The sequence below is a fragment of the Columba livia genome, chromosome 1, assembly GCF_036013475.1.
Source record: "Columba livia isolate bColLiv1 breed racing homer chromosome 1, bColLiv1.pat.W.v2, whole genome shotgun sequence".
NCBI classification, from domain to species: domain Eukaryota; kingdom Metazoa; phylum Chordata; class Aves; order Columbiformes; family Columbidae; genus Columba; species Columba livia.
The window spans coordinates 21,389,156-21,632,948 of record NC_088602.1 but is presented as its reverse complement, the minus strand read 5'-3'; the positions used below and the strand labels follow the sequence as shown (position 1 = coordinate 21,632,948).

The window sequence follows — 243,793 nt, the reverse complement described above, 5'->3', positions numbered from 1 at the left end:
AAGGAATATGCCAAGGAAAGACATGTCAGGCTTCTGATACCAGTCTGTAATAACCTAAACAGACATTGGAAGTGCAATGTTGGGAATCAGGTGCTACTTAGGGCGGAGAGAATCTGAGTCTTAGGGGAATTAATATTCCCTGAAGAGGTGCCTGTTGGTTTCCAGAGGAATCCAGTTAGACCCAGAAAAGTAGGGTGACTAACAGAATGCACACACATTAGGGGAATATATATATTTGTAGGGATGACCAAGTTAACTGCATAACTTGTGCTCACCCTTACCTTGGAACCACAGCAGTTTATAATAAAGAATGGGCATGATCAAAAAGTCGGTAGCTGATGTTGTAAACAGTTGAAAATCTAAACAAATAAAGCAAGCGCCAGTCTTAAAGTTTCATATTCTTATGGAGTAGCTAGAAATGCAGTGCTGTGCTGCTAGAGGAAACTAGAAACAACTCTGGTACAAACCCATGAGGCTATTAGGAAACATCCCAAAGGAGCTGTAGAGTGCACCTGAGTACAGTGCTACCACTGAGTCTGAGGGCTCTGAGAGTATCAGAAGTAGGGGTGCTGCTACAGCCATTATTTTATTTATAGTTTTATTTATTATTTTATTTATTATCTTATTATTTGTATTTGAGAACTCCATCCAATATCTACTCCCTTAAGAAAGTCTGCGCTTCCTGGTAAATTGAAATATTCCTTGACAATGAAAAGGAGATAGATAGCATCACTTGAAGATTATAATGGAAAATTGTTCACTGATCGGAGTTCTCCCATTACATCTGTGCAAGTTAAACCTCTTTTTTCAAGGTGAATGTTGCTTTTCTAACTATACTGCTAGGGTTTCTCTGAAACTGTTCTCTGCATCTTCTTGGCATCCTACTTAACCAGGAATAAATCAGAATCACGTAGAATCTTGCAAATAGCTTTCATTCACTAATAACTTCCCATCTTCTGTCTCCCATATCTCCCCATCACACTTTCCTTATTCATGGCTGTGCCACACCAGCAGATAGTGGTCATCAACAACCTTTATGATCGTGATTATGGTCATAAAATTACTTTATAGATTTTTAAAAGAAACGTATTTATAAACAAAATACATAACATTACATTATATATATTTATGTATAGAATATATACACAATATAGATAATATGCAAGTTTTATGTATTATATTATTAATTATAGTAATTAACATTTTCTCTGACTGCAGGATGGAGGCAGGGTGCAGGCTTGTTGACACTGCAGTCTGACTCGCCACCAATCTGTCTTCAAAATCCAGTTTAACACCCCTCATTTCACACAGCCGGCTTTCCTGTTCTGTACAGGTACAGAGCAGATACATGAAAGAAAGATGAGAGATCCCTGAAATGTTTTCCATAACTTTACTTATATCTGCCAAGGTGTGTGAAAATTGTTACATATGGATCTTTTAATGTTTCTCTGAGAGTATTTCCTTCACATTTAAATCATGGCACTGACTATTGAACATCACAATTAATGCTAGGTCATGCCTATCTTACATTCCAAGTGACATCATGTTTAAGAAGGTATTAGCTACCGTTACTTAGGCGAAACATCTTCTCATGTAGGAAATTATTCTTTTATAAATAAGCCAAGAGTGGGAGTGACACAGCTTTGAGCTAATTACTGAGGAATGACCTGCAAAAGCATAAAGCTAGTTCTACATAATTTTTCAAACATAAAGCCCTTCCATGGTAAAGAAAGAAAACAAGCCCATATCATGAAAAGCTGAACCAGTCATTTGCATCTATGTTCATCACAACAGAGTGCAGGGAAAACTCCATGCTGGCATCCTTCCAGATGGAAATTACACAGAGTAGCTGCCTTGAAGTGAAGTATCTGTAGAAAATTAGATAAAATGAAGAGTAACAAATTACCAGGGCTAGATGTTTCACCTAGACATTTTCAAAAACAAGTTAATTTAAGAACTCAGGAATGAAATACCTGAATAACTCTCCATGCTTGCAATTTTTGTTTCAAAACCCTTTGATTCTAGAAGGGCTAGAAAAGCAACTGATGAGACCATTTTTCAGAAATTGTTCAAAGAGGGAGATGAGGAACTATATGCTGGTATGTTCAATATGTGTACAGGACACTTTCACAAGGTTTTTGAGACCATTAAGGAGCCTCAAGGTGCACAAAACCACGGGACCTGATGAGATGCATCCATGGGTCCTGGGGGAACTGGCAGATGAAGTTGCTGAGCCACTATCTATCATATTTGAGCAGTCATGGCAGTCTGGTGAAGTTCCCATTGACTGGAAAAGGTAAATATAATCCCCATTTTTAAAAAGGGGAAAAAAAGGAAGACCTGGGAAACAGGCTGGTCAGTCTCACCTCTGTGCCTGGCAAGATCATGGGGCAGATTCTCCTAGAAACTGCACTCAGGCACATGGAAAATAAGGAGGTGAATGATGACAGCCAACATGGCTTCATTCAAAACAAATTGTGCCTGACAAATCTGATGGTCTTCCGTGACAGGGTTACAGCGTTGGTGGATAAGGGAAGAAGCATTTGAGTTCACTGGCAAAGATTTTTAAGGAGTATTAAATGGTCCCAGGATAAGACTGCATGAATAAACTGATTACTTGGTTAAAAGATAGCAAAAAAGTAGCAGTAAATGGTCAATATGCATTTGTGAATATATATTTATAGTACACAGTGTATATATTTGCATATATATGAACCCTATTCTGTTCTTAAGATGCAGTTCTGAGTTTTACACTCATGCTCTGAGCTCTACAGCCTTACTACCTGCTGTGACATGGCTTCAGTCTCCTGTAAGTTTCTCCTTCTGCAAAGCTGGTTCTTCATGGTACCACCTCTCTGGAGAGCCTGAGACAAGGTCTCTGCCAGTACATCCTCCACAGCCTTTTTGCCCTTAATGTAGAGTTTTGCCCCTTCTGTTGGTGTTCACAGCATTAACCATAGAAAAAGCCAATTGCCTGAATTTGAACACTTGGTATCAAAACCACGTGTTCAAGTCAGCTCTTCCTTGCTTGGTTCCAGGAGGCAGAGAAGGCTGCAGTGCACTGCAGTAGCTGATGCACCTACTGCCCTGGGCACAGGGGGTCAGTCAGCCTGCATGGCTCTGTCCGGGCTGCATGCCATGGACTGCCAGAGCTGGCATTTACATTTAGAGGGTGAAAACATTTCATCATTGTTCTAATTTCCCTGCTTGGAATTCTTACTTGATAACCCAGTCTTTTTACGACTCCTCCTACCGAGACAATATGTTAAATTTTCCACTATTGCAGTAGTAAAATGCAGCAAAACATTTTTCTTACAATTCCGTAAATATTTGAAATATAGATGTATGTTTCAATGATGAAGAGTATAGGTAATGAAAAAGCAGCATGTCAAGCTAATCTGAGCCTAAATTAAATTCTCAAAGGACTATAAAATTCCACACCATTGGTGGTGCTAACACTAATAGCCTGGGCTGGCAACATACTAATCACTCTGGCTCTAGAAGACCAGGCTGGTATTTTAATCACCCAAACACTAATAGCCTGACCTTGCTGGCATTATGATTGTTGTGGCGCTAATTGCCTGGGCAAGATGGTATTTTAATCACCCTGGATCACAGCCTAGAAATGTTAATTTTAACATTTCTGTGTTCTTATCAAGGTTAACAGGAGGTCTACCACAAATATGATCAATTACAAAATGCAGAAATCACTATTTTAACTTAAAAAAGAATCATACTTATGAGTCTTGGCACTCACAGTACAGGATACTTTTCAGTTACATCACCTCTTTCCCATCTTTCTTCTTTTTTAAAAACTTCTTTTCCCTGTAGTGCCTTCAAACCATATGTGAGTCACTTGGGACGACTGGAGTGGCTGTGCTAAGTGTTTGCCGTTCTAAGTTTTACAGTGATCTTACTACATCATCCAACTAATGCAGTCCCAGATATTTAACTTCATACAATAAAAACTCTCTCACTATTGTTGGTATTTTAAGAAATTAACTCAGATTGTTATTTGGCTTATAGAATCATTTCGGTTGGAAAAGGCCTTTAAGATCAGAGTCCAACCATTAATCTAGCACTGTCAAGTCCACCTCTAAGCCATGTCCCTAAGAACCTCATATAAACCTCTTTTAAACACCTCTAGGGATGGTGACTCAAACACTTCCCTGGGCAGCCTGTTCTAATGCCTGACAACCCTTCCACGGAAGAAGCTTTTCCTAATATCCAATCTGAACCTTTCACTAATTAGTTATCTGTTGAACATTCATTGACTTCAAATAATCCATTTAGTCTTTGCTGTTGCATGGTACAGGTCACTAACAGATGGATTTTGCAGGAAGGTTTTATGGCCAAGCTTAATTTTTATCCCCTTTAATTTGAGGTTGAGCCAGGGGGTGGGGAGCTGGATTAAACAGGAAATTGCTGTTTTTCCTCCAACAGCTCAGGAGTGTGATCTTGCAATGGCTGGAAAAATTTAATCAAATTCTCAAGGAATTATAGCTCTCTTTATGAAAACTAACTGTGGCTAAGATATCGATTTTTGTTTCATATTTCTCATAATGGCTGGGTCACCTCTATTGAGATCTTCCAGAAAGGTAAAAAGAAGTTCAAGCTCCCTCATAACTTCTGAACTGGGTCCATTATGCAAATGCAGTACATTGCTATTTGAGGGATAGTTCAGCTCCGCTCATTGTGCTGGTGGCTGTGGGCTGCATGTGGACGATGAAAGCACTTGCTTGTCCTGGAGCACTGCAGTGACATGGTTTGTTGCAGAAGTGACAACACAGGTTTTTGGCTGCCCCCAGCCTGGTGCTGCCCAATGGGAGCCCAGCTGTCCCCGCCCCACCACAGCCACTGGGCTGCACAGTGGTGAGTGCCTGAGGGGTAACAGGGGATGCAGTTTTGTGCCTCTTCCTCCATGGACATCATGTGGAGACTGCCAATACTGAGTGTGTTGTGTGATAGAAGGTGTCCCATTTTGGGAGGAGGGAGGTAAAATGAAAGTGGCAGAGAAGTAAGGAGAATGATTCTGGCTGAGGGAGGAGGCGGGTGAACTTTATAAGGCATCAGCATTGTGGGTGACCCATTTGAGTAGGTGCCTGAACTTCACGCACATCAGCATCAGTGAAAGTCATAACAGACTCAGCAGTGGTAATGAGACTTCTAATTTTACTTGATTTTCACAGCTTGGATGGTGAAGTAATCCATCAAATACTTATTTTTGTCTTTGTTTTAAAATGTCCCTGGAGGGGAAATTTGCCCTTCACCTGCTTCTCATGCAGGAAGCCCAGCTGCTCTTTCAGGTTCAGTTTCCAGACACAGAACTGCCCTCAGCTCACATTCTTCCGTAAGAAGATTGCTAATAATGCTAGCAGTTCCCAATCTATTTTTTCACTCTAGGAAGGGAATTTCAAAGGAGGACTCTTCGTGCTTGATGCTTAAAAAGGATTTGTGAGAGAATATTTTTAAAGCATTCTCTTTTCAATGTCCTGCCTCTCCACTGTCTCCCATCCTTGTGATGCTTCCTGTGTCACTGGTGGCTTCAATACCACCCCCTATATGGATTTTTTTCTGCTTTCAGGATCTGACATTGATAAACAGGGCTGATGCCAACCTCCTTTCCTGTGTGGCCAGCACAGCTCCAGGCAGTTGCAGCCAACACACGTGCCCTGCTCAGCAAGCAAGGCGTCATTCTCAACGTGCCACTGCGTTGGAGCCCATGTGTCCGGCAGCTAAACTTAGGAGCAAGACGACAGCTGTGTGAGATCATTGTGTTGCAGGAGCTTATCCAGCGGGGCAATGTTTTGGAGACTGGCGCTGCATGTTTTCCTGGCTAAACAGTCTGCTCTGCCTGGTTACAATGCCCTTTTGTTCACTTGAGCTCAGAGAGGATTTCTTACCCTGACCATGGTAAAGCTGAGATGTGATGACCAGAAAAATGTGGTTTCCATGATCTCAGTGCTACAAAAATCATTACTGTAGGGCAAATTTTGTTGCTTACTTATGCTCAGTACTTCTTGAACTTTCATGATCAGGGCTCTAAATATAAGGATGCTGGCCTCCTCCAGTAAATTGCTTGTGGTAACACAAATAATGTCACTTACTATCAGATGTATTTTAACATGAAACAGGCTCCTTTTCCTTGGAAGATTAATATATCTTTTTATACAATGCTGTGGATGCCTCTTAATGTTTTCAGTGTCACTTTAACCTTCAACATGAGAGAAGTCAGCCTCAGCTCCCTGGCAGAGGAACAGGCTTTTTCTTAACCAAAAGCTGCAGAGTCATAGTAAAGTTCAGGAGTTCTCTAAGGAGGAGTCCTTTCTGCAATAGCGCTGTGTTTTCTTCCTGTCAGTATTTGTTTTCTCTGCCTCTGTGGGCATTACCCTGTAGATAAGCTATTTCTAGGGCATCTTCTGTGCAGCCAAGGACTGCTGAAGCAAAAAAGAGCTCCAAATTCCCTAAGAATCCCTAGTTTAATAATTTTGGCCAGTCCTGAAGCTCTTGTGAAGTTCTATATTAGTACAGTATTTTAAATGAAGACTGACAGAGGTTTGAAGTGTATGTTTGAGGCAATGGGTTGCTGGACCATGGTAAGGGACAGCACTGCACTGACACATGGAATTCAAAGCAGGAGGACTGGCAAGATTAGAAGAGCTCTCAAAGGAAAGGTTTCTATGCTTTTCTTGGAGAACAACCTGACAGGTCAAGATGGGTGACTAAGGTGAGATCTAAGATCTAAAAATCTTACAAACGCCTTAACTTGTTCACTCTGATCTTTTTTTCTGTTCAAGATCTGCTTTACGCACAGCCAATCACCTGAATGTGAAGTACATAAGGAGATAAGTTTTAAAATGAGTAAGTGCTAGCAGCTACCTGTGCCAACTTGGAAAAGAGAAACCAAACTGAGGATACTACTGGTACCACATAGTATTCTGAGTCTTGATGTAATCAGCACTGATGAAATTACTCTAAGGCAGTCCTAAAGAGCATGAGCACTGCACACTGTTGGTAACGGAGATGGGCAGAAGCAGAATAGTAAGGGTATTTACTAAAGCTGCTATACAGACAGAAGTTTTCAGAGAGCACTTCTTCAAATAATGAACGTTTTTAAAAGTAAACATTATTTGACATAACTGGATAGGTCAAGCATGAAACAGATAGAAAATCAGCTATTTCTGTTGTAAAAGATGAAATAAATGGAAAAAGTGAAGAAATAACGCAGCAAAATATCAGGAAGTAAATTTGACTGAAACAGGACAAACCACAAAAGGTATTTACTTCAAATGCAAGCCATGCCTGGAATAGTATCTCTTGAAAATGTATTGTTTTGGCCTTCTGTCTCAGTATCCTTCTCTGTTCGACGACCACCCTGTGCCTGCAGTTTGTATTGTGCTTCAAGGATCATATCTCTTTAAAAAGAAAAAAACCCAAACCACACACAGACACACACACAAAGACAGACAATCCCAGGCTGGGAAGGGGGAGCTAAAGGCTCTGCTGCATTGGGCTGCCGGGAGACCCAGAGGCTGCAGCAGCGCTCAGCAGCCCTCCGCAGCCCGCTGATTTCGCAAAAGAGGCTGGAAAAGGATCGTTTTGCGGTCCAGATGCTGTCAAACACAAGCAACCAATGGAAGAAATGGCACAATGAGCAGACAAGCATGTGGAAGCAGTTTATGAAGAAATAGTTAAAAACACCGAGCTTTGTCCCGGCTGATCCTGTAAGTACGAGCTCAATAGCAGATCCCGTGGTCACTGCAGTTGTTTGTGGGAGAGGTTTTACGGATATTCAAATGCTTTTAGCACTCATGGGTGGAGAAAGCATTGACTGTGACACATTTGATAGTGTATTTGGGCGAATAGCTGTATCATCTGTGTCTCAACAGGATTTTTGGGTGAGTCAGGAGCTGCAGTGCGCTGGCAGGGTGAGTGAAGCACAGGACTCTGCCCATCAGCTTGTTCTCCTTTCCTGATGGCCTGCCTGGGCTCTGCTCTCCAGGGCTGCTGGCAGATTGCTGCAGTACCACCCGCCCTGGCCAAAGGCCTCGCTCTGAATTTCAGAGCTCCTTTCAAGCACTGGGATACACAACACATTTTTTTCGCACTACAATGGCTGACTTAATTGTAAAAAATCCTAGAATTATTTGTTACACAAGCTTACTTCATACCAAATGCTCTATTCTTAATTTTTTTCTTATGTATGCAGTTGTAGAAAGCTTATGAAATTCCAATAGCTTTGCGTGTTACCATTTGGAGGCTGGTTCTTAACATAGCTGTCCCAAAGAGGTTGCCAAGTATGATTTATTACTAAACGAATGAACATTTTCCTATCTTTGGGCTGTTTCTACTTAAAGCAGATGTATGCATTTTTAAATGTAGACAGTTGTTCTTGTGGAAATCTAGTATCTTGTTCTTTGGCAAATGATTTGATTTTTTTTTTTTTCCTGCATATGTTCTAATGATCTAGTACAGTTTTAAAACCAAGTCAAAAAGCAGAGCTAGAGGAACTTTACTGCACCGTGTTTCTCAGCAATTTTTTTTGTAATTAGGCAAAATTCTTTATACCAGCTAAAACTATTCATGTCAGTAGAGCAAAAAAACACCTAAGTAATGATTATTTTCTTTGTTATTTTATGAGAATATTAATTTTGATTTCATCTGTCTAAGTACTGCATAAGGTGACTTGCTCTAAACCAAAGAATGTCACCTATTTGATGGCTTCTGCGGCTGTACCTTTTTACTTACCCAGTTGCTGCAGAAACCGCTGGGAGGTCTCGCTCCAGCAGCAGAGGAGGTGACAGCAGGGTAGTTGTGATGAGCAGCCTGTGCAGGCCTGTTGAGGATGAGCAGATGATGCAAGGAGGAGTCTTCTTTTGTGCATCTCTTTTGGGATCTGGCAGAACTGCATCTCCTGATGCTGATGCCTGCAAGTAACTACACACTTCTGCCCCCATCACGCTGATCACCTCGGTGGGGATGTAAGGCAGAATCCCCGGTTTTCCCATTGTTGCTTTTGGAGTTGCCTTCACCTTGTATTCTCAGAGGTATTACAGCTCCATCAGCTTTTTCTGTAAAACAACTTATTGCTTGCTACCAGAGGCTGATTGACGGTATCACAAGTCATCCCTTAAGGAGTTTATAACAAAATACTGTTACCTAGGGAGCGCTCCAGCAGTAAATGTGAATACTGAGGTTGGGGTATTGTCTGTGGTTGTTCTTGTCCCTTTCCTCTCCTGTGTCAGGATTGTCAGACTCCCAACATCAAGCAGCATCTCTAATTGGAAACAGGATTTCCAAAGATTAAGGGAATAATCATTTGCATTGTCATGTAAAAGTTGTAAGAATACAAAAACCCAATCCCACGTAGAGAATTTCTGTTCCCATACTGAAAATGTGCAGGACCATGACATAATCTAATTAGATAAAATTGTTTTATAGGCTGCCTACTGTTCTGTGAATACAGTGGGAGAAGTTCAGCTCCTGTGTACTTCCATTGTTCTCAGCAGAACTACACTAGGGTGAAGCAGGCATTCTGGGGGTCAACTGGAAAACCTTTTCTTTCTCTGTTCCTCTTTCCTAATTGTTTTCCTGTTTCTCAGACATGATTTTTTATGGCCTCCAGGGCAACAGGCCCAGATTAATAGAAAAATAATATGGAGGAACTCAGATGTTCAAGTTAGGATGGTGTTTGCCTGTGGCTCCCCCTAAAATCAATGGAAACACGGGCACTTCCAGGAAAACTGATATACATACCTAAAATTAGCCAGTGGTCATTGTGCCTCACAATGTTTGGGGGCTGCTTGGACCCTGATCTCAAATGCACAATTTCCAAAATACAGGATGAGTTTTTATACTAAAATATACAAACGTGTAGGTTTTTATAATCCAAAAGAGCATTTTCTTGAAGAGTTTAAATAATGTCTAGCTGCCCAGTTTATATAAACCCTTGGAGCAATGCACAGAATTGAAAAAATGCATGTCAGATTTTGAAGTATTTGGAAGACTCAGTCTTTTTAGAAATAAGTGATAATTAGTTCAGCAATATTTTTTGTTATACACATAATTATTCAGCAATTATTTCTGCCTCAGCTAAGAAATATAACAAGTTGCACATTAATTTGGTACAGTAGGTTTTCTCTGTAGATGATATTCAGATTTTTCTTCTAATTGTGTATTTAGAGGATATATTTGTATTTTAGCACTCTTGAACTAAATCTTTAAATAGGGTGGTCTAGCTTATTAGTATTTTTTGCCTTCTTTTTGACCAGCTCAATGGAAAACAGTTATTCTTTGGAATTTTTAGCAAGTATGTTGTTGGTTGTGATGAAGGTACGCCAGAGCTGTGTGAAGAAGGAAGGCTTCATACTGCCTTTGGAGATCTACATGTGTTTACATACAAAGAAATGTGCAGCCATGAAGGTCAGAGTAGAAATAAATCAGGCTTAGCTGTCTTCCCCAAACTTACCTGTAGAAATTGTCTCTGCCCATGTGAATCCAAAATAAGGCATCATTTCTGGAAAGTGATGATTACTCAGGATGTGATGGGGCAGGTGTTCTGAGCTCCTCTAGTGACCTCTCAGGGGGACACATATGTGCCCCAGGATCCCCTCAGTGGTAAGGTTTGGCTTCTTTTTTCTTACAGGAGAATGATACAGCTGGTTGCATATCCCAGTCACCACCTATTTGAGAGAAGACAGCTGGTGGAAAATAGGAAAGGTCAGAGCTTTAATGCTCCAGTCTCCCATGAAGAATGAAATAATAATGTTAGTATCTAAATTACCAGTTTTAGTTAAAGCTTCAGTGAAACAAAAGTAGCATCTCATACCTTGGACAGGCTAATTTACCTGGCTATCTCTTTGTTAGTTATATATGGTACATGGTGGAGCATTGCAGCATGAACAGAAATTACTGTAAGGTTTTAACTAATGTAAGCTGAGATCCTGGAGAACATGATAGTAGCTTCAGAGTGGTCTGATGTGCTTTGCAAGTGTGCACCAGCTGTCACCGAGTCCTGTTCCTTAAAATCATTCACACTGTGAAAGAAAATGCTAATGTCAGATGTCTGGAAACCTCTTGGGAGAGAAGGGGAATTGCAAGTACTGTGTTCTCAGTCCTTGCTTATGCTACCTGTGCTTTCCCCATAAACTGCCCCCTACATATTGTTCTTTTTGTCCTTCTCAGGCCCATTCCTATGTGAATTACTGCTTCCAATCAACCCTCATGTGGTGTTTTTGGAACAGCAATCTCTCTTTTCTGCCCCAGTCTCCCAGCAGCATTTCACATTTCTCCTACTCCCCAGGAGTGAGTTTGGAGGCCCCGGCCATCTCTGTGCTGCTAAATAAGAGAGCTAGGGAAGAAAATCTGCTCTGGTCATTATCTCTCCTTTGTGCTCAGAGGTGCAGCAAAGCTTGTGCCTGCACAGGGCCAGGACAGGCGTGTGCTGAGCTGGGTTCTCTGCTTAGAGCAGTCCATAGACTGGAGATCACAGGATCACAGAATGGTTGGGGTTGGAAGGGACCTCTGGAGGTCATCTAGTCCAACTGCTCTACTAAGGCAGAGCAGGTTGCACATGGAGATGGAGGAGGCTGGGCACTGGAGGGTGATTTTTTGAACTGCACAGTTGTGTGGAGTCTTGTTCCAGGTGATAACAAGTAATTTTCAACTCATTACCTTCATTTTCATATTGGACTGGCATTGGAAACACATCCCTGTCTCTTGGCATAGGGCCATGTTACTCCAGCAGATTGGTGCTGTGCAGTATCCCAGCATAATAGCATTGATTCACCACAGCAAATTAAATTTAAGAGCTGAAGGACTTAAAGTGCTTTCTGTTTGTTTGTTTGGTGGTGTTTGGGTTTTTTTTGTTTGTTTGTTTTGGTTTGCTTTTTTTTGTTACTTCTGTCAATGCTAAACACAACTTTAAAAATCATATTGGTTGTTTGATGTTTAGACAATATATGTACATGTACACAGGGGCCTCCCACAAACAGCAGTAGTGATGTGGAAAGCTCATCACTTCAGGACATACACAATTAAACACAATAAATGATTTGTTTGGTTGCGTATGTTAGAGAGCAGTCCCCTGCTGCAGAAAATTGGATCACTAGACCTGAAAGAGCTTTTTCACCTCATCTGTGATGCCACAAAAACTGATTTATTTCAGTTTCTCATTAGCTGTGACAAGGATGATGTCAGACAAGTGGTGCATGCTCTGTCTTATACATAATAAATGAGGACTATGTTTCTTCTTTCTCTAATGGATCAGTGTTATAGATGGATGCAAAAGGCACCAGCTTGCTTTATGGAACGTGATGGAGTAAGAAAATTGCTCAGACTCAGTTGAGTGTATTGATCCCAAGGGGCTCCAGCTTGCCCCTTCATCTTGATATCTGGCATCTCTTTCATCATATTGTAAAAGGAGGAAAAACAATAAGCTCTTAAAGTTTTATTAAAAAAAACCCAAAAAATAATACAACAAAGTGCATGTTCTTTTTGGTCAACTGTAATACTATAATATAAAAATCTTCCAAATATCCTCTCAGTGGAGCTTCATTTGTTAATTATTAATTTAGCAACTATATTCGGAAATGTGCTTCTCATTTCTTTCTTTCTATTGCAGTGCTTGCAGAGAGTTTTGTTGTTATAAGCTTCTCATTAGTCATAATTTTCTCTAATAAGGTGCTGTTTAATCAAGTAGTTCAAAACACTCTGCAAGCACTCATGAATGCAGCTTTATGATACGCTTGTTGCTTAAGATAGCTGTTTCTGAATAATGTTACTTCTGTTTCATATGCTAAAATGTCCATATCTGGCCCTTGGTCATTTTCTTTCAGTGTTAGGCCACCTTTTTAGCCTTTTTAATTAGGGGAAAAAAAAAAGATAATTGAAATGCCTGTTTAGAAAGTAATATCTAGAATTAAGTATGTTGTGAAGCAATAGAAGAAATGGAAGAGATGTCAGATCATGGGCACGCCAAATCTCGGCACAGTTCTGAGAATATTTTTCAACAACAGTTGCTGTCGTGAAATACACCTGCTAAATAAACAGGCTACATTTCAGTGCTTTCACGTTGGTTTGCAGCATCAGCAAAGGAGTTAAGTATTCTCAGCTTTTAAAATACTTTCTCCCCACTGTCTTGGTATGCTGTACTGAGTGAAATTTCTTGTTAATATTGTTTGTGCAATATTTGGCATTCCTAGACAAAAATTTTCAGCATAGTGTGTCTCAATTTAGGGACAAGCCCTCCTACTTACGAAGAAGAAATTCATATAGATAAATTCCCTGCTTAAAAGCATACTAGTCATAGAAAGAAAATGCCATACCATTTGTCATCAGTTTGGGCTGACAAATGGCATAGATTAAAATACTTTTGGTCATGTCTGTCAAACACTATCCATACTTGTGTAACTATGTAGTGATCTTAAGAGTGTCTTCCCGCTGCTTTTACAAAAAAATGGAAGATAAGAAAGAAAATGTACTTATTATGTGTGTAACTGAAAATAAAATCTATGTGGAATTCTTTCAGAGGGAGAAGACAGTCAGCAAAATATTCCCCACTTTTTGCTTATGGACCTGCCTCTCTCCTTGACTTGAGTCAGGGAGGCATGCAGCATTAAGTCCATGGCAGTGACTTTATGCTATCTAACCATCATTATTTCAGGCTTTTTGACCTAAAAAGAATCCTACTGTTCCCCCAAAACTCCTACAAATCTGCCATGGATGTCACATGGGGCACAGAGACCCAGGAGCAGGGCTATGTACAGGGTGTTTGGCCCAGATCTAGTCTGATTCTGACCTTGAGCACATGTGAGTCAGTATGTACCATTTAGACTAGGGGCTAAGTCCTGCTCCTGGGGCAGAAGGCTGCAGTAGTGTAGACACAGTCTAAGTGCTGTATATGTTTCCAATATGGAAAAAGAGACAGTGTCCAGCTGGTCTATAGGCTATATACATTTCTGTAAATGTAGGTGGTTGATTAGGGGCAGGATGGAAACTCTTCTTAATCCTTCTGCTCTGCCATACAGCTGTCTCTGACTTTATCTTGTTGCATAAAGTGAATTTTCTGTCTGTCCTGGATCCTAAATACTATAATACAGCATCCTTCCTGTGCTTTTGTAATTACAGTCTTGCCCTGCTGATGCTGACCCAGATGCTGTTGTGCAAATGATTTTCCTGACTTGCCACTAGAGTAAGGCCACCCTGTTCTATGCTTTTCTTGATTCCTCTCTTCCTAAGCAGCAAGCATGAGCTGCCTGTCCTTATTTTCAAAGCCTTTGCAGCCCTCATGCATGCTCCTCTCCAGCACCACAAAGCTGACCTCCCTTTTTGGTTGGCTAATAATGACAGTCTCTAGTGTTCTCATGCTATTTTTGCAACTGAACCACTCAGTATTTTCTCTCATGGAAGTTCAGAGGTTGCAACATGCTGATCTGAATCAAGTGAGGATGATGAGGAGGCACTGTGCAGCTTGTGTCTGAAACCATGTCACATAACGTGGCCATGTGTCCTCACCCGCTGGTGCTAATGGAGAGGAAGGAAATTACAGTTGCCTTTAGCTCCACCATGCCTTTCCTCATTACTGTCCTCTTCCAAAAATATCTTAGAGAATTCTTGTTTGGTAATGAGGTATTAAAAATGGACAGTCTTACAGCTATTTCAGTGTTATGGCAACACCATGTCCTACTAGCAGGTACTGCAGGCTCTGCTTCCAAGACTATGATTCTGGGGTCAGTATTGGGGTGTTGAGACTGTCATTATTAGGGGATTTTGAGCTGCCATGAAGGTAGTTTTCTGAGATACCAAGCAAGTCTCTGCACTTTAAGCAAGCAATTTTTTACTCAAATACTGTAACAACTAAATACCAAGTATTAATCACACATGCCAGTCAAGCCCTAAGCATAAGATACTGTAAATCTGATGCTCCCTGATTGGCCCTGATGGACACAATCTTTGATGGCTTAGTCTCTGAGGCTGAGATGACCAGTCTTGAGAGCTCTTCAAAGAAGGAAGCCAGAATTAGAGGGCTTCAGTTTTCCTCAAGTGCCACTGGGTATTGCTGGAATTTATATACACTTTTCCATAGGTCAGGACCAGTTTGGTCCAAAATTATACCTTCTCTCCTCACAGGTCTGGTCTATTTGTTCAGGTAGCTTACGTATTTGCAAGCTGGTTGCTGAGTGTATGATGCCTTATGACAGTAACAGATTGAGTACCTTCAGCCTAGATTTGATACTATTATGAAACTGTAGCAAATGAGCAGATGTTACAAAATATTTTGCTTCCTGCCCTAAATCAAGCAGTCCTGTGGTATCTGGGTGGAAGGGAAAATTGATGTGTTTCACTTTTCTGCCTGAAATTGAGCAGTCCTGTGGTCTGCCCGTGTGCAAGCAAACAGAACAAAATCTTCAGCATCAACATAGAAATTCCCTGCTGGCTGACTGAGTGAGCTTCTGTTTCAGGAGATGACAGTAAAACAATTTTGCACTTAATGTATCCATTAATTTATTGGTTTAGAGCCATATATTTAGAAAATCTGAGATGCACAAGTGAGATTTCTTTAAACTAAAGCTTTGTTGACACTGGGCTGACAACACAAAAGAATTCCCATACCAGAAACACAAGATAATTTCATTCTATCCAGTTCTGTTAGAGAAACTGGGAGTGAATGCAGTGACCTGGTAACGGGGCCCACAGGCCAGCGAACTCGGCTGCTCTCCGGTAAGAGGGCAGATGTGAATTTCAGAGCTGAGCGCTCCTCCTCGCCCCTCCTCAGCTCCCCTTTTTCCAGATACACAAATTTAGCCACTGTCAGCTTAGATGTCCCAAGTGATTCCCAGGGCTTGGCTGTGCACAGAGGAGCACTGTGGGCTTGGAAGGGATCTCCTGGAAGAGAGCGGGGATCTGATGTCATGGGCTGGGAGAGCCTTTTTTGGAAGAAAGCTGACACTTTTCTCTGCTTGCATCTCCTTTTGGAGGGCTGCCCGAGAACCTCATTGCTTTCATTATTCGTTTTTTCTCACTGTAGGTTAAATTTATTCCAGAGTAATTTAAACCTATGTAATTTTGTACTCAAAGGATCTAACAGGTTAAAAAGAATGTCTTCCTTTCCTGTGCTTATCCATCTAATAGATATACCAAGAATAATCCCACTTTTTCTTTGCTATCTTCCCTTTCATTATCCTTGACTAAAGATACCAGTTTCTCCTAGTCTCTGCTTAGAGGACAGGCTGTTAATTCCCTTGGCTGTCTCTGTGGTCTCAAGTCATGTCTGTGGGGAACTCTCATTAGCTTCTTGTTATCATTTGCTATAGAGCATCTTTTTCTCCTTAACTAATAGTTGTTGACAAGTTCATTGTTTCAAAACTTGAAGAGATTAGATTTACGCCATTTCCTTTATCTGGAAAATATTTTTTAATGGAAGCTATTATGTTGATTTTGCTGTGTTTCAAAATTATGCATTTGCTTTCACGTCTTTAATTAGTCTTTCCTTCCTAAAGCCTTGAACACTTATTGATGTGGCAAAAACAATCTATAGTTGCCCAGATCACTTTTTACCAGTCATATAGTACTAACTTCAGTTTGATTTATTAAAAATATTTCCTACTAAAACTGCAATTTGGTGTTCCAGGGTTCTGGGACAGAGATAATCTGGTTTCTTCCAACTAGAGCGAGTTAACTTGAACTCCTACCTCAGTTACAGTAATTTCAGTTTCTACATTTTTTTTGCCTACTAACCATGTAATCTTGGTTCCCATATTGAACACTAAGAATAAAAGGGAAAGCTACTTAGCTCTGTGACAGTACCTCCATTACAGGTTGTGCATGAGGCTTTCTAATAAAAAGGCCATATCTCAAATCGTGCCCAGAAATCATGTGGAAGCTGTTGCAGAGATGCATCATTCGATGAAGTGGTACACTGCACAAAATCTGCAGTCCAAAGCTGCTGTGAAGGTCCTTGACTTGATGAATCAAAGACGTAGTTATGTCAGATGTAGTTATGTCAGCAATACACACGTGTCTCACCTGGAGATCCCTCAAGCCAGGGCTGTCTGTATATCTCATACCTCCTGAAGGAGCAAATGACTTGGCAGGCTCATGATGTTATCAAGATCATCTCATCACAAGCTTTCCAGTGGTTCAACATGAAAAAAGGTTCTTTGCAACAGTAATTGAGGACAGGATAAGTATGAGGAGAAAGCTTGGCTTCTTGAATGCTCCTTTGAGAGCTGCTAATACCTTCCCTTCCATGAAAGTATTGGGAATATTCCGTAATTGTAGATTTGATATTTCCTTGTCAGGCTTTATCAGTCAAATGCAGATTTCTGAGCTGTAGGACTGAGAATGTCAATCTACCTCAAACGTGAGAGGACATACTACAAAATGCATTCACACAATAAATAAATAATTCACATTTATATATATATCTGATACAGGTTTGTGTTTTGTGTCTATCAATTTTACCTGAATCCAATTATCTTTAAACAAAAAGGAGAAGCTCCATATAACAATAAATATTCATTTAATGAAAGAAAAAAAAATAATTCAGCACTAGAAACAGCTTTTCTTCTCAGGACTTTTGAATTCCTGTGATAAACAATTCTTTACAATCTTAATTGCAATAATAAGAATAATAATGAAAAAGAGACCTTGAACTGTCCTTAGAAGACAGAAAGTCCAACTAAGAACAAAGCTGCTCCTAACAGCAGGCTAACATCCTTCCCTTATGGCCATCTGTGCTGCAAGGTGACCCAAGAAGAAGATGTTAGGCCAGAGAAGGAAGTGAGGCCTTCATATAGCTGAGATTACACAGCATTCAGGGAATGGTAATGCCTGAATCAAACATCAATTTATTTTACTGATTGAAGACAATTTTTTTAAAGATCTGAACCTGCTCTTAATTTAAATGTTGAAGTAAGATTAGTAGGAAGATTTGGATAAGCTAAACACTCTACTTGAAGGTAAAATAAAAAATACGTTTAAAACATTGTGTGAAAGAATAACTTTCTGTATTATGTATATGTATATGTATTGTTTATTATAATTATTTGGAGTTTGATTTAGTTAATAGGTAAGAAATTTTCCGAAGTGTATTTTTTTCTGCTTTACACATTTCAACACAGAGACTTAACTATTTGCGATCACCTAAAGCAAGTTGTATTCTCATTCAGTATAATTAAGCCTGAACTGCCTGTTAGTTTACAAGGTAGGGGGCAAAACACATAAAGAATTCAGATACCAAGATTAGCTATTCAGAATTTATGGCATAACTGACTTTGTGGTAAATAAACACTCTTCCTAAGTTCATCCTTAAAACAAGAAAATTTACTGTTATATCTTAAGTACATTTTTGCATAAAGTGCACTCTCAGACTTCATGATAGCAGTCTTCTGGGTACAGCACTGTAAAGTGCCTTTTTGTAACCACAAAGGTTATGTGGTTTTGCTTGTATTTCAGCCACTAGTAACGTTGCAAAACAATAATCAAGTTGTGAGTTTTCCAGGTTACTTCTGAAGAAAAGTGCTGGAGGGAGATATTTTTGTAGCTAAAAGAATCATTTTAGCAATGAAAACAAAATCTAATTAAAACAAAAACAAAGAGAAGGAAATCTGTAAAAGTACTCACTCCCCGCTGGGGAATAGTATTTTCAGAACACTTGACCACTTACTCTTCCTTCCAGGCCTGTATCAGTTACAGAGATTAACAAAAAAGGCTGCTCACATAATTATCTTCAAATTTTGGTATTTTATATACAAGGGTTCAGTTCCTATCCTGTTCTTAATCAGATGTCTCATCAGGGACTCAAGAGACTGACGTCTCACTGTTAAATAATTCATAAACTCTGATATTGGCAACAGTGTGCTGCTGCAGTGGATAGTCCAGACTATCTCAGATACTAGAAATTATACAGCTGCATTTAACCCAGTGTTTAGGTTGGACTTAATGTACCCTGCTTTAGAGCAAGCAGAGCTTATCAGTTAAGCTGGGTATCTCTAAATGGCATTGTATTGTGCAGTCAAGTCATAACTCATATTCCTGCAATTTTGTCTCTGCTTAATAGCCCCATTGTTCATGTTTGTGACTACAGAGCTCTTTAGGTTTCTCTATGATGGTTCATAGACAGCCTCAGTTTCCTGTTTCATTGGAAAACACATTAAATGGTTCGGAACTAACCCTAAGAGCCAATGGTTCTTCTGCTTGTCCTTTTGTGTGGTGCACACTGCTTTCAGTTTCAGAGGAGAGGTCTTAAAACCTCCAAGTTTAGAGAGCAGCAGTGAGGATTTAACCACATGGCTTTTTCCCTGTTTTGGGATTTTTTTCAAGCCTTTTTCTCCAGCTGTCATGTGTTGTAAAGAGATCACTTTGAGACATATTCTTTGAGTATATAAGGGTACTTCACTAGAATTTGATGAAAGAATGCTTTAAGCATAATTCAACCACACAGTCCCAGATGGTTACTGTAAGATTATTTGAATACCACAGAATGAAACTGTTAATTAGTCATATTATTACAAGTCATTTTTAGAGCTTTCATGCAGTTTGTAGGTAGTCATTCTTCTTGAGTCACCTTTTCCATAAGTGAAGTATTGCAAATCTTGTGTTAAGCACATTCACAAGTTGAGAATTGTGTTTCCTTTGTTCCTTTGAGAAAGAAACAGATGAAGCTGGGATGGGACCTATTTTTGTTTTCAATTAACTTAGTCTTGTTCTTGAGAATAAGTATTGTACTTCTTTTTTTTTGCCCCCTGAGACAAATTTCCACTTGCTCCATGGCTCAGGATAGTGATCACCTTAGCTGATGTCTCCATGCAGTGTTTAGCTGTGAGGAGATGCCAGCTTCATCCTGAGAACCACAGGTCTGTGAGCTCTGGCCACTGCAGTGCAGGGTCATTGCTGCTTCTGGTTTTGGAGCTAGAAGCTTCTCCATTTGCTCAGGTAACTCTGAACCATTTTCCACTATGTGCTGCAGATGTATCCACACTGAATTCACCTTCATAAGCCTTTCTTGCGCTTCTTCAGAAATCACTGAGGAAATGTGAGCACTGAGCTAAGTTGTTCTGGTTTTGTTCTATGAAAAAACACTCCATCCCTCAAATCTTTGCTGGAGATTTTTATCTTGGGGAGCACTCCCTCTTTCTGTGGACAGATCTCAGCATATTATGGATTTAGGCACACATGACCAGGGAAATTTTTGTACCGTAATCAGACTGGCTTGCTCTAGCTGCCTGATTTAATGCATTAGAGATGCTCTCCTTTGAATAGGCTGGGATCTGGGGTCAAACAGCTTTCAGAAGTAGTCTGAACCACTTAGTGCTTTCCTGGACTTACAGATGACTGCTGTAATGTTGTTAGGTACTGTGAACAAGGCAGGCTACCTGTAAGGACCATCTTAGAAAATATTGTTAACTTTGCTCTCTGTGGTTTATCAATTTTTGGCATGATAGCAAAGCCAGCAGTACATAATCATCCTGCCACAGGATTTGTCCTTTGAGCAGATAAAGTAAAAATGAATACATTCAAAGACATTGATTAACATAATTATATACAGGCATGTATTTGGTATCTGATAGGTCAGTTTTGGAGGAGATTGGATAACTGTCTGATTGAACTACAGCCCCTGCTTCTGGGTTTCTGCTGGTGCCTGCAGGGATCAGGAAGAATGGACTCTTCCCTTCAACACATTGGTGTATCTTATGATTTCTGACTGCGCGTTTTGGATTTTTTTTTTTACAGCTTTAATTTGAGGCACTGGAGATGATTTACTACAGATAGGTTGTACATAAAGATATGCTGGTATATGTGATGTCATTAAAGTCTCTTGAATACCTGGTTGGGTATCTGGTTCATGCGGTCAAGGTTAAATACATTCCCAGATTTGTGATTAGCTTGGCAGGGTCTTCTATGGGTTTTGCCCCCCAACTTCCCATGTGGCATATAGTCATCACCTCAGGTTTAGCTGGGAATTTTCTTTGTTTATCAAACTTCCTGCTATTCTAGGAACCTATGACAATTATAGAGTTGCTGGTCTATTACTACTACTACTCTATGGGATCTAAGAGGGATAATTGCTGCTCTTTCCATTGCTGGTGTGACCTTGGAAGGGGTAGGCACAAACAACAATATTTGTTCCAAAAGAGCAATGACTACAAAATTTGCTCCATTTTCCATCTGTTAAATATTTTTATCCTTGTATATAAAGGAAAAAATCCTACTATGCCAAATGCATCAAAACTATCATACTCTAGAAAAATAATCACTTTTTTACATCTACTATCAATCTGTCCTCTATATAAAAATCAAGAAGAGTGCATTTTTATTAATGATAACACTGATATCATTAATAGTACAGTATTCATAGTATGAATACTATAAATAGTTTAAATAGTATTAAATTGTTGGCATTTTGGAAAGCTTTTAGTTTGCGTTTAATTTTAAAATTGCATGTGGTAAAGCATGAAAGCTCATGTAGTGCATTACAGTGTAAATGCAGGGCCATATACTTCACTGATGACACTAATTTGTATCTGCTGATGGCCTGGACTACTCATTTCAGTTGAATTTGCTGCACCAAAACTGTCTAGACAATAAACATATTATGGACATATCTACTTTACTTCCAGCATTTCTAGCTTGCTGGCACATTATTTTATTACACTATATCAGGCCCATCTCAAATTTCTGGAGAACAGCTATCTCTAAGAAGTGACACTGTATATTTGTATGGTACCTGGGCTTGTGCGATAGGATTTAATTTAATTTAACCTTTGACAGGCATGCATTTTGAACAAAGCCAGTATACTTCTGTATTGACAGGAACAATTTGTAATTAAGAGGTGCCTGTCTTCTCAAATTTTTGATACCTGGATGCTCTTTTTTTCAAGGTTTAGCTGCTTCTTCTGGCATGCAAGCTGTATACAGATAGATCTGTTTCAGGCTGTCTAAAACTCTGCATGACTGAAAGACTGGAGTGGAACTGGATGAATGGTTACATATGTTAGTATTCATACAGGTTCATTTCTGTACAAGATCCTCTATCTTGTTCTTCATATACACAGAGTACTGTGTTCCTAATGTGCAGTGGTTAAAGTGCTAGAGTTCACATTAACATATAGAATCAAAGAATGTCCCAAGTTGGAAGGGACCCACAAGGATCATCAACTCCTGTCCCTGCACATGACAACTCCACAGTTCACACCGTGTGTCTGAGGGTGTTGTCCAGTCTCTTCTTGAACACTGTCAGGCTTGGGGCTGTGACACCTCCCTGGGGAGCCTGTTCCAGGGCTCCAGCACGCTCTGGGGGAAGAACCTTTTCCTAATGTCCAACCTAAACCTCCCCTGGCACATCTTCCTGCCATTCCCTCGGGTCCTGTCATTGATCACTAAAGAGAAAAGTTTGGTGCCTTCCCCTCCTTCTCCCCTTGTGAGGAAGCTGTAGCCACCATGAGGTCTCCTCTCAGTCTCCCCTTCTCCAGGCTGAAAAAAACACATGACTTTAGCCACTCCTCATATGGCTTCATCTCCAAACCCTTCACCCTGGTTCACAGCCCATAAATGTTAAAGTTGAATGTGTAGCAGCACAAAGCATTGCCAGTCCCTGTTATAGCCATGGTGAGTGTGGTCATTCAGACCTGCTGCTGCTGTTGCATAGCATGAGGTTTTAACTGTGAGAATTAAACCTGTCTTACACTCCTGCCTCATAAATCCAGGAGAAGATAGAATTTACTGAAACAGTGAAGCCATTCTGTATTCATAATGGTATACAGGAGGTTACAGATTAGCCCTGAGATGACCCCATGCTACTTGAGATCAGCGATTAGACCTCAGGCATACTCCATTTCCAGCTTGTTCTGTCCCTCTTGGCACACATTTGTCAGCCTTCAGTTTTGCCAGGCATCCTTATTTTTTCCCATTTAAAGGGATGTTTCTCTTGTGCACATGGGTTTAATATAGAGGAATGCAAGTTCATAGTATCACAAGGTGCATCTCCCTGTGTTTGCTGGTAAAGCCATTATTGGTAAAACTGAACTGATGTCATGTTTGTGAGATACGAGTTGTATTTTTTCATTCAATTTACAGTTTACTAAAGAAACATTTGGGAGTGAGAGTGAACGTCCTAAAACAAAACCCCTCACCCCCTTTACACATGGACTATTTGTATCTGTAGTACTGCAAGGAGAGTGATTAGCATGAGGTGATTGTGCTATGGTGTATCCTTAGACCTTGAGGAGAAATGCCAGGTACAGCCAAGGTTACCCGTGTCTGCAGCAGACAGACGTGGTTCCTTTGGCTGTGCGCATCCCACCAGTGACACAGCCATGCTGCACCTCTGGCCAGCTCAGCTCATGCTGTGCTTCTCACTGCAGCTCTGCTGCTGGAGGACACAGACCTCCTGTTGTGCTGTCTTGTCTATTCCAACAGAAGCGTGCACAAGCAATAATGATTTTGTGATCAAATTGTGCTTATAAACCATGTAAAGCATAAATCAAGAACAGGCTACTGCTGTGCTTTATTGACAAGTTTTTTCATCTAAGCTTTGGTCTGTGTTCAGTGGCTCCAATGGCTCTCACATGCTCCCCATGCTGCTGGGTGGAGTACTAACAGTTTTGATTTAGTTGTTATTGTTGAAGAAATAAAGTTATGTAGTATGTGTAGTTTAGACTAATTCCAACATTAAAAGTATGGATGAGAAGTGAACAGATAGATAATCACACAACCTCTAATGGTTTTCACATCAGCAATTTATGGAATAGTATTAATATACATGTACTTACCGGACTTGCAGACAAAATTAAGTATTTGCACAGCTATGCACTAGCACCCATGCCGATGGCTTCATCCTTACAACTAATCACAGGCATCCACAATACTGAAGATTGTTTTTACAGATTGACTACTAAACCTGCTCTAACAAAATTCAATTACAGACAGACATAAGATCCTCCAGTAAAAAATGCTTCCTTTTGTAAACTAATAAATCCCACAGTAGAAAACTGGTGTAGGCAAAGGTTGTAACTGTTTTTTTTTTTTTCCCAGGAGACATTTATGGTTATGTCTATACTAACGAATTAAATGACAGAATGTTCTCAGATGCTGCAGCTCAGTATATGAAGATATAAGGTACGCTCAAGCCCTGAAGAAGTGTAAGGTCAGGAAGTTAGTGTGCCAGGCTCTGTCTGTAGCTGATGTCTGACAGCCAAGCTGCCTCTCTTTCTTACCATGGGAGACAACATAGAAAAGACTGTGTCAAAATCTTTCTAGGACTGTAATGTGATCTGGTAGCAAACTAACACCATTGGGTCCCATCCATACTGGCAAGACCAAGCTCCTTCGAGGATTATCAGAACGATTTGCCAGTGTAGAGATGTCACTTCATGCTGTGATATAACTTGCTCTTCTGCTAAGCAAACTATTTATTGAATTAATAATAGCTAGGCTGCTTTCAGGTACTTTAGACCTATCAATTTTCTGGACAAAGTGTTATTGTCAAAAATCCTCAAAGATATTTTTCTAGGGATGTCAGTACTAAGAGCAAGCAACATATCAGTTCTTTTGATACAAGGGGCTTTTCAGTGTCCTGGGGAAAATAGCAGCTTACTGTCTTACTAAGATAATGGATTTAGCTGGAGTCTCGTCAGCATGCAAGTCATGTACAGTCCTATGTGAGAAATCGTGCAAAATTGCAATGAGTTAAAAAGCTTCCCCACTGCAACAAAGTAAAAGACAATCTTTGAAAGGCCAAACCTAGAAATAGAATGCAGTCTGAGAAAGTGTGCCACTCACTAATTATGGAGACACTCTCTTAAAGTCATAATTAGCTTTCTATTATAAACCTTTTTTTTTTTTTCTGTTTTTTCTTCCCCAAGACAATTGAAGCTGCTTAAATAACTAAGCATTTTTAATGTGTGATTTTACTAATGAGGTTTTAGGGAGAACACTATAAGCTGGCCTGGTCTACCAACTATGGCTGCACCACAGAGTGCCAGGAGCCAAAATGCTTTTCTTTGGTCCTTCCCTCCCAGCTGCAACCCATTATGCAGGGGGGCTCCAATGGTTTTAATCTCTCTATAGAATCATTCACAACTGGACAAATGAGGCTGGATTTGCTTGGCAGTTTGCTTAAATCTGTGTTACTTAAGTATGACTTAAGTGAGGAACTTGTCTTTGGGTTACATGCTAGATACACATCTCAGCATCTGTAGAATGAAAAATTTATATTGAAGCCATTTAGTAACACATCATGCTAAGTTACATTCTCCATTATGCTTTTCATGGTAAACATGCATTCAGAATTCATTTCAGTCTACATACTTCGATATTTCATTTACTGAGTAGGTAAATTCCTAAGTATTAAAAAAAAATATGAAAGCCACAAATTCTGGCCTCCATTCTTTCATATCATTTGTATTTCAATACCATACTTAGATAGTAAACTAGTTCACCTTTTGCAGTTTAGCTATAGTTTCCCTTTCTGGGTCAGGAAAGAATGTCTCTGTATTGCTGTTTGAAGAGGGACATATGCAACTGCACATTATGAAAAGACTTGCCAACACTGTCAGAGGCTCAGAGAAGGATTTACATTTGCCAGATGCAGAACAATAATGAAATACCCCTGTCACCCTCCCAGCTCTCTCAAACATATTTTCCTTGGGTAATAACTTAAAACGTATATTGAATGAAACGTTTTCTACTGCTTGACAGCACATGCTTTACCTCACTTATCTATTATTCTGGTGCTACAAAATTTCTGTGTGTCAACTTGAAGGAAATAGTTCCTGAAGGTATGTGCAGCATAGGGTAGATGCTGACCTATACAGCTGGGAATGGAGATGAGCTGGGAAGAGTTTGAATCCTCCCTATGGAAAGTCATTGCAAGCTAGTTAATCTCTTCCCCTAGCTGCGAGCTATTTGAATAGATTGGCAAAATACTTCTCCATATATGTTCTGCCCAGCCCATTTTCTTTGATGGCATAATTTCATGTCAAGGCTGTAAAGTATATTCTAGAGCCTTTTGTTTGTTTGTTTGGTTGGTTTTGTTTAGCAGAAACTGATGCAAAGGAAGAAAATTAAAAATTGCCCATTTATTCAGCATACTTAACAGCTTCATGTGATAGTTATTGTACTGATTGTACTATATTGTACTGGAGGAGAAGCAGGAAACCTCACTGCTCTTTTTCAGTTCTCCATGTGCTTACAAGTACTGTAACACAGAGGCAGTTTATAATTAGTATCGTGACTCACTTAATACTAGTAACTGCAACTATGCCTTCAGAGGAAATTACTTTTCCATACCCTTCAGTTCAATTCTGTTTTGTATTAACAACCCACTCCTTTTCTCTTGTGTCTCTTCTTCCAGAACTCCTGAGCTGATGTTAAGAAGTTGCTTCTAGCAGGTGTGAGGGAGAAGACAAGTCAGACTTTAGCCCTCACAACTGCTCTTCCAACTGTGCCTGCTGCCAGAAAAAAAGGAAGACAAAGCAGAAACAGCAGCTTCCAGAATTCCCTTCCTTCTCCTGAAGATTAATATAAAACAATTGCACAAGAACATAGCCTGAATTCAGTTAAAGAAGTAAAGAAGACCTTCTGGCTTTCTGAGACCTGTCCTATTAAGTCTGTTCCTGATAATAAGAGAGGGAACTTCTGTGAACAATTAAGCAAGTGGCTCTAAAAGAAAACTGGAGAAGTAACAGATGGTGATGCACACAGACATCTTAACAGACATCTTTGGGAGTTCAGGGATGCAGTGAACACTGAGTTGTGTTTCATATGCTTGGGTTTTCTAGCATCCACTGAAGAGACGATGAGCCACCAAGCAATGAAGGTTTAAAAATTATTTGCTAATTTATAAATCAAATATCTGCTTCATGTTCCTATCAGGAAGATATCAAAGAAAAAGAGACAATGGAGATCGAGGATAAGAACAGGTAAAAAAAATTAAATCCTGAAAGAATTTTCAGTTAGGCTGATATGTTCATGCTCAGTTCCCCACGGTCAGTAAGTTAAAGACCAAGTGTTTGTAAAAATAATTACTACTTTTAAAGGTGAAATTACTTTCTTACTTTACAAAATCATATAGATGTCAGGTTCTCCTGCATTTACTTACTAATTGTCTCAGTGAAATTAATCAGAGCCTCTTGAAAAAATTCATCATTCCTATGAGTAATGGATTCAGAGTCTAACTTTCAATTTACATGTACAGATTACATTCACTATAGTATTTTTTGAAAAAAATGAAAAAGGAAAGTTTTATTTCTGTACTTGCCTAACTTTGAATTCAATATACTGTTTTACTGTATAATCTTGCTAACAGTTAAAAAGCAAAGCTAGACCCTTGGGTGAACAGTGTATAAACAAATCTTACGAGATAAATGCTTCTTTGAATATGAAGTTGTAATTAGAAATGTTCTTATTTGCTGTCAGTGGGCCTGTAAAAGACAAGAGCTTCCACACAGAACCTTGCAATCTGCAGAACCCCCATTGACATGTAACCCTATAATATACAGGCTCTGCTTTTGCCTGTGTGTGAAGAACGTGGGCTTTGCATTGTGTTAGAAAGTCTTTGTTGGCAACAGCTGACTATTGTTTCAAGTCTGTTCCACTGGCTTCCTGGATAATTTTGTGAAAATTCAAGAAAGTAATGTATTTTTATTACAAGTTGACTGCAGGATGGAAAATGTGGGGGTTTGAATCTCTCTCTTTTTCTTCTAGAGCAATTAACTAGGCCCTTCTGATGCAAATTTTGTACATTTAGAAATCTCTGAGGTTTAGACATTGTGCAAATTATTCATGCAGCAAGTTCTTCTATTATCCAGTAAGACATGAAGGTCTCTTGTGAAGACCTAGTCTGATGTTCAGCTTGGTTGGCACGAAGGACTAAAATTGGACCAGAGATGGAACTACAGAACTGTCAGGGACCAGAGATGGCAAGTATGGATTGTCCTAGATTAAGATGCAGGGCCAATATTCAGGCTGGAGACTGCATCAGACAGAGGTGGGACTGAAAAAAATCAGGTTTCAGAGGTGGGAGAGGCAAACAGACTTGACCTGACACATAACTGACCTTTACACGTGAATGTCTCAATCTGTTCTGCTCAAAGCAGACTTCTTGCAGTGAGTATTACTCATGCTGCCAACAATTTAAAATTCTATATTTCAATATTGACATTTTTTGATACTATTAAATGATGGGCTTTGTTCCACCTAGATCATAAATGACAAATATCCTGTTATGTCAGTTATATAGTGATTTCTGCTCATTTGTTTTCATGAAGTTTATATTTTTTATGTAACTCTCATTTAAAGTGAGTATCTACTAGACTATGTAGTGATATTTCAAGATCCCCAGTGGAAATTTTTTATTCCAGTATCAGTCAATGACAAAAAATTACAGATCTCAAATATCTTGGTGAAGTATTTTACCTGAACTTCAGCTTTAATAATGATATCATACCTAGTTATTTTTCACAGTAGTCATGTCAGTTTTCAAATCTGTGCAAAATTAGGACTTTAGATACCTACCTTGAAGCAAACATATCAGTTTTAGCAGACCCTTGAGATGTCATATCAAGTTAGTCTGCTTCTCATATTTTGATGTATGCCCTTCTTCCAGCATGTCTTTAGTCCACAGCACATAGATGCTTTTTGGGGCAGGGCCAAGCTTTCATGCTTTTTAGGTTTTTTTGCATGCTGTATATAATAACAGGTACTGTGCTCCCAGCTGGAGCTCCATGGAGTTTATGCAATATATACAAAAAACAGTAGCTAAAGTACCAATTTCCTGTCCAGGTTTTGAAGTTTTAAAACTTTTCCCTTCATTATATATATTTGGTACTATTAAGTTAATGAATGGTAATAGGTGTGCAATTCCCTTAAATTCCCATCCTCAGTACTCTTTCCATAAACATGCAGATGTAATGCAAACGCTTCGAAAAACAACAAAACTTTTTTAGCTAATTAAAATGAGCTTCTCCAGAAAGGCTTCATTGATTATGCTGTAGACAGGTTTAGCTTGCATGTTAGTTTGTGTTAAGCACAAGCTGCCATTAATCTAGCTACTATACATCTACAAAAATCTTTAGGTACTGAAGTGCTTTAAAATGGTCCATGGCGGGAGGGAGGCAGTACAGTCACACTACAGCTTTAGTTAGCACAACCCATCAGCTGCTAATCCAGACATCGCTGACTGGGAAACGATTTATTGCTGCAGTTTTCCTTTTCTGCAGTGTGGCTGCTTCTGTTCAAGATAGGCACAAGCAGGCTAACTGAAGAGAAGCTAACACAGGCTTAGTTAATTTTCCACTTAAGTCACACCCATATTTCAATAGAGATTTTACATAAATTATAATGATGGCCGTATTGTACCTAATCAACTCTTTCCATGAGTGTGTATGTGTAAATATGAATATGTATGCATAATAAATAAGCATACAATCTATTGTACATTTAAAAATCTGCTCTGTAGCCTCTATAGGTGTCCAAGTCCCAATCTCACTTTCCTTAACCTTTGTAGAAAACTCCCTTGACTTCTACATTTTCTGCTTCTCTTGTGTCCAAATATACAGAGGTATGCCAAGCAGCACACCATATATGTTCTGTCACACTGACAGAGATGTAAAAATCAACAATACCATTTCTAAAAGCACCCTGAACTCTGTCTAAATGAGCCAAATTACCTTGAACAATCCAAGTAGTAGGAATTTCATAAATTGGATAATACCACCTATGCTGGTTTGGGCTGGGACAGAGTGTTTTTTTTTTCCATAATAGCTACTGCAGGACTATGTTTGGGATTTGTTCTGAAAGCATTGTTGATAACACAGGGATGTTTTAGCTACTGCTGAGCAGCCTTACACAGGGTCAGGGCCTTTTCTGCTCCTCATACCACCCACCAGCAAGTGAGCTGGGCGTGCACAAGAAGTTGGGACGGGACATAGCTGGGACAGCTGACTCCAACTGACCAACACACCATATGATGTCATGCTCAGCATATACAGTTGGGGGGAAAAAGGGAGGGGGGGATGTTCAGAGTTATGGCATTTGTCTTCCCAAATAACAGTTGCACGCGATAGAGCCCTGCAGTCCTGGAGATGGCTGAACACCTGCCTGCCCATAGGAAGCAGTGAATGAATTCCTTGTTCCACTTTGCTTGCTCACGCAGCTTTTGCTTTACCTATTAAACTGTCTTTATCTCAGCCCATGAGTTTTCTCACTTTTACTCTTCTGATTCTGTCTCCCATCCCAGCGGTGGGGAGTGAGTGAGTGGCTCTGTGGGGCTTAGTTGCCAGCTGAGGTTAAACCATGACACCATCTGAACCAGGGCAAGAGGCAATTGTGGAAGGAGTTCCACTAGTAAATTGGAAAGAAGAGTGAAATGCAGTTGGGGTGTAGGAGGCTGGAGGTACTTGATGTCTTACCCCATGCTACCTTGTGAAGGACAGGGCAGGGAAACATAGCCTCTGATTCCCAATGAACAATTCTGCAACTCTTGTGTACGAGCTAGTGTTTGGAGCAGTATTCACTTGCAGCTATTATACTCGTGTGACTGGAGTTGTCATGTAACCCAGGAATCCTTGTCCCTTCTTGGTTTTTCCAGAAAAGAATGTCCTGCGTCCATTCTTCCCCCTTTTCTCCCTTCCTCTCACTAGGCCTTACATATGGCTCATGTTTCTTCCTCCGTGTCACCCATCCTTCTGTTGTTTGAAGGATAAATTGTTGCGTGTGTTTCTGTATGAAACCCTGTTATGAAGGAGATAAAACTGATACAGAAGTGGTAAAAAGCTAGCATTATCTGAAAGGAAATTTCTCGGTATCATCCGCTACCTGATGTACAGATACTTGCAGAGGTGCTTGAAGTTGTGGCTTTTAATAATTTAAGAAAATTGCATATCTTGAATTTTCTTCTCTTTGATATTCTAGTTTTTTCCAAATACATAGGACTCTGTTCACTGATGACTAGAAAATATTATGAAGCTTTGAAGCATGATGAGATGCAGTATTTAGAAGCAATAGGGATGAAGAAATACTTCTTAAAGTGATTAATGCATGAAGAATCTGGTGCCGCTGATCTCATTTTAGTTATTGAGTGGATTTTCCTCACTTATGTAGAAAGATTATAGCTTTGTTAAGTACTCTAGAATGAAAATAAGAAAAATGTCTTTAGGTTGTATGGAAAAAATACCTCTGATAAGCTGATTACTGCGTGTCCTCAATGGAGGCAAACCCCTAGTCCTGGATTCATTATGGTATTTAGGAAGCTACATTAGGCACTGAAATCAATTTTCAAATTTAGCCTCTGCTTTTTTGATGTTTCAAGGTTAAAGCGGGTGTTCTAAATGTGGCCCTTGTATTGGCACCAATGGCTGCAAGAAAACACCAACAGTAATTTCACATATTGCTTATTAAAAATGTATGCCAACAGCAGCTCTTGCAACATTGAAGTCCCTCCTAATGCAATTCTCTAAAGAGCAGTTGAAGAGTTTATTTTTATCACTATTCTGGTTTAATCGTTTGCACAAATTTAAATGCCATGTATTTTGTACTGGTATTTTGTTGTTTGTACTATCTGGAATAGAAAACCCTGTGATTCTTAGAAATTCACATTTCTAGAGAAATGTTTACTGTCCTATAGTTGAAAGTAAGGTTAGATCCTCACTTTGAGGACTTAATTTAAAATAATCTTTACCTAGAGGTAGATCTAAGAGGCAGTTTTCTGCATTTGAGAAGATTTTTAAATTTTATCATTTATTTGTGCCTTGTTTTGCACAGAATAAACTGAAACAATTTTATGGGTCTTTTAAGTACTTCCCATTAGCATTTGCTTAGTGCCATTGAATAACTGGTTTGAACAGTAAAGCAAATAACTGAGAGATCAAAATCATTACGTGGAAATAAATGGATGGTCCTGGCCTCTGTGCCTTTAAATATTTTCTTTATTTTTAGTAGTATTTAGAAAGTATCCTGTTCTTTTGATATTTGACATTTAGAAACACATCAGCTTGCAAAAGGAATAAGATAATACTTTCCTTCAGTTCTTTAATATTTGACTAAGTCATGGTCCTACAGATAGTTTGCTTTGAAGCTGCCTAAAATGGTTTCACATGAGGAGTGCAGAGTATGAGAATTGATTTAAACTCACTGCACCAATCTATAATAAAATAGTTTCAGCAAATTACATTGTGTAACAGGTTTTAGGGCAAAACTAGGAATTTTGTTTTAATCAAATGCTTCATAGGCCAGAAGGTTTTCTTTTTTTTGTCATTTACATTAGACAGGACTATAGCCACTTCAGTGATTTAAGAAAAAATACTTGTTTTCTGTTACTGGAGCTATTCAAATAAAATAGAAACCTCTCAGTAAGGGGTGGCTTTTCAATGAGTAGCACGTGTCATCAGCAAATGGCAGATTTATTCTCAAACTTCTTGAAAAGGCATTAGCAAGCAAGGATAAAGCAAGCTCCTGCCAGTGACGACAAACCAATTCAACCCCTGGTCTCCAGCTAATGTGAAATATATACCACGTAGTGTTAAAAACATCTACTAGAAACTCTTAAGGAATTAAGAATGAAGGTAAGTGCTTGCTGTGTCACAGCAAGTTTTGATTTCATGTTCGGTGTGCCCTGTCTCATGTCTAGCGGTGGTTGTTGAGCCACTGCTGCTGGGCTGCCAGCTCTGCAGGCTGTTCTGTGCTGCACTGAAGTGTGTTTCCTCCCACGTTACTGACCTAGTAACGCTTGTTTCTTATCACACCGCTCCTCTTGCAGACTCCATTCCACCTTTCTAAGCACAGTGATAAGGGACTCACATCCACCTCTTTTTGCTACTACACATTTACTTTAAATTACTGGAAATATGAGGTCATCCCACAAAACAGAATTTTCTGTTTTCAAGAAAATGTAACTATGAAAATGGCTTTCATTTCATTTTATAAAAATAGTTTAATGTTGCAGAGACTCTTTCATTTTTTATTTTTAATTGCACATCCCTTCTTGTAGAGGTTATATGACCTCATTCTGAACACTTGTTTATAGCCACGGGAAAATTTTCCATATATATTTTTAAATCTAAATGCTGTTCTGCTTGGAAAAATAGTTATAAAAATTATATCATAGGAATTTCTATATGTAGTATTTAAAAATTCTGAACTTAGTCCCAATCCCAATCATTTTAGATTTAAAAGATGCTTTTTTCTAACTGCCATGGCTACAAAACTCTCACCTAGTCAGGTCAGATGGAATGTTTTACATTGTCATGTACAATCATTAATATTAGAGTAGTTCACATACAAATATATATGTGATATATTTAACTTCACTAGGATTACACAGCTTCTGTAGTTCTGTTTTCTAAAGGCATAAGCAAGATTAAAAATTAAAAGAAAAAATTGTTTTTTGTTATGAAAATCTGCAGACTGGAAGCTGTACTCCTTTTTGTTCAGACAGTAATATCTATATAATCACTTTTCTAGTACATTTTTATTTAGATATCAGGAAAAAAAATAAGGTTTACAAAGGTCACTGTAGTAAGCTGTGAAAAAGACAAGGGATAAGAGGATATGTATAAATCACTTTGTAATAAAAAGGGGATTTATATTCTACATTCCTTGCCAGATAAGTGGCCAGAATGTTGCTGATAGAAATCAGCATTATAATTAATGCTGTAGGAGTGGCTTTAAATTCCAATTACCTTTCTGCAAATAGGCTTCTACTGAAACTGTACTTGGAATACTTCTGCTTTTTTGTGTCCGTTTGTTTGTAGAGTTTGAGAAGAGCTTGTTTTTCCCCAGCAGTGTTCACTTTACTCATCTTTGTTACTTAAATCAGTGCCTCCTCTTGTTAGGAGGCTATGCCATGAAATCGGTAATTTGCAACTTTAGCATCACTGAAATCAGTGCGAGTCTTGCTTATTATCATCAACTGCAACATCAAGCCAATAACTAAAATGGGATGTTGCCCCCTGGAAGGGGCCAGAGCTTGAAGGGTAAAGGCACAGCTCACGTCTAAAACACTCAAACAAAATGTCCTTGTCCATTTTGCCTGTGGGGAGTTGTGCCTGGTTTATGAACCATGCCTGATCATTGTCCTGAAGACTGGTGGTGGTTATGGGACGAACTGTGCCAAGAAGCATGCCAACAATTAAACACTGCGGCTGATCAAAGGGCTGCATTGGAAGACATGCCCTAGCCATGCTTGCTCTATTAATACAGAGGTATTAAGAGGATGAGCATCTTTCATCTATCTGGATGGGCAGGGAAAAAAACAACCCAAAGGCAGGAATTATTAAAAGGGGAAAACAGAATAGACAATGCATGATAAAAGAGAGACAAATGAAAGATGCCCCATAGTAAATAGCAATGGGACATTCATTCCTGCCAGTATGAAAAAAACAGTCTCCCTTGTAACTGGAGGATCAGATTTATAAGTGGAACAGGTATGGCTAATTTTCAGGAGCTCAGGAGTCCAACTCTTTTGTCCAGAACATTGCACAGTTCCAGTTCTTTATCACTGGTTCCTCCCAACTCCTCCACCTCTACAGCAGAGGTCACATACTAGAGAGAAGCTGTGGTACCCAGAGTTTTTTCCTCCAATATTAATGATAAATCACCACAGTACATAATTTGGGAGTATTGCCTTGTCATGTGATGTGACAGGGCTTGATGAACTTGAGCCAATCATTGACAGCACAATTGTTTAGGCCCCTGAATGTCCCACCATTTGAGATGTTCTGTATAGAGAGGTGGCTGTTAGGTGAGATGGCTGTTTCTCACCAGGGTCCCACTCAAACAACTATGAATGCTTCAGTAAATGCTAAATCACTCCTGTGATCTCAGCTGGCAAAGAAGAACTTGATTTTGCCAGTGTGGCTTGGAGGTTAAACTGGTCTGGAGACTGTTTTAGTACCTGATAGGGATCAGTCTGCATCAGGTTTCACCCATTCCATCTGGTCCAGTCATCCACACTTGTACCCCTCCTCCCACACCCTTCTGCAGGTAGTATATTCCCTTGGTATCAAGACACAAAAGACCCCAAACCAAACAACCAACCACCAAAAAACCCACATTAAAGACTGGAAAGCAGCCTTCTCATTCACTTGGACATAGTATGAAAAAATCCATGATGATAAACTCTGAAGGGAATGTAACAATATGCGAAGTTAAAAAAAATGAAATGGTGCAAAATTGAAGGAAGCCCTAAAGTAAAGCAAACAGTTATATCCGTCTTGTTTAAGATAAAACAGTTTTTATATTATTTCTGGTGAAGGCAGGATCAGACCTACAAAATTTCTAACATTTTCTTATAATCCTGTAGTATTCAATATACAAATATTGCTGATTAATGAAATAAGATGTTGCAGCTCTGGCAAAGCTCAGATTCTGTAGACAGTAGATATTATGCTGGATCCTGATCAACCTGACCTTGATGAGTTTTAAGCTTCCTTCCATTTTAGTGGCTCATTTCTTCCTAGCTTGATACACTTTCTGCGAACAGGTACATTTTGTCTTTTCCCACCTCCACAGAAACTCTGCTGTCTGTTGCTGCCAAGTGGCAGTTTTAACTCCCTGACACTGAGTGAAGTCAAATAGTTTAGTTATGCACTGGAACTGAGGACCTGTTTGAATTAAATGGAATTGTTGGCTGGAGGTCTGTAGTCCATCTTCTTGCTCAAAGCAGAAGGATCACCAATACTGGATCAGGTCAGTCATGGCTAAGTCTTGAAAATCCCATACAAAGAGTGCTGCTGGACAACCCATGCCAGTACTGTGCTACTCTCTCAGTGACAGGTTTTTTCCTATTGTCCAGTGTGAAACTCCCAAGCTGCACTTTGTTGCCACTGACCCGTGCTAGTCTTGCACTACTAAGAAGAGTTCAGTTCCATTGCCTTTGTAACTGCTCTTAAGGTAGTTGTGAGTTGTTACTATATTACACCTTAGTTTCCTATTCATCAGTTTAAACAAGCCCAGCTCCTCCCATCTTCTTCTTGTAAGTCACATACTTGGGTGCCTGACCACGTTAGTAGTTATCTGCTGGGATCTGGAACTGAGAAAGTGCATAACATCACATTCTGGTCACAATATTCTAGATCCAGCCTCATCAGCACTGAGCAGAGGTTCACTACCCTTGATATGCTGGTCATCCTTTTTCTGGAGAGAGCACATTGTTGACTCATCATCAGCCTGGTATCCCCCAATTCCTTTGAAGCAGGGCTTTTATTCAGCCCATCACTGATGCACAACCCATGGTCCCAGGTGCAGAACTTTACACACAACGAAGCTTGGAGGTTCCTGTTTCTCAAGGTTGCCTTAGCTCATTGAGATCACAGATAGATTAAAGCTGTTTTCAGGAGAGAGCACACTTTCCACAAGTCTTGAATGGCATGAGGACATACCATACACCTTATGAGCCAAAGTAGAAGACAGAATCACAGAATGGTTGGGGTTAGAAGGGACCTCTGGAGATCATCTAGTCCAACCCACCTGCTAAAGCAGGTTCACCCAGAGCAGATTGCACAGGAATGTGTCCAGGCAGGTTCTGAACGTCTCCAGAGAAGGAAACTCCACATCCTCTCTGGGGCAGCCTGTGCCAGTGCTCTGGCACTCTCAAAGTAGTTTTTCCTCGCACTCAGACAGAACCTTCTGTGCTTCAGTCTGTGCCCATTGCCCCTCATCCTATCATTGGGCACCACTGAAAGGAGTCTGGTCCCATCCTCTTGACACCCACCCTTGAGATATTTATAAACACTGATGAGATCCCCTCTCAGGCTTCTCTTCTCCAGGCTGAACAGACCCAGCTCTCTCAGTCTCTCTTCATAGGAAAGGTGCTCTAGGCCCTTAACCATCTTCGTAGCCTGAATAAATATTAAATAAATAAATAAATATTCATGATCAATCAAATGACAGACAAAAGAGCAGAAAAATTAGGTTTCCTTCTGTGTTCTGCATACTTGAAAAACAAAAGGTTTACCAGGTGTAACTTCGCGTGCCCCATGCGGTGGTGCCTGAATGCCGAGAACTACGTGCAGTGTCAGCGCCGGCCTGCCCGGCTGCAGGAGGAATGTGGCTGCGGTAACGCCTCTGGATCCCAGCGTTAGTCACGGCTCCGGCAGCCCCACGCCACACACGCACCGCCGGCCAAGCCAAGCCACCTCCTCTCCCGCCCGCGGAGCCCCGGCTCGCTCCGCCGAGAGCTCCGGCAGGCAGCGGGAGCGACGAGTCCCACGAACTGGGCCGCAGGAAGCCGCCCGCAGCTCCGCGGAGCCGGGACACTCCGTCTGCAGGGTCTCCCAGCGCAGAGGCAGAGCCGAGGGCGGCGGACGGGCCGGGCCGCCATCCGCTGCGGGGACCCGCTGAGAGACCGAACCAGGGGCATCTGTCAGCCGCTGCCTCTGCTTTCACGGCTGCCTCTCCCTTCGCTCACCGTTTCCTCTTCCTCCGCGGCGCAGCCCTCGGGGCCGGCCCCTCCCTTTCGCCGTGCGCAGCCCCACCCCTTCCCCATGTGGGGAGCGGCGGCGGCCGCAGCGGTAGCGGCTAACGGTTCTTTGTGTGCCGCGGCGGGCATGTGAGTGCCGGCGGGATGGGATGGGGCGGGAGGCTGCGGGCGTGCGGCGCTGCGGGAGCGGCTGGGCTCGCAGGCTCGGCTGGGCTCGCAGGCCGGGCGGCTCTTTCCCCGCGGAGAGCGGGCAGGCGCCCGCCCGCCCATCCCGGTACCCGCGCGTGCTCCGGTACCCGCCTCGGGCCTCCCGGATGCCCGAGGGGGAGGGCGAACAGGCGGCAGGACAGGGCGCTGCGTGTCTCTCCTCAGCTGGTGTCTCGTTTTGTCGCAGGCTGGCCCGGGTGACCGTCCTCCATGACTGCCTGGGCTGCAGGACCTTCGAGCTGCCGCCTTCCGCGGCGGTGCGGGACGTGAAGGCGCGGATCGAGGCAGAAGGTGGCTTCCCCTGCGCCGAGCAGCGGCTGTGGCACCGCGGAAGAGAGGTAAGGAGGGGCAGCGGGGACACCTCCGCTCAGCTGGTGGCCTCCCACACCGCCGTGGTGCTGGAAGTCCCCACCGGCTGCCGTTTGCATCCTGCCGGGTGCTCTGGTGTGTGTGACCTCAGGTGTGAGCCTGTATTGCAGAGGAAGGAGGTCGTTTGGACAAGCAGCTAACCTTCCCTTGTAGTCGACCGTGCCAGCTTTAATAATTTGAGTTTATGTGTCTTTTTCTGACATAATCCATGTGCTTTATCCTTATTTCTCTTGGGGGTCATCAGAAGATTCACGTGAGAGTGCTTATGTGCTTGTTCTGTCTTCCTTTTGATCTTTAGTTGATTTTCTACCTGCTCACCAGCTTCAACAGCAGAGTTGACATCACCATGACAGGAAGCTCTTACATGTAAAAAATTGAGGTCTGGATGCAGGAGGCAGAGTCAAATGAATGACCTTGTTCTATTGAAGGCGTCAGCCTGGGGTTACTGTTTCGGTACTGCTTGGCATTCTTCTAGACACACTTTTGGGAAATGGGAACCTGGAGATGTTGGTGGGATGGGATGAGTAGAGGCAAGAAAAGGAAAGGAGGTTGAAAATTAGGGTTAAATAGGGCGAGAGGACTTGCAAATGTGTAAAGGGAAACGGTTTTGTGGCCTTTCAATATATAAAGGGGGTTTATAAGAAAGGAGAGAGATTATAAATTAAGGCCTCTAGTGACGGGATAAGGGGCAATGGTTTTAAACTGAAAGAGGGTAAGTTTAGTTTGGATACTTTTATCATGAAGGTGGTGAAACTCTGTAACAGGCTGCCCAGAGAAGCTGTGGATGTTCCATCCGTGCAAGTGTTCAAGGCCAGGCTGGATGGGGCTTTGAGCAACATCGTCTAGTGCAAGGTGTCCCTGTCCATGGCAGGGGGCTTGGACTAGGTAATCTTTAAAGATCCAACCCAAACCATTCTATTATGCTAGGAAAGAACTAAATGTTAGTAGTTGTATTGCTCAAGAACTTAGATGGGGGACACAAGTAATCTTTGAGTGCTCAGGTTTTCAAACAAACCGTCCACATAGTTTATCTTTTATTTTCTTGCCTGGTTTGGTGTGTCCTTGAATTTGTTCTCTCCAGGCCTACCTGTTTTGGGAAGAACGAGATCTGTACGTCACTTTCTAAAATTCATCTGAAAGCAAAGATCAGAACAGCACTCTGGCACAGAAAACTATGTTTTGGCAGGGAACAGTCAGTAAGCAGACTGTAACAGCTATTCTGATTTTTTTTTTTTTAAAGATTAAACTAAGATACATATGGTAATATTTGTACCATATTAATTTTGAAAATATTTTATAAACTTTTGAATGATCAAATTATTTTTTAATTTACTGAGGTAACAAAATCATCATCAGTAAATGTTTTTCCATTAAAGCTACTGCATGCAATTTACAGATATTAAGTAAAATCCAGTATATTGTTCTCTCATAGTTCAAATGTTGGATTATTAATTTGAATCTATTGATTCTCCTACTTTCTGCCAGTGTTTTGCTACAAGAATCCTACCTGAGAAAACTCAGGTATTGTATCCCTTTAATACTTGATGATGGATTACAGCGTTCTGTGGATTCTTTTTAATTTTAATGAGTCCGGAGTGGGTGGTATACTCACTTTAAGCTATGTTACATCTTGAGACAAGATAGTCTTAAGAGTAACATTTCTGTAGGAACTTAAAATAAACACACTGTTGTTGTAAGTACTATTTAAAACTTGATTAAGTAAAAGGGAATATGACTTTTTTCTTATTAATGTTTTAAAATTATGACTACATACTGTGGACTAGGACAGTCTTTTGCTTATTGAATGTAGTTAGATTCTAAGCATCAACATCTGTGCAAGCACCAGTTTCTCTCTAGTGATCTGTTTTTACCTGTTGAAGTGAGGAAGTAATCCTGAACTTTGTTATAAACGGAGACTAATAAAACAATATAATTTAACACAATAAATTTTTAATATAGTTTACTATAAGTGGAAGCTAGTTTGGATTGGTTAAGTTTCTAATTAGCACAGCACAACTTCTAATTCTACATTTGTTTTTGTGGTATGCGGTATCACATCACATTGTACCTGACTGTTTTAGCATCACATCATATATGACTGGGACACACATATAATATGAAACTAGAATTGCAACAAAACCATAATGTGCTATGATTACTGAATAGCTTTTCCTGTTAGGGAATTTATTGCTTAGTTTCCCCAGTTTCTCTGTGGTCTTCCTGGTGAAGTCCGTAGATCTGCATGGAGAGGTAGTGGGGAGATGAGGCTGTCAAAGTTTTCAGAGGTGTTTCTGTGACATAGTTTTGTCTCTACGCGTTCTATATTGTTAGCTGCTTTGAGCTGATACTACTTGTTTTAAAACTCCTATGAAATTGCACACCCCTATGTACTTTTTTGGAGTACATAGACCACATACTTCCTGTGTATCTTTATTTTTTTTAATGTACGTGCGCCTTAGAACAATATCTGCTTTAGTCATATGCTTCCAGAAGTTCCCAGAACATAGAACTATTCAAATGTGAAAACAGGCGGTCATGCCTTGCTCTTGGTATGCTTCTACAGGCATTTTTTCCACCTGATTTTTTTGTGGCTGGTTTCTTTTGGTCCTGTAACTGACAAACTGATACTTCCTCTGAGGACTATCAATAGGCAAGGGAGACAAACCTAGACATGGACAAATGAAAGTGCTGCTCAAACTGAGTACTGAATGTTTCAGAGTATTTGTGTACTTCCAGATAAAACCAAACTTAATAGAAAATATATATAGGAAATGAAGCTACAGTAAACTATGCTGCAGAATGTTCTGATCAAGATCTATCTTATTTTTTATTACAGTTATCTGATGGTATTAGGATTGTGGATCTTCAGAAGTCTCAAAATCAAGTTTTTCTGAATCTTCAGTCAAAAGGGTTAAAAGGAGGAGGTAGGAAAAATACTTGTCTCTGTTTATCAAAGCATTTTGTAGTGTAGTCTGGAGTTAATTGAAACGATTCTTCTCTTTAAATTGGAAACAATTTTCTCGCAGATCTTAGGTATCATTTTACTTGTTCTTTTCATTTTGCTCCAGGAAAATCAAACTTCTCCTTTTAAGTGCCTTGGTGCTTTTTTTCTTTGTGATTTCATATGTACAAATTAGAATATTGTTTTCCTTTGCCACTAATGAAACTTGCCTCGCAGTAGTATTAATAGCTGCCTTGTCTCAGATAAAATAAGTGAAGTACTTATAAGCAATTCAGATACTGAAAGGGTATCTTTTCAGTAACCACTATGTAGAAAACTATAGCATTAATAAAAATATTTTGATTTCTTCTGATTTTTTGTTTGTTTTTATTTTAATTCTGTATGTTTAGTTACATTTTTATTACAAAAATTGCTGATATATCTGTATGATATCCTGGATTAGATTATGATACCTGAATATCTTCAGAAGTGCTCTGATTAAAATCTGCAATGATTGTGTTACTTGTTTGCTAATGCTAATATTCTTTTAATGATAAATTTATTATAAGGGAATGAAAGAAATGCTAATGAGATGGTAGGCTGAAGAAAGAGACCCTTCTTTTCATGCAGATATGTTATTTGATACCACAAAATGCTGGTGTTTTTTAGCCTATGTAAGTCATGAATGCACTGCCTGGTGGTTTTCTAGTGACAGAGAGTAAATAAGTGTTTGTATATTAGCCAGAAATTAATGTTCACATTCTCTAGAATGTGCAATGGTTAGAAAACATCTATGGAAATGGACCTCACGGTTCTATGGATCAAACATTTTTCTTCCATTCTTGACTGTATGATCTGATAATTTTTTGCTGTACGTAAGCTGTGCTAGACTAAACAAAGGTTTTTTTCTATCGTGAGCCGCTTTTTGCTGTGCAAGTATATGGATAAGATAGTGTAGTAGTGCTAAGAAATCTTTAATGGGAAAGAAAAAATGTTGCTGTTTTTCATGCCTATGAGTGGAGTATTTGACTGTGGGATTTTCTTAGGGATATCACTCTAAGCAGTCCATGTTTAGGTAAAGCACTTAACTTTTTCTGGCCCACAGCTCTGATGTAAGTCAATGTAAAACCTCTAAAGGCTTTAGTACCACCAGCCTTTTGTGTTTCTTCTGGAGTCTGTCAGTTCTGAGATTTTTCCTTACAGCAGATAAATCAAGGAAGGCCCTGTATTTCTAACTGCAGGAAGTGCATGGTCAGCAGAGCCAAGCACGCTATTTGCAGAATTAATCTGAAGATCACCCATGTCACCTCTGTGTTCATTCATTGCTGGTGTCTGTCACATAATGCATGATCTTTTCATAAGATCGCAGAATAATTCATGCTAGAAGGGACAACAGGAGGTCTCTATTCCAGACTTCAGCACCAAGCAGGGTCAGCTCTGAGGTCAGACCAGGGTCCTCAGGGCTTGGTCTGGTCCAGTTTGGAAAGCCTCCAGGAATGGAGACTGCACAGGCTCTCTGGGCTGCAGTTCCAATGCTTAACTGTACTTACTGTGGAAAAGGTTTCTCCTTCAGATGTGTGGCAGAAGTTTTGTGTGAAATATGACAAGCTCTAACACTTAACAAAAATCAGTTCAGCCTTTGATAGGGTGCAGTAAGTCATGATCTCATGATAAAGTAATTTTTGTGACATACATAGGACAGCTATGCTATTAGATGTAAAGAGTTACAATAATGTCTATCTTAAGTGCTATCACTTAAAAGTTAGTTGTCTGGTTTTGTGGTTCCCATAGTGAAATGTGTTGTAGTTTCCATAGTGAAATGTGTTGTTCAAACACTTCCTCCTGCCTGCCCAATTCGGACTTAGAGAAGATTGGTTTCTTGATTTTAGAGAATTTCTCCTAAGAAAAGAAACACCAAAACTTTCTTACTATTCATCAGCTCACCTTATTTTGGAAGCTTGCATGTTGACTTACATATACTTCTGTGTAATGTAAAAATAATAGGAGAACTTATAAATACTTTCCACACTTCCAGCTGTGAGTTGTCATTTTTTTTTTTTTAATTGATACTATTAAGCTACTTTAAATAAAGAGTGATAAGAAAATTTTGGAAAGAAAAGATCTTGGGTGTTTTCTCAGCAAATAGACCTCTCGTATCTGTTTCATTTTTTCTACATTGCTGAGGATTCTGTGGAGGGGGTTTTTGTTTGTTTTATTCTATAATACATATAATGTATGTGTGTTTGAATCTATAGTTCATAAACACATGTATGCAGAAGGGGAGGTATGAATAACTTTAAAGGGAAGTGATGCAGCACCAGTAGAGTCAGTTTTCTTTGTGGGGATTGCATCATTAATATTTGAAGCACGTTTTAGAGGTTTGGATTTAGGGAGCTGCTCTTCAGTCTCAGACTGGAGTTTGAATTGAATCCTTTTATTCTGTGATAGACTCTTTCTCTTAGAGCAGAACTTCATAATGCTTGGTAGTACCTTTCTGAGACTCTTCCCTCCTGTGCTGAGCCCAGGGAACACCAAAGCCAGCACCAGGCCCAGCATCACCATGTGCCAAAAGAGGAGGTATCCAGTGGAGCCAAACTGTACTGTGCCTCTCTGTAGCTGTCAGGAGGGATTGTCACTGGCTACAAAAACATTACAGCCGCTGCTGCCCTAGAATGCTGTCCTGCTACTTAAAAAGTAGTAGTCCTTTACAAGTTGCTATATTTAACCTCCAGTAGTTGGAGCTGAGATATAACAAATGCAAAGACTTAGCCCCCAAATTTTTTTCATCCAGATATGAAATAGTATGCTGACATTAACATCAAGACTGCTATTTTATTTTTAATAAAAATGTTTATAATGTAGTGTTTTTGCAGTCGATTTTGGAAATAGCAAAGTTGTACAATATCAGCCCTTGAGTTAATTAAAAAAAAAAAATCTCTAAAGTCACAGTAATTGTTCAGGGAGTATTTTTTTAACCTGGAACTAAATGCATAGTATCATAATTAATTTTTGGTTGTTTTTTTAGGTCGTTTTGGACAAACAACTCCACCACTTGTTGATTTTCTTAAGGATATTTTAAGAAGATACCCAGAAGGAGGACAGATTCTTAAGGTATACAACAAATGGTATTTTTAGCAGTCCTTTCGTATGCCTTACATAATACCATTAGTTTAACACTTTCCAGCAAACCTTGCGGTTGTCATATCTCATTAGATATTCATATTAGTGCAGGAGAGACATGTTTCCATTTCTGTGGACAATGCAAATTGAATTGGGTGGCGTTTTATTTTGTGTGTGTTTATCTTCTCTGAGTTTTCTTGTCACAGATGCCATTGTAATTTATAAAAAAACAGAGATAAAATGCAGATGTTATAATTAAGTCAGGCTTTGTGCGGTACTTTCTGTAAGCAAGCTATCTAAAATGTTTATTTTGCTTGTTACTTTATTATTCATCTCTTCTACAAGCTATGGTAAACCCACATGATAATACATACAAACTTTTGGGAGAGGTTATCCTAGGATAAGATTGGGATAAAATGAAGGCTTTAATACAAGATTTTGCTGGAGAGATTATTGGTAGCTAAATATATTTTCCCCAGTGAACTATGACAGTGTCACAAAGTTTTATCATTAGACTAAGAACACTTTTTAAATTAGAATCTTTGAGTAGCTTTTGAGAGACTTGCTCTAGAGTGATAAGAATAACAAACCCATCAGTTTTATGTGGCCTGAAAAACATTTTTAGTTTAGATATTGGTTCTTATAACAAAAGAATGTCACAGGATTTTCTGAACTGAGGTTGGTGTTCTTTATGGTGTTTTATCATGGATCCAGGAGACTTCAAATTATGCAACAGTAGTGCATGTTATGTTGTGATGCTCCACATTTGAATGTTATGTGTACAAGCCTGACAATGGAAGTGACGACCTTGATTTAAGCACTAAAATTTTTTTGGTAAATAGAATGGTACACTGGTAGACTGCTGTTCACCCCACCTTTACACATGGCTGGAGCACATCTCCTGTGAATAAAGGCTGAGAGAGTGGAGGTTGTTCAGCCTGGAGAAGAGAAGGCTCTGGGGACACCTTATTGCGGCCTTTCAGCATACGAAGTGGCCTATAAAAAAGATGGAGAGAGGCTTTATACCAAGGCCTGTAGTGACAGGACAAGGGGCAGTGGTTTTCAGCTGAAAGAGGGTAGGTTTAGATTGGACATAAGGGAAAAATATTTTTACAATGAGGGCAGTGAGACACAGGAACAAGTTGCCCAGAGAAGTTGTGGATACCCCATCATTGGAAGTGTTCAGGGCCAGGTTTTATGGGGCTTTGAGTGACCTGGTCTAGCAAAAGATGTCTCTGCCCAGAGAGAGAGGGGGGGTTGGATAAGATTATCTTTGAAGGTCGCTTCCAACACAAACTGTTCTATGATTCTCTGATCTGAAACAATACAGATCATCTTAAATTCGTCAGGTCCTGCAAGGGGAAAGACAGGTATCTGTAGAAGATGATTTGTTTTGTTTATCATAGCTTCCTATGATAACATCTGGAAGTGCCAATTTGATTTTTTGGAAGAGCATCTGGGGTGGTTAGTTCATAGTTGGATATTAAACTTCTCATCCAGAATGCTTCACCACGTGGATGTTAGGAGATTCATTTCCTTAATGTGTGGGAACACTAGGCTCTAACTAATGGGGTTTGGTACAGATATAAGTGTATATCTATTTGTATATATAAAACACACCCATACAAATGGTGACAGATGATGAGAGTTCCTGCTATATCTTGGAAGAGCTTATTTGCAACTGTGGAACTAGAAGTTGATTATTTTTAGTGTGAATGCTTAAGATAAGCATAACTTCAATTGTTTTGGCAAGCTGCTTCCTGGATGTGTTCTGAGCAGTGTCCATTCATAGGATGGGTGCTTACATTTTTACTGTTTCCCAGTACTAGTTAAATCTCTAAGATGTGTTTGAATCATGAAGGGTTCAGGCTTTTGTAACAACTTAAATCCAATTTTTCATTCCAATGTGAAGAAATAAGATAACATCTTTAGAAATCAGATAGGTACATTGAAAAGTAAAAATATTCTTGTTTTCATTATTTATAATTTAGAGTTAAGAGACTTTTAGGGAGGGGTTACTGTCAGGAATTTTGCTGATCTGTTAAAATGAATTTCACTGTTTGGAGTCTTCAACTACAATGCTGTTACAGCTGAATGTACCAGATGCTCCGTGTGCCACAGCATGAATGCAAGTCTCTCACTACATGGTGGTTTCTGTACCTATTATTTAATGTTTCTAGAGGCTTTGGCTATCTTTTCTTGAATGATTATTCTAATTATTTTAGAAGAAGAGTTGCATATTTTTTGTAATTAAGTACTTCATGGAGATCCTTTAAAATGTATTATGTATGCTGAACTGTGGGTATATTTCTTGCTATCTCATCTTGCTTCAAAATTATGTAGAAGTAACAATATAAATGTATTTTGGTTAGTTGTGTGATGTGCTTTATAGACGGAACATACTGTTACAAAGTGAAAAATTGAGGGGTTATAGTTTTGAAACCAGATATTAGATAACAATGAGCTTATTTTACTGTCAACAGTAGATTAGAATGCAGCCTAGTCTGAAATAACTGCTACTATTTGATGTATTTTTAAAGTAAAGGTTCATCTTGCTAGCAAGTCTTTTATTTTTGTGCATAATTGAATGAAATTTATGTTGTATGAATACATTGGATGTGTTGTGATGTACCTACATAGCTTTTGAATTCAGCTGAGATACTTTCTTGTGTCGAACTTAAATATACTCCCACAAGCACACACAGGTGTGTGTGTATATACGTATGTATAGGTGTGCATCTTTGGAGCCCTGGTACACCTTGATTCAATGTAAACAGAGCATTTTGTGAATGTATTTTTAATCATGCTTGCATGTCTGCAGTGTATAGTGCTATTTATATCAATGGGACTGGATAGCCGTATTTTCTTAATGATACTATTTACAGGGCTAGTTTATTGTCATTTTAGTTCCTAGAGTTTTCCATAGCTCTTACCACTACTAATTCTGTTTAACATAATCCTCTTCCCAGTCTATGGGCTTCATTCAACTGGTGATCTCTCTTGGTTCATGATTTACAGAGTTACTGTTCAGAACTGTTCTGTAGACCTTTGCTGAAAGGGTGCTGGGAATGGGCACTTTGGCTCTTGAACAACTGGTTCATACTGTGAAATGTTAACTTAAATGTAATCGAGCTGATGTAAAGCAGAGTGCTGTGTATTACCTTTTTATGCCTTGTTGCCTCAGTTGTCTTAAGGCTGTTTTGTGGGCTTAACGTTAAATTTTTCTTCTGCCATTTTGCACTGTTTTGAGAGTTGTACAACTCTGATTTGGGATAATATATTTATAGTAGTAACAGTTTAGTAGCTTATTTCTAAACTATAACTACTGATTATGTATGGTATTGGAGCTCCAAATTCAAATCACTTCTATAGTATTTATCTGAATATTCATTTTGTAATTATTTCTGTTTTCATTGAGGTAAACCAGATAAAATTATTTTGGTTGGAAAGCAGGAAAACAATTACACCTGAGACAATTGCTTTATTATTTTCTACTGTTTAAGTTGGAAATCCATTGCTAGAATCTGTACAACATTACTGCATTATACTTTCTTTTTTTTCCCTGTCTCAGGAACTGATACAGAATGCAGAGGATGCTGGTGCCACAGAGGTTAGGTTTTTGTATGATGAAACTCAGTATGGAACAGAAACTCTATGGTCAAAGGACATGGCACAATATCAGGGTAAGTAAAATCTGTATTAATTTTGGCCATTATTCTTCAATATGCATGTAGTTCTGTTTGTTTTCTCCTTTCCTTATGGAGATTACTTCATTGCTACTTCTACCTTACTAGGTGTGTATTTTGTGTGTGTTCTAATGTTGATAATTCTTTTCCAAAGCCACTGTTTCATATTGAAGGCCTTATGCTGTCCTCTTGCAGGTTGTTAGTAGCGTTTTTCCAGCTACTTCCAGTTAATATTGGTTGAGAAGGAGTAAAACAGAACGTGAAGACTAAGTCAATTCTCCCAGGGTGACTGTGTGTCCTATAGTTCACTCTATATCCCAAAATACAAGAAAGGATTTTTAGTAGAGCAAGTAAACAAGATTTAATAAGTAAGACCTAGGATAAAAGAATTCTTGGGGCATTAGACAACCATTTTCAGATTTTTTACATATTAACCTCTACCTTTTGAGAGCTATCTCCAGTTCTTAATGTAAAAATGACCCTACCTCTCTACATTTCAGCACTTTCCAGGCAGTTCTGTTTGCTTCCCCATCTTTCATTCTCTCACCCTTATACCAAACTTTTCTCCATGCAAAGGTTTTTACATCATCTAATACAGCTTTGTGTGATAAGTGTCCATTATGTATTTATCAAACAAATTAATTTGCATAATAATCCCAAAAGGCATTCAGTTGTGATATGAAGATTTCAATGATGAATGACCCAATAGTTCTTTTTCTCTAGCTTTGTTTTTTTTCAGTTGTTAATCAGCCTCATTATGTCTTTTAATTTGAATCTGTCTGTCTTACTTTCTAGACACAGGTTATTGTCATATCTTGCCATGTATTCCCTTCCAGTGGAGGTATTAATAGACTGTGATGAGTACATCTTTCAACATCCTTTTGATAGACTGAACAGATTGAGTTTAAGCCTTGTGCCACAGGACATGTATTCTTTCAGAAGTTCTGTTGTTTTCTGCTTTCTGTTCAGTTTTTCAGAATAATTCTTTTAAAATGTGGACACCAGAACTAGATACTACATCAGAATATAAACCTCTTAAGTACCATATACAGAGGTAAATCCAACTTGCTTCTGTTTTTGCTGCTACCCTGTACCTCACTTTCATCACTAAGCATAATTTGATGTCAGCTTGGGACATAGCTTCCCCATTGAATTTGCACATGCATAGTTTAAAGACATAATTTCTCAGTTCATTTCCTAGAAATTTTTAACAGTAAATAGTTTTCTTCTGTCATCTTTTTAATGCTTGCCTATTTATTATAGGGCCAGCATTTTATGCATACAATGATGCAGTTTTCACCCCTGAGGACTGGCATGGTATACAGGAAATAGCAAGAAGCAGGAAGAAAGATGATCCCCTGAAAGTTGGAAGATTTGGAATTGGCTTTAATTCAGTTTATCATATAACAGGTACTCTCAGTAGATATTTTAAAACGAAAATGTTGAAGCTTTAAATTGGTTAATTGTTTTAGATATTCATCAAGAACTTAATATTTTCTCAATAGTGCATTTTTAAACTAGATCCTTGGCTAAGTTTCCTTAAGAAATGTTCTTATTTTTCTAAAACTCTGTAAGGTGTCCTTTGGATTTTGAAGGTTTTTGGAGGAGATTTGTTTCTTCTAGTAACATCCTTATGTACTTAGTTTGTTATATTGAAATGAACATTCCTTTACACTATTATTTCAGTTATGCACAGTTGTTCATTTTACAGAGGCCCATAATACAGGGTAGGTATGCAAGCAGACATGAAAGTTTAGACTAGACTCAGATTTTATGCAGGTTCTTTATGTAATTAGCAGGTATTGTATTTCATGCTAGAAAAGATATTCCATAATAGAGCTGTATGTACATTTACATTTTAGACAGTCCATACTTCTTCACAAGCTGCTAGTATTAAGTCTTGAAACCTATTATTCTGTCAAAATGCTTTACTGCTATGCAGAAGAACCATATAGCGTAAACTGCTTGGAGTCTATGTAGTAATTATAATAGTACAGGGTAAGCGTCAAATTTTTGCCAAAATAACATTTTTAACTTGTGAAGTGAGTTTAAGACACAAGATGTATTTTTTCACAATATTTTATATAGTAGAGCATAATTTAAAGCTTCATTAATATGTTCAGTGATTTGATAATTTTTGGAATTTATGCTTTTAAATGTACACGATTACTGTTTGCAAGCCTTCAACATCTGCAAAGTATGAATGTAATAGAATACATCTTTAGTAAATTAAATTGTGTTTTTTTCCCGAAAATATTGTAAATATAAAAAGCATAGAGTTGAAAAAAAATACACTTCTTGTTGCTCACTGTTTGCTAAAATTCAAGTAGGTGAATGACTATTTATATATTTAATTGCAGAATAGGGATGTGCTTGTTTCTTCCTGTCAATAAGCACTGAACTATGTGTTATCAGAATTATACTAGGTTCATCACAATTGTGTAACATTTGTTTTTCTTGCCCTTTTACAGTTTGTTCTGTAAGACTGTATTTGAAAAGTATATTGTCATAGGGTTATTAATGGTTGTTGGTTTTTATGTATACAGATGTCCCAAGTATTTTCAGTGGTGACCAGATTGGAATGCTTGATCCCCATCAAACCCTTTTTGGACCTCATGAATCAGGCCAGTGTTGGAATCTAAAGGAAGACAGCAAGGAAATCAGTGAACTTACAGACCAATTTGCACCATTCATTGGTGTATTTGGCAGCACTAAAGAAACCTTTAAGAATGGAAACTTTCCTGGTACCTTTTTTCGTTTCCCACTTCGTCTGCAGCCTTCCCAACTGAGCAGCAATGTTTACGACAAACAGAAGGTTTTGGAGCTGTTTGAATCCTTCAGAGCAGATGCAGACACAGTGTTGCTCTTCTTGAAGAGTGTTCAGGATGTTTCGTTGCATGTTAGGGAAGCTGATGGAACTGAGAGACTGATTTTCAGAGTAACTGCTAGTGAGAACAAGGCCTTGAAACATGAAAGACCCAATTCTATCAAAATCTTAGGAACTGCAATAAATCAGTATTGTAAGAGAGTTCCAAGCAATAGCATAACCTGTGTGACGTACCATGTAAATATAGTTGTAGAAGATGAGAGTGTTAAGGATGCACAGAAAACATCTTGGTTAGTATGTAATTGTGTAGGTGGTCGAGGCATGTGTACTGAACTGGATTGTTTAGCTGATGACTTGAAATTTGTTCCTACTATTGGAATAGCCATGTCTTTGTCAGCTAATGGGGCAGAAGAAGGAGCCATAGCAGATTTTTCAGGAAGAGCATTTTGTTTTCTGCCTTTGCCTCCAGGTGAAGAAAGCAAAACTGGACTCCCAGTTCATGTTAGTGGTTTCTTTGGTCTCACAGACAATAGGAGGAGTATCAAATGGCGAGAGTTGGATCAATGGAGAGATCCAGCAGCTTTGTGGAATGATCTTCTTGTGGTGAATATAGTGCCAAAGGCATATACCACACTTATTTCGGAAGCGATCAAACGCATGGAGACTGAAAAGAATTCAGATTTTCCATTGTCAGCTGAAAGAATTTATAGGTTATGGCCTGATGAGAGCAAAATCAGGGTACCTTGGAAACCAATTGTAGTACCTCTATTTAAAGAGCTGCTCCAGCATACAGTTATTTACTCAATGAGTAATCAGTGGATAAAGGTGGAACAGGTGCACTTTTCTGAAATGGATGAGAGTTTGGAGTACACGCAGTCTGTTCTCAGCTACCTCCAGAATTCAGGGAAGCAGATTGCCAAGGTACCAGCAAATATTGCTAGTGCAGTGCATCTTACTATTTCTACTGCTAAAGCTGTGAAAAAAGTGACTCCTGCTGTGGTACGGCAAGTACTAAGGAAATCTGGACACAGTGGACCTGCTGAAGAAAAGCTTCATCTTTTAGAATTCATGCTTTCTGATGGAGTCTACAGTGAACTGATTGGATTGGAGCTTTTGCCATTACAGAATGGAAATTTTATTCCTTTTTCCTCATCTGTATCAGAACAGGATGTAGTTTACATAACCTCAGAAGAATATCCCAGGTATACTTAATATTTTAAATACTGCTTTTTTTAGTTTAAATGCTAAACCAGAACTTCAGATTGTTATTTGCTTATTGGCAAACAAGATGATATGCAGCAACCTGTAATATGATGAAATAATGCACAGATAAAACTTGGTTTTCTGTGTGTATGTACATGTTTGTGTGCATATGTCTCATTTGAAAAGTTTGACAGCTACTTGCCATTATAACTTTATAAAGAATCATGGGATCCAGGCTTTAGGGGAATACCTCAAGATGTATTTCAAATTGGATTTCTTCTGAGAATTATAAATAGGAGAAGGTTAGAAACTTGCATACTAGGAAGTACATTAAATTAGATAAAGATAAGTGCTTTTATTAAACTTAAAGCTTGAGATTACTTGGGCTTTTTTATATAACACAGTTTCAGTGAAGGCTTTAATATTAATACTAAACACTTGCTGCTTTTAGGAAGTAAGTAGGTACTACCCTGGAAAGAAGTTGGCTTGTCTTCTGCATCTGCTTTCTCTTTGTTCTTTCCAGTCTCTCTCCAATAATTTATTTTCCTTGCTTATTTCACAGCTGCATCAATATTCCCATAAAGTTCGCATTTCTTTTGCCAAAAAAGCTTGCACGGACACTGGGCAGGGAACAGGAAAGAGCAGGGTAGCTGGAATAAGTGACCTTGGGGTCACTGGGGAGAAAGCATGACAACTGCTTTTTATGTCTGTACGGGGTTATGCATGTATAGAAGATCTCTTAAATCTGGACCCTCCTCCAAGCAGTCTCTGATGAGGTACTTCCTGAAGTCACTCAGACACACTGGATGTCCTACCTGTAGCTGTTCTTAGTGATGAAGTGTTACCTGTATGTATGGTCACAACCACCCCTCCTCTCCTTTCCCTCAAAGTTCCACTAGTTTTCAGATGCTCAGCTTGAGAGAATGTGACACTTGGCATGTGTTTTGCTGCTTTTACTGCCCTATGGACTGGTTATAAGGGAAGTAGGGGCAGGTTGGTGCCAATATAGATATTATTAAGGTAAGAAGTGCTCCGTATAAGGTCCTTATGTAAATTGTGGTTTGAATTTATTTATAGACAGCATATCTTCACAAAAAGCAGTTGGATGCAGGTAACTGGTCTCCCATGTTGCTTGAGAGGAGTTTATTTTTTTTTTTTTTTCAGGTCTGCTACTAATCTTTTTCTATTATATTCTAAACCCACCATCTTTCTTGTTCTAGACAATGATGCAGTTAATTTATCAGGGGATTGACACTACTCAGAGCCTGTGATTCTAGTGTGTTCTTTAAAAATTTCTCTGGTGTCTGTTGTGAGATGATTCATCTTTTGCTATTTTTTTCCACTTTGTTAAGCCAGTACACTAATATCGAAAACATTCCCACAAGGACTAACAGATCACAGCCCTGCTTCAGACTAGTCATAAGACACTTTTTGGGGAATTTAATTATACCACTAATGGACTTAGTTTGGTTAGTCATGTCAAACTGATACAAAAGCATGCTATACAAGGCATAAATCTACTTGATAACTGTGATAATACAGAAATTTGAAATAGTAATGCTTTATTTTCCTCTATTCTTCCCTACAGTAATTATTTTTAATTCTAATTTTATAAATATGCTAAATGTTTTAAACCCTTTCAGCTTAAGAGTTTGACTCTTTGTGTATTCAAATTTGGAGTCTGCTTAAAAAGCTGAAATATGGTCTTACAAATTTCTTTCTGTTAACACTTGAGGAAGAATAGGAAAGATTCCATGTTGATTTATGTATAACTGACGTGCCTGCTCTCAGAATTTAACTGGATAGTTATTTTTGATTTCAGGAAGACCAAAGCCCTAAAAAACTGTTTAAAGTGCTAACAGAAAGGGGAGGGATGGGCAGGATGAGACTGACTCTTGGCTACAATAATCTTAACCACTCTCTGCAGATCTTTTGGGATACATAGATGTGCATGAAGTCCTGTAACTACGTGTTTTATTTTTTGTATGCTTTTAAATAGAATCTTTATGAAACATAGAATAGTAGGCACTATTTTACCTCTTTTTTTGGTTAGAATACAAATAGATGAAAATAATTTTCTAATCCCAGTTTTTCTATCAAAAGAAAACTTGCTTAGAGCTTCTTTGAAAAGTAGTTGGAAAAACTAGTTTCTTACTGCTCTCCGCTTCTAAATGTATGATTTTCTTGTTTATAAGCAAACTGCCCACCGAAAGCCCAATTCTGCATATGTAAGCAATTGCTTTGCATGTGACTGTCTTACCATGATGATTACTGTGCTGGTAATTTCTATGCAGCAACATAAATAAATTAGATGCTTTGCTAAAGCATGTTCTGGGGTTTTTTGTTTTCTTTTTTTTTTACGATGTGCTTAGATCACTCTTTCCTGGCCTGGAGGGAAGGTTACTTTCTGATGACCTGAAGCCTGAGGTCCTAGCTGCTTTGAAAGAAGCTGCCAAAAGCCGAGGTAATATGTCTTTTGTGTTCTCGTACAGTGAAACAGATTGCTAATGGCTGAACAGATGAATTCTAAACTCAAGTTCAAAGTAATGTTTTTTTGAAATGGAGTTCACATAAATAAGTTGGTAATCTAAAAAAATATTTAACATATGATAGACTGTTGTTTGAATTGGAAATGACACAAATGAAAATTATAAATGAGCAAAAGTGCAAAGGCAAGGGAAGAAGGATGAAAATGTACCATAAAATAATAGATATTCACTTAGTAAACATGTATTGAAGGTTCAGTAATTTTGTGCGAATAATATTCCTCCACTTAAGACAGTCTGAATTCTATTTTGCCTTCGTAGTATCGGCACATGCAGCAGTTATGTCATAGTTTTAGTATTATTAATCATCTTTTATCTCAGTATCACAAGTGTTCAAATCAATGCATTTTTACAAAATCAGATGAAACTAGCTCAGGCATCTAGCCTCAAGCATGCTGTAGACCATATAGTTTCATCCAGTGTTCCCTGAGTCTTATTTCATAGCTTATGTTTGTGTCAATGTGGGCCTACTGGAATACTTCCAATCATGACCAAAATGATTGGTGAAGTTTGCTGCATCTGTAGATACGATGCTTATTAAGACAATATTTTTGCCTTTTTTCTACTTGGAGTTTGTGTTCACCCTTCCACTGTTGCATTTCATTATGCATTCGATTGGTCAATTTGAAGTCTTTTCATGTAAACACAATTTGCAAACAAGTCACTCTTCAGCTTATTTTAAAATAGTATATGGTGGGCAATTTTACTCTTCAATGTCTAGAAAATGTACTTTTGAGAAAAAGATCCTTGCCTCTTGTTTTTAAGTTGCTTGATGTATCAGAATTCTTTTTTTAGAACGTTAGAACCAGACATATAATACTCTAAATCATTGTGATGATTTGGTTTTCTTGATACCCTTTATCATGGTCTTCATTCAGTTACAGTCTCTATTTCTTCATTCTACATTGTGGCCCCTTCCTTCCCCTTCAATCTTTTATATGTTCTGTTTATTATTCTTTCTGTTAAGTTGTAAACCCCCTCCTTCTCCGTTGTTTGATCATTATGTCATTATAAAAAATAATAGAAAAATAGGGTAATTCTGAGGCTATTCAGTGATAAATTTTTAAGTTATGGTAAAAATTCTATGAAAAGATTTTAAGAATTGGGAGTGACATATTGCACAGTGTAAACAGTGTAGATATTTAAATAATATTCATTGTATAGAAGATACGCAATCAGTGCTGGAACTTTCATTCAGCATGAAGAACAGCAAGTCTGAAACTGCTATAAAGAAAAGCTTCATTCTAAAAAGTAGAATTGTCAAAGCCTTATTGCCATATTATATGATGGGCATTGTGTTTATTGGTGCAGTAGAATATGCTTAGTTTACTTTTTCATGGTTAATTTCCCCCAGTACAGTTTTTAATTTATTTTGTTTTGCTTTACTACAGACAAGAAACTATTGAAAGTAATGACTACTTTAAATTGTGTATCCAAGCAATGAATATTCTTAATCTAGGATAGAACAATAAAGAACTACTGTTCACTCTAGTAGTAGTTGCTGAGACTTTAAAAGAACAGAAATATACAGGAATCGAGACAGCCATAGTGAGATTAAATGGATGAAAAATTGTTTTTAAGCCAGGAATGCTAGCTTTGAAAAATGTCATTTCCTTGTGATGATACCTTAAACTGACTTCGAAGATGTTTGTCCAGGGAATTTTCTCCACGTGAACATCACAAAGCTGTCCAAACGCATGCTTAAATTCAGAGCAAACCAACCAAAACAGAATACAGGTTTCATAGACTATTTGCTTGAATACATCTTAAACAGAAAAAAAGAGGTGACTGAAATGAAAAAACCCTGTATATTCATAGAGCAATCCCTTGCTGAGTTGTAGGACATTCTTTCATTTCTGGGCTTGGTCTCTGGCTTGCAAAAAAGTCTATCTAGTATTTTAGTTCCTGGGAAGATTTTTGGTCACATTTAAGGTCTTGCTTCTGACTCTATTATTCCTCTGGCAGTTTCTTTGAACATTTTTCTAGGTACTTGTTCTTGTTGCTCATTGATTCGAAGAACATTTTTTTAGTAAATGAATATGACAAGTATAATTCTTCTATATCTTCTAGAAGTGCCTAAGGACTTTTAGATAATCCATTGCAAGATTGTAGTGGCCTACTTTTCATTCTACCTCCTCCTAAATTGTTCTCCATTCTAAGGTTTTGCATAATCATAAAGTAGAACAGCAGTACCATCAGAATTGTATGTTATTATAAATAATAAATATTAGAGGGGTTTGGGGCAGGTTTTGAAACCTTGCCTGTCAAGAACTTTTCTTATATAGCTGTAGAAATTGTATCAGAGAGATTCCTGATACAGTTGCAGAAATAAACAATTTTTTGTATTATTTCTTTGAGAAGATGGGATGCAATTTTTTTCTATTGTGTTGTGTAAAGACAACCAGATCTCATTTTTTCTCTCCTAAAATGCCTACTGTATTTTTCTAGTTAATAACTGTTTCTATATCTAGTGTATTAATGTGTAACTCACAAGACTATTACTAAAAATAGATTTGATTATATTCTAGCCCAACAGCTTCTCTGGGGATTTTCAGGTATGGTTATTAACTGAAGATGTACTGGTTTGGATTGAAGCTTGATATTTGTGTGAATTTGATGATTAGCTATTCTCTCTACCCCAGCTTTCTTGTAAACAAAACTGGCCAAATAGATCTGCCAAAAGAGAGCTACCAAATATAATTAGGAAAAGAGTTCTCAACACAGTTGAGGGGAAAATGCATATTGATGAAAAAAGCCTTGTACCTATGTTACACAGAAATTATCATTATTTTCATAGTTTTAAAATATATTTTTAATAAATTCCCATGCCGTAGGAAGATTTCCAGTATTTTCAGATCACATGTATAGATTTTCAAACAGTATTTCTGAAGTTCTGTAATGGGACTTAGGCTTAGCTTATCAGTAGATTCTGCTCTTGCTGGCCCGCTGCTGCAAATGTTTCTCTCTTCCACAAGGCTGCTGTGTTTCCCTGTGTTTTCTGTTCAGTAGAACTAACAATGTGTAGGTCCATAGGCATAAACTGAAACTTTTTTTTTCTGAAGGATGCCTTACTACCAATTTCTAGCAGAGCAGGGACAGTAGATAACACCTTTAATTGGACTGTTGCTATCTAGATGGAAGAAAGATCTGAAATCCAAATAGATGTCTTGCTTCCATTTGTCTCATTGTTTTTGATGTTGGCAGGTAGTGGTATTTTTATATTCTATGCTATTTTCATACCCCCAGACATCTTGTAGTTTTTAAGTATAAGCTGTCTAAATCATAGAATGATTTTGGTTGGAAGAGACCCTTAAGATCATGGAGTCAAACCATAAGCTAATCATGATAATTAAGACATGAGAGTTAATGTTCGTTCTTTCAATGAAGATTTTTATAATAAGAATAAAAGCATATACTTCTAAACTTAGTTTCAGCATGCCTTGTACAACCAAGTTTTGTTGCTTGTTAGTTTTGCAATTATAGACAAACAAATAATGGACTAGATTCTTGTTTACTGCTAGGCAAATAAGTAGCGCAAAGAATCAAACAAACAAAAAAACGTTTGAAGCTGCTTCTTTGATTGTAAATCAGTAGTTGCTATGTATGCCTGAGAACTCGTGTCAAACTAACAAATGCGATAACATATTGACGATTTTCAAATTGTTTTTATTTTTATACTAATATGGAATGTATTCACATGTCATTAACTCCTAAAAGCAAGGGGAGTTGGTATCTGCATTTCTATTTAACAAACTTTTTTTTCCACAAAAAGAAAAGGCAGGGTACAAGTTAAATTCCTCCCCTTGGCCCACAAGCAAAAGCACTTTGTTATGTAACTCTGCTCTGTGATTTTCATGGCTTGCCCTTTTGCTATAATTTCAGGAAGGCCTTGCACTCAGCTGCAGCTTCTGAATCCAGAAAGATTTGCCCGCCTGATTAAAGAAGTTATGAATAGCACATGGCCCGGCAGAGACATGGTGGTACAGTGGTATCCAGGTTTGGAAGACAAAAATCACCCTTCAGTGTCCTGGCTTAAGATGGTCTGGAAGAACCTATATATACATTTTTCTGATGACTTGAGTGTGTTTGATGATATGCCACTTATCCCCAAGATGCTGCTGGAGGAAAACCAAACATCAGTGGAACTGGTTAGATTTAGGAATCCATCACCTATCATTCTGGAAGACGAATCTGAGACTCAGCTCCCGGAATATTTAGCTGATATTATTCAGAAAGTTGGTGGAGTTGTACTTAAGAAACTGGATATTTCTATCCAACATCCACTTATAAAAAAATATGTACATCCACCATTGCCAAGTGCTGTTTTACAAATAATGGAAAAAATGTCTTTACAGAAGCTATGCAGTCAGGTTGCATCGTTCCCGTCAACACATAAAGATGCTCTTAGGGCATTCTTAGCTAGTTTAACTGATGCAAGTGAAAAAGAGAAAAGAATTATTCAGGAATTACCAATATTTAAAAAAATTGAAAAATCATCTGATGAAAGTGTCCCTGTTTTTACTGGGCTAAAAGGTAGTAAGGTATTACACCACACTGCCAAAATTCCTCCTGGTGTAAGATTTTCTGTGCCAATAATTGACAGCAGTGATGAGGCTACTATTCGCTTAGCTAACCTGCTGAAAATAGAACAGCTAAAGAGCACAGATTGCTTGAAGTTTGTTATAGAAGACATAAGAAGTGATTTTTATTCATATGATGAAACAACACAGATAATGCAGTGGGTTCTTGAAAATCTGACTTTTCTGAAAAATGAGAATACAGATGTGATAGATTGGCTGACATCACTAAAGTTTATTAAGATTTCACAGGAAAAGATAATGTCAGCAAATGAACTCTTTGATCCTGAGGTAGAACTTCTGCAGGATTTGTTTTATGCTGAGGAGGAAGTTTGCTTCCCCCCTGTTATTTTTACATCTTCAGATATTCTTCATTCTCTGAGACAAACAGGCTTAAAAAATGAGGCTAATCTTGAGGAAAGTGATATTATAAGAGTGGCAAATAAAATTGAAAGTTTGCATGCTAACTCCAACACCAATCATGATTTACTGTTAAGAAAAGCCAGAACTCTCTTGATGATTTTGAACAAAAACCATACTCTGCTTCACTCATCTGAAACAAAAACTGTGCTGAAAAAAATCAAATGGATTCCTGCATGTAAGGAAAGACCTCCAAATTATCCAGGATCCCTAGTTTGGAAAGGAGATACTTGTAATCTGTGTTCACCACCAGAAATGTGTGAAATATCTCATGCAATTTTAGTTGGTTCATCAGTTCCTCTTGTGGAAAATGTGCTGTTGGATACAGCTAAAGCCCTTGGCATCCCCACCAAGCCCAGCATAAAAGCAGTCTTAAAACATTTCAAGGTGGTGGTCGATTGGCATGGTTCTAAAACCTTCAGTGATGAGGACTATTACCAATTTCAGCATATCTTGCTTGAGATTTATGGATTTATGCATGATCATCTAGAAGAAGGCAAAGAAGCTTTCAAAGCCCTGAAATTTCCGTGGGTTTGGACAGGCAAAACGTTCTGTTCCCTCTCACAAGCAGTAATAAAGTCAGTACCTGACCTTGATCTGCAGCCTTATCTACATTATGTACCAAAAACTATGGCAAAGTTTCACCAGTTGTTTAAATGTTGTGGTTCAATTGAGCAGTTAACACCAGACCACGTTTCTATGGTCATTCAGAAAATATATCTAAAAAGTGAGCAGTCTCTCTCAGAACAAGAGAGTAAACAAAACCTTCACATTATGTTGAGCATCATCAGGTGGCTGTACAGCAATCAGATTCCTGCGAGTCTGCATACGCCGATGCCGCTCTACAGTGGGAAACTTCCTTATAAACTTGCAATGAGGCCAATTCATGAGTGCTGTTATTGTGATATCAAAGTTGATGACTTAAACGATTTGATTGAAGATTCTGTTGAACCAATAATTTTGGTGCATGAAGACATACCGATGAAAACCGCTGAGTGGTTAAATGTCCCATGCCTTAGCACAAGATTGATTAATCCAGAAAATATGGGATTTGAGCAATCTGGGCAAAGGGAGCCTCTGACTGTAAGAATTAAAAACATATTGGAAGAATACCCTTCCATTTCAGATATCTTTAAAGAGCTGCTTCAAAATGCTGATGACGCTAATGCAACGGAATGCAATTTCTTGATTGACATGAGAAGAAATATGGACATAAGAGAGAATCTTCTGGATCCAGGAATGGCAGCATGTCATGGTCCAGCTTTGTGGTCATTCAATAATTCTGAATTTTCTGACTCTGATTTCCTAAATATAACTCGATTAGGAGAGTCTTTAAAAAGGAGTGAAGTTGACAAAGTAGGAAAATTTGGACTGGGATTCAATTCTGTCTATCATATCACTGATGTTCCCATTATTTTGAGCCGGGAGTTCATGATTATGTTTGATCCAAATGTTAACCATATCAGTAAACATATTAGAGATAAATCTAATCCTGGGATCAAAATCAACTGGAGTAAACAACAGAAGAGGCTCCGAAAATTTCCCAATCAATTTAAGCCTTTTATAGGGGTTTTTGGTTGCCAGCTGCCACTGACTGTAGAATCTCCGTACAGCTACAAAGGAACGCTTTTCAGGCTGTCCTTTAGAACTCAGCAGGAAGCTAAAGTAAGTGAAGTCAGCAGCACGTGTTACAATACAGCAGACATATACTCTCTTGTGGATGAATTTAGCCTTTGTGGTCACAGACTGATAATATTTGCTCAGAGTGTAAATTCAATGGTTTTGAAATACTTGAAAATTGAGGCAGATGATCCTGGGATGGCACAAGATGTTGTCACTATAAAAAAAAATCTGTGTTCCTCCAAAGCCTTGACTGCTCCAAATGTATGTGTTTTAAAGGAAGCAGCTAAACTCATGAAGGTCTGCAGCAGCAGTAATAAAAAGCCTCCAACTGAAACACCAAAGTCCTCGTGTATCTTACAGATAGTAGTAGAAGAATTTCACCATGTATTTAGGCGGATCGCGGATTTACAGTCTCCACTTTTCAGAGGTACAGAAGATGATCCCGCTTCTCTATTTGAAATGGCTAAATCAGGACAGATAAAAAGATCAGCTGATGAATTACCGCAGAAGACAGTAGATTCAACAACATGGCTTATATGTTCTTGCATGGACACTGGAGATGCTTTAAAATTTTCATTGCATGAAAGTGGACGAAGACTAGGTCTTGTTCCCTGTGGTGGAGTAGCAGTGTTGCTGTCTGAAACCCAGGATCAAAAGTGGATTGTGAAACCTAATTGCAACAACATAGGTGAAATATTCTGCTATTTACCTCTACGAATAAAAACAGGCTTACCTCTTCATATAAATGGCTGCTTTGCAGTTACTTCAAATCGGAAAGAGATCTGGAAAACAGATACTAAAGGAAGATGGAATACAGTATTCATGAGGCATGTTATTGTAAAAGCTTACATAGAAGCACTTTGTGTTCTACGTGACATGGCGATCAATGGTGAGCTAGTTGACTACAGTTACTGTGCAGTGTGGCCAGATCCTGATTCAGTTCATGATGATTTTTCTATTATTTGTCAAGGGTTTTATGAAGACATAGCTCATATGAAAAGCAAAGAAGGGATCAAAGTGTTTTCTGATGGTTCCTCTTGGGTTTCCATGAAGAATGTAAGGTTTTTAGATGACTCCATTCTGAAACGACCAGATGTTGGACCATCAGCCTTTAAGATCTTTCTGAAGTACCTTAAAAAAACTGGTTCCAAAAATCTGTGTGCTGTAGATCTCCCATCCTGGGTAAAGACAGGATTTGAAGAAGCAGGATGCAAATACATATTATTGGAGAATACTTTCTCTGAGAAACAGTTCTTTTCTGAAGTATTTTTCCCCAATGTTCAGGAGATTGACGCAGAACTGCGTGATCCTTTGATGCGTTATGTTCTCAATGAAAAAGTTGAGGAGTTCTCAGGAATTCTTCGTGTTACTCCATGCATTCCCTGTTCATTGGATGGACATCCGTTAGTTACACCGTCAAGACTGATCCATCCTGAAGGAAGAGTTGCAAAGTTATACGATGCTGAAGATGGAAGATTTCCTTATGGCACCACTCAGGATTATCTTAATCCAGTTATTTTGGTTAAACTTGTTCAGTTGGGAATGGCTAAAGATGATATTTTATGGGAAGATCTGATAGAACGTGCTGAGTCAGTAGCCGAGATTAACAAGATTGATCATACTGCAGCTTGTCTCAGAAGCAGTATTATATTGAGTCTTATTGATGAAAAACTAAAATCTAGGGACCCTAGAGCTAAAGAATTCGCCTCAAAATGTCAAACCATCCCTTTCCTTCCTTTCCTTAGCAAACCAGCAGGCTTCTCACTGCATTGGAAAGGCAGTGATTTTCAGCCCGAAGCCATGTTTTCAGCAACTGAGCTTTTCACTGCTGATCATCAAGATATAGTTTGCCTTATAGAACCAATCCTTAATGAAAACTCCCACTCCTTTAAAGGTTGTGGTGCTTTGTCATTAGCTGTCAAAGAATTTTTGGGTTTACTGAAGAAACCAGCTGTTGATTTGGTCATAAATCAGTTAGAAGAAGTTGCAAAGTCGTTTGATGGAATCACGTTATATCAGGAAAATATCACTAATGCTTGTTACAAATATCTACACGAAGCAATGTTACAGAATGAGTCAACAAAAGCTATGATAATTGAACAACTGACAAACTGTAGTTTTATTCTGGTTGAGAATGTGTATGTTGATCCAACAAAAGTGTCTTTTCATTTGAATTTTGAAGCAGCACCCTATCTCTATCAGTTGCCTAATAAATATAAAAATAGTTTCCGTGAGCTATTTGAAAGCGTGGGTGTAAGACAGGCTTTTACAGTTGAAGATTTTGCTGTAGTTTTGGAACTAATAAATCAAGAAAGAGGGACCAAACAACTAACAGAAGACAACTTTCAGCTTTGCAGGAGAATAATTAGTGAAGGAATATGGGGCCTCATTAGAGAGAAGAAGCAGGAATTTTGTGAGAAAAAGTATGGTGGGATTCTGTTACCTGATACTCGTCTTGCACTTCTGCCTGCAAAATCTTTGTGTTACAATGACTGTCCATGGATTAAAGTTAAAGACACAACTGTTAAATATTGTCATGGTGATATTCCAAGAGAAGTTGCAGTAAAGCTTGGAGCAATACCAAAACGCCATAAAGCTTTAGAAAGATATGCATCCAATATCTGCTTTACTACTCTTGGAACAGAATTTGGCCAGAAAGAAAAACTGACAAGTAGAATTAAAAGCATTCTTAATGCCTACCCTTCAGAAAAAGAAATGCTGAAAGAGCTCCTTCAGAATGCAGATGATGCAAAAGCTACGGAGATCTGTTTTGTGTTTGATCCTAGGCAGCATCCAGCTGATAGAATATTTGATGAGAAATGGGCACCACTTCAAGGACCAGCACTCTGTGTTTACAACAATCAGCCTTTCACAGAAGATGATATTAGAGGAATTCAGAACCTTGGAAAAGGTACGAAAGTAGGAAATCCCTGTAAAACTGGACAATATGGTATAGGTTTCAATTCTGTTTATCACATTACTGATTGCCCTTCTTTCATATCTGGCAATGATATACTTTGTATTTTTGATCCTCATGCTAGATATGCACCAGGTTCGACATCAACAAGTCCTGGCCGCATGTTTAGAGACTTAGATGCAGATTTCAGAACGCAGTTCTCAGATGTACTAGACCTCTACTTAGGAGATCACTTTAAACTGGATAATTGCACAATGTTTAGGTTTCCTCTTCGAAATGGAGAAATGGCAAAAGTGTCAGAAATTTCGTCGGTTCCCTGCTCAGATAGAATGGTCCAAAATCTTTTAGATAAGCTGCGTACAGATGGAGCAGAACTCTTGATGTTTTTGAACCATATGGAAAAAATTTCTATTTGTGAGATAGAAAAGACAACAGGAGCCCTGAATGTGTTGTATTCTGTGCAAGGCAAAATCACCGATGGAGACCGACTGAAACGAAAGCAATTCCACGCGTCCGTAATTGACAGTGTAACTAAAAAAAAGCAGCTAAGTGAAATACCTGTGCAACAGATTACTTACACAATGGATACTGAGGACTCTGAAGGAAATCTTACAACTTGGTTAATTTGTAACAGGTCGGGCTTTTCTGCCATGGAAAAGGTTTCCAAAAGTGTGGTTTCAGCTCACAAGAATGAGGACATTACTCTTTTTCCACGTGGAGGGGTAGCAGCTTGCATTACCCATAATTACAAAAAACCCCACAGAGCATTCTGTTTCCTACCGTTATCGTTAGAAACTGGATTACCTTTTCATGTCAATGGACACTTTGCTCTAGATTCTGCAAGAAGAAATCTATGGCGTGATGATAATGGTGTTGGAGTAAGAAGTGACTGGAATAGTAGCCTAATGACAGCGCTGATAGCACCGGCCTACGTTGAACTGCTGCTTCAGCTGAAGAAACGGTATTTTCCAGGCACTGATCCTACAGTATCAGTGCTGCAAAACACACCTATTCATGTTGTGAAAGACACTTTAAAAAAATTTCTATCATTTTTTCCCGTTAATAGACTTGATATTCAGCCAGATTGGTATTGTTTAGTGAAAGCAGTTTACAGTTGCATTTATGAAGATTTGAAGCGTCTTTTACCTGTTATGCGAGCTCCCAATATTGATGGTTCTGATTTGCATTCTGCCGTTATCATCACATGGGTTAACATGTCTACTGTGAACAAAGGCAGACCATTCTTTGACAATTTATTACAAGATGAGTTGCAACATCTCAAAAATACAGAATACAACATTACAACACGGAAGACAGTGGCTGAAAATGTTTACAGACTCAAGCATTTACTCTTAGAAATTGGATTTAATTTGGTATATAACTGTGATGAAACTGCAAATCTTTACCACTGTTTGGTAGATGCAGATATTCCTGTCACCTACGTGACACCTGCTGATGTACGATTATTTTTGATGACATTTTCTTTTCCAGACTCTAATTGCCACATTGGAAAGTTACCCTGTCGTCTTCAGCAGACAAATTTGAAACTCTTCCATAGTCTCAAACTTCTGGTTGACTACTGTTTTAAAGATGCAGAAGAAAATGAAATCCAGATTGAGGGCTTGCCACTCCTTCTTACCCTTGACAATGTTTTGCAAATTTTTGATTCAAAACGACCCAAGTTCTTAACAACATACCATGAACTGATTCCATCTCGCAAGGATCTCTTTATGAACACATTGTATTTGAGATACAACAATATTTTACTTAGCAGCGAAGTAGCAAAAGTCTTTGATATCAGAAGTTTTTCTGAATTGTTATCATCTGTGCTGCCTAGAGAATATAAAACTAGAAATTGTATGAAATGGAAGGAAAACTTCGCAAGTGAATCTTGGCTTAAAAATGCCTGGCATTTTATTAGTGAGTCTATAAATGTTAAGGAAGAACAAGAAGATGCGCAAGCAAAATTCGATGATGTTGTTGAAACTTTGAAGGACTGGACTTTACTCCCAGGTGTAAGGTTTACTGTCTCAGCTAATCACCTTGTTGTGCCGGAGTGCGATGTTTTGCTGCCCCTCAGCATTATGCATATAGCTGTTTTTCCAAATGCTCAGAGTGATAAAGTCTTCCATGCTTTAATGAAAACAGGCTGTATCCAGCTGGCATTGAACAAAATTTGCTCCAAAGACAGTGCTTTAGTGCCTTTGTTGTCAGGATGTACAGCAAATATAGATAATCCTTCAAGCATTCTGAAAGCCATACAACACATGGTACAGACGTCAGCTTTTAGGACTGAAAAGTTAGCAGAAAGTGACTTTGAGGCTCTCTTAATGTACTTCAATTGCAATTTATGTCATTTGACATCTCAGGAGGACATTAAAATTTTAAAGTCTCTTCCATGCTATAAATCGATTAGTGGCCGATACATCAGCATTTCAAAATATGGGACGTGTTATGTCCTCACAAAAAGCATCCCATCAGTAGAAGTAGACAGATGGACACAGTCGACTTCATCAGCTTTTCTTGAAGAGAAGGTTCATTTGACAGATTTGTATACTCTGCTTGGCTGTGTCTCTGTGGATGATCTTGAAGTGTACTTGAAACATCTTTTGCCAAAAATTGAAAGTCTGTCTTACGATGCAAAATTAGAACACTTGATCTACTTAAAGAATCGGCTAACTAGCATTGAGGAAGCTTCAGAAACGAAAGAACAGCTGTTTGAAAAGCTTGAAAGCATTTTGATCATTCATGATGCAAGCAATAGATTAAAACCTGCAAAATATTTTTACGACAGGACTGTAAAAGTCTTTGAAGTTATGCTTCCTGAAAAATTCTTTATACCTCAAGACTTTTTTAAGAAACTGGAGCAACTTACAAAACCAAAAAATCCAGCTGCATTCCTTCCATCATGGGTAACTTTTCTACGACATATCGGATTGAAATTCGTCATTTCACAGCAACAGTTATTGCAGTTTGCTAAGGAGATCAGCATGCGAGCAAATACAGAAAACTGGTCTAAAGAAACACTACAGAATACTGTTGATGTCCTCCTTCATCACATCTTTCAAGAAAGAACTGACCTTTTCTCAGGAAATTTTCTGAAAGAATTGTCATTAATTCCTTTCTTGTGCCCTGAACGAGCTCCAGCAGAATTTGTCAGATTCCATCCTCAGTATCAAGAAGTTAATGGGACACTTCCTCTTATACGATTCAATGGGGCACAGGTGAATCCCAAATTCAAACAGACTGACGTGTTGCAGTTGCTGTGGACTTCGTGTCCCATTCTTCCTGAAAAAGCAACACCTTTAAGCATCAAAGAGCAAGAGGGAAGTAGTCTTGGTGCGCAGGAACAACTTGAGCAAGTTTTAACTATGCTGAATGTTAATTTGGACCCTCCCCTGGACAAAGTTATCAATAACTGCAGGAACATATGCAATATAACAACTTTGGATGAGGACATGGTGAAAACTAGGGCCAAGGTCCTAAGAAGCATTTATGAATTTCTTAGTACTGAGAAAAGAGAATTCCGCTTTCAGCTTCGAGGAGTTTCTTTTGTAATGGTGGAAGAAGGTTGGAAGCTCCTTAAGCCTGAAGAAGTGGTAATAAACCTTGAGTATGAATCTGACTTTAAACCTTATCTTTACAAGCTTCCTTTAGAACTTGGCACTTTCCACCAGTTATTTAAGCATTTGGGTACTGAAGATATTATTTCAACAAAGCAGTATGTTGAAGTTCTAGGTCGCATATTCAAGAACTCTGAAGGAAAGCAATTGGATCCTAATGAAATGCGCACAGTTAAAAGAGTAGTTTCTGGCCTGTTCAAAAGTCTTCAGAATGATTCTGTTAAGGTTAGGAATGACCTTGAGAATATGAGGGATTTTGCCCTTTACCTTCCCAGTCAAGACGGTAGGTTGGTAAAGTCTAGTATCTTAGTTTTTGATGATGCACCCCACTACAAAAGCAGAATCCAGGGTAACATTGGCGTGCAAATGCTTGTCGATCTTAGCCAGTGTTACTTAGGCAAAGACCATGGTTTTCACACTAAATTGATAATGTTATTCCCTCAGAAGTTGAGGCCTCGCTTACTTAGCAGTATTCTTGAAGAACAGTTGGATGAAGAGTCCCCCAAAATTTGTCAGTTTGGAGCCTTATGTTCTTTGCAGGGAAGGTTACAGTTACTGTTGTCTTCAGAACAGTTCATCACAGGACTCATTAGGATCATGAAGCATGAAAACGACAATGCTTTCTTAGCTAATGAAGAAAAAGCAATAAGACTTTGCAAAGCTTTGCGAGAAGGCTTGAAAGTTTCCTGTTTTGAGAAGTTGCAAACAACATTAAGAGTTAAAGGTTTTGCTCCTATTCCCCACAGCAAAAGTGAAACGTTTGCTTTCCTGAAGAGATACGGAAATGCAGTAATATTGCTTTACATACAGCATTCTGACAGCAAAGACATAAATTTCCTGTTAGCATTAGCAATGACCTTAAAATCTGCAACTGACAACTTGATTTCTGATACCTCGTATTTAATTGCCATGCTGGGTTGTAATGATATTTACCGGATCAGTGAGAAGCTTGACAGTTTAGGAGTGAAGTATGACTCTTCTGAGCCATCAAAACTTGAACTACCAACACCTGGCACCCCTATACCAGCTGAAATTCACTATACGCTTCTTATGGATCCAATGAATGTATTTTATCCTGGTGAATATGTTGGTTACCTTGTCGATGCTGAAGGTGGTGATATATATGGATCATATCAACCAACCTATACCTATGCAATCATTGTACAAGAAGTAGAAAGAGAAGATGATGAAAGTCACAGTTTTCTAGGGAAGATTTACCAGATTGATATTGGGTATAGTGAATATAAAATAGTGAGCTCTCTTGACTTGTACAAATTTTCAAGACCGGAGGAAAGCTCTCAAAGCAGGGATAGCACACCTTCCACCCCAACCAGTCCTACAGAATTTCCAGCACATGGACCGAGGATGATTCCACCTCTCTTCACTGGTAGAGAGAGCCACAAACCAGTGCCCTCAAAACATCACTCTCCAAAAAAGATAAAGTCAAACTCATTGCCAGAAATATTAAGAGAAGTGACATCTGTGATTGAACAGGCTTGGAAGCTTCCAGAATCTGAAAGAAAAAAGATTATTAGGAGGCTGTATCTTAAATGGCATCCAGATAAAAATGCAGAGAATCTTGATATAGCTAATGAAGTTTTCAAACATCTACAGAATGAGATTAACAGGCTAGAAAAACAGGCCTTTATGGATCAAAATATGGACAGAGCCTCAAGAAGGCCATTTTCATCTTCAGCTTCTCGATTCCAGTCAGATAAATTTTCATTTCAGAGATTTTATACTTCATGGAATCAAGAAGCAACAAGCCACAAATCTGAAAGGCAACAGTATAAAGAAAAGTGTCCATCTTCCACAGGGCCATCTTACTCACAACGCTTTTTTGTCCCACCTACCTTCCGGTCTGTTGGCAATCCCGTAGAGGCACGTCGGTGGCTTAGGCAGGCCCGAGCTAACTTCTCAGCTGCAAGAAATGACCTTCATAAAAACGCCAATGAGTGGGTCTGCTTTAAGTGCTACCTTTCTACTAAACTAGCCTTGATTGCAGCTGACTACGCTGTGAAGGGCAAATCAGACAAAGACGTAAAACCAGCAGCCCTTGCTCAAAAAATAGAGGAGTACAGTCAACAACTTGAGGGGCTTACAAATGATGTACAGACCTTGGAAGCTTATGGAGTAGACAGCTTAAAAACTAGGTATCCTGACTTACTTCCTTTCCCGCAGATTCCCAATGACAGGTTTACTTCAGAAGTTGCGATGAGAGTCATGGAATGTACTGCTTGCATCATAATAAAACTTGAAAACTTTATACAACAAAAATTGTAAGAGATTTGAAGGGGTCAGGGAACTGTTTTGTCAAGAGCTTGGGGATTTAATGTGATGGGATACAAATGCGATTGTGCAGGTTACTGAACATCCAAGAGGTTACACATTGCCAAGCAGTTTAGAAGCATAGTGCACAAAGGCGGATAGTACTGAAGTACTTAGAAGTGAAATTTATTTAAACAGGATTTTTTAAAAAACTGAGCCTACTGTATAAGCAAACTATAAACCATGAATATTTTTAAAAATTTGCAAGGAAACTGAGCTGCAAAAATTAGCTGTATGTACAATATTGTGATTAATTGGCATATTATTGAACTGCACTTTATATAACCAAAGCTTAGCTTTCTGTTAGATGAAGTCTGTAATTATAACTCCTTATTAGATTTTATTTCATTTAATATAATATTTCCAAAACCATTATGTCCATTTTCAATGTACTAATCTTAAGACTGGAGATAGAATGAAATGGGAGGTGGGATGGAAATTAAGATAACTTTGGAGGTTGTTGCTCCAAAGCATTTCTGTGTTCTTTTGTGTTCTGTGGACATTCTGTCACTCAGTAATACTCTTATCAGCTGGATCTGATTATAAATTTGCTGCAGCATCACATTGTGAACATTTAAAGGATAGTTTAGTACCTATGAACCGGTACTGTTATTTTCATGCTGAATAATGATACTTGATTTAACACGCAACTTCATGTCATGCATTGATTGCATTTACTGTATTATAAAGTAATTAAATATTTAATTTACTCTTTTTTTTTTCTAGAGCCTGTCATCTTTTGTTTAATGAATAATGCATGTGAATGATATAAAAATGGTGAACATTATTATATGGTGGTTTATGTTTTTTTTTTTAAACACCAAAACTCAGTTTTCAGATGTCTAAATGCTTGACTTCTTTTTTTTTTCCTGTGTCTGTGCCTTTGTGTGTGTACATATATACATATATTTTTCCACAAACAAACATTGATAAGAGTACAGTTCAGTAACCCATTTTTGGTGTACACTGAGCACTGGTTTTTGTTACATGTTTAAAGGTGCTGCAATGTAATGCTCTTTTTATTTTGTTGTTCACTACAGCCCCAGAGAAGTCTGATTTTTAGTTCACACTCTTATAGTTTGTAATACTTTTGGTAATGTCATGCAATATGTTCAACATCAGCTATTTGTAAAAAAATTAAAAAATAAAAAAATATGGAAGGATAATGCTACATGGAAGGATTTTTCTTTGCTGGATCAGACACATTTAACATAAACATTTAAAGACTTTCCAGTGACATACTATCACAATGTTTACTTGACAACACAGTGAAACTGTAATTTAACTTAAAATAAACAACAGTGAGCTTGCAGGGCTGATAAAACTGCAGTAGTGTTGTAATCCCCAAGTAAAAAATGATGCTGAAGGCTTCTTCAGTTTTGTGCAAATTGGAAAGGGCTTGTTCTCTTCTGAAAAATCTTGCAAATTGTAGTGGGAAGAAATGTGATGTTTGGAAAACAATACTGCTTCTCATTGTGAAGCCCGATTATTATTTCTGCTGTGAAATATTAAGTGCCACACTTTTAATAAAGAAAAATGCAAACATGTTTCAGTTTAATGTGTTTTGGTTATCTAAAGGAGACCATATTTACCTGCTATTTCAAGCCTTCTTTTATAAATACACAATTTCTTTTCAATTCATTCTAAAGAACTGTACAAATATTAAAATACTATTAAAAAGGAAAAATTAATTTTTCTTGCAATAACAAATGTTTGCAGTTTTCTCCAAGAAATGGTATATTCTGCTGATTTTTTGCAATAATTAGCATGTAAGTAAAACAGAAATCCAAGTGTGCCATGAAATAAATCAGTTTAGTTCATTTCTTGTGTTTTTGAAAGAGAATCCTTTGTGGCTCTTGGTGCATGAAGTCAGGTGAATAGTATTCAGGGTAAGCAAAATACTAACAAAAAGAAACCATTCTTGTGTTTTTCAGTTTAAATGGAGCTAAAACATAAGGCAGCACAGTAGCATGAAAAGAAATAACAGAGGAGCAACATGAACACTTTCCTGGTTGTAGGTGAGATCTTGAGGAAGGAAATCTTTTAAGCACATATCTGTATTTTCTAAGCAATTTATGTTGCCTTCCCAATATTATTAAGAACCATTAAAATGACTGTGCAGAACTACTGAACTAGTTTGTTTTATTTTGTTTATTTTGCATATATTGTTGAGTGCTGACACTGTGAGAAAGAAAACGGTCCCAGAAACTAATGGTCTGAAGTAACTTTAAATATTGACTTAAAGTGAGCAAGAAAACCTGAATGACAGAGAAAAAAATCATGTATTCTATTATTGCGGGGTTGATACTGTCGATCAGTTACAATAAAATTTACACATGGAGCAGAGACAGTCAACTGGAAGTCTCTTCTCTTCTTATTTGCTTACATCGCTGTAGCAGCCCAAATAAAGAGACCTTATGAGACCAGGAAGCCATATTGTGATAGAAATTGATTTTTTAAGTGCCCTTTAATCCCTGTTTGAAAAGAAATAAATAAAGTGCTTAATTCATGCTTCCTTTTGGCTCAGCTGGGAGCCTTGGGCAGCATAGAATAACATATTTGTTCCTAAGTTGGGCATAGCTCAGAGCAATGTGTGATGACTTCTAAGGGTCTGTAGAAGTAAGTGTTAACGTGTAGGTTTCATGAAAGTGCGTGTTACAAATAATTCTGCACATTACACAAGCTCACATGAGAAAATAGGTCTTTTCAGCCAGTTATCTGTCACAGTTACCTTCAATGGGTGCCAGTAATGTGTCCAGGAAAAGCAGCTTCAGCAATCCTGGCTCCCAGGACCAGAGCTGTGCGACTTAGCGACGATCAGTGGAACAAGAAGCTGATTTAACTGTAGGTTTAATAGCTTAAATCTAAGGAACTGCGGTTCTAACAAACCTTGGCAGGTTTGTTACTATTTATGTTCTTGTGGAAGCTTCATATTTTTCCTCCAAACCAATGGCACTAGCATCTGTTCTAGAAAGCCTTGGTCACTTGCCTCAGCAATTAGTGACCTTCTTTTTTTAACTCTCTCTCGAGGAAACAGATTTTTGTGTAACCAATCACCAAAAGAAATGGTTTGTTGTATGAAGAAAAGCAATTTTGCGTTATTTGTACTCAAAATATCATCAAAATAAAGTTACTATGGTGATTTGCAGGATTTAAGAACTATTAGTATAAGGACTGCATTCATTTGGTGCTTGGGTTGCTTTAAATGAAGCTTTAATAAAATCTATTGTAATTGCTCCAGTTAAAGCAAAGGAGGGGTAGTATAAACTGAGATTTCCTGTTGCTAGATCTGAGCACCTTGAGGATGGCTGGATTGCTATTGTGGAACATGGGCAGAAGTAATAGTTCAAAAATAGTTAACTTGACAGCCAAAGTAGACGATTTCATTGGAAGTAGCACACGGTTTTTGTCACAGGGAGGTGTTTGTCAATGAGTTTTTCATCAAAACGATTTATAGTTTCTTTGTTCTGCTTTCCGGTTGATTAATTCAGGAGCACTGGCATAATTTTTGGCTTACTTTCACCTACTAGAGATGAAGACAAAAGAATTCTATGTGTCTAATGAAACCTAACTGTAAAGCATTTTCTAAATTCTGGAAAGTAGAGTTTTAGTTGGGGCCAAGACTTTAATATTTTTAAATAATGTGCATTTCACATTCTTAAGAGTGTTGGGAAGATAACTGTGTTTTAAAAATGAAAACATTCATTTAAGCTGTGTTTTGTTCTAACACAAAAGGAGAAGCAGACTTTTCAAAATGTATAAAGTTTATTCAAGAACTCAGTTTTCAGTTAATTCTTGCAATTTCCTTTTTCATAAAGCTATATAAAGACAGACGAAAGTCAATACTAAAGGACTGTGGAATGGGAACAAAGAGGGTTGTGTTCGGGCAGTCACCAATAAAGATTTACTGTTATTTTGATATTTTTACTTTTCCAGTGTATAACAATCCCAACAAGAACTGCTGTAAATAGATATTTTTGAGGGAAAAAAATGCAAATAGTATAGTTCACTGTGCTGGGTAGTGTTTTGTTTTGGTTTTTTTCTCCATTTGGAAAACACTTGAAAATAAACTAGAGAAGTGTGTATTCTCACTTTCTTGTGCCATAATCTTCTGTTACTGTCACTTTACTAAACTTTGATTCAAGTTGAAACAGTAATTTTGGAGTATTGAAGAGAAATGGAAAGACATCCATATGGAGATAATCAGAAATGACAATTTAGTGGTGTATGAACTATATTGAGATGAACAATTCAGATTACAACATCAGCTGATTACACTGGTAATTCTAGCATGAACTTTGTTTCTCCACTAACCACAACTAAAAGAAAAAATCCCAAAAACATTCTTCATTGACAAGAAGTTGCCATCAATAGTTTAAAAAAATCTGCACAACTTACTTACATAATGCAACACTATTTTCGATGTCAGTTTTGTAGAACGATGACAAGAAGAATGAAGTTTAAACAAAGAAGAGGGGGAAGTTGGTGACTTGGATCACGGCAGCACTGAGGATGCAGCAGACCTGTTTAGTTTTTGGTACTATTCATAATCCACCTGTGGACTGAGGCAAGTCCAAAACGATCATCTCCACCAGAAAGGCAGTAATTACTGCAATGTCTAATTGAGGTGCCATAATGCTTAGTTGTGTGCTGAGCCAGGGAACTGCACCCTGATTTTGCTAGCTGTACACCACAGCTTTGTAAAAATGTTAACTAAACCAGAGCGACTTCAATGCCAGAAATTGTAACAGAAGTGGCTTTCAAATACCCAGTAGTTTAGGGGTTACGTTACTCTTGCACTACAGGGAAAGTATGGATGTACAGTCCCTTGCTCTGTACAAACTGGCAAATCACATTTGAAAGTGTGCCTCCAAAACACAAGCTTGAAATGCATAACTTAAAACGCTGTTTCCATTGACAGCATAATAAGCAGATTGTAACTAACGTACTTATTTACAGTATCTGGCTAACATGTAGGGATTAGATTAGGTGAATGAATAGTTTGGTAGCACATGGAAGAGGACACATGTTCCTTGATGTCACAAACATAGGTACGATGGCAATTGAAATGCCTTCAAAACTTGAATTCTCTAAGGACTGAGTCCCAGTTTTGCTGTTGTACATCCATAAAAGACTGTAGATGTCACAGCCCTCCAGGTAACTTGTAGCAGCAGTTTTTAGATATCTGGCACATGCAATGGAATTTGCAGTCCTTTATTTTAATACACAGACTTTCTACCCAATAAATAAGCCAAGACTATTAATAATTTGGATTGTAAAGCCTTGCACACGGAGCTGGAACCACTTAGGCTGACTTCAAATGAATGCTAAAGACAGGTTTCCGTTTAAGCCTGTTTTGGCTGAGGGTTTAGCTGTGGAGACACAGTTGAGAGATATAGTTGTACAATAGAGAGAGATTATTCTCTTTAGGGCTGTTGGACTCATTCCTGAAGGTGAATGTCTAAGCCCAGGAGAAGGCAATTTCAGAAACGGAAGTTGTGTGGCTTTCTACTTTGCCCTTAGGCAATATGTCACTAATCAGAGCACTTTCCAAATAACATGGGACACCTCCATTCCCTTGCCTCCTTTGCCTGAAGGGACCCAAAAGCTCAGCTTAAGCATGTCTTCTACTTTTCCTATTGAAACTTTTCTAGCCTGCATTAATTGTTGAAGGCAACACCCTGCTAATGAAGGGCAATTTCAGCATTGTACATTAGACTCGCTGGATAAATCGCAAAGGCAGCCCTTGAGGCAGGGACTACCCAGGAGCTTATTACAATAGCAGTGGATGCTGTTAACTGGGGGGTCTTTCTCAACTCAGTATTTTGTGGGTATCTGGGATCATAACTGAGTCATGGTTTCTTTGCTTGTCCATCAGGGCTGAAGTAGCAAGTTTAAAAACCAGCACAGTCTTAGTCATCCTTTTGTTCTGATTCCTCTGCCTTAAGGATGATGGTTCTTTTCTCTAAAGGATGGAAATTCTGTTGTTTAATAATGATTATAGGTAAAATTTTTCCCGTAAGTAGACACCAAGGCACTATGTGATAGTAGCTCCTACCTGGGCAATAATATCATCAAGTATATACAAAACATCATCAAAGGAGTTAAAAACCCATGAGGTTTAAACAACAGACTACTAAATACAAATCCTGCTACCCAGAGATGTGCAAACAATTTATTTGTGTTCAGTGCAACACTGTACAGGGGAATGTGTCTCCAGATGTGTTTCTCTACAAGGTCAATAAATGGTTTGTCAACTCTGGTGAGCATTTACTTTGTATCCAAACTCCTAATGTAAAAAATAATCAAGAGTAGTTTTACTCTCTCAGTTTGTGATGGAGTCCCACTCTGACAGGACCAGAAGTATCAGTCAACAGCTGCAGATGCAAATGAAATAATCCTCTTAATTGAATCCTGTGGGCTGTACAGAAGTATTTTTTCCCACTGCCCAAACAGTTCCTTGTGTCAGACAGTCTGGAGCCACAGTAAGGATTTCTTTTCTTTATACTTGTCAGGCTGGCAGAGCAAATTGCCTTGTTGAATTAGCGTGTCCTAAAATATAAAGGGGTTTAAATGAGCATGATGGTACAGGCAGTACAACAAACTATTGCTATTATAAAATATGCTAACATATTTCTCTGTTGTATAGTGAACAGCTTTGAGACACTGGGAGGTGTAAATAACTCCTGGAGTTTTTTCTATTAGTTATTGTTATAGGAATATCAGTAATGAGCAAATCAGCATATATGTTGCCAAATTAAAAACGGAAAGCCATTAGCAAATTAACACCTTTTACACAGAACTTATACAAATCCATATTTTTCATATCTTGTGTTATTGCAAGAATGAAATTGCATAGACCATTTGCTGGCACTTTCTGAATTTCCCAAATAATGCTTTGTCTTAGCAAATAGTTCAAGTGGTTTCCTCAATTTAATTTCACCCACTAATGCAGTGTTTACATGTAGTGAGAGAAAAAAAACACAGAGCTCAAAAATGTTAACAATGACATAATCATCTGACTGAATAACAGTTGAGAAAGGAAACATATTCCTTTTATTGTTTTTTATGCTCTCTGTAAGGCTGTTTTCAAAGTGATACTGACAGAACATATACTTTGATTCAAGTCATTCTTCTGAAGTTGAAATGTCATTTGTGCTTCTTCCCCTTTCACCCTGTAGTCCAGAATTGTAGATACAGATTTGTTTCCTAAAGTGAAGTACTTTGTTTTTCAAATTATTAAAATTCTGCTTTCAGTAATTTGCTTCAGCAATCATATAAAACTCAGACTAGCAAGGGGGTGTGTGGCCTGTTCTGGTGCCTCACTGGCAGACACGGCTGTATTCTTGGCAAGTGGAGCCCACACCGGCCACTGACAAGTAGAGCTTTCCATCTGGACACACGCAGATTTCGTAGAGCCCCTGAGAAATCCCGGATCCACCCCTTGTACCCTCGGGCAGTTTGGGCAGTCGCACAGTTTCAGCATCAAGCAACAGCTGCATGGGAAAAAGCAGGATAAATAGGCTCATTAGAGATAATAATGCAATAGCATGCCATAAAACAACTTGACTTTGTCTAGGCAGTGGTTTAAGCATAGCCTTTTGCCCAGACTTGTTATATACAAAGCTGGTCTGAGGCTTAAGGTTGGCAGACATGGGACATGGGAGAGGGATAAGCTGGTGCCCATCTTCTTCCTCAGCAGAGACCTCACGAAGTTCAACAAGGCCAAGTGCAAGGACCTGCACATGGGTGGGGGCAACCCCCAGTATCAATACAAGCTGTGCGGAGAATGGATTGAAAGCAGCCCTGAGCAGAAGGACTTGGGGATGTTGGCTGATGAGAAGCTCAACATGAGCTGGCAATGCGCGCTTGCAGCCCAGAAAGCCAACTGTATCCCGGGCGGCATCAAAAGAAGTGTGGCCAGCAGGTCAAGGGAGGTGATTGTCTCTCTCTGCTCCATCCTGAGTGCTGCATCCAGCCCTGGGGCCCCCAACATAAGAGAGACATGGACCCGTTGGGGAGAGTTCAGAGGAGGGCCAAGAAGATGGTCAGAGGGCTGGAGCACCTCTCCTGTGAAGACAGGCTGAGAGAGCTGAGGTTGTTGAGCCTGGAGAAGAGAAGGCCCTGGGGAGACCTGATAGCAGCCTTCGAGTACCTAAAGGGGGGCTACAGGAAAGATGGGGAGGGACTTTTTACAAGGGCATATAGTGATAGGGCAAAGGGAAATGGCTTTAAACTGAAAGAGAGTAGATTTAGAATAGATATAAGGAAGAAACTCTTTATCATGAAGGTGTTGAGGTGCTTGGACGGGTTGCCAAGGAGAAGTTGTGGATGCTCCAAACCTGGAAGCGTTCAGAGACAGGCTGGATGTGGCTTTGCACAATCTGATTTAGTGGAAGGTATTCCTGCCCATAACAGGGAGAGTGGAGCTAAATGATCTTTAGGGACTCTTGTAACCCAAACCATTCTATGATTCTATGGTAAGAGAAGGACCGTGCCCATACACCACAGTGGGGCATGGGACCATGGTCTGTCCTGGCCTGAGTGCTGAAGCCTCGCAGCCATGCCAGCTGGTTAAGGATGGACATACAGGTTGGTCTGGAGCCCCTCTGTGGAAGAACTGGCTTTGTACAGCCTCGCAGAGGGGATAAGCCTACTGCTGCATGTTGCGTGCTGTTGCTCATGGGGCAGCTCTTAGTGATGTCAGCAGAGCTTTGCTCCTTGATTTAGCGCCTCTGGGCCAAGGTCCCCCCTGGGGTGCCTGAGGATCACTGTGCTACTGGGGAGCTGAGCACTATCAGAGTTTTATTAGAAAGCATTTCTTTAAGCTTATCCAACATTATGTCAGTCGGTAGTATTATTTAATCAGAGCCATAAATAAATGTCTTATTACTGGCACCATGAATTTTAATATCCCGCCTCCTAAATTGTGAGGAATTAAATTAACAGAACTTGAAAAAAGACTTGAAGTTATTAATTATAATTGGCCAGCAAGATCAACCATAGTTATGGAAACAGAAGGGCTTGTACTCACCACACCATCACTGCTGTGAAGTTTGATATCCATCTGTGAAAGAGCTTCAATATTCCCAGCTTGCGCTTTCATATTGATTCCTCGAGGTGCATCCATGCTCAGAGATCGAGTCGGTGATTCCAGCCTGCAAGCAGGAAATCTGACAGTAGCACATTCTCATATGGTCCTTTATTTTTGAAAAATAAGTGAACTTTGAACAAGCACTCGAAGGATCTTGCCCAAAGTCACATATAAGATGCAGCTCCTTTTTTCTTCAGGCAGGCTTCAAAAAGGAGGTGACTATTTAAAAACAGCAAAGTTTCCCAAATGAGAAATATAGATGAATTCGTAACAGAAACGCAAGGTATTATTTCAGAGATAACTTCATATTATTTCAGTAAAATGGTAATTTATTCTTTTAAACTGAAACCCATTTTTACATTCTTTAGTTTGAATTCATTTTCATTTTTGACATAACAAGTTATTGAAATTAATATAATTAGCGCAGTTTGGAAGTTTTAAATCAACATGAGTTTTGACACTATCACTCAGATCAAGATTTCACTCTGTATGTTTTTTTAACTAGATGACATTTGAAACTTAAAAACCGACAACTTCATTTGAAATAAAAACTATACAATATAGCAGAAAGTTGCAAACCCTACAGTGCCACAAGGTGGCAGGAAGGTACTGCATTAGCTGAGCAATCACCTTGTCAAGTCAGCTGTGCAGGATTAATGACTTTTATTTTCCAAAGAGATAAGGCTTTGTTTCTTCAGAATTTTGGTATCATTTCCATGATAAGTGGCAGAGAAGTACTAATTAGAAATCATGAGAAGGAAAGAAAAAGCCCAAGCTTAGCAACAAGCTAGTTGTTATATTGCTTCTTTTGACCATCACCTAGAACTGCTTCATGTGAAGGCGCTGGGAACACCACAGGATCAGAGTTGATACATACTGGGCTTTGCTCCTCTTTCCTGATGTCACCAGCCTGAATTTTACACTTTCAGCCAAAATTAAACAGGTGAATACTGAGGCTAGAGGAAATCAGCCAGCTGGTGGTCCCACTTTATTTACATGTATGATACCTTCTCTATTCTGTACGTTCCCTGGACACAGATAAAATAATGTGGGCTTCATCCATAACACAGAATTCAGACACGGGTCCCTGTTCCCAGGTCTGCAAGTGCTCTTGAACTGTGTCTTCTGGAAATGCAGGGGGGTGTGTGGGTGTGTGTGTTTGCACAAGTGTGTGTGTGCACACTCCCAGCAGGTGCTGTGCTGGCTCCACGTGTGCTCAGCAGCTGCTGCCCTGGGCGAGGGCAGGACCGTGCCCCAGCAGGTCCTTCCCCAGGTACGTGTCACACAGTGAGTCCAGATGCTGACTGCCAGTCACGCTAAAGGAATGCAATGATTTCACACACGATCCTGATGTAGCTGTCTAAAGGGTTTCATTTACTCAGACTACTGCTGTTCTTTTTTTCACAGTTACTTGATTAAAACCAGAATTTAAAAGAAGTCAGTTTTCTGCTTGCGGGAAACTTCAGTTGTACCTTGGAGTTCTGAAGAAGATAAAGCCAGCTGATATCTCAAAACCTAAACCCATGATATACGAGCACAGTCAAGCACAGCCACTGAAGCTTTACTTTTTATCCCCAAATCTGAAAATAACTCAGGCAATATTGGCTTATCACTGCTGACCAGAGGTAACAGGAGATTTCTATCTTGTTTGATCTTCAAAGGTCCCTTCCAACCCAAACCATTCTATGACTCCATGTTTCTATGATCTGTCTCTCCTCGACATCTTCTGGCTTAGTCACCTCTAATTAATTTAAACTCCAGACTGATAATTTGAATCCTAACAATGGATAACTGCATCATGGTTCCATATTATAGGACTACATCCATAAAATAAATTGATGTCTTATCCCATGACTCTGAGATGGCACAAACTACTGTCATGATCAGGCTGAGTACAAGGGCATGAGTAAGAGTCTGTTGTGCATCAGCCATCTAACATAGTATTAGTAATCTTTATTAAGCAGTGTTTGTGATATAACAGCTTTTCTATGACTTTTTGCTTTAGATCCTTAGATGTACACTTTTAGGAAACTGGAAGTCAGTTTTTCCTTGAGTGATTTGTATGGGAAGCCTGCTTCAAGAGACTACTTTCCAATGAATATATGTATGCATTATACAATGAAAAATTAATCAAAGTTTGTATTTTCAATATTTAAAGTTTAATACATTTTCATAAGTCAGTGTCAGGGTAGTTGAATACAATTGTTGCCCTGGTTTGTTTTAGCAAAAAGCTATAAACATTGAAAAAAAAGTATTTCATCTATATAAATAATCTATAGGTAGCCATAAATTTTTATTTTTAAGCTCTATTGAATATTACAAGAAGGCAGATTGTGACAGATTTTTGAAGAGCATATCAGACCTGGAGTTTGAAAAGCATTCAAACATCAGAGAAATATTTCTTACTTTCTACCAAAATTAATGCTGGCAAGAAGCCTACAGCCTTCGGAAGCATTTACAGATTTATTATATGACTTACATATTATTTAAATTACATGGCAGAATTACATTTGCTATATTAATCACAATCCTAAATTTCTGCTGTTTATACAGGTCCTATTTCTAGATTAACTAAGGGTAGATTTACCTGATTAAGTCATTGGAGCTTCCTGGCAATGGAAAGTGCAGTGAAGCTTAAGCAATGATTTTAAAGCCTTCCGGAGCTATCGTGCGTGAGATTTTAGCAAAGGCAACATGGAGTAACACTAATGAGATATTTCTTCACACAGCATTCAAAGGTTCAGTGCCTCCAGTCCAGATGTAATAAAAGGGAAACAGGCTCCTAGTGCAGACATGACATGACTGAGTTGAACCTTGACTTTACACGTCCCTTTTCAGTCCCCATTTGGTCTCGGAAGACAAGTGACCTCCTCAGCCCCTTAGAGTTTGATCTTAAAGTCACCTAAAAATCTTCAGTGGTCCTGGCCCTGAGGCACTTCTAGTTTGTCACTGGTGGGCATGTGTGAACTTCTGTATGCTGCAGGGGGGACCTGGGGACCAGAGAACTGCCCTAGCAGAAGAGTTGACTGATGGAGAAACTTGCATGAACTCAGGGTGTCCCAGAAAGATACGAATAGAGCACTGCAATTATTAACACTGATGGTGTTTTAAATAGACATTAATAAAGTAAAATGTGCTCTTTTTTTATATCAGTGAACAGATGACAGGAGGAAGTTGCTCTGCACTGTGAATGATTTGGTCAGTCACAAAGAAGACACATGACTGTGTGCAGATAATGGCTGATAAGGAAGTTTCAAGATCTACTCCCTAGGCAATAAAAAGAGACAGAGTAGGTTGGGCAGAGCAAAATGCTGATGTGCATCCCCCAAAAGTCTTTGCAAAATAAGAATTCAATATGCTTCCAAATGCTGGAGGGTGCATGGACACTCAGAGGACAGAAGTTGATGTCTTAGAGTTTTTGGTCCTTTTTTAGCATTTGTTTGAATTCAGGCAGTAGACTAATGAGGAAATCTATGGTTACCTGACACTTTTATATAATATTTTTAAATTACAGGCATATAAATTACATTTAACAGAATGGAGTGAGGATCTTTATCATCTAGAGGAATTAATCTTTGTAATGTGCTTTCCTAAATGAGACATCTGTCACAGCCTGTATCTCATTTGGGAAGATGGATTCTGTACTTCTGTAGCTTTTAGGTACTATGCAAGTGGTGTGGGGCAAGAGGAATTGATTGGGACAGCACAATATTTGATGTGAAGGACCTGACATCCCCATTATACGTGTTCTGAGGAGCACTCTGGACTAGTTGTTGCCTGAATTCAAAGACTGGACACCCAGAAAGGCTGGAGCATGTTAGGTATTCTCCAGGAGAGCACAGCTTTCAGGTTCATTTAATCCACATATATTCCAGTTCATGTGTCTCAAACACTTTCACAATGAGAAAAAACATTTGATGCGCTCAGGCAGTTTGGAGATTTCCCTCAAAAGCGTATTCCTCATTTTAAATTAAAACACTCATGTAGCCATATCCATGGAACATGAAGCAATGGAAACCATACCTCAGTCAACTCGCAGAGTAGGTGCTTTGCCTTGCTCTCCTCCACCCTGATCCCTGCAGCCACCTGGAGGTTTGTTGGCAAAGTGCAGGGAAACCACCTGAGCTAATGAATGGCAGGGAGGGGTGGGGGAGTAAGTGGTCCCCTCTCCAGAGCTATTTCATAGCTCTGTCATCTGCTGGATATTGGTCCATTACAACTAAAGCAAATGATCACAAGGAAGATAATATTTTTATTGGTGACTTCTTCCTTGTTGGTAAGATAGTTCCAGAAATTGACTTGGATGGCTGCCAAAGAAATTTGGTACTGAAGTGTGCAGAATAGTTTATGAAGCATTGTGTGAAAGTCTTCTGAGGGCATGTGGACAGCATCCCGGCTCTGGATCTGAAACTGTCCCAACAACCTACAACAGGGGTGTCAAACCCATTTTCACTGGGGGCCACATCAGCCTCGTGGTTACTTTCAAAGGGCCAAATGAAATTTTAGGACTGTATAAATATAACTACTCCTAGTTTGACAACCCTGACCTATAAGCCTGGAGATTCTCACCCTTTCCTATAGGCATATTGCTAGCTTGTGAAGATACCAGGTCACCAGAAATTGCTCAGCTGGCCGTGTTTAGGAGGATGTGAGAGGAGTGATAACCTGCTATGGCTGTGGTAAAGAAGCAGCTGAGTTGAACCCTGACTTTGAATGTCCCTTCTGAGCTGGTGCACGCTGCGGGAATATTGATTTCTTCCTTCATCTTGTCCTGGCAGAAGATGGAAGAGTACCTTGTTGATATTATAAGTACCACAATTATAAGTACCACTAAAACCTGTTTTTAGTACTGAAGAAAGAGTACCACAGTCTTACGGAGCCCAAGTTTCCTACTCCAGTGTGGCATAGTTTGACTCTTAGAGCAGGACAGAGGAACCAGCTTGCTCTTGTGAATTTGGGGTACAGTTTAATCCTTCCTTCTGGTCACTTCTTGTCCTTTCCATTTTATGAGTCAGCATCTCTCCTTAATTCAATGGGGACAGAATTCCTGGGTATGACTTTAGACAGAAGTTCCCCAAATGTATGAACTCCTCCCAGCACCTACCTGAGGAAGACGAGGGTTACTGTAAGTCGACTGGACAGATAGATGGACACTGCCTCTGAAATTGTGGTGCACCCCACTGGAGTGCCCACACATATACACAGTTTTTTTGGGGTCTTTTTTGTTTGTTCCCCCCAGCCCCTTGCTTTTTGGTTAAAATAGCCTGATAAACCTTACCATACAGAGAAGATTTTATGAAATGTAAACATGGCACTAAAGTTTTAAAGGCACAGTAAAGAATTTAGCAGTGTATAGCGTATTAAGTTAAACGTGTTCTTATATCAGTAAAAGAGAAACACCTAGGGCCCTTGTACGCAGGAGAAAATAAAATGTCAAATATACTAGACTCGATTTATTTTAATTTATAGCAGATGATTATTTCACAGCAGTAAGTTTGTTTAGGTCATTAACAAGATACTTGTCTGGTGTTCACCTATATGGTGGGATTTTTGTGTGAAGCCCTTTTAAGCAACGAAATATCATGAGATGGGTCCAGATAGAACCTAAATGCTGGCTAGTTCAGAATGCCTTTTCATTAAAAGTTTTTCACAAAGCTCGCTAGTATTGATTTTTATGAGTTCATAAAATATACTAATCCATCACTTCCACTTCTCTAATACACTCAATCTTCCTCCCATAGCGCTTTAGTATAATTAAAATAAATGAATCCATGCAAAAGGGTCAAATAAACATCTATATTAAGGTTTGATTTAAGAACAAAGTCATATGAGGGGGCAGAAGATGGTGATAGATCCCATGCCCCTTTCTCTCATTCAGTATTTGTAGAATTGAAGATACTGCTTCAAACTTTTTCCTAAGCATTGGCGTGGGACCATGCATTGGAAATACACTATTAAATACTGAAGAATGTGAAGAAAAAAGAGGAGATTTAGAAAACGTAATTCAGAAGAGCTGGAGCTGGAATAATGGTACAGGCTTCACTAGTGTGTTTTTGCATATTGTTCTTATTTTCCTTGAACTTCCATGAAGATGCTAAAATCAAACCTGAATACCGTATAAAGATGTCCCCTACTCTTCTTTTTTGAGTATGTGGCTGTTAGACCCATCTCTCAGCAAACAATCTCTGTGACTTCCCAGAGTTAGAAAACATTTTAAAAAAATGAAGGGGTTTGACTAATCTGTTCCGGGGCAAAATAAAGGCACTACAGTGAGCCTGCATTCCTGTGAAAGCACACACCATGTGATTCTCCCTGTGCACAGGTACTTCCAAGACCAGGCTCACCTTTTCCTGAGATGATGAATATATGGAACTTTTCTGTCCTACTTTATTTGCTTGAGAGAAATATGAAGAGTCAGGAGAGCAATGGTGACAGGTCTTATCACAGTCTATGAAGATGCAGAAGTTCTGAGGCTGCATAGGGGACAAGCTGTGAAAATGGGGCACAGAGCATCAGATGCTGTTGGCACATAACCAAACCAGCTTTTTCACATTGTTAAGTATGGAAGAAACCCTCATATGCCTTTGGTGTGCAGAAAAGAGCCCTGTCATGAACACCTGTCCTTGAGTTCAAGTCCACTCGAAAGGTGAAAGGGGAACAGAAAGGAAATTAGGCAGTATTCGGAGGTCATGAAGCAGAGAAGGAATAGAAAAGGTAAGAAATAAAGGGAAAAAAAAAAAGAAAAAGAGGGTAAAAAGGGTGGAAAGGAGAATCTTTAACTTGTCAAGAAACTAATTTCTTGAAAGTTAAAAAGCAACCTAGAGGATTCTGTGGGCTTAATTGGCCTTGGCTCTCTGTAGGTGTTTGCTTTCAGCTCTGCTCTTTGAATGCATGTTAACCTTTAAAAGGCAATAGGAGCATATTGGCTTTTCGATTAGACTAAGAGCAGTCTAATTCACTGGCAATGAGGCTAGACATTGCAAGGGAGTAAACCATAGCCAGAGCATGCCCTAGTTACACAGGAAGAAGAGATTGTCAGCATTTATTTATGGGCCAATATACAGAATTTCAAACCATATTCTTTCTTTATGAGGAAGCTGATTCTTGTTGACATGATCTGAGCAAAAGTAAGCTGGGGCTGTGGAGGTGAATAGTGAGCAGCAGGCATGCACTAATGCCGGCTGCTGGTTCTCACCAATATTCAATTCACTTATCTCCCAGTAGCCCACTGTTCTGAGGTCAGGCAAGTGGGGAGGGTGATCAGGGTGGGAGAAGAACACGATTACCCAGAGCTATGGATTTTGGTGTTCTGCCTTGTTGCTTTTGGTTATTTGCCAGCAGGTCCAAAGGCAAAGAAGGCCAAAACAACAGGACTAAGATCTCAAAACTCGGTATATGCCTCATTTCTGGTTTGGTTTGTAAAATTATTCTATTTGGAATGGCTCCTAATATTACATCTTCTTGCAAACAGGAAAGATGAGTTTTGCAGCCTGTTACAACAACCATGTATATCTTAAGGACATGGAAGTATTAATATTGAACAGTAAACTCTGATAGCTCTTACTGAATGCCCCAAAATACAAAATACTAATGACTCATTAAAGCTTCTGCCCTGATCAACTTCTGCACAGTAATAGAAACACAGCAGTTGCTTAGTCGAGCCTTGGCACAAAATTCTGATTTGACATAACTAATGTAAATCTTTCAAATGCTGATTTTTCTTTCTAAAATTTCCCATTTTGCATGACACATATTGAATTTCTTCATTTAAAGGTGGAATAATTGCTTCCTACCTGGATGATGCTGTCTTCCATATTTCTTCCTTTCACTTTGATACTCTGAGCTTCACTGAGTTAAACTAAATGAAGTATAATGAAAGAAATTTGACTGAAAACCAGCATCCATTTTCCTCTGGCAAGTCTATTAGTTGGTCAATGGTTATATTACACCATCCCAATTTTTGCAACTTAGTTCAAAGAAACCATTTTCCAAAGGTTATTGCTCCTTGGAGTTGCCTGCACTAGGACACATGTTCTGTTTCAGTAAGACTAATGTCAATATCTACAGCTCCCTTATACTGAGTCCCATGTTAGTCTATTATTTACACCACAATAAAATGTAATATGCAAAACAGTACACAATTTGAATAACAATTACTTAAAATGAAAAAAAGAACTTTTAATGCAGTTTCTTCCAAGTGCATCTGCCTACTTCACTGCAGACAAATTCATAGGAAAACTTGTAATAGCACAAAATAGAGCTTAATATTAGAATTGTACTTTCAACTTAAGTATGCTAAAGCTAATACCTCTCCAGAATACAGTTACTGTCCCAGAAATGAAAAAGCAGATCACTGGCATCTTTTGAAATACAGAAAAGTTGTCTGATAATATCAGAAGAGAATGAATATGGTAAAATTAAATTCAGAGAAACATACTACAAGGGTGTCTGCTTAAAGGCAAGTGCACATACACAGGAACTGCATTAAACAAAACTTATTTGGCTGGAATGAAGCAGCTGTACATAAAGCAACTCCTTTTTCTAGTAATTATAAAGCTTTTTAAAATCTTCAGTGGCACTACATTGCAATTTAGAGGTGATAAAATAATCAAGCAATTTGTTGTAATTTGATTTTAAAAGTAACTTCTTTCTTGACTCTCTTCTGCATACTGCTTAAATGAGTTAATGAAAAAGTAATTTTGGAAGGTCTATCATTTTGTCTGCAATCACTCCGGAAAGTCTCAAGATGTGCTGGGCTTTGCTGGCAGGTTGTAACATCTCTGACCTCTAAAAAGTAGACACAAATGCGTATTGTAATTCACTGAAACATCCCAAATACTTCAATAACAGGAGAGCTACTCCGAAATAATTACACAAGTATGTGAGGTTCTGCTTTTTCTGGTAGCCTTCTTTCTTGGGACAATAATATACATATATTGACAGTTTTAATGTGTGAAGCACTAGCAGTTGCTACAAGAGGGCTACTAATAGCAGGACAGGACTTTTGTATGGCATGTATCATATTGCTGTAGGAGTGCTTTAAAAAATCATTTTGGAAAATAATAAGATTAAATAGATTATTTTTGTCTGATATCAACACGGCATAAAGTGTTAATAGTGTGTTGTTACTGAGCTTAAAAAACAAATCCTCAAATCTATAATGGATTTTATATGATCAAGGAAAAAATGTCTTCTAAAAAGCTGCTGTTACTTTTATAGCTAGAATTTCTGGAAGGCACAAAGTTTATTAGTTTTCCCCCCAGATGTCTGTGTCAGTAAGGACTAGGAGCACTTCATTACTCAACCACTTTAGGGCTGAGTTCTCAGCTCTGTAGGGGAAAAAAGACCATTGCATCCCTTTCATGTTTCCCTTTCTGCCATCTCTCAGGAAGGAGCTGTACATGACACATATATACAGATATACATGACACAGCTGGGTTTATTGTGCTGGTCTGGAATGAAGGGGAGCCACAGTGAAATGACAAAATCCCACTGATACCAATGGCATCGATACTTCATTAAGAGCTATATGATGGATGGAATTGACAGACCAAGAATTCAGATCAGAAAAAAATCACTAGGCTCAACTAAGCATAGCTCACCTATAAGGAATGCATTTTCTAAAGCTAAAATAATCTTTTAATGACCTCATAGAATCATGAGCTGCTGCAGTAATGGATTCTTAGACCATGTGTTTTACATTAAACAGAAATTAAATCAGAATTAATCAGGTTCTGTGGATAAATTCATTTGTCCATAGATACATCTATCCATGGAGTCAAGTCTGTTACTTGCTCTAGTGCTGAATCACGGTCCTAAATTTTAAGACTTGCAACATCACAGAGTCATAGAATCATAGCATAGTTTTGGCTGGAAGGGATCTTCAAAAATTATTTAGTCCAACTCCCCTGCAATAAGCAGGAGCATCTTCAAATAGATCAGGCTGCTTAGAGCCCCATCTGACCTGGAGGGGCCTCTGAGCTGAAGGACCCAAGAAACCAAAATGGATTGTGTTCCTCTAATGACTTATTTGTTAAGAAATCCATGAAAGGAAAACACAATATAAGGTTGTTTTATCCTCTCTTGTCCTTCAGGTTGTGGGCAACCTGAGGTTCCAAGATTAGAAGAAAAGAGATTGTGCTGTTTTCCTCATACAAACTTGCAGACTTGTAAGCTTTAAGAAAGAAGTAAATTACAGGAAGACGATTGGTGGAGATGATTGGTGCAGAGCAGTACAGAAAATCAGAAAAACCCTCAAAACAGGAATTTCTGGAATCAATGGAACAGCTATAGAAGATAATAAATATACATGCAATTACAAGCATGGGAGGCTGACGCACAAGTATTAAGACTACTATGGAAAATAAGTCTGAATGTGCTGCAGAAAATATGCAGAAGGTTTTGAAGAAAGAAGAGATTCAGCAAATTGATAGCAATGACAACATTAAGACCGTTTTTGAAACTCTCCATGTCTTTAGAGAGTATAAGATGACTATGGATTTTTACCAACTTAGAAAGAAAAGACACATCTTTTAGGTAAATATGATGGTGTTACAATTTTCCTGAAAAGATAAAGTTTTAGCACGGCCAGGGCCTCCAAGCTATTTATTAGCCTGGAAGGACTCATTATCTCATGCTTGATATCAACCAAGAGCCAGTAATTGGCAGCATTTGATAATCCTAGGCACAAGGTTATATAAACTATGACTAACGATTTAGATGAATTTATGGAATATAGGGTTACAAGTGGAAAAGCTTTACTCTGGGATTTGAACATTTCCCAGCACAGTGCACAGCTTTGCTTCTTATGATGAATTTTTGTTTCTTCAGAGCTTAAGCAAATACAGCATAGTCGATAGGTGCGTGATTCCTCTAAACAAATGTAAATGCCAATAGAAAGGAGTGTAGGTGGTCCCCCGTGCACCCTTCAGAATGAATGGAGAGAAACAGGCACTACTAGGACATAATTAATCTGATCTATTTTAGTTGTTTCTGTTAGGATAACGTGTAACATGCTCTAACAGCACCTGTTGCCTTCCACCAAAATGGTGGGATCTGATGAAGATAGTTACACTCTAGATGTCTAAATGAGTTGAATTAATTACACCTAAACTCTTTGCCCGAGCAATTGTAAGCACCTAGGGTCATGCTCCAGGCATATTAGCGTCTCTGAAAAAAAAAATGCACCTCTGTGGGAAGATTGTGGGAGGATGCCTTCCTACTTCAGTGAATGCATGGTGAATCAGTGCCTCTGCTTGCAGAGAGAAGGGAATTCTGAATCTGGATGAGCATCTGAGATGCACCTCCATATTCTGGGTACAAGGAAGTCCTCTGGGTTTGGACTCTGCTGTGTGAATGCAGCCTGAATATGGAAGAGCTGAAAGGTAACCAGAAGTGCATGCTGAATTCTCAGTGGAATCGCATGCAAGAATAATAAATAAATCATTTAGGATCAGCTAAAGTGCTAGTCAGATACAGATGAGGTTTTTTGTTTGTATGTTTGGTTTTGTTTTTTTAACCCTACTCCATATGTATAAGAAGTGTGGTTGATTTTTAAACAAATAAGTCTATTTTTTTAATATTATCTTTTCTTATGCTAAAAATGATCAAGGATAAAGGGCAGATCCCTGAGGCACTCCACTGCTTTTGGGTGGCATTCTCAATTGTTGGGAGTATTTGCTGTTCTTGAAGATATCAGCTGGTATGTTCTTCAGCATATTTTCCTTTCCTTTAATTTAAACAAAAAAAAAAAACTCATCATAGTTTTATTTCTTGAAATAGTCTGTGTTCCAAATTTGTTCTGTATTTATGTTCTAAATCTGAAATGAGTGTCAATAGATGATTCCAGTAAAGTTCAGTTATGAGATTCTGGATTCAAGGGAATTGTTCAGCGTAAGCACGGCAGACACTGACACTGTTTATGGCTTAGGGGGTGATCTCTGTGCACAAGCACAATTAAAAAAGCAGATTTGAATAACAGTTGTTTCCAGTTCCCAAGGTTTTAGTTAACAGAACTTATTTTATGTAAGCAATATAAAAGAAACGTTCAAAGTTCTAGGACAAATACACTTACATGTTCCCTTAAAAAGAAAATAAAACAGTGCCTAGTTTTAATAGTACTTTGAAAAGACTATAAAAGCAATTGAAACCAACATTTATAACCTATTCAAAAACATAGTAGATGTGCTTATTACAGTGTAGTTATTTGTTTACCTATTCTCCATCCATCTTCAATATTGAAGTGTTTCTGCCTGTTTGTCCACTGTCACTCAATGCAGAGTTCTTAAAGGAATGAAGACTAAAGATCAGAACAAAGATATGCTTAAAATAGAAGCTTCTCTCAAGACAGACAGTTGTGATAAAGAGTGGTAAGCAAAGCTAATTCAAAAGAGGTCTCTGTGATGACCTCGATTTTATGATGTGCTGACTCTCCAGGTAATTAAAAACGGCGAAGGCCCCAGTGAATGTGATTGAATGTGACTGAATCTGGCACATCACAGGTGTTTCCAGCATGGCTATCTTTTTCACATGACTTTAATGATATTATAAAACAACTTATTATATTATAAAATTTTACTCTTATAAAATAACACTTTTTGCACCACTGTTGTAAAAATCTGGTTAGTGTTTTCATTATGAGTCTTTATTTTCATAAAATTATCTTCCAGGTTGAAATTTGCCATGCATTTCTTTTATATACCTCAACCACATTTGACTTTCATATGCAGAAGCATAGGAATATTTCAAGTAAACGGAATTCTTCAGTAAGTGCTGCTCATAGTGTCCACTTGTTCTGCATGGAAAGAAACACTCAGGTGAAGATGGCTTTGCTGACAAGCAGGTCCTACCCTTCCCCTCTTTCGATTATTAGTACAGTGGCTGAATGTGCCCAACTCCCATCAGTTTACACGCAACTGAAGTATCACGACTGCACACAGGCTGAGGGAGAGGGGGAATAGTGTGAGTAGCGACTGTGCACGTGTACAATATACCCTGGAAGAATTACTGTTGTTAGGAAATACCTCCCTTGCTTCTTCCAGTGTTTGCCACACGCACATCCCTATGGTGGGTGACTCCTGCTTCATGCCTCCCCCACAGCTCTCTTGATATAAGTGCAGACAGGTATGTAGGTGAAAGATAACGCAAAAGACGCTCTACCCAGCTCAACATTTCATCTTAGACCAATGACAGGACAATCACAGACTCACAAATAGAGCTCCAGGTGGTCATCTGCAAGGTGTCTATAACTGCGACAGTCATTAATGAAGTTTTCACGGTAGCTTGCGCTCCAGTGCAGTATGCTATAATCACTGATGACAAGTTCACTTTAGCAATCTCAATGAGCAGTCTGACATTGTCAGGTACCTAGTTGAACAGTGTAGGCATAGAAATCATTACACTTTTGCACCACTGATATAAGCAGCTACGGAAAACAGGTAAATGGCTTCGTCCTGTACAAGCGGCAGAAACAACTATTGATTTTAATGTGTTAAGTGAAATCTCTGAAAAACTGAGGCTTTACACAGAATCACAGAATGGTTGAGGTTGGAAGGGACCTCTGGAGATCATCTAGTCCAACCCACCTGCTAAAGCAGGTTCACCCAGAGCAGATCACACAGGAATGTGTCCAGGCAGGTTCTGAACATCTCCAGAGAAGGAGACTCCACAACCTCTCTGGGGCAGCCTGTGCCAGTGCTCTGGCACTCTCAAAGTAAAGAAGCTTCTCCTCATACTCAGACAGAACCTCCTGTGCTTCAGTCTGTGCCTGTTGCCTCTCATCCCATCATTGGGTACCACTGAAGGAGTCTGGTCCATCCTCTTGACATCCACTCCTGAGATATTTATAAACATTGATGAGATCCCCTCTCAGGCTTCTCTCCTCCAGGCTGAACAGACCCAGCTCTCAGTCTCTCTTTGTAAGAAAAGTGCTCTAGGCCCCTAATCATCTTTAGAAAGACCATCTGGCTTAAGGGAAGGTCAATGATGGCAGTGGGCAGAAACCTGTCATCTGTTTTCAGGAAGATCTTACCTGGCAAAAGGGCCACTAACATTGGTGCACGGATTTCTTCTCCTCCTGCTACTGAGGTGTATTTCAATCTCTCACTGGTTTCAGAGGCCAGCAGTCTTTTGACACAGGAAAGGTGCTGCAGGTGTTCAGGAGAGCAGGTCTGACTGCCAACACGTCTGACTGCCAACACAGGCTCACCAGGAGACCTGAGGCTCTGTTCCCATCGGTCACCCAATGTGCCTTCTACCTCAGGAGGGAAACATCATCTGTAAGAGCTAGGCAGAGTTCCTCTGCAGACTCAGAATTACAGAAGGGAGGATGATCTAAGTGGCAGAGGTGAGCCTGTGTCCTAAGGTCATATGGTCCATACATACAATGACATATAAGCCCTGCAGCTGAAGCACTGTAGTTTGCAAACTCAATTGCAATGAACAAGATTTTGTAAGAACATGGGTGCACACGAATAGCTAGTAACACAAGACAGACAAAACAGACTGTATTTGGAAAATCCTTTTCACTTTAAGATTAGTATTTTCAACAAAAATCGCTGCTTAAAAGATTACTAAATGTGAAGTATTACCCAATCCTTTGCTAATAAGGTATTTATAAATATCTGAGGAGTCAGAAGCGTTTCTGAAATGTTGATAAACATGATGTCCTGTACCACATTCAATCCTTTTAATCTATGTCTTTGCATAGATTGAGTCCATGGGATGACTGGAAATAAATTTTTTAAGCTGGCAAAAGAAGTATTTGATTGTGTTCTTAGCTAACCTGAATGCAGTAAAGTATGTGAATGAAAATTTATACCTAGCAAATTAATGTCAGGGCTTATAAAATTACATTTCAGTAGAAATATCTCACTAGTCAGGGAGCAGAGATGCTTTACTGCCTTGGTTTTAGCTGGGGTAGAATTCGTTTTCTTCCTACTATCTGGTACAGTGCTGTGTTTTAGATTTAGAATGAGAATAAAGTTGATAACATGCTGATGTTTTAGTTGTTGCTAAGTAGTCAAGGACTTTTCAGCTTCTCACGCTGTGCGAGCTGCACAAGAAGCTGGGAGGGAGCACAGCCAGGGCAGCTGACCCAAACTGTCCAAAGGGATATCCCATACCATATCATGTAATGCTCAATATATATTTTTTGGGAAGAAGGTGGCAGAGGAGGACGTTTGGAGTGATGGCGTTTGTATTCCCATTACATGTGACGGAGCTCTGCCGTCCTGGAGGTGGCTGAACACCTGCCTGCCCGTGCAAAGACGTGAATGAATTCTTTGTTTTGCTTTACTTGAGTGCGCAACTTTTGCTTTATCTATTAAACTGCCTTTATCTCAACCCACAAATTTTCTCACCTTTACTTTTCTGTTCCCCCCGCCATCCCATCTGGGAGGAATAAGCGAGTGGCTGTGTGGGGCTTAGTTGCTGGCTGGAGTTAAACCACGACATTTACAAATACTGACTCATAACTGTAGACTCAATTTTCTGTTACAAAATTCATTCTCTCCTGACTGACTGGGCTTTTTGTTTGCATAATGAATGCAAATAAAAATCACTGTATTTCAATTAGTCAGATGGTATTTTTAGGCAATTAGCATGTAAGCATTAGTATTACAAACATGATTAAGCAATGATTTAGCAAATGTTTTTACCCTGGTTGGCTTCTATACATCTCTTTCTAGATGTCATTAATAATTTTTACTTGTATGCTCATAAAACCCCACAACTTCAGTTTCCAGCCTTTCTCTCTGTCTTATTATGCAGTTTACCCTAGCAAATCTATACTTTGAGTGCAAAAGGAACTCATATTATGAATGGGGAATGGAAAGGATAAAAGTAAAGCTTAGTAAAGAGAAGCAGAAACTGTAAGAAAAGTGGAGCTATTGGATGCCACAGAAGCTAAAACTAAGTGAGACATATTAATTTTCAATATACAGAAAGGGAGCTTTACCAGCAAGTAATCAGTACAGCAATTTACCTTAACCAAATATCCAGAAGGCATATAAGAATGCTGTAAAACTAATAATATTCTATAACACAGAGTTCACAAGCTAGCAAATATATATTTTAATGCTTTTCAGTGTTGGACATAGGTATTTCATTAAAATATGAAGCAATGCTTCTTAAATAATATATTTAAAGTTTTGGTCAATGTCAATACTACACATTTGTTTATAATAGGTCTATTTCTCTAGGAAATACTGAAATCTTTTCAGAATATACCCATAAGCTGTTAAATGAGAGTATTTTATATATATTTATAATCATAGTCTGACAAATGTCGACTGTCTGGAACATAATTCCTGCTATAGTGCTTTGCAAATGCAAAAAGGGTGAAATGATGTGGGTCACTTTTGAACTTGGATGTAAACTCTCAGTTGAACTGGCAAAATACCATGAACTGACTGTACTAGAAGTGATTGCCCATGGGATTTTTGCTCAGAAGGTAGAGTTGCTGGCTGTCAGACATCCATTTATGGCAAATACAAGAACAAAGCTAGCACACATCTATGAACATTTTCTTAATTACACATAGTATACAGATAGTTAATATATAGAAAGATGTCACTTTTGTAAGCACATTTCCTTTAGTTTGGGAAATTTTAGTCCTCAGTTCAAAAACGTTGAGATTTACACAGGTTTGCTGACCCATTGCTTTCTCTTAGAAAACCTCAAGATGTGTAGATCACAAGAAGCAAACAATATCAAAATGACAAAACTATGTATGAGCTACATGTTATTTAAGAACATGAAATATAAATGAATAGAATAATACGCTAGATCATATTCTAAACTTCTATAAATTATTAGAAAAATATGTTACCATCAGACTGGAAAAATGTCTAAACTGAGACACTAATTTTTCCACTAAGAGATAACTGAGGATAAAAGGGTATATCTAGTGGTCTGAAACTCTGGGTAATATCAGAAGAGGCTTCTTCCAGTACCTAACATGGAACCTGGGGAGAGGCTGGCTTTTAGGGAATTGCTAAAAATTACTACAGCAGCTAGTTCCACTAGTTGTTGTTATACGTTTCCCACTTATATTTTGGATCACAAGTTACATGTCTGAATACGGGCTTCTATAATACTGTTTAAATTCCTTCTTTTGGAAAGCAAGGTATCTGGTTTCCATTAAAGCTCTACTGTGATCCAGTTAGAATTGTCAGCTAAAGTTCATGGAAGCCCCCAGAAGATCTGATTGAGGCAAGTTCTCAACATGCCAAATACACATCCAAGCATAAGGGCTGTGGCCACTTTCATGGAAAACCATGGTAGAGGTAACACTTTCCATATTCGTATAATATTCTAATTAATATATAAAATATACATTATAATATATATGTTATATTACATATAATACAATCCTATTGATTTTGATATTCAGCAAGGAATTATGAAGCATCAGTTTAATTTCCTCCTTATCTTGAGGGGGATGAAACCTGTATCCATTACCTGTATTTACCAGACTACAAACCAGCTTGGAGGGAGTAAAGAGCTGGATTATGGCCATCCTGGGGTTGACTGTCAGTCTTTGCACAACCAAGTAATATGTCAAGAAACAAAGCAAATAAAGAGTAGGTATCCTCGTTGTCAGGACATTCATCTGGTTCTTTTTCCAGGATTGCTTTTGAAACCGTAACTGCAAACCCCTCATCTCCTTCTGTTCTTGGATGAATGCCCTGAACACAAGATTAACTTGTGCTTCCTCTTGCTTGCTCTCTGGTGGTCCCATAACCACACAGAAGAACAGAATCAGCCAAAGGAAAGGAGAAATGTCCCAATAGATAGGTGCTTGCTGTCAAAGAAGCGCTCCTGCACCTGGACGCTGTGTAACCACTTGACTATACCAGGCAACTGAATTGCACAGAGAAGTACGAGTTCAGACACATTTCTGTTCTCACTAGTTACAGTTGGCCCATTTTAACCAGGTACATCCTCAGTGGTGTTTGTCTCGAGAGGATACTTCCTGGATATACCCAAATCTGCACATTGACTGTAAATATGCCACTGAGATGTTTGCTGGATGTTTCTTACATGTAAGACCCTGTTTTTAGGTCTCCACTACGCCCTAAAGTCTTAAGAAATTTTGTAAATGGAAACTAGGTATCTTACACAGAGACAGGAACTCCAGGAAAGGAATTCAAAGTAGGCAATGTTATTTTAAACCTAGGAATGCTTCAATTTTGAAATGTAGATTTTGTTATTGTAATTCTTCTTGCCAGTTGGAAGTGCAAGCACATCTCTGTTTCTTTATGGGTGAGTCATGAATTCAATCTATTAGACAGAAAAGGACTCTATATATTTCCTTGAAATTACAGGATGAAAAGAGAGTTACTGACCACAATGTAATTGCATTGCTCTATCTCCATTACTTAGCTATAAAAAGATACGTTCTAACACACTTTCTCTTTGTTTCCAGAAAAGTCATCTATCTTGAAATTTGGCATTTGGACAGGAAAGCCAGCAGAATGTGTAATTTAGAAGGCCATTTGTGTCAGCTTTGTTTGCGATCCTGCCCTAAATCTGAATGACAGAGAATGAATGTGGTCTCCGTTCATATGACAGAAGTTGAAAAGTTATGAACATTAACAGCTTTCTAGTCAGCTCCTTGAAACATGCAACTACATTTCTATTGGATGGGTTTTCTTGAAGTGATATTCCCTATATTTAATGCTGCATACCGTGACACCTGATATCATATTCACCCAGCATCTCACATTCACCCAGCACGTCACATTCCCACGGCACAGCAAAACCACTGAAGGAAAAACAGAAGAAAAAATAGCAGAAGATTGACAGATGGAGAAAATGTGAAGATAAGGCTTGACGTGAGCAAATAAGTTCTATTACCTATAACCTGATACTACCTTAATCTGGAAAGGAAGCATTTTCAAATTTAAAATAGAAAAGTAATACCTAAAATAGCATTTAAGATTTTCATATTGAAGTGCTTTTCAGTAGGTTGCTTCCTGTACTTAACAGTGTGGAATGAAAGAGAATATTTATAAAGCATTACAAAGCTGCCATTCATTGGTAAACTTGTCTCAGCCCTTTCACAACAGAATGCATGGATTTTGTTTGCACTGACGTTTAAGGTTACCCTTGAAAATAACCTTTTTCCAGCATGTAAATTGCTCATCTCTGTCTACATCTTAACTTAGCATCTGCAATGCAGACAACGCATTCGCTTCTCGATCCTCCCCAGAAATCCTCCATGCAATCATTGCCATCTCTGTTTTCAGACTTGACACTGATTACAGGTGGTAAAGATAGGGAAAAAAAAGAAAACAAAACAAAACAAGGAATGAGGCATTTTGAACTGCTCTGGGTGAGCATCATGTCTTGAGGGCCAGCTGGGACATGAGTGAGTGCTGCATTCATTGCACAGCTTCATGCCCTGATATTTAGCATTTTTCTTTGGGTGAAGCCGATTTGGTTACTAGTGCAGCAGTTCAGCAGCTCTGGATTTATGTCAGATATTAATGTCAGTCACAAGTGCTAGTGTTGATGTGGCCATGTAGGTACTTTCCTGACATTATAATAATTACTAGCATAACTTCTGTATATTCTGGAAGAATCTCTACTTGTATTTTAGGTTAACTGAAGACAAAACTGAGTGGGATTTTAACTATTACACGCAAACTCTGCTAACAAACACCAACATTCTAGATCAAAATGTGCTTATAGTTGACAGGGTAAAAATCATAAAGAGATAAGCCATGAGGCAAACTCATCTATGCAGGAGAACTTTACAAACACTTTGAATTGATCTCAATGGTTTCCTTCAAACGATATCCTATTTCAAAAACAGATGAAAAATTTATAATAACAATAGTTTTATGTAATCTGAAACAGTGTAATTATTTTTAAACAAAATGCAGATAAGAACTTAAAATGTAACATAGCATAATGGCTTTAGGATAAAACTGCTGGCTTCAAGCTTATTAAAATATTATTAATAGATGATGCATTTGAAGCAAAGTAACAACCACAGAAAATAATTGATATGTATCCTATTAAAATTGGCAGAGAGATTCTTGGCTTTGTAATTACGAAATTCGATGTCCTACTTTATTAAAATTGAGATAATCACAGGAAATGATAAAATTGCAACATAATGAATCCAGTCTCTCCAAAACCAGACAATGTTCACTACCATGTAGAATCCTACTTATCGGTCAGTCACATCCAAATTCTACCACAGTAGAAGAAACAAACACCTTTTTGAAAGTGGAGATCAACATGTAACAATGAATGTCTTGCACTCATTCTGACTTAAAATGCAAGCACAAGGTATCTTACTGTAAGTATATCTTACATATCAAGAAGAAAATTAAAAGAAGTATCTTAATAGTCTCTCTTTAATTTGCCATTCTTAATTTGAAAATTCAGTCACCAAGATACAGGCCATGTTCTTGAAAGCTTTAATCATCTTCTGCTACTCTCTAATAGTTATTCCCATTGGAAAAGAAACACTAAGAAGAGAAATTATGACAGAAAGTAGCAGACTGCCAAGGTATGAAAGGATGGAAGTATAATTGTTAAAGAGATCCTCTTTCATTTCAAATCTTTCTGTGAACTGGCTTATAAAATGAAACATAACATGTTCATGAACAGAGCATAAATTGAGTTTATTACCTCATCATAACCAACATATTATAAACTAATTTGGGATACTCAAAATTACATAGAATAATGCACAAAGAAATGCTATCCCAGAGTTAAGGGACTCTGAAGCATACAAGGTACTTCATAAATATTTTCTCACTCGAAGTAGCTTTTTAGTTATACAGACTTTTGCATGTTTCCAAATTTTTCTTGTTAGTCTGTTTCCTCAGATCGATAGTAGTTTCTAAAAATCTTGACTAATAATAGGTTGATGACCTACTGCAGACAAGCAACTCTTATTGTAGAAAAAGTCATACTTAAATGTTTCAAGATTGAAAAGTTTACAGAAAAGCTCCACAGTATTTCATGTGGCTTTAAATATTCACCATCACCAATAAATCATTCATAATATACTTGAAAATTGCAGAGCAATGTATAGTTTTCCCTCAAAACAATATTTTGTGACATAAAAAGGAAAAAAAAGTTATTAGTAGTTCTGTAAATGCTGTTGAAAATCCCTTGTTCAGAAAAATACAGACATACCAAACAACATTTACTTACAAGATTTATGTTTTTATATGTAAATTCTTACCTAAGCTGTTTAAAAGCTTCTGCCTTTACAAGCGGTGTTTCTACAGAGTGTTCAAAAAGTGCCCCTTCAGGCCCTGAAAAGAAGAAAAATACTATATTGTAACAAGTTCAAATGTAAAAAAAAAAATAGCAACAGTGATTTATATGGCCACATTGATACCAGAAATTAAGATACAAAAATATATATAAACAATTAATGAGATAATTGAAATACATATACAGTCCTACTATTACAGTATTGACTAGAACAACATTATACACAGGTAATGTAACATACAGGTGTAAATTCTTAAAATGAAATCTAAAAAGTCTGAAGACAGCATAGTTTTAAAGTAGTTGGGGCAACTAAATAAATAAATAAGACTTTTACAATGTGACTTTTATTAGAGTTAATAATTAAAATCCCACAAAATCTTTGCAAATATTACAGACTTAAAACATCATATTTATACACAACACAAACTCTCGGATATAGCTTCAAAGCTTTTCCCCTATTTTGGGGCAGACTGCTGAATATAGAATTATATATATGCACATAAAATGGTAAAGACTCTGGGCTCAGATAGTTTCCATCTTGAAATAAGAGTAGTTTCATCCCAACAGGGAAGAAACAGTGATCACCTCTGTTGGGTGGGGCAAAGCAAGGAATTGAAGTCCTTGAAAAGCCTCTATCTCAGTGAAGTATTTTGAGTGGTACATTTGTAAAGCACCTTAACTGTCTGCATGTTATAGTGTGTCATTACTGTAGATGCAGTCCTCAAATAGACAGCACTGAAACAGCCAGTGCAGGCTGGAGTAGCTCCATGGAACCTAATGGTATGACACTGTTTTACTGCTATAAAAAATCTAGTCTTATGATTGCATTTTTATAGATTTTTTCCTGTTATGTCCATGTGCAAAAAATCCTTTTTTTAAAATTTCATCCACTTGCTATAAACCATATAGTTTCAATTATTAGAAAGATTAGGGAAGGAAAAAATCACTTCCATTTATATTTTGCAAAAGTAGCATTAATGGCTATTCCCAGAATAATGAAATGGTGTATCCAGCTATCAGAGTGATGATCAGAGTAATAAAAGGTAAGTGGAGCCTAGTAGTTTAACTATATGAACACAGTCTATTATCTGCTAACACTGACAAATTAATAAATAATTACTTCAAAAGGAAAAGACATGTCTCTAAAGCTCAGCTGTTGACTTTTGTCTCCACATTTGGTGTCACCAGAACGAGCAGACTCCACTCTGTGCTCTGCCCAATTTTCATATAATTCCTCTGTCATCTTTAGAAATCCATGCAATCACTATAGCTCATCATTATTAATTTGTAGTTTCAAAACTGATCAAAAATGGAATTAAAGGTTGTAAGTATTTGTATCAGTGGCTTCAGGGGAAAACATGAGAAATCCCGTTGCACTCTTTCTCACATACACTAAGGTGAAATTCAGGAAACTGAGGTACCAGAACATGAAAGGTAAGCACAACATACTAAAGTCCCCTAGCAGATTAATTAAACATAATCTTCTGTACTTCTTGCAGCTTTTTTGTATGAAGTATAGCACTGGGTATGGCATTATTAAATTCATTTATATCTTTAAATTGATAATGCGATGACAAGCTTGGCTGATAAAAGTATGGGTGTAATAAAATTCAGTAGGCATTGCCTTTGCTATCGCATCACATTTTGATTAAGAGATTGAAGCAATACAAATCAGCCTGGAATGCATTATAAGGATTAAAATTGACTGATAGGTCTTAAAACATAATCGCAAACAGAGGACTATGAGTGAGGTGATGAGTTACTAGTGGGGCCAAATGTGATGTAACATTTTATCATGGACTTGGAGGAAAAATTGTAATTACTGATTACTTCAGATGGTACAGACAGTGGGAAAGAGGTGATAGGAATGAAAAGGACAAGTCACTAATAAAGGGTTATCTCAATTATTTTGCAAATATGACTATCAGGTCAGCCAGCTTTAGGCTTACCTCTCTGTGCATGAGTTCCCGTCTCAATTATTTAAGCTCAAACTAACTTGTCCAATAATATTTTCTAATCCTGATTGCTTTGCTTTGACAACATTCCTGAGCTTTATTACTGAGAAATCTTATTCTCTTCTCACTAAAATTCAGAATGCCCTACTGAGTCTTGAGGTCACTTTTAAAACTGTTCTCAAGACTAGATCTCACAAGATCTCACAGTGCCAGGGCACCTGACAGCACACATGGGATGCCATGTGCCAAAGGTGCCCTCAGGGTTTCTTGATATGGGACGTACAGAGCTGCAAGGTGCAAGGAAGGAAGAGCTCCTGGCAGTGGAGGCAACTCTTCCATCTCACAGGCTTTCCTAATTTCACTCTGAGACCTGTTGTCAGGCACTGGAACAGGCTGCCCAGGGAAGTGGTGGAATCACCATCCCTGGAGGTGTTTAAAAGGCATTTAGATGAGGTTCTTAGGGACATGGGTTAGTGCTAGAGTTAGGCTAGGTTATGCTTGGACTCGATGATCCTGAGGGTCTCTTCCAACATAAATGATTCTATGATTTTATAAAGGTCTGCAAAAGATGCAGGACATTGCTGAAATAATATTAAAGAGTATGTAATTGGAGTACAGCCTCCTACAGCACCTTTAAGACATCTGTTCACATTTGGTGACAGAAAAAAAAAAACCTCTTTGCTTGCAATTGAGATGTAGCTTGATGAGATTACAAAAGAAATTATATTAACTACTTGTCTCTCTATGAAAGGGATGTGAGCTGATAGTTCAGATGCCTCTTCTCGTCCAACTTTGACATTCCTATCAAGGTTTGGACTTTTTGTGTTAAAGATGACTAGATACACACAGAGATGTCATCGAGAGGAGCCTGGCAAAACTGAGTGAAGGAGGGGAGCACACATCTCTACGAAGACACATTTGTGAGGCAATCATAGCTGCTGGGGCCTTGTGTGAAATAAAGCAGATCCTTGTTTTAGGGATCTGCTCCTCTCTGTAGGTTCCAGATGGCATGTCTCTTGGTGTGAGCACCACTGTGCCTCAGAAACAAGGCAGAGAGACCAGAGAGGGATCAGGGAGACCAAACTCCCCAGAGAAGCCCAATTGTAATGCTGGTTCTCAGCGTGTGCAAACAAAGAGCACTGGAGTCATCAACAAAATTAGAGCAAAAATAATCTTCCTGAAAGCCTTTATAAAACAGCATTGCCATTGGAGCATTCCCTCCTCACTGGAGGAGACTGAAGTCCATGCTCAGCATTGAACAACTCCAATGATCTCAACCACCCTCTTCTTCTCCTTTTGAAAGGCGAGCCCTGAAAGAGGAAGAAATGAGGGACCTTGCACTCAGAGGCAGAGCTTCACTTTGCTGGCAGACATCAAGAGCGCGTGCTCCCTGCTGCACCCTCATGCTGGGCACCCAACATTTTGTACACTGAGCACTGACCTGGGAGGTGGGACTGCAGGATTGAGGTCTCCTGGGCCAAGGAGGGAATTCAACCCAGGCCTCTCACTTTCTAAATCAGGCACCCTGCTCTGACAGATGTGGAAGTGGTAACAGAGATGGTGTGATTTGCATGGTAATAGAGGCTAATGGAAGAAAGTCAATGGAAACATCAGTGTTAATGGTGTCACGGGTGGGGTGTGGTGTAAGAGGGAATGAAAAGGCTTCTTTATGTATTCTAGAGCTGTCATGTTTAAGCAAGTAAACTTGCCTTCCTGTGAGACAAATTCCTTCATCAAACAGCATTAAGATTGAACAGTATGACCCTAAAAAAAAAACTCAGGGCAAATTATTTTGGAAAATGACCCTAAATTAATTTCACGTCTTCATTACCTACTTTATCTTTTAAACTTTAAAGAAATAACATTAATTATTATATGCATATTCCTATATTTACTATTTTCTATACTATTGTTTATAAATATAACATAATTTAATCCTGAAATATACAAGATCAGGATATTAATTTTCTTAATGAGAAGACTGAAGTCAGCAAGTTTCATTAACACTCCCCACACACATTATCAAGCAAGGACTACCTGCCTCTTCAAAGTCTAACAGAATGTTTATTCATACCTTCAAATTGTCTCCTACTTAGCTTCTGAACAGAAGTGTTTAAATTAAACACACATCTTCACATTGTGCTTCAGCGTTAGCTACTCAAACTGAAAAACCCTTCCTTAGAGTGCTAGAAAATCAACAATACTCAGCAAAATCTGTAAGAGATTATGAAATACAAGCAAGCAGACGGACAAGTAGTAACCTGGAGAAAGGGTGATGTAAGATGCTTCTCTCTGAAGATACCAATCCCCTCTGCCTTGCCAGCTTTTTCTCAAGAAGAGGGAAGGGTAAACAGCTGCCTTCTCTTAATTTGTTATGCCCTCATCACCAAAATATTACCTGATACAACAGTCATGATATATAAACTATTATTTATACTTGTTTAAAAAAAAATTTGTGCAGTAGTTGTGACCATTTTATAGCTGCTGAATGCCACTTATTGTTGCTTTCTATATAATTTTAGCTAACTAAGCCTGTTTTCTGCCTTCTATGGACAGTCTTCTAGTTGGCAAGTTTGCAGACCGTGCAAGGGAGTGGAAAAACAGGACTCCTGCAGTCATGGATTCTAGCCATTTGTGCAGAACTTTGCTTCCAGCCAGGGCTGTGACCCCACTCCTTCTGCCATGACTATACTTTTAGTTATAAATCAATAGACTCTCTGCCACCTGTTACAAGGTGGATTTGACTGTCACCAATGCCAACTGAATATATAAAACCCTACCAGAACAAAATGCTGATGTTTGATACCTCTGTAGCAGTCTGTTCAGTCTGGAGACAAGGAGGCTGAGGGGAGACCTTATCGCTGTCTACAGCTACCTGAAAGGAGGTTGTAGCATGGAGCGTGTTGGTCTCTTTTCTCCAGCAACAAGTAAAAGGACAAGAGGAAGTGGCCTCAAGTTGTGCCAAGGGACGTTCAGAATGGATATTAGGAAAAAATTCCTGACAAAAAGGGTTGTCGGGCATTGGAACAGGCTGCTCAGGGAAGTGGTTGGGTCACCATCCCTGGAGGTGTTTAAAAGATGTATAGATGAGGTTTAATGCTAGAGTTAGGTTATAGTTGGACTTGATGATCCTGAAGGTCTCTTCCAACCAAAACGATTCTATGATTCTATAAATGTCTGCAAAAGATGCAGGACATTGCCAAAATAATATTAAAGAGGATGTAATTGGAGCACATGCTCCTTCAGGTAGCATTGTCATAAAGAGTTAAGCTTCAGTTTCATACACTTAAATATCTGTGATGTAGGTGTCACAGATAAGCAATACACAGAATTTAGTTGCCTAGTTATATGTACCTATTGTCATCTAAAATACCCTTGAACATCCTGCCATGTGGCGTCTCACATACTCTATGGTGTTTCAAACACCGCTGGGTGCTTATGTTTAAGCATCTGAACTCAGTCACTGTATTCAAGAGAGCTGAGCCAACCATTGAGTTCATCCTAAAGCGGACAATAGCATTTGGTTAGCAGAAGAGCTCTCTACAAGAGACTAGGTGGCTCTTTCAAGGTGAGATGAATCACGCTCTAAGTTGTATTGACTGTGGGTTGAATTCACTTGTGTGAACATGGGCACCTGGACCCATCTGTGACTCTGAGGAGTACCTGAGACACTCTGCTGATCATGGCTTTCCCCAGCCATTTGCTCTTAGGAGAGCAGAGAGAGTCTGCCACAATTCTATTCTACCGTGAGGGCCAGAAAATGTCTCAACTGCAATAGTATGAGGTCAAACATACCAAATGTTGGAAAATGACAATTCCTGAGGCGTTGGGTTGGATTAGCTTATTCTTAGACTTTTCATTTTTCTGGAAGTACCATAAATTACATACATTTGCACTCTTCTGTATTATATTTTAGTTGAAAACTGTCAGGTTTTCTTACAGATTGTTACTAAGCTTTTAATAATTCACATAAATAAGGAGAAGTAAAATCAAATAGTTTACTATATTGTATATAAAAACCTGCAAAATATTCTTTGTGTATTTTAAGCCTGAGGAAGTCTGTAGAACTTATCAAAATTGATTTCATATCGATCGTGTTCTCTATCTAAAATGTTTAAAAAATTCTCTCAGCAGCCTAAGTATTACTAATTTATCCTTCATGCGAATAGTATCATTTAAATCACAATTTTAATAAATTAATTTGAAGCAAAGTAGGCATGAATCTCCTCTCACTTGTATTAATTTTACACTGAAATAACCCCAATGACTTTAATGGATGTGCTTTCGAATTGTACTACAGTGTGAAAAAGAAGCAGGCGATGTGTCTTTCTGCAATATCTGCTAAAGTAAACAATTATCCTTGCAGCATAAAGATTAATATTGGACAAGTCGGAATACACATTTTAGCATAACAATTTCAACTCATGTATGAATGATTTTTACTTACTTTGAGCATAGATAGACCTTTCCAAATCAGTTAACAATTACGCAGTTTTTCATATCTTTGTTAAACATGCTTTTCTATTAAAGTTTAGCATCCCTTGGGCAAACAATAATTATATGATATGGTTTCCTGGTTAAACAAAGTTGTAATTTCAATTAGGTTAAAAAGTAAAAAACTGAAGATAAGACCCTGAAGCGTAAACAAAATTTATTAACACATTTATCATAACTTAACTTCGTCTTTGAGACACTAATTGTATAGTTACTACCACATTTGTCGTTTTGCACAGTGAAAAAACATGAACATATCCATCCAAATTAAGACCTTAAGATTTCAGAGGACCCATAATTAGCAAAAGTTAAACATGATATTTGCAATCAGGATAAAAATATTAAAAATGTAACTGAAAACAAGTTACAGGATAATTTAAGCATTTCCTTTAATGGATTCTTCTGCTTAAAGAGAAATCACACCTTGATGTTATCTGTTTTAGTACAATCTTACACCTAGAGAATGAAGGTTGACTTTATCAGGTCATATGAAAGGAAATACCTTTTATGTGATAACTTTGACATCTTATTTTGTAAATGAGTACTTTGCTGAGTTGCAGAAATAGCCTAAGACAAACTTGCCTTTTGACAGATGACATTTCAAATATACTACAAATACCATCCTGTGACATATGTGCTACACACAGAGCAGAAATGCAACGTCTTTCACTTTGAAAGATAAAACCATAAAAAAATATCAGAGGAAGTCTAAAAAGTTTTCACAAATAAAACTCAATACAACTCAAACTGGAATATTTAGAATTTTTTCAGTGTCAGTTAATAGTATGCACTGGAAACATTAAATAATTCAGAAAAAAAATGCACCAGTACTAATGGTTTTAAAATAAAATACATACAAACATACATGCGAGTCTGTATATACATTTTTATTGTGCTTTTCTTGTGGCTATTATTTGGGCATCTCTTAAACTGTTACAAACCTGTGACTCGAAGTTTATCTGTGCCAATTACAACCTCATTTTCATCCACTGTAAAAAGCGGCTTGCCATCCTTTGAGTTGATCTGAAATTGCTGACCGTGGAATTCTACCATTTTAGGACCTGTAAAGCACAGCAGAATAATGGAATAATTACATCAGTTTTCTTCAACTTCCTATATAAATTGCTAATAATTTGAATCGTGGTCTTAATAATTTAGTGACTCATTTAAGTACATTAAGGATCATGAAGCACTCAGCTATTCTAAGGACAGTGGCCATGTAAGTACTTAAGTCTGATAAGTCTATTTACATGATCTGATTTGTTTTTCAAAACTCTGCCTGGAGTCATAACTTCAAATTAGGTTTCCAGGGAATTTAGGAAATCCCTCATGAATTTATCAATACAAACATTCATGTTCCTGGTGTTGAAACAGCTAAGATTCTTTTATCAGTATGAGTCTATAATTTCTTTTTTTTTTTAACATAGAAACTAATTATCAAAATCTTCACAGCATTTTCCCTTTTGATTCTGGAGGCTCAAATGCTTTAAAATTTACAAACATCCCATGTAAGGGCAGGGCCCTCAGCTCTTCGTAACAAATGCCAGTTTAGCTCCGGTTTATCTACCAAATGTTACTGATCATGTTCTTAGGAGAGTTCCAAAAAGCTGCAATGCTATTTACAATTGAATCTAGTACTCAAAAAATTAAAGTAATTGTATGCAAGAGAGTCTTTCCATATTATTAGATCCTAAATTCAGTAAATCATTCTGTTCTACAGTACTGTCTTGGTAAGCAGGTATAAATCAAATCCTTAATATGCTACTTTCTGACCAGCTGATCAATTAAAAATTTGCATCACATGCGTTTGAATGTCTATTGGATAGAATAATCACCTAAATCTATGTTCAGAATTAAAATTACAGAGAATGGTCAAAGCAGTTAAGATTACTTTTCAGCACTTTTTAAAAAGGTAATTCACAGATGATCCACGGGGTGGAGAGGCACTGAGCTGCCTTCTCCCCAGTAGGAACCTGTCTTACCATGTGTACTCCCATAAACATTAAATATCTTCCAGGCAGTAATTCTCACAGCAAATAGGATATTTTATTAGCTTTTATGTTACAATGGCATTAGGTGATGGATGATTGATCCTGCTAAGAAATACATTCAGGTACTTCCTAAAATCTGCATAGTAAGCTGATGCAAGAGATAAACAGCATAAGGTCCTACACAAATTGCTTACTACTTCACTCAGTAGATGCAAATTATTGCTTTTAATTGCTCATCAAGCATGGAAAGGGTTATAGAGGCCATAATGTGCCAAACTAGGCCAGAGAGCCCAATCCCGATTCTACTTGAAAACGACCAGGACAGAGGGCTGAACTCTTCAGCACATTATACTCTGTTGGACATGTGCACCCAGGCACCACCTCACCAATCTCCATGCGGCTGTTCTCTACAGCCCCTCCAAAGCACATGGCTTTATTTCTGAGAACTGTATTACAAAAAGTGAGCTGTGAAAACATCTTCATTCAGTGAAAACGTGTTATACATTTTTTTTTATTTTTTTATTTTTTTTAGTGAAAGAAGCAGTTCTGGTTAAGTGAAGAAAGGATGGATCACTATCAATGCTTTCCTAGAAAATCTTGGTTAAGGTGTTTTGTTGTTTCTATTTCTGCCCAGCAGCAGTAATCAAACTGCCCATTTATGTAGTGTAGGTAGATCTTTGTTTATTCAAACAAATGAAAGACCTAAGTAAATTGGCTGTTATTGACTTCCCTGGTGCTGCAGGGTCGGGTTCCTCTTCTCATCCTTCCCGTTCATCCAACACCATGATTACAGTGCTCATTCTGAGTGTGAGAAACACAAATTAAAGCCTCTGCTGCCCAATATAACACAGGTTGAGAGGTTCGGGCACACAGAGGGTACCACATTTTTGCCAGAAAGGATTTAAGGACTGATTCTCAGTCTCTTCTGTTGAAGATGTTTTATACCGGATAGAAAAGGAAGGTACTATTTGGAGCCTTGATTTCCTCCACAGGAAGGGACCTCAAGTGTCTGGTTTCCAGGGTCAATATGCTGGCAGTAGGATCGCTGGAGAAAAGTTGCTCTACCACCTTTTCTCCTGATGCTGCTTACTGTCAGAGCTCATTCTAAAAAGCAGGCAATTAAAATATCTGCTGGATTGGACCCAGTAGATGAGATAGAAATGAGAATGCTTACTCCGTAGGCTCTGACAAGGTTAAGTATTTTTCTTTTGAGTGCTGTCAATATTTTAGTAGGTCTGGCATGCCAGAAGCGAATATTTTTATATAGCAATAGAACATTTATTGATTAACATCACTAATAACTGAGTAAGAATCCTGAAGACTTACATTTTAGGTATATGTACTTTAAAGTAAAGTAGGTGCCCAAGAACTTCTGCAGACTCAGTTCTAAGCTGAGAGGTTTTATAGTGCGGGTAATCTTTAAAATACTAACTAAGAAATGCTGTAAGTATGTTTGTGCAAGCCTGCAAACAATAGGCAGCAATATAATATCTCTAAAAGACAACTAAGAAATAGATATTGTTAGTTTATGTATAATTGCTAATTATTTGCACATGATCACAGAAAAATACTTTACTATGATAAAATACTGTATGTTTAGAAGGAATGCCTCTACTGGTTTCCTTGGTACAAAGGCAGTCAGCTTTGAAAATAAATTGCTGGACCTGAATAGCAGCACTTCTGTTCTTTCCTTCTCAGCACCTTGCTAGACACTGAAGTTTTAACTGATCATAAAGCATTGGAAAGAACAATGGATTTAAAAGAACTGGAGAAGTGTGACATGATATGCACCAGCCCTAGCTTGATGTCATCTAGGAGTACATTTATCTTCCTGATATATGCTAATTTGCAGAATCTATTTTAGAAACAGTCTTGTCAAAGGAAGATTTTTCATGTTTCTCGTAGTTAGAACAGGGAAGAACTACCTCAAACAGCACTAATCAATTAATTCAACTTTTACATCTGCATATTGCCAGAAAATTGACAGGTTTTTTTTGTTAATTGCATTGTTACGGAATGTAGATTAATTCACAGAGAGATGTGACATGACAAAAGAAAGAAGTTATGGGATAAAGGATCTGCTTTAACTGTTTGAATTAAGACGCATATATACACACTAAATAGCACTTACATACCTTGGACCAAATTATTTTCCTTTCACCTAACCAAAGTAAACAACGCATGTTGTGCAGACTGATTTTCTCAGCTGTCCTCTTGAATGCCAGTTTCAGGCATGGTATCCATACAGAACACCATACTGATACAACAGGAGATGCAATCTATACAAGTTTAATTAAATTGGTACATGCATGCACTAACCCCATTCCAACAGTGACTAGAACAAGGCTGGGATCCAGCCTTTCCACTCTCAGCTAATTGTTTTATCATTAGACCACCTAAGCCCATTCTTGGACTTTCCTCTTTTCTTCTGCTCAATATCTCATTACTCCAGGCAAAGCAGAACACCTTTACCCACATAAATTGAGGGAGTCCTAGTGAGACAGGGGAAAAACAGAGAAAAATCTCCTTAGAAGGAGAACAACAGGTATAAAGGATTTGTAGAAAAGTGCTCATCCTGGCTGAGCAGTAAGCTTTAGCAAACTAATCAATACACCTCTATCAACAAATTAGAGAAAGTCAAGGCAGAGGAGACACAAGCACAAGCCAATCTCTGCTAATCTTGTGGCATGCACCTTGGCACAATCTCAACCTGTGCCACACAGTGACCTCCCAGACAGTGTCCCTGACCTGGGGCTGTTCCTCGCAGACGGGATGGATGAAGCTCTCCAGCTCAGGAGGGCAGCACGCTGAGCTGTGTCCTGATTGCTGTGCCACACTGTGGGGCCTGGCCTGGCCTGGTCGCTAAGGTAGATGTAGTCTATCCCTACCCGCTAAACACTTCCCTACTTTAGATGTCTCTGCTCATGCACTGAGTGAGTCATTAAAGTATGTAGGGGTTGTTATTGCTTAAGAAAAGTTTGGTGCCTATTGCTCTTAACACTTTTTATTTTTTCCTGCACAAGAGTTAGGATAATCTAAACATTGAACTTAAGCATGTAGAGGGGCAATTAGGTAGGATTTAAGATGGGTCCATTATGACCTATGCCTATTATATATTGAAGATAGACTTATATAAGAAAAAGCACTACAAGCACTAACAGCACTCATTGCACACCATATGCTTGCCAAAGGAGTCTTAACTGGAGGCTCTTTGAAACTACAACTCACAGCCTTGCCTATGCTGGGTTTGCATCCATAGTTCTCTTCTGGTTTATCCTGGTCCTTGCAGACTTGAATACATCTTTAACAAGAATCTTTAGGTCCATAGTTTTCTCAACATGAATGCCCCAGTAAAGTGTGACAAGGATTGTCCTATAGATAATCATTATTATCAAAGGATAGTATGGACAACAAATGATGAATATTAGATCTTTACAGGGAATGCTAGGGGAAACTAAATTCAAGCACATGTGTTATTCATGCTAGACCTGAGACATCTCGGTATATGTGGAACAACTTTCAAAAAGCAAAAATAGGCTTTCAAAGAAATGCAGATAAATTTATGTAACCAAAAGTATCCATTAATTTATCTTTGTTGTATTTCACAATACACATGCATTAGCTATATTGCAATAACATTAATTGTATTGTGACCCCAGTAAGACTAATTTTCAGCTTACAAACAGCAGCCAAATTCCATATCTGAAACTTTAATCTCCTAATTCCTAAATGCATTTTGTTTACAACCCTAGTATACTAACTGCATGTGAATCAACTAATACTGTGTAGTAATACTTGTTGATAAAATCCTACAATTAAAAACATAACATAACTGAATGTAGGTTATAGAGAGCATCTGAACTGTTTTCCCATTGCTGCCTGAGGCATCACAGGAATTCCCAGGACAATCAGTTATCCTTGCTAATCAGGGTGACCAGTAATTGCTCATTGTTTCTTTTCACTTCCTTCTTTAACATGTGTAGTTCTGATACAGACCTCATATGTGACCATCACATCACACACCTGTTGAGACTGAGTATGTCACTTTAAATGCTGAAAAATTGTTCCAAAAACAAATGACCTACTGCTTGCAAAAAAGCACACTGCTAAACAGCATTCCTTTTTGTTTCTCCTCCTCACTCCCGACTGCCCTAGGTGGTTTTTCCATGGCAGGAAAGCCTTTTGTTTAGTGAGTTCATTTCAGTGGAAAAGCATTTAAATAAATTTCCTTTTACTGCTACCCAACCTTTGAATTCCAGGCCGATACAAATGTAGAAAGACAAGATGGCAGAGAATCTTCTATCAAAAACAGGACCTGCCATAAAATACATATCCACAAAGACTTTAACGTCAATAAAACTGGTAACGTGTAGACAGACTCTTCAAATTCAATTAGTTCTGTCAAGTACTAAGCACTTTTAGTGTATCTTTAGATCTTTCAGAAGAAGACGCTTTCCAACACCGAAGTTATTTATTTAATATATCTTATTTTCTTACTCTTTTCTGCTACCTGATATTTTGGATCACCTATGGCTGTCACCTATTCTGTATGCTTCGGTCTTCTCCTTCCACCTAGAATCATTGAAGTGTTGAATAGAAGCCAAAATCCTGGGTGTTTTGGTGTATTGCTATGCAATTTAATCTTTTAGTTAATTTTTATTATATTAAAGCACCTTACAATAAGATCTTTTTAAAAGTGTCCTGAAATTGTAATACTCCTACAGATTCACTTCTAGTTCCATAAGGAATACAACACTAATAAATGTAAAGTCATTACTTTCAGAAGCATAAAATTAGTTAGATTTTCATACGGAATGGTATGGAAGTACTTGCTTGTCTTTTATTATAACAAGTACATTATTGCAGAGCATTTGAAGCACGTTGCATATATGCATTTTACATCCATACCACACATCACCTTTAAAAACATCTCTAATATATTAATAGAACACTTGCTGCTCCTGTTTCTTCTCTTTCTCTCAGTTTTCTGTTTATGCAATGGATGCAACAATTGTGCCACCTCCGATCAAAGTAAGGACACCTTAGTACGTCTCTATGGCTGAACACAAGTCTAGAGATCTTTAAAAATTTAGTTCTGAATGGTCACTGCAGACACTGGAAATCCAACATAGTATTAGGTATTTAGGTGGCAGTACTTTCCCCTATCAGCGTGACTTAGGTAACTTCATGTATTTATCTATCTAGGCATTATCCTTACAAAATACTCTATTTAAATATTAAAAATAAAACCATTATATACTTCATTGTAAAATGGATTATTGCATGTAGAAACCACTGCAGGAATAGGAGACCATGTTTCTCACACAGTAGTTTGACCAAAAGGCTATGCTGTCACCTTTTCTCTCAGGCCTAATGAACCAAGAATTTGTCACATGATGAATAATTTCAACAGGAAAGGGTGAAACACACAGGTCTCAGACAGGTAAGCTGAAAAGAAAAGTACTAAAGGAGATGAGGATGATAATTTGAAACCCTATATACACAGAGGACAGCTGATCTGAGTGTCTCACCCCGAGTGAATACTTTAAGTGCTCTGTCTCCTGCATAATGGATAATTCCTCTTCCACCAATTATTCTTTTTTACAGAAAGCCATGAGTTTATTTTCATAAGGCCAGCTCCAGCACTGTGTTTCAGGAGTATTCTGTGCACGTCTATTGGATCTGGGCAGAGAACAATGTGAGTGGACCGTTAAAGAGATGGGGTGTCACTCAGTTGCCTACTGTCATTATATTAATATGTACTTCGGTGCTCCCTGCATGGCCTTCAGCTCATCTTAGATGCCCTAGAGTATCCAAGACTTCTACATCGGGCTAGCTGACAGGGGGTCTGTAAACAACCTGAGCTTTTCCAGAGTGTCACCTTAAGAGTGGGCAAGATGGAATCACAGAAGAATGCAAGCCAGAGGTCACCTCTGGAGGTCACCCAGTCCTACCTCCTACTCACAGCAGGGTCAGCTTGGCTGGAATTTAGATGAAGGTGATCAGGCTCTTGTCCAAGTGGAATTTTAATACTACTGAGTAAGGCAAGTCAACAGTCTTCCTGGGCAACCTGTTGCCATGGTTATTCAGTTTAACAGTGGTATTTTTCCCCTCCTTCTATCCAGCTGCACTTTGCCTCACTGCAACCTATGACCGTTGCCTCTTGCTCTTTTGCTGTGTACCCCTGAGAAGAGCCTGGCTTCCTCTTGTCTCTAGCCGTCCTAGTGGCAGGCAGAAATTAGAAGCCTCCTTTTAGCCCTCTTTTCTGCAGGTTAAACAAACAGAACTTCTTCAGCCTCACGTGCTCCTTCTCCCTGACCGTCTTCCAGTTTGCTCATTGTTCTGTCTTACTGGAGGGGCAAAGCTTGACACAGTATTCCAGATGCAGCCTCCTAGGAGTGGAGTAACGCAGCCCGGTATGCTATTAGCCCTCATATATGTTCAAGTAGTCCACCAGGATGGCAGACGCGACTTCTGCAGACCTGTCACAAGAAAGATAGGGATCTAGCTCCTTTTTTTTTTTTCCTTTGCCACTAAGTGCCATAGGGAAACTTGTTACATTTAAGAAATACTGTTACACTTGAAATGACTAGGATTTTAGATGTACTTAATTATCCAAATTCTCCAATAGATTCTAGTCACAAGAAATGTCAGCTATTTAAAGCTAACCTTTACAAATTCATCTAGCATTAACCAATTCTGACAATTCGATCTTTATACTTTAGAGGAAGGAAGCACAGAACTGTCCTCACCTTTAGCAATAAGTATTATCTTCAAATTATCATCCAATGACTTATGTTAATTCTTACTACACCATATGAACAAAAATATGCTTGGGATTTCAAATTTACTGAAGACTGAAAGTTGAGAAGGTTATACAGTATTTAATAATTCCTCTTTTTTCGCTTACTCCCATTGAAATAAACAGAAAATTGAGCTACTCAGGTGAGTAATTGCTCTCTGATGAGACAGAGGTATCCATTATCTGATTCCTTTTCCAAATAAAAATTTATTTCCCAAACATTAGCCTTTTTTTTTTTTTTCAGAGCTAAGCTCTGTAAACTTATATACATATTGCTTTTCTCTTCTTCTAGACAGAAAGAGAGGAGAAGTGACAGCACAGGATTCAAATTCCCTTGACCAGGTTAAAGTTCCCCTTAACTGTGATGCTGGCATATTTAAGCAAGTTGGCAATGCAGATTAACTTCTAGAGAGTCTTTAAAGTCTGGTTTAAGTCAGCATTGCTGACCCTGAACATTATCACACATTTCTTCTTAAGTTTACCATATTTGGTGACAGGGTGTGTAAATCTCGCTGTGTTAAGCACCTTACATCAATAGGTTTTTTTTGCAGAAAAGTATACTTTTCATTTGAGTCTAAATATTAAACTAAAGCTGTAATGACTAAATTACTTTTTTTCATAAATAAGTTTTCATAGTGATATGCTTAGCTAGTTTTAAATTAAATGTATAGTGATTTTCTACTTACTTTTTTCTGCGATTTGTTTAAATTCTTTTCAATATTACATCCATTTAAATACACAATTGTCTCACAAAAAGATTAACAGTGTACGCATTTAATATAAAACAAAACAGAACTGTGAATCAAACCAGGAAATTAGAGAAGAGGATCTGTTTAGAAGTCTGTAGGAAGTTTTAGCAGCCACTTGTCATTCTCTAAATTTTGCTTGATCTGAGTCAACTAAATTTCACTTTAAAATAAAACTAGCATTTATGTTTTGACATGATCAGATTCATGGATACCTGATTTTTATACTTATGGAAGTAAAAATCCCTACTTTAATACCCTTGGAACAAATATTGTAAATTCTTGATCATAGGAAGACTTAATCACCTCAAAAATACTTCAATGAAGTTTCCAGTTTATCTTTCTATTAATTACTCCTATGCTGTATCTTTCCTTCTTATAACCCAGTTGGAGAGCAATTAAAGTTGTGCAAATAATAATCTTCTTGCAGTACAAAGATCTTCAAGAAATATGTCCTGGCTTTTATCTTAAAGATAAAAAGTAACTTATTTGGACAAAAATGGAGTTTTTAATGAAAGCCTTCTGGGAAAAATAAAAGCTAAATGATTTTACAATGTCATTAATTAAGTCGAGTTTACGAAACTGGCTTCAGGGTTTTCCATGTAAAAACATCATCAAACTATTCTTGCATACATCATGCTTCATTAACACTGTTCTCTTCCTATTATGCCTCTGATGAAAAAATACCACCACTTGAAAATGAAATGTCAAAGTGCTGAGAAGAAAACTAGAAATTATTTGACATTGGAAAGTAGTAGTTTATAGACGGCAATTAATGCTAATGAAGCAATATATTAGGGATTGACATGTGTTTCCTTCGAATGTTGTTCTAGTTTGAAAAAAGAGGGGTGGGATAGCACAAATAGTCTCATTGTAACAGCTGTTCAGATTAATGTGATGGACCTGAAAACAGTCTCTAGGCAGAGTTTTGACTGTAATTGTGTTTCAGGCTACATAAAGCATTTTGACTTTTACCATATTCCCATGCTTTCTGAGTGGTGCTGATTTCATATTTTCAAAGTGCAGAACAGCTTCATAATACAGCTGGATCTAACAAATGATGTTACTGTTCCTTGGTGTAAATGATTGAACTAGAAAAGGACCAGCAGCCCACTGTATGGGATCTATCCTCACAGACCTTGCATGACTTTGGAAGACTCTTTGTACATGTGGTGGTGCTGGTTTTGTTTGTTTTAAATTTCTGTTGTTGTTGTGTCTTTTTTTTTTTTTTTTCTGTTTTGCTTTGTTTTTTTTTCTCCTGAAAAAGACATATTACAAGCAGAACTTAGGGTCTTCTGTAAGTTGAAGCCTCCTTACATAATCCTTGAAAAAACATATATTTTCAAAAACTGGTCCTACTTTTCAGTAAAGATAGTTGGAAACATGCTGCTTCCTTAATATGAGGCGCTGCAACACCATACCAAAATCTGACTGTATTACATTATTCTGCTTGGAGGCTGTATGTGTAAGTATACGTTTGCTTAGATGAAGAATCATGTACTGTTTGATACCAATGTTGTTCTTAAGTATTTGAAAACTGACTATATAGTCTATATGTTTCTTTCATACATATTATATATTTGTTATCATTCATTATTGAAAAAGTTTGATAATGTTTTAAACTAAGTTGCTTTTATGACCCAGGGTATAAATCAGAGTTGCTACATTTCTTTTTTATTCTAGCATTGAATAAGGCTTTGAAGCGTTAAGAACAGGAATCTTGGACAATAGTTAGCAGCTTTCTTCAACCGCTGGCTTGGATTATCAAAGAAAGTTCTAGACATTTCAGTTTTGAAGGCTGATGAGCAAGCTGTGATAATGACATCCAAATCTTATTCATTATTTTAAAGACAGGAGCTATTCTAATGAAAATAGTTACTATCTGTTCTGTAGACATCCTTGCCTTGCCTATAGGCATCTCTCTCCACGGCTTTCTTAATTCCCTCTGACTTTCCATCCTGAACCTTCCCACATCTGTGCCTTGTTTAGATCCCTTCCTTGCTCTCGGGTGGCCAACACCCTTTTTTGAAGTCCCATTTATCTCAGAAATATTCCCAAAGCAATCATATCCCTGTAATCCCTTAACTAAAAGTCCCTTTTTTTTTTTTTTTTGCTTTAAATTATTATTTTAATTATTTACTTGGTTTTAATATGAATTTCTTTGGTCATATGTGAATTGCAAATTATTTTAAAGAGTAACTCAAAAATAGGCACCTTTGTCATCCAGAGCCAAGCCAAAAAAGAGTAAAACATGGAATTGGGGTTTTTTTAGTTATTATCCCTATTATTTTGAAAGTATTTTTTTCCTGGCAAGCAGATAAATGCATTTGCACTAAGTGAAGCTGCTGAATGCAGAGTCATTATGGAACACTGTCCAAAACACAACAAAATCCACAGCATTTTTAAAGAGCTACAATGTCCAGATAACTCCTGCAAGAGGTATGTCATGCAGGTAAACTGAGGAGAATGTAGAGACAAGAGTGCTTATGGTGGAAGTTGCTCGCAATTTATATCATTTAACTGTATCTGTGATTCATGAGGGAAACCTTTTTCATTCTTGTGTAATATGTGCCTGTTATCCTCATGTGAGGAATTTCATAGAAACTCCTCAAGTAAAGATTAGTTTCACATCTCCCTTGTGAATTACTTCTGTTGAAGACTGGGTATTTAAATCACTCTTAGTAACTTATTAAAATATTTTAACAGATCATTTGAATCACAATTTTCCATGAGCTAAAAGGTATTGTTTTTATGATCTTATGAGTGATACTATATTATATTGTCATCTTTGGCATGATCCCAAACTTATCTATACAGCTCCTTCACAATGGCAACTATTCATATTTATAAGATGAACAGAGTATTAGGACATAATTCCAGCATGCTGGCAACTGTGGAAGGCATTAATTCTTTAGCAAAGGCTTGTGCATATGAAGTTTTTAGGACATCTGCTTAAATGTGTTAGTTTCTGGAATACTAGGAAATTAAGAGAGACATACAGATCTCTCTAGCCATGTTCTCCTGTTGCATTTTCTTTGAAAATGATTCACAACTATCAACTGATATTTACACAAGAAAAAGAGTAACTTCTGCAGTGACCTTTTGTACGACTCTGCAATAAAAAAGTGCTTTAAATATTTACAGAACTAATGCTTAACTGAGAAACTGAAAATATATTGTTGGTTCATATTGAGTGGCAGCTGGACTACTCAAATCTGACCACAGCAGTAAAAAAAAAAATCATGTGCATAGTGCTTTATATCCTTAAATGTTCCTTGCAAATATTCATTACAATGTTTCCAAAACAGTGAACAAGGAAAAATCACTTAGACTTACCCACATTTAATCTCCCTGTGACTTCCCCATTTGAATTGCGAGCATTTACAGTCACATTGTGAGTAGACTGGAGAAGCAGTGATGAGTCCTGAAGTGTAGAGCAAAAAAAAAAGCAGATAGAGCACGGTAATTAGAATTGTCAACAATTTAAAAAATTTAGTCTAGTGTTTGTATTAACTCAGTCACTGAAATAGCTTTGCAGCTACAAACCATCCACAGATGTCATCAAATAATTTGGGCAGAGATTTTTTTATTACTTCAACTATATCAGAGTTAAAATAAGAAAAAAAAAAAATTATAGAGAATACTTTGGGTAAGCAAGGTCTGTGTTTTCGGCCCAATTAACATGGTTGCTAACATTTTATCATTTGGCAAAAATGTTTAAGTACTAGATTTACTATATTTCAATACACAATTGTATGACAGACATTTAATTGAAGTGAGACATTTAAGACAGACATTTAATTAAAGTGAGAGTACCCCACTTTGAAAATTTATACTGTCATACTAACTTGGTGAGAAACATGCATTTGCATTCTGCTTCCTCAACGTTCAATGCAGCCTATACGCTTCAGCTTGATTTGGGTACCTGGCACTGATCTCCCGGCAAGAAAACTCAGACAGTGGGTGATAACAAAAGTGGGACGCTGAGTAGCTCAAAGCTGACTCTAACAGGTGACAGTATAGATTAGAGTGTCACTCTAAATTAAATTGTCTCCCTGTCCTGCACTCAGAAGGATGACAGAAGTATAACAACAGACTAAACAGTATCACCTGCTTGTCCACATCCCTGCACCACGACTTGAGGCTAACACATCCTGCGCTCTTCCATATCTGGTGTCCCAGTACACAAAAACACCTGCAGGTCACAAAGCAATGGCACTCGCATTCAGTTTAACTCTCCCCACAGGTTGCATCACAGCTGGGACATTTGCAGAGCCTCAGGCCTACTCATTGCTTTGTGCTACTTAAGTAAGCCTGGGCACGTCAAGCAGGTGTAGTCAGTATCTTCATTCACCCCTACGACGATCCAGACTAGCTGGGGTAGGCAGTTCAAAATTTCATGTCATTCTTAGACTGCAGCCAGCAAGGAATTACTTCACCAAAACATCCCCTGGTGTTAACTCATGACTTGGGTGTTGTGCTTATTCAACTCCTTCCAGGTGATGCAATTTCCATTACTTATTCCCAGACCCTCCAACTCAAACTCTCTGTATTTCAGGCCCATTGGAGCCTCTCCAAACTGCTCCTTGTCTTGAAGAGCAGATGAGTAACTGTTTTGAAAGACCTAAATGCCCTCTGCTCTGTCAGACCCGATTTATGGACAGCAGTGAAACAGGCTCACGGCAAGAGATCTGGCAGGGGTCATTTGGAAGTGCCCCAAAAGTTTGTGAGGAGTGCACTGAGTGGGCTCTTCTTGTGTTTTTCTTCAATTTACCACATTAATTATCTTTAAATGCAGATGATTTTCAGGGAGATCATACTGGCCATTATCTTTACTTGATTTTAAGTATCAGAAGATAACCTGGGGTAAAAAAGGTCTGATCACATTCATTTGAATCGGCCAATTGAGCCACATGGGCAGATCTAAAAAGAGGGGAGGAAGTTTTTTGCAGTACAGGTGCTTTCATACTAAAACATACTTTATATCTAAAGGACAGGAACCTAGTAACCGATAAGAGTGCCTAAGCAGATCTCAGTTTCTTACATGAGTATCAGGTAACATGTGATATGAAGAGGGTATTATTAAGCTGCTTGAAACCTCAGAGGGGATGCTCATTCCTAGATTAATGAGTTTTTAACTAGTGGAATCTTCTTAAGATCAGTCTCTTTCACATATATGGCTTCTGGTACTTTTTCTGGACTCAAGAGAGACTATGCAGCACCTTGAAGGGCTAATCACTGAAAATCCCTCCCATGTCATGTTCCCATCGTAATTTAATGCTTAGAGTATAAGAGAACCTGAGAATTTTACGTGTGGAATTTTGCTACAAACACTTATCTAATAACAGTTATAGAAACAATACACAACTTGGAATCCAACATATGTTTTGGTTTTTTTTAAAAGGTATCTTACAAGCAGGAAGACAGGCTATCTCAAAAGAAGTCACTAAGTGAGCAAAATATATTGTAAATTATATCAGGAAAAAGTGAAAGCTAACAGAATTAACATGAATAATGAAAAGTCTTAGGAAAAAAGTAAGCAGTGTGTCAGATTGAATATTAATGTTAATAAGTTAGTATGAAGTAGAAAAGAAAGGTCAAAGATCAGATAAATATATTACATTTAAGTTCATGTGCTAAATGACCCATAAATCGGGGCATCTTTATTACACTTACTTGTCTGCTGTTGGTTGATTTAGAAAAATAAATTAGTAATTTGTGATATCAAATGGAAATGCAAATAAACTGTATTCTACACCTGCAGCTTTCACATGTCTGTTGTTGACTAATTAAAATCTAGTAACATATTTATAAATGCCCATCTTTTATCTTTCCATGAATATTTATTAGCTAAGATGCAACAGTGTTGCCCATAACTGTGTGTTGGACTCATAATGAAGGCATAAACTTGTAATAGGCTCCAGAGATGAGGCACAGCAAGTAGATTTTCTGCCACATATTTTCTTAGCACTTTAGAGACCTCATTAGGTGAGAAAAGCTGTTAGGAGACTGCAAGGGGAACACCAGTCAGGCAAGGGAGAAAGCTGCTCTGGTAGCTGTGAGTGCCCCAATTCTTTAACAGAAAAACTTAGAGAAAGAAATCATACCAAATAAGCAACTTTATGAGAATAAATACATAGATGGCACTCAGGAGATCAAGCTAGAGGCAATGAAGCCTCTAGAGAGCTCAAATATTTTTAAAAAGCAGGCAAACAAACAAAAAATCTGATGGATTATCAGTTCATAGGGGTCAGAGATATACAGTAGCCCGAAGGCTCTAATTAATGCATGCTACTACTGATCACAATGGGTCATTAGACAGCTAAGCTTATACTAGATGCTGCCACACCTCTTTGTTCCGATATTGTGCTAAATACATTAAGAGCTGGAAGGAATATTAAAAGAACACAAAATGTAGCTTAACACTGCACAATGATTTTTTGGGACAGGAGGAGTTCTTAAGTATTAGCTATGCTGGTCCTAAAATGGTACATGTCTTATTGGATAAACAACCTCTAGGGAAAGCCACTAAAAGACATAAATAGTATTTCCACTGCCTACGAGGCAGAAAAGAATACAGCATAAGAAACAAAATGGAAATATAGATTTAGCAATGGAATTTCACCATCTGAGAAGGAGCTGTTCCTGCTACTGGAAATACTGAGTAAGTTTCAGAGTTCACCTGGATAATTAAAAACCAATTCAGTTTCTCTCTTTCTTCCTCTAAACACTGTACTTCAATAAAAATCTTTCATACCATACCCATTCTCAGGGCTATTTTGAAGTTAGTTTGATGTTTCGAAGCTTGATAAATATTTTCTTTCTTTTTATTGATAAATATTTTCTTTGACCAAGTATGTTATTCTTTTTTTAGCCCAATAATAATATTTTCTGTCTATGTAAAAAAACATTCAATCCTAAATATTCCCTTTTAGTCTTGTATATTTTGTATACATAAATAAAGATATCATACGTCTATTGTTCTAGAAGTGACAAAAACTGAACTTATTAGTAAAATTCTAACTTTTCCAAAAAGATCCATTAATTTTAGAGATATTTAAACTATTCTGGAATGGATAAACAAACACAACAAGCGGTTTCATAGGGAAGCCTGCATTAAAAAATAATCTTAGTAAAAATAACAAACAATTTTCTACATACTCCTAAAATTTTAGCATCACTTACATACCTTACATACATACATCACTTACCTTTATTATTCCTTTTTGAGATATTTCTTATTGCATGCCTAAGAGAAAAATGTTAATTTTGCCATAGTATCAGACCAGCAACCTAGCGATCACGCTTATAAAGTAGGGAACAATATGTTTATATACACACATATACACATACGCACACACATATATTTATTTCCATGATAGGTGTATGGACTTTGCCTAAATTCAAGTGTTCAGAAGTACATTAATTTTATTTTAGCATTACTGAAAGATTATCTGCTTACCACTCGAGAATGGATTTCTTTGGCATAAAGAGGGAATAAGAATTCTGACTCCCCTTCCAGACGAAGGCCTTCTTTTGTAACACGCAGGTGACCCATTCCAGTCTGAGGAGAAGATGCAAGAATTACGCACATTTTATTATTATTCCAGCATTTAGTTTTTGTTCTTTTCATAAACTGGAAATTTCCAGAGCTGCCCGCCTCCAGCCTATCAATAAAGACACTAATGCACCTGAAATTTTGAGAATTCATCGTTTCTTCCAGTATTTTCTTTAACAAATTGTAGCTTTCAAGAAAAAACAAAAAGTTATTAAAGTGGTGGGCTTTTTTTTTTTTAATATAAAAATACAGTATTACAGTCATTACCTTAAAAATAAATGCATCTGTATTTGCTGTGGTAAAATACAATTTGTACTTGCCTTCTAAAAGTGTCATGAACAATAAACGTTTACATGTAAGTACTCACATAAAACAAACCTTATGTTAACACCTCAAGGTTTATCTTATCAATAATGTATTTTACAAGGAATGTAATACTTTTATTTGCTTCTATTTTCAGTAATTACTTCTTCCTTTTAATTACATTTTTCAGTCCTTGGTTTATTTTTTTTCTTCTCTAATCTATCACACTATCATCTCCTTTTTTCTCTTTCACCTGCTTGTGAGTTTTTGTACCTTCCTTATTCTCTCTTAGTTGCTCCCTCCTGATTTTAGCCCAGTTGTGCTTTCCAGGCCATATCTTATCTTTTTTTTCAATGTTTCCTAGAATTGATAATGCGAAAAATGAGTGAGGAATTACTAGAGTAAGTACATCTGAGGACCTGCAAGCTCCAGCTGCAAGGTATTTCACAGCTATTTAGCTAATTTGTAAAGGATTCACCCCTCCCCCTGCTATACAAAGTGAGAGAAAACTTGGTAAAAATTTTGCAGCCTTACAGTTCAGCTACACATGAAAATATTTTGAGTCAACAGCCTCAAACTACAAGTAATATGTGGGAGGGCTAATTAATAAACAATAAATCCAAAAGTTATTTCCCCTCCAAATATTTTTTGGGTTACTCTCCATACAAGCAGAGAAGAAGAGATACATCACAGGCCACTGATGATATATCAATAACCTGTTCATCTAATGAATTATGCCCATCACTGAAAAAAGTTGCAACTTTAAGAGACTGTAGTTATTTTCAAATGTGGTATGTTCTCCCCAGTGAGATTAAACATATGTTTTATATATACATATATAATGCAAATAATATGTTTAGCTATCCTTCAAAGAAAAGCTGTAGCTGGTTTCTTTCAACAGGCTTGAAGAGGGACAAAGGGAGAAAGAAGCTTTGCTTGAATTCCATAAGGTAAGAAATATTCATGTCAGCAGTTCACTCCACTGGCAATTCGTCCTCAGCAAGGATTTATTTCAGGAAACAGGCTTTTAGAACAGCAATTTATAGAATCTGTTATTCAGTGTCAATTATTTAACTGCTCTGAAATACATAATGTACTGACTTTTCTCAGTGAAAGTGGATACAATTTCAAAATTCTAGACCATTGCAAAGCTTTTAAAAAGTATCTAGTATATACTGATATCTCATGAGGCAAAACTAAAATAACACCTATGGTGAGCCCCTTATAGCTTTTTTAATCACAGTTCTGAGGCTTAGTGATTTAGAAATATGTTTTTTTCCAGTGAAGACTATGGACAGTTTTTTTCTAACCTGTAATACAAAACAAAGATCACTTCAACATCATAAATACATAAATGTTTTAAAATAAACACTTTTGAAAAAATATGACATGAAATATCAGGATATTCTAAAGAAAGAACACTATCCAATGGGTCTCATTTAATTAACTAAATTTAGGAATCTCATTATAGCTCTGATCTCATGCCTTTTCTCATCTGATGAAAGTACATTATATTAACCATCAGGTTTAAACACAGTTTGCATATTTTTCTTGGAACATAAGGAACTAAATAAACAGTCTATTGTAGAGTAAGCATAAAAATGATACTAAGATTTAAGAAGGCAGAGGAAGAAGTAGCAATTGATTCTTGCTCCGAAGCAGATTGGGGAAAATTAGAAAACCCCAGGGTGGCAGTCTCTATCCTGCCTTCGGCTTTGCCAGGAATAAATTCTTAGTAGAGGCAAAAAAACTATAATTGATTTTGAAAAAGAAGATTATTCCATTTACTTGGCATACACTTTCTAATGGATTCAGATTTTTCAACAATGATTATTCTAAAAATGCCATATAGACAAAGGAATGTCATTGACATCAAGAATAATCTGCCATGTCACAAAACTTAGCCCTTCAACTTATAAATAAGTTCTTATTCTTCAGCAAATCCAGTCATATCACTCAGGATTATTTTGTATAAGTATGTTCTCAAGTATGTCCTATTTTCTTCATCAAATATTTCATTTAAGCATGGACGCAAAGCTCATATTCTCACATATTTGAATAAGAGCCTCGTTATCCATTCTCATTGACCACTTGGCAAGTGCAAAAACATATGGAAATTTAGACTTGGGTTACTTGCATAAGTGACTATCTGTGATGACAAACAGATAAACTCTGTAACGTGCACGAGAACAACAAAAACGTGGATTTCATATAATGAACCTCACTTCTATTACCATTGTGACTGTAAACAATTATCATTTCCTTAGCACCATGATATTTGAGCACCTCAAGATTTCAAAAGTACTGAGTTATGCAGTACTGTGAGATAGGGAAATTCTATTATCTCCTGTTTATAATTGGCAAATTGAAGTTACATGGAATATAAAAGAGAGGGATTTAGGATAAACAACTACCCTAATGCACTGAGATCCAATGATAGGTTCCATAAAAGGAGGAGTATAATAGTTGCACATAATGTTCTCTCAACAACCACTATGCTTCTTACATTACCATTTAGGAGAAGCCAGATATTATTTCCTGAGTATTGCGACTCCCTCAGTGAGAAACAACCTTGATGCTTTCAGTTTCAAGGATCCAATTCTGTTCCTATTCTAATTGTTGAGTAAAAATATTTCTATTGACTGTAGGAAAGGGTCCAAATATCAGTTAGACATGAACTTTGATGCAGTTATACAATCAACTATTTTTTAGGGGAAAAAAAAAAAAGCTTCATTAAACATAGAGGATGTATGGCCAGTCTGGATTCTTGTTATCCTGATGCTGCTGCTTGAGTGTGCTTGGCCCTGAGCTGTAACACATTGTTGTGCATATAACCCCAAGATCAGTATTTTCTAATCACTCAAAGCTCCCAGTGAGGCAGAGACCGAACTGTATAGAAGAGGAGGATGAAATGGTCTCTCTGTAGACACTAAGCAGATTTTGCTATTGCTGCAAGGAGTTTACTGGCATGGGAACTACTGGCAGCTGCCAAACCCTTATGCACCAAAGATGCAATTTAGCATTAATGTTCATAAAGGTATGACCAGTCTTCATTTCAAAACTGCTAGGTGTATTCTAATTGGAGTAACAGGATGTCTTCAACTGCAGAAGAAGCATTCTTCATCATTTGAAAATGCTTTTGAGGAGGTAAGTGCTTGTAGAAACAGAGACCAGGCCTTCTACAAGGAATTCAAGCTCTTGGTGTGGGTTCAAGCCTCATAAAAGCTCAACAAAAGGCTCTTTGATTCAGAAATCATGGTCTAAAGGATATTTGACAGCTATTCAGCAAATTGTCTACGTAGGGATACTCCAAACCACCTGAAACAAGTAGCTACCACTACCAGAATCCCAGGCAAGATTAATTGTGCTGTGGAGCACCTGGATGGAGCATCTTGGATGAGTTATCATTCTCTTAGGCTCTAGACAAAACAAATGTAAAATATTTTTCCTTTGAAAAAAGTAGTTCCTTTCTCCATGAAGCCAGTAGAGAATTGCAGTATGTCCACAAACTGTGGATAGGTCCTTAAGTTTCTTTCAGAGAGCTATGGAAGGACCAAGTCTTTCATCAGGACCAAAAAGTTCCAAAAGCCATACTGCTGGGTCTGGTGGTATGGCTGCCTTCTTCTGGCTATGAGTATCTATGTTGAGGAAAATACAGGCAAGACTGGATAAAGCAAGTTTGACAGGATTGGTATAGCTAGTGTTAAAGACCTGTCTTCTTAAAACAAGATGCAAGACCTTTCCCTTTTTCACCTGTTGTCATAGTGGGACCTGCTGCTCTGTCTCAGGAGCAGGAAAGTCACTTGGAAAGAGAGGCACATTGCTGTGGGACTACCAAGAGTGGAAGTAAGCAGCTGTAGCTGTAGGGCTCTTGTGCTCACAGTGACTTGCTCTCAGGCAGCAGAGCCTCATGCTGTTTGTGACTTATGGAGTCAAAAGAGCATCAGATGATATATTTGGGATTTATCACCCAAGTCAATGTAATAATGTAGATGTCTGCTGCTGTAGGCATATGGTCCTTAGAAATTAGGATGAGGACAAGGAAGATTCATTCAATTTATGATGAGTATTTCTAATCATCTAAATTCAATCAATAACTGTAGCTTGCGCATTTTATACCAACACAAAAACTGATCAAGGTGGGGGCTTCCTGTATTGGATCAACAACTGTTCTTATATCACCACTGTTTCTGCACCTTTTCACATTAAGCAATTCCAGTCCTCAGACTCCTCTTAAAAATGGAAATTAAACACCTGGTCTATGTATCAGCTAGTAGCTGCACAGGAAGATGTGTATTTTCCTGTTTTGGGGAGAGAACAAATGCTGGAAAGACAGGCATATCCATATGTTAGCATGGTTCCAGCAATAAAGTCTCTAAATTTATTCAAGCATTCAGCTCGCATTGAACTAGCTCCTGACTCAGGAGTTAATAGCATGTTTGATTTGGAATACCTGCTACCTGAATATTCAAATTTTCCAAATAGTAGAAGTGTACACATACTGTAATTGCTGATTGGAACCAATAATGATATTAACTTCAGAATAGATAGGATGCAGCATTTCCACTCGGATAACACCTTTACTTACTTACAGGATACTTACACTCTACTTTTAGGCCAGCCTAGGGAAAGACTTTGGCAAGCTCAGACCAAGGTATCATTTGTTGTGCCCCAAAGCTAGTTCAATTAATGGCTTTACAGACGGGGCTTTCACTGCAGTACTTCTTGCAGCAACTACTATTTAGAGAACTTGCTTTGCAAACAAGAGCATACTGTTTCATTGAGATAATAGGGCTGTGGGTTGAGATTGTTAAAGAGCAATCAGCAAAACAGGATTGGTAATGAATCTGATGAAACCCTCTGTTTGACTTACAATATCTATTTTGGAGCTAAGTACGTGCTTGGTATAATAACATTACTGACGCCTCATCTCATTTTCTGTTGCAAGGACTCTATTTCCTGGGCTCAGGCAGAGAAGGTTATCAGACTCCTCTTACTTAGGCAACAGCAGAGTCTTTTCTGTCAAAGACATTGGTCAAATCAGAGCCGTAGCAACTGCAAGCACTCCCAGCATAGAAGTAGGTCTCAGCTGGCTTTAGGGCTGGACAGACTAAAACACTCTTTGCGGATATGACTAGAAAGTGGGTAGGTAATATTCCACGATCTAGAAAAGTAGATGGCAGTCTTGAATGCAACAGGTTTGTAAGGAAATGTCTATGAAAGATGCAAATTCATCATACCATTACCATCTGTTTAGATGAGATTTCTTTCCTAAGACAGGATTCATATTTAAGATGCATGCTTCCAAGAAATTTTGAGCTCCTCTTTGTCCTGATATATAGAATAACAGACTTTCTTAAATAACGATATTAATTACAACATGTATTACTAAAGAGGAAAAAATAGCTTCTCAAAACAGCTTTAGTTACAGCTTTGTTTCCTTGTTTGGCAAAGGACCAAATTCTCTATCTGTTTCTGTGCTGCACAGACAGACATTTCAAAGCTGGATAATACTCTGCTAATAAAAATACCATTACATCTGGCATTACAACTTCTGTGACTGATTTACTCAAGATTAGAAAAATGCATTGCTTCTCCCACTGTTACAAGTATTTGTTCAGGATTTGAGTTTTAATAAATTGGTTAATTAATTTCATTGTATTAACATTTATAGTTAAGCAACGTAGTTAAATAATGGAATGAAATATTTTTCTTTGATTTGTAGAAGTTGTGAAAAAGAGTTTCTGCTGAACAACAGTGCATAATGTTTATTTCTTGAACTACTGTGAGGAATCAGGGATATTTGCATGGTGTATATGATAACACAGACTATGTATTGATTCAATATTGTAAATCCTATCATTTGTACTAGGGAACATTTCATCTTATGGTCTCAGTGCTCTACGCCTTCTGTAAGCACACAGTGACAAGCATCTCAATCCTGACAGAATTTACTGTCTAAATAGTCAAGATGACAAAAATGTGAGATGGAAAAAGGACAAAGAGACGTTTCAGCCCTCACAAAGCACTGCTGAGGACGTCTACAGCTCTGTGTGAAAACGAATGACCTAAATACTTTACCTTATGTTTTGTTTTGCAGCTATCAAGCAAATTTATTTTAAAATGATATGATCATATTAAAAGTCAACCACTGCAGTACATTGCAGTGAAAGACAGATCATCTTAAGTAACAACCCAGCCTCACTTTGAATTACCCAGCCTTTCTCTCATCTTAGTATTACTGATTAAATAAGGTCTAAAAGCAGAGTTTTGGTTACGTCTACCAAATGCTATCATGACCATATTTTTATTCATGGTGCAAATATTTATAGTGACCAGAGAGATTTTACACATAAAAATATAATCATCTACTATGACAATTCTCTAGTGATATTATTGATAAGTGCATTTTTCTAAGTCTTATTAAGCAAAACAGAAAACACTTCTTCAATTTTCCCTATCACAGCAAGCTCTACTCTAGCACTGAAAATAATATCGTCTTTAAAACAATGGCATAAATATATTCTATACATCAACAAGTTGATAGCTTAACATGTGTTTGTATAAATTAATGATACAATATACCTAAAACAATAACATCAATGACAAAGAAATGAAATACGAAGTTGGAAAGGGTTAGAGCTATTTGCAATTCCTACCACATTACATTCAGAATTTTTGACAATTTCCAATCCATGCCCTAGTCTGTAGGTAGGACCTGATCCCACATTTTCAAAGATAGTACACTTTTTGTTTGGTTAAAGATGAAACAAGAATATTTTGAAAACTAAAACTGTTCTGCACTCCTGAAATAGATTTTTCAACATAAAAAGTCAGGAGAAAGTTTTAGGGGAATTCACATATTTCTCAGCACAGGTAACTGAGGAGTTTTTACTCAATTGCATTTTCATTCTTTATTATTTTTATTACACTTCCATAAAATACATTTTCCCCACAACTTTCTGTATACAGAAATGTATATCTAAAAAAGTTCAGTAAGCAGTTGGTAGAGCTACATATTAGACAATTTCAGTATAGAGAAACATGAGTTCTTATAGTCATTTTGTCTGAGCAGATACTGAGGCACAGACAGCTTTTAACTGGAAGAAATTTTAAAAGCTGAAAAATAAATATCTTAAAATACATGAGACCATTGTAAGATGTACAGAGAATATATAAGAAGTCGTCACCTGGATGCTTACTGAAAAGGAAGAAGAACAACTGTTAGAACAAAAAATGAACAGATAAAACAGGTGATGTGGGGGTTGGGTCATTAAAGGAGGTAAATGCACGAAGATCTGACATGGAACTGTGGAAGGCCTTTGAGGAATCAAGAATGTAAAGATTTTCCATTTAGTTCTGTGGCCAGTGCAGGTAGGTTTCTTAAGGTGAAGGACTAACAGTAGGAAAAAACATGCTAGATAAAAAGGAATGGAAGAAATCACAGGAGGGGTCAGGTGCTTCTAGAATTCACAGGCTTGGGGATTTGTAAAAACAGTTGTAAGGCTACTAGTAAGATATTTATTAAATATCTCAAAGTCTTTGAAGACCTGTAAAAGATCATAGAAACCACTGGATTTCTTGTTAGTTTACATCAAGGAAAACAAAAATGGTGGTACAGCTTAGACACAGGCTATTGTACGATTCTTTTGAGGAGTGATACATTCCGTTCTGACTCTGCACATCTTCTACATACTGGTCCTCTATGAAAAGCCTACACGGAAACACAGGTTCTGTGTTGGGTAAGAAAGAACCAACAAAACAGCAAAACTCCAAAGGTATAATTCAATATTAATACTCCTGAGAGCAGCCAGATCTCTACATTTTAGAAGAATGGATTTTTAAGCTTGGACTAATATTATGAGAGGTTGAGTCTGTTCAATGGGAAACTGCTTGTTATTTAATATTTACAGTATTTATATTTATTATAGAGTATTTATATTGTTCTTTCCTAATCTTATCACGCTCACAGGTCTCAATCTGGATGGAGGTCCTGTTGTGGTGGATGTTGCAGGAACAAACAGAAGGCACTCATTAGTTGCAACACAACAGACAAGACATGAACCGGAACATGACATATGAACCATGTAAACAACGTATGTCTTGAGCAGCCATTGTCTGAGAACAGTGGTGACTTTTCTGTCTCACTGATTTCCACCAGAGCTTGGCGGGCTCAGGTCATTCCAGTTTCAGTCTCAAAACTGATGCATCCTCTGTGTCCCACATGGAAAAATGGCAGTTGAGGAACTCCGCACAAAGTTTCTGACCAGGCGGCTGGATTTCGTACACAAATACATATGCAATTATTTGTGTATGGAGCACAGAAATAGGAATTAAACCCAAGCTGTTAAATTTCTCCATATTGTGGTTATTTCAGTAGGCTGGGCTTGACTCTGGGTACTAAACTGTAGAGTAGGCACATGACAGCATGCCCCCATCACCCATGCCAGCACTCCTAGGGAATGTGGCTTTGGAGCAGGAGAGGGCCAGCAGCACTGCCATGAGCACTTGGGCACCTGGGAAGTCCCTGGGTCTCACATTATGGAAATGCTGATTTGTTGTCATCAGTGTCCCCAACCTCAACCATTCTCTGTCAACTTATGCTAGTCTAAGAAATGCTACAGTAGATTTTTTTGGAGTATGTGAATTTTGGTAAAAGTGTTGTTGAGTATATGATGATCTAAATATACATAAAAAATCTTTAGGGTGATTTAACTTCTTTTATGAAGTCAGGTGATAGCCCTAGAAAAAACAGAATGAGTTTTATGGACAGAGAACTTTTTCAGGTCACTCCTGAACCACACAAATTGTAAAATTCTCCATGTCTCTCACTCATCATTCCTATTTCCTACAGGACAACAGGTCTCCTGGCTCCTGGGAGCAAAAATATACACCAAAACCCCAGGAAAACACGCAGCCGAATGTTAAAAAGTTACTGATTGTGTCAAGGCTCAGAAAATAAGATGGTAGTCAGATCATAAGACCAGAACATCTGGTTTTCCTTTGGCAGTTTTGCCAAAAGCAGCTTTGTTTAAGTTTCCACATAGAACTTAAAACTAGGAAAGCAGAATGAGAAGCCCTTATGAGCTCACTGATTCAAAGTTCTTAAACTTGCATGTACATTATAATCTCACTGTATTTAGGTTTTTTAACTCTTTATCAATATAAATTATTCCAAAACCAGCAAAGTTATTGCTTTTTTTTTTTTTTTCATTTAAACAAGCACTCTTCCACACTCTTTTACATACACGATTTGATTCATAAAATAATCCAGGTTAACCAAATGCTATAAGAAAATACATTATATATATGTAAGTATATATCATGGTACTGAGAAGTCTCACTTACCTTGATAACAGATTTTCTGCAATAAGTATAGCAATATCTTTCTTTTCAGCTATTACTTTTTACATTAAATATTTAAATATACACCATCTGATAGAGACAATGGGAATAAATGTGGCCTAGTTGGAGGCAAATTTTATTTTAACTTAATGGAAAAATAGCAAAATACAGCTGTTCAGGATTATTCAGAATAGAAACTGGAATATTGCTATTCTGACATGAAAATATTTTAGTAAAATTTAGGATAAGAATACGGGAAAAATTACATAAATGTTTTATTTCATTTGAGTATTTACAAATGTAACAATCTCAACTGACAACTAATTCCATGAAGCATACACTGTTAACGATAAAATGCATGGAAAGGCTGTACAAGTTCATTAGTGTATGTCTTTGCAGTGAAGGAGAACTCTTGCTGTGAAAGAGTGTTCTTTACTGTACATTTTTATTGCTGTCTAGTCTGGTTTTAAATGTTGCAAATGATTGGGCATCTCCAATTTAACAAGGCATGCTATTACACAGTCTGGTAAGTCTCACTGTCAGAAAGTATTCCTTGATTTTCAGTTAAAATTTTGCTTTCTTTATTCATCACATTCATAGTTACATATTTTTCATACTTCCATTCCATCTTTGGTGCCAGAACTTTTCATGTGCTTACATAGTTGTTTATGTTAGTTTCTGATTATAAAATCTATATAATATTTATAGATCTAGATGGGTATAATTATCAGCCTACTAATCACAGAATCACAGAATGTTAGGGATTGGAAGTGACCTCAAAAGATCATCTAGTCCAATCTTTAAGATTATATATCATTAAGTTTTCAACATTTTCTTATATAATTAAACATAAATCAATTAGGATTGTCTTATGTAAAACTTCGGAAAATAATTAAAAATTATTTTTAATACTGTGTCTATATTAATTATTGTCCATGAGAACTCATGAAGATTAACAGAGTGATGTCTGTGATAAAAGTTTCTGGGAACAGGTATATGGATACATACAGAGCATTCACTAATTACAAGTAAGCCATAAGAAAAAAATTGCTCTTAACAGTATTTGGAAAACCCCATTTGTATTTGTTTGTCCAACTGTAGCAACTGTCCTATTTATTCCAGCACCAGAAACAGCTGTGCATAAAAGAGAAACTGCAAGTAAAGACGACTGGCTAGCCTAAATGTGCAGTGACCTTCCCAATTTTCATTGCCTATGTCTTTATGTCCAGCTGAAGTGCAGGCACAAGAGCAGGCTAAACATTCAAGGCCAGGCTGGACAGGGCCCTAAGCAACCTGATCTAGTTGAAGATGCCCCTGCTCATTGCAGGGGGGTTGGACTAGATGGGCTTTAAGGGGCCCTTCCAAACCAAACTATTCTATGATTCTCTGATTTGTGGTATTCTTAGGAAGGACACGCTTAGAATACGCATTGACAGACTGGACATTGTGTTTGTGGTCCTCCATGTACCAAGTTCATTCTTGTCATGATAAGGTGATCCACAGGCTATTCTAAGACTTAGAATTAGGGCTTGACTTTCCTCTTGTTAGTTACTCAAACCTAAGTAAGGTTTAACATGCATGGCAGAACATGGGATTGAGCGCAGATTCAAATCATGTTTGACTGACAGTGCATCTAAAACTATAACAACCTATCTGCCTCCTACTCATACTGTGCTTACAATCTTTTGTCAGAGAATAACCTTCATGCCAAACTCTGGACTGGAGAAAGGCAACTAGTTATCCTGGGAAACACCCCTGTTTCATGACTGCCTGTCCTAATCAACATGAAACAGGACAATTGCCTTGACCTTTCTGATTCCAGGAGACCGTGACAGCTGTGGTGTCCATGGAAACCTGGGTACCACCTTCAGAGGCTAAAAAAGTTAGCAATAATCTTTGGTACATTGCTGTTCTGGTGTTACGATAATGCAGCATAACTTGAATGATATAGCTGAATAAACATGGGGTTTCTGAACAAGATCTCCTGTTGCCAAAAGCCTCTTGTTAATGCCTCCTTCCAAGCAGCTAACCTTGATAAAGCTTTCATATGCTCAGTGTTGTATAAAATATTATCATACAGATTAGCTGAACACTGTCCAGCTTTTCCAAATTGTTTGCCAGTTATGCAGCCTTGCACAGTCATGCCAATATGGAATTTGTATATTGGGCAGTTAGTACGGGAGCAACTTAAATAATTTAAGAATCGAATCCCAAAATATAGATCCTCAAATATTCTGCCTCACTTGTCCAACAGATCTAGGTATACTAATATTCTTGCAGTCAAATTATCACCATTGGACAAGAACACAACCAAAATTTCAAAAGTGACCGTCTTACGAATAAAGTCTACAAGGATAAAGAGTAACCATGTGAGGAGGTCCTGATGTCCTTTTAACTAAGAACAAGTGGTTGCAGGGCTCAGCAGGGTTGATGCACTCCTGTATTAAAATTCCTCCTTTCTCTTCCTCCACAGTAACGATTTGGAAAAGGAATATAAGAGTAAGACATATTCTTGCATTCAATACATTCAGTATTTTACTAGTTAAATATTTTAGGATCTAATACTGTCTAGAAAGATGAATTTTCATCTCATATGATAGCATCTAGTCTAGTGTAACTGATGGACTTGAAATTAAAATGTTATACGCTAAGAGTCAGTGGACCATTTAAAAATTACAGAGTCATTTTAATGAATTAAGACAAGGTAAAAGAGGAAATGAATGTATTTTTTCCTGTGAAGTATTTCTGTTCTCTTTGTCAGAAGCATAAGAAAGATTAATAATGAGTTTTTCAGAGGAAATACTTAGTGTAATATTATTTATAGCAAAAAGGAGATTCTGTCTTAGCAACATCAGATGGCCAACCAGGAGACAAAACTTAAAAACAAAAACTATACTAAAGTTTGTCAATATATGTCTTCTCTTGGGAGGCTCAAAACTGGAGGCTGTATTATACACGTGTCCAATGAGTGATGTGTAAAGGGAGATGATCTGGCTCTGGTCCTGTTCAGGCAGCTCAAGATGCTGTTGGCCTCTGTTGCTGCCAGGGTCACTGCTGGCTCATGCCCATCTTGCTGCCCACCAGTGCCCAGGGTCTTCTCCACAGAGCTGCCCCCTGCCAGGCAGAATCGGCATGTGCTGGTGCCAGGGGCTCTTCCTTTCTAGGAGCAGGATTGGCCTCTGTCCTCGAATTTCATAAGGATGGACCATTCCTGCAGCCTGTCTAGGCTCCTCTAATGTCAGGCCAAGCCTTTAAAGTACTGAATGGCACACTCTAATTGGTATAATCTGCAAAGACTTGGCAAGCATTCTGTTCCCTCTTATAAATCACTCATAAAGTTGTTAAAAAGGGCCGGACCCAGGACAGACCCCTGTAGCACTTATTACTGGCCTCCATGTAGAGTACGACACATAATAACTACCTTCTGAGCCGGACCACCCAGCCATATTTTTTTACTTGTCTGGTTGTCCACCACTCACAGCTGTAATATTCTAACTAGGGCACAAGAACATTGTAGGAGACTGTCAAAAGTCTTGCTAAAGTCAAGGTAAATGGTATCTTGTGCCCTCTCATTGCCTACAAATCCAGACATTTTATGATAGAAGGTAATAACATTGGTCAGGCATCATTCACCCTTGGTAAATCCATGCTGACTGTTCCACATTACCCTGTTCTCCTTCTTGGACCTTGAAATGTCTTCCGAGAGGACTTGCTCCACCATTTTCCCAGGGACCGAAGCGAGGCTGAGCAGCCCATAATTTACTCGACTCTCCTTTTGGCCTCTTTGAAGACACGTGCAACACTTGCGTCCCCTTGCATCCCCCCAGTCACTGAGGATCTCCCCAGTCTCCATAACATTCCAAACATGGCAGAGGGTGACTTTGCAAGAAAATCAGACAGTTATTTTTTCACCCATGGATGCAGCCCACCTTGTAGACCCTGTTGTCCCTTTTAAATCTTAACTAAAGCTAAGTTCTTGCTTTCCTGACACAGGAGGCCTGACACATTTCCTGGCCCAGACAATGTTTCCAAATTTCTTCTTTGTAGCCTGTCCTTGCTTTCAACCCTTCTATGCTGCTTTTTGCATTGTCCAGTAGACACACTCAGAAGTTATCTGTGACACCCTCTAGAGATCTTCACTGCCACCACCCTGCCGTGTTAGTCCTCTCAGCAGATGTCAGGGATGTTAAAAGATCCACTCTTTCAGACCTACCAGACCCTATCTGGCATCCTTGTGCTGATGAAGCCATAATTCCCTGAAGATTCTCGGTTTCTACACTCTTAGGACTAGCAGTCCCCTTTAGTTCTCAGAAAGCCTCAATACATTAAAAACAAAATCTGGAATTTCCATTTCATGCAAAATTTTGATATGTTTTGGCCAGGGAAAAAACCCAACCTCTTCCCTCCCCCCCCCCCCACCCACCCCAACTTTCTAATTTTCATAAAAAACTAATTCTAATTTTAAATTACTCTATTACATCTTATTCACCAAGCTCAAGGCATAATTATTTGATCCTGTCTTCTCTAAAACAGCTGAATATAATGAATGAACAGCTTTCTTCTCTCACCCCCACAAAAACTCGAGAGCCCTTTCCTCCAGATTCCTGGAGGAAAAAAAGGAAAAATGAGGCATATCTGATACCTGCAAATCAATCTACACAACTTGAGAATGCTCATATGTTACGTAACTGGGGTAGTATGAGAAAAGAAATATATTTTCTGTTCAGGTTGCTCCCTTTTAGTCTAGATTTTCTGAAATGAAACAAAATTCTGCTCAGTTTAGTCATGTTCAATTAATGCTGAAGGTCTCTTAAACAATGGAGTTTAGAAAAGTCTCCATCTTTCATCATCCAAATTTCTACAAGGATATTAGAATCCACTTGTCTTGCAACATGTCTATATCTGGTTCACGTTCTCCTTTATCACTTTAGCTTGTTTGCTAGTATTTATCACACTGTCTATTTGCGTTGAGACAGAAGAAATGTGCATGGATTAATTCTATGCCAGATCTTGCTAAAACTCTCTTCATAGTTCATTATTATTAATCTGGATCTATGAATAGACATAGCATGTGATTTTTGTATACTGCAAGTGATTAATGAAAGATTTAAGGATACTTTACAGAAAAAAACCCACATCATCCTATAAAATAAACTTTAAGGTCTAAATAACAAGTTTGTCAGCTTTGAGTAGGCTCATGACAAGGGTTGTGCTACAGCACTATGCTGATCAATCACTAAAGCACCAATAACCCTATGCAGTACACTGCAAAACTATTTTTCTAATAAAAATGGATACTATAACACTGTTAAGTATTTTTAGCATAAAATCTCTTCAGAATTGTACTATAAAGATACCTCTAAGAATCTTTATAATGTTTTTTCTAAATATATTTATCAACCTTAGAAAGAATACAACTTGTTTCTTGTATTACTTTACAGAGAAAAAGTTGTTAATATTTTATTAGCTATTAATATTCTAATATTGTTAATAGGGATAACATTTTACTGCATTTTTAAAAACTAGCACCAAATACTTTTAAAGTATTAGCTAAAAATACAATATCTATTACTAATATTAAACATAATAAGTAGTATAATTTCTACATAATATACCCAGAACACATAATTAATAAATGTAAAAAGTATTATCACAGCTCACAGAATAATATTTGCTAAATAACTGATGACTGCATAGGATAATATTTTGCAATTACTTTAAAACTCTTCCCAATAATGGGTGTGTTTAATTGCATAAGCAGGATACATACGAAACAACAGATTTCCTAAAAAGCAAATAGTTGTCGAGCTTGGAACTCAAGAACCCTAAAAATTTATTCTTGAGAATAAATTGTTACCTCTCCTTTTCAAACACTAACCAAAAACTTGGAGGCATAAATGCTGAATTCCATGAGGAAAAGGGTTTGATGATAGCGCTGGTAATTTCTATGACTGTTACCTTCACTCTTTACAAACAATGTTTCCTTAGACACAGGAAAGGACTGATGGTGCTTCAATTATACTTCCAGACTTTAAACATGCAGTTAACCCATATACTTTTTCTTAGAGTTTTCTTAGAGGCTAGCAGTGCTTCTCTGGATGATATTTCTGGTATCTTCAGAGTTACCTCTTGTCTTGACAGATAAACCCTATTAAAAATACCCAACAAAAAAAGTTCTTTGTTCTTAATGATCTCACTCATACTTTTGCTGAGGATTGTTACATACACGTGTAATTTGCACAAATGCTCTTACAGCTAAATATTTATCTGAAATATAGGTATTTCCCTAAAATCCCAAATGAACGAAGGCATTACAGTTAAGTCGCTATCTAACCAGAAATACAGATTATTTACCAGAGAATTTGGAAAACTCTTATAACCGTCCAATTCATATTGCACCCTGTGGGAGAATGTAAACCCGCGCTGCTTGAGCTGTTCACTGCTCTCGATGCCGAGGCAGGAGGACACTGAGCCTCAGCAGATCAAGGCATTTGGTGCCTTCCTCAGAGACAAATAGTAGGAGACAGGAGCTTCTACAAGTGCAGCTTCTGATGCTGTTTTTCAGACCTGACTGATTTTGGAGAAGAAATACCCAGCTTTGTACAACGAAAACAAACCAATAGTAAATAATTTTTAAAACTCCTTAAAAAATATAAACCTGAGCCACACGGATAAACAATTTTAACAGTTATTCGTGTTCTTTGTGATTCATGATGTGCAGTCACTAAGTGCACATTTTCCATGCGAACTGCATAACAGAAAAATTATATGTGATCTAAGATGTTCTGCATTGTAATCTGTATGACAGTTACAGTGCTGAAAAGAATTTATGTGGAGGAAGAAACTTGATGGGAAGTCAAGCAGTAGTAACTATACTAGTAAGCAGCACTTAAAATTAACCTACTTTATAGTAAGAGAAAGTAGAGTACAGAAATGCTTCCATGAAGAAAAAAAGCCCTTAATTTAGTGACAGAGGTATAACGACAACTGATAATGGGAACTTTAATATAGCACTTTATACAGCAGCAGGGGCAGACCTGTAGGAATTTACTACTATTGTTTTCCTTGTAGCAAGTCTACTCACATCATCTGTGTATCACACCTGCATGGTAGGAACAAATTACCTTAGCTTCAATATTCACTGATGCATTTTATCACATTCTGACTAAAGCCACATCTTGCAGACTTCTGAAAGTTATACTTTAATCTACTACATGCTAAATTACATTATAAAAATTTAAATATATAGCTGCTTAGCCTCAAGCACAGAGTAGTGATAACTATTAATACCTCTGAACTGTAATTAATTGGGCAAATGAATTGTTACATTTTAGATGCTGATAAACAGTAGAAGGAAGCTACGAAAAATCAGCAAATGTCAGTAATATTTTAACACTAAGGAATTCTGCATGAGATAAAATGACAGAAACCGGATTTATAAAATATAAACTAAACACAAACTATGAGACAACAGTAAAACACATTATCTTAGAATGGTTAGAATTTACTTCAAGATAAGGTATCAACTGCAGTATTTTAAAGATTATTACGGGAATTACAGATCAGTAAATATGTTCAAAGATATATATTTCTTATATACTTCCAATGAAACCAGAAATTACAGTTGAGAAGGAAGAAAAAAGAACGATCTATTACATACAGAGAAGCTGATGTACATATGAATTAAGTAAAGTGATGCAGCAGGGAAACAGAATATGAAAAAAAAAATGGAAAATTAAAGGAGGGTACTTACTGGAGAAAACCACATCACTTTAAGAATCCAAATTGTCAAAGAAAAATTCACAACTAGGATGATAAGCAGGAGGAGAACAAACAGGTAGAGGCAACGCTTTCTCCAGCCATAAATTCCAATTTTGTAGATGTATTCATTCTTCGGCCTCTCTAGGCTAGTGCCTGGTGTTGTTGTAGTGTATTGTTCACGTACCATCTGCTATGTAAAGAAAAAAAAACAGAACATTTTAGTTGTTTGAGTTAAAGTAAAAATATTTACTAAAAAACTCAAGGAATATACAAAGATATAACAGCAAGTTACTAGAAACTATAAGCTCTTACGAAGTTTTATCTGGAAAGCATTTTCATCCTGTCCCGTTCAAATTATATTTACATCTTACTTTTTGGTGCACACAATGTGATGTTTAAATATATGAACTGCATCAACTGCCATTTACAGGAGGTTTAAATTTATCCTATATAGAAAGGCAACACTTTCCTCCTGTTTTTCATAATATTCTAATTCTCCCATCACACAATATTTCATAGGATCATAGGATTTCATATTTCATAGGATTTCATATAACAATCTGTAGCTCGCAGAACAGTATTATTTTACTGTAAAAATGATTACAAGTGGAAATGGTACCTTGTAAGCATAGGTTTAAAAACACTTTTACATATTCTCTCCTTAATTCAGCAAAAAAATGCATTGTTTTTGTTGCAAAACTTAACTGTGTATCATTGGAATGCCAAAATATACTAAGCTTCAGAATCTGTATATAAAGAAATTAAATGGTTCTTAACAAAGTAAAGGAAATAATGATTTCTTAATTTGTCTGCTATTCATATTTAAAGATATATTAGTGATAAAAACAACACTTACTGCGCTTAAACAACTTCCTTCACTTTATATTATACTACTTAAAGAAGCATTCTTTGAATTTGAAGAAATCTTACCAGATTGTACTTCCTTAAAACATTACGATATTCACTAACTTTCACCTTTACAGCACAGAGATCACCAACAATTCAAATCATTGATTAAAGTTTACAATTTCAGCCAAGAGAATAAAATCTCAGTGGCTGAAACTCTTTATCTAGAACAACAGTGAGCAACATCTGTCTCATTTCCACTGACATGAAACAAAGCAAAAAAACCCCAACCAACCAAGAAAAAACCCCAAAACCAACAAAACCACAAAAAAATCTTACCCAACCAACCCAGTACTAGGTATTGGAATTTCAAGTACTTCCCATGAGACAGGTATATCCACAGGCATCTTACACCCAAAAACTACAATAATAAGAGTGACTTCACACGGATTTCCCACAATGTCTCCTCTCAATACTGAATTTCCTTCTGGTAATGAGATCACTGGGCTCTGCACACAGCTTTCACGTCGTGATTAAATTACATCCTTGCCCAGCTGCTGAATTACTCCAAGTCATTAAAGAAGCTCTTTTCAAGTCTCCTGGAGAGCCAGCCTGTGTCTATAACAAGCTTGTGGCCCTTGGTTCTGTCTAACCCTCATCTTTGGAAATACATCACATTTTTTGTTCCTGTAGCTTTTTATCGAACTACAAGACAGATAATATAAGACAATATAAGTTTACAATTGAACAGAAGTTCATGCATTATTGCTTGTCATATATGCAATCTTCATCTTATTTCTGCACTTCCATTCAAAAATATTTTAATTTGTTATTTACTTATACTAAAAAATGAGACGATCATCAGTAGTTCATAATGTAACTGCTACAGTATTATGGGATGATATTATAATAATTTGCTGCTGCTATCAGTCTCGGTTGCTCATGGTAGTGTGTATATATATATTTTCATCTGCCGAAAATACTGATAATAGTATAATGATTTATTGGTGGAGAATCCTAGATTCTGAAATAACTTGACATTACTGCTAAACTTTGTAAATTTACAAGATGGTTCTTAATAGTCACCCCATGAACTACATTTAAAACTATTAGATCATATTTTCAGTTCCATGTATTACTCAAGCACCTAGTACCGACTATAGGATACTGTTTTTACGTGAGTTGCTACTACTCTTTTACTGTTTTCCCACTAATCATTGTATAATATACCATATCACTCACATAGAAGTTGCTTTTTTTCTTAAACCTACTTTACCGTGCTCTGCCAAGTAAAACGCATGCTTGGAAAACCTTTACCCTTACTTCCACACAGATTTCTCCTAAGCTTTGCTTGTTCCTTGTGTTGCTGTCCCATACATCTTCAAGGTAAATTTTTCAGTAGAAACACCATTTGATAAAGAGTAAATGAATTCTCAGATTTTCATGTTTTTATGTCAGCCTCATCAGAGGGGTCCCTGAGGTTGGGACTCATCTCACAGTGTTAGATACCAACAATTTAGCCTTCAATATCTGAGCCAGTCAGCCTGGACTCCCTTTATGGTTAATGGAGATAAACCTACCCCTGCTGGGAATTACTTATCTGACTTATTTTAGATGTATACTTTAGAAACCCAGTGAACTGCAACTTAAATGTGTTAAACTTTTCTCAATAAAAAGAGAAATAAATAGAGCCTGGTATTACTTTTTCAGATGTACATACATACACGTTTTAAATGTAAGCATTTGGTCAAACTAATTCCAATGAGAATGATTTCCAGAAGCATGTACTTTATCAAGAAAATAGGATTCTTCTGATTCCTATTCTCATCTGTTCCATTTTTAGCCTGTTGGTAAAATGTTTATTGTGCGAGTACATAAGGTATGTACAAGCTGTTTAATGAGGCGAGATCAAAATCCATTACGTATTTCACCAAAAAGCCTATGAGTTTTGTGATTGTTTTCAGCCCTTCAGAAATGCCACAGAGCACATCTGTGTGTTGCTCCCTGCACAAATTATTTTTTCCTGACAGAAAACAGTTCTGTTGTTCCTGAGCATTATTAATATTCCCCAAAATTGCTTTGGTCTTAGCAAATGGGTAATGCTGTCCTAGACAACCGACTCCTTTGAAAAGGACTGAACTTTTTTACTTAATATAATATTTCATTAATTTTAGGAGAATTAGTGGCCCAGTACCAAGTAATTATAGAGGAAACCCTTTAAGAATCAATACTGTTGGACTGTTTCTTCTGGAAGAATCACAGAGTGGCTGGGGTTGGAAGGGACCTCTGGAGATCATCTTTCCAACCCAACTGCTAAAGCAGGTTCACCAGAGCAGATCGCACAGGAATGTGTCCAGGCGGGTCTTGAATGTTTCCAGAGGAGACTCCACAACCTCTCTGGGCAGCCCGTTCCAGTGCTCTGGCACCCTCAAAGTAGAGAAGTTTCTCCTCATGTTCAGACAGAAGCTCCTATACTTCAGTCTGTGCCCAGTGCCTGGAGTCTGGTCCCATCCTCTTGACACCCACCCTTGAGATATTTATAAACACCGATGAGATCCCCTCTCAGCCTTCTCTTCTCCAGGCTGAACAGACCCAGCTCTCTCAGTCTCTCTTCATAAGAAAGGTGCTATAGGCTCCTAATCATTCATGAGCTGAAAACACACAGAAGAATAATCTCAGACCTGCCTGGGGAAGTCAGAGCGAAATTCTTTTATAGGTTAGTGCTGTTTCAGGTAGCTGTGCTGAAAGGAAAGCCTTAGACAGGCAGATCTGACAGTTGGCTGGTGAAGTCTGCCAGGATTCAAGAGGGACAGAAGGAAAACAACAGATCTTTAGTACTATGATAAAAAATGTGATTTGTAAATGGAATAACTATGAAACTGCAGGCTGGTTGTGTAGGAGCACACTAAACAGACATCAAGAAGGAAGTGGTTACTTAGACACCGAGCTGTACACAAGTTAACTGGAGAAGGAACAAGTCTGCACGATGAATTATGACTTCGGCCATTGTTACCGTTACAGACTTTTACAAGGAGGCAGCACAGTGACCAGCTACAGAGAGTAAGAACAGTCCTGGCAACCTATAGCATAGATAAAATGGCAATTTAGTTGCAGAATGAAAATTCTGACATAATTTAAATGGGCTGTGAAAACATGTATTATTTGGATCCTTTACTTAATTGAAAGTATGATTTCTTGGTGTTCCTATTCAAGGACCCACACAACCAGAAGTCAAATAGGATTAAGGTCACCAACTCACATATTCCTTATGGATTTTTGTGTATGTGGCAATAATTCATGGGATTGAGCTCCATTATGGTACTTTGCTATTTGAAAGTATTTTCCAATTGTCATAATCTGTTTTATTGGGATCCATTTTTATCCAATTACTTCTTGCCCGTTTACTATAGATACTGAAAGCTAATTAGCTGCCAAAAGATTTTTCATAGGTTTTAAATGACAGACATAACTTATGAATCAGCTTGTACATTGCAAATATTTTGACCACGTGAGATTTTCTAATGTATTCAGTGGTTACTTGTAAGTGTTGCACATAATGCATGGAATTCATGCCTACAGGAATACGCATATGAGCCGCCAATGAAAGAACTCTACGTTATTTATATTGTGTTGCTAAAGCTGTCCTCTAAAAACACGTAGCTATGAGAGAACATTTGCTTGGATCTATTCTAGCTTTCTCTATGCAGAACTTGAAGACTGGCCTATGTGATCTGAATGATTCAGAGGTCCAGGAAATTTTTATATTAATAGATAGATATTGATAAACTGTCCGGCAATAACATTACTGTTGGATTTAGGTTAGTTTGGGCATCAAGTTCAAAAAAGGTATTCTGATAGTTCTGGAATATTCAGATAAGACAGCTGTGTTTTGAAGAAGGAAGTTGCAAACTTATCAGTAAGCCTTCTTGGGAAAGCAAGCCTGAGAAGTAGCAGCTTATTAATTGCATTATTTTCAGGAATTATTTATCTGTAGGAATTACTAAAGACAGAACACTATTACAATAAAATTTCATGACTAGATGAAAATTTTCTAATTCCTTTCAACCCTCCCTCATTCTAACACATTTAATCCCGCTCAACCTTGCTTTGCTGAGATTTGTCTATTATACAGTATATTAGAGTTTGAATTGTAAACTAGTCCCATCAGCTAGAAAGAGCTGGGTCCCTGCAGCATAATTTATGGAAACCAGCAAAGAAATTCATATGGCCTAGTTAACTGTTTGCATACCCTGCAGTTCAAACTTACATAATAACTATGACACAGTCACAATTAACACCTCTGCACAGCATAAGTACCACTGCAATAGCTGAAAGGCAGTCACTGGCAGCATAGGAGGAAGTGCTATATTAAAAATGATTATTTGTCTAATATCTGTGTACTTTTGAATCTCATTTACAGTAAAAAATGGTTTTAAATTTTTGTTTTCAATATTTCAACTTAACTAATTTTTCCACCTTTCACAAATTCCCAAAACATTAATCGGATCAGAAGAAAGTAATTTTCATGATACTTCCATCAGAAGGACAAGTAAAAATACTACACAGATTTTTTTGTAAATTATTTCTAATTTTTGTATAATTTACTAATATTTTAAGAAGTAGATAGTTTCTGTTATGAGAAATCCCATGCCTTTCATGTGAAATGCCTTAAAATGCTTATTTTCTAAAAAAAAAAAGTGAACCTCCTGTCTCTGAAACTCAGTCACCATAACAGGTAGGTTTCCTTGAGTGACCTTGAGTACTGTAACGCGCAAAAAAAATAATCTCACAATTATTTACTTTCCTGAGATTTTCAACATGTTACTTTGCCTTGGTAGATAATAAGAATCTTTTCAAGAACACAAAGAGCTTAGAATATTTGATGTAAAAGTGATTTGATGAAGATATGGGTGAGACACCCACAGCTAGATGATTGTCTCACCCACAAGGCTACTGGCTACACCTCAGGGATCTCTTATTACTATTACTGATCTTAGAAATAAGTCTTTCAGAAGAGAGAAAAGAGCAGGCTGTACAGCCATTGTTTTCACCTAACAATGAAAGACTGAGATCCAATATTGGTGTCAAGATCATTTAAGTGTTTACACAAAGGACTGCAAATCGACCAGGAGAATGGAAGATACATAATGTATTGCAGTCAATATCAGAACAGAGATCATTACAGGCTCTTCTGGCCGTGAGGTTTCTCTTTCTCTTCCCTGGACTTAAAAATCTTTTCCATACAAAGCAGAAGCCAGAATAAATTAATTCCACTAGAGCCCTTTTTCCTTATTCATACATTTAACAAACTGTTTATAATTAATCTAGGTATAAACTAAATCACTCCCATTATGAGTAATTTAAATTCTTAGTTAAGGACTTCAACTAACACAAATAGACAAAGCAGAAGGAGACTGCTTAATTTGCTTTTTTGTCCTCTACAGTGACAGAAGACAGGAATTTGTTATGGAATGATGGTATACATGTGTTACTGTGTTCAATTGTTCATGAGCTGATGAGAGGCAGGTCTTTGATTTATCATGTAACAGTTTTCCCAGGATAGAATCATAGAATCAGAAAAGATGAAAGTTGGAAGGGACCTGTGAAGATCACCTGTTCCTATTCCCTGCTCAAAACAGGGTTAACTTTGACATCAGAGCTGGTGCAACCATACATCACCAAGAATTTCTTTTCCTCAATAGCCTTTGTGTCTCTGAATACTCTTGTTAAACTCTGATTGTCTACAGTCTCTGTGGCACTCTTACATGCAATTTGAAAAACATACTTACGTTTTTTTCCTAGTTCTTAAATACTGCTTGGACTCCTGTACTCTGTTGTTACATTTAGCCTATTCGAGTTCTGATTCTTCTTACCCCATTTGACACAACTAACATGTTTTTGTGAATACCTTCCTGCTTCTAACAACTTATCTTGTCCTGCTTTTTAGCTATGCTGGTTTGGCCATGTCTTTTAAGTACATATTTACTTTGTCTATTATACAGTATATTAGAGTTTGAATAGTAAACTAGTCCCATCAGCTAGAAAGATCTGGGTCCCTGCAGCATAATATCAGCATCTGATATTATATTTTGAAATAGTCACATGCAAAAATTTGTTTTCTTTTCATAGTCTGCTTCCTTTCTACATAGTGCCCTTTTATAGGGGCTCTTGATACTCCATCAAAGATATTTACTCTAACATCAATATGGCCGATGTTACAATACACTCCTCGACAACAACATGAAAGAGATCTTGTGCACTGCTCACAATTAAGTCAGGAAATTACTCTGCTTTCTGAGAAACTGCTCCCCAAAGCAGTCAATTATGGGATCTGAAAATGTGGTGTGAATGTTGGACCTAATTATGACATTTATACTACAAAGGTAAAAGGAAAAATAGTGTCGTAGTGCTTCTGATGCACTACAGTGAGTCATAGTCATTGTAATCACCCTGTTCACGTCATTAGCAATATAGTCCTTAATATTATCAATTTTATTTATACTATTACCATTATAATTATTATTCTGTTCAGAACGCACATTTCAGTCCATGAACACATTGATACAATTGCTGAGTAGTTGATGTAACTGCTTCATCAATCTGTCTTTACAATAAACTTCTGTTAACACATGGCACCACTTGCATGTCCTATTCTGTCTTTCCTGTATGTCCTTGGTGTTACTCACTGACTGCTTTCTTCTGTTGTGTTTTCAACATGACTAACATGACTATTCAGGTTCATTTAGTTTCTTCACTTCCTTAACGCTAAGCATTTTAATTTCCCTATCTTATTTTGAGGCTACAGAAACACATATAATTTCCTTTTTTTCTGAGTCATCCACCTCCAATTTAAATAAGACTTTGTTTGTTCACCGTCTCCTTCTGCCAGGGCTTTTTTTTGTACCTTGTAGCTGGGGATGTCTGCTTTTTATGACTTCCCTCTTCATATCATGCCAAATGTCCTCCTCTGCACTATTCAGCTTTCCCCCAAATTTAAGTTTAGAAAGCTTGAACCTCTTTTAAGTGTCAGCTGCCTGATTACATTGCTGCTAAAATGAAGATGTCATTCCTATTATTGGTTCCTTCTAGTTCAAAAATATTCCCAGCTCACGATGAATCTGAGCCCCCCTCCTTACTCATGTTATTTCCACATGGCCCTGCATGTGGTAGTATAAGTATTTCAGATTGCTGCCATGGAGGCCCTGGTCTTCAGTTGCCCATATCTCAGTCTAAGCTTTGCCTTCAGAACATCTTTGTTAGTTTTCTAGACTCTCAGCAGCTTTAGTGGTTCCCTCAATTTCAGGATTGCAGATTTGCACCCTTCTCCTCGGTGCAGTCGACTGAATCAGCAATTTTCCACAAAAGTCTGCTGCCTTCCTTCACCTAACAGCCAAATAGACAGAGTAAGGCTTCCTAAATTTTGATACTAGGTATTAATTATCACTAGTGTTACTCAACTTAAATCCAAGTCACTTGCCGAACAGCAGCTGCAACTATTTCTGACACAGCTTCCCCTGCCTTGCATGCAGTTCTGGAATTACTGGTGCTATAACCACATTCCAAGCCAAGAAAAGTGCTGCTTTCTTTCCATCTTTGTTAAAATTCTAGATTATATGGCTCCTGCAGATCTGAAATCCGGCTGCAGTACCCAGATTTGGTAAAAAAAATGAGGAAAAAAAAGATAAATTAGCCAGCTATATATGGAACAGAGCTTAATATGTGGTTCTGTTAAAGTCATAGAGGGATATGTTATTCCCATTCATTTGACTGAGATTCTATGCTTAATGACAGGTTCTGTTTCTAGAATAAAAATATACTACATTTCCTGAATCTGCAGAAAGTTTCATTCTACTTAAATGTTACTAACATATACAGATGATAAAATGGTGATTTCAAGTTTAGTATACTAACTTAAATTTTTCTCAACGTGATCTTCACTCTCCTAAAATTTTCTTTCCTCTCCTCTCCCCCTCCAACTTCAGGACTTTACTAATGAAGTTTTTTTTCTATCCCAAGACACTGCTGTATTTGACGATATTCTTGCCAAACTTGCCTTTTTGTGGGCTTGCAACTCGTTTCTTCGAAGGCCGATTCTAGTAGCTGCCTCTCAAGGAAATTAAGAGTTTAGAAAAATGAATGAATCTGCCAAGACAGCACGTGCAGAACTTGCCTGACATCCTCCTCTTTGTTCCTGCCCTCCTACTAAGGTACTATTTTAATTTAAGGTGCTTCTGTTGTCTTGCAAATTGCACTGGGATATGATTAAATCATTCCAGCACTCAAGTAACGGGGACTCTGGTAGCAGTAATTTGTATTAAGCCTTACAGCACTCCTTAATATAAATTTCACTTCCTCTTAAATGGGGGAGGAGGAAACCAGGGATCTACACTTGTTCACTTCCCAGCTACAGAACATGCTGTACACAGGTGCTGTCTCCCAGTCAGGAATTCTCTACCTGTGCAGCTGCCAGGGAATTATGCTCTTTTGCAACTTGTCCATGATCCCTTTAAATAATATTTTAAGGAAATACTGCTTATAATTCAATCACCTGAAGGGTCAAGCTAGATGTCATCAACTGTGCAAATTTTAGAAAACTGAAATAAATAATTGTTTCCTTGAAGTATTTGCTCAGGATGGGAGAAAGCCAAGGGAACCTAGTGTAGTCCACTGAGACAAGAGGAGTTAAATTCAGTATAACAGTCATGCCTAGATTCTAAAAATCTCCCTAGCTCAGGATCCAGCAATAGCTCAACTGAAAGTGTGAATTCCAGTGAACTTCCGAGCTTGACATTGCTTTCAGATTTTGTAGTCTAGGGTAGTTACATACAATGGATTCAGAAGTCATGCAAAGGCTGATAGTGGCAAGCACATAAAGACTGTCAATTCCACTGCCATAATTTGTATCCTTCACTCCCTGACTTGGTGCGTTTTCTCCCCTCCCCTCTTCATAATGACGAACAAGCCAAGAATTGAGGTTTCTGCTAAATAAGAAGGAAGGACAGCGTGAGGATAGTGTGACACAGCTTGCAGGGTAAGAGGGGAAGGCAATTCCCGCTGCTCATGCTGGGAAGTGGCGCCTGAAGCACAGGGAAGATGTTCCCGCAGTCACTGCCTCAGGAATACCTGCTCCACAAACTGAGGCCCGAAAGTTAAACATAGCAATTCACATACATTTATTATTTTAGCTAGTAAGAGTTGTAGAGCTCTGCATCTTAGCAGAATGAATTTTAAGGAGGTGGATTCCAAATGTTTGGAATTCATGGGGAAACAGACCAAAAGAGAGTTCCCCATACAACTCCATTACTTTTTCTTTCCTTTTTCTCCTGTATCAGGAGGAATACAAATGAAATATGAATGCAGAAAATGCTACTGTTTAAAAAAAAAACCACAACACAACCTTTCTTGGTAGTGCTAATAGGCCTATTTTCTGTAATTAAAACCACAAATGTGTTCCTGAATGATAAATAATAATTCATATACTCTTAAAAAACCCCACAATAACAAATACCCTTTCTTAATATATAAATGATAAATTTTGACATGGAAGTTACAAAACAAAAACAATCAAAGAAAACTAAATGGACTGGAAGAATAAGTAACGCCATAGTTAAATCCAACCCTGTTGTTAAGAGGAACTGTTTAACTGCCTGTGTTTACATGGACCGGCCTCTAGATTATTAGCTTGAGCCCTGCTGCACTTATCATGAGATAGGTGGAAGTAAGGATCAATTTTAGGCAAGGAATGCTGAAAGCTATGTTGCCCTTATGGAAAGGCTAGAGGAATCTCCCACTTCTTCTCCTTAAGTTAATAAAAATACTGTCTTTATGGAAAATAAGAACAGTGTGGGTTTAGTCTACCGTGGAATAGGCTGACTCACTGAAGAGGACAAACCAAAATTAAGCACGGAGGGATGACTTGAGGTTCTAATAAGTTTTCCATCTATAATTTATAAAATGATTATAAATTACACAGAGAGCTGAATACTGTACACTCTCTTCTTCTGGTCCTTCCAGGTATCAAAAGGCTTTTCTTCAGGTAGAAGTGGAAGGTTTCCCTTTGGGTTGTCTTTCTTCGCAAGTAGTATAGTTTTACAATGCAATCTAGGTATTATCTAACACTCCAAGAAGATAAATGCAGAGAAGATGGAAGGCAAATTTACAGAAATTTTACTATAATGTACCAGAGGTAGGTTTTGTTCACTAGGATTTTAGTTCTTTTATTCAGTGACAGCTACATAATTCCTTTATTCAGAACAGACATTCACATTACCTTGGATGCAGATAAGGCCTTTCTATTCTTATTACGGTAATTTACTGAAAAAGTCTGGCATTGAATTCTTAAGGCAGTTTGCAAGTAACTTGGTGAACAAAATTCTGAGTAAAATATCAAATTATAGAGAGTAAAATATCAAATTATAGAATTTTGGACAATTTCAGAGATGTAGAATCCAACAATTGCTTTAGTTACCAGACAAGGCTGTGATAGTTACTGTCTATAGTACATAAATGATGTTCTTATGATATGTGATACATCCCAGACATCCAATTTAAAATTATTATTAAAAAAAAAATTAAATCAGGCAACACAAGAATCAGTTGAAATCAGAAGCTAAACATGACAATTAAAAACACATATTTAGTCAGACCAAGATTTAGCAACATCTTGCTGTGTATCTATCTACCTAACTCAGTCAGTAATTAAAACTAACAACAGTACCAGTAGCTGTCAGCACAACTTGATGTAAAAAGTTGATTCAGTTCAGTACTTACCAACATCTTTGAAAGTATTCTGAATTTTTAATGATTACAGGGATTAAAATTCAAGGAAAATATTTTTAACTGGTTAACATTCATGGCAATAAAGGAAAAAAAAAGCAGAAATAATTCAGCATGAACTAAGAACTAGAATATGTGTCTAGTGAAAAGATACTTCTTAGGATACAGTTGTATCTTGGAAATTGTTAAAGTATTGTAAAAAAATAAGTGATCCTTTTTATTTATTGATCTGCATCTTCATACATTAATAATATTTCTAATACTAGTGTTAAAACTGTTCTCCTGTAATCTCCAAGATATATTACTTCTGTAGTTCCATGGCATTTGATAGTGAATTGTTTACTAAATGAGTGAACGCAATTTCTTACAAGTCAGGTCTTCAAGCATGCAAGCATAGAAGAAACAATTTCAGTATTTTTTCTGTAACAGAACACATTAAACCCCAGAAAACAAGCACTGAAGCAAATGGGAGCATTGTAGTCTGACAGCTAGCAGTTTCTGAACTACACACAATGAGACGTTCTGTGAAAAGAACACAAATTAGCTCACAAGTAAGTCCTCTTCTCTCCTAAGAAAACTGTCATTCAGAAATAGATGGCACAATTACAAATCTATGGAGAAGATTTCTTCACTGCTCCGCTGATCCCTGCTTGATGCCAATCAAGATATCATGTACATGGGCTGGAAGGCTGGGGTTTTGTAAATATTCAAATCAGATATTTAACATTGTCATTATTATGTTGTAATTAAGAAGGGATAGCATGGTTGTGGCTTCTCTGTTTTAGAGAATAAGGGAGTTTAATTGCATGAATGCCAGCCACTCTATTCCTGTTGGACTCCTCCATAGGCATGTTTAACTTAGCAGTACAGATGTAGCTCTTGGATTATTTTTAACATACTTGATTTTTCTACTTTTAGGATGCTCTAAAGTATAAAAATTTCTGTTTAATGTAACTTCCTAGATAAAAAAAATAAAAAAATAAATGCAAGCACCCCCCCAAACAACCAAACAAACAATCTCCCCCCCCCGCCAAGAACACAAAAAGGAAATATGACCTACTATTCATATTGAACTGACTCATCTGTAGAGTCCGCATCTTTAGATCTATTAATATCACACAGACCTTGATAAAACCAGTTGCAGCAGTAGATGTTAGTCTTCTCTATGGAACAGAACTAGGAGAGAATGAGAATGTAGCAGTGCATTTCCTACTTATTTGTTTTTACAGCAGGACAGCAATAATACTAAGGAACCACAGACTCACTTCTATGCGCTGGGTGGAAGTATCTTATTCCTGTCCATCTGTCCCAGAAACTGGATCAGCTCTTCCCATGTAAAACAAACCTTATATCTGTTGTTTTCTTATTTATTTTAGCCAGCCCATCAGCTGAATTTCTCCCAGGTTTTGTTAAATCTCTTTCTGCTTCCCTACTTTCTTACAGTCTTAACATCTTTCTTTCACCTCTTGTACAATCTGTGTCTTCCTTCTCATCTCTTCTTTTCCGCTTTCCCTCTGCTCCAATTTTCTGACTCCTTCTCTCCAGCTATTTCATGTTTTCACTTATATCTTAAAATATTTCTTCTCCTTTAGCCTTCACATTTATTGGTAGCTCCAATCTCTTTGGCACATCTATCCCTAGCATTTCTTCCAAATCCAACATTCATAGCTCATCAGGCTAAGTTCCCCTGGAGGACTGACCCACTCTATTTATTTCCTATTCTTTCCTCTCTTTCTATGGCTTTTGTTCCTTCTGCTTTAAAATCAATTATTTCTCCATCTCCTTTGCAGACACTAGCAGAGGTGTAGGCAAACACCTCACTGAGTGTATAGATTCCTAGAGGAGACAAGATTAGGGCAACAAAGATGATTAAGGGAACGGAGCATGTCCCATATGAGGAAAGGCTGAGGTAGCTGGGTCTCTTTAGCTTGGAGAACAGGAGACTGAGGGGTGACCTTATTAATGTTTACAAATATATAAAGGGTGAGTGCTACGAGGATGGAGCCAGGCTCTTCTCGGTGGCAAACAATGATAGGACAAGGGGTAATGGGATCAAGCTGGAACACAAGAGGTTCCACTTAAATTTGAGAAGAAACTTCTTCTCAGTAAGGGTACCAGAACACTGGAAGAGGCTGCCCAGAGGGGTCATGGAGTCTCCTACTCTGGAGACATTCAAAACCTGCCTGGACACTTTCCTGTGTCACCTCATCTAGGTGTTCCTGCTCCGGCAGGGGGATTGGACTAGATGATCTTTGGAGGTCCCTTCCAATCCATAACATTCTGTGATTCTGTGATCTCAGCTCTCATTTCCCATTTCCAGACCCAAACCTATTGCAGGGAAAACGGTACTTCACCTCTGTATTCCTGGCAGAATTTTAACTAGTCATTCCATGGTGATGGCACATGATGATACAGTCTGGAGAATGATTGCAAGAAAATAAAGTATAAGCAGAAACTTTAAAAGACTGACTGAAACTTTTCTCTTAGGGATGTGAAACTAACCGTAATTTTTAGGGTTAAAAAAATTGTTACATTTGGACAGATTTTTACAGGGTCATAAAAATGCATCCTTGATTTGTCAACCCAGGCCATTTATTATGCAAAGAATTTTCCAACCTTACTTCTAGAATAATAAACTAAGCAAGGCCAAGGCGTGTGCTGTGAGTACTGGTGCTGTGTCACTGACCGTGTGTGTCCTGGAGCAGCCCGGGCTCCCAAAGGGTTTTGCTGGGGATGAGAATCAGTCATACAGATGCAAGCTGAGTCATGCCATTTGCTGAGGATTAGCCTTTGCTAGCACATATGTGGCTTACACACACACAAAAAAAGAAAAAAAATAGAAAAAATATTCAACTTGGTTGAAGTGAACATTATGCTCATTTTCCACTTAAGCGAACTATTTCTCCTCCATTGGTTTGTGTTAATAAGAACTTGTGATACCATTTAAGTGGTCTTAATTAAATATATGGAACAGAATAGTAACGAGTTCTAAAATAGTAAGCGACACTCATTTTCCTATATAGATTTCATGAACATTTCAGTCTTTCTTTTGAGATTACCAAGATTATGAAATCCCTGTGTGCTGAACAAGAATGCCATCTGTTTCACAGTTTCAAACCAACTTCTCAGAAAAATGTTCTTGCTTTTATAAAACGGAATAATTAATCATTTGAAATAGAAAAAGTTTTCCCAAACATGTGACAGTCCAGAGGAAGTGAACTGTTTTGCATCATGTGGTAGCTCCATTGGCCTATACAATAGAACTACAATTTATGTTTTTTATTTAAATTTGCATGTAAGCACGAAAGATGGCGTTCTAACTGACAAAAATTCTGGAATATGCTCTGATATTTATAGATCCATTTTTCTTTCTTCCCAGCTACAGCATTTTAATAGCTACTGCATATTGAAAATACTTGAAAATTCTACCAAAGGTGAAACAAGTTTGTGCTCTTTAAAGATATATTTCTGTTTTATATTAGAAATTGGAAGCCTGGCAAATAATGTGACATTTATGATATTTCGTGCAATTCAAATTCTTACTCTTGGTACTGTATTTTTATACCACAACCTGTTTTACCTGCAAAACCAATATATCCAGAGCTAGAAGAAAGTGCCAGACAAAAAAACAAGAACATATGAGTCTGTAATTCATTTCCAGACTGCTCTACAGAACTATTCCTGTATTCTCAACTACACATTAAAATCTCTACTGTCCTTTAGAGAAAACCTCTTTCACTTGGAATTACAACATTATTGACAAGTCCAGAAAACTACAGCACTTGTGAGACAACTATAGAAATACATATTTTTAAGACATTGCCTTTGTTGTTTCAGTAAAATGGTTTCATGTTGCATTACAATGGACTAGGAAGATGTCCACAATACCTTCAGAAGTCTAAGCTCACAGGACTTTATCCTTTTATTCAAGGGTTGTAATGTAAAACATTCTTTCCCAATTGCTTGCATACATCGGATGGTGTTTGTTTGCCTACTTTACATTTTACTTATTCATAAGAAACTCTTCATTTAAAATCCTTTTCTAAGCATTTTTAAACAAAATGAAGATCACATTTTGGCTTAAACTGACATTATTGCTCTTTCAAAATATCAAGAGAGGGATAATCTGCCTGAGGGTATTCTACCCACTCTGGCAATGCTGAAATTCTCCCTGAATACAAAAATTAATAGGAATTGCCTAATATTTGAAGGTTTATTTGTGTTTCTCATCACTATTCTACTCCATACTGCAGTTCTTGGAATAAAGGACAGTGTGAATATACTGTTTAAGCAAAGCTAGAATCATGTAGTTAGCAATATCAAAACATATTGAAAGCTCTTGAGGCAGAAAATTAAGATGCTATCTTGCTTCTTTTACTAGAAAGGAACATAAAGAACATTTTTTTCTTCTGAACATGAGTGAATACAGAATCACAGAATGTTAGTGATTGGAAGGGACCTCGAAAGATCATCTAGTCCAATCCCCCTGCCAGAGCAGGAACACTTAGATGAGGTTACACAGGAATGTGTCCAGGCGGGTTTTGAACGTCTCCAGAGTAGGAGACTCCACAACCCCCCTGGGCAGCCTGTTCCAGTGTCTGTCACCCTCACTGAGAAGAAGTTTCTCCTCATATTTAAATGGAATCTCCTGTGTTCCAGTTTGTATCCACTGTCCCTTGCCCTATCATTGGTTGTCACCGAGAAGAGCCTGGTTCCATTTTCATGACACCCACCCTTTATATATTTGTAAACATTAATGAGGTCTCCCATCAGTCTCCTCTTCTCAGGAAGACGGCCTCAGTTCACTCAGCCACTCCTCATCAGACTTGTGCTCCAGACCCCTCACCAGCCTTATCACCATGCCCTTCAGAGACGTAAAAAAAGACGGAGGTGGGCAACCTGCACGGGCAGCTGGTAGGTGGTAGTCACTGGAGACTTCCTTTAGCAGGAGATAGAGGCACCCAGCTGCTGACTTTGATGTGTTGGGAGTTCTGCTGCTTGCTGAGTGATTAGATATAGGATATTGCAAAGACTTCTGAGGCTTATCCGGCCCTTGCTGCTCATCACACAGGCAGCAATGATACTCCTAAGGGTGAGCACGTGAAGAGTGACTGTGGAGCTCTGGGGGAGCGGTAAAGGGGATAAAAGCCATCTGCTTTTCTCCTCAATCCTCCAAGTGAAAGTTTTGTACCAAAGTGAACATATCTGGCACATCCACATCTTACTACTTAGCTGGTGTCAGAGGCAGAGTTTTGGCTTTTATGACCACAGAAGCCTCTTTAGGGAATGAGAACTATTGACAAGACATGGGGTCCATCTGACCAAGTTTGGCAAGGGCGTATTTGCTAACTTAGTGAGGAAAGCTTTAAACCAGGTACATCAGGAGAGGGTAGCTATAGTCTTAAGAGAAGTGAATGCATGGGGAGCAGCAAAGAAGCATCCAGGGAACAACATGATGGAGAAGGTCTTTTCCCTTTCCTGAGAAAAGCGGCGTGACTGGGGGGTCCATCTCCAGCACCTGTACGTGAATTAACACAGCATGGCAGACAAGAGCAATTAGAAGTTCATGCACAGATCCAGAGCGATGATCCCACCAGAAGTGCATTTGGACAGCTCGCATGACTGGAGTGCTGCCATGGGGGAATATGAGCACTCAGGAGGGCAGGGAGGCAGAGGGCTGCAGGATGTGCCAAGGGCTGAGGCAAACGCACACCGTTTTGCGGTGAAACAGAAAAGGAGACATTCAGGATCTTATGGGAAAGATCAAAGGACTGATCTAAGGACATGTGATGTTCTGCTGGGAGTCTCCTATAGACTCCCTGATCCAATACAGCAGGAGGATGAGCTAGTCAATCTCCAGAGGCCCTTTCCAATCTAAATTAATCTAGGGTTGTGCAGTCTTCAGAGCTGGCCTTCCATCACTATTAGTAGTTGACTTATTTTATTCTTGAGTTCTTTCAGAGGTCTTTTGTCAATATCCTCTGATTTTGAAATATTACCAAACATTTTAACTGCAAGTCCCCTATAGATAAGCCTTTTCTATAGCCCTTTTAATCTGAAATAGATCCTTTGATGAGTACACCATAAAGTGGGATTCTAGCACAGAAAGTGTTTCAGTTTTTTCCACAGTTAGCAGAAACACAAATAATTCATTTTGCGTACTTTTTATTTCCTTCCCTTCTCTGACGACTCTTTTTATAGTCTTATCATTCATTTACCATACAAACTACCTGGCAGGTTTTGGTGGTTCTCCTGTGTGAAGAAAGATTTCTCATCACTTATGATGTTAATTGCTCCTTAAACATCTTTGCCCAGCTGGATTGTTTTTAGAGTTAACCTGCCAGAGTTCACGATCTTTTCTATTTTGTCCATTTGCATACAACTTCAGATTTGGGAAATATGACTTCATGCTTTTAATTACTACCCATAATCTGATGATTTGCGATGCTGAGTTACTTTCATCCTCTCTCAAACTTTTTTTGACAGAGAGCATATATCCAATCTGTCCTTCCAATATAATGCTCTAAATATTTCCTGAATACTTTCGGCTTCGTTTTTGGCAAGCATATTCATCATTACAAAGTTATTTTTGAAGCTAAGCACAAGCTGGGTGTGGATTTTGACTCGAACTGTACACACTAAGTACATTTTACATACTTGACACGCATAATGAAATATCTTATTCTGTTTTGATAAGAAGGTGAACCTAAATTAAATCTTAGATTAACTTTGCTAATATAAAATATTGACAATTTTTTATTGCAATAACACCTTTCCATGAAGACTAGGTATTCCGCATTGTACATAATTTCACTAAAATTATTTTGCCTATAAACTTCAGAGTTTACATATTTGTCCAAATGACAAACAGGATTTGCTATGTGTTTTTGACCACAATTTAAAGTGCTTCAAAGGATCTAACCTCTTTCTAGCATACAGCATTGCATCAAGTATTTCTGATAGTAGTTAAAAAAAACCTGTCTTCTCTAGATAAACATAGTAAAGTCATACTAATTGGAATTGAAATAATATTCCTTCATGAAAAGAAATAAAAACATCACAATTTTAAGAAACAGCAAATCTGGATTAATCTTAATACACTTCTCTTGCGCTACAAGGTATATGGTTTTTTTATTTATTTCAAGACTGGTTTTTTAGCATACTTTCAATTCCTCCTTTATCATCAATGCATGTTATCTTAAGAAAAGAAATACCACAAAGTTTTGCTTTAACACACGAAGTTAAACTTTGCAGACAGGATCTGGTAGTTTGTCACTTTGAATTGCAGTGAAGATTAGGTTTCTGTGTACAAAATCTCATTTCTTAAGGACCATTAAATGCAACCAAGATAGTTTTGTGGCTTTCAGTTTTTCTCCCCTGGAAACAACACCAGGAATCTCAAAACACTGGTAGGCATAAAACTTTTTAAATCTTTGTTTTTCCTCATTTCTTGTCCTTTTTCTGGGTGTTTATATACTTAGGGGAAGTGTGACAGATGTGCCAGAATTGCAAAGCTTCTCAGGAGGAGGAATGGGGAAATAATCTTCAATGGGGTTGCTGAACGTAATGAAAGGCTTGAAGTTCTTTAGAAATGTGAAGGAAATGAAAGCAATCCCTCTGATGGAGAAATATAATGAAATAATCTCTGCTATCATCATCTTCTGTGGGTGTCTATCAGACAAAGAATAATTTCAGATACTTTAAAATAATACTTTTTTTTTTTAAAAAAAGCAATTACATGTTTTTTAATTTAAAAATACTTAAAAAAAAATCTTTTTATTTTCTAGGTGTGTGATAGAGGATTCTTTTTATGATATAACAATGATCACCAGCAAAGTCAAAATGATTCTTGTATAAACACTGTTCCTAATGCAAGTCTTGCTTGGACAGAGCTTTTAGCAAAAGTCCTTTAACAATATCCTCAGTGTTGTTTGTTCTCAGGAAAAGTATTTTGTGTACTCAGTGCTTGCAGGGCGTACTCTCTGTGAGAACAAAAAGAAACAGCTCTATTTAAGTATATAAAGACACAGGTATTGGCATAAACCTTTCTCTTTTTCCTGTTCTTCCTGCTGCTTTTATGAAAGTGCTACTTGCAGGTCGCACTCTGTTATTTCCAGCTCACACAGTAGACTTCAGCACAATTGCAAAACAGATAACTTAACTCCTTTCTGCAGTGCTTTGGTTGAGGAACTTGAAAAGCTCTTTATTTAGCCTTGCTAAATGATTTTGTGTAGTAAATGGAATCATACTGCTATTCTGTGACACTTTTTTTGAATAGTGAAGTGAAAATACACCAAAGAAACAAGAAATGGAACTAGATGCAGAGGCCAGAGATTAAAATTAATCCTCATGTTTTCCCTTCCACTTCAAGTGATTGATCATAGGTAAGTTTTAAAAAATATGAAAGAAGAATAACTTGACCTTGCATCTATGAAGTCACAACTGTACCTTGTTTGAAAAGTCACACAAAACTAAACTAAAAATTGAAAATTCACTTTGCTTTTCAGTAGCAAGGGAAGCAAAATGCTTTCCCATGTATACTGTGTCTCATTATATATTTTAAATCTCTGCCCTTTTCTGATGAATTTTAAACATCAATGAACACAAACTGATGTGCTTCTGTTGCATTGCAGTCCTGGTCACTCATTTTTACTTACACAGAGGAAAACCAGATAAATTTAAATGTGTATTAGACACATAAGGAAATCATCAAAAGACATACTACGGCAGCCTTTTTTGGTGATGTTGACCTCAACTGCTTAGGCAGCAGCTGACTCCAAGTTTCTTCAGCTACCGTGACAAAGTAATAATGCAATGCAAGGAACACAGAACACGAAGAACATAGCAAAATGTATAAATACTGGTTTTGATCAGTATGCCACTTCTTGGATTAAAACCAACAGGAAAGACACAGCTGATATTCCAATTAGCTGTAAATATAAATGAAGATTAAACAAAACCCAGAAGTACATGTGAAGCATATACTTTCCTTAACTGGCAGTTGAAGAACAACCTTACACGCATTTCTGGAAGGCAATAATGTGTCAGAAAGGTTTTAGATCAATATAAGGACAACTAAGACATTTCTGTTCGTCTCTAGTGTACAAAGGTAAAGAGTGTCCTCATGGCTTTAAAGTCTATTACTTCAATCTAAAAGAAAATACTGGATAACATTCAGCTGAAATTTAAAATCTACCACAATGTTGAAATCTATTTCAGGACGTGAAAACCGTCTTTTAAGTGTTCTCATTTCATTAAGCTGTGAACTAACAAAATATGACATCAGACATGTAACAAAGAAAGTCTCCACAGTATAATTTAAGTACAGTCAATTAAATACTGTAAGTAGACTCTTGAGGATAAGAGAAAAAGGTTAAGTAGTGCGTACACTCAGGAAAAAATGTGAAAGACATAGGTGGAGATTGTAAAATATGGGGAGAAAGTGCCCAAGAAATACTGAAGAAAGTCACAAAGAGAAGGGAGAGTTCGCAAAAGATGGAAACTTCTGATAAAGCAAAGAAAGAGAGAATAATTTTGCTTTCTATTGCCTTTGTTTTCATTATTTTATATTCTAGCAATTTATATGCTTTACTTATTAAATAATCCCAAATCAAAGCTTATTTCTAGGTGATTTTTTGAATGTTAGCTTTGAATTTTTTCCTGAGTTAAAGTCAGATGTTACTAGATACCTGAGGATTTCTGATATAGGAAGGTAAGTCATCTTAATGTTATTAATTTAAATAGCATTTTAGATGTTTTCAATATGGCTAAGGGGACACAGCTTTGTCTTCCATAAACATGACTAAACTCAGTTAAATCACCAACTGTGAATCACAACACCATCAGTTCAATAAATGTTCAACTAAAAGCAAGATTAGTAAAATATATTAATCTAAATCTAAAAAGGCAAGTGCTTTTCACAGATCATGAAAATTGTTTCCAACAGAATTTGAATTAAATACACAGTTAAAGAAGAATGTGGGGTACTCAGATAAACAAAAATGGTAATTATCGTATGTAGCTTACAAACTGTTTCTTCTCTGTTATGACATTAATAAAGTCTTATACAATGTCATGAATATAAGAACTTTATTTCTGTTTGAAAGAATTATCTTCACACATGCATTGAACATAATTATTAAATGACTCATGAAACCATGCAGAATGAAATATACTATTATGTAATGCAGTTCTGTGTTTAAGCAAGATAACAGTTTTCAGAAGCCTTCTTCAGTACTTTCATTAAATGGAAAATACCTACCATAACACAACAAAACTAAAAGTAGAATGTTACAGAGAATAAATGTTTTGTGGGTAAAAGAATTATCTTTCGTGACACCGAACAGTAGAACTGAAAAGGTAGACAAGTTTTTTGGCATATAGGATCTTCATTGAGTCCAGTTGAGCCTTTGAGCCTAGAAAAATAGCCTGAAAAGTAGCATGAGCAGCATAGGACTACCAAGACCGTCCAGGTCTTGCTGCCCACCCTACAGAAAGTTTGGCTCCATCTCCATAAAACTCTATAGTACATCCATCCATACTACACAAAACTTGGCCCTGGGTGCCCTCTGGGGTAAACTTTCAACTCTTTAGCCCTCAAATGTAACTGTCTTTTTGCAGAACCAGAACATAGACTAGAAACCCTGAGGTGTAATATGGAGGTACAAGCTTATCAGGATATTGTTACAGGAATGTGGAGGGAACCAAGCCTGGCACAGGCTTGTCTGCCTCATCCATGCTGACTTTTGGGAGTGTTCACCATGTCACCTGGGCCAATCCCCAATCAATTTCTTTGTCCTCTACATTATGAAGTCTATCTTATAATTTTCTTATCCCTAGTATGGAAACTTTCACTCAGGCAAACAGCCTTTTCTGCCAGTCTCTCAAATATCCTCCTGTGACTTTTCAGTTCACAGGAAATGCTGATATTAAAGTAATACTCACTGTTACTTTTTGGGATTTAAACTCTGAATTCATCATTTTCCTTCCTTTTATTTCCAAGTAAAATTAAATCCATTATTACAGTCAATTCTTACTGATTTACAGGTACTTTATGGACATCCATCAGTGACTTGAGAATACTGCTAGCAACCAAACTACCCAGATATATCTTATTTGGTAAACTGTAATGCCCTCCTCATATGGAAAGTGGACATTAAATCTGACACATTGCAGATTGGATCAGCTAGCAAGAGAAGCAGTGGAGTAATCAAGACCAGTAGGTAAATAATAATAGTAAAGGGAATATCCAGAAGAATATTTCTGAACAAATTCTGGGAATGCCAAAAAAAATTAGGCTGCAATGGACCTCTGCTGATCATCTGTTCCAGTTCAAAGCTGGACTAGACCAGACCTTTGGATGCTGCTTTCAGCAGTCTGGAGTCACAAGAACATGTTTTTTACTTACTTATTATTGTCCCTCACTTCGATCTCTGTTTCCTCAAAACTGAGGAAATAGGGTGCAGCGGAACTTTGCAGACACATCTCCTTCCATCAGCAGCCATCAGTGACAGAGGCTGCACACTTGGAAATTCAAAGTAGGACCTATGTGAAACTTTGACAGAGGCTGATGGACACTACACAGCCAGCCTTTTCTGAAAGCCACTAGTATGCAGAACTAATGAGCCAATGATGCAAAAAGCCCATGTAAAATTTAGTATCTTGCACTACGGGGAAAAAAACTAATGTGAAGAAAATGTACTGAGTCTTCTTTTCTTCCTCAGAGTACTGACCACACAGCAAATAAACAAGGAGGAACTGAGGGGTTTCAACAAGCTTTACTACTACACGATTCCACCTCTACAGCCCATTATTGAAAATACATATATACGTGATTCTTACAGAAAACCTTCAGGATATACACACACAGGAATAAACATATTATATGCCTTAGTGAAAACCATGTGGTTTTTGGCTAATACCAGCAATGTCCAACACTTAGCACATACCATACTCAATTTTTTTAAAATATTAATGTACTTTAATGTATATTCCTCTTCACTTTCTTATACAGTAGTAGTTTTCCATCCACCACAGAAACATAACCAACCATGGCATGAAATGCAGGAGCTGTTAAACAGCCTCTGGCAGATATACAGAAAGGTGTAATGAGAAGACTGGCACAGGTAGCCAAAGCTACGGATGGATTAAATAGTGAGAATATTGTTACCCAAACTGAAAATTTGTCCAGGATATTGAACTAAACTGTTATCCAAACTGCCATAATGCTTTTAGCCTCGTTTAATAAACAAGAAAGCAACCACATTCTATATCACTGTCTAAATTGTCTGTCTCCCATTTATTTCCCTCTGTCCTACAATAGCTTTTGAGCTTCTTGGGCAATTTCAACCAAATTCAACAGACAAGCAGAGGTCTCAGAAACACTACATACCTACAAAGTTTCTGACAATGAGAGAGAACAGAGAAGAAGAAACCCCGTTTATGTGTCCACAGAGAGACTGCAGTGGGCAATAAAACCTTATTAGATATCAGAAAACCTGTATGAAAGACGTTGTAAATGTCACTGCTACAGAAAACCTTCAGTCACTGCTCGTTAAACATCTAAGACAATCAACCTTGTGAAATAAGTCCACAGGAAATCCAGCTTACTTAATTCCAAGTCATGAAAATAATTAAAACCTGTAAGAGGTCAGGACCTGGGACTTTTATCTCATGTAAAAGGTATTACTTTTCACAGGAAGGAATAAATTTTTAAAGGCTATTCAAGAAAGAGGATCTTTGTACAACAAACATTTCTATGCCTGTCGACAGAGGCTTGGGTTTGTGTGATACAATACATCCATTTCTTTCAGCAGTTCCTCCAAACCTCTTTTCCCTTAGCTTAAGACATACATTCTTGCATGAGGATTCTCAACACAAAGTATAGTCACACGTCTGTATAATTACCTATTACAGTAAGGATGAATATTGTATCTTCATATTGTTAGTAGAGCCTTATGCTTATGAATGAAAACTAAAATATAACCTGCTTTTAACCAGGGAGAAGTTCCACATTATTAGCAAAAGGGTAAACATTTAGAAAAGAGATTTTAAATGGCTTCCTCTAATGCTGGGCTTAATTTAGATCCTTTTATTTTTAATTTAACACCATGCAGTTGTTCTTACCCTTTGGTGGTATTCTAGGAGCATTTGTTCTTCATTACATAGTAGAAAGGAGATCTATCTCTAATATGTGAATAGCACACTTGTTTAGAAGATAAACGGGCGTTCATTTCAGATGAGGTGGCATCAGTTTTGACTATGCATCACAACTAAAACTTCAAAAATCTTAACTGATTGCGAACTTAAATAACTCGATGGCACAAAGTTACTACTGTCACTCATGCAGATTACTCATTTAAATGTGGCTACGCAGGCCAGAATTCATCTTGCCAAACACAGACAACATCAGGCACATTTCCCTAGGACCCCTCCACAGAGGGTCAGTAACCCACTGATACCCAGTTAGTAATTTGCTTTCAGTCAGTGAAATTATCCAAGAAAAAAAAATGTATTTGAATTCCAGGAGATTACAAAGTTGGAAAAGGAGTTCTGCATACACATAACTGGACGGTCCATATTAATGCAAGTATGCTTTACAGAACTTAGAACTGATTTTGGTAATAGCTCCTCAGACGGAAGGTCATTATCACACTGTCAAGCCAAAAAGTATTGAGCAGAAGCATAAATCCATTCTTGACTAAATTTAACTTTCAGTAAGTGATAGATAAACTGAGAAAAACTTAGACCTACGAAAAACAGAGATTTGCTATTTCAAATATTTATAAAAGCACAGAAATATGATATTGCAAAATATTTTACAAGTACTAAAAGTTAGCTTCTTGGTATTATACAAGTGCAAGTTTAAGCTATGCAACTTAATACTGCATTTAATTGTAAAAATAAACATAGTTAAACTGTCAGAATCTAAAATAATAATTGTATATAAGTATGAGCATTTAAATTTAGGTCCTAAAATAAATTACACAAGCATCAACATGATCCTTAAATGAGGAGAGAATCAGCCTGAAGTGCTGAACAGAAAATCAGATGGGGGAGAAGCTCAATACATCCATCTAATAAGAAAAGAACAAACAACACTCAATTCATCTATTAGTATGCTAATATTTTAATACAGATATAAAAAGAAATTTTTAAAATTGTTACTTACCTTAGAGATCTGAAACAATGTGGACTACTGAATAAACTACAACCAGTCTCTTCCCAAGAGAGAATTGTCTAACTTTTCCACTACTTTCAAATCTGGAGTGGAAGATATTTTAGGCCTGGCCAAATATCACTGGAAGAAAATTCGTTCACATGTTTGGCTGTGTTTTGCATTCCATCTTGTTGCTCTGGCATACACACACAGCTAATTATAATCTGTGACATAAGCGGCTAATTCTACTGCTAAAATGGTTGTGTACTGACTCCAGAAATGAACTGCCCCACTGTAAGACACAACCAATCCATAATTCATACTACAATGGCCCAACCGGTCACATAACACCAACTGCTTTATTAAAATCTGAGAATATGCAGCACTTCATAGAATTTGCACGTAAAAACTCTTACCACAGTTAGTTGCTGACAGAACACGATGCAAAACTAGAAACAAAAGAGACGTCTGCTTTATTTTCTGAGCCTATATGTAACATCCAACTCAATTTTAGTAGTTGTTTTTCTGAATACTTTTAATGATAAGAATACTTTAACTATAATCTATACTGGTTAGTATTTGAAGTCTCTCTAGAAAAAGGAAACACATATTATAACACAGCTATAATAGCACATATAAATTTTATACAATAGCTACACTAACAATTATCAAACTTTCTAAAAAGTTAAGCCATCCTTGGCATTTAAGAAAGATGCATACATATAGCAAGAAATATATTTAAAATGTTGCATGCATTACATATTTTAAGATGATTTTATAGAAATTATGAGACCTATTTTTTCAGTGCCATTTAAGCTTTGAGTTCTCAAATGCAGAAGCAAGAATTCCAGCCCAGCACTGCTTACATTAGACTGACTACACAATGACCAACAGACTTTCTGTTCAACCTACTATATTTTAGAATCTATGCTGGTAGCTGTCCACAAATCAAAAAGCATTACACCATACATCTGTAAGTTTTACAGAAAAAAAGTTCAGTGCTATGTGAAGCATTGCAACCATCATTTATATGTTTGGACAATTTAATTTCTCAAAGCATAATGTTTCATTTTTTTCTAGCCATGTACTCACGTTGTTATCGTGCTTTAAAAGATGAAGCTCCTATCAGACATTTAACAGCTGCAGATCATAAATTTAGGACTGACACAAATCCAACTGATCACAGGCTTACAAGATACTTTTTTCCCTTTATGAATTCTGTGGCCATTAATCCTTTATCAGACTCTGTTTACATATACAGATGCAGAAGTTCTTTTCTATACAAAGGAATTAATTCACTGGTATCTGACAAAAATGACAAATATTTCTCATAATAAAATATTTATCAATATCTTTAAAACAGCTTTTAAATTTAATCTCATGGATTTATTGAAGATAAACTAGGATGAAAGCATTTTTTTTATATAGTGCTAACAGCAAAGCTTTTGTTTAATTGAAATTCCCTGTTAAGTATTAGAGGAAGAAAACTATAAATGCCAGATAATTTTGAACTGTTCGTTATTTGCCATTATTTAGGTTGATTGCGTATTCATGTCCAGGGATTTCCTACAAAATCTTCTGTCCATTCCTGGAGAAAAGCAGACAATCAGATAAAACTAGAAGACCCCAAAAAATTTTAACTCCATTTTAATATGGTTCCTTTTGTCATATTTGTAATTATTTAATTTCTCAATTTATAAAATAGTGCCCAGCTATAGAAAGAGGTTAGATTGTATCACCTGGTACCTCTCTTTACGGACAGAACTTTTGTGTTATTTTCCATGTATGATTACTCTTCTTGGCCTAGATTTGTGATGTCTGTCGTCTGCTCTTCTACCTATCTAATACCTGCAAAGTAGAAATTCTAAAAATGAAAAGAACAAATAAATACCTCAGTTAGTATCTTCTGAAGTTCTCATGAAGTAGGACTGAAGCAAGAGCAACTGTCAGCGAGTTCTGTATCATTTGAAGGCAGCTGTCTTCCTATTTAAATGCAAAGAATGGAAAGACAAAGAAAAAATTGTCATGAATATAGGCAAAGAACAAGATATATTCCTGAATTGCTCTCCTAACTGCTTTAACTGACAACATCTTACAAGTGATGGATTGAAATCCACTGTGGAACATAAATGAAACACTGGACACCCAATGCCTGTTTGAACTGCAAATATTCATGACAGTGCAGTTTACAGGAAATGAGAAATGAAAATTAGTCAAAAAATCTCTGTGAAAAGTAATAAAAAAATATTTCTGTTGCAATGTTAAAATTCCATGTGGCGTTACCATGCATTAGTACAATGAACAATGACTTAAATGATGGTGTTTCATTGCTTGCATACAAAAACTAAGTCTTTCTCTCCGTCAAGTAATTATCTTCACTGCTCAAGAATGCTGATGTCCTATTCCTCATCAAAACCTGCCAACCTCCTTTTCAATTGGATTTTGAAAGTCAATGACTGACAGCTTAGTCCTGGAAAGGTAACTAAGAAAATGTATTTATCTTCCACATTGTCCGAGTCCACTCATACCAGCACCTGACTAACTAGAACTATTGGCAAACTTACATCATGAAAAAACAATAGAAAAAGATATTGTGGTTTGAATATTCTGCCATTAAAAGATGTTGCTTTCTAGAGAAAAAAAATACTAAATTTTGACCAAAAATTCTGTGTATACCTACAAGATTTTAAGAATACCTACTTATCCTTCCTTCAGGGTACAAGACAACAAAATGGTAGACAAAGACTATCACATATCAGTTTAACTAATTCATCTAACTACAACAGACACAGAAGCCATTTGGTCCTGTCAACTTCACAGAATCATAGAATGTTTTGGGTTGGAAAGGACCTTAAAGTTCATGTAGTTCCAACACCCCTGCCATGTGCACCTTGCACTAGACCAGGTTGCTCAAAGCTCCATCCAGCCTGGCCTTGAGCACTCCCAGGGATGGGGCATCCACAGCTTCTCCGGGCAGCCTGTTCCAGTGCCTCACCACCCTCATGGCGAAAAAATTTCTTCCTTCTGTCTAATCTAAATCTCCCCTCTTTCAGTTTAAAGCCATTACCTCTTGTCCCACCACTACATGTCTCTCCAGCTTTCTTATAGATCCACTTTAGGTACTGGAAGGCTGCTGTAAGGTCTCCCTGGAGCCTTCTCTAGCTTATTCATTTTTCAAGTCTGTGACAAGCTTAAAGAGTCTGATGAGGATTTGTTAAGCAAAGGGCATTTAGGGCAAAAGAAGAATATTCTAGCCTTTGTGGAAAACAGAGTTCATCTTAGAAATAAAGTACTACACAAGAATTTTACAGTTAATTATAAAAAGAAATTTTAGGAATAGAATAGAACATTTCACATGGACAGGATCCACAATGATCATCTAGTCCAACTGATTGACCATGGCTGATCAAAAGTTAAAGCCTGTTTTTAAGGGCATTGTCCAAATGTCCCTTAATCACTGACAGGCTTGGGGCATCGACCACCTCTCCAGGAAGCCTGTTCCAGTGTTTGACCACCCTCTTGGTAAAGAAATGCTTCCCAGCGTCCCATCTAAATCTCCCCATTGCAACTTTGAACCATTCCCATGCGTCCTGTCACTGGATACCAGGGAAAAGAAGTCAGTAATTATTAAACTAAAAATTTAAATTATGCATGTTAGATTCTTCTCTATTTGTCAAAAGGCAGGATGTTTCCATAGAGGCTTATATACTGTAGTCAGGAAATAGCTTCTTAGATCATGCGTGCAGCCAGAAGAGTATCTGGCTAGAACTCAAATCATGCTCTTACTTCATTTGCAGCATCTTTCTCTTTGTGGTCTAAACCTAGTCAGTCACACTCCCTCTTCAGAAAAACAAACGAACAAATCCAACCAACTAAAACAAAACAAAAAAACCCCAACAACAAAAAAACTGCAATAAAACATGGAAGATATCCAAAGCCTCTTGTATCCCCAGATATTCATTGCAAGAGATAGTTAATAATGGAGTTAACTAAAGAAGTCTTCTAATCCTGCACAACTATAATTATGTGGCAAACAGTAAATATAGCTCAAATTAGGTTGTGTGGATGTATAACTCCAGATGAAACAGAAGGTTTGCCATGTGAAATATTAAGATACCTTGATAAAGGTTCAGAAAGGTCAGGCATTACAGCAAAAGCAATTTATGTTAATGACAAAATGGGACATAGTTTGGGAAAATAGTAAAATTCACATCAAAATATATACCTATAATGATGCAACAAAATAATCACCATTCAAAATATTTTTTCCAGTTGTCCTGACTTCCCACTGTTGTTAGAGGCTCTAACATGACATGAACCAAGAACTGTTGGAAACAAGTTTTTGTTTCCGTCCAGACCATTTGGAGTTCACTATGTCCAATGTGCTTTTTAAATGTGTAAGGGATAGGACGGCAGGCCATTTATGGATTCAGAGCTATGGTGAACATCTAGAAAGGCATGTCATCTTCCAAACTTGAGTAAAACAGTGAGCTAAAGGAGGACTTAATCTTTCACATATAAAAAGAAACATTTGAAAGTTACCGTCGCACCTATTAAAGCTATAAAAATGTAATTGTTTTAAAAAGTTACTGAAACAAGGTGGAAATTACTCCAATGGGAACCTTTTGGAATATAAACACAGGACTCTCAGATATACAAGGCTTTAAGGGAGAGCTCTTCAGACTCTTTCCATTACAATGATATGTATAAGGAGATTCAAAACAGCTCCAAACCTCAGAATATTTGTTTTATTAGAGTATAAACAAACTAAACCAGAAAAACCTGAAAATGACTATGCAAGACAAGATAAAAATAAAAGGACTTATAAATAAGTATCCAACTGTGTCAGTGCACAGCAGGTCCTTATGTCTTGTTTCTTGAAATTTTTTCCATCTGTGAGCACAAACAGCTGGCTGTGGGTCTGTTCCCTGTTCATCTCAGCAGTATTTCAATCTCTGCTTCAGCTGCCATCTCCCAGCTCCTGGCTGCCACACTCCTCTTTCTCTATCCCTTTTGTCACATTCTGTCATGTAGACTCTCCTCCCCAGCACATTCAGTGGCTCTAGAACGGGAACCTTTTTCACCTCCTGTTCTCCAGCTCTGCTCACTCTCTTTTCAAAGTAACTTGGGCACAAAACAAATTCATATAAACCAGATTCCAACTGTCACAGAAAGCTAGGTGGTTTGTTATTGTTGCTGCTTGCTTCGTTGTTGTTGTTTGTTTGTTGGGGGGTATGTTAAACACTAACTTCTGCTTGGATTTGCATCTTCACACAATCTGATTAAAAACTATTTCATTTCTGTGGGTTTAATCCTTTAAAAAGGTTAAGTAGTGAGGCAGCCAGTGAAAAGCTGCGTATGTACTTTGTGCTCACTGCTATACTCTGTGCAAAGATGAGCCCGGCAGGTGAACTGGGATAGATGTAAGATGGGACAAATTGCTTTTCTACAAGCAAACAACTAGGCCCAGGTTTGTTGACCCTTTCTAAGAGTTGAGGAGGGAAAGACTAATTTGGAGTCTGCAGCTTGCATGCAAACTGGAAGGCACAAGGGAGAGACCTTGCTATAGTAGTATCTTAAAGGCAGAAGATGTTGCCTAACTTAATACTGATGAGAAGAAAAAAAAACACAAAACATTAAATGTCCAAGCAGATTTGGAATTATTTTGTCCTATTGCATGGCTGGTACAATTTAAGCATTCTCCTAAGCATGAAATTCGACTACTATTGGCTTGAGGAAGTTAATTGTTAGATTTTCTCAGGAAGTAAACAAGAAATGTGTACTTTGGTTTACATGAAACTCTACATTATTCTGGACAGGAGAGCAGAGTAAAGCACTTTAATAGGTTCATTGGTTTTGGATTGGGATTTTTATTTTAGGATATGTTTTACTGTGCACCTACTCACAGCTCCATCTGCAAGCACTCTGTGACAGGCAGAATAGTATCTTTACAGCTGTATTCTGTAAAGCATGTCAAATCACATCTATTATACAACAGATGCCAACAGGACTGGCAATCAATAAAGAACCATGTTTCGTGTTCTTTGGTCATAATATTTCCTTTTACATCACTTGTCCTTCACTAAAAACAAAAGCAAAAACCCCAACCCCATTAAACATCCCAAACAGGATAGTGTAGTCTTCTGCCTTCTGAACTCCGAAGCATTCAAGTGAAACACATGGCTGTAACCCAGTATAGGCAGCTGTATAAAACCAAACACTGAATGACTTTCCCTCCATGGCAAAATAGGTTAAATAGGACTGCGTCTGTACCCATATTCTCATATTACACAAAGGTTTGTACAGATACAAACCCTAAAGAATATTACGAGTTTACCACTCTCTTTTCCTTCCTTTCTTTCTATTTCTTTGATCTCCTTTCATTTTTCTTGTTTGCTTCCCTACTCACAGATATATCAGAAGTACAGCTGATCAAGAGATAGAAAAGTGTCTCCATTTCTTTTAGCTTTAAATATTACTTTTCAGTAATATGATATATATTTAATTCTAGCATAATAAAGCAGGTGTATCTAATCTGCACTTGAAATAGAAGCATATAAAAGCATCTAAAACTCTGTTTAAATCCTCTGATTCAGAGCCTACTTCATTAGTTAGGATAGTTTTTCCATTCAGTACGAGCACGCATCTTCCCAGAGAGGAAGCATTAGAGTTAAGACATGCAAGGAAATTGTTTCCTTTTCCAAAAAGAAAATTACAGTACTCTGGCCAGGACAGTATAACAGGAACCACGGTCCCAGAGCTCATTCCCCAAAAAGACTCAATGCCCAGAAAGTTTTAGTGGATTGCAATTTTATATTTGAAGCAACTGACTATTAAATTCTTTTCACAGAAGGACAACTGCAGTCATCAATAACAGTGATAAAAAGATGGAACACTTCTTCCCTGTTAAACAACTGGAGAAAGTTATTGTAGGATGGTCACACTACAGACCAGTATGTATGCTCCAACAGAAAGAGTGAGTAAGACTGCCTGTTTAGCTAGTATAACTTAAACTAATACATTCTTAATCATTTGTTATGAGTTCTAAAGAGAAATTCTTTCATTTCTTTTGTTGCACAGGTACAGCTTTAAAAATGTCAGAAGTATTTCCAAATAATGAACTAAAATTTAAAATCTAACAGAATGAAACAGAAAAAAATAAAATTGAAGGAGGAGTTAAAACACAGGTATGTCTTAGCTAGTACGTAAATGTGACCATTTACCCAACTAAATCTTACTTCAAGAGAAATGGGGATGTTAGTATAAATCAAGAAGTGAGCAAAAGAAGCATATACAGAACTGATATTCTTATTTAGCAATTATCTAGACAAAAAGAAGTTTAAAATGTTTTTGTTTTATATGATTGATTCTGTTCACACATTCTCATGAAAATTCAGTGTAAAAGAAAAAGAGGAATAATGAAGACTTCAGCTGTATAAGAAAGTTACATGAGTTTACATGATCTATTTCTAAACAATTTGTCTTTATATTTACACATATAAACCAGAACTTTGAGGGGGGGTCTACCTAAAACATTCCTTTACAGTGATCTCCTCCAAGTAAACCAGAAGTTTTAAAATCTCAATTACACTATAAAATATAACTTTTGTTTCTGTGTTTTTGTTAGAGAACCTGGAAGCAGCCAGGTGAGGCAGAATATAAATAGAAGACGGCTTATAAACAAACCATTTCCTGCCCATTTCTCTTTGTTCAAAGAGAATCGTTGTTTTCAGGCCTGGTGTCTGGCCCCTCAGTAATTTTATAAGTTGCAGAAAACTCTGAAGTTTCCTCCAGAACCAAGGTTTCCATTTTACCACCTGTGGAATGTCACTTGCAGCTCTGTGGCCTTTGCGGCAGTTTCTCCTCTTGCCTGCTCCTCTGGAGCTGCGGGCTCCCAGACCCTTGGTGACTTTCTCTGCCTTTTTACTCCTTGGTAAACTTCTGTTTTCTGAAATCAGTTTCTTTCTGGAGTATTTTCCTATGTCCTTAAAGCAATAACCAACCTTCTCTGCTTCCATAAGGTCTTACCTGATTCAGCCACTCTTATTAATAGAACACAGCAAGTAAGAAGAACAAAAAGCCCCCCAAGTAAGGCAATCTGCTTATCCACCTCTGTTCATTCACATTCGCACTGTATGCAGTACGATGAATTAGCTAACAGACAAAAGGATACACTTTGCTTCAACAGTTTGCACAGTATACGGCACATTATAACCAAATCACCAGTTCTCTGAAATCAGATGTATTTCCACTGTTACTGAATGAAACAATTTCTTGTGGACAGTGTAGGAAAAGCTTTTATCCAATACTGATTATCTCCTGTGGTGTTTTTTTTGGTAGCTAAGAAAATGCCATTTTCCCGAAGTATTTTATTTTTCCTTTAAAACCATGCTGTAAAACAATGAATGATTAATGGTTTTCCATTTTACAAGTCGCTATCGTAAAAGTGTTCTGAAGTCGATAGTTCTTAATTTTGCACTCAAAATCATGCTACACACTATGACTCACTAAAAGAATGTCAGGGGAAAAAAAATCTCAGTGTTTTAAAATACCAAAAATGGGGGAGAGAGTGAGAAAAGGCACAATGAAAAGCATTTTTAGTGCTATAAAGCAGCCTAAACCACATATACATAAGCTATTATTTTGGAAGCTAGAAATACACAGTATTTTGTAGTGCTTCTGTTTTTCACTCTGGAACCAAGTCCAAGTCCCTCACTTCTGAACTGGTAAGGTCAGTTCAGATCTGTACTGTACCAGTACAGAGTCAACCCAGCAAAACAGTTCACAGAAAGCATTCCTCACCTTGAAGGCCTGGGCAATGTTTGGTTAACAAAATGAAGGTACATTTAAAAATATAATTTAATTGATTATTTCCTGAGATCACTCCATGGAGGCTTTGTACTGAACCATATTTAAGAATGCCAGACTGATGTACTTAATCCAGAGTCACTTTTCTGGATCAAGATGATCGTCCTCATCAGACAGACTATGGAAGCTCAGTGTTTAGCTGAGGTTTTCCCCAATGGAAAGGAAGGAGAAGGACAAACCACTTTTCTCACCAACCACCATAATAAAGTAGCAATTTGTGCCCTGACTTTCTGTGGAAGAAACTCAGTTTTAAAGAGCAAGAACAGAAGTGTAGGGCAAATAATTTTTAAGAAACTGGTTTGAAGACCTGAAATTGTATAGAAGTAGAGCCTTAGTACCAAAGGTTAAGTCACTGCCCTTGATCCAGCCAATATTTTTGAATTATCATTCACCACAAAGACTGAAAAAATAACAATTATTAATGTTAATAATATACCCCCAACAATCTGTTGGCCCTGCTGAGATTTTAGCTTTGCCAAAATGCAAGCAGAAAAATTAGGCACAGGAGAAGTGTATTTAATTAGGAACTTGCCATCTGGCATAAGCAAGTAAATGATAAGTGTAACCCTTTTAGGATAGAAGAAGCTATAATCAACCAGGGAATAGACCATAAGCTATTTCTTATTTGATTGAAACACATAAATTAGCTATGGGAATAGTGTAATTATCTAGTATTCTGAAGGGTTATCCACAAGGCTGAGCTGTGGGCAACCACAGCAAGCAGAGTAACCATAGTAAAACTGTTGACTTAAAACTGACAGATGCAAACTAATGATCTTGGCGGCCTTTAAGAATCTGACACCCCACCTTATTAAGCAAATTTAGAATATACTTGAAAATAAAGAGCTGAATTATTTTAAACAAGGAATAAAAGCATGCTTAACATTCTTTCTGGAGTGCTAGCTGGAACAATGTTTATTATAATTGGGCATCTCATTCTGACAGGCTGTTTTGAAAAAAAATGAACAGAAGTCAAGTACAGAAATGGGCAACAAAATGAAGTAGGTTATATGCAGCTGATCTTGTAGTGCAAAACAGGAGAAAATTGCTTTGATTTTAGTAATAAACATCATCAACAAACGCCTAAGTTTCGCCTCTACTGAACTTGTGATTTGTAGAAAGGTTCAGAGTAACTAGTCAAAGTAACAGATGTTATGATTAAAAGCATTTTTCCTTGTTATTTAGTCAAAACATTTTACTTCACATCTTTACACTTAGTTAAATTTGCACTGGCTAAAGTGAGAACAGCTGCATCGTACTTTGTATGATCACCTCATTTATGCTCTGGATCACTATGGTACCCAGGCAGGTTCTTTCATTTTCAGCTGCACAGTCAAACTCCCTGTCCATCACCTGCCAGTAAACGGCAGCAGGACCACACAGAAAGCCAAGCCACAGACCGCCCCCTCCAGCAGGAAACAACTTCCAGAAATTCAATGTCCATTTCCTAAAATAAAGGTGTCTGACAGACTCTCACCTAATCTGTTATTGATTTTTAACCCCTCAAAGCAGATAAGCATCAAAATCAGTGTAAAAGAGTGCTGTTCTGGTCAGCTACTGCACAAAACAGAATAGACCCTTTTATTCACAGTATAATCACCTGCACAGCCAGTTTAACCATGACTTAGAGCTATCTGTACTGTGCGCAGCATTTTCTGAGGAAGTATCCTTCATGTTTCACAGAATCACAGAATGTCAGGGATTGGAAGGGACCTCAAAAGATGATGTAGTTCAATCTCCCTGCCAGAGCAGGAACACCTAGATGAGGTTACACAGGAAGGTGTCCAGGTGGGTTTTGAATGTCTCCAGAGAAGGAGACTCCACAACCCCCCTGGGCAGCCTGTTCCAGTGTCTGTCACCCTCACTGAGAAGAAGTTTCTTCTCATATTTAAGTGGAACCTCTTGTGTTCCAGTTTGAACCCATTACCCCTTGTCCTACCACTGGTTGTCACCAAGAAGAGCCTGGCTCCATCCTCGTGACACTCACCCTTTACATATTTGTAAACATGAATAAGGTCACCCCTCAGTCTCCTCTTCTCCAAGCTAAAGAGACCCAGCTCCTGGAATATTGATAAGAAGTAGCCTTAAAGGATGACCAGTAACATACAAGTATTGAGTACCAAGCCTTTCAGACTTCCAGAATGTGCAAATATCTTTGGGGCTCTTTTTCTTTAATTGGGGTTGTTGGACCTGAACTGATTTTACCTGCCTCATAGGATTCTTAAAATTCTGAGCTTGGTAAAAACATTAATACCAGATCATTTAATTTTTATATTCTCAAACAAGCTCTGGCAGATAATGTATTTTTCTTTTCTGATTAACTGTGCTTGATGTCCTTGGATTTTAAGCTTTTTCTAAAGTCAAGGACATATTGGTTTACTATGAACAGCTAGTAGTTCTTACTTCTTATATAATTTAATATTCCTTGGCTGCTTTCTATGTAATAGCCCCAGAAGAAGAAAAACAATGTATGAAGCTGCATTTGTCACTCCAGTCTTCAAAAAGGGCAAGAAGGAGGACCCGGGTAACTATAGACCAGTCAGCCTCACCTCCACCCCTGGGAAACTAATGGAACAACTTATCTTTAGTGCCATTTCAAGGCATATCAGGGATAAGAGGGTCATTAGGGGCAGTCAATGGCTTCACCAAGGGTAAGTCACGCTTGACCAACCTCATTGACTTTTATGAGGACATAACAAGATGGATGAATGATGGCAGAGTGGTGGATCTGGTCTGCCTTGACTTCAGTAAAGCATTTGGCACAGTCTACCACAGCATCCTCACAGCTAAACTGAGGGAGTGCGGTCTGGACAACCGAATAGTGAGGTGGACTGCAAAGTGTCTGAAGGAAAGAAGCCAGAGAGTCGTGGTCAATGGGGCAGAGTCTAGTTGGAGGCCTGCATCTAGTGGAGTGCCTCAAGGGTCAGTATTGGGGCCAGTATTATTCAGTATATTCATCAACGATTTGGATGAGGGCAGGTTTGCTGATGACACCAAGCTGGGAGGAGTGGCTGACACGCCAGAAAGCTGTGCTGCCATCCAGCAGGACCTGGACAGGCTGGAGAGCTGGACAGGGAAAAATTTAATGAAATATAACAAGGGAAAGTGTAGAGTCCTGCATCTGGGCAGGAACAACCCCAGGTTCCAGTATAAGTTCGGGAATGACCTACTAGAGAACAGCATAAGGGAAAGGGACCTGGGGGTCCTGGTGGACAGCAGGATGACAATGAGCCAGCACTGTGCCCTTGTGGCCAGGAAGGCCAATGGCATCCTGGGGTGTATTACAAGGGGGGTGGTTAGTAGATCGAGAGAGGTTCTCCTTCCTCTCTACTCCGCCCTGGTGAGACCACATCTGGAACACTGTGTCCAGTTCTGGGCCCCTCAGTTCAAGAAGGACAGGGAACTGCTGGAGAGGGTCCAGCGCAGGGCAACAATGATGATTAAGGGAGTGGAGCACCTCCCTTATGAAGAAAGGCTGAGGGAGCTGGGTCTCTTTAGTTTGGAGAAGAGGAGACTAAGGGGTGACCTTATTCATGTTTACAAATATATAAAGGGTGAGTGTCACGAGGATGGAGCCAGGCTCTTCTCAGTGACAACCAATGGTAGGACAAGGGGTAATGGGTTCAAACTGGAACACAAGAGGTTCCACTTAAATATGAGAAGAAACTTCTTCTCAGTGAGGGTGACAGACACTGGAACAGGCTGCCCAGGGGGGTTGTGGAGTCTCCTACTCTGAAGACATTCAGAACTCGCCTGGATGCATTCCTGTGTAACCTCATCTAAGTGTTCTTGCTCCAGCAGGGGGTTTGGACTACATCATCTTTTGAGGTCCCTTCCAATCCCTGACATTCTGTGATTCTGTGATTTTAAAAACAGACATATAGCCTGATACCTACCTGGGTGCATGTGACAATATATATATTGTCTTTCCTGGTTGCCACAGGACAGAGTAAACAAAAAGGATGGTGTTAATTTGTGCCACTGAAACAGTTCAAGAAGAAAAGATCTGGCGAATACTATAGTCAGATTTTCTCCAAAGAATGGTACAGGAAGAGGAAGCAATATTTTTTCATAATTGTGTTCTCCTAAATTTTTAAGACTGAATCAAGGAGGGATAGGCATTTTGACACCTGGGGCTAGAAGAGAAGTTACCTCCAGCCATACTAATCTTCATAATGGGGTCTCTAAATACACCATACGTTGAAGACTGGGAATTCAGGGACATGTTGCATTTGTGATATTCAGCATCCAGCAGCACACAGGAATACTCTTTCTGCAGCCACATGGATGCCCAGGTGACTGCAAAAAGGTGAAGACAATGACTCACCTTCAGGTTACGTATCCAGAAACTGGAACGAGTTGAAAGAAAATGTGTTTGGACTGTTCGCTGGAGAAGTTGTTCAATCCTCAGGGCAGACTGTAATGATGCTTCATGTGAAGGGCATACACAGAGAGACCAGGACAAGGGCAGGTGGTGCAGTACTGTATGAAAGTTTGACCTTATTCTGACATCAGCTAATGGAGTTAATCTCACTGCCACTAGAGACAGACCATGAAGGAGCATTGGGAGGCTGCTGTTTTAATAGACAGCCTGCTGTAGGCAGGTATCACTTCTGCTCTTAATGCTTAACACGGAAGTTACAGGATAAGGAGGGCAGCCTTTAAGATCTGGAAGACCAGCTCTCTGAGCAACAAACCTGTACACACTCAACATTTTCCAGTAACACGTTTTGCAGGATGATACAGGAAATTAGTTCACTCATTTAATCATACAATGTAACCGCTACAGGAGAGGCCAACAGATAAAAGGAGTTTCTTCTGAATTTAATTGTGCCCCTTTGCTCAAGTAGCATTTTATATCCCCATATATTGGAAGGTCTTGTATCCTTCCCTTGTCTTTCTCTGCAAAAGAACAGATTTAATAGATCTTTCATTGCCAGTCAGTGGTCCTCTGGTGAATACCAGCTGCTGCCTTCTGCTAATGAAATTGGTGGTGGTCATGGTGTTTCCTTGCTCATGTTCAAATAATCTGAGATAACTATGTGAGCAGTCTTGATTAATCCTCAAACCATGCCTTAAAATGGACAAATCATATTAGGATCTATGTATAACAAATATATATGTCATCAAACAGACATTGATCAGGATAGAGAAATACATATGAAATGGTATGCACTAAGCATGGTATGTAGGCAATTCTGATTAGCTAGGTTATATTCCCTTCACTTCGATAAGACTAATGAAATTAAGAAAACATCTCATTTATGTGAATGCTCTCTAAAATTTGAAGTATTCTGATAGATTTTTCTAAGTAACAAGTCAGTCTATCCAAACCGCACATCTGTACTTTACACTCTAAGCCAGACAAAATACCATAGATCGCATGCTTTAAGTTTTAAACAGTTTCAACATTCACAGATGCATTAAATAATTTTGAAACTAAATGGAAAGTTTTAGCTGTTATACTGTGTTACTCCAAATTACAGTGACAAAGCTGGTGTCTCAAGTCACAGTCTTGCAGAGGTATGCACATTAATTAGAGTATGTATTTTTTTGTACTTCCTAGACTGCAGTGGGATCACTGGCAAACATAAGTATAAGCATAAATTTAAATTTTCACGTAACTCCAGTCTATGTAATTACCTGTTTGGTCCATATCTGACAAGACGATTTCCAAAAAGATACAGCAAACATATTAGTATGGCTTCATGAATTACATCAGTGGATTTTGTTTGTTTTGTACTATTATTTCTACTTGTGGCATATTCTTAAAGTAAGCCTATACTTTAGATAGCTTACTTTCTTTTGTCAATATAATTAATCTGAACTTACAATATGAGTGTTATATACCCGTTTATAATAAAAAACCAATATAATTAACAGAAAATATTTTGGGCTATATAAATTTTTACATGGCATATTAAGAAAATAAATATGATGCGTAAAGACAGATTCATAATCCTACTTCCATGCTTAGTAAACAGTAAAATTAACATGCTTGCTTATACTCCTTTATGAAAGATATAAATACCTTTAAATATATATTTTTTTCAAATGCTCTTACTGGAAATACCACACAAAATGAACGGTTTGTTCTGTGTAGGCTCAGGGAATAGATCCAGAGGAGGGTAAAGGACCTAGTTAGCAACATAAGCTAATAAAATAGCAAGACAAACAGATGGACACATATGGCAGCTAACAGTGTGTCAATTTCTTATGAATTAAAGTTAAAAAAAAATATATTTATTTCACATTCCCAAAAGATAATTATGCATAAATAAGCTGTGCGTGATTTTTTTTTGTCTTATTGAAATGGTAATTTTCAATTATCAACACAGTAAAGGTTCTGTGTTGCTCCCTCACAAACAATAATTATTTCAAACTTTGAGATACATACTCTGTGTGTTTGGTGCAGAAGAAGCACTACTGATAAGGGGCCACCTCTGAAGGATGCTTCTCTGTATTAAGTAGATTGCAGTGCAGCATCTGCAACAATGTCAAGTAATAAAAAATCTCCTACCTCATTCCTAAGCCACTCTCAGGCAATTAAACACAGTTCTTGTTTTTACCTGCCTTAGTAAGGATCCATAAATATAATTCTTTTGAGAAAACATTCAATTCTCAAAATTAATGCTTTCCTGAATGTGAGTAGTGTAAATTTTTCAGCAAGTTGGGTCCATCCCAGTTACTGCAGTCCTGGTGATTTGCCTTTGGAGATACCTGTAAATTTTATTTTATTATAGACAGATGCCTTAGTCATTTGCAGTCATTAGAAAATCCTGGGTTCTACAGAGCTGTTAAGATAATTTTTATCACAGTTAACCATAACAATAAAAATGTGAAGTATAATTTTGTGAGTGAAATCACCAAAAGTTTGCCTAGTACATCTGTGCTACTCTGGGTTAATAATCAGAAACAATAGTCTTTTGTATGAGTTACGTAAAAACCTCAATGTTTCACTTAATAAATTTAATAATAATTAAAAGAAGGAGAATATTCATTTTGTAAGAAAGGAACCTTATAAAGCCACTGAAAGTTTACACTAAAAAGTCTCCAAAAGAAAGTTTCACAAATTAGTACGCTTTGAGAAATCTACAGACTTCAAAGCAGCTAAAGCTAAAAATTTTCATAAATTACTCAAACTATAGCAATGCTGAGAATTTGGCTGCTATAGACCATTTGCCGCACGTCTTCCATTTCCTTTACAATGCTTACAAAATTAAGATGAAAGCAGAAAAGAGTTTTACGACTGTGAGGTAGTCACAGAACCTCACACTGACAGTCCTAAAGAACTGGGAAGTGCCCAAACAGAGAGAAGTGTGGATGTGCCAGCTGTTCTGTCTGGGAGGCGGAACTGCAATCAGCCTCTAACGGAGAAAGAGGTAACTGGAACTTTCAGACAACTTTAGGGCAAAAAATGAAGTCCTGGTGTACCACATCAATCCTTCTGCCAGAGTTCTCTCACTGCCTTAGCAGCTACTAAGCATGCAGCTAGAATGTAGGTTCCAATATAGAAACAATAAAAGAAACATGAGGACCCTACACAGCTACAATGATACCAACCTTTATTTAAACAAACAAACAAACAAAACAAAACTCCAACAGAAAACAAGCAGTCTCCTTAGAAAGGTATTTAAGTGATTAGAAAACCTTTTTTAAGTGAGCCCATTGAAGTTTCCCAACTTGTAAACAGCACTTTATCTTCCACTGTCTATAAACTAAATTTTACTTTCCACTTTAAAATCTGATTTCATGAGTTGCTATTGAACTCCATTTGAGATTAAATTTGGTCACGTTGTTTTTACCTTTCAGCTGCTTCAACTAATCCACAAATATATGCAAAAATGTAGCATAAAACCAAAGTATTCACTATCTACAATGCATCTGTCACTAAAGTAGATGATTTTACAGCTTTTTACCAAGAGCTTAATTCAAGACACAAAAATAAATTCTCTTTTCATCAAGCTGCTGTCTGTGAAACTCTAATTCAGCATTACATATGGGAATTCTCCTATCAGCATTCATAAACACAGCATATTGTAGCTGGGCAGAGAAACAAAGCTTATCTACAACGCTTTTTTTACTCTCCTCCAACTTCTTCCACAGCTTCTCAACTGAAAGGGCTGTTCTTTACCCTGATATTCTTGCTTAGTTGGACTTCTGAAGCTCCGTCTTGTGATGGTGGCTTTCAAAACCAAGGGGGAAAATTCTTCTTACCAGTAACGGTCTTCCTTCCTTGGGTAACTCACAAACACGTTTTAACAAAAGGTGTATTCACCCTAACGACAAAAGACTGAAGTCTCCCCTTGCAGAGCCCAGGGGATAAATGCTCTAATCCCTGCCCCAGTAACACTGCAGGAGATAGAACAGACCTACTGCCAGTTCTGTACCACTGCCACCTTACATCAGTTCCTTTCAGATACAGAGACACGCATGGAAAAGTCTTGCCTTCTCTATCCAATGTATGCATAGACTAGCAATCACTTTCTCTGAGGGGCTCACGTAAGTATTCTAACAACCGCTGGGGTATGCACTACCCAACCATCAATAAAACAGTGGTGTTTTGAAAAGTTCCGTTATAAAAGTGACTGTTCACTTTAGGAATGGCACAATGCTTGGTATGTGAGTTCACAGCCAGATGTCCAAAGTGAGATGTTAAAGAACACACCTACTGAGGTCACTCGGCTACTGGTAAAATGCTGCTATCATAATAGGTCCAAACACAACACCACGTTAGGACAAATTATGTTATTGACAAATTGCTACACTGAAACAAGTGAAAATGCTACACTTCCCACAGTGGAAATTAAGAGTTCAGGACGTTTCCCTAAGGCAAAGCTAGAGCAAGAACAACTTTTTGATGTTGATTATTTAACAAAACAGAGCTAGCTCGAGAAACATGACGCCAACAAAGAACACCAGAGTTGACTCTCCTAGATTAATTTAATTGCATTTTGATGTAATGAAGAAAGCATCAGGGAAACATACTGAGGGACTTCTATCTTACAAAAGGACAACATGGCAGTTGGACCAGATTATCGTTTAAGGTCCCTTCCAACTGAACTATTCTGACATATCTTACATTTCTGTAACCTGGATTTCATTTGCAATTCTACTGTCGCATCAGAAGGTCCTTCTGAAATTATTCAGTTCATCCCAACTCTTACGTCTTTTGAAATATCAAACGTCCAAACCCCTGCACAGCCTTTTTCTATGACAGTGCAAGTCGTGTGCATTGTGCAAGACCTGCATTATGTGAACAGGTCTCAGCATAGGCTGTTGCAGATCTCCAAAGATAATGTTCCTCCACTGCAAAAATTTAGCATATACTTTTTTTAAGTTTTAGACACCTGCTTATCTTTTCAGTACCCTTCTACTTGTGGCATGGCTGCTTAGTTTCTTAAGCTTCTCGTTAAGGAATTTCTTGAAAGCTTTCTGGAAATCTAAGTAACCTATAATCAACAAGATCATTTTAACTGACAGTTGTGGTTTAACTCAGCAGGCAGCTAAACACCACACAGCAGTTCACTCACTCCCCCCAGTGGGATGGAGGCGAGAACTGGAAAAACATAAAACTCATGGATTGAGATGAAGGCACCTTAAAAGGACAGAAAAGGAAGATACAATAATAATAATGATACAAAACAAGTGAAGCACAATGCAATCAGTCACTACCCACTAACCAATGCCCAGCCTGTCCCTAAACACTGGCCCCTGGGCCAGTTTTTCCCCTAGTTTATATACTGAGCATGACATCACATAGTATGGAATATCCCTTTGGTCAGTTGGGGTCAGCTGTCCCAGCCATGTCCCTTCCCAACTTCTTGTGCACCCCCAGCCCACTCGCTGGTGGGTGGTGTGAGGAGCAGAAAAGACCTTCACACTGTGTAAGCACCACTCAGCAGTAACTAAAACATCCCTGTGTTATCAACATTACTCTCATTCTAAATCCAAAAGACAGCACTTTATCAGCTATTAGGAAGAAAATTAACTCTACCCCAACCAAAACCAGGACACTGATGTAATTTTCTGTGTGCAAGGGCACATGATGTTATACCTCCAGAATGAAATTTAAACTGCAATTGCTCAAAAGGCTGATCTAAAGTTTGACACAAAAATATCTAGCCAGATTCCAAGTCGAATGTATACAATTATTTGCTTTATCTGTTTCATTTTGTGACCGCTCTGCCTTCATCACAGAATGTCAGGGACTGGAAGGGACCTTGAAAGGTCATATAGTCCAATATCCCTGCCGGAGCAGGAACACCTAGATGACACATCCTTCAGAAACTTAAGAACGTATCTCCTATCTTACTTCTCAGTGTACAACAACAACAAAATCTATGTCAAAAAGCTCCATCTAAAACTATCAGATGCATCAACGAACAGAAATTACACATGACAATGCTAAAGACTGACAGAATACAAAGAATGCTTTTATTTTAGCTTCCACTTTGCTGAGAATTAAAGAACAAGTATCAAAGCAGCGGCAGCATTAAAATAAAAGTTGAGAACTGTCAACTTTTGATAGCAAGATGATTTTTAAAGTATTAAAAACCAAGCCGGATGTTCCTAAATCTAATGAGAGCAAATTAACAGCTTAAATGGCCAGGTATACATGTGATGGATATATACTAATGTGGAGGATAAAGACATGGACTCTGGCAGGGTACAGACTAAAGACCTTTATTTACAAGAACTGCTATGCTTTACAGCTCTTTCTGCTGTCCACACGCTATCAGCGCTATGCTGATAGGGTAAAGCCTTGTCATTCTTCCGCGTATTCTTCTATCACTGTATTGGTTAAAGTCCTTTGTCTACACAGAAGCACAACTCCAGAATCACATCCTGTTTCTTGCTGTTGCTTTCTCAAAACTTGCTCATTCAGCTTCTCACGGGCACAGGCCTGTCTTGTCAAGGTCAAACCCTTCCTCATATCCTACACACTAAAATTTAAAGAGTCTTTAAAAAGAGCAGCTTACAGTTTACAGAAAGGCAGAAGAGGCTGTTATACCAAACAAAATTACACAGAAGTGAAAAAGAATTATTAATGTAAGAGAAAATGCTACTTTATTCAGATAAAGTTATCTATTTCATGAGCCAATGCAAGAAATTCTAAAATCTACTTGGGTAACCTATGCAAGGTGATTTAGGCACTCATCATTCTTGTAGCAAACAACTTTGTGGGTGATCTGGGTGGTGTCAGACTCCGGCCACAAAAGACTACAGCTATCCAAGCATCTAGATTATGTAATACAACTTGGTTTCAAGGGAAAACAAACAAAAACAAAAGAGAAAGAAAAACACAGCTTTGTGAGGGTTCTAGGTAGTTCTACTGAAAATGAAAGTACTCTTAGAATTAGTTAGAAGTCCTCATATAGAAAAATGGAAGGAAATTATAGAGATGTATGTGAAACAGTCTCTAAACATTCCTGAAAATTGAGACTGTACATCTCTATCAAGGAAATAGATCAGATGGTTAAAACTATAGGCTCTTAACTTGTTGGGTATGTCTTCTAACAAATCTTTGCTGTCTTTCAGTGTATATTTTTTTTCTTACAAAGCTTTTTTTAATCTACTGTTCAGATTTTTTTTTTTTTTGTACTCGCATGCTGTGTGAACCAAACAAACCCGCAAAACCACAAGCAACCCAAACCCATGAGGTCTGAGTGATAAAAAAGGTGTATAACATCTTGATTCCAATTACTTCCTGGAATTCCAACACAGCTTTGGAACTCTGAAAGGATTCTGAGAAAACCCTGGCCAGGGAAAACTACTGAATAGAAAGGATGAGGCGTAAGAGAGCTTACATACCTCTAACTCATCCTGATATGGATGATAACTGTGGCTAAAACAGAAGCCCGTGACACCTAAAAATTTTAAGTGTTCTAATTGGGGTACTATTATTATTAGTTTGCCTTGAACTCAAACGTGTACTAAAACTACTGCAAAAAATAGTGTAAAGTAAGTGTACTGCAAAAAGCATACTAAGACACTGTAATCAAAACCAGCGTGCACAGTGTAACACTGTGATGACACAGCCAGATACAATGCATAAATATTTTATGTAAATATGTGAGCAACCTAACTACAAAACGGACAAATAAATACATGCGTAGATGCAGTACACCTCCAAGTAACAACAAATTGCCCAAGAACAAAATAAGCACAAGATATTAACAAGACCAAGGACTGCAAAGAGGCAGAACACCAAATACACAAAATAAGTTCAGTGATATCAGGAGACAGTAAGACATCTCTTACTCCTTTATTGGGGCAGAGAGGAAAAGAGTAGAAAAAAGGGAAATACAGAAGAAAAAACAAGGATTCTCTCATGAAAAAGGCTCTAAATCTGATCTCCTTGATTTCAATGACTGAAACGAAAGACCACAGTCATCAGTGCCAATCGTATGGCACCATCCCTGTGGTTTTATGCGTAGACAGCTAATCTGGAATATGATTGTTAAAGACTCATATTTTCATATATGTAGTGATGATGATTGAAGCACTTACAATTTGCAAAACTGTGTTGTTAATGAATGAATGTGGCAAAGTTTTGCTTTAAAATTTAAAACTGGCCTGATTTGTCGGTCTTCTAAATAGTCCTATTACAGCAAACTGCAATTCCCTGATTTTATATATGAGTGTACATACATACATCTACACGCATACAAACACACACACATATGTATATCCATGATTATATAGATATACCCATTCAGCTACCACAATAAGGATGACATATTCTCAGAGTGGTAGAATCAGTAAGTGTGAACCTGAAATATTCGTAACCAAATTTCAGTTGGACATGGGATTCCTGATATGTGGGAAAATTTAAACTGTTTACCCAACTGTAGCTACAGTATCACTCTGTTCACCCCTTTTCTGCTTTAAAAGGCTGCCATAGCTCATGTCATAGTCCAAAGTGTTCTGAAGTAGCTGCTACAACATGGTATACTTCTGCATATATGCAGCAGGGATGCACCTTATCTCTCCAAAGAGTCTCAGGATTGAGAAGATGGACATGAGCCAGTCTCCACTAATTGTCTCAAGGAACATGTGTAGTCAGTGAACACTTTTTTTCTCTGAAGTAGTTTTCTGATTATCCTACAATATTATGATCCCTGTTACTCCTCTGTTATACCTAAATTTTTAAATCTTTGCTGCACAATGATCCAGTATTAACAGACTAGCTTGCAAGTGAACCTGTCTAATATTAATCTACAGTCTGGCTGTTCCAGCATTCTCTTGGAAACTGATGGAATACACTCCAATAGCTAGTAACTTTCTGAATTTGGTTTCCCACTTCCCTATCCGTTTCTCTAGCCTATAATCAAACAGGTGGATAGCTTATCAACTATACCTTTTTCCAAGTTATATTAAATAAAATTCAGTACTCTCCAGTGTAAAATAACTCCTTTGCTTCTGTTCTGGAGAAATAATTTTGAACTTGTAAAACTTACAGCCACAGCAGTATATACGTCTATCTTACATTAACTGTATGTGCATTACACATACATAAAGTCATAAATTATTTTAAAAACCTGTTGAACTATGCACAGTATGTTATATTTAGCACAGGCAAATGCCTCCCAAAATATTTCCCATCAAAGTACCCTTGAAGAAAGGGATACCTTGCTAGTCGTTGTGAGACTGTATTTAGTTTTGAACATTGTATAAGTTTGTATTCAAAAAGTTCAACGTTGCACATAGTATTTCCTTTCTTATAATCTAACAAGAATTACATTTAGCTTGTTCTTACTTAACTTACAGCAGGTAAATGACAATTCTTTATGGTACTCGTATTTAAATATTTCAAGAATTTTAAGAAACATACCCCATAAATACAACATAACATAACATAAAATCCTGAAAACAGTCTTCAAAAACACAGCACTACGAAGAAATTTACATTCATTTGGTTGTGACCTGTAATTTTTCAGGATGACAGCTTGGGCATGTGAAGTATTTGCAAGATCAAGTATTCCCCTCTCAAAACAACAACTTCCATAGCATTTAATAGTCCTTGATATCTGCTAATGTTTATTATGTCCGTTATCCCCTTGGCCAGTTACTGTGACTCTATTTGTTACTTATAAAGGAAAACAAAGATATGGTATTTTTGTGCAGTTGAAATATTTGAACCACATGTTAGGATCGCTTTTGATTAGTAATTACATGCAAGGTCAAGCTGCTTCGACACAATGCATTTTTGACAAGGTGCTTCCACATTTAAGCTATAAATACACTGTGACTTTAATGTTACCATCAACTCAAGTTTGACATGTGAAAACGTGATTTGTGTAGCCAGGAAATATTGGATACCAAAACATATCAGCAACTCAAGCTGAGAAGTAAATATGTAAACAAAATATTAAGAAGTTTACATGTATATATATATATGTAACTATATATATATATATATATATATATATATATATATATATAAATATTTAAAACATATACACATAACAAAAAGGAGGTTGTTCCTTGAAGTTTCTTGTGAGGTAATGCTTACTATATTACAGGATTCCATTCTTCTCTATCTTGCTAATTGTAAACAAGATAATAGAAAGGACTTGTGACACAACACCACAGCTTTCATTCCAGTTATAAAAATATTTATTCTGCCACCTATCTGCTGAAGTAAGTGTTTGAATTCTCATTACAATTTCAGCATGGCTGGTCATAAAAAAAGGGATAGCAAGAGGTAAAAAAAGATACTTGGATTCTTAAGTGATTGCAATACAATCTGACATTTCTAAGTTACACTATACCTTCTGCCAGTGAACACAAGGTTACATGGCATGGGAAGTATCTCCTGTCACTAAATAAGCAATGAGATTTATTCACTTGGAAAGCTGGGCCCTATATAGTCTGTTATTTACAGAAGTTAGAACATTATGGCTTCATTGTAAAATTAAGACACATAACCAGAGTACAACTTCTCAGTAACATATTACTATATGTTCTCTGTATTTACATCAAATCTACATTAGATTTGCTACTAAAATGTCAGGCAAATATTCTGACAGACACGATGCACTCCTAATGGTATGAAATAGTGTAATGTCTTACTTGGGTATTTACTTCTATAGACAAAAGTGAACTATTCAAGAACGGTAACTCACCAGAACCACAGCTTTAATTATATTTGTTTAATTGTGGGAAGAAGCACTAGCAAGTAGAATGTTCTCTTGCCTGTAAATAGACACTTCTGTAACTGAAAAGTCCAAAGACCATCATTCAATAATGATGGAGAAGACTTATAAAGAATGTAGAACTATCAAACTCATTGAAGCAAACCTCATGATCTCTTATGACAGCTGTGATGAGAAAGACTATGTATTAATTTTCTACAGTATACTATAACTGCACTATAGACTATTCAGTAAGTCAAATCTAAAGCAAACTCTTAAAACAAATGCTTTACCTCTATCTTACTTTAAACTCACCTGCAATGACCTCCTGAAACTGCTTAATAAGAAATCTTCCCCTAGGCTAAGCAAAACTTCCTCTGCAGTTTCTCTTTCCAGTTATTAGAGCTCACTGTGGATTTCTGCCATGAAATGAGGCAGACAGCTTTTCACTAAGCTTTCAAAATTCAACTGGCTTATGCTCAGGCCATGAGTAGAAAGAAAAAGTTATCTATACAATAATGAATAGAAGTGATAAGATTGCTTTATGAGAGGCAAGATACATGAAGACAGGGGAACAACATGCAAAAGAGAAACAAAGAAAAAAGATGAGAGAAGCAAACAAAAGGAAGAAACTGAGAAATGGTGGTGAAGATGAAAACAACCTGCAGTGGTAACACACACTGGCAAGGAGCAACTGCAGATAATGGAATAGGACAATATATGGAGAAATAGGCAGAAATATTTAAAGGAAGATGAAACAGCTATCTGGAAAGACACATTCCCATACACAATCTGAAAATCAACTCAAAATTCTCACATTTTGGAGTGTTTTGTAGAATAGCTGACTGCCGGCAAATCCACTGAAAATTAGGTTTCAAGGCCCTAGTAATACATAGTGGAGAGGACGACCTGCTAATGCCATCAGTATCTCCATTTCCTCAAGTGACACAGGGCTGTTTTGCATAGGTATGGAGGATGACTGATGGCAACTCACATGAGGAGAAAATATAACACCACTGACAGTTTTTATTAATCAAGTTTTTAAATTACTGAGAAAAGAGGACATAAAAATAACAGAGAAGTCATAAAGGCAATGACAGCAATTTTAGCCTTACATAAGCAAATGATATTATTTTATTTTTATCCCTGCACAGAGAGTAACAGGATTATCCCATAAGAAAGGAGTCAGATGTCCAGTACTTCACAGGAGTAGATGGAAAGTACTTGCTGCTATCAATTACTGGAAGCTTAGAGAAGCTTCCACTTTCCTTAAGAACTGAAGGGCTTTGGAACAGAAGCTTGTTCATGTAAATGATTTTTAATGAGTAGAGACAATTACTAAAGTTTCAACATTACTTTGCAAAATTTAATAGCACTACATATAAATTGGAAAGCTAGAAAAATTGTCTTGCTTAGATAACAAGTCAACACAGATCACCAGAACTACCACCTCAGTACTGACATGCAGTATCACCAAAATCACTTCATTTTAGTTCTTGACTGAATAGTGAATATTGTAAAATTCAGTTACTGTGAAACAGAAGTAATTCTTTTGCTCAGCTTGTAGAGGTGAGCTCACCTGTGTCTACCTACAGAAAATAAACCTGCTTTTCCATGGACACAAAAGCATTTCAACTACTCCCACTTTCACATCTTCTGTTGCATTAGCATCCGAGCACTTTGTAACATTTACAAGTGCCATAATTTTCCTAGGGAGTCATAATCATTCAATTAAACATTCGATTCTCATAAATTTTTTTAAACATTACTTATAATGAAATCCTAAACACAATGAAGGAAAAAGAAATTTAAACTTCTCTGTTTTCAGCTGCTCTACTACCAACTCAAATTCTAGTTTTAGAATCTCTTACTAAATTGTTCATAATAGTGCGAATGTTTCTTAGTACAAGGCAGTTATTGAATTCAAAGTAGTTATCAGCAGAGAGGGAACATGTAACATGAAAGTTTGAAGTATATTGGCAAATACATATGTTCAGAAATACAGTATTTTAGTTATTTAATTAGTTTCGTGGTTCTATAAAATGTTTCAAGAGTCCTTCCTGAATAACGTCATGTTTAATGGTGTTCTAGTGTAGCATGTTAAAACTATGCCAGTAAAAATCACAGAATCTCAGAACATTAGGGATTGGAAGGGACCTCAAAAGATCATCTAGTCCAATCCCACCGCTCGAGCAGGAGCACCCAGATGAGGTTACACAGGAATGTGTTTTGAATGTCTCCAGAGTAGGAGACTCCAATAAGTAAATAAGGTAGTTCATGCATCTCCCATGGCATTGTGCTTGCTGCATCTAACAGACTTATATTGGCAGCATAGTCACAGTAGTTTCCACAATAGCTGCTGAAACTCAGACACATGGATATATCCACACACACCTCTATGCAAATAACTATCCATAACTCCTAAGATAATTATCTCCAATTGTATATAGACTACTGCATGATCCTGCACTCTTTTGGGACATGCTGTCCACTTGGTAAGATATAAAGACATACCTTCCATGTTAAAGACTTATTTCACTTGCCATAAGAGTATATCCTGTCTCAGAAATGTTATCAGAAAATTATTTTATTTTAATACCCATTATAAGTAGAAAAATAAAACTGCTTTGAGTATCTTTCAGGCATTTTTACATACGAGCATTGTGTTCTTCCTATTATCAACACAGTTTCAGTTTCAGATTCTTACTTGTTCCTGTCAACTGATTCTAGAGAATCATGATACAGTGTAAGACTGTTTTACAAGAGAGAGAGATAATATTTTCTTTCCATTAGAATCACTCTGTTTCCTTAATCTTCTGTGACTACTGAAGATATCACCAGTTGTCCCTATTTCTCATGCAGTACCAATTGCTTTCTTGTGACAAAAGCCTGGAGCATCTCAGTTTTATCTCATGATTTTTTTCCCATTAAAGACCTAGATTGTGAAAAAGTGTAATTAATGTATTTAATGCTACATTAGTTTACATCTAAAACTAAGAGGAAGAAATGACGTGGCAGCATCTCCTTTAGAATAATGTCTGCATTAATAAGCTATTCAAAAGGATGAACAGAAAGAATGAATTAATTTTCCAGAGTTACTCAGAGAAAGTCATGGCAGTCTCTCCAAATGCTATCAGTATCTGGTAACGTCTATGTGATGGCTGCTACGGCTGATTGCAGAGACAGCTTGTTACTACAACCAGCTTCAGTCAATTCACTTGTTGTAAGGTATGCATTTTCTTCTTTTTTTCTTTCACATTACTAGAGATAAAATAAAAACACTCTCACTGGTGGTTTTAGTTAACTTATTGCTTTTATATAGTCATTGTCTTTGGACAATACTGTAAAACAGAATTAAGAAAGAAATAGTTACTTTTTGCTAATGTATTTTTAAATTGCCATCCATACATATTTTTCATTTTTGTGCACCACAAAAAGACAATCTGGTAATTTTGAATCAATGGGGTCAACTGTGGCAGCATAGGTATCTCATGCATTTCTAGAATCTGAAAGGACTTTATAGTGTGAAATCACTTTGAACCATTTCCTTTATCAATAAATTCCTGATGAACTCAGATTCCAAACTTAGATGATTACAGATAGAAAAAGGTGGAAAAGAGGTCAAGATATGCAATATATTTGATTTTATACACATAAATAACATTTTATGAATAAATACCCTTTTTACAATGCAGTCCCCAAAATCATGGCTCTTATCTATAGTAAAAACAATTTCTTATTCATCAAATTAATATACAAATGTGTATTTTGCTGTTGAAAAATTTCAGGAACTATCATTTTGATTTAGGGAAATCTGAATGCAACATCAAGATTGGAAGAAAAAAAAAAATCTACACAGGTGTGTCTACCTGCCAGCAAAGCCGCACTCTGTCAATGGAGGACTTTCTCAATTACTCCCAAAAGAACATGTTTCAGGTGCCCTCGAGTATCTGAGGCATCTACATGGAGCTACCAAACATGGGAGACTCCTGACCTTCTGCTGCAACAACTACTGGCCAGATAGGACACTACAGGGCCCAGATGCTCATCTTCAGTCAACTGAATTGTGCCCTAAAAGTGTATTTTAAAAGCAGCCTTTGAACAATTTTGCTAAAGTTTTTAACAGCTACAAACACAAGTCCAGTATTTAACAAATAAACATACTCACAATTATGTTGTTCCTCTGGTAAATAAGAAGAAAGCTGACAGGAAAACTATTTCTCAGAAACAACACTACAGGACTGTGCTGGTTTGACTGGAAGAGAGTTAATTTTCTTCATGCAGTTAGAAACTTTTATTTTTTGTAGATAGCACAGTCATTTGGATTTAGTTTGAGAACAAGGAAATAACACTCCAGGACAGAGCTAATGTTTTTCTTCAAGTAACTTTCCAGTGTCTTTGAGTCGGAACTAAGTGAATGCAAGAGCTTGCCGTTATCTTGGTTGTTGTCTGGGAGAACAAGGTCTTTCTGAGCTCTCTGCCTCCAGCTGTGAGGCAGCTGGGACGGGGAACGTGGATGGGCCAGACCTAGACTGACATCCAGGCTGATCAATAAGAATATTCCATGCCATTAGCATCATGCTTGATATTTTAAAAGAATTGCATTTTCCAGCTAGGGAGATGAAGACATGTTCCGGTTCTGCTCTGTTCCGGCTGAGTTCCATTCGAGAGTTCTTTTAGTTCAGCCTTTTGAGGTTCTGCCATTCAGCGGTGGCCTCCGGACCATTCTGCCTTTTTTGGCTTTTTTACTGTCTCTCTGGGATCAGCTGTTCAGGACCAGGGTGCTCTCTTCACAGGCTGGCAGCTCAGTGCAGATAGAGTTTGTGAGGAACTGAACTATCTTTATATTCTATTTTCCATTTTGTGTTTATTGCAATCCACGAGTTTCTCCCTTCCCTTTCAATTCTCTCCCTTATTTGGGTGCAGAGGGGTTGCAAGCAAAAGGCTATCACGGTTGCAATTGCTGGCTCAGTTTAAACCATGACAAGTAAATCAAACCTGAAGACAGTGTGTGTGATAATCTTTGAATCTTTCTAAAGTTCCAGCAGGCCTCAATAGGTTGAAATTTGATGCAAAATTCCTTCAAAGTATAGTAAGTTACGATTCACAGGAAGGATCCTGTTTGTGCAGATAGTTATACTGGTTGAGAGATACCTTGATATTTGACATGAAGTTTCAGTTGGATCTTTATCCCTGTGAAAAACCTGTATATGCGAGACACGTCAAAAATATTTGTAGCTTCCTTAGCCTCTGTAAATAATATGCTTGATTGTTGCAACTCATGACAGAAAAACACATAGTAACTCCACCTGCCAAGAGAAAATTAGGTACTAAGGAGTAGTCTTCTGCTAACTAATAAATCCGCATTATCCTTTTAGAACTTTTTGCCACATGAATAAAAACGAAATTGCCATGAAAAGTGAATGAATTTTAGACACAGCTGTGACGTAAGCTTGTAGACAACTCATCCAAAGCTGTATTCCTATAGCTGCAGCATTAGGTATTCCAAAACCTCATGGAGCTGCAATTTCAATGAAATTAGGATCCTGTATGCAGCCATAAAAATTATTTTAGTCTAGTCACTTCTGCTGCTAATTAGAATTTTCTGCACACTGCGCAAAAGGACTCTTTGAGTCCATGCTCATCATTCACACAGTGAGCTGGAAGCTGCAGTACTCATGGTAAAGAGACTGACCCTGAGTCCGAGATGATACCTGAAAATGACAGTACAATCAATAAACCCTAATGATGGATAGATGAGAAGCAGATTTCACAGATGGCCTCAACTTTTGGATATCGCATGAGGAGCTGATTTCTGGATAGGCATGGACCTTGAAGTATGCCTGCCAGCCAAGAGTGGATGCAGCAAATGTCTGCTGGAAACATGGACTAGAAAAATGAGAAAAAATTCTGTACTTGTTCAGCAGCTTGATGATAGGACTAAAGAAAACACATGAATCAGCATGCATGTCCAGAAATTATTATCTGGCACTATGAGGTCTTCAATCAGTTTAGCATTCATCACAGATAAAAGTCTGGCATGCTCAAAGACGCATGTGCAGGTGCCAAGTATATAAGCAACCTGAGACAAGAATTTACTGGCATGCTGAGGCACACTTGCATTTTTTGTTTGAATGGGGTACTGAATTGATTTGTTATTAGCATATTTTTTTACTCAGCTGAGAAAACAACAGCAATTGATGCTGGTTTTGGGTTACTGACTGAACTGGCTGTAAGTTAACCTATCATTCAGACACACACACAAATAATCCTGAATACAGATCCAGACAAAAACTGCCATAATTTATAGGTACTTTCAAAATATTCCAAAAATTCAGTTAGTGCTGTGTAAAAGACATTGCATAGTGACAGCAACAATTCAAAGAAAAAAGTGTCAGATATCTATGCCTTAGATAGATGACCACAGGAACAGATAATCCCCAAACTGAGAACAGGTTAGCAATCATTAATCAGAAGAAAACAGAGATACACAGCAGCACACTTTAGGGGAGGGATGCTTTCTTTTAGTATAGGTATTTCATTTGTCTCAGATTTAAGATTAACCCTCACTTATGGAAATATGGAAATATAAAAGAAATGAGAGTGAAAACTCCCTTATCATCTATACATACTTCCTTTATTGCTAACAGGCTAACGTTTCATAAAATACAATTCTCATGAAAAGACTCTCTAAATAGGTAATAGTAAGGTAGGTGGAAGCTGGCCAAAGAGCAGAATCATATATATGTCAATCATCCAGTATTAAGAACCCAATAACCCATGTTGATGGGTTACTGTAGACACTTCAGAAGTATAATGACTTCCCATAATAAAGCAGGTCTGATGAGACTGCTATTTTGCTCTCAGCTATCAGTCAAATATGCTGTTAAGACAGTATATGCTAACAAAGGATATTATTAAAGAAGATTAAAAAAATACCTTTTTCCCTAAATGTATATGTTTTCCTTGAAACCCTCTCATTTTAGTCAGGAGACTGGGGGAGGCACGGGAGTTTCTCTGCTGGTCTAAGTTGACTTTGCCTTTCTTTTGAGAAGTTAGAGTTCAAGATTTCAGTAGCCTCAGGTTTTCTATAATGCTAAACATACAATGCTCAATATTAACATGAAACCAACTATACTGCTTCAAATGTACTATCTTTAATTGCATTTTCAATTTCTTAATGTATGCCCTTGCATTAGAATCAATAGAGACCTTTGCAATACTATAGTATTGTCACAGATTTCAAAGACATGTTCAGTTGCATCAAGAACTGAAGCACATTTACCTGAAATATTTTGGAAATGGGAAAGTCTTTATTGGCATCTTGGGAAAATTCTTTGCAAAACTTGACTGGAATGGCCTGGTGATTCCACCCTTAAAAACACAATTATGAAGAATTCTACTTATTCCCCAAACCACAGCTTTTTTTTGGCCTTTTTTAGTGGTCTTTAAACTGACTAGTACAACTTAACATCATGATTGCTTAAGATGTTTTAGTTCAAAGGAGTAATAAGTGATTCAGACCATCTAAATTTTGTGCTGTATGTTTCTCTACAGAGACTGAATGAGAAGAAAGCATTGAATGCTTTTGAATTAAAAACACTACATTTGACAAGATAATTTAATCAGTATCCAGTGGAAGGCTATCTGAACACATTGGTTTGAGACAGATGTCCATTTGCAGCTGAACACAGCTTCCATAGCGTGCAGCTGAATATAATGGTGGGCAGATTTCGTGTATCAAATCACTATCTTGCTTCTGATAAACAGGATGCTTATGAAAATAAAATGTAAGAAACAGGTCAAGGATTGACATTCCCATCATCGGCATGTTCTTCTACCTCTCTGCATATGAGATGGACTAAGAGACCTCCTAGCCCAGAAACTGCCTCTGGACATCTCCACCTGATGGCTACCAGTGAACTCACCGTCCATCAGTCTGAATACTCTGCTTTGAAGTCCTTTACACATGTGCCCACTATAATATCCTCTGGCAATGAATTTGACAGCTTAATTACTTAATAATTTGTTTTATTTTATTGCTGACTGATAGTTTCATTGAATGTTATCACACAATGAGAAATGGTGAATAATGAGCCAATCTTCACCTTTTTTCATGCCACTCAATGTCATCGACTTCTGTCACTTTACCTTTTAGTGCGTCTTTTACAAGCTGAAGAACTGCAATCTGTTTGATCATCTGTTGAAGAAGGCATAGCATCTCCTTGACATGTTTTCTGCCTTTCCCTGAATTGTTTATAAGCTTGTATCTTCTTTTTTTTTTTTTTTTTGAGATAGAATAATTGTAACTGCCTATGGCATTTAAAATTAACAGAAACACATATATATATATATGTGTGTGTGTGTAATGGAAAAAATTATATTTATATTGCTTTTGGTTCCTATTCTACTATTTTGTAATACTCTATTCACTTTTCTGATCACCACTGAGCCACGAACTCAGATTTTCAGAAAGTTATATTCAATAATTCCAGTACTCCTCATGAGGATCAAACAGTATTCAAAACCAGATGACTGAGGGCAAGGGCTAAAGCAAAGATCCTTTGAGAAACTATTTAGAATCTATTGAGAAAGAAAGTTGCATATCCAGGAAATAATGCTGCTGTTTTCATAGCAGCTACCTTGTTTAATTCACTAATGTTCAGCTAAAGCTCTCGCCTTCGTACTAGTTTACTTCTTCAAACTGAACAGCATATGATCCACTATCTCTTATCCCAAGACCTCACTGGTAATCTGACTCATCTGGGTCAAAACAAAAAAAACACACATTCCCAAACTCTCTTCCCAGGTTTTTAAGTAACTATTTGCCTCTGAGAGAATCTTCTAAGATTCAGGCTTTTGGCAAGTTTTTGGTAAAAAATATTTTAATAACTTTGAGGAAATCTATTGATAGCTCTCTTGGATGTTTTCTTTCTTTATGCCAGAAGATGAAACTCAAACACTATTCCAGAACTGTTTATGTCATATCATACATCAAGGAAGAAACAGGTATGCTGAAGCTTTTGACAAATAGACTAGGAATCTACATCAGTACCCTCTCACTGCTTGCGAAGGAGACATCAATCAGATTTCGCACAAGCAACCTGGAAAGCCCGCTACTTTAAATTTTAAAGCAGCTCTTCAGAAGCATACACCCATTGTAGACAAGCGATGGAGGAGGAGGAGAACAGCAGCAAGAATGAAAATCACTCTTTGTAGAACAGAACTTTAAACAGAGAAAGTGGAAGCAGTAGACAACAAGACAAAGGGCTTCTGTAGGGAATTTGTGTCTACAAATAGTGCCTTGTCCAAATGAACTGATCCTCCAAAGCGATCAAAACCCAGTGCGGAAAAGAAGTGTGAAAAGACCAGAACACTAAAAGATCTGAATTTTCACAATTAATAGATGACTGGGTAGGAGCTGCTAAGATTCAGCTTTCACTGGAATTCAAGAGGTTTTGAGAGTGTCTCCTGCTTTTTTTATTTTAAACATCAGGTTTTCCTGTCTGTTACAAAATAACTGGAACAAAGATGCTCATCATCCTTCCTGCTGATGCTGGTGACAATATAAAGAAGAAAAGAAGCTTCATAAAACCAGCAAACGATTCATAAACACATACAAGGTAGTTCTGCTCTGTCAGTTAAAAGTGGAACCTCCCTTACAGCATATATTTTTCACTTAAAAATATATCATTTACTAAAAACATTAAATAGTCTTGAAAGAATTGTCCTTCCCCTGCAGAATGCCAGAACTGCCCTTCATTTGTTTAAGAAGCCGGGTGTGGAAGCCAAAGCATCAAGTGCTGTGCTAAAACAAGACATATATGTTTTTATGATTGCAATGATAAAGTTAGTTGTAATATACACCATGTGAAGCGATCCATATAGCTTACACCATTCTAGCAGGTTAGAAAATAAATTATATGATTTCTCAACTTTCTTTCACCAAACAAAGGCTTTACTGTAGACTATCCTTTCCCTAAAGCAAAATCATGAACACATGCAAACTAAGTAAATAATTTTTTGCCTGAGACAAACTGCCAAATAAATGAACCTTTCTTTTCTTTTAGAAAAATCTTCAACTGTATTTTGAATATATTAATAGTTTTTCAAAGTGAGAAATTCAAATGATATACAGTCGCTCTTCATAACACTTCTTGGGATGGCAGAAAACCTCCAGAATTTCCATTAGCTCATTCCACTTGCAACATGCAAATATCTGCCCTTTTGAAAAGCTGTTGTATGCTAAACAAAAAATATGATTTCATGTTTTTCTAGCCTTTCCAATTATTTTCCTTAAAATTTTAAAATATCTTTTTTAAAGAATTAGCTCCAAATATTTCCAGACAGGCTGATCTCCAATTCCTTTTATGGATGGAGTACCTAATATATATGACCAAATAAATTTTTTCCAGTTTGGCAAAAACAGTAGGAGGAAATCAAATTCCAAGAGGAAAAAAAAAAAACAAAACAAAACCCTAATCAAAATAAGATAGTTTCAAAAGACACATGATTATTAGAAAAAAAACTAAACACCACTCCAGCCTCAAAATCCTATTGAATTCATTTGTAAGAGTTTGATGAACCAGGTAAGCTAACTGATAAAAAAGCTAATTTCCCTGGTAATATATACAATATATGATGTTTTCTTGACAAATGAGACCTGCTTCCCCACACATATTACGTTTTTCACAAATAGATGTTGCAAATTACTTTACAATTCCTTGTTAACTAAGAAACTTTACATAAATATCTGTCAGTTTTTCCAAAACAAACAATTTCCTTGTTTCTGCAACCAAATAAATTGCTGGGCTTAGCATAAACTTATATGTACTATTTTGACGGGTTTTTAATTAATGCTTGATTTTGTTTTATACAGATTGTACAATTTCTTCAATCTTGAAACTTTTTCCTCAAAACTGTTCTGTTCCAAATGGTATCTACTTTTTAACCCAGAGAAACATGTTTGTACCAGTAATTTTTTGTGATAATATAGAGTAATGGTGTTCACTATACAAAATCCAAATTCCATAGATCAAAAATAAATAGAAGCTGTCTTTCCAGGTTTATACAGACATGAAATTATGAAGTTTTCAGAATTTATGTTAAATGTTCACCTTCAGAAGTAGTGAATGCTCAATGCACAACAAGAAGTAAGTAATTTATTTGGGGATTATTTACATATGTTGCAGTTTACAAAATTAATTCTTCAATTTCAGAGGCTGATACACGTTATGTGACTTAAATCAACAGCAATATTGACAAATTTATTAATTTGGAACATCATGGTCAGTCTCTCCGCTGAGGTAGAAAAAAGATAATTAGATGTTCAGTATCACTCTGTTAAAACTAAACCTCCATGTATTAGCAGAAAGCAGGTAAATTTAACATCAATTTAATATAACATCAATCTAAGAGACTTTAGATTCCCACGATTTTCAGGGACATACACTCTTAACAGGGAGTGAGGGTTTTTAATAACATTTGTAGTTTTCCTCTAATGTTTTCCTAAATGTGTAGAAATGTTGACCTTGCATAACCTTTAGAAATTATCTAAAACAGGTGTGCCAAACTCATTTTCACCACAGGCCACATCAGCCTCACAGTTGCCTTCAAAGGCCCAAATGTAATTTTAGGACTGTATAAATGTAGCTACTCCTACATTTATACAGTCCTAAAATTACATTTGGCCAACCGCAAGGCCGATGTGGCTCCCAGTTAAAATAAGTTTGACACTCCTGATCTAAAACTTGACATATTATTCCCCATTATTTGCTGACTAACATCACTTACTACAAACAATTGTCAGAACTAGAAAGTAAAACTACTACTTTATTGACTTGTTAATTTTCATGAGGTCTGTGAACAGCATTTTAATTACAAATAGTATACCTGATATGATTGCAAGGTGCATTGGCCAGGAGTATTTTGACCTGCTATTCAGGAAAAGGTATTTGATTGCTCAGTGAAATCTATTGTATTAAAACAAATTTCTAAACTATAAGCCTCAAGAGCGCTTTCTTTCCTTGAAAGTTGTGATGTATTGTAACAAACCCTTTATAACAGAAACACATACTACTCCTGCTTTGAGCCTTATAATAGTTGATAAAAGACAGTAATACCCCTATTTATACACACATACAGTACCTATGGAGCGAAACCTGTTGCACTGATGTTATTTTAAAAATAGGTTACAATACCATATTCAGAGATTCATTATTACCAATGCCTTGCCAAACTGGCAGACTTTCTTAAGAGAAGCTTCTCCAGTCTGTCCTGATAGACAATATTTATTGCATTATTAATAACTTAAATGACATAATACACTTGTTAAATCTGAGCATCACATTAACACAAGGAGAGATAGAAGTCAGATGGTATACAAAACTAAAATTCAGAATAATCATGCTAAACTGAAGACATGATCCAGGAGAAAATTAAGATGCAATTCAAGAAAGTAAACAGTTTAGTTAGGAATAATCAACTGAGACAATACAGGATAAGGACAAATAATATGTGGCTATTCTTCAAAATGGTATTTTGGTGGTTACTTACCAAGAGCTAAAAGTAATCAGCAATAAAATATTCTTGCACAAAAGGCAACACATTGCCTTGAAGCGTAAACTAATCTTTACAGTTTACTTGTTGATACGGCAACATTTTTTATAGATGGTACTCTATCTAAGGAATAACTGAAAGGAATTCAGCAGAAAATATTAACTACTAGAGGTCTAGCAAATGTGACAAAAAAGTAAAAAAAAAAAAAAAAAAAAAAAAGTCTTTTAGTTGAGACTGAGTGGAGATGTAACAGAAGACAGGGAAAAACACACAGAAATGGCATCCAAAGTGAAAGCTCACTCTTCTGATTCTGCAAGAATACTTGTTTGTGGCCACCAGAAGGAATTCTTTCCCAAAAGCAAGCCCTCACCTTCTACAGATTTATAGTATGTACTCCTCAATGCCTGGGTGCTGAACTTGTCACTAAGATGGAATTTTCTTTAGTCACTATTCTATTTTGTATCAGTCTCTTGCTGCTACAGAAACACTTCACTCAGTTTCACCATGATTTTACCTCATCTAATCACACCAGATAGAAAATTCATTACTTCATTGTTAAACCTATCCTGATTCAGAAAAAGCCTTCAAGAGAAGGCTTTAAAGTAGAGCGGTACAAGGTTTGCAAATTGCAAACAGAACTACAAGAGAAATGCTGTATATGCAACCACAGTTTTCAGGGAAAAGCCAATCTCCCAGGTGTCTCCCGAGGTATACCTTTACCCCAAATCCTCAACACAAGCACTACTTTCAAAAGCTGGTAGCTTAGTTTTTAAACACAAAAGATCATGTCCAAAAAATCCTCAATACCTAAATTCCTTATGTTTTTCCTCTTTTAACAAACTTTCCACACTTCCAAACCTTAATGATAATTCATTGCTTCACCTGGTCATTTACGTTGCTTAAGATTTCACATGATGTAAAAGAACATTTGTTCAACACACAGTTAAGTTTAAGCTCCTGACTCCTAACACAAGCTCAGCTTTTGATAGCTATAGCTACATACAACTTGGACATGTTGTCAGAACAGAAAGCTTATCAGCAAACAAAGCATTTTACTTCAGTATGTTATAAAAAGGCAAAACTCCACACTCCACCTCCGGGTAGCTTAAGTACTGCTGCATCAACAGCACTTTTGGGACTTAAACTGAGACGCTAATATGAGGAAAATTAATTCACCTATTCTCACGTAACTCACAATTCTGTTTACAGAATTAAGCACTTAATCCAGAGGCATCCAAATACTAAATCTGGACTCAAAATCTTAAATTAGACCCTACACAACTATATTAAATTCCTTCTTACCTCTTAACTATATCCTAGCAGTCATTTTACAAGTAATATATTCACTTTCATAGAAACAAATTGAAAAGTTAGTCAATGACAGTTCAGAACGACACCTTCTTTTAATGCACTACACATACTTGCTCCTATGCAAACCAAGTTTTAACTGTCATGCTGTCAAGAAAAATGATAATTCCCTAGTTATATCTATCTTTTTAAGGAAGTAAGAGCTAGAGAACATTTTACAACAGAAAATTGTTTCATATGTTTAATAAAATCTGCCACTAGCATGAAAGCCCAGAGACATTTTACATTGGAAGTTGACAACGAAAAAAAAAAGCTATCAAAGAACAAAACCCCCAAAGTGTAATGCATTTCAAGCTTTATACATGCCTACACTTCTCTTTTGTCAGCCCTCACACAGCTTAATGCTATATAAAAGTCCATTAACAAAAAACTGAGCATACAGAGTCTCCAAGTGGCATTGGGTCATTAACTGTGATACACCTTTTTAAGGAAGATAACTTTTTATGAAGAAAAAACCCAAACTGATAAATCGCGTTAAATGTCCAAAGAACAAACATAGGCATTACTTGCTTTGGAATGCTCTCCTGCATTCGCTCCCAAATTTGCTATATTATTAAAAACAAAACAAAAAGCTACACAAACTTTTCTGACCTTATGAAATTAAACTCATTGCATTTAAGTTTCTCCTCTGGCTTTTGCAGCAAACATTGAGGGATCACCTTGCTACTTCAAAATCTGGAAGCCGAACAGAACCGCAGCTGATAATTCTCAAGGTAGATTCTCTCCAATCTTACCAACGGAGTTAGTGCAGAACATTTGCTATGAGGGGGGAGCCTCGGTTTATTGAAAATATTTAAATCTTTTCACTCTCAGGGCAGTCTGTAATGTGCACTTCTTTCTTCTGACTGGTAAGGAAAGGAGCTTTGGAAAGTATAGATTTTTTATTGTTTTTCATTAAGATGGCTCAATGTTTTTTTCACCTTGTAGGAAAGGTACCTAGAACCTCTGCAGGGCACCCTGTTCACTTTTTATTCCTTAAATGATTGTAGAAGAACTAATGAAAAATATTAATCTGACTTATTGTCCTTTATACAAACTATGAGCAAAGGCATAAGAAAATAATTGTGAAAACATTTAAAGGGGGGTTTAACCTCTAATAGTGTTAATGATAACCTACATGTTTTGATTCAAACTTCATATTTAACCCACAAATATTCAGTTAAAAAAGCCCCAGCAAAGTGTGACTCAAAAAGAACGGCAGTACATTTACAGGTATGTCATACAAGACAACACATACACTGAAGTCTCATGCATATTGCTATGCCTTTCCTTCTGGTAAGATTCTGTTGTTTGTTTTCTTTTCCTAAACATATATACGCGGATATAAGGAGGTAGGCAAGTTTCACAGAAGACTGAAATGTGACTGTTAAGGACACCAACATTATACCTCTAAGGATACTTAATCTTACCTCCCCGCAACCAACAGCACCCGAGGACGCAAGAGCGACACAAGTTCAGCGAACTGCTGGCAGCACCAGCCGCAGCACCCACTGCCCTCAGCGCTATGTGTCTCCCAAAACACCGCTGTCCCCCCTCACTCCGCCCCAGTCTCACCGCGATCCTCTCCCGCTTCTCTCTGCCCCTGTGGAAACTTTCTGCCGGCCGCAGCACGGCCACGGCTGCCGAGGCCGGGGATCCCGCGGCACCAACGCGGTTCTCCCCAGCACTGCCCCGCCTCGCCCCGGCGGGAAATCAGCGCCCCAGGAACCCGACTGAGTTCCTAGAGCACGAAGCAGCGGGTCTTGCTGAGGTCTGTAATAAACCGCTGTGCAACCCTACACCGAGGGCTGCCTCCTCGCCTTCCTCCTCTGCCCTTCGCCCCTCGGGCAACTTTTCAGAAGACACTTGGCACTCTCCCCGCACTTGAGGCGGGCCGAGCCGGGGGGCAGACGCGTACGGCTCAGGGGGAGGCGTGCGCGGCAGTTACCTGATATCCCCGCTCGGCTGCAGGGCAGGGCAGAGTCCCCGCGGTCCCCTTCATGCCCAAGGGGCTGGCCAGCCCGCCCTGAGGCACAAGTCTTCATCCAGCTCGCTCCCCGCAGGCAGCACCTCCTTTTCTCGTCCTGGCAGGGCTGCGGCCCCGGGTGCTGGGCAGGCGCCGCTCTCGCAGCCTCGCCGGTGCGGCGGGAGCGAAGGAGGAACAGGGGGAGGGAGGAGAAGAGGCCGAGCCGGGGGCGGGAAACGAGCTGTGCCCTCCCTCCCGCTCACGCCGCCGGGCGGACGGACACTCAGCGGGCGGGCTGCAGCCCCTCTTCCCGCGCCGCCGCCTCCCTCCTCGACCGGCCGCCCTGAGGGAGGCGGGACCCCCTCCCGCAGCGGCCACACGGCGGCGGGTCCCACCGCAGCTCCCGCTCTCCCAGTGGCAACAGGCACCCGGCGCGGCCTCGCCGGCAGCACTGCCGTGGCCCTTATAGGGCCCGGCCCTGGGAGGTACAGGGGGGGGTCCCTCCGAGCTCTGCTGTACCACTGACCCCTCCACCAAGTCGCAGCCGCGTCTCTCCGCCTCTCGCAGACGGCGGGTCCCTGTGGCGCGTCGCCGCCAGCAGGGCGGGCAGCAGCCGCCGCCTCTGGAGGGCGCCCCCGGCCCGCCCGGCACTCCGCAGAGTGCGCCTGCGCGGGGCTCGGGGCGGGCCTGGCCCACGTGCTGGGGAATGGGTTTGGGATCGGAGCAGGGAACGCTCGGGGTCAGTGGGAGAGGTGGAGGTTTGAGAGCGCTTTTCCCTGAGAGGCTGAGATGTGTTGTAGGAGCTGGGGCAGCACGGAGGTTGTGGAGGGCACAAGGCGGGCAGGGGGTGGATGCTGGAGGAGGCTGAAGGAATATGAGATTGGGTACTTTGGGAGAAAAAAAAAACGGATCTGGGAGGTAAAGAAGAAAATTTCCTTTCCTTCCTTCTCTTCCTCTCCTTCAGGGATGAAGGACTTGCAGATTGGGAAGTTAAATGATAAATATACTTTTCTGACAAATTTTACAACAAGGGTGTTCACAAAGGCAAAGAGGAGTAAATACCAGTGGGATAACTGCAAAGGAAAAAGGAGTAGGAAAAGGTGGTCAGGCAGCAAAGGAGAAAATGTATTCTGTAAGCAGACAAAGGCAGGAGTTTAGAAGGTGAAGAGGTAAAGGGTTTGAGGAGGCCATAATTGTATGGGGCTTGGGAGGAAATGCACGTGAAACTGAGATGATGGGTATGGAGGAAGAGTTTGGCTTCTTTATGGAGGTTAGAAAATGAACCATTGAGGACGAGATTTTAATTTTAAAGGTATTTCAGTTAGAAGCAATATGTATGAATGAAAGCATTGGAAAAGTAAGAAATAAGGGAAGCACTAGAGGAATTATTGGACAAGAAGGGACTTGGAGATCAAAAGAACAAGTCACAGCTTTAAAAAGCTATGAAATCTGACCAGAACACGCACAAGTGTTTGGTCAAAAGGAGTGGGAGTATTGGTTGTATATGGAATAAGAGTTATACTGTCCATAAACTTCTTCTGTAAGAATTGTGCAGTGTATCTTGCCATTTTCCAGCAAGTCTTCATGTTCCACATGGGTAGTGGAGGAGCTGGATTCCAGCTTCCCAAAATGAACCCACCTTTACAACCTCTTTGAACCAGCATAGCAAATTGCATCCTAAACATCCAGGAGTAGCAGTAAAAGCAATACCGCCTACAGACTTGATGTCATTCTAGCCTTTGGAGAACTAAATTGAGTTTTAACTTCTAGCCAACCAAATGTGAATGGGCATGGAGAATCTTTGATTCTGATGTTTGCTTTGCAGAGAGAAGGTCCTGCTGCTGGACTGAACTGCTGATGGCAGTTCATGAATGGCTGCTGTCCCTCAAATGGAAAAAGACTGAGATATGAGATGGGATACACACCGTGATTAACGAAACTGGAGTAGGTTTTACACTGAAGTGTAATGAGAGGAGGAAATGCTGAATATCAAATTCATCTCTTCATCCAGATTTTCATTTATGGATGGAATAAACTATTCCTTGCTTGATTTCCTGCAACTCTTTTGGCATGACCTACAGCATTTCAAACTGTCTTTCAGAGTCTCATCCTGATCCCTTCCAACCCCTTGTATCTCAGCTATTCTGTGACAGCTGTAGTGAACTTGTTTCTGGCACAAGACTTGCGTTGTATGAGTGATTTATAATAACCAAGCTATTGTAGGCACAGACTAACTAGGGTAGAGATTGGATTTAAAAAAAAAAAAAAAAAAGCTATCCTGCTTTAGTGTAGGACTATGTAATCCATATCTTTCCCTTTGCTTTTCTCTCTTCATTATTCTTCCTGCCCTCAATTGCACAGAATTTTCCTTCTTCTTGTGGCTCATCAATCCTATTGCTGTACCGATGTCTAAAAATAATTTAAAATATTTTATATGTATAGATATTTTTACAAAAGTTGTTATCAGAGATCTAGAGGATGATACTTTAGTAGCCATCTCTTGCATAAAAATGGTGTACCAGTATGAACTTACAGCTAATGTTGTAGTATTGGTGAAAATAATGATGATTGATAATAAATATTTAGCTGGTTGTTTATAGGAGTTGGTAAGTCCCAGAGAGTTACGTGTGGAGTTGCTCTTCAGGACTGGTGAAAATTCTGTGTGTGTGAAAGAAGGAGAGGTCAGCATTTTCAAGTTGTTTCTGAGATGCATTTTCCCTGTTTTTTTTGGTGGTCGTTATGAAGCAACTGAGATCTGCAGCTAATTGTGAAATCTTTTACGAAAGGCCCCACTCAGAGGTGCTGTTTGCATTGTGTGTAACGAATCTCTTTTGGTCCCTTGTACTGCTGTGTTTCTGGATTTGAGATAATGTACTCCAAATTATTTTCCTGGATACACTAGTGAGTTACATCAAAATAAGCGGAAAATTCAGTCATTTTCTTAAAGAAAAAAAAAAAAAAGTTGCTAGTGATCAAATAAACCTTTCTTGCAGAAAAAATAATACAGAACAGGAATGACATGCTGGTAAGTGAAACTGCTTTAAGAACATTCAACTTACTAGAACATTGCAAGTTTTGCATATATATATTTACTGTATATTTTCTGGTAGATGTACCTTCATAAACTGTAGTTTCTCATGGTTATATACAAGCATATTTTTCTACAAGAAGCAAGTAATACTTCATTTGCTCTAGCTTGTTTCAAAAACTATGATCTGCTAGTATACCATAATATATATGGATTTGTACATCCAAATTATTGGTCCAAGTAAAATGTTCACGTTGTATTTTAATCACTGGGACAACAGTAGAATTTATGATGTTGATCACTTAGATCTTGTACATAAGAAACTGTTCTATGGAAAATAAAATATATTGTTGATAGTAACTATAAAATCCCTGAAGAAAACTAATTTATTTTGAGTGACTGTGCATTCACTTGTTTTTAAAGACAGATTGCTTGTTCAATGGAATAAGCAATGAGTGAGATATGAATGTAAAGACATTTGGTTTTGTAATGAACTGGTCAACACATTGATGTGTTGGGTTTTGTGGCATCTATACCATTATGTTAACAGCTGAATTCACCTTCTCCTTCCTCAATTGTCCCCATCCACTGTCCACGTTGCTTATGTCTTTGTTTTTTCTTCCTACTCAGCTCTAACAGAAGGTAAACGACTTTCTCAATAAGGAAACTCAAGGTCAGAGTTGGGAATAGCTCATACTGACAGCATGGATCTGCCTGTACTCAGTTGGCTGGTAGCAGCTTATTCATCTTTCTCTAAAGATAAAGCCAGTGGGTTATTGCATGGCTTGCCTGGGTGCTTGGGTGCCCAACTTCAAAAGTATGTACGATGGGTTGTGAAATAGCTATGTTGTTTCTGGGAAATCTCTCTGGTTCATGCTACATATCCAGTTTGAGCACTAGGAAAAAGCACAACAAAACAACCGTCCCTCCCCCCCCACCCCGTCGACCAACCAACCCACCCCACTAAACTGAAAAACAGGTTCTTAATGTTTTATGGGATTATGCCTGTGTGATCAGCTTCCTTCTGAGAAAAAAATCTTAGATAGTTTTATGAGGCCATCACCCTGGACACCATCCAAATTCTGTAAGTTTAAGGTCCAAAAAATACAAGGTGGTCTGCCTCAGGACTAGAGGATGCAACAACTGTTTCAAGGCTTTATACGATCATGTGCTTCTTCTGTGAGGACCTGTACAAAATAAAAAGTAGGTGCCTTCTAGCGAGCCTTTGACAGCCTATTATTCCCTCCAGGAAAGACAGAGCTTTTTCTGAGCTCCATGGTTTGGTGTCAGTAATAATTTTCCTCTTGAAATTTGAGGATAGGATGGCAAGGTGTTTCTTCACATTCAGACCCAGGATCCATGAATAGGACCCAGCCTAGGTGTGAGCTCCAGAGGACTGAAGCCCTTGGGGGACCTTTAGAAGCACACTGACTTCTGTCATAGCCCAGTAGCAATGAACATATTACTGCGGAGGCCACCTTTGTCCACTGGTACTAAGAAAGCATAAAGATGTGCAAAGTCTGGCATAGGAATTTTTGGTTTTAGACACTAGTTGGTTTCTGGATCTGGCAGGGGATCAAAAAGCTGTGGTGAAACACACGTTATTTGACCATATTTAATTAATCACCATTTGGACACTTGAAGTCCACACAATTGTGTTACCATATTTATCTGTAGGGTCTTTGGTTTGTGTCCCTCATTTCTGCTGTTGTATTTGGATTGTAGGTTCTTAAGGACAAAGACTACCCTTTTGCTCTTTGTACAGTGGCTTGCACAAAGTGTTTATGGTTTCTTTCTAGGACTCACAGTGACTACAGTAATAAAGTGATAACGCTGATATTAGTGACAATGATAGCAATATTTATACCATTAGAAAATGATATGGAAAGCTAGAAGATACACAAATTCTATCTTTCAAAGTTCTGTGGCATAAAAAAAAGACAGTTCTTTTTGCTCGTACTAGCAACTGTGATCTCTTCTAATAATTGAAAGGATAAGCATCTGAATTTATGATGAAAACATCCCTTATTTTACAAACATCAGTTTGATTTTGCAGCTCAGTAGATATTGATTAAAACAAACAAATATCAGACAGTTAAAAATTTAATTTGAAGTATCTTTCAGCTTTCATTCTTTATTGTGCTTGATGTAACAAATATACTAGTTATCGTGGAGTCTTTCACATAAGATTTTAAGCTGTAACATTAAAACACTAGATGCATGCAGCTTTAGCACACTTTTTGTCTAAAGAAATCAGGTTTTCATTTTAAAAAAGCAGAGGGAGGAAAAACTTTCTTGTTTGTTCTGTGGTATCACCTCTGAAGATGTCTCATCATTCTAAATCCTCAGTGGACAGAACTGCCTAAGGCTCAGCCCTGAAGTGGGCACCTAATGTCCCAAGGCTTGTACAAATTCAGACATAGTCTTCTGTTTTTCTGTTACCCCTTGTATTCCTTGCACAGCATCTGAATCCATGAATGTCTCTCAAAGTTGTTTAAGCTCTTTATACAGCCTAAAAAAGCTACAAGTATCACTGGAGCATTTTGGAGAACATTTTTGGAGATTCCTGTCTACAGCTGGTGAATCTACAGGAGCCTAGGCAATAATTTGAGGATTCATTTTTAAGTAACTGAGGTTTGCAGCTTTTTCTGGCACCTTCTCCACTGAGGGGCCCTGATGTATAAGTGCTGGTTCAGTCCTGGGCTCCTGTCAGTGCAAACCTGCAAGGTGCAACCAAGGGGAAACCCAGACGGGGGCATTTCCTCTGTGTTCTTTCCTGGCAGGGAGTTTGGCTGAGGACCATTCCAAATCACATTCCCTCTGTTTAGGGCAGTTCTTGCAAAGTATCCCTTCAGACTTTGCATGCCTGCTTTGTTTCCTCTTTCTTTTTTCCCCCTCTTATTTTTGAACATACGCTTTTGAAAATTCCTTACTTCAATGGAATTTTACTATGATTAGTTCAGACTATGTATTTTGCTTGTCTTTTAAACCTTTCAGTTCTGACCAGTATGAATGCACTGTTAGTGGAGCACACACTGTTCTCACTTCCACCGGTTTTGTATGAGTTTATATTGTATTACTTTATTCTCAGTTGCTATTTTATCTTTTTCTTTCCTCTGTGGAGAAAGGGACAAACTAATTAGATGTTAAATGCCATATTGCAGTTCTAAGTAAGGAATTATTCATCAAAAATAACCTTTTATTCTGACACATCTTGTTACAGTAGGGCACAAATTGGCTCTAAGGTGGTTTTTTTTTTTGTTGTTTTCATTTGGTTTGGTTTGATTTTGTCTTTTTTGTTGTTGTTTTTTGTTGAGGGTTTTTTGTGGTTTTTGTTTGTTTGTTTTTTGTTTTTTGTTTTTGTTTAGTTCTATCTACTTAAACAAAATCAGTCAGTGATACGGTGTAGCTGGGTAAGTGTTTTGGTAGCCTCACGGTAAAGGTGGTTCAGAAGCATGAAAGTGTTATTGTAAAACAATTGTTGTAGAGTGGCAATTTATTGAAATAGTACTTGTTTCACAATGGTACATGTTAAATAGTGCTATATTTAAACTAATTAAATACAACAACTAAGACTTTCTTGTATTTTCTGGAAAAATTGATTCATTTCCTGAACTTATTAGAATCTTTATTTCTATAATTGTGCAAAGAAGATAAATCTTAGTTACAGGTATTCTAGCAGTGGTTGTAAACAAGCCTTTTAATGTTCTTCTGAAAACTGGGTTTACAACATTGTTAACAAAGTTGTTGTGGTCTTGTTTTTGTTTGTTTGTTTGGGTTTTTTTCCTATCTATCTAACTTGTACTCTGTCTCTTGTCAAATTGGCATAGACTTGCATGTAGCATAACAATTTTTATTTTCAGGCCTTTGCTGTCAGCCTAACAATGTCTTTCCAGGACACTATATAGGGAAATGTGAATTCCTTGGGCTCCTTATAGTGGTAATCAGTAATTTTGAAATTTCTTTTGTGCTGTTACTTAAACTTTAGCAAGTACATCATATAGTCCTGAAGAGGAATCATTTTGTTTTGTTAACTCACTCTTGTGTCACCCAGATGAATGCATACCCGTTGTATGTCATTTAAATGTAACAAGTAATGGGTAAAAGTAATAATAAATCTAGTGCTTCATTTATGTTACTACACTTAAATGTTATTTTACACTTTACTGTGCAGTAGTTGTGCTGTAATTAGCTCTGCTATCATGTGTTGTATCTGTCATAAAATTTTAAGTTTCATTAATTTTGTTATGTGCATTTATGTTTCACTTTTTACTTTTAAGAATATAGATGACACACGTCCCTGTAAGGAGCACAAGGAAAGTAAATAAAAATAAAGAAACAAAATGTTATTCATTACAACAATCAATACAGAGGCAAATTGATGCCTAGTAGTACTAGCGTGAACATGTCATGAATTCTACCCTATGTGTAGGCTGTTAGGAATATATGCAACTCACTCCAGTTGTTGCACTCAATATATTTGGTTATAAACATGGTTAAATGTTTACAGAGTTGACCATTTATTTATGCAAAGTAATGCATAGAAGAGTTCCTTGATAGTACCTAAAGATAAAGCCATTTAGAATAGTTAATGAGAATCAGCATAGCATTGACTACAAGTGCATCCTGTCTTATGCCACAGTCTCACATGTGCAATAGTGATGTGCCATCTGTCCTCTGCCATGGTTCCTGTCCTGACTAAAACAAAAAAAAAATCTGAATTGTTACAGAATCCTCATGCTTATTATGCATAATTAAAGCAACTTTCACCTTTTAATCTACAGGCTACACTGATGTTTAGAGATGTATTCTTCCTTGAGAGTTGAGTGACACAGTGTGCTCCAAATTTACCCTCATGTGCTCAAAGAAGAATTTCTACTATATTTTCTTACGGAAGTTCAGAAATATTTTGAAGGTAGATTCCAGAGTGACAGATCACTTATGACTTGTAAGAAAATACACTAGCCTGTGAGAGCCCTCAGTCTTGTGTTTCTGCTGTTCTGAAACACAATAGACAGACAGACAGTACTGTTGACTGACAGACGTATTTTCCCACTGAAAAAGAAGGAATTGTAGCAAATGGCAGCCTGAATAAAACAACTACTTTAGAACTGCAGCTACCTCTGCAAAATTAGAACCCAATTCCAGGAAAATACAAGAATTTTCAGTAACAGTGATTGAGGTGAAATAGTAATGAAGAAAGCCACTATTAAATCATAGAATTCTTTAATATATTTTCTTGGGGAGGTGGGAGAGAGGTAACTCAGCCTTTATTTTTCTATTCAACACACAGATTTTTTTCTTAAAAAAAGCCAGTTACAACATCGGAAAGACAAACAAATAGGTTTTGCTTCTGTGTAATTAGTGTAGGATACAGTGTTTATTTGCAAAATATAAATTAATTTAGGATTAATGTAATTTAGAAAGGTAAGAGTTGCTTATATAGGCCTAAAGTGGGGACAAATGTTATATATACCCCCGCTACTTCAAATTCTACTTCAAATTTTCAACCTTCAGTGTTATCAAGAACATAAATGTAGTTCCTGATTAACTTGTTATTTCTAGGATCTGCGTTTCTACTGTTGAGTTTGTAAGCACATCAGTTTAATTCTTTAGAAGTGGTGCACAGTGAAGGAGAGTTTAGCTATCCTTCTGTGGCTTCTTAGCTCTCTGCTTAACCCATATTATTTTGGATTTCATTATGGGAATCCTGTCTTTGATTGTACATTGTGTATTACTTGGGTACCTGATGCAGGTTCCTATATTTCATACTGGTAACTAGCGTTTGCATTAGCTATGAGGATTGGCTGAAATCCTATGCATTCTAGTAGGAATTCAGTGTATGGATGTCTGAAGCCATATGCTTAAAATTACCTTCATAGAACCATAGAGTAGTTCAGATCAAAAAGGAGCTCTTGAGGTCATTGTAGTCTGTTCCCGGCTCAAAGCAGGTCTAATTAGGTCAGATTGCTCTGGGCTGTGTCAAGCAGTCTTGAACTCCAAGTCTGTAGACAACCTCACTGAGCAACTTGTTCCAAGGCTGATTACCCTCAAGGTAATTTTCTCCCTAATACCTAATCAGAATTCCCTGTGTTTCAATCTGTGTCTCTTTCCTCTCATCCTACCCCAGTGCACCCCCAATAAGAGTCTGGCTTCATCTTTCCTGGATCTATTCAACTTTGTTTGCATAAACACATTATTGGGTATATTCCTAAGTGATGAGAGAGCCAACTGTCTATTCATTTCTATGTGATATTGGGAGAAGCAGAGCCACCGCTTTTCCTCTGTACCTTTAATAGAAGCACTGCACTCTGTGCAGAGTTTCCACGTTGGATCCTTTAGGTTGCCTCATCTGTTTCCCTTCAGCTGAGGTGGGATCTTGGCACCAAGCTGTGGAAGCTGAGTCGTTCTGAGTATGTGTAGGTGCCGAACTGTTGGTGACTAGAAAGCTTGATGTCAAATCAGGAACCCCATAAGATTAGGCATGCCAGAGAGAATAATTTTTTAGCTGCAGTTTTGTCTTAGGTACTTAATACCCACTCAGATATTGTTTTAAGAGTCATGTCAGTTGGCTATCTGTAGAGTCCACTGCTCTTTGACATTCTCTGGGGGATATCAAAGATGACACCCGGCTGCCACTCCAGTAGTCTGCAGTTTCCCTCTGTGTCCTTTGCCATTTTGCCAGCCCCATATGGATTTCTTAGACAACCTAAGACATCTCAAAAGACACTAGACAACTTGTATGTGGGCATATGCTTATCCTCAGTGTTTGTTTTTTGCTCCTGTTCTAAGTTTGGGATTCAGTTTGAGATTAAGAAACCTTCATGCAAGTAGCCATAGGTATCTAAACTAAATGTTTACGCTTCCATTATCATCACTGGGGAGGTGGAACTAAATTCATTTGCTTACACAACTGAGTGTGGTGTGCTCTAGCACATCCAAGACAGCTGTGAGATCTGACAGATGTGAGACGATCTGTGGGAGACCACTGTCCTTTTGGGGCTGCAGCTGGAGGCCAGGTGAAACTCCCAACCGCATCTCAAATTGCAGGAACCATTTGCTGGCTTGCAGAAAACTTGTTACTGGCTCCTTTACTTCTTCACTTCAGGTTATGTGGTGGAAACTTTTTTTCATTTCTACTGCTTCTATACTTCACTATGCAGTAGTATGTCACCCTGCTGTCACCATTCAATTATAGCTTAATTGGTTATGAATTGCATGCTTTATTAATATCAGTTTAAAAATAAATTGCAGTTCAATAACATACTTTGATGTAATTCAATATTATTAGCAAAGATGTTATGCTTTTTCCATACTTCACTATAGTTATTTCAAACAAATAAATATTTCACTAAATATTTTATAAAAATGTAGTGAAAAGTACAACTCCTTCCTTACACACAGTTTTAGAGTACATGAAATGTGCTTTGCAAACTTTTTTCTCCAGTGTTGTTAGGTGTAGTCACTTCTTTGTTTTCTATTTTCCTTTTAGTCATATTTCTTTGAAGTTACATATGTAGAATGTATCTACATATATATATAGCCATACATTTCTCTTGCACAGTGTATACAACAATAAATCATCTCACTAAGTATTTTGAGAGGTACATGATGAGCGTCTTTGGGATATAAACTTCATTGTACATATGAGCTGAAGTCTTTATAACTATCCTTGAAAGTCTTTTTTTGACTAGTGGGATTAATTATATATCTCACAGATGCCTGTCATGCGCTCTGTTTACACTATAGGGAAATGAAATAGGATAGTTAATTTTCTTTTATTCTGTTAAAATGCCAAGGCTTAATTAAACTGCTTCAGCTTAAGTATTGCACAGCTACTTTCAGCTGTCATGAAGCATACTAGAAGTTGATTTGCCATTGCCTACATGCCCAAAAAAACATTCAGCAGGCATTGTAATTGCATTCAAAATTGGTTTTATTAATCATAGCTGCTTTCTGATTTCTAAAATTTGTATGAGAAACAGAGTGTATTAAAACAAGTTTCATCCATATGTTCCGGGAGCAAAAGCGATGCAGGTGCCAGATTTTTAAAATTTACATTCAATTAACAGCTGGCTTTTGGTCTTATATAAGATTTTTATAATATTGACATTTCATGCATTTTTGAAGATTTTACATAATTATTTCAGTTATACAATAAAAAATAGTGTCATGAATTAGCAAGACAATTGCAAAGCCATAAAGACATAATTTCTACAATTATGAGAAATAAAAACATAGCATCAGACAATGAGAACTAACCACCCACTTGAAGCAATACATATTTATATGCAGTGTATATAAGGGATTTTTCTGAGCGTTGGCAAAAGTGATATTAACGTTGGTCACTTCAAACTCTTGGCACCCAGCCTTCAGTGTTCTGAAGAAAACAGCAACTACTCCAAACAAGAGAATGCAGCAACTACTGAATCTGTATTTCCATTTAAAAAAAAAAAATAAAAAAATAAAATCACAAAGGTAAAAAGTGGCTATATAATGGGGCCCTTAGCACTCTCTTTAAACACTCAGGGAAGACTGGTGTTAACAAAATCGTTTTTCCTCTAGCACCCAAATTGTGTAGGCTGAGTGTCTAGTGAAAGCTCTCTGTCTATACGCAGCCTGTTTTGCAGTATTAAGTATCAGCCTCTGTAGTAATGAAAAGATAATGATTTCACATGAAATTGAGTAATTTGCATAGGAATAATTGCATAATAGGAAGAGTAATAATCACCAGCACATTCTGCACAGGGCTGACCCTCTAGGTTGGGATCCTGTATTTGGCCTGTGGCAGATGCGCTGTCTCCCTCTGATCCCATGCCCCTGAGAGCAACAGAAACTTCTAGGCTGATTGACCACTGTGGTCATGCATATACCCCTTGATTGACAGACAGGGCCATTGACCAGTGAGACACCTTGGCTGAGAGAAGGTTCTGAACAACTGCCATAAGTGACCACAGCTCAGATTCAACTAGAGTATAAATGGAGCCTACTGGAAACCCCCTTTGAGTAGGTCTTCCTTGGGGCAGCAGATATGCAGCTGTAGACTCTCCTTAGACTGGCCATCTAAGGAACATACCTCAGGGACTGAGACCTTACTCATCTGGTAAGCAACCTGGGTACCCTTGGAGATCCTCACTTTGACACAGAGTGGGAAGATGCACATTTTGAATCATTACTCTAGAGTTTTGGGATCTAATCCACTTGAGATCTGAGTCAATTGTATAGTAATTGAACACCTAACTGGTATCTGAACCCGTGTTGTATAATGTTATCAGAGCGCTGAATAATTTTGGATAAACCCCATTTGTAGTTGGTTTCTTTTCAACAGCTCTGGTTAGAACAAAGTCAGTTCAGAGCTTGTTGCTTGCCTGAACTGACTTTTGGGGTGCCTCCATGACAAGGCCAAATACTGGGATTCCAGTTTTGATCCAGCCTTCCTGTTTTCTGTTCCCCAAGAGTAGCTAAAAACTTGAACTTCTGTGGCTGTGATTAACATGGGGTCATTTGGAAAGTTCTGGGTCTCAGATGCCAGGAAAGCATAAAAATTCTGGAATTTTTGGACAAGGTACTGATGGCTCTTGATCCTGAACTGCAAATTAGCTATTGTAAAGTGTTATCCTGAGTGGGAGAGTGAAGTTCACATACCTGATTCAAATCAAATGGAAGCTGATCTGAAACTATTTTGCAGCCAGTTCCCTTCATCCCAGTTGCAGACATTTAATTATTTTGGAAAGGCTGAGCTTGGATTTGCTTCCCTACTTGTAGTTTGTGCTGCCTAACTTAGTTTGTCTCTTGCTTGTTGTGCAAGCAAACCTTTCCTCTTGAGTACCCCTTCTTTCCGGAGGTATTAAGCAATTAATTTGAGGATGTGGTTTACAACTAGCAACAACTTATTAATTGAGCATTCAGCTTTGATGCAACTGTCACCAGGGTACGCACGTGCGGTGAGAGTGCGTATCTCTGAGGGTGGTATGAACAACTGCATATGTAATCAAAAAATAACACGGTGATGACCTTATCAAAATGTCAGAACCAAACAAATTTCAACAAGCTGAATGTAGTGTTATAGGATATAATTGATTACATTAACTATTTCTATAAAAGTAAACTGAAGCTTTAGGGGCTACAGTGATAGGCAATTTTATGGTATTTTAACAAAATGAAGGGAAGAAATCCAACATATTCTGTGTATGGCCTCTGCCGTTTTTTTTTAATAGACATTGAGCTATTAATCACAATTGCATAGAAATTGTTCTATGATATTTATATTTATATTTGGAGAACCAAGTGGAAAAATTGGTTCTAAATATAATTCTAGCAGGAAGCATGGGAGGTAGATCGCCATGTGGTGTAAACTGTCACGGATCCTTCCCTCTTATTGATGTGCAGCTGATGAGGATCTGGGATATAGACTTTAGAGAGTTAAATCAGAAATATAAACTTTACTTTCATGCACATCCATCAAGCACTTTAGTGATATTTCATTTAAAATAAAAAACTTCAGCTGACATAACACACCTTAGGATCTCCAAGTTAAATTCTCGTAATAGTTGTGATGTTTCTGGAACAGTAGATATTCAGGCCATTTAATTTGCCAAGGTTTGTCTACCCCACTTGGTTTATTTTAAAAGCACACACTGTGAAGATGAAAATACTTTTCTGGGAGATTACCTTCACTTTTTCCCCCTGCTTCCACTGTCGCCTGGCTCAGATACAGTAAGTGACATTATTTCATACTCATTCATGCAGGGATGCACTTAATAGGCTCGCAGGAAAAGTGATCATTAGTTGATTGCCTGTGGATAACTCTCACAGGTTTATTTCTTCATTTCAGTGGGGAATGGAAGCTGCCACACCTCAGTCTGCACATTTATGAATACAATTTTCATTGACATGGAAAAACACCCATGCGATGATAAAACGGCCAGCACAAAATATTAGCTGATGATAATAACACATTAGTATTTGTGGATCAACCCATACTTAAATAGAGAAGAGAGCACTGGAAAAGCAAGCATTGGACAGTCAGTTAGTAGCCAATTTAGGCAATAAAGCTAGAGGTAATTCCAAAGTTGTTAGCAAGTAGTATTTGATATTTCTTAAGGAGCTAAATTCTGTTGAAGAAAACTAATTGGGGTATGGATAGGAAGTGGGGGAAAGATTATAGTGATGGGGGAAAAAAAGAGTGCAAGTGCACTGAGGGAAATAAATAGAAATTATTAATCCGAATAAAAGATACTTTTTTGGTCGAAAAGTAAAAAAAAATTTTAAAAAAATTTAGAATTAAAATATCCCCCCACCCCAATAAAATGCAAGTTATTTAATTAGTATTTCCTTTCTGTATTTTAATAAGTAGTTCTTAAAATAATATGATACATTAGTCAATGGATTATGTATGGATTATATCATTGTTTTAAGTATTGGAAACATTTGTAGTGTTTTGTTTGTATGCTTTTTTTTTAATTGAAGGAATTTCACAAAAGCACTTTGTTTATCTATTGCTGCTTTGTATTATGTGCACAGATCCTTCTGACACCAAAGAAAAAAAATCAAAAATTCTTACAATTAAGGTAGGAAAGTTTCCTAATAATAGTCTGTAAGATCTGTATTATCAGTATCTTTCCTATCACAAATGTCTCAAGAATGCATACAGTTTTGAATGACTGTCCAAGATGGTCTAAAAGAGTGGAAAAAGTCCTTTTATTTGGCTTTATGATCAGTATTTTAGGACCATAGTCAAATAGTAAACTTCCTTGTAAGAAGAGTCTGTCCAGAGTACCTTGTTTGGTGAAGAAGTAAAACATACAAGTGATAACAAAGGCATTCAGAAGATAAAAATATCTATGAAATATGAAAACTAAACCAGCCAGATCTATCAACAACTTTAGGAAGGATGGCATTTTTTAAGATATCTTAGAAAACGTGCTAGCAAGATTCAGTAATTTTTTTAGAACTTTGTTTTCAAAATTCCTTGGGAAATTTTGAATCTTTGGGAAGGGAAGGAAGGCCTCATAAATGCTTCTTCTCAACAATTGTTTAGCTAAAATTTGATAAAACCTTTAACCAAGTATGAATTATTTTATAACAAGCAGGTAGAGGTCACTGTTGGTGTTGTGACGAGCAAAGACACCTTGCTTTTTTTAGTCTCCTTTCACTGGTGGCATCCATATGTCACATACAGAACTGTTCTTAAACAGCCTACCTGCCTGTCAATGCACCTACATGTTCATGATGCTTCTGTACTTTAACAGGATTTGAGAGTGTATTTGTAGAGAAAAGCAAATACATTTAGTCTCACATAATCACTATTAGAAGCTGTCCCCCCACTTTTAAATGAATCTGTCCAGAAAGTTTCCTTGTGCAGATTTCAGTTTATCTTTGAATTTTGATATATATTTATTATTTCCTTCTGCTTCACACAGATCTTTTCATTAGTTAAAAAAGTGATTTTATCAGGTTGCTGATAGAATAATAGGCATTGAAATTAATTTGAGTTGACCAGAAAGATAACATTTATATTTCCTTTATGACTCGGGATGAAGTAGCAATAAAAGGGATGAAAGCAGAACACAAGCTAATGTGTAGATGTGTGTAAGGTAGCAGTCATTTTGGAGTGAGTAGCAAACAGCCATCATTCCAAAATGTAGTTTTTAAGTCTTTTACTGTGTTGTTTGAAATTTTTCTGTGACTCAGCACAAGTGCTTGTGGAATTAACCCAAACAGTACATTTTTCTTAAACTGGCAGAATTAGTTGACCCTTGTGTAATTAGTATCTTGTTTCCATTGACTATAGAGAAGATCTGGACTATGTAGAGGTCTTGAATAAGGCTAGATGAGTAAATGGGGATAAAATGAGGAAACATGGATCATAAGCAGTATATAAAAAAAGCTAAAAATTGTTTCCACTGACAATATTTGAAAAAGTAAGGCTTTTTTATGCTACATGAAGTGTGCATGCATATTACCATACGATGATATAACATGTCCATGACATAACTCCGTTGTGTTTACTTGCAGAGGTGCTCCCAGTGATGCATTATCTTATAAGGATTACTTATGTATCACAAAAAAGTAAACCATTTTACAGTATTTTTTGCTCTTCTATCATGCCTGTTCCCACCAAGACAAAGGCTGGAGGGAGTAGGATTGCTACCATTATAATACTAGTGGTACAAACAGTATTGCAGCATTATTACCTCTAGGGACACATGGCAACCCCACTAGTTTTATCTTCCCGTGATGCAACAGGAGAGCTCCTGCACAGATAAAAGTGTTCCATGTATGCTTTGTTGGGTAATTTGGACATTCTGGGTGATGACTGAAGAGAACAGGGAGAGTACTCAGTTTCAGCTCCATATGTTATCCTGAAGGAAGTATATCATGAGGATTATCCTGACAGATGCTTCATCTCATTAACTGTAACAATTTAATGAAATGCATGGAGTAAAAGGAGACTCTCCATTAAATGGTCACATAGTAACTCTCTTGTCTGTAGAGTCTCTCTTTGGATTTGGCTCCAATTATGAGAGTTGTGGAGTGTTCATGTGCAGTGCAGCACAGTTCCACCCCCTTTTCCCAGACCTCCTTGTCTTTCTCTTGGTGTTAGTTTCAGTCGGATAATCTCATTGACGTGTCTCACCAAATGTCATCGCAGAAGCATACTGCCACCTGGCTGTTGTTATGAGACTAGATTAATTTTAAGATAAACTTCAATTTATTGTGAAAAGTAGTATCTGACTGGTCCCTGAACTTCATGGCCTCAGAGATCTGTTTTTATGCACAACTCTTCTATCACAAGGTTCCCAGTAGAACATTGAACACTTCTCTGCATCACAGTGTCTTCAAAAAAGTTGTAATGATGCTGATCAGTGCTAACATCTTAATTCCATTTCATTTTTCTCTCTGACTATTGCATGTGTAAAAATTATCTTAGGGCAAAGGGCTCCACATAATAGACTTAATGAAAAGCATGTGCATGTTATCTTATCCTTTAGCATCTGGAATTTATACAGGTAATGGTGCATAACACAGCAGAACATATGGATCACAAAATAATAACAGCCTGTTCTGTGGAGAATATAGAGGTCATCTGGTCTTCCCATTTATACTTCAAGCAACTGGGAAAATAGATTAGCCTATATTGAGGATTTGGCATGCAGTCAATGAAAAATGTAAAATTAGATTAGTGGGTCACACAAATTGAATACAGCATATTTGCTTTATGTGGCGTAACATGTCTTCATGCTTTTTTTGCACTTTTCAGCCTCTGGACTATAAGACTCCTGGTTTGAATCCTGGTTTACAGTGTGGAGCAGCCAGTTAGAAGAAATTCAGAGCTGACATGGTGTTTTTGACAAATTTCATTAAATGTAAGTGAGAGTAATAGGACCTCATATTACTTGGAAAAGAGGATAATAACAAATGCTGATGCACAGATCTGCCCATTTAAAAAAAAAAAAATTTGTTCTGGATTTATACAGGGTAACTGAGAGCAGAGTGCATAGACCACAGATTGCAGACGTAAGACGGAGAGCTTGCTGTTTGACAGAGGTGCCTGCAGCCTCTGCCTCCCGAATGACATACACAATGATGTGGTAAAGGCAGCAGAATGTGTCTTGTAGGAAAGGTGATGTGAGTTATGCAAAGAGCAACTGATTAATGTAAACACATTGTAAGTAAATGATTGATTAATAGGCATGACTAATACATAAATTAAGTCATATTTTTCAGCTGCAAACATTACGGTTCCACATTTTAAAACTGTATAATTACAGTGATTATGCATGCAAATCAGATAATGACACAAGTAGCCACTTAGATGCACAACTGGCCATTTGCATATAGTTTTGCATGCAATCACATTATAGACTCATTAAGTACAAAACTTTGATTAATTTTGTGGGCACTGTCATTTTCTGAATGAGGCAGATCCTCAGAGAAAAGTAATGTATGACAGTACAGTTAGATAAGGTGCCTAAGCACCTGAAAACAAATTTAAAGTTACACAGGCAAACCTTAATTCTAACATTTTCTAATCTCTGCATGGTTAATTTTGTGGCCTTAATAATTTTGGTTTGTTTTGGCTTTTAGATTCCTTTTAAATTGTGTAATTAATGTTCAGACTAAGCCATACATATAAGCATTAATTTTTATATCTAAGCAAATTTTTAAGGTGAGGTCACTGTCCTCGTTCTGAAATCTGATGTTCTTCAGGCTGCTGTAACCAGGCTGGGTAAATGTTAACTCATTTCCAAAAAGGGTGGCCTTTTCAAAAGCACATAAGTAACTTCGAAGCCTGTCCCATTTTCACAAGATGACTTAGTCATTTAGAATCCAAGTCCTAGAGACTGCCATTGGAGTTAAGACTCTTGAGTCATTTGCACGTCTCTGGATCTCCCATCCAAACCTCTTTGTTCTTAAATGTCTAAGGAGCATATTTTAATAGCTGTATAATTACCTAAAATATGGGTGTTCAATGAGAATTTAATGTTATTTTGTTACTTGACATATAAATTGCTTATAGCTACTTCTGTGTCTATCTAAATGAATTTGCAAATCTGACCTTAAATAACTTTTGAAAGAAATGTGGCTTAAAATTCCAATTAACTTAGGTACTTTACAGTGTTGACTCAATATATTGACTCTACAGATTTTAGCATTTTCATCAATCATCCATCAAAAAAATAAATAACAAATTAGCTTGAAATCTTGATCTTTAATCCTCACTGTAACTGTTGTAGCATGAAGACCTTCGGGGAAAATCTCATTAATCTCTTTGGGGGAGAACTGAGATCTGAGTTTCTAATTGATTTTTCTTTAATCCATAAATATTCCCCATTGTCTGCGATTGTAAAATGTTATTGTAAAATGTTATTGATGAAGAGCACTCCTTAGGTTTGCAAAGATACAGGCAAGTCCCACAAACAATAATCCATTGGTTAATCAAGTACTACTTTTTAAGCACTTTTATGCCAGATTTTATTTTCTTCCTTACTTGCAATAGAATTTTTGAGTCAACAGTTAAAGTGGAAATCTGAGAGACTTTTACAGGTGCCTGGAACTATTAGTTTTAGTGTCATGTCAGTTTGGATATTCTCACCTCAATTAACAATTAGAAGGGGTTGTTGGATTAATAGTTTTTCAGGGTTCACAGCTGTGATATATAACATCTGAAACTCAGTGAACCCTAATTCCTCTTTGCCAGCTGTTGCTCTTGAATAGCTTTCAAAAAGAAAACCACATTTTAAATCTGAAAAGACAGATTTGTAACCTTTTAATGGTGAAATAAGACTTAGAAGAGTAAAACAAATTATCTGTGTGAACTTTTAAGTTTATTGCGGATGAACTTCACTCTTTTTCACAAATGAGAGAGAAAAAAACCACAACACACCCTTGTTTTAGTCCATGTAATACTCAGACCATATAGTTTGGCTTTCTTTCAAACTCGTGAGTGCTTTTGGAAGGAGGGCCAGTGTTTATAAATATCACTGAGTCAAAGAACAGCTGAGGGTGGAAGGGACCTCTGCAGATCATCTGGTCCAATAGGGGTCAAGGTAGAGCAGGTTGCTCAGGGCCATCACCAGTCAGGTTTTGAGCATCTCCAGGGATGGAGACTCCATGACCATTGTGGGCAATCTGTGCCAGTACTTCACCACACTCATAATAAAAAAGCTTTTTTGTAACTTTGAGTGGGATTTATTGAATGTAATTTGTACCTATAGCTCTTGTCCTGTCACTGTGCATCACTCAGAATAGTCTGGATGTGTCTTGTCTCCATGAATATCCTCTCCTTGAGACTGAACAGCTCCTCTTAGTCATTTGTATGTCAGGTATTTCAGTCCTTTCAATCATCTTTACAGCTCTTCACTGGACTCACTCCAGTGTGAAACAGTATGGCCAGCAGGACCAGGGCAGTGATCATGCCCCTGTACTGGGCACAGGTGAGGCCGTAGCTCGATTCCTGTGTTCAGTTTTGGGCCCCTCACTACAGAAAAGACACTGAGGTGCTGGATAGGGTTCAGAGAAGGGCAATGAAACTGGTGAGGGGCCTGGAGCACAAGTCTGATGAGGATCGGCTGAGGGAATTGGGGTTGTTTAGCTTGGAGAAAAGGAGGCTAAGAGTCTTTAACTGCTTGAAAGGAGGTAAGTGTTGGCCTCTTCTCCCAAGTAGTAAGTGATAGGACAACAGGAAATGGCCTCAAGTTGCTCCAGGGGAGATTTAGGTTGGATATCAGGCAAAATTTCTTCACCAAAATGGTTATCGAGCACTGGCACAGGCTGCCCAGGGAAGTGGTTGATTCACCATCCCTGGAGGTATCTAAAGAGATGTGTAGATGTGGCACTTGGGGACATGATTTACTGGTAGACTTGGCAGTGTTGGATTTATGGTTGGACTCAATGATCTTAAAGGTCTTTTCCAACCTAAGTGATTCTATGATTCTATCTTCAACTAGATCAGGTTGCTCAGACCCCCGTCCAACCTGACCTTGAACGTTTCCAGAGATGGGGCATCTAGCACCTCTCTGGGCAACCTATGCCAGTGTTTCACCACCCTCACTGTAAAGTTTTTTCCCTATATCTAAATGAAATATACCCTCTTTATTAGTTTAAAACCATTACCCCTTGTCCTATCATAACAGGCTCTGCTAAAAAGTTTGTCCCCATCTTTCTTATAGGGCCCTTTTAAGTACTGAAAGGCCACAATAAGGTCTCCCTGGAGCCTTCTCTTGTCCAGGCTGAACCACCCCAATTCTCTCAGCCTGTCCTCATAAAAGAGCTGTTCCAGCCCTCCGATAATTTCTGTGGCTCCGCTCCAACAGGTCCATGTCTGTCCTGTACTGAGAGCTCAAGAGCTGGATGCAGGACTCCAAGTGGGGTCTCACCAGTGTGGAATAGAGGAGCAGAATAACCTCCCTTGATCTGCTGACTACGCTCCTTTTGATGCAGCCCAGAATGCAGCTGGCTTTCTGGGCTGCTGCTTTCCCTCTGATCTCAGTGGCATGGGATTCCTGAAAAAAAGTCTTATCAGTAATGACCAAAGTGAAGAAGGCATTAAACACCTCTGTCTTTTCCAAGCCCTTTGTCACCAGGTCACCTGTCTTATTCAACAGCAAGAACACATATCCCCTACTGTTCCTTTTGCTTCTGCTATACCTGTAGAAGCCTTTCTTGTGATCTTTCACATCACTCTGCAGATTCAGCTCCAGATAGGCTTTGACTTTCCTAACCCTGTTGTTGTGTGCTTGGACAGAATCTCTAGAGATCTCTGGTAACATGTTCTGTTCCCACCTCTTCCACACTTCTTTCTGATGTTTGAGTTTAGTCAGAGCTCCTTTTCAACCCATGCAGGGCTCCTGCCACTGTTACGTGCATTCTTGTGCATGGAGATTGATAATTCTTGATGTTAAAGGAGGTGATGCTTGAAAGTCAGCCAGCTCTTCAGGACCCATCATCTCTCCAGGATGACCTCCCACAGGATGCTTTCAAGCAGATCCCTGAACAGACTAAAATCTGCTCTTCTGAAATCTAAGATTGTGATCCTGTTATTTGCATTATTTTCTTTTCTCAAGGGGAATCCTTTCTCCCTCTCTTTTTTTTTTTTCCTTTTTTTTTTTAATCATATTTTTTGTTTGTTTGGTTGGTTGTTTTTAAGAACTCTATTACATGGGTCCTAAAGTTCAGTTATGCCTGTAATTATTTGTAAATGTTAGAGGAATGTTAACCATAACAGAGAGTGTCTACTCTTGAAGACAGGAAAAGTTATATATTTAGTACTTGGACTGTATTTCATCTGATTCTTAGAAACCTTGTGATGAAATCATATAGCAGGAATGCTGAAAAAGAATGGTAATAAACTAGGGGAATAGATGCTGTGTTGGAATTAAACATTATCTTTGGCAATGATTTTTAAGCTTTTAAGAATTCATATTATCCCCATGTGCAATACAAAAAGGAAATACCTGAGGCTTTTAAAAGAAACATAAAAAGTCATTTTACTTCTCATGGATATCAGTCCTTAATAGAAAACAAATGAAAATCACTTGGTACAAAAATCAACATTTAAGATTCATTTTTTTTGTGGTAAATACAGCAAAACTTCTGTAATACACAAGACCTTTTGTAGGGACTTCAGAACTGGTCTGTATATATCTTTAAGGTGATACAAGACCTTTAATATTATAATGTCAAAATAGAAACTAACAAAAATAGTAAGAATTTATATTAAACACTGATATTAACTCATGAACCTAAGAAAATCTTGAAAACTCTACAGTGATCTCCTCCAATTATTTCCCTGTGCTACACATAGATACCTATGTGCAACCTACATTCAATTTTTATGTGACATTTATTTCTATCTTTTTCCTCAGTTCCAATGACATATGAAGTCTGTTTTTCCTTTCCTCTGTGCAGGGTACTCATACATTCCTGGAGCATTATGATAGTTCCTGACCGTATTTAAATTATAAGGTTTTATTTAAAAGTATCCAATGTGTAATAAAAACTAATTTACATTCATATAATGAGGTATTTAGTCTAAATTATTCTATTGAGAGTAGCTATGAAAATTGTTTTGAAGGATTTATTTTCCACTTACGAGTTGCTTTCTTGATGGGGATTACGTCCTCAAAGGAGAACAAGTAATTGATAAAAATAGGGTTTTTTCCTTTTAATAATATTTTCACTCCCATTATCTTGTACTAGAATAAGATGTTAAATCTTTACAATTTGAGACAATGAAATAATAACCATCCCTAAATCCTTTCTGTAGTTCAAAGAGTTTTAAATTGTCAGCTACCTGCATTATAAATCTCACCTAACACAGTTGTTGAAGGTCTCAGAATTTTATTTTCTGCTTTGTTCATTTGTATGGGAGCAGTTCTCATTTGATTATATTATACAATGAAAACAAATCTCTGGATTTTCCACATGCTAGTGGCTTTATTAATATTGTAATAAAGTAATTTACAACCCAGTGATGGGGCTTGCCTGCTGCTTAAGAGTCATGAATCTGAAGCAGATAGAAAAAGCGGCCATTGTGCAGCTGTATGTGATAGTCCGTGGGTACACTCATGGTCACTTTTGCCCACATCAGAGCTGAAGTCCACACTCTAACTTGACTGCCATCCACCTGGTACCATGAGGAAGATACTGGCCATAATTAACTTCAGTACCCTTCCAGCCTGTGCTTAGTTGGACTTAATGGTATCCTCCTTATAACCACGGAGCATCATTTGGTCCAATCCTACCTTTACACAAACCTGCAGAGCTGAAAATCTACACTGGTGTAAAACAGCACTTAGTTCTGCGATGAGTTTCTGTTCCCACGCTGTCTATCTGCTCTGCTCTTTAACCATGTCCCACAGTGGTGTTTACATAGTCTCTGTGTACCCGACAGAGAGATCCTGTGCCTGCTCTCCTGATCTTCCTCCTTTGTTCTTCAGTCTTTGCAGCTGAGCTGTTGAGCTCACCAGGAGAACACTTGGGATGCAGCGGTGCAAGCTGGATGCTGAACCTGACTTCCACAGCTTTTCTACAGGAACATTTTCTACTCTCATAATAAAAAGCTGCTACACGAGGCAAGTTGCAGATACCTCCCAGGAGGGAAGAGAAACACAATTTTGGATCAGAGCAGTGGTGCAGGGTAAGGAAGAGAGAGGAAATTCATATTTTGCTTGCTTTCTTCTTCTTTAACCATAAACTACAACACTGTTTCTTTTGTCTTCATTCAAGAGAAGGTAAAAGGTAATTTATTCAAATCTGAAATTCAGAATAAAGGCCTCCAATGAATTTGGCTTAGTGCTACATTGTAATGGGTATTGTGAGCTAATTAATGTTAGTACTGAGAGAAATAATTTATTTTGGGTCAAGCCTTCTAAAATGATGTAGTTAATTAAAGAGTACAAATAAGAAAGTTGCTTTGTCTAGATTCTGCTTTGCTTTAGCCTCTGAGACATCAAAGCAACATTACTTTTCATTAATTGTCATCTAGTTAAAGAAAACATAAATTAAAGACAATTACCATTAAAATATGTAAACTTGGAAAAATATATTAAAAAAAAAAAAAAAATTATAACAGTGTTTTCCATGTAGTTTATGAGCTACGTGTGCCTATTTGATTTGGCCTATAATTTTGACAGGTTGGAATTACGCTTGATGGCTGCATGATCTGGGAACATGTATCTGTCATGGAAAGCTTATGTTTCCAAATGGGATTATATCAATGGCCCATTAGGCAGTACTCTTTTGTCTGAACTCATAGTGTTAGAAAGCACTGTGATGTCCAGGTTTTCAACCCTCTGGGATCTGGGCATGGAACATCACCTTCAGGTATAAACAACACCACAACCAAATAAACAAAAAATTAAACCAATCGAACAAAAAACCCAAACGCCACTTTTTATATTATTCTTGCGAGAATTCAGGCTCTAATCAGCGTAGTCTAGAAGAATATAAATTTACTTAGTAGCATTTTCCTGAGTGTTGCCTTCTTATGCTAACTATTCAGAATACTGTTTTGTTGCTATGTTTTTTGAAGTAATGCTTCAAATCAAAATGCTTTTTAACAGGAAGTGGAGAATGCCTCACATTTCAAAATGTGTGCTTACGAAGTGTTCAGCTTTCTATTTAAAACTCTGAAAAGTTCAGCAAAAAGCCCTTCAAAAACTCATAGCCTTTTTAGGTAACACATGTATGTGTATGTATGTATATATATATATATACACAGACAAGTATAGAAATTATTTACTGTATGTTTTTTAGGAAAAACTATTTTCAAGTAAGTATTTTGTTATCTTTCAGCTAAGTAGGGTTAAATAGGTTATTTAGTTATTGTAATGCAGAAGTTTCTTGGATAGTTCAGATTTAACCTTATTCCTAAGAATTCTTTGTATCCTTGCAAAAATTACAAGACTTTCTATAGCATATAGGTTATGCTTCATCTCGTTTTTGAGAAGGAACAGTAGGTATAGTTCTGGAAAAGTGCAAACCAAGTGAAAAGTTAAATGAATATTTTAAAGACATCTAGAATGTGGGTTTTGGAGAAAGTGATTTCTGAACATTGGAAGAACTTCAGCGCAAGCAATTTATTAAGTATCCTAGGGATGCATAGCAGGAAATTACAAACTGCTCAGTTTATCGTCAGTTGTAACCAGTTGTAAGAAAGGATTAAATATGGCTAACAGATAAAAAGATTAAGATAGAGGATCTTGTTTAAAAATAGTCTCACCACCATTAAATGTCCAACATCCACAAGCAAACAGTCACAATTTTTCCATTTATGCAAAGATTTTACATGGGTAGAGTCCAGAACAGCGAAGCTTGTGATCAAAAATAAATGTTTATTTTCTTCAGAAATGATTCTGTTTAATCTTAATATTACAGTAATATTTGAGTAAAAAAAAAAATTGCTAATGTGACCATGGAAAAAGAACATATTAAAAAATAGAGGCTGTTATAGTTTCTGTGTCTCATGTAAGCAGAGCTGTGGTGGGAGTCTGGGGAAGACTTCTGGCTTGATTGAAGAGGCGTACCAGAGCCATGGTTCTGCTGCTAGAAGGTCAGATAGGGCCATCATCCAGATCTTTTCACAAGTATGGGGATGCACTTCTCTTTTCCTCGATGGAAGAGTTCCCAAGTCTGTACAAGGAACAAAATGAAGAAAAAGTCCTGGTTCTTTCTTCCTGACTTTGCCTACACATGCTGGTTAGGTTCTTTGAGCCCCAAATATTTCCAGTTATCAAGGAAATCCTGTAAAATAATGTATCCAAAATTGACTTTAAAATATTCCAATAAATCTTTATGCCTTAGCAATATTTTACTTAGTCATTTCCTGATTATCTGACTATCAGCTTCATTCAAAGGCTTTGTCTGCAATATTCAAGATCATAGGACTGTGTCATGGCTCTTCCTTTTTCCTGAAGACTGTTATTTCTCTCCAGTACTGTGATTGTACATTATAGCTTCACTTTAGTCTGCACCATTTCAAATGGAAAAAAAGGCTTTTGTCTAAAAATACTCTCTGAAAAGAAAATGAAGTTCATTGTGGAGCTTTGGGTCCATTTTGAGTGCAACTTCAAGAGCAAACTCTACATTAAAAGATACACAGCTATATATATGTGTGTGTGCAATCCACACATCAAAAAGAAAGTGATTCATTATAATAGGTCTGTTGCTAGGAGGCTTTAGGTACAACCGTTTATGTGAGTAAAATGGGACAAGAGGTAGTTGTTATATTATCATGTTACAAACCAGTTATAAAAATGGTCTTTTAATTCTGAGCATATCAGAAAAGATGGTTTGTGTGCCTGAGCTGTAGCCCCAAGCAGCAACACAGTAGTGTTTTACAGTATCGTTATAAAACTATAGTGGGAGAGAGTGTTGCCAGAAGAAATACTTTGAGGACCTGACTGACAAAATTAGAAAAGTCCTTTTTTGTTAGTACATTGCTGAGTTAGGAGCAGGGAGAGACCAACTGAACTGAGGCCAGGCCACTGTCATTCCAGGCAATCATTCCAGACAGGTCTATTTAGAAATTTAACAGTGTTGATTTTAGCTAATGAGAGGTTCATCCCACACCAAAGCTATCTCTAGCATAGTTCTAATGCAATTACTTTTACTCCTATTTATGATCTGATTTACTGAATTACCAACACACCTCTGACAGAACTGGCCTTTTGCTTCCATGCCATGTGTCTGTAGATCACCTCATGTATGTAACTGTGGACAAGTAATAGATATCTTTGGGATATTCTTAGAAGCTGAGTTTGGTTGAAGTTACACTCCTCTAAGCAATAGGGCCAGCCTAAGTACTCTTGTTAGGTTTATTTTCAGTGTGATTAAGTCTTTCTGTGAACAAAGCAATTGCAGTATATACTCCTTTTCAGGACTTGTTTTCTATATTCATATTGCTGTATGTGGGATTTAAATACTCTGCTCTAAACTTTTCCCCAGTATTTCCAAACAATCCAAACTCAAGAACTGGACTATCGCTTTCAGCAAACTAGAGAACTTTCAGGTAGAAGCAGCTATTTTTAAAGCAATTTATAGAGTTCCGGAGTAGGGTTAGGCTGCCTGCATAAATATTGGTTGTTTGAACCCCACTCCCTTCTTATTTGTGTAAGGAACTTTCTTTTTAATGTATTAAAATAAAAAAGAGTGGGAGGAGGTGGTGGTGCTGTTTAAAACATGACTGCCCATTTGAAAAACTAATTTAATTTGTCTCTGAAGTACAATACTTTGTACATAGTTCTGTGACTAAGCTGACCTGTTTGGTAGCAGAAGTTAGGTACTGATGAACCATTCAATAAAAAAGGGAGTGAATACACACACACACACACAAAAAGAGCATGATTATGCTGCAGGGTTTAGCACTCAGTATTATCCTGGCATTTAAATAATTTCTTCATGTATGGGGCGGATAGTCTTTTATAGAACATCATACTCCCCAATTTCACAGAATCAGAAAGTTGTGAGGTTGAAAGGGACCACTGGAGGTCATCTAGTCCAACTGTCCTGCTCAAGCAGTGCCACCTAGAACCAGTTGCTCAGGACCGTGTCAAGATGGCTTTTGAATATCTTCAAGGATAGAGACTCTTCAACCTCTCTGGGCAACACGTGCCAGTGCTTGGTCACCCTCACAGTAGAGAGTTTCCTGATGTGCAGACAGAACCTTCTGTGTTTCAGTTTGTCCCCACTGGCTCTTGACCTGAATTTGGATTTGTGTTGCTTTTTCTTAACATGTTCACCTGGTTGTTGTTTTTATTTGAATTGGTGGTTGAATTTTCAAGCCCATTTGAATGTTGTAAAGTTGAAGAGAACTATTCAATTTGGCCTAGATATTTCTTTGTTTAATCTCAACAATAGAGTGCTATTCAGCCAAGAGAACACCCTCCTTTTGATTAGACCTAGTGCATTTTTCTACACTCCTTGCATTAGTTCTAAATGTTAACTAATCCATGTTAAAATATTTCTGTGTGAAAGTCACATTTTAACAAAGGTATTCTGAGGATTTTTAAATGGTGCATAGGTCTTACATGGCATTCAACAGTAAAGACCTTTGCATTTAGAATGTGTATTTTACACATTGGTAAATTATCAAAACATCCTACCTCTGAATATATAAATAGGTGTGAAATCTTCAGTCAACTAAAATCAGTTGTTTTTTGCAGTTTCAATTGGAATAAACACAACAAATTCAAAATAAGTGTCTGTGATTTAGTAGCATAAGAGCTAATAACTTTCTGTTGTATTTTGTAACTTGTAAGTTACAAATGTGCTTTGAGAAATTTGCCAAGACCTCTGTGAAACATACTGTTGCTAGATATTATAAAGGAACTAATTATCAAGTGTATTTTTTTTTCTGGAATATGAAAGATTCTATAACAAACTACTAATCCAATTGAAAACAGTAATTACTAAAAACTGTTTGCTTCTTCCATCGAATTTCAAATGTCATCAAAGCCCATCTTTGACCTTACACTTTGCTGTCTGAAACTTTTATTTTTGTCACAGAATGATAGTACAGGCTTATGAAAAGATGACTCATTTAACAAAAGGAAAATTAAATTAAAAAGTAAGACTTCATACAGTCTTGCTTCCTTAGACTTCAAAGATGAAGTGAAACTATTTCAAAGCTTTCAAATAGCTAAATTATTCTTGCTGCAGTTTTTACTGATTCTTTATCGTCTCATCTGTGAGGTTTATTACATTAATCATAGCTGGAGACTTAGGTTCCAAGATGTAGCCATGGTTAGGAACATGGAGCTATGAGGCCAGTTCTTTAAACATTCAGTTCTACCCTTAAATAGTTGTTTAGCCTCTTTCTGTGGAGGAGAAAGGCTGCAGTGGAAATCCATTCCACTTATTTTAGGCAGCTGTCATGGGTCAAAAGAAAGGACTGCCTCCTGTAGTCCCTGTCCCTTCCTCCTGACCTAGAGGGGCTTCAGGAAGCTTGGTGAGACAGGACATGTGGTGACTGCAGGTTTAGCATGAGGCACTGATCCCCACAACTTAAACACCATGCACCTTAACTCCAAAGGGTCTCTGGCTATACTTCTGCGGAGGAAACATATTTTCTCACATTTATCTCTTATTCTGCTCACTGTTAGTAGTATAACCTTTATTGATACCAGCTGTCCTGCCTTAAGTCCACAACAAAGCTATGTGGCATTTTTGTCTGCTAAAGCATTAGAATAATCCAAGTACAAGAGAACAGGATATTTCCCCAAACCTGGCCTGTCACCTCTCTTCCTACCTGATTTTGTTTAGTCGAAGCCGCACTTTAGTCATCGTGCTGCCAGCATACGGGTTGGAAGAATAAATAAGTGTTGCTGTTCCTTAAGAAAGAGAAGATTGATAAAGACATGATAAATAAAACAGTGTATGTCCTTATTCTCAAGGATAAAGTGATCGTTCTTTTTGCAGAAAGTAGTGGCTTAGATTGCTTGATATCATATGAAATATGTAACTTAAGTCAGTATTGACTTCCATATAGCTGGTTGTGAAAATAATACTAATGCAGTACAATTGCAAACCTGAGCAGATTGTGGCTAAGCTTGTCATTCAAATGGAACATTCTGGTATTGATAGTACCACATACTGAAAGCAGAGCAACTTGTGTAATATTAAGTGATCTATAAATAATGAAATAATTGATAGTATTTTTATATGGAATTTTCAAATATTTTAAATTGATTTAGTGAGCTAAGCACATCGTATACATCTCTGAATATCACAATTATTGATAATGTTTGGATTTTTCCCCACAGATTTTGATGACAAACAGGACAGTTTTGATCACTACTTTGACTACCCAACCCAGGTCATGCAGTTCTACAGCTGTACCTCGAGGCCTGTTTCAGACTGATAACTTCTCATTGGAAAAATGTCCTTCCAGAAGGATCACCCAGCTTGATTCCTGAAATCAAGTCACAGAGAACCACCCAAACATCTTAGCAGACCTTTCAAAAACTGTTTATTATCTTCAGCTTTGATAACATAAGAACGTGAATATATGAATATGGAACTGAGACAGTACCCAGTATTCAAAGCTTTGGTTAGGTATGAAAAATAAAACCCAAAGTAAGTCAAAATGACATTTTTGCTCCACTTCAGCAAATTTCTACCCTCTGTAAGACTGCAGATACAGGAAATTTGGTATAGAGTTCAAAATGTGGAAAAATAGTCTCCACAGGTTATTGTCAGCTCATAACATGTAGCCAGATATAATGTGACTTTATAATTACAGTTCCCAGATTACAGTTTCATGCAATAAGATAATGTTTTTGGTTTTTTTAAAGCTGGTGGGTTGCTCAGTAATAAGCTGAAAACTGCCAGCTGGACAATGAAAACATTGTCAGAAATATCAAAGTATTTGTAAATAAAATAGGATTAATTAATTATGAAGGACATCCTAATACAAAGCTCTAGCTTCATCTCTCTTTTCTCCCTGTACCTTTAATCACAGATTTATTTTTTTGCTCTGCTGAAGAAAATCTGTTATATTCTGTCCTAACTTATGGAACAGACATGGGTCCAAACTTACTGTCTTATTTAAACGAAAGAAAAAACAAAGTTCTAATAATTCCTTAAATGAATGAAGAAAGTTCTTAATATCTGTAGCATACACAAAATTCAAAGTAAGCTAAATCTACTTTGCAAACAAAAATAATTTGCTGCTGACTTCAAACCCTGTAATGGCTTATAACTGCAGTAAAACCATTCAGTTTGCTCCTTTTTTACATACTGTAACTTTTTTGACTACTGCAAAACTCAGAGAGTTTTGGTAACTTTCAAAGATCTGTTAATCTTGCATCTTGCAAAACTGTGATGCTCCAGTAGTAGCTTTTCTGTATTTGAAAGATTCCCACAAATATATATATAACATTCAGCAGTCCATATTCATAGTTTAGCCTTTTTCATGTTAAGGTGTTACTCAAATACAGCCCCTCCTCCCCTTTTTTTTAACCCTTCTGAAGTTTAAAGTGAAAAAAAAAAAAAAGGAAAAACTGATACAATATCCCTTCAAAATGGCAAATGAAATACAGCAACTGACCCAATCTCAACACTTTTCAGATTTTCAATACATTTCAAAAAATAGTCTGTGTTATCAGAATAACATGGATTGGACTCCAGTTTAACCTTTCAGGGTCTTGATCTAACAGCATGCTGTTAGAATCATAAAGTGTCAAGAAGTCCTGCAGACATCCATGGAGCTCTGTAAGGATGCAGCAATCTGTTCACACATCATTAATTGCAGGATGGGTCCCTAGTTTATTGGGAAGGTTAACCAGCAACAGCAACCACCACAAAACCTCAACTATCAAACTCCTTCTTTCACGTAGAGATTAAGAATAGCTGAAAATGAAAATTATTTTGCATTACAAGTAGGCAAATTGGTAACTAGAGAAAACCTTACAGGTATCAGAAACAAAATTTAAAACTGCATGTATTTTAAATGGCAAAAAATTAATATTAGCTAGGTTATCTATCCTATAGTCAGAATAATGCTACTGTGAGTGAAATTTCTTATAATGAACTCATTTGAAGGTAGCAGTGCCCCTAAATCTTTTTCCTTTGTAAAGAGGAAAGAAGACTCAGAATTGTCATCAGTTGTTCCCAGTTAAAATTCCACACTGTACTTTTTGAATATCAATGCTGTTTCTCAAGACTCTGATGTTGAAGTGAATTAACAACATCTATTTTTATTCCTATGTCACAAAGTGACCCGCATGTCCTGGGTTCTCTACAATGAGGACCAAAAATTAAGCAGTTGGGTTTTTTTTTTTAATAGAAAATGAAAGGGAAGAGCACAACTGCAATTATCAAAGATACTAAAGAGGGGCTAAAATGAGCCAGAGAACTTGACTGAATCAGAACCAGCTGGGAAGTTGTGCTGATTGTATTTAACTTGGATTGTTCATCACGTTCTGTCAAAGAAGCAAACAATAATATCCCAGTGAGGTGGAAAATCCTTAAAAAAAAAAAAAGAAAAAAAAGAAAAAAAGCAAGCAAGCACAGCATTACTCTGACCTCTACAAGGGGAGATTTTTTCCTGCTGATTCTGTGCTTGGATTCTTTTTGGGTTTACTGAGAAGAAGTAGCTGTGCCAGTGCCATTTTTCTTGAGTGGAGGAAAGTGACCTACATGTCCAAGTCCTCTGCCCTGTGACTCAGTGCTCTTTCTGTTACACTAACTGGAATTTGAAATAGATAATTAGAATTTTTCTACAGTTTAAAACTTTTATAAGCAGAGGTGAACCATGGGAGCGAGTCCACATAATGACCTTCTGCATCATGTGTTTGCCATCCTGTATCTATAGGATAAAATGGTGCCATCAGATGCTTAACATGAGTAGCCATGGGCAGTATGTTATTTTTTCCATATATTCTGTGGAAATGCCACTGCATGTCTGTGAAGGTGTATAAAAAGAAATGAAAGTTTTCAGAGACTTACCTGAAAGGTCTGCCAGTTTCCCTAACAAATATTTGAATCTAAAATTCAAAGCATATAATATATATATATATATATTATATAGATATTATATAGATATATTATGCAGGTTAGAACATATTGTTCCTGTTGGAATTATCACAACAATTAACTACTCAGTGAATTTATGCTCTAGAATTAAGTTGTTTAATGTCAGGTAATAAAGGTAATCTAGAATGAAATACCTTTCAAAACAAACCAGGTAGGTTTTCACATTTGAGAATATTGTAGGTCTAGAGTTTTGCTGATACAGGAGTGATGTAAATATATCAGCCTCTACAATGAAATATTTTGAGTATGGTCGAAGAGGCATAAATAGTGTCAGAGTTTGCAAAAGCATGTGTAAATTAGATGGTTCAGGATAAATACATATTGAGGGCTAATAAGAATTTTTCTGTTCTTGGTCGGAATAACAAATCTTTTTGAAGGAAAGTGTTTAACTGATCTGTCTTTATTCAAGTACCGATAGGGAGAAAGATCTCACTTGCTCTGATCCATCTGCTGACATAAGCAATAAAACCCAAATTTCTTATTGTTATTTGAGTAATACATATTTAACTGGACTTTTTGAAAGAAGACATGCAATATCTTTATCATGTTATGTTGAGCTGGCCTAGATTTTCCTCTGGGTTTGATCCACTCTGGTCTAGCAGTGCTGCTGTCTGCTGCACTCAGTCCCAGAACAGCGTCCAGCTGCTGGAGGCAGCAGCTCCCATCTCCAGCATCAGCGGATGCAACATCTCTGCCCTTCTTGTCATGTCACTGTCACGTTTCTTTCAGCACAGACAAAATGCACCCGGGAATCCAGACTGAACTTGTGAGGGAGATGAGCTGTTTGAATTGTGTTCTTATCTTGTGCTGCACTCATGCCTCATTTCATTTGTACTGGCTAATTTAAGGCAGCATACCCAGAAAAGGGAAAAAGCCACTGAATTTCCATGCCCAGCGAGACAAAGATAATCTTAGGCAGAGGGTAATTCTTCAGCTGCATTTTGCAACTCAAGTGCTTCCTATGCGGCAAAGTTATATTTGTGGTTGTCTCTATAATCTTTCTAAAATTACACAGAATTTGGAGAAATTTACTGCTGTTCTTGGACTTCCTGAAGCTACTGATGGGGAAAGATAAATAGAATGTATTTGTGTGTTTCAAAATATCTTCATCAAATCAACTCTGCAAAGGTTTTACTTCTCAGGAACACAACACTACAACAGAACAATTGTTCCAGGGAGTAGAAAATAATTTTTCACACTTTACCCTTGTTGATGTTTCAATTCTATTATAGTGGCAGTTGCTAATTGCTAAATAATACAGGTCACTTGTCAGAAGTTTCTTTTAGCATGTTATTATCTCTACTGAAAAAGAAGATTAGTCTAGCACTTCAGTTACAGGGCCTAGGCAGGATTTTGTACAGAAAAACATCAACATGCACCACACAAAGTTTTCTCCTAAGGCCAGATAAGTATGGGAATTTTCATTTTGACTGTTAATATGAAGTAGCATCAGAATATAGGTACAAAGTTTGCAGTGCTGAAAACTTAGCTATAAAGTTACTCAGCTTATGAAATACAGATATGTCTTTCCTTCCATTTCAAATTAATTTCAAGAGAGATTTTTGTTTGCTTTTATTTATTTTTTTTTTAATGCAAGAAAAGCTCTTCATTCTCTGATATTAACTGGTTATTAGATGAAGTTAATGACTGAAATAAAATTTGTTGTCAGACAATATTATATTAGAAGCAGCACATAATTAAGGTGTTTCTCCTAACAGTAATCAAAGATTTCACCAGTCATTAAGTCATTATAAAAAGCTGTTGTCTGTGCTATTTATTTGGCAAGTATGAAGTGTTCCACTCTTTTTTCCCCGTTTTGTAAACACTCAGTTACTCTGATTGACAAAATCTGACTGCAGCACTAGAAAGACACAGTCCTGCTGTAAAGAGTTTATAATCCAAAAAATAGAAGGCTGAAAAAAAGATTAAAGCACACAGGTATCTGTGTGATTAAGGCTATGGTTCATGACTTTAATGATGGTGTTTCTGTAGACTCCTAACTAGCCAACAGTTTTTCCTGTTTTATTTGATATCCTGGATCTTTCTGACTACATTTATCATTTACTTATTAGTTCTCTACTTCTAACATAGACTTATTCTCCACAATGTCAGTGTAGTTTACCAGCTCCCTTAACATCCATCTTCCCTACCTTGTCCTGACATTTGAACAAAAGAAAACAACAAAAAGATGCCATCAGAGAGAAACCACAACACCAATCTTGACTCTCAACATGGAAAATATTTTTTAATCTGTTAAGTCAAATCTATTTTCTTCACATGATAGCCATATGCCATGAAGAGCTCATGGCTTTGTTTTGTGGCAGGAGGTGTGGGAAGTGGAGACGACCTGTCCATAATGATGGAGATGGTTTGTAGCCCCCAGGTTATATGATCCACTTCTCAGAGACTAAAGGATCTGAAGTTTCCCACTGGTATGCACCTCTGCAAAAGCACATCACGGGCAGGCCATCTGATTGTGAGATTACGGAAATGGCATGATAAATTGTTTCTGTTGCCAATTATGAATGAGAGCAGCCCTCAGAAATGCAAATCCAGCCAGAAATAATGAGCTTCATACACAGGAGGTTTTATACTTTTTACTGTCTTTTTTTTTTGGTCTGATCTTTGTTCAGTATCTAAATACATACAGGCTTTTATTTTTAAGTTGCAGACTGCTTTTCTTTCATAAGGTCAGCAACCCAGCTGGAATAGATTTTCTAGATAGTTCAGCAACCAGCAACTCTCATTCCCATGTTCACTGACAGGCATTCAGAAGAGCTTAGCACTGCAGGTAAGATCTCCTTAGTCATTGCCGCCAGTTCTCTGCCCTTGTGAGCAAACAGGAAACACATATCCCCTTCATAAACTTATTTAATTAAATTCTAAGCATGTGAAAGTGTTTTGTTCCCATTACTCTTTCTGGAAAGTTGTTCCAGACAGGTCTGTGAATAGATTTGTTTCAGTAGCCTCAGTGGTAAAAGATACTCATGTCTAGTTTATTAAGCCCAGTTGTTCTTGTGCAAGCGTTTTTCTTCAGCATAAACAGTTCTATTTGCTCATAGCATTTAACACAGCATCTATATATAAGCAGACATATATTTTCTTAGCCTGCATTTTGCCAGGCCAAACAAGAAAAGTCTTTCATGGCCTGTCTGAGTGCTATTCTACACCTTTTTCAAGTCAGAAGTCATTCTTCTGGAGCATTAGTGACACCCATTAAATGCCATACTGAGGATGAAGTGTCACGAGCACCTTCTACAACAGCACTGATGTTTCACTACCTATAGAGCCAATACTGCCTAGTATTGTATTTTGTTGTTTCATACTGATAGCTCATTCTTACCTCCCCTTGTGATAATTTTCATTCATTACCTTCTAGCTTGCCGCACAAGTTCCTCTTAACTGTCTCCAAATCCTGGATTCATCCCAGCCGACTCATTTTCTTAGGGCTTTGTGGTCCTTGTGTAGACCATGAAGAGATGTAAGCACTTGCAGCAAGACTTCAGAACAGAACTGCTCTCTGAAGATGCCTCTTTCTGTTTCTTTTTATTGGCTTCTGTGCAACAGACTTCTTAAGTAGCTGGTGGGGTGCCGAGTTAAAGATCGATACAGATCTGAGTACATGGCACCTCTGATCCTTGATCTTAGGGTCTTCAAGCTTCTGCTCTAGGTGTTGTAAATCCCTATGGTACCAACTGTGCCTCTTTGTTTTATGTCACCAGCAAATTTGTCAGCACAAGTGTGAGAGTCGGTCAGAAGATGGAGCAGTATTTGCCTGAACATCACCATCAAGAACTTAGAGAACTGAAGCTGAGACCGAAAGAACAGATGGACAATGACTTGGAGAGAGGCCCGAGGAGAAACATTGTGTTGCACTGATTCTCCGATACCGGGTGGCTCCTGCTTACAATGGCTGTTATGTGGACTTTGCCTGCTTCTCCAGCCAAACCAGCCCCTGCCTCCTGAAAGCTATTGTTATGAGGGTCTCTTCGACCCAGGAACAATAGCTGCCGTCCAGAAGAATGTGTTCTTACCTGCTGCTTCAGTTACACATGTCTCTCACCTGTTCCCTCAAACAATGGCCAACGAAAAGGAGCATGCCCAGAAGCTCGCCAAGGGTCCTGAGGTCACCCAATGGATCAGAGAAAGACCCCCGAATGCTGGACACGTAAACGCTGGCAAAATAAAGTGTGAATCTTTTGAGCCTGCGCAGTACGAGCCTGGGTTGAGAAATCAAGGCGGATACTGGCCTAAAACAATGGGAGCAAGGGGGGGTGAAGAAGCATAAAAGGTCACTCCAGAATGGACACCATGGAATGGACACCATCTTCCCACCAGAGGATCCCAAGCCACGACGGAGGACCGGCCGGACTCCATGGGACCAGAGACCAGAGGGACGCCTTTGGAACTCGACTGGTGATAAATGCAACCTCATTTCTCATCTTTACTCTTACTTTTTCCCCGTTTCT

At 37.7% G+C, this 243,793-nt stretch overlaps 2 protein-coding genes and 3 long non-coding RNA genes across 21 annotated transcripts; 1 reads left to right on the top strand and 4 right to left on the bottom strand.

Moving 5' to 3' along the window:
* Window positions 1–677: 677 nt before the first annotated feature.
* LOC135578321 (uncharacterized) lies at window positions 678–11,153 on the bottom strand. Its single transcript, XR_010469820.1, has 3 exons — window positions 10,469–11,153; window positions 8,749–9,277; window positions 678–1,868 (listed from the first exon to the last, which is right to left on the bottom strand). It is a non-coding gene; the product is annotated as an uncharacterized LOC135578321 (long non-coding RNA).
* SACS (sacsin molecular chaperone) lies at window positions 7,465–70,970 on the top strand. Of its 3 annotated transcripts, XM_065050030.1 has the most exons (11): window positions 7,465–7,724; window positions 14,128–14,191; window positions 26,354–26,921; window positions 37,812–37,962; window positions 40,830–40,917; window positions 43,960–44,045; window positions 47,626–47,737; window positions 49,004–49,150; window positions 50,287–51,769; window positions 54,143–54,234; window positions 58,199–70,970. In XM_065050030.1, the coding sequence occupies exons 3-11, from the start codon at window positions 26,899–26,901 to the stop codon at window positions 69,757–69,759; spliced, it is 13,743 nt and encodes a 4,580-aa protein (XP_064906102.1). In that variant the 5' UTR covers window positions 7,465–7,724; window positions 14,128–14,191; window positions 26,354–26,898; the 3' UTR covers window positions 69,760–70,970. The 3 variants fall into 3 exon arrangements, with proteins under 3 accessions (XP_064906102.1, XP_064906097.1, XP_064906086.1); XM_065050025.1 differs by lacking the exon at window positions 14,128–14,191; XM_065050014.1 differs by lacking the exons at window positions 7,465–7,724; window positions 14,128–14,191; window positions 26,354–26,921 and adding an exon at window positions 37,423–37,546.
* Window positions 33,448–37,156, bottom strand: LOC135578320 (uncharacterized). Its single transcript, XR_010469819.1, has 2 exons — window positions 36,953–37,156; window positions 33,448–36,836 (listed from the first exon to the last, which is right to left on the bottom strand). It is a non-coding gene; the product is annotated as an uncharacterized LOC135578320 (long non-coding RNA).
* A 2,580-nt stretch (window positions 70,971–73,550) lies between the features above and the next one.
* On the bottom strand, window positions 73,551–207,298 carry SGCG (sarcoglycan gamma). 14 transcript variants are annotated; one of them, XM_065050056.1, is made up of 9 exons: window positions 206,738–207,298; window positions 168,768–168,859; window positions 141,089–141,283; window positions 123,592–123,693; window positions 119,466–119,553; window positions 107,532–107,651; window positions 100,107–100,179; window positions 78,839–78,977; window positions 73,551–77,300 (listed from the first exon to the last, which is right to left on the bottom strand). In XM_065050056.1, the coding sequence occupies exons 3-9, from the start codon at window positions 141,281–141,283 to the stop codon at window positions 77,127–77,129; spliced, it is 891 nt and encodes a 296-aa protein (XP_064906128.1). In that variant the 5' UTR covers window positions 168,768–168,859; window positions 206,738–207,298; the 3' UTR covers window positions 73,551–77,126. The 14 variants fall into 14 exon arrangements, with proteins under 14 accessions (XP_064906128.1, XP_064906106.1, XP_064906199.1 ...); XM_065050034.1 differs by having other exon boundaries at window positions 141,089–141,286; window positions 206,738–207,292; XM_065050127.1 differs by having other exon boundaries at window positions 78,839–78,962; window positions 206,738–207,277.
* A 24,301-nt stretch (window positions 207,299–231,599) lies between these two features.
* LOC110358046 (uncharacterized) lies at window positions 231,600–242,838 on the bottom strand. Of its 2 annotated transcripts, XR_002412113.2 has the most exons (4): window positions 242,697–242,828; window positions 236,628–236,700; window positions 236,038–236,119; window positions 231,600–232,532 (listed from the first exon to the last, which is right to left on the bottom strand). It is a non-coding gene; the product is annotated as an uncharacterized LOC110358046 (long non-coding RNA). The 2 variants fall into 2 exon arrangements; XR_002412112.2 differs by lacking the exon at window positions 236,628–236,700 and having other exon boundaries at window positions 231,601–232,532; window positions 242,697–242,838.
* Window positions 242,839–243,793: the final 955 nt, after the last annotated feature.

Bases quoted from the DNA above. Each gene is read 5' to 3' on its own strand.
- SACS (XM_065050014.1), top strand. From the start codon at position 37,482: ATGTGGGGAGCGGCGGCGGCCGCAGCGGTAGCGGCTAACGGTTCTTTG. The intron at 49,151-50,286 runs GTACTCTCAGTA...TTATGTATACAG, and splicing joins TTCAGTTTATCATATAACAG to ATGTCCCAAGTATTTTCAGT. The intron at 54,235-58,198 runs GTAATATGTCTT...CTATAATTTCAG, and splicing joins AGAAGCTGCCAAAAGCCGAG to GAAGGCCTTGCACTCAGCTG.
- SGCG (XM_065050056.1), bottom strand. From the start codon at position 141,283: ATGGTACGTGAACAATACACTACAACAACACCAGGCACTAGCCTAGAG. The intron at 107,652-119,465 runs GTAAGTCTAAGT...TGTGCTTTACAG, and splicing joins CACAGGGAGATTAAATGTGG to GTCCTAAAATGGTAGAATTC. The intron at 78,978-100,106 runs GTAAGAATTTAC...TGCTACTGTCAG, and splicing joins GAAGCTTTTAAACAGCTTAG to ATTTCCTGCTTGCAGGCTGG.